The sequence below is a fragment of the Schistocerca nitens genome, chromosome 9, assembly GCF_023898315.1.
Source record: "Schistocerca nitens isolate TAMUIC-IGC-003100 chromosome 9, iqSchNite1.1, whole genome shotgun sequence".
Classification (NCBI taxonomy): Eukaryota; Metazoa; Arthropoda; class Insecta; order Orthoptera; family Acrididae; genus Schistocerca; species Schistocerca nitens.
The window spans coordinates 308,288,293-308,576,650 of NC_064622.1; the positions used below are offsets into that span (position 1 = coordinate 308,288,293).

The 288,358-nt window shown below is 42.1% G+C and overlaps 1 protein-coding gene across 1 annotated transcript; it reads right to left on the bottom strand.

The window, feature by feature from the left end:
• Window positions 1–246,322: 246,322 nt before the first annotated feature.
• Window positions 246,323–246,871, bottom strand: LOC126204198 (craniofacial development protein 2-like). Its single transcript, XM_049938598.1, has one exon. It carries the CDS (start codon window positions 246,869–246,871, stop codon window positions 246,323–246,325), a length of 549 nt encoding a protein of 182 aa, XP_049794555.1.
• Between the last annotated feature and the right edge of the window lie 41,487 nt (window positions 246,872–288,358).

Here is a 288,358-nt window from a genome sequence, read left to right on the forward strand (position 1 = left end):
TGGTACAAACCATACTTCCCCAGCATTACTTCTCTCCTTTGCGGCACTTGCTTGACCTGCATACTGCAGACGCAGTTAAAATAAAACAGATTCATATGTGTGCACTATACTTACTGTTTGTAAACCACTTGTTTGCTGTACTCCTTACTTCTCAACTGGTAGAAACTGGATGTTAATGCTGTTTATCGTGCTGTCAATTAATTAATTTATCTGCGAAGCGATTTCTGGACTACTGCAGTTACTGTCTACCACTTGGGGATGACATTTTATTGAGATATTTAACATTTATCGCGTCCATGTTTCATTTTTATCATCAGCGATGTACGGGACAGAGCACAAAATGTGTGTAGTAGGTGGACTACACACGAAACCTGTAACCTCCACCGCATTAATGCTACAAATTGTGCAAAAGTAATTTTTGGTAACTTATATAAACAATATTACTCTTAGAAAATTGTGAAAATAGTAACGACCTTTTGAATGTAATTTAGTTTCGTGACTGAAAGAGTATCGAATCGTTTAGTTTTTACCCCTCAGAAAATTCCATTTTACACCTTAGGGGGTAATTACCACCGGGTTGGGAACCACTGGTATAGACCATCCTTTTGCCTCCACACAGCCACACTTCTATACCTGACTTGCTGCCAAAGGAAAATTAACTTTAATGGCGTGCTTGTGCTATGTACACAAACATAGAAACATACTGTTCGTATCAGCTATAATTATTAGTCTGCAAATGGAGTAAATACTCATGTATTTTTTTCCAATACACTGCCCTCATTCATCACTAGAAATATATGCACTTATACCCCTAACATCCTCTATAATAGTAACATCCGTGATTGATGATAAAGTGCCGAGTTACATGACACAGAATTCGGCGTTCTAACAGTATTATTACAAGGGAACCTCCCAATCGCACCCCCCTCAGATTTAAATCTAAGTTGGCACCGTGGATAGACCTTGAAAAACTGAACACAGATCAATCGAGAAAACAGGAAGAAGTTGTGTGTAACTATAAAAAAATAAGCAAACTATACAAACTGAGTAGTCCATGTGGAACATAAGCAACATCAAAGACAATGCGAGCTTAGGAGTGTCGTGGTCCTGCGGTTAGCGTGAGCAACTACTGAACGATAGGTCCTTGGTTCAACTCTTCCCTCGGGTGGAAATTCTAATTTTTTGTTTTCAGTTTATGTCACAAACACTTATGTTTTCATCACTTTTTTGGGAGTGATTATCACATCCACAAGAAAACCTAAATCGGGAAAGGTAGAAGAATCTTTTTACCCATTCGCCAAGTGTACAAGTTATGTGGGTCGACAACATATTCCTGTCATGTGACGCACATGCCGTCACCAGTTCCGTATAGAATATATCAGACGTGTTTTCCTGTGGAGGAATCGGTTGACCTATGACTTTGCGATCAGATGTTTTCGGTTCCCATTGAAGAGGCACGTCCTTTCGTCGACTAATCGCACCGTTTGGCGGTGCGGTCGCAAAACACAGACACTAAACTTATTACAGTGAACAGAGACGTCAATGAACGAACGGACAGATCATAACTTTACGAAAATAAAGAAAATAAAATTATCACTCGAGGGAAGACTTGAACCAAGGATCTTTCGTTCCGCAGCTGCTCACGCTAACCACGAGACCACGACGCACCTGAGCTTACATCATCCTTGATGTTGCGTATCTTGCGCATGGACTACTCAGTTTGTATATTTTGCTTATTTTTTCATAGTTCTAAACTTCTTCCTGTTTTCTCGATTGATCTGTGTTCAGTTTTTCAAGGCCTATCCACTGTGCCAACTTATAACTAAATCTGAGGGGGGTGCGTTGGGAGGTTCCCTTGTTAGAATATTTTTCATTAAAAATTATGCGATCAGGGTTGCGCTGACCACTGCAGACAACGAAATTAGGTAGGAACTAATTTCATATATTTCCTGACAACAAAGAGACGAGACAAAAGTGGATAAATATATGTGAACCTGCCCATTCGTTTTCAGTTGTTAACGTTTGTGTGTGCTCAGTACATTTTGCTGATTCGGATTATGAAAAGGACTTGAAATGTGAATTGTTGAATTTTCTTCTGGAACGCAAGTTGAAGCTTGATGCTGTTCCAAATCTCTATCTTCCTGAGCTGATTTCAGGATTACTAATGAGACTAATAATGAGAGAAAAATTCCAGCACAAAAATGAAATTAATGTTAACAAGTAAAAGAGATTTTATAGGTAAAGTTGTATCCAGCTAACGGAAGAGCTACGATTAAGAAAACATTAACTAAGAAAACAAACAATGCTGCAAACACGACCATGTGCGTTCGTGCCAACGATCACAATTTATGGAGAAAGAAAGTAAATATCTTAGGCAAAAGAATGAAAAAATAAAGACTGCCAATCTTGCTTCTGAGATGAAGGCGGAGTCACATCCGTAGCAACACTGATAGAACCGTCTGTGGTCCTTTGATACAGAGCCGAGTGGAGGGTCAGAAACACACGATCAGACGGTTTTGCAAACTTGTAGGCTGCAGAAACCTCTATTTGCGCCAGGGGGTGGTGGGATTCCGGGTTCCACTTAATAGGTCAGTGGTCCACTAAATGCAGGAAGCGGCTATACGCGTAGTGGGGGCTGTTTGGCAGGGACTGAAGGATTTTTAGGTTAGAAAGTCTCAGTAAACTACAGAAAGGACACTAGTCTAAAAGAGTACAGGACAAACACAGGAAAGTAGACCTAGAAACACTCGGTATTATAGTTGTAAATTGTTGTAGCTGTTATGGAAAAGAATCACAACTCCAAGCACTAATAAAAACACTGAAGCTAAAGTCATTATAGGTAAGGAAAGCTGGCTAAAGTCGGAAATAAGTCCATCCGAAAGTTTTACAAAGGACCTAAAGGTGTTCAGAAAGGATAGATTAAATACAGTTGGTAGTGCAGTGTTTATTGCTGTCAGAAGTAGTTTACTTTGTAGTGAAACAGAGTTAGTATGGGTATAAGTTATACTTCAAAACCGGAATAAGTTAATAATTGGTTCCTTTTACCAATTCCCCGACTCAGATGATACAGTTGATCAACAGTTCAAAGAAAGCTTAAATCTGATTCCAAACAGGTACCCCACTAATACAATTATACCTGTCGGTGACTTCAACCTACCCTCGATATGATGGCGAAAAACATTTGTTATTCGACTGTAGGCATAAAACATCGGCCGCAATTTTTCTGAATGCCTTCTTAGAAAATTAGTTTCAACAGTTAGTTCAGGAGCCCACTCTAAATCTAAATGGTCGCGAAGAAAATACTTGTCCTCTTAACAACACATAATCATGAGCAAATAAGGAGCATCATGTCGGATACAGGGATTAGTGACCAAAAGGTTGTTGAGCGCGACGGAATAACGTAACATCCAAGCCCACCAAAAATAAACGCAAAATACACTCCTGGAAATGGAAAAAAGAACACATTGACACCGGTGTGTCAGACCCACCATACTTGCTCCGGACACTGCGAGAGGGCTGTACAAGCAATGATCACACGCACGGCACAGCGGACACACCAGGAACCGCGGTGTTGGCCGTCGAATGGCGCTAGCTGCGCAGCATTTGTGCACCGCCGCCGTCAGTGTCAGCCAGTTTGCCGTGGCATACGGAGCTCCATCGCAGTCTTTAACACTGGTAGCATGCCGCGACAGCGTGGACGTGAACCGTATGTGCAGTTGACGGACTTTGAGCGAGGGCGTATAGTGGGCATGCGGGAGGCCGGGTGGACGTACCGCCGAATTGCTCAACACGTGGGGCGTGAGGTCTCCACAGTACATCGATGTTGTCGCCAGTGGTCGGCGGAAGGTGCACGTGCCCGTCGACCTGGGACCGGACCGCAGCGACGCACGGATGCACGCCAAGACCGTAGGATCCTACGCAGTGCCGTAGGGGACCGCACCGCCACTTCCCAGCAAATTAGGGACACTGTTGCTCCTGGGGTATCGGCGAGGACCATTCGCAACCGTCTCCATGAAGCTGGGCTACGGTCTCGCACACCGTTAGGCCGTCTTCCGCTCACGCCCCAACATCGTGCAGCCCGCCTCCAGTGGTGTCGCGACAGGCGTGAATGGAGGGACGAATGGAGACGTGTCGTCTTCAGCGATGAGAGTCGCTTCTGCCTTGGTGCCAATGATGGTCGTATGCGTGTTTGGCGCCGTGCAGGTGAGCGCCACAATCAGGACTGCATACGACCGAGGCACACAGGGCCAACACCCGGCATCATGGTGTGGGGAGCGATCTCCTACACTGGCCGTACACCACTGGTGATCGTCGAGGGGACACTGAATAGTGCACGGTACATCCAAACCGTCATCGAACCCATCGTTCTACCATTCCTAGACCGGCAAGGGAACTTGCTGTTCCAACAGGACAAAGCACGTCCGCATGTATCCCGTGCCACCCAACGTGCTCTAGAAGGTGTAAGTCAACTACCCTGGCCAGCAAGATCTCCGGATCTGTCCCCCATTGAGCATGTTTGGGACTGGATGAAGCGTCGTCTCACGCGGTCTGCACGTCCAGCACGAACGCTGGTCCAACTGAGGCGCCAGGTGGAAATGGCATGGCAAGCCGTTCCACAGGACTACATCCAGCATCTCTACGATCGTCTCCATGGGAGAATAGCAGCCTGCATTGCTGCGAAAGGTGGATATACACTGTACTAGTGCCGACATTGTGCATGCTCTGTTGCCTGTGTCTATGGGCCTGTGGTTCTGTCAGTGTGATCATGTGATGTATCTGACCCCAGGAATGTGTCAATAAAGTTTCCCCTTCCTGGGACAATGAATTCACGGTGTTCTTATTTCAATTTCCAGGAGTGTACATCTATTTCAAAAAAATAAAAATTCGCTTGACGCCTTCCTAAGCGGCAGTCTCCACGTCTACTGATCTGACTATGTAATAATAGACCAGATGTGGTTTAAATTCAAAGAAATTCACACAAATTCAGAAAAAAAAACAGAACAACTTGAACGACTACAAACAGGACACTCATATTCACAGGACATGTACATTAGTGCGCCGCATGGTACACCCCAGGTGTTACATGCTTCGCCCACGGTCCCTGCTCTCGAGACATCTTCGAGGGTACCGGGCGCGGTTGGGCCACCCTCTCCCCAAGGGTAGTGGCGGGTTCAGCGGCGTTCGCGGCGCACGAGGCGGAGGGTCAATGTTGAGGCTGGCCGTGTGGCGTCGCCCGCTCTGCCTGTGAGTGGACATGTGGCCGCTCCTTCAGCAAGGTCAGAGCAGACACACGGTGATTGGGAGCTCCAACGTTAGGCGGGTGATGGAGCCCCTTAGGGAAATAGCGGAAAGGTCGGGGAAGAAGGCCAGTGTTCACTCTGTCTGCTTACCGGTGGATCTCATCCGAGATGTGGAGGAGGCCCTGCCGGTAGCGATAGAGAGCACTGGGTGCACCCGACTGCAAATTGTTGCTCATGTCGGCACCAATGACTCCTGCCGTCTGGGTTCAGAGGTCATCCTCAGTTCATACAGGCGGTTGGCGGAATTGGTGAAGGCGGAAAGCTTCGCTCGCGGGGTGGAATCTGAGCTAACTGTTTGTAGTATCGTTCCCAGAACCGATCGCGGTCCTCTGGTTTGGAGCCGAGTGGAAGGCTTAAACCAGAGGCTCGGACGATTCTGCGGAGATCTGGGGAGCAAATTTATCGACCTCCGCTATCGGGTGGAGAAACGTAGGGTCCCCCTGAATAGGTTAGACGTGCACTACACGCAGGAAGCGGCTACAAGGGTAGCGGAGTACGTGTGGAGTGCACATGTGGGTTTTTTAGGTTAGAGAATTCCGTCCCTAGGCCCGACAAGACCCCTCCTGAGACGCGACAAGGTAGTAGTAGACAAAACGCAACAGGGAATAACAATATTGATGTGGTAATAGTAAACTGCAGGAGCGTCTATAGAAAGATCCCAGAACTGCTCTCATTAATAAATGCTCACAACGCTCACATAGTACTAGGGACGGAAAGTTGGCTGAAACCAGATGTAAACAGTAATGAAATTCTAAACTCAGATTGGAATTTATACCGCAGAGACAGGCTGGACAGTGAAGGGGGAGGCGTGTTTATAGCGATAAAAAGTACAATAGTATCGAAGGAAATTGGCGGAGAACCGAAATGTGAAATAATTTGGGTGGAGGTCACGTTTAAAGCAGGCTCAAACATGGTAATTGGATGTCTCTATAGGCCCCCTGGCTCAGCAGCTGTTGTGGCTGAGCACCTGAAGGAAAATTTGGAAAATATTTCGAGTAGATTTCCCGACCATGTTATAGTTCTTGGTGGAGATTTTAATTTGCCGGATATAGACTGGGAGACTCGAACGTTTATAACGGGTGGCAGGGACAAAGAATCCAGTTAAATTTTTTTAAGTGCATTATCTGAAAACTACCTTGAGCGGTTAAACAGAGAACCGACTCATGGCGATAACATATTAGACCTTCTGGTGACAAATAGACCCGAACTATTTGAAACAATTAAACGCAGAACAGGGAATTAGCGATCATAAAGCGGTTACTGCATCGATGATTTCAGCCGTAAATAGAAATATTAAAAAAGCTACGAAGATTTTTCTGTTTAGCAAAAGTGACAAAAACCAGATTTCATAGTACTTGACGGCTCAACACAAAAGTTTCGTCTCAAGTACAGATAGTGTTGAGGATCAGTGGACAAAGTTCAAAGCCATCGCAAATATGCATTAAATGAGTATGTGCCAAGCAAGATCGTAAGAGATGGAAAAGAGCCATCGTGGTACAACAACAGAGTTAGAAAACCGCTACGGAAGCAAGGGGAACTTCAGAGCAAACATAAATATAGCCACAGCCTTGCAGACAAACAAAAATTACGCGAAGCGAAATGTAGTGTGAGGAGGGCTATGCTAGAGGCGTTCAATGAATTCGAAAGTAAAGTTCTATGTACTGACTTGGCAGAAAGTCCTAAGAAATTTTGGTCTTATGTCAAAGCGGTAGGTGGATCAAAACAAAATGTCCAGACACTCTGTGACCAAAATGGTACTGCAACAGGGGATGACAGACTAAAGACCGAAATACTAAATGTCTTTTTCCAAAGCTGTTTCACAGAGGAAGACTGCACTGTAGTTCCCTCTCTAGACTGTCGCACAGATGAAGTGGTAGATATAGAATAGACGACAGAGGGATAGAGAAACAATTAAAATCGCTCAAAAGAGGAAAGGCCGCTGGACCTGGTGGGATACCAGTTCGATTTTACACAGAGTACGGGAAGGAACTTGCCCCCCTTCTTGCAGCGATGTACCGTAGGTCTCTAGAAGAGCGTAGTGTTCCAAAGGATGGGAAAAGGGCACAGGTCATCCCCATTTTCAACAAGGGACGTCGAACAGAAGTGCAGAAGTATAGACCTATATCTCTAACGTCGATTAGTTGTAGAATTTTGGAACACTTATTATGTTCGAGTATAATGAATTTTCTGGAGACTAGAAATTTACTCTGTAGGAATCAGCATGGGTTTCGAAAAAGACGATCGTGTGAAACGCAGCTCACGCTATTCGTCCACGAGACTCAGAGGGCCATAGACACGGGTTCCCAGGTAGATGCCGTGTTTGTTGACTTCCGCAAGGCGTTCTATACAGTTCCCCACAGTCGTTTAATAAATAAAGTAAGAGCATATGGACTATCAGACCAATTGTGTGATTGGATTGAAGAGTTCCTACATAGCAGAACGCAGCATGTCATTCTCAATGGAGAGAAGTCTTCCGAAGTAAGAGCGATTTCAGTTGTGCCGCAGGGGAGTGTCGTAGGACCGTTGCTATTCACAATATACATAAATGACCTTGTGGATAACATCGGAAGTTCATTGAGGCTTTTTGTGGATGATACTGTAGTATATCGAGAGGTTTTGACAATGGAAAATTGTACCGAAATGCAGGAGGATCTGCAACGAATTGACGCATGGTGCAGGGAATGGCAATTGAATCTCAAAGTAGATAAGTGTACTGTGCTGCGAATACATAGAAGGAAAGATCCTTTATCATTTAGCTACAATATAGCAGGTCAGCAACTGGAAGCAGTTAATTCCAGAAATTACCTTGGAGTGGGCATAAGGAGTGATTTAAAATGGAATGATCATATAAAGTTGGTCGTCGGTAAAGCAGATGCCAGACTGAGATTCATTGGAAGAATCCTAAGGAAATGCAATCCGAAAACAAAGGAAGTAGGTTACAGTGCGCTTGTTCGCCCACTGCTTGAATATTGCTCAACAGTGTGGGATCCGTACCAGATAGGGTTGACAGGAGAGAGAGAGAAAATCCAACGGCGAACAACGCGCTTCGTTACAGGATCATTTAGTAATCGCGAAAGCGTTACGGATATGACAGATAAACTCCAGCGGAAGACTTTGCAGGAGAGACGCTCAGTAGCTCGGTACGGGCTTTTGTTGAAGTTTCGAGAACATACCTTCACCGAGGAGTCAAGCAGTATATTGCTCCCTCCTACGATTATTCGCGAAGAGACCATCAGGATAAATTCTGAGAGATTAGAGCCCACACAGAGGCATACCGACAATCCTTCTTTCCACAAACAATACGAGACTGGAATAGAAGGGAAAACCGATAGAGGTACTCAAAGTATCCTCCGCCACACACCGTGGGTGGCTTGCGGAGTGTGGATGTAGATGTAGATTAGTACGTTCTGCAGAAATGATTAACATTTCAGTCACCTTGAGTCACCATGTGTCATGTTGCTCAGTAGACAGAGGGTCCGCCCTGGTCCCTGGTAACTTATTCCATGCGTGATGGCGAATAGCGTCCTGTGATATAGGCATCCATGCTGCATTGACCTGGTTCCAAAGTTCATCTGTGGTAGGCACTGGGTCACAGCGCTGCACCTGTTGTTTCACCGTATTCCACACATTTTCGATTGGCGAAGAGTCTTGTGATCTGGCGGGCCAGGGCAAAAGGCTGACAACCTGTGACACGAAGAAGGTACGTGTTCGTGCAGCAACATGTGGTCGTGCATTATCTTGCTGAAAAATTCCGTCTGGGGTGTTGTGCAGGAAGGATACAGCTACAGGTCGCAGACGTCATTCACGTATGTGACACTAATCACAGTACCCTGTACGTGCACCATCTGCGATTTATGGTTGTACCCAGTAGCACCCCGCACCATACGACCTTCAGATGGCGTTGTACGTCTTGTGCGAATGCAGTCACCGTAATGCCGCGCCTTCTGTCTGCGGCGAACGTAAATGCAGCATAATTTTCAAACAAACAGAATTTGGATTCATTCGAAAACACTGTCCGAGGCCATTCGTGACCCTAGTGACATCGTTCCACACGCCATTGCCGTCTAGCACGTTTCTACACATTCGTCAAAGGTAAGCGCTGTTGTGGACGACGCGCACGTATCCCACGCTCTAATAAATGGCGGTGGACTGTTACCTCTGATAGTGTACGACGTGCTACACTGTTCCACTGTTTCCCAAGAGCCGAGAAGGACGAGGATCTGTCCTGCTATGCCATTCGTATCAGATGTCGATCTTCTCGGGATGTGGTCTGGGTAATGTGACCTGACCCATTTCGTCGTGTTCGTTCCTGAACTATTCTGCACACATCCGTTGCACTGTCGAAACACTTGGTCCTACATAAGCAGCAGTTTCCCGGATGGATGCATCACATTCTCACATGCCAATAATGCGCCCTCTTTCAGACTCATTGATTTGACTGTACGGTTCGCGTATACGTCTGCAAGGCATCCAACACGTCTGCTCACGTCACACTGATCCATTACCTTCGGTTTATAACGACAACGACAGCGGCAGGTACATTTTATCGATGGGTGGTGTTGCGCCACGATATCGATGTTGACCTCGAATCCGCGGGGCGACATGGTTCAAACGCCAATCACTTCTGCAGAATAGACTATTGTACATGTCCTGTGAATATAAACGTCAGGTCTCTAGTCGTTCGAGGTCTGTTTTCTTCTGAACATGAGTGTAGTGTCGACGGCAACTGAGAGACATGTACCAAATAGTACACAAAACAGGACAGAACGCTGTTGCAGAAGCAACGAAAAAGGTATGCCATACTTAAGAAAATGGAAAACTCCCAAGATTGGCGATGTTTTATAGAGCCTTTAAATTTAGCGCGAACTTAAAAGAGAGATACTTTTAATATTTTTCACAACAAAACTATCTCGAAATCTGGCATAAAATCCATAGAGATTCTTGTCGTATGTAATACACATCAGAGGAAAGACACAATCAATATCTTCGCTGCGTGATAACGATGGTGATGTTACTGATGGCAGTGCAACTAAAGCAGAGTTACTAAATACGGATGAAGTAAAAATTCCATAGTTCGAATGAAGAACACGTGCCACCATGTGTAACTTAAAAGTAGATATCCTTGGTACAGCAAAGCAGTTTAAATCGCTTAATAAAGACAAAGTATTCGGTCCAAATTGTATACCACTCAGGTTCGTCTCAGAGTTGTTGTTGTTGTCGTGGTCTTCAGTACAGAGACTGGTTTGACGCACCTCTCCATGCTACTGTATCGTGCGCAAGCTTCTTCATCTCCCAGTACCTACTGCAACCTACATCCTTCTGAATCCGTTTAGTGTATTCATCTCTTGGTCTCCCTCTACGATTTGTACCCTCCACCCTTCCCTCCACTATTAAATTGGTGATCCCTTGATGCCTCAGAATATGCCCTACCAACCGCTCCCTTTTCTAGTAAAGTTGTGCAACAAATTTCTCTTCTCTCCAATTGTATTCAATACCTCCTCTTTAGTTATGTGATCTACCCATCTTCAGCATTCTTCTGTAGCACCACATTTCGAAAGCTTCTATTATCTTCTTGTCCAAACTGTTTATCGTCCAAGTTTCACTTCCATACATGGCTACACTAAATACAAATACTTTCAGAAACGACTTCCTGACACTTAAATCTATACTCGATGTTAACCAATTTCTCTTCTTCAGAAACGCTCTCCTTGCCGTTGCCAGTCTACACTTTATATCCTCTCTATTTCGACCATCATCAGTTATTTTGCTCTCCAAATAGCAAAACTCATTTACTACTTTAAACGTCTCATTTCCTAATCTAATTCCCTCAGCATCACCCGATTTAATTCGACTCCACTCCACTACCCTCGTTTTGTTTTTCTTTATGTTTATCTTATACCTTCCTCTCAAGACACTCTCCATTCCGTTCAGCTGCTCTTCCAGGTCCTTTGCTGTCTCTGACAGAATTACTATGTCACCGGCGAACCTCAAAGTTTATATTTCTTCTCCATGGATTTTAATACCAACTCCGAACTTTTCTTTTGTTTCCATTACCGCTTGCTCAATATACAGATTAAATAGCATCGGGGATAGGCTACAATCCTGTCTCACTCCCTTCCCAACCATTGCTTCCCTTTCATACCCCTCGATTCTTATAACTGCCATCTGGTTTCAGTACAAATTGTAAATAGCCTTTCGCTCCCTGCATTTTACCCCTGCCACCATCAGAATTTAAGCCGGCCGTGGTGGCCGTGCGGTTCTAGGCGCTCCAGTCCGGAACCGCGCTGCTGCTACGGTCGCAGGTTCGAATCCTGTCTCGGGCATGGGTGTGTGTGATGTCCTTAGGCTAGTTAGGTTTAAGTAGTTCTAAGTTCTAGGAGACTAATGACCACAGCAGTTGAGTCCCATAGTGCTCAGAGCCATTTGAACCATTTTTTTCTTCTAAGATAAGTCGTAGGGTCAGTATTGCCTCACGTGTTCCAACATTTCTACGGAATCCAAACTGATCTTCCCCGAGGTCGGCTTCTATCAGTTTTTCCATTCGTCTGTAAAGAATTTGCGTTAGTATTTTGCAGCCATGGCTTATTAAACTGACAGTTCGGTAATTTTCACATCTGTCAACACATGCTATCTTTGGGATTGGAATTATTATATTCATCTTGAAGTCTGAGGGTATTTCGCCTGTCTCATACATCTTGCTCGCCAGATGATAGAGTTTTGTCAGGACTGGCTTTCCCGAGGCCATCAGTAGCTCTAATGGAATGTTGTCTTCTCCCGGTGCCTTGTTTCGACTCAGGTCTTCCAGTGCTCTGTCAAACTCTTCACGCAGTATTGTATCTCCCATTTCGTCTTCATCTACATTCTCTTCCATTTTCAGAATGTCCTCACGTACATCGCCCTTGTATAGATCCTCTATATACTCCTTCCACCTTTCTGCTTTCCCTTCTTTGCTTAGAACTGCGTTTCCATCAAAGCTCTTGCTATTCATGCAAGTGGTTCTCCTTTCTCCAAAGGTCTCTTTAATTTTCCTGTAGGCAGTATCTATCTTACCCCTAGTGAGATAAGCATCTACGTCCTTACATTTGTCCTCTAGCCATCCCTGCTTAGCCAGTTTGACTTCCTGTCGATATTATTTTTGAGACGTTTGTATTCCTTTTTGCCTGCTTCATTTACTGCATTTTTATATTTTCTCCTTTCATCAATTAAATCCAATATTTCTTCTGTTACCCAAGGGTTTCTACTAGCCCTCGTCTTTTTAACTATTTGATCCTCTTCTGCCTTCACTATTTCAGCCCTCAAAGCTACCCATTATTCTTCTGTTGTATTTCTTTCCCCCATTCTTGTCAATTGTTCACTTATGCTCTCCCTGAAACTCTGTACAACCTCTGGTTCTTTCAGTTTATCCAGGTCCCATCTCCTCAAATTACCACCATTTTCCAGTTTCTTCAGTTTTAATCTACAGTTCATAACCAATAGATTGTGGTCAGAGTCCACATCCGCCCCTGGAAATGTCTTGCAATTAAAAACCTGGTTCCTGAATCTCTGTCTTACCATTATATAATCTATCTGATATCTTTTAGTATCTCCAGGGTTCTTCCATGTATACAACCTTCTTTCATGATTCTCAAAGCAAGTGTTAGCTATGATTAAGTTATGCTCTGCGCAAAATTCCACCAGGCGGCTTCCTCTTTCATTTCTTAGCTCCAATCGATATTCACCTACTATGTTGCCTTCTCTCCCTTTTCCTACTAACGAATTCCAGTCACCCATGACTATTAAATTTTCGTCTCCCTTCACTACCTGAATAATTTCTTTTATCTCATCATAAATTTCATCAATCTCTTCGTCATCTGCAGAGCTAGTTGGCATATAAACTTGTACTACTGTAGTAGGCGTGGGCTTCGTGTCTATCTTGGCCACAATAATGCGTTCACTATGCTGTTTTTAGTAGCTTACCCGTACTCCGATTTCTTTATTCATTATTAAACCTACTCCTGCATTACCCCCATTTGAGTTTGTATTTATAACGCTGTATTCACCTGACCAAAAGTCTTGTTCCTCCTGCCACCGAGCTTCACCAATTCCCACTATATCTAACTTTAACCTATCCATTTCCCTTTTTAAATTTTCTAACCTACCTGCCCGATTGAAGGATCTGACTTTCCACACTCCGATCCGTAGAACGCCAGTTTTCTTTCTCCTGATAACAACGTCCTCTTGAGCAGTCCCCGCCCGGAGATCCGAATGGGGGACTATTTTACCTCCGGAATATTTTACCCAAGAGGACGCCATCATCATTTAATCATACAGTAAAGCTGCATGTCCTCGGGATAAATTACGGCTGTAGTTTCCCCTTGCTTTCAGCCGTTCGCAGTACCAGCACAGCAAGGCCGTTTTGGTTAATGTTACAAGGCCAGATCAGTCAATCATCCAGACTGTTGCCCTTGCAACTACTGAAAAGGCTGCTGCCCCTCTTCAGGAACCACACGTTTGTCTGGCCTCTCAACAGATACCCCTCCGTTGTGGTTGCACCTACGGTACGGCTATCTGTATCGTTGAGGCACGCAAGGCTCCCCATCAACGACAAGGTCCATTCCATGGTTCATGGGGGGGGGGGGGGCGTCTCAGAGTACGCTGCTAAAATAGTTCAGTACTTAGCAACCATATACAACCGCTAGCTCGTCGAAAGATCCGTTTCTAAAGGCTGGGAAGTTGTACAAACCACCCAAGCACCCAAGAAAGGAAATAGGAGAAATCCACTGAATTACAGGCTCATATCGCTAACGTCGATTTGAAGTAGAATTTTGGAACATTCACTGTGTTTGTACATCATGAGTTATCTAGAAGAAAACGATTTATCAACACATATTCAGAAAATATCGTTCTTTTGATGTACAATTAGCTCTTTATTCTCATGAAGTATTGAGTGCTATTGACAGGGGATGTAAAACTGACTCCATATTTTTTAGATTTCCGGAAGACTTTTGACACTGTTCCTCACAAGCGACTTCTAGCTCCCTTTTCTAGTAAAGTTGTGCAACAAATTTCTCTTCTCTCCAATTCTATTCAATACCTCCTCATTAGTTATGTGATCTACCCATCTAATCTTCAGCATTCTTCTGTAGCACCACATTTCGAAAGCTTCTATTATCTTCTTGTCCAAACTGTTTATCGTCCATGTTTCACTTCCATACATGGCTACACTAAATACAAATACTTTCAGAAACGACTTCCTGACACTTAAATCTATACTCGATGTTAACCAATTTCTCTTCTTCAGAAACGCTTTCCTTGCCGTTGCCAGTCTACACTTTATATCCTCTCTATTTCGACCATCATCAGTTATTTTGCTCTCCAAATAGCAAAACTCATTTACTACTTTAAACGTCTCATTTCCTAATCTAATCCCCCCAGCATCACCCGATTTAATTCGACTCCACTCCACTACCCTCGTTTTGCTTTTCTTGATGTTTATCTTATACCTTCCTCTCAAGACACTCTCCATTCCGTTCAGCTGCTCTTCCAGGTCCTTTGCTGTCTCTGACAGAATTACTATGTCACCGGCGAACCTCAAAGTTTTTATTTCTTCTCCATGGATTTTAATTCCTACTCCGAATTTTTCTTTTGTTTTCTTTACTGCTTGCTCAATATACAGATTGAGTAACATCGGAGATAGGCTACAACCCTGTCTCACTCCCTTCCCAACCACTGCTTCCCTTTCATGCCCCTCGATTCTTATAACTGCCATCTGGTTTCTGTACAAATTGTAGATAGCCTTTCGCTCTCTGTATTTTACCCCTGCCACCTCCAGAATTTGAAAGAGAGTATTCCAGTCAACATTGTCAAAAGCTTTCTCTAAGTCTACAAATGCTAGAAACGTAGGTTTGCCTTTCCTTAATCTATTTTCTAACGTAAGTCGTAGGTTCAGTATTGCCTCACGTGTTCCAATATTTCTGCGGAATCCAAACTGTTCTTCCCCGAGGTCGGCTTCTACCAATTCTTCCATTCGTCTGTAAAGAATTCGTGTTAGTATTTTGCAGCCATGGCTTATTAAACTGATAGTTCAGTAATTTTCACATCTGTCAACACATGCTTTCTTTGGGATACGCATTATTATATTCTTCTTGAAGTCTGAGGATACTTCGCCCGTCTCATACAACTTACTCACTAGATGGTACAGTTTTGTTAGGCCTGGCTCTCCCAAGGCTGTCAGTAGTTCTAATGGAATGTTGTTTATACCTGGGGCCTTGTTTCGACTCAGGTGTTTCAGTGCTCTGTCAAACTCTTCACGCAGTATCATATCTCCTATTTCAAATTCATCTACATTCTCTTCCATTTCCAGAATATTGTCCTCAAGAACATCGCCCTAGTATAGACCCTCTATACACTCCTTCCACCTATCTGCTTTCCCTTCTTTGCTTAGAACTGCGTTTCAAGCTCTTGATATTCATGCAAGTGGTTCTCTTTTCTCCGAAGGTCTCTTTAATTTTCCTGTAGGCAGTATCTATCTTACCCCTAGTGATATGCGCCTCTACATCCTTACATTTGTCCTCTAGCCATCCCCGCTTAGCCATTTTGCACTTCCTGTCGATCTCATTGTTGAGACGTTTGTATTCCTTTTTATCTGCTTCATTTACTGCATTTTTTTCTCCTTTCATTAATTAAATTCATTATCTCTACTGTTACCCAAGGATTTCTATTACCCTCGTCTTTTTACCTACTTGATCCTCTGCTGCCTTCATTATTTCATCTCTCAAAGTTACCCATTCTTCTTCTACTGTATTTCTTTCCCCCATTCTTGTCAATCGTTCCCTTATGCTATCCCTGAAACTCTCTGCAACCTCTGGTTCTTTCAGTTTATCCAGGTCCCATCTCCTCAAATTCTCACCTTTTTGAAGTTTCTTCAGCTTTAATCTACAGTTCATAACCAATAGATTGTGGTCAGAGTCCACATCCGCCCCTGGAAATGTCTTGCAATTAAAAACCTGGTTCCTGAATCTCTGTCTCACCATTATATAATCTATCTGAGATCTTCCAGTATCTCCAGGCTTCTTCCATGTATACAACCTTCTTTCATGATTCTTGAACCAAGTGTTAGCTATGATTAAGTTTTGCTCTGTGCAAAATTCTACCAGGCGGCTTCCTCTTTCATTTCTTACCCCCAATCCATATTCCCCTACTACGTTTCCTTCTCTCCCTTTTCCTACTATCTAATTCTAGTCCCGCATGACTATTAAATTTTCGTTTCCCTTCACTATCTGAATAATTTCTTTTATCTCAGCATACATTTCATCAATCTCTTCGTCATCTGCGGAGCTAGTTGGCATATAAACTTGTACTACTGTAGTAGGCGCGGGCTTCATCTTGGCCACAATAATGCGTTCACTATGCAGTTTGTAGTAGCTTACCCCATTCCTATTTTCCTATTCATTATTAAACCTACTCCTCCATTACTCCTATTTGATTTTGTATTTATAACCCTGTATTCACCTGACCAGAAGTCTTGTTCCTCCTGCCACCGCACTTCACTAATTCCCACTATATCTAACTTTAATCTATCCATTTCCCTTTTTAAATTTTCTAACCTACCTGCCCGACTGAGGGATCTGATATTCCACACTCCGATCCGTAGAACGCCAGTTTTCTTTCTCCTGACAATAACGTCCTCTTGAGTAGTCCCCGCCCGGAGATCCGAATGGGAGACTATTTTACCTCCGGAATATTTTCCCCGAGAGCACGTCATCATCATTTAACCATACAGTAAAGTTGCATGACCTCGGGAAAAATTACGGCTGTAGTTTCCCCTTGCTTTCAGCCGTTCGCAGTACCAGCACAGCAAGGCCGTTTTGGTTACTGACCAGATCAGTCAATCATCCAGACTGTTGCCCCTGCAACTACTGAAAAGGCTGCTGTCCCTCTTCAGGAACCACACGTTTGTCTGGCCTCTCAAGAGATAACCCTCCGTTGTGATTGCACCTACGGTACGGCTATCTCTATCGCTGAGGCACGCAAGCCTCCCCACCAACGGCAAGGTCCATGGTTCAGGCGGGGGGGTTAATGAACATATGGAAAAGAAAACAGCAAAAGTTAAAAACAATGTCTGCGACAGTAAAAATGCAAACTGTCTATGGACATACACTAGTGAATAAATTAAAAAACTTGCCGATTATCTGGCGTTGTCCAGTTTATTATACAGCATTAACCAATCCTCTATAATACAGGGATAGAGAACAAGTGTGTCTACAGTCTAAAAACAAATTAACATTATTTACTTGTTCACATCTGTACCACTCAAGCATTTTTTTTTTTTTTTCAGGTAGCATGTCATATAGGTACCACGTTTGGCCGAAATTGCGCCAGGCGTTCCGGAGTTATTTATACATGCCACCTCATTCCCAATACTATCCCAAAAAAAAAATGTGTGTGTCTAACTCCCACAGTATTTCAAAGTACCGGGAAAGGTACGTATATGCGTACTAAGACTGGCTGAAATTATCGCACCGGTTCGAGAATTATGCTTGAAATTCATCCCTCTCTCAACCCTCTCGTCCACAAATGTGAGTGCTGTGTGAGTCTTCTCCAGTGAGAATTATTTCCTGGGATTAAATTATTTGTGTACTAAGTTTGGATAACATTGCTCCAGGCATCCTTGATCTATAATAGACCGCATATCATTCGAACTTGTTAGACTTGTAACTTAGTACCACTCAAATTGCTCCCCAAACGTTACTGAAATAGAAGATGCTATTTATGTGCCGTTTCCACAGAAACGAAATGTAACCAAAGGGCCGCAACTGTAGCCCACACGCTGATTTTAATAATCACGATAGTGTGTATTTATCTTATAATGTAAATTTTTAAAACTATACATTGACCATTGACATTAAAAAACTGAACTAGGGTAAATTATTGTTATTGGTGGTTTTTCAGGATTACGGTACAAGTAGAGCACGAGCAATCGCTGTTCTGAAAATTATAAACCTGCATTTTGAGAGGTGCCGGGATGGAGAAGAGTTTGTACCTCTTTAATTCTGACGAACTTTGCATGAGAATGAGACATGCACCTGACCCCCTCCTTACTTACCACCTAATTAATTATGAGCACAACGGTAACGAAGGGAAATGATGGTGGACCCTGCTAGTTCGTAAAATAAGGAGTGCACACTAACAATATTTAATAAAAATCGTAATCCACTCAGAGAAAAAAAAGAGAACTTTATCATAATAAACAACAAGAAATGGGATTCTGGATATAACTACGAAATGATACGCGGCTTAAATATTACAGTGAAATTTGTTATACATCAGAACATAGAAGCACATGATTATCGACACAAACAGCAGGTTAAAGAATAGGGTATTCTGTACTATTAGGCAAATAAGAGTTGGCTCGAGAACAAGGGCTCCTACTCTCTGTGATGCAATAGTTGACGTTAATGACTGGAGGTCCTAATCAATCAAATATTACTCTCTCGACTATATTGCAGTATCACGATTAGTAGTGAGAGCTCACATGAGATCACATGGAAAACAAGCAAGGTGGACTTGTAGCAAAGCGAGCGCGCGTGATGATGAGGAATTCAGTATAAAATTGATAGGTCCTAAAATGCTGGATCCGCAAAATACTTTACCAGTCCTGAAATTTGTAGCAGGTCGTCAGTAGGCAGCTTCCTGATGACTTAGGCGCCGACTTCTGTTGTGCAGCAACTCTGTTTCAACCCCTTGCCTCGAAGGTTGTCCGAGAATTCTAAGTTCTGCCGAAAAACGGTGCGACTAAGTTGCAAGACCGTCCAACTCCAACGAAGATCAAATCCCGAATCCCTTGCGCCGGCGCAATGCAAGAGCGAAGCCAACATTGCTCATCTCCCTACTCTCCTCGAAAAACCGCGAATCAGCATTCAGTGCTGATTGCAAAATTCCCCCACACTGTCTCAGGACATCAATCGCGCCAATAGCGACCGTCCATCTGATTTAGAGCAGGGCTTTATGACGTCAACTAGCCTAAATTTAAGTTGACCTATCACGCCTCTGCTATTTAGCTGAGGACACTGAACTTGCCGTTTGACTGGCTACGAAAACAACATGCCTTGACCACTGACAATCTAGCGCCAGACAGTTGCACCCAGCAGGGCACAATCCACAAGTATTCTCAGAATCAAGAGGACAATGCAGTCAGTCGGTGCCAGGAGTCTTCGTTCCAACCGCACCAGAATAGTAGACACATAAACTGCGGCGACACTCAGACGTCTGTCCGCAGCTCGTGGTCGTGCGGTAGCGTTCTCGCTTCCCACGCCCGGGTTCCCGGGTTCGATTCCCGGCGGGGTCAGGGATTTTCTCTGCCTCGTGATGACTGGGTGTTGTGTGCTGTCTTTAGGTTAGTTAGGTTCAAGTAGTTCTAGGGGACTGATGACCATAGATGTTAAGTCCCATAGTGCTCAGAGCCATTTGAACCATTTGAACCACTCAGACATCTCGCAGGTCGTTTCGCCCTGTATACAGTAGGCGAAACTCGACCAACGTCAGTCGTTCCGCCAGGCGCTTAAACCCATTGAATGAACCCCTCAGAATTCGGGGAAGTGCATCCCCCAACCGCAAATGCAGTGTTTGGCGTCCTCCAATGCTCTCAGGCCACCCAGGGAAGTAACCTAACATGCATAGGAATCAAGTGAAAAGTATTTTGAGCTCTCAGTACAAATACTCTCGTTACAATAACCACCGTGCAATGACACAGAACATTGATAAAATTGATGAAAATGAGACGCAACATGTAAAAGAGGGCATGGAACCTCTCAAGTTGTCTGTTCCAAGCTTTAGCACTAACTTAAGAGGAAAACTACCTTGGATTCTGAAGAAGAAAGAAAATTAGTTTCAAAATTATTGTTCAAAGTGACCTCTATCAGTTTCAACACGATCTTCTGGTCTTCTATGCAAAGACAGGTGCATACTTTCTAGCATCTCATCAAAATTTTCAATGCAGGCAACAGTAATACATCGTTTCATACCGTCTGTTGTAGTCTCTATGTCCTTGTAAACATTGTCTTTTAGCTTTCCCCAGATTAAATTATCTCCACATTTCCACGATTGTTTATGAGATTCCCTGAACGAGATGTTGCAACGCCACCGGATAGGCCGTGCAGCGGCAGCTGACCTGGTGCATCTCTGATGCGTACTACGGTTACCAGACTTCGAAGCCTTGCGAATCAAGGATGTTCCACCTCAATCAGGAAACAACGATGACTTCTTACCGTCACCCCTGATAGTCTGGGTCCGGTAGGGCCAGAATTGGGGTACAGATTACATATACGCCGTGTGACTGTAGGCTGACACAGATAACATTTATAAACTTTATGGAAACCAATACTGATAGTTTGTCTTTGACATACACAGTCCGCCGATAAAGTTCTGAAATTGATTTTATTCCTGGCGTACAAGCGAAGTCAGCGCAGTGACTAGGGTGGCAGCTCGAACTAATAAACGCAAACAGTCGTTCTTTGTTCGACCAGTCAGCTATGAGCAGGCAGTGCTATGTAGTGGACGTGCCACTGTAGCTTGTCAACATTGTTGTGTCGAAATTCGCAACGGGGAAACGTCTCTAAATCAAGTGCTCAAGACATTCTCTAGAGTATTTAGCAGAAAAGTGTGTGCAAAGTTTGTCGCACACACCTTGACTCGTGAACAAATACAACGACGCTTGGATGCCTACGACGTTGATTGAATGGCAACCTGGACAGTTATTTCCTAGAGAAACAGCATCAGAGGTGAAGAGTGAGCATCAGGACGCACGTACAACAAAACGAAGAAGTGCAGAAATTCACATGAGGGTCAACGGCTCTACTAAATAACCGACGTTCAAGCCAATTCGACGTGCGAGTTAAACGACGTCCCATAGAAGAGCATTTCAACAGCTTCACTTGGTTTTATGTACATAGGGTGTATTGTACTCAAGTAAGGGGGAAGAGACTGAAGGGTGAGAGGGAGGGTGAGGAGGGGAGAGAGAGATAGAAATAGGTAGATAGATAGACAGACAGACAGACTATGTAGAGCACCTAAAGCATTAAAACCATCATCTTAAAAGCTTCTCTGTTTCTAGGGCTCTGTACGTTAATCGGTAAAAGTGGAACACTTACAGGTTCACTTTCTTTCTCTTCTGAATGTCTGTCTGTCTGTCTTTCGGTTCGACTCCTCAAAACACCTTTTCTCAGAAACAAGTAGACGTTTCATGTTGAAATTTATTTCACACATTAAGGTATACGGTCCTTTAGCAATCTAAAAAATTGGAGATTGTAAGTCATCGTAAGCAGGAGATACGGCCATTTATTTCTGATATTTTAATACTCGCAAACTCTCTCATGAAAACCTAGTGAGTACTTCCCGCTAGTCTAGACTCCTGGAATTTACGAAGAAGCAAAATTTCACACTACAAAGGAGGAAATATGAAAATTGTTAATTTGTGATTATATCACACGGAAAACTTTTTTTTCTTTCTTTATCATTTGTTATCGGACTGTCTGTCCGTCAGCCTTTTTAAGATCCCTTCTTCTCAGCAACGGGTAGACGTATCAAGGTGAACTTTACGTCATATATAAAGGCCTACAGACTCTTGGCGAAGTATAAAGTAAAGCTCTTAAGTCAATGGCAGCAAAAGATACAGCCATTTATGTCTCATATTTTGATACTCGGAAACTCGTTCATTGAAAAACATGGATGCTTCCCATTGACGCAGAATCATGAAATTTGGCAAGCAGAAAGGTTTGACAGCAGAAGTACAGGAAAAATATCACAAAATTATTAATTTGTAATTATATCACAGGAAAAATATTTTTTTTTGTCATTTCTCATTCGACTTCTAACTTGAAATTTAAACACTGTCGGAAGTCTTGGAATCCCTGAGACTGATATCTTAGCAGCATCAATGCCAGCAAAAGGAGAAAATCATAAAGACTCCAGTTTCGCGGAATGGATGGACTGTCAACGAGGTGCGACAATAAAGTAATGAGACTAAGGTGAAAAACAAACTGTTGCTTACCGTTTTAGTCAAGTTTAGTGTTGTCTCCTTCAAAGTAGTTCCCTTCTGATTGCACGCACTTTTTCCAGCGCTTCTGCCATTGATGGTAACATTTCTGGAACTCATCTTCTGTAATATCCTCCAAGACCATCGTCACAGCTTTTTGGACAGCTTGTGTTATTGGAAAATGGTGTCCCTTGACCGCCGCCCGTTTTGACTCTTGGAAATAGAAAAAAGTCGCACGGACGATATCTGGTTAATAAGGTGGCTGTGGTAGTATTGAAATTTGTTTTGAGTTTCAAAATTGCTGTACTGACAGAGCAGTATGGGATGGCGCATTATAGTGATGCGGAATCCGATTATCAGCAATGTTGGTACTGACACGAAGAACTCTCTTACGAATTCTTCTAAAATTTCTTTGTAGTAATATTGGTTAACTGTTTGTCCAGGAGGCACCCACTCTTTATAAACAATTCTCTTGGAATCAAAGAAGCACCCAAGCATGCATTTCACTTTTGACTTTGACATGCGAGCATTTTTTGGTCTGGGTGATCCCTTTGAGCACCACTGCGAACTTTGGCGTTTTGTCTCTGGATCGTACTGAAAAAACCAACTTTCATCACCAGTGATAACACGGCTCAACAATCCTGGATTGATTTCCGTTTGCTCTAACAGATCGGCTGCCACATTTTTCCGTGTTTGTCGCTGTTGTGGTGTGAGATTTGTGAGGATCAGTTTTGCACAAATCTTTCTCATACCAAGATCTTCAGTTATTGTTAGATGAACCGTTTCTCTATTGATGGTCAGTTCTTCTGCAATCATTATCACAGATAATCTTCGATCAGATCGTATGAGTTCACGCACCCTGGCCAAATTGACATCCGTCCGTGAGGTTGATGGTCATCCACTGCGGTCTTCATCTTCAACATTCGTTCTGCCTTCACTAAACATTTTATGCCAACGAAAAACTTGAGATCTTGACATAACCTCCTCTCCAAAAGCCTTCTGAAGCTCACCGTAAGTTGTCGTCGAGTATTCAAAAAATTTAACGCAAAAATAAATGGCATATCGGTGCGCAATATTATGCGGTTCCATTTCCGTGACGAGAGACACAAACACATGTTAACTTATTGCAGCACAACTGCGTACTGAGCAGTTGCATCGATGTGCCGCTTGGACTAGAAGCAGCTTATAGACCAAGGTCAAAGATATTGTGCCTACACAAGCCTGCAGGGTTGCCACATCTTGCAAAGAAAATCAGCCTCATTACTTTATTGTCGCACCTCGTATATACATATATTTAAGTTTGTAGCAACTGTCAGTGCGCCATCCCTATTCGCACATGGCCAAGTTTTTTATCCACTCTCGAAACTTCTTAGAACGACGGAATACTGTGTTATGTGTTAGATTGTTCCTGGCCATTTATACGTACCGATTTTCTTCAAGTGTTTCATCGGCTTTTTAATTACCCAGTATATTTATCGAATTTTCGCAACAGAAACTTGCCTCGACCATGACTGTGAGGACTTGCCTCTTTGACGGCGCGCCGCTGGATGACCTCGGTGGACCGCAGCTGGACGGCGGTGAAGCGCTTCCACTCGCGGATACGCTCGTCGACGATGGCGGCCGGCGAGGGTCCGGGCCCGTCGACGTCGTAGTCGGCAGGGCCGGGCCCCGGGCGCGGCTGGAACGTCTGCCTCACAGAGGTGCGTCGCGAGAAGAAGCAGCCCTTGTAGCGCAGCGTCGTGAAGCACTCGCCGCGGCCGCCCGCCACGCGGCAGTGGCAGCGGTGGCCGGCCTGTCGACAGCCACAGCACCGGAACCGTCACACTGTGCGCAGCTCGAGGAGTCGAGTGAAGCACAGATACATTACTTCAAAGATTGCTGGCACTGTATGGAGCACTCCTACGGACGCCGCTACGTCAATGGCTCCGCACTGCCCAGTTTTTCGGAGCAAAATTAAACGTAAGCTTTTTCTACATCTACATCTACATCTACATCTACATGACTACTCTGCAATTCACATTTAAGTGCTTGGCAGAAAGTTCGTCGAACCACAATCACACTATCTCTCTACCATTCCACTCCCGAACAGCGCGCGGGAAAAACGAACACCTAAACCTTTCTGTCCGAGCTCTGATTTCTCTTATTTTATTTTGATGATCATTCCTACCTATGTAGGTTGGGCTCAACAAAATATTTTCGCATTCGGAAGAGAAAGTTGGTGACTGAAATTTCGTAAATAGATCTCGCCGCGACAAAAAACGTCTTTGCTGTAATGACTTCCATCCCAATTCGCGTATCATAACTGCCACTCTCTCTCCCCTACTACGTGATAATACAAAACGAGCTGCCCTTTTTTGCACCCTTTCGGTGTCCTCCGTCAATCTCACCTGGTAAGGATCCCACACCGCGCAGCAATATTCTAACAGAGAACGAACGAGTGTAGTGTAAGCTGTCTCTTTAGTGGACTTGTTGCATCTTCTAAGTGTCCTGCCAAAGAAACGCAATCTTTGGCTCGCCTTCCCCACAATACTATCTATGTGGTCTTTCCAACTGAAGTTGTCCGTAATTTTAACACCCAGGTGCTTAGTTGAATTGACAGCCTTGAGAATTGTACTATTTATCGAGTAATCGAATTCCAACGGATTTCTTATGGAACTCATGAGAATCACCTCACACTTCTCGTTATTTAGCGTCAACTGCCACCTGCCACACCATACAGCAATCTTTTCTAAATCGCTTTGCAACTGATTATGGTCTTCGGATGATCTCACTAGACGGTAAATTACAGCATCATCTGCGAACAACCTAAGAGAACTGCTCAGATTGTCACCCAGGTCATTTATATAGATCAGGAACAGCAGAGGTCCCAGGACGCTTCCCTGGGGAACACCTGATATCACTTCAGTTTTACTCGATGATTTGCCGTCTATTACTACGAAATGCGACCTTCCTGACAGGAAATCACGAATCCAGTCGCACAACTGAGACGATACCCCATAGGCCCGCAGCTTGATTAGAAGTCGCTTATGAGGAACGGTGTCAAAAGCTTTCCGGAAATCTAGAAATACGGAATCAACTTGAGATCCCCTGTCGATAGCGGCCATTACTTCGTGCGAATAAAGAGCTAGCTGCGTTGCACAAGAACGATGCTTTCTGAAACCATGCTGATTACGTATCAATAGATCGTTCCCTTCGAGGTGATTCATAATGTTTGAATACAGTATATGCTCCAAAACCCTACTGCAAACCGACGTCAATGATATAGGTCTGTAGTTAGATGGATTACTCCTACTACCCTTCTTAAACACTGGTGCGACCTGCGTAATTTTCCAATCTGTAGGTACAGATCTATCGGTGAGCGAGCGGTTGTATATGAGTGCTAAGTAGGGAGCTATTGTATCAGCGTAATCTGAAACGAACCTAACCGGTATACAATCTGGACCTGAAGACTTGCCCGTATCAAGCGATTTGAGTTGCTTCGCAACCCCTAAGGTACCTACTTCTAAGAAACTCATGCTAGCAGCTGTTCGTGTTTCAAATTCTGGAATATTCCATTCATCTTCCCTGGTGAAGGAATTTCGGAAAACTGCGTTCAGTAACTCCGCTTTAGCGGCACAGTCGTCGGTAACAGTACCATCGGCACTGCACAAGGAAGGTATTGACTGCGTCTTGCCGCTTGTGTACTTTACATACGACCAGAATTTCTTCGGATTTTCTACCAAATTTCGAGACAATGTTTCGTTGTGGAACCTATTAAAGGCATCTCGCATTGAAGTCCGTGCCAAATTTCGCGCGTCTGAAAAATTTTGGCCAATCTTCGGAATTTCGCGTTCTTCTGAATTTCGCATCCTTTTTCCGTTGCCTCTGCAACAGAGTTCGGACCTGTTTTTCAGTTGAAATTAATTGTACTGTGTAGTATTTTTAAAGTACTATAGATATAGCCCATGAGAGAAAAACATTTGTACTGTCTAAAGTTTAAAGACTACACAATCAGATCAAAAATAGTCATACACCTCGATGTAACGCGGAATTCACCACTATATGTTACAAGAGGAGGATCCACGAGTATAAAAGCAGCCAGGAAGTTTTGTGTTTTGTCAGCAGAGAAGCAGTAAAAGTAGAGTAGAGCGGTCAGGACGGCTCAGTGACTTCGAACTTGAACCAGTCATTGGATGTCACCTGAGCGACAAATCCATCACGGACATTTCGAACCTTCTAAAGCTGCCAAAATCGACTGTTGGTAATGTCATTGTGATGTGGAAATGCTAAGTATCAATCACTGTATAATGAAGAACAGTTCAGCCTCGTGTACTGTCGGACAGTGACCGTCGAACATCGTCGAGGGTGACTGTAAAAAAATTAAGTGAAATCAGCAAAAGCTATCATTCGCGAGTTCCAGAGCGCTAGCAGTTGTCTACCTTGTGCAATGGCTGTGCGTAGACAGTTAAAAACAATAAGGTACAACGGTCGAGTAGCTACTCATAACTTACACATTCCTGTAGTCATCGCTAAGCAACGCTTGATGTGGTGTAAAGAGCGACGCTATTGCACAGTGAATGGACAGAAACGATTGACTTAGAGTAATGCATCACGCTATACCTTGTGGCAATCCGATGGAAGAGTACGGATTTGTGAAAGCCTGGAGAACGTTACCATTCATCACTTGTAGTATCAATAGTTAACTACCAAGCAAGTTGTTTAGTTTAGTTATGTCATGTTCCGTAGGTCATTTTCACGATTATTTTATCGCTATGATGTGGAACAAGTCACATTACAAGATATATATACACACATGAATAGTGCTAATATTAATATTACTGTAATTTTTAGTTCTACACATGCAACTACATTTACAGGTACATTTTTTAGCACTTCTGAAACAAACTCATCCATGGAATAGAAGGAGTTGTCCAAAAGAAATCATTTTAAGTTAAATTTAAACTTGATCTGCTACCTCCCAGACACTTTATGTTGTTGGGCAAATGATCAAAGATTTTTGTTGCTGAATAATGTACTCCTTTTTGAGCAACTGACAGTTTCAATAACGGATAGGAAAGGTCATTTTTCCCTCTAGTGTTGTACGTATGAACGTCACTGTTCTTCACGAATTGAGATGGATTATTTATAACGAATTTCATTAGCGAATATATGTACTTTGATGGTGCAGTTAAAATACCTAACTGCTTGAATAGGTGCCTACATGACGTCCTTGGGTGAACACCACTAATTATTCTCACTGCTCTATTTTGCAATCAATACTTTATGTCTAAGCGCTGAGTTACCCTAGAAAACTATTCCATAAGACATTATTCAGCGGAAATATGCACAATACGATGGGAAGCTGATCTGTTTATTACCAAGACTAGCGATTATACGAAGAGCGAAAAAAGCTGAACTTAATTGTTTGAGAAGCTCAGTAACATGCTTCTCCCAGTTCAAGTTATCAAACTGAACACCCAAAAATGTGGAGAAATCTACCCTGTCAATTGAGCCCTGATCATATGCTACATCAATTGTCGGTATGACTATTCGGTGTACAGAACTCCATATAGTGAGTTTTTCAAAATTAAGGGAGAGTCCATTTTCTGAGAACCATTAAATAATTATTTGAAAGACATCCTTAACAATATCTTCAGCTGCTTTTTCTGGAATGGGATTTATTACAACACTCATGTCATCCGCAGAACGTACTAGTTCTGCTTGCTGAACGTTACGTGAAAGGTCATTCTCATGAATAAGGAACAGCAGAGGACCCAAAATTGAACCCTGTGGGACTCCCTTTGTGATAACTCCCCATTCACTAGAATTTACCACCCTCCCAACATTATTTGTGTTATTTAGCACAACTTTTTGCTTGTGTTACAGTATGGCAGTGTTTTCCATGATTATCATATGTTTCTGATATAGAGCGACAGAAATGTTAAATGCGGAAGGAAATGAACACGGTTTACAGCATCGTGTACTGTGTTCAGAAGAGGAACTTCAGAGGCCCATTGACTATATCAACAAGAAAATGCACGCTGCTATAAAGAAGCGGCTGTGAGGCAATGGTTTATTGACAATAACAATCCTGAAACGGACTAGCCTGTCCCGAGTTCCGACCTGAACTCAATGGAACACCTTTGGGATGGGTTAGATCGCCGACTTCGTTCCAGACCCCTGCGTCTGACGACACTAGCTTCTCTAACTTCGGATGTTGTGGGAAAATGGGCTCCCATTCCTTCGCAGACATTCAGACACGTCATTCAAACTCTTCTGAGCTGAGTTCACGTCGTCATAAAGATGAAGCATGAACACACGCCATATTTACTTCAGCTACCAGATGTCCTGATACTTTTGATCAATAGATTATTAAACTGCCTTTGACGAATTACAAATTGTCTCAAGCTTTATTTGCAATATTTGTTATGTTTCACTCTGACCTGTAGACATTATTAGGAACTTGCCTCTCAATAATGTCGACACAGATGTCTTTACATTGCTAACAAACCTTGTCTGATACGTACCAAATGACGTAGATCGCTACATGAAACATTCAATCAGAGCAGTCCCAAATCCGAACAGTTATTCATTTGTATGAAGTTTAGTGATAAATCTAGCTCCCTTACTACTCTTTTTTCAATCCTACTTCACGTTCCTCTCACTAACTTAAAGTTCAGGCACATTGTCCTTTATAGTATATTTGTAAGGGCAGAGATATCGCAACGATGTCTCGAATCTCACCCTTGCTCATCTCTTCTGGACGCAAGATCACCTAGGGAGTTAATGGAGGTTTTAGTGCTTGCAAAACAGGCGAGTAAGCAGTTAGTCTGAGAGATGGGCTCTTGGAGTAATGTACCAGTCGGGGTGCAACCGCATTGGCGCGAAGTGTTTACAGTATTTATTCTATGATCAGTATTGTGCAATATGGAACAATATATTTTTTCTTTACGCCGACCGAATGCAGTATAGGGGCACTGGCTAACTCGAGGAAAAATGAGAGTAGTGCTTATAATAATGCACTATGAATAGACTTTAAATCGACGAAGGGACCTTCTTCAAGAACCTAAGACATAAAAACCCATTGACATACATAACATTTTTAATTTCAAGATCTCTTATCACAATATTTTCATTGAGTCTATTACACTGAAGAATGTAAGCAGTAGATGCAGAGAATAACTGCCGCATAAGCACACGGCTATAACAGTTGTTACGGTGATAAGTGTTCCTACATAATAAGTTGTCGGAAAATGCTCTCTGCAATTACTCCGTTGTCGAAACAGTATGACAGGTAACAACAGTTCAAGCAAATTAACTACCTCGAAAATCATCAAACGACCAAGAAACTTACATGTTTGCCTACTATATTTCAACTCATTTCAGTAAAATGTAGTTCAACGTGCATCTCATTCAGATATGTCAACTGGCAGATTCTGCCTGCCGAACGTCGCAGTATGAAGTTTCCAGTTTCCATCGCTAAGCTCATGGTAGATTGGGTCTTTTCGAAACTGTGTGTCACTGCTTCGCTACATTTTACTGTGTGTTATAATACCTTGTAATGTCATGCAAAATTGTTCTATCTGGATATCTAAACAATATAAATGAGGAGCTAATTCCCAACCAGGGTACTGAGAAAGCTGACATAAACAGCAAAATGCTTATCTGGCACATCAGTGCCTCTATGAGTCCAGACAGCTGTATCGGACCACAGTGAGTCTGACCAGTGGAATCGACTCAGAACGGACTCTGATCGATTTGCTCCCACCATTCGACAGTATTGACACGTTACTGCATAGCCACCTCAGTGGACTAACAACATTCTTCTTGATGGGTGATCACCAGGCGGCATCGTTTTCCTAGGCTTCTTTTACTAACTCTCTTCATTTCAGAGGCTATGAACTTTATATCCAGAGCTAGTTGTGATAACGCCGTTCCTATCAGATTCTCTATGACCATCGACTGTAATTCCTCTACCTACTCCACCACTGACACCTCCGCCGTTGAAGCAGTTGATCACCGAGTGGGTATGGTTCATTGTCGGGGTTTTACCTTTCTTTCGCTAGTTAACTGCCATTCCCTTTCTCCAAATTACTTGACATCTCTGCACTTTCCATATCAGGAGAGTAGTGGTTAAGTGCTCAATAGGGAACTGGAAACCACGCACACGTTATCATTTTTATCTTTATCTCTGACACCAGAGGTTGCATCGTTGAACAGAGCAATGTTTACTCCTGGCTACTTCCAGCATTCTCAGCAGTAAGCCTGGTGAATAAATGATTTTACAACACTTTACAAAACATATGGGCGATTGCGAATAATAGACTATTAGATCTCGTGCTTCACTGTATCAACTACATCCGTGTATTGTAAACAGAGTATTGTTCATTTTATGTGGTACTGATCTCAAGGCACCAATGATGGGATGACATCGGTTTTAACTTTCACCTGAACTCGATGCTCACATCCCTAAATTCCAGTTCCCGCTGAACCTTCGTATCGATATTGTTCCTGTGACATGGGACTGAGGCGTCCGTTAAGACGTAGTCTTATCTGTCTAACTTTCAACAACGTCACGCTTGTCAATTGCAACCGTTCGGTGTGTATGTATCTGTTGGTGGTACAACATAATGCTAGGTCCACCCCTCTTGTGACTGCTTACATATGTGACTGCACCATTCCTTGGATGCGATCTGGTACTCCTATAGCAACGCATGTTTACCAATAACTGTATGACCACACCTTATTGAGGTGCCTGTTATTGTCATAATCATTATTATTATTACTATTATTGCAACTGCAGAGAATCTTTATTAACCTTTCATCATACAGAGTGTTCAGAAACAGACCAAAATACATGTAAGGATGTTGTAGGATAGGCTCTTCTGAGAAATAGTTGTTAAGAAGGAAATTCAATAGAATGCGCCGTTTCCGATGTAATTAACACTGACGTTAGCCAATTCAAGCCCTTGCACGCACTAAAATGCGGTAATGCACAGACATCTGTCCGTCCACGATTTACCGCTTGTTAAAATGCTCACTACCAGGTAAAATGTGTCTCTTTCGGACGTGACAAATTTAAGTTAGATTGGGCTGGGTTGTTTGGGGGAAGAGACCAAACAGCGAGGTTATCGGTCTCATAGGATTAGGGAAGGAAGGGGAAGGAAGTCGGCCGTGTCCTTTCAAAGGAACCATCCCGGCATTTGCCTGGACTGATTTAGGGAAATCACGGAAAACCAAAATCAGGATGGCCAGACACGGAATTGAACCATCGTCCTCCCGAATGCGAGTCCAGTGTGTTAAGTTAGGTGAGCAAAGGTTGTGTTTGTTCCTTTCGACGAAACCAAACGAAGAGCACATTTGGCTACAATGTCTCTGACAGGCCACTAGAATTTGTGCGCACAACAACCTGATTGACTAACTTCAATGCTAATTAAATAGGAAACGGCGCAACGTATCGAATCTATCCTGCAGCACCCTTATAAGCTTTTCAGACTGTTTCTGACAGCCGCGTACTTTCTATGCCGTGTCGAGAGCTTTACATTGATACAAGTACATTTACTCACAAATACGACTTGTGCGAGAAAAATTATGAGACTGACAACACTGCGAGCTACCTGGCAATGCTTTGTTGATCTACCTGTGTAATCTGGTTAGTTCATCCCTCCCAGACGCTCAGTCCCAGTTTCAGCACCGTACAGCCATCACGTGATTTTTGAGAGTGCCATCAGTGAAGTCGTGTCTTTGTTGTGTGTTACGAAAATGGAACAGAGGAATTTAGAGCAACATTGAGCTTCAAATTTTGTGTTAAACTTGGGGAATCCGCGAGTGTGAGCTTTGAAAAGTTGAAACAGACTTATAGGGAACTTTCCTTTTGACAGAAGATTGGCACACGCATAATTTTTATGCTAGAATGGTGCCGAAAAACCTCACAACCGAGAAGAAGGACTGCCGAAGAAATGTGTGCGTTGATCTTCTTGAGGGGGCTGCCAATGACCACGAATGATTCACCTGTATGATCACAGGTTACGAATCCTGGATTTTTTAGTACCATCCTGAGATAAACCAACAAAGTGAGGAGCGGCACACTGAGACATCTCCTACACTGAAAAAAACTGGAATGAGCAAACCAAAGATGAAAACAATGCTTATTTGATTTTTTGACTGTTCAGGAAATGGGTGGAAAGAGAGAGACGAGATATGGCAGACCACTGAATTCTGCATCATGACAACTCCCCATGTCACACAGCCACTTCAATCACGGAATTTATCACCTCAAAAGGCATTACTGTTTTCCCACAGCCCTCCTATTCACCTGATCTGAGGTCTTGTGACTGGTATCTTTTCCCGGAACTGAAAAATGTCTTAAAAGAAAGTCATTTTGGGATTGTGGAGAACACTCAAAGGAATGTGACCGGCATGTTGAAGGCACTACCAGTTAGAGCCCTTCAGCGCCGCTACCAAGACCGGGAACAATGACTTCGCCGGTGTGTAGCTGCCGAAGGAAACTGCTTTGAAGCGAACAAAACTGTTGTTTGGAAAAAATAGAAACTTTGGATAAAAAATTAGTCTCATTACTTTTCTCACACACCTCGTATATGCGTTCAAAAGTGATTCTCATTATATGTCTATCTATATATATGAAGAAGCACACCAGTCTTCTCTCCAGTTTCGGAGTACGTATCTACATATTATCTGAATAATAAAGCTATATAAGTACTTATTATCTGGGTAACTAAGCAGTTAATAGTAGACTTATCTTACTGCACTAGGGATCTTTACTTCCTATTTACGTTATTCAAATTATTTGGATAAAATTATTCAACTGAATAATCTGCTTTTCAATTAGCTCCACGTGCCTAACATCTGCTTGAAGTTATCTAGACGTGAAGTTTTTACTGTTTGTAGCAGTTTATTGTACAGCTTCTAGATATCTGTGGCTCTTTTGCATTATTGACAATTTTGAAAATACAGTGTCTAGCTTAAAGTTACTTTGTAACCGTGCAAACGTACATTTGATCTGAAGTTAGATATCCGTAAGTTATATTAGTCAATTATTTACATACAGGCTAGGAAGTTCCACTACATTGTGTTCTTTGAAACAGTTTTCACAGGATTCTAGAGCACACAATCCCATTATGCATCTGACTGCCTTTTTCTACCATCTGAATATACATTTTAATTCTGGTGAGTTTCTACATAAGAGGGCCCCATACTGCAACTGTGAATGAAAGAAGGCATAGTGTGACAAAAGCAGTAAATATTGACTAAGTGAATTTCTTAGTTCATGTAACAAAACAGTATGTGAATAAGTTAATGACTTACATATCTTGTATATTAATCCTGTTTAATTCTTTTGTCTGTTCTTTGGAGCACTGATACTATTTTTTTGTGCTACTCGATTAAAATACATTTGCTCTGTTTCTGATTCGTTTAAACCTGGCTGCTTAGATCTACACCTTGGCTACTACAACATATTAATTTTTATCAATTGAGAAGCTTTGATGTATCTTGCTCCATTATCATTCGTCTTTTTTCTTGTAAAAACAATGAAACAGAATCGAGTCTTTCACACTCGCCTTTTTCTCTTCTGCTGTCTTGGAAGTAAGAAGTCCTTTTTAACATGCTTAAGTTAATTTGGCAGATTGTGAGTTTACTTTTATTATGCACATTTCTCCTGTATACATGAATACTTGTATGATCGCATTTACTGTTTCAGCTGTTCATTTTCGATGTGAAGCATAAGTTCGGTGATGTGATGACTACGCGCCATCTGCGTACTGTCACATGATTAATTACTTCAGTTATTTCACAGCATGCAGTCTGACTTGCCTGAAATTCGAAGTCAGATTTTACTTACTGAGCTCTGCGATAAACTCATATTTCATCGTAGCGTACTGCCATGTCACACCGTCGCACATCACCCAACTTATTGCTGTCCAACAGCAAATTCTGCGTCCTGAATTCATCTATATACAACGTAAAAAGGTGCGGTAATACGTGCAGAATCAGCTGCAGTGGGAGTTTTAACCAAAATTTCTCATTTTAAAATTATTTAGAGTCTCTTGTAATACACTGACAGAAAAAAATTGCAACACCAAAAAATACCTAATGTAGGATAACGAAATTTTGGGAATAAATTTGTGTAGGTAATATATTTAAGTCATCAACATTGCAAGATCACAGGTAACTGCGCACGTGAAAGGCTGGTACATTAATAACCTGTCTAGCCGCCAGAATGTTGAATGGAAATGTGCATTCATTGTGTTGTAGAGGAGACGGATATCAGTTTGTGGGATGGAACTCCATGCCTGTTGACTTGGTTTGTCAATACAGGGATAGGTACTACAGTTTGTAGATGAAGCTGGAGTTGTCGTCCAATGATGCCCTAAATTGGAGACAGATCTGGCTATGATACAGGCCAAGGCAACATGTCGACACTCTGTAGAGCATGTTGGGTTACAACAGCGGTATGTGTTCGTGCGTTATCCCGTTGGAAAACACTCCCTGGCTTTTTGTTCACGAATGGCAGCACAACAGGCCGAATCACCAGATTGGTGTGCAAATTTGCAGTCAGGGTGCGTGGGATAACCACGAGTGTACTCCTGCTGTCATACGAAATCCCACCCCAGACCATACCTCCAGGTGTAGGTCCTGTGTGTGTAGCACGCTGATAGGTCGGTTGCAGGTCCTCAACTGGCCTCCTTCTAACCAACGTAAAGCCTTCTCTGCTATCGAGGCAGAGCGATCTTTCATGAGAAAACTCAACTGATCTCCATGCTGCCACCCAAAGAGCCTTCGTTTGGCACCACTGAAGTCTCAAAAGGCGTTGGTTTGGGGCAGTGGAATGCACGCTACATGGTTTCTGGCTCGGAGCTGTCCTTGAAATAACCGATTTGTGACAGTTTATTGCGTCACTGTGATGTCAACTGTTGCTCAGATTACAATTACAGACGCAGTACGAGGCGCCAGAGCCATATGCCGAACACGATGGTCTTACCTCTCGGTAGTGCCGCATGGCCGCCCGGAACTCAGTCTTCTTGCAACTGCAGATTCTCGTTACCATCTCTGCCAGAATTCATGTGCAGTGGCTACTTTCCTGCCAAGTCTTCCTGCAATATTGCAGAAGGAATTTCCAGTTTCTCGTAGCCCTATTACACGACCTTATTCAAACTCAGTGAGGTGTTAAAATGGCGTCATTCTTGACTAACATCAACTCATCACGTGCAGTCTCGTGTATTTAAAGCAAACCTGATTTGCATCCTCATGATGGTGCTACTGGTGCCACTCTTACACAACGGGCGCGAAATTTTATTAGACATTAGAAATTATCTTTCAAATGTAGAAACACAGCTACCAACTTTCGTTTATGTCGCACGACTCCTTATCGCTGTTGCCATTTTTTTCCGTCATTGTATATCCAGTCAATGAGAAAATAACAATCTACCTTTACATGTTAATTTATGCAACTTACGGGATATATTACACTACTGTTCTCAAATATTATGGTATGTTGACAATTCTCAGCTATCCTTTTATTTTAATCTAAAATTATTTACAAATTCTCACTGACGAGATCAGTATCGTGTCATCACCCACAGGGGATGTCTTAGCAGGTCATGTAGCTTAAGAAGTCATTAACATACGACAAAGAGGACGAGCCCGAGAACGTAGCTCTGTGGAATTACTTTTCAGGAATTTTGACCTATCCTTATTAACTTACAGCAACTGATGCCTATAATTTAGCTACGATCTACCGGAATGTAATAGCTTACCTACAATACGATAATAATATGCACAGTATCACATTGCGGTATACAACCCATGTTCTGTACACACTGCAGTGTCCACTCTCTAAGGATCTCTGGCTAGACGTAAAGATCATGCCAGGTGAAACAGGTGCGTAAGTAAATAAATAATACACATAGTTCTGAGACCGCGATAGCACTTGTTCGGTATGAGTATGGTACGTACCTTGCGACACTGGGAGCAGCAGTCGCCGCAGATGGTGGGGTCGCCGACCTCTCCCTTGAGCGCGACCACCTGGCCGTAGGCGGTGCACCTGTAGCCGCAGAAGCCGCGCATCGGCGGGATAGAGGGCGGTCGTCCCAGCAGCGTGTACGGCATTCGGCCGCGATGAAGCTGTGACGACACAACACGGGCACAAATTGTTTTGGCACGGGATCTCTACCAAACATGCACTCAAGCGCCAAAGAAACATCGTATATGCATGCGTATTCAAATACAGAGATATGTAAACAGGCAGAGTACGCCGCTGCGGTCGGCAGCGCCTATATAAGACAAAAAGTGTCTGGCACAGAGATCTATTACTGCTGCTACTATGGCAGGTTATCAAGATTTAAATGAGTTTGAACGTCGTGTTACAGTGGGCGCACGAGCGGTGGGACACAGCATCTCCGAGGCGGTGATGAAGTGGGAATTTTCCCGTACGACTATTTCACGAGTGTACTGTGAATAACAGGAATCCGTAAAACATCAAATCTCCGACATCGCTGCGGCCGGTAAAAGATCCTGTAAGAAATGGGCCAGCCACGACTGAAGAGAATCGTTCAGCGTGACAGAACTGCAACCCCTTCACATATTGCTGCAGATTTCAATGCTGGGCCATCAGCATGTCTCAGCGTGCGAACCACTCAATGAAACATCATCGATATCAACTTTCGGGGCCGGATGCCCACTCGTGTACCCCTGATGACTGCACGACACAAGGCCTTACTCCTCGCCTGGGTCCAACACCGACATTGGAAACATGTTGGCTGGCCGGACGAGTCTCGTTTCAAATTGTATCGAGCGGATGGACGCGTAATGGTATCGAGACAACCTCATGAATCCATGGACCCTGCATGTCAGCAGGGAACTGTACAAGCTGACGGAGGCTAAGTAATGATGTGGGACGTAAGCAGTTGGAGTGATATGGGACCCACGATACGTCTAGATACGACCTTGACAGGTGACACGTACGTAAGTTTCCTGTCAGATCACCTACATCTTTTTATGTCCATTGGGCAATTCCAGAAGGACAATGCGACACCCCACACGTCCAGAGTTGCTACAGAGTGGGTCCAGGAACACTCTTCTGAGTTTAAACACCTACACTGGCCACCAAACGCCCCAGAAACGAACATTTTTGAGCATATCTATGATGCCTTGCAACGTGCTGTTCAGAAGAGATCTCCACCCCCTCGTACTCTTAGGGATTTATGGACAGCCCTGCAGGACTTTAGCCGAGTCCATGCCACATCGTGTTGCGGCAGTCCTGCGTGTTCGCGGGGACCGTACACGATATCAGGCAGTAGTACCAGTTTCTTTGGCTCTTCAGTGAAAATTCGAGTACACTGTAGCAGTTCGAGATAAAAGCAGCCATATTCAGATCCTGATGTACGCACTATCTGATCAGACGTATCGAGGCGTCCCCATGTATTGCGCAGTTGACCACTTGAAGTCACAAGAGGCGGATCTGGCAGTATAAAAGAGGGGGGTGGGAGATGATGTGTCACCAGTAGAGAGGCAATAAAAGCGGAATGAGTTGGTCAGGGCAAATCAATAACTTCGCTCATGGAGTAATCATTGCACGTGACTTGAATAACAGGGCTATCAGGGACACTTCAACCTCTGTAAAGCTGCCCTAGTCTGTTGTTGGTGACGTGGTTGTAAAGTGGAAACTGAAAAGAACAACCACAGCTAAACCGAGACCAGGCATACCTCATGTAGAGACTGACAAGACCGTTGAGCATTACGGAGGACAGTTGTAAAAAATGGCGTGATATCGGCTGAAACACTAGCAAGTCCCAAAGTACCACCAGCATCCCAACTAGCACAATGATTGTGCGTAGGGAGATACAATGGTTCAGATGCTCCTCAATAGCCACATATTTATGCAGAAATGCTCGAGGTAGTATAATAATCGACGCCACTGCACAGTGGATCACTGGACACAAGTGATTTAGAATTCTGAACCACGCCATAACCTGTGGAAGTCCTATGGAAGGACATGGGTTGTCGAATGGCTGGAGAACGTTAGTACCATCATGTGCACGGCCAGAAGTCAAGTGCGGAGGAGCTGTTGTTATGGTACGGGAGTGTTTTTTGTGGTTAGGTTGTGCACCCCTTTATTACACTAAATAGTGCTAGGATGTGAACACTTTTATTAGCATTGTGTACTGCGTACAGTAGAGGAACAGTTCGGAGGCGATAAATGTTAGTACTAGCATGATAATGCACCCTGTCGTAAAGCAGCTGTGAGGCAACTGTTTCTCCTCCATAATATTGCTGAAATAGACTAGCCTGCCGACGTCAATCGAACGGAAAAATTTTGGGATGAGTTAGCTCGTCGACTTCGCTCCAGATCTCAGCATCCAACATTACTATCTTTCCTGCTTTCGGCTCTTAAGGAAGAATCGGCTACCATTCTTCCACAGACATTCAGACGTCGCACTGAAAGTGTCGCCAGCAAAGTTCTAGCCGTTATGAAAGCGAAAGGCGGACGGACCCTATGTCGTTGTGCACTAACAGCTGTCCTAATAGTTTCGATCAGCTAGTGTATGGTGAAACCGAATTTAGCCGACTAAATTTTTCGGAGTTTGTTCAGGGGAATTTTTTGACTATTTTGTGTAAGAGTCCCGTGATCACGTTGCTCGTGACAGGCTAAGTACATTTCGTTTGATTTCTTCCACCTGTTTATCATTGTATGTGCATTGCACTGATTTTATCTGCACAAAGGTGCAAGTGTATACGCTGTTTTTCCTGTCTGCAAACCATGTTGTTCCACTCACTCGCGCAGGGCCTACTTGCTGTTGACAACACTAACGCCCGCTTTAATTTTCGTCCTCGAGTTTGCATTTAGCACTGCTCCGTTCTGTCTCTGGTTTGTTTTCTCAGCAGTGATAGTTGTACATTAACAGCGATACGTATCTGTATGGATAGGTTTGCTGTCGAAGAGTTGGCTGGTATGTACATCGTGTATGGATTCACTGAATGAAGCGTATCAGCGGCGCGACGTTGCTATGCTGAGCTCATCCCGCAATGACGGCAGCCACATCATAGTACTTTTGCATCGTCTGAGGGTTGTTACGTTTCTCCGTCTTTGGTACTATACGTTTCTACGATGCACGTTACAGGCCTGTAAAGATGTTGTAAAGATACTTTTGCAAAAACAAAGGTAACTGGGGTAAAAACCGAGTGAATCGTAATTACATTATTATTCGGTACAGAGTCGCCGTAAACCGTAAGTTCTTATACCAAAATACTCAGAAAATATCTCTGAACAACCTTCGAAATTTCGTCGATGAAGCTCGTGTTCATCCTGTACATAAAAGTGGATGTGTGTGTGTGTGCACGCCCACACTCGCGCGTGCGTGTGAGTATTCTGACGTAGCTCTGTATCACTAGTAGTAATTTCATACAAAGTTAAGGCAGATATTAGTAATTACAATTACCACAGGGTTAATACACCAGGCCTAACTCCTCTATTCACGGTGGCCCAGGATAAATTTCCAGTATTCATTGACGTGACAAGAACGATCATCTGAAACAAAAAAGTCTAGTAAACATAGGCTATAAATACATACGTTAAGGGCTGTGAGCACTTCTTCATTCTTCATCTTCGATACTGTGAAACACATCTCTTCTACTGTAAGTTCTTTGCTTCCCATATTTTCAGAGGTGGTACTATGAACGAAAAGAAGAAAAAATGATCAGAAAACATTGGTCGTGTGAAGGAAAGTCTGGCTAAATCTCAACGACGTTTGCCTTTGCGGGTATGAATTAAGACATCGTTGTGTCGAAAGATTATCAGAAAGTACCTGCATCTATATACTCACAGATTTATTGTTCGGCATAAGTTAGAGTGTCCAGGTGAACTTCCGCGTGTTGAGTCCTTCCGTTGGTTTCTGACTGGAATGAGGGCTTTTGGATACTGAGTTTTTTATTTCTTCAGATCAGGCTTGGTTTCCCAAACTGTTAATGCTAATCGATATGTCTAGAAACCACCATGTATGTGGATCAAACTCACAGAAAATTAATGACTTTATGGATATTTTCGACAAGACTTAGCAACAGGAAACACCGCCTTGACAACTTTGTCAGGAGTGTATGAGGTGTTTGGCGAGGAGAGGACAACCCCCAGAGGCGTTGATCTCCCCTCCTGTAATTTTCGCCTGTGGGTAAAATTGAAGGATCAGGTGCACTGAAATAATCCCCAGACACTGGAAGAGCTACAGCAGAACTCTGAAAGGCTACTGTTATCGTCTCTCAGGCAGAACGGCTACTGCTAGCTTACAGTTTGATTAATAAGCATGGTGCAGCATCGATGCCAGCGGTAGCCGTCTTTTGTGATGTTCAGTAACAAGGGTGAGTCCCATGTCACTGTTGTAAATGTTTTCCATTACAGTTTTATTTTGCCCACCTTGTATATATACAGTTGTGTTGTCTTTAGAGAGAATATACGAAAATAACGGCTCCAAAATACTATAAAAACTATACCTTGATGATTTTTTAGAGAAACTTAGGTAGAGACGGCGACGGTGATGGTCACACATTTAGCAAGTTCCGCAAAGTCTGTTCTCGTTAGTTTGTGTGTGGGGTAGGCAGGAAGGAAGGATGGAAAGGCAACACAACAATAAAACTGTGTGGTAGAATACTGTTGAGCTGGTAAGTGGGACGTACAAATGGAGACTGGAGGAGGATGCCCTGAAGGCTCTGAGAGGCATCAGACTTTTGATCTAAGGAGAAAGTACGAAGACTAGGGCTATAGCTGGTAGGATGGGAAGATGTCACTGCCACGGCGAGTGGCGACTCACCAGGCGTCTAAGTTCCGCATTTCCACCATCAATGGCGCTACCTGTTTACAGTCTGATCGGTCTTGCAGACAGAATAGTAATGAGCTTTACAACTCGAGCAGTAGACGTCAGTCTTCGACGTCTCCACTGAATATGTCTGGCAGGCGCCCAGATGACGTGTCGTGCCCAGTCGGAAATGATGACAGGCTGTACTCCCGGAACACCATCGAGTTGTTTAAAGTCATATTATTCACTGTGTGTACTGCGAAGTAAGAGAATTTATTCAAAATCACTAAACAATTTATGAAATTGACGTAGCCCGTAGTACAACCTAATTGCTTATACTTATCACCTTGATGGCGTATCACTGAGAAGAGAGGAGCATCAGCCTTCATTCCAGATGTAGACTTAGTTCCTAAATCAGTTCCTATCGCAGAGACAGACAGAGCTTACCTTTCCGACTGCAGGCGGCTTCTCGGGTATGTACACGGGCACCACTTTTTCAGGCCGTGGGTAGCGAAATCGCGGTGAACGGTACGACACGGACTCTCCACCCTGAAACACACAGTCGAATAACAGTTTCACATCCAGTCTCGTATCATCCTCAGAACAACGAAATATCACTACAAGTATTCCACGAGGATCTATATTGGGTCGGTTGTTCTTGTTATGTATAAAAATTGTTTTCAATTTCTTATAATAAAAATTGAAATAATTCTCTTTCCTCACAAAGTACTATAATTAACAATAATGTAAAAACTTCAACGCCTGAAAATTTACTGGTTCTCTACAAATGGACAGTCAATGAACTTAGTAAAAACGCAAAACATGTAATTCTGTGCTGGACAAGGACCGATCTGCCCATAGAAATAAAGCATGAAAAAAAATCGGTAAACAGAATATTCTATATGATTATATAATATGCTCTATAGGGTGGAAGCAACCCTGTAAAACCAAAAGAGACAGATAATCTGAAATTTAATGTCAAGTAATATGAGATGGGAGAGGAGGTAAACGTTTAAGATTACGTTTGTGCACTTTGATGCATTTGTTGATTGAAATACACTGAGGTGACAGAAGCCATGGGATACCTCCTAATATCACGTCGCACTTCCATTTTCCCGGCTTAGAGCAGCATATCAACGTGGCTTGGGCTTCACAAGTCGTTGGACCCTCTACAGCCGTCCATAATCGTGAGAGTGTTGCCAGTACAGCATTTTGTAAAGGAACGGACCTCTCGCCCAAAGTGGGATGATCTGGATGGCCAAATGATTCTCTCGAACCGTCCAGAATGTTCTTCAAACCAATCGTGAACTATTTTGGGCCTGTGACATGGCACATTGTTCAAATGGTTCAAATGGCTCTGAGCACTATGGCACTTAACATCTATGGTCATCAGTCCCCTAGAACTTAGAACTACTTAAACCTTACTAACCTAAGTACATCACACAACTCCCAGTCCTCACGAGGCAGAGATAATCCCTTACCCCGCCGGGAATCGAACATGGCACATTGTCATCCATAAATAATCCGTCGTTCTTTGGGGAAGTGAAGTCTATGAATGGCTGCAAATGAACTCCAACTAGCCGACGATAACGGCAGGACCCAGTCCATTCCATGTAAAGATTACTCACGGCCACCACCAGCTTTCACATGGCCTTGTTGACAACTTGGGTACATGACTTCGTCTGCGCCACACTTGAACCCTAGAATCAGCACTTACCAACTAAAATCCGGACGCATCTGACGAGGGCATGGTCTTCCAATCGTCTAAGATCCAACCGACGTGTCACGAGTCCAGCAGAGGCGCTGCAGGCGATGTCGCGCTGTTAGCAAAGGCACACGCGTCAGTCTTCTGCTGCCGTAGCCGATTAACGCCAAATTTCGCCACGCTCTGCTAACATGTACGTTCGTCGTACGGCCCACATCGATTTCTGCGGTTGTTTCATGCAGTGCTGCTTGCCTGTCGGCGCTGACAACTCTACACAAAGGCAGCTGCTTCCGGTCGTCGAGTGAACGTCGTTGGCCAATTCGTTGTCCGCTGGGAGAGGTAATGCTTGAAATTTAGTATTCCCGGCATACTCTTGAGACTGTGACTCTCGGAATATTGCATTACCTAACGATATCCGAAACGTAATGTCTCAGCGTCTAGTTCCAACTGTCATTCCGCGTTCAAAGTCTTAATTCCCATCGTGCGGCCATAATCACGTCGAAATCATTTTCACATAAATCACCTGAGTACAACTCACAACTCCTCCAACGCACTGCCCTTCTATACCTTGTGTAAGCCATACTACCGCCGTGTTTGTATGTACATATCGCTATCTCATAACTTTTGGCACCCCAGTGTAGTGCATCACTGTTACACTGGTATTGTTTTATGCTGCTACTGTATGTTAAATATACGTAAATGTAAGTATGTCATGGTTTTTTGGTTTGCAGCTAAACGGTGTTATTTGCTCTCTATCAAAACTCGGCATTATTACTACTGAACTGATAAACTTTCTGCTAACTAAAGATGTATAGGCTTACTGTAACAGTGCGGTTCTAGGCGCTACAGTCTGGAGCCGAGCGACCGCTACGGTCGCAGGTTCGAATCCTGCCTCAGGCATGGGTGGGTGTGGTGTCCTTAGGTTAGTTAGTTTTAATTAGTTCTAAGTTCTAGGCGACTGATGACCTCAGAAGTTAAGTCGCATAGTGCTCAGAGCCAGCTTACTGTAAACAGTATAGGGTATTGTGGGATGACATGGAACTGATTTGAGTTTTCCGTTTAACAATAACGTTACGATTTTCGCAATTGCTCAGATACTACACACATCAAAAAAAGTTCCGGAACCTGTACAGAAAATTGGAAAAGAAATCAACATATACGTGATTTCCGCCCTTTTTATTGCTCATGAAAACCACACATTGCCCGTTGTACCGCCATACAGCGACCTTCAGAGGTGGTGGTCCAGATCGCTGTACACATCGGTACCTCTAATACCCAGTAGCACGTCCTCTTGCATTGATACAAGCCTGTATTCGTCGTGGCACAAGTTCATCAATGAACTGTTGATCCAGATTGTCCTACTCCTCAACGGCGATTCGGGGTAGATCCCTCACAGTGGTTGATGGGTCACGTCGTCCATAAACAGCCCTTTTCAATCTATCCCAGGCATGTTCGATATGGTTCATGTCTGGAGAACATGATGGCCACTCTAGTCGAGCGATGTCGTGGCCGAGAAGTTCTAGGCACTTCAGTCTGGAACCACGCGACCGCTACGGTCGCAGGTTCGAATCCTGCCTCGGGCATGGATGTGTGTGATGTCCTTAGGTTAGGCTTAAGTAGTTCTACGTTCTAGGGGACAGATGACCTCAGATGTTAAGTCCGATAGAGCTCAGAGCCATTTGAACCATTTTTGATGTCGTTATCGTGAAGGAAGTCATTTACAAGATGTGCACGATGGGGCGCGAACTGTCGTCCATGAAGACGAATGCCTCGCCAATATGCTGCCGACATGATTGCACTATCGGTGGTAGGATGGCGTTCACGTATCGTACAGCCGTTACGGCGCCTTCCATGACCACCAAGGGCGTACGTCGGCCCCACATAATGCCACCCCAAAACAGCAGGGAACCTCCACCTTGCTGCACTCGCTGGACAGTGTGTCTAAGGCGCTCGCCCTGACCGGATTGCCTCCAAACATGTCTTCGACGATAGTCTGGCTGAAGGCATATGCGGCACTCATCGGTGATGCCAATCCTGAGCAGTCCATTCGGCCTGTTGTTGGGCCCATCTGTACCACGCTGCATGGTGTCGTGGTGGCAAAGGTGGACGTCGCCATGGACGACGGGAGTGACGTTGCGACCGTGCAGCCTATTGCGCACAGTTTGAGTCGTAACACAACATCCTATGGCTGTACAAAAGGCATTATTCAACATGGTGGCGCTGCTGTCAGGGTTCCTCCGAGCCATAATACGTAGGTAGCTGTCAGCCACTGCAGTAGTAGCCCTTGGGCGGCCTGGGCGAGGCATGTCATCGACGGTTCCTGTCTCTCTGTGTCTCCTCCATGTCCGATCAACGTCGCTTTGGTTCACTCCGAGACGTATGGACACTTTCCTCGTTGAGAGCCCGTCCTGGCACATAGTAACAATGCGGACGCGATCGAACCGCGGTATTGACCGTCTAGGCATGGTTTGAACTACAGACAACATGAGCCGTGTACCTCCTTCCTGGTGGAATGGCTGGTACTGATGGCCTGTCGGACCCCTCCGTCTAATAGGCGCTGCTCAAGCATGGTTGTTTACATCTTTGGGCGGGTTTAGTGACGTCTCTGAACAGACAAAGGGCTGTGTCTGTGATACAATATCCACAGTCAACGTCTACCTTCAGGAGTTCTGGGAACCGGGATGATGCAAAACTTTTTTTTATGTGTGTATTTTGTTCCCTGGCGATTTTGCTAATAAGTCTGTCCTACTGTTTTTTCAACTTAAATACGTTTGTCACAGTTAACTTTATATGATCCTTTGCTTTCAGTAAATCGTAATGATGTTAACCACATATTAGTTACCATCAACATGTGCCCTTATTTTAGGCTGGCGACAGATCATTATACTCGTAAAGTTTAGTAAAACTGCACTCAAAATTTTTTATGTTGCTTAAGTCTGACTACTGTTGTCAATTTTTGTTTAGCTATACAAGTGATTAAGCCTCGTCCTTAGGTAAAAATTTAATTAAATATCAACACGCTCAGGTCATATAAAACAGTTAGGGCTACAAGATCTCCTGAAAAACCGTCATACGAGAGCACATTACATTCTGTAACAAATTATACTTCAATGACACAGAACTACACGCCTGCGTATTGGCTTCACTACCCTTTTTATACGAGGTACGCGATGCTACTGCTAGACCGGTCCACCGGGTGCGGCGTTGCAACAGTGCCTCAGGCTGGAAACAACCAGCGCCACTCACCTTTATGTGGTCCTTGAATTCAATTTCGTAGGCTCCCGGCCCGGGCAGTTTGTCGGCTGCCTTCTTGGGAAACCTCTTCGCCCGACACAGGAAGGGAGCTGCGCCCTCTGCAACACGCACAAACCCACACTCTCCTCTAGAGAACTCTTCAGAAATCAGGTTAAATTCCGAATTTGGCTAATAGTAATGATTTTTTACCAGAAAAATGTCCTCTACAGCAACTTCTTGGTAATGAATGACCTTTAGTCAAAAACAAAAGATGATGGCAGAAAGAAGGCAAGAAGATCATTATACTCAGTTTAGGCCAACAAACCCGTCACAGAGGAATTGAAGCAGTTTAAATAGAAACTGAGGCTCGGTTGTTGCGAACACAGCTCAAAACAAGGCCGGAACAATCGGAACGAGCGACATAAACATGCTTGAACATGAAGACACAAAATAGCTTTTGGGTGAGAGAAAAGAAGCCATGACACCACCGGACCTACATCTTGCTATTGACATCACCATAGGCATCATCGATCTGACTGAAATTGTGGGCAGTGGAAGCCACATTATGGTGATCTCGGAATCACCCATGGCAAGCACCCACCCTGAAGAAAACGGAAATCACTGGCGTACTGAGAGGAAAGCACGTGCAGTTGTGAATATAAACCCGGTTGACTTTCAGCTGCCAAGGGCATACCTTGGCAGCGAACTTTTGTGGTCGTCCCCTCGCGGACAACTGAAGTAATATTCGGCATGGATTTCCTGATCCAACATCTGGGCTTGGGACGAGGAGAGCTAACATTGCAAAAATATGTTGTCATGCAATAAGGGTGCAAATTCCTGCCGAATGCCTCAACCTAAGTTATACCACAAAACAGGAGGAAGATAGTAATCAATTGTAGCGAGATGAGCGTTGCAAGAAGATGAACTAACTTGTAGGGAGGTGGGCAATGCGATTGATAACATGTTAGGAAACCTAGAAAACATTCCAATAAATGACAAGGAAGTCCTGGAAGAAATTTTACTAGAAAACGCGGATGTATTACTGCCGAAAACAGGATCTATCCGTAATATTGAATATGCATTCTGAATGCCTGAGCACACAAAATTCTTCATACGACTTTACCAGATCCCCCTGGCCTACCATCACAAAGTTTTCTTAGAAATCAAGGGGATGCTAGACGACAACATCATCGAACCAGCAAACTCCACATACAACTACCCCCTCACAGTAGTAGAAAAGCCTGATGGCTCAATCCGTTTAGTGCTCGATTCTTGCCAAATTAACACCATCACAGAACCAGAAACAGGTCGTCCCGAGTAGCTGGAGGAACTCCTACAAAACTTTCAAGGTGTAACAGTATTATCGTCCTTCTACTTACGGTCCAGTTTATGGTAAATTACACTCCATTCAGACTGCAGGAAATACACTGCATTCCTCGTCTTTGGTAGATGTTACCAACTCAAACAGTTACCATTCAGGTCAAACATGTCCTCAGCTGCCTCCATTAAGGGACTTGATGATATCTTAAAGTATTCCATGAAATAAAGAATGTCCATTTACATAGAAGATGAAACTTCCTGGCAGATTAAAACTGTGTGCCCGACCGAGACTCGAACTCGCGACCTTTGCCTTTCGCGGGCAAGTGCTCTACCATCTGAGCTACCGAAGCACGACTCACGCCCGGTACTCACAGCTTTACTTCTGCCAGTATCTCGTCTCCTACCTTCCAAACTTTACAGAAGCTCTTCTGCGAACCTGCACTCCTGAAAGAAAGGATATAGCGGAGACATGGCTTAGCCACAGCCTGGGGGATGTTTCCAGAATGAGATTTTCACTCTGCAGCGGAGTGTGCGCTGATATGAAACTTCCTGGCAGATTAAAACTGTGTGCCCGAACCGTCGCAGAAGAGCTTCTGTAAAGTTTGGAGGGTAGGAGACGAGATACTGGCAGAAGTAAAGCTGTGAGTACCGGGCGTGAGTCGTGCTTCGGTAGCTCAGATGGTAGAGCACTTGCCCGCGAAAGGCAAAGGTCCCGAGTTCGAGTCTCGGTCGGGCACACAGTTTTAATCTGCCAGGAAGTTTCATATCAGCGCACACTCCGCTGCAGAGTGAAAATCTCATTCTGGAAACATCCCCCAGGCTGTGGCTAAGCCATGTCTCCGCTATATCCTTTCTTTCAGGAGTGCTAGTTCTGTAAGGTTCGCAGAAGAGCTTCTGTAAAGTTTGGAAGGTAGGAGACGAGATACTGGCAGAAGTAAAGCTGTGAGTACCGGGCGTGAGTCGTGCTTCGGTAGCTCAGATGGTAGAGCACTTGCCCGCGAAAGGCAAAGGTCCCGAGTTCGAGTCTCGGTAGGGCACACAGTTTTAATCTGCCAGGAAGTTTCATATCAGCGCACACTCCGCTGCAGAGTGAAAATCTCATTCTGGAAACATCCCCCAGGCTGTGGCTAAGCCATGTCTCCGCTATATCCTTTCTTTCAGGAGTGCTAGTTCTGTAAGGTTCGCAGAAGAGCTTCTGTAAAGTTTGGAAGGTAGGAGACGAGATACTGGCAGAAGTAAAGCTGTGAGTACCGGGCGTGAGTCGTGCTTCGGTAGCTCAGATAGTAGAGCACTTGCCCGCGAAAGGCAAAGGTCCCGAGTTCGAGTCTCGGTCGGGCACACAGTTTTAATCTGCCAGGAAGTTTCATATCAGCGCACACTCCGCTGCAGAGTGAAAATCTCATTCTGGAAACATCCCCCAGGCTGTGGCTAAGCCATGTCTCCGCTATATCCTTTCTTTCAGGAGTGCTAGTTCTGTAAGGTTCGCAGAAGAGCTTCTGTAAAGTTTGGAAGGTAGGAGACGAGATACTGGCAGAAGTAAAGCTGTGAGTACCAGGCGTGAGTCGTGCTTCGGTAGCTCAGATGGTAGAGCACTTGCCCGCGAAAGGCAAAGGTCCCGAGTTCGAGTCTCGGTCGGGCACACCTCTGCATCCCATAATTCCAACTAAAAAAAAAAAACATCTCGCTGCAACCGATTTAATAGGCGCTCTTTTGCGAATAGGTAGTGGGTATAGTTACATCCTGGTAGTAATGGAGCTGACATCCAAGTATATAAACTTAACCACCCTGAAAAAGACAACATCACAGACAGCGTGCAGAGTCTTTTGCAAAGATTACCTCACTCAGGTAGACCGTCTAGAGAGGATTATCTCCGACAGTGGGCACCAGTTCTGGTCAGAGAAATGGAAAGCTATTTTAAGGAAACGCAGGATTCAGTATGGAACCGCGCGAGCGCTACGATCGCAGGTTCGAATCCTGCCTCGGGCATCGATGTGTGTGATGTCCTTAGGTTAGTTAGATTTAAGTAGTTCTAAGTTCTAGGGGACTGATGACCTCAGATGTTAAGTCCCATAGTGCTCAGAGCCATTTGAACCATTTGATTAAACCGATGTACACATCCATATGGCATCCCCAGTCATCCGCGGCAGGAAGGATAAGGATAATGAAAAGCCTGGGAACCGTTTGTCGCATATACTGTGCGAAACTACACGCCACCTGGGGTGTTTTCCTACGTGACTTCCAGGACGAGATGAACGAGTTGCCACATGGAGTCAATAAGATAGAGCAGTGACTGTTCTCAAGAACAGACAACCCAGAGATCTAGTCCGTAAAGCCGTAGACTTCACCCTGAGAACCCAAGAGCAATACAAGCAATTTGTTGATCTACCACGCAGGAGGCAGTGTGAGGTAGGAGTGAAGAAGAAAGAGATCTCGGGTAGAAAGGCACGCGTAAGAGAATTCCGCATTGGCCAAAAGGTGTTGGTTAAAGGATTCTGTTTGTCTAACAAGCAGACACAGTGCTGCCACAAATTCTACCCAAACTATAGTGTACCTGTCAGAATCGGCAGGATTGCTCACATGAACACACTGGAACTCTAAACCTCGAAATCAAGAAAATCTCTGGGTATTCACCGTATCTGTCATGTGAAACCATTTATAGAATAGGCGTTTATAGGAGTTAAGTTAGGTTAGGATCAGTTTGTACGTAGACCTTCAGGGGAATAACAAATTGTACGTGTTATTGTAGAGCGTGGCCTGCAATATTCGTTCACAGAATCTCTGAAATTTATGTATTTAGAATAGTAATTTATTAGGTTATGGTACGACTCCTTGAGGAACGTGGTCAAATGAGTAGCTTAGCTATTACATCAACATATCAATGTGTTGACTGCCTGTTTGAAAGTCAAGGTCAGTACTGCAGAGAAATTCGTCGCAAGCGGCAGTTTTTCGTATTAACTGACACCTCTCTATGCCATGATAACTTCTGCACGTCGACTGAACTGAGCCCAGGGCCCAACCTGCAATTAACTTTGTGACAAGTGGTCATTATGTCTTTGGATCGCACTGTTGTTGTCCATTATCATGCTCCAAGGAGTATAGGTATGTTAGTCAATAAACTACGGCATTATGAATATCAAATTCAATTGTACAGTTATCGTAGTACTGCCTTCCATAAGATCACTATGGCCTGTGAGAGTATTTCTGTCCCTTTTCCGCAGTATCTTACGCACTGCCCAAGAGGCGGGTGTACGCTGCTTTCCGCTGTTTAGCGATGACGAGATTACAGCCATGTCACTGCGCATGTTTGTCTCGATTTTCGGGTTTGTTATGAATGGTATTAGTTGACCACACATTAGATGCAACGGAGACGCTAAGTTCGCTGGGATTCTGGGCCATCGCCAGTTAAGCGATGAATCCCTTCTCGAGGTCTTTGTGCTTTGCTGGCGCCTAGAGAGCGCCGTAGACAAAGCACACAATGAGGAAGAAGCACATACAGTGCGAATCACGGTGGTGTGGCGTACCTCAGGTTCAGGAAAAGGAAAGCATCTGCAGTTAGAGAACAATTGGTGAGGATAAGGACCGACCTACATCAGAGAATTAAAATTACATTTTTGTATTTTATTGCAGCGGCTGTTCAACAAGAGAAAGTTTGAGGCGTTCTTGTACATGTGGAGCAACAAGTAAGCGGGATCCAATGATATTTGTAAGTCTCAGATGTGCGAAGGTCGAGAGACAGAGCATATTAGCAGACGAATGGGAGCATAGTTTTAGACCACTTCAGCATTGGGTAACAATGCTGCTGGAAGAACCAAAAACGGGAGTAGTATGTGTACTGTAGTCATAATCTACGAGAAGAAAGGGCTTAGAGGTAAAGTTGACAGGCGTTGGGTAAAGGAGATAAGTTAATACTAAGTGTGTGTGGAAACAGCTGTTCAGTGAAGAGTGGGTTCAGGGTCAGCCTGATATAATGGGAGGGAATCCATGGCCGGAAATGGAACTAACACAACTCCAACACCCATACCAAATACACTTCACACCATATATTTAAGCCAAGTATAAATGTTAAGGATGGCATGTTTAGTCTATCTGATAACACGTACTTACTTCTTTCTGTTTTCTGTTCAGGTCACACAAGTAATTATACACTGTATGATCAAAAGTATCCGGACACCCCCCGACAACATACGTTTTTCACAGTAGGTGCATTGTGCTGCCACCTACTGCCAGATACTCCATATCAGAGACCTTAGTAGTTATTAAACATTGTGAGAGAGCAGAATAGGGCGCTCTGCGAAACTCACGGACTTCTAACGTGGTCAGGTGATCGGGTGTCCCTTGGGTCATACGTCTGTACGCGAGATTTCCACACTCCTAACATGCCTAGGTCCCCTGTTTTCGATGTGGGAACGTGAAGGGACAGGTACAGCACAAAAGCATACAGGCCGACCTCGTCTGTTGACTGACAGAGACCGCCGACATTTGAAGAGTGTCGTAATGTGTAATAGGCAGACATCTATCCAGACCATCACACAGGAATTCCACCAAGTGCATCAGGAAGTTGGGAATTTGTGGTAAGGTCTTATGGGGCCAAACAGCTGAGGTCATCGGTCCCTAAGCTTACGCACTACTGAATCTAACTTTAGCTTACGCTAAGGACAACACACACCCATGCCCGGGGGAGGATTTGAACCTCCGACGGAGGGAGCCGCGCGGACCGTGACAAGACGCCCTAGACCGCGCGGCTACCCCGCTGGCTCTGCATCACGATCCACTGCAAGTACTATGACAGTTAGACTTAGCTCTCATGGTCGAGCGGCTGCTCATAAGCCATACATCACGCCGGTAAATAGCAAACGACGCCTCGCTTGGTGTAAAGAGCGTAAACATTGGACGACTGAACAGTGGAAAAACGTTGTGTGGAGTGACGAATCACGGTACACAATGTGGTGATCCGATGGCAGGGTGTGGGCAAGGCGAATGCCCGGTGAACGTCATCTGCCAGCGTGTGTAGTGCCAACAGTAAAATTCGGAGGCGGTGGTGTTATGGTGTGGTCGTGTTTGGAGGGGGCTTGCACCCCTTGTTGTTTTGTGCGGCACTATCACAGCACAGGCCCACATTGATGTTTTAAGCACCTACTTGCTTCCCACTGTTGAAGAGCAATTCGAGGATGGCGACTGCATCTTTCAAGACGATCGAGCACCTACTCATAACGCACGGCCTGTGGCGGAGTGGTTACATGACAATAACATCCCTGTAATGGACTGGCCTGCGCAGAATCCTGACCTGAATCATATAGAACACGTTTGGGACGTTTTGGAACGCCGATTTTGTGCCAGGCCTCACCGACCGACATGGATACCTCTCCTCAGTGCAGCACTCAGTGAAGAATGGGCTGCGATTCCCTAAGAAACCTTCCAGCAACTGATTGAACGTATGCCTGCGAGAGTGGAAGCTGTCATGAAGGCTAAGGGCGGGGCAATTCCAGCATTACGATGGAGGGCGCCACGAACTTGTAAGTAATTTTCAGCCAGGTGTCCGGATACTTTTGATCACATAGTGTATTGGGGCTCTCCATGTATTCATTCATAGAACTTAATTTTGGGTTGTTATCTTAGACCTAAGTAACTATGGGAGCTGTAAAATCCACCATTAAGGCAACACCCTGCGGCCAGTGACAACAACCACATGGCGGCCTGAAAGAGGACACAGGAGGTGGTGCATTAAAGGTATCTGCCGAGTGGAGGGCCAGTTGTCAGTGCTGAATGAATGCTAGGACAGCTGGGGGACTTCTAGCCACCTTAGCAGCCCAGTGCAAGAGAGAGTGGAGGGGGAACTATGCCATGCACCCTGGCTGCTGTCAACCAGCTGGCTCTCTGTGGCCGTGAATGGAGGTGGCCCTCTTGACAAGGGTGACCTACCACTGATGCCACGTTACTTCCTTGACAGCCTGATAGATGGGCGAAGCGCCAAGTAAATGACATCTGACAGCATCCACCTACTGAGCAGCTGTGATGGTGCCACCAGACTGGGGGCTAGTCTCTGATGTCACAACATGTTTTCAAAGGACCTGCCGATGAGCCAGTGCCACAACAAGCCCCAGAGGAATTTCCCAGGTGACACACATATGGTGTGCAGAACCAGGTAGCCACGAATCCAGACGAGTTGTTCCTGCTGCCATTTACCATGATGCAAACGGGCGTAGGCAATGGGGGAGACATCACGAGTTACCCGCTGGCACACTGGGAGAGAGGAATTCCTCACTAGGAGGTGAGTTGCACGCAAAATGCAACGCCATCTCACCACCTTATCCAATGGGATACTGCACTCTTTCAGCCACTGGATCCGGAAATGAGACAGGAGCTGAGACGGCGCTACCTGAGTTGGAGATGATGGATGCTATGGAACCACATTGGTGCCTCATTCCCTCCCACTAGATGTTCTGTCAGTGATGCCCTACACCTTGCTAGACTGCCAATCGCTGCAAGGTCGTGATGATGCCAACAGCCCTGCGACATCACTGGTGCTGCCATAGACCAGGTGGAAACCAGAGCCACCCACTGCTGCTCCTACATCAAGTGCTGAGTGAAGAATGCCCCTCACTCTGGCTCGACCTACTGCACCTCAATGCTTCAGCCAGTCCAGGCAGGTACCATTTGTGTGTGTTTAGTTCCATGTCCTATCCGTGTGTCTTTGTAAATGTGAGTCAGAGGTTGGCCGCTTCTCCAAAATAGAGAAGAACATTGTTAACTTTGATTATGATTGGCCAATGAGTAGAGTTAAAGGAGGAGACATGGAGCTCATGGAGTCTTGTGATTGGCACGAAAAGCGTTGTCGGGGCTGTTGCAGGAGCGCTTTAGCGGAGTTTACCGAGGTTTGATGGAAAGTGAGGAGAGGAAATATTTGGTCTTCAGATTCAGACTCCATCCTGGAGTGGGTCTGGGAAGGATTCTGGCGTTGACTTTTGTTGTAAGTGTGTTGCACTAGGGACACTTGTCCTGAGCGTGACTTCACACTAGCACTTAGCTGTTCCAACAGTTTACACCTCAGTCATCTCGGACAACTCGCTGTGCCGAAGGCAATCTTATTCGCGACAGGTCTGGCACTCTCACGTTTCATCTCTTTGTGCTCAATGCTGTATGAGTCAAATTGGACCATGGTACGACAGGCGAACGGAATGTTACACGATGGAATCTGGCGAGATTTCAGGGCTCCGTTAGAGAGTAATTGCGATACGTTTAGCAGATCACCAGTCGCAACTTCGCATATTTCCTGCTCACGATAGGGAATTACGGGCGTCGCACATCGCTTCTCTGCAGTCGCATAAACTACAACCGTCACCTGAAACAGCGCAGCACATCGAGAAAAGGGGTACTGTATTGCTGCTGCGCCTTGTTGGGGCAAACAAGATCACAATCTCACCACTTGTTCTCAGCTGCAAAAACGTAGTATAACTTCTCTGTAGGATAAATCCATCAAGGTCTATTAAGTGTTAGATAATTTCAGATTGCGTTATCCATATTTTGAGCCAGAGTAAATAGTTCAGTCAGACAAACCTCAGTCTTCGCTAACGAGCCACCAAACAGGGTTGTTAACTGTTTGTTTTATATTTGTGTTGCCATCAGATCTCTTTTTTCATCAAGCTTAACATGTATTTTTGTCCAATTTTTAATCAATAAATTTGTGGCATTACTTTTATAAAATGTCAGTGCCGTGTTGATACATTAACAGCTGAGAAAAATAATGACAGGGCCACCATTTCATTAATATTAGTTCAGCATTGAAGTTCATTTAGATTCGGATAACTGTGATAAACTCTCATGCAACCTATCAACAACAAACACACGTAAAGGGCAAAATCAATTAAGCAGACACGTGTAGCAGGCAGTCAAATGGAAGGCTTACTAGTTAAAGTGATTGCTGTCCGGGCGGTAACTCAGAGATGCCTGTCGCCTTCCAAAACATGCAGCAAGTTCAATGTATTCTTTCATGTTTAACCAATTGAAATGAGAGTAATGGAGAGAGACCAGCGCCTTTCAAGATAGCTTCTCACTGATCGGCACTCGAAATGTTTATCGCTCTATCAGTCAAAATTATGTGATGCCAGATAAGTGCAGACAAATCGAGCCTACTTTGAAAAGACTGTGGAAAGTTACTTGATATACAGACTTCTTCATCAGCAGACTAGACAGACAGGCCTCTTCAGCCAGGTAGAACCTCGGGTGTACGTCTACAGCCAGGTGCTACCCCAGGCAGACTTTACTTTGGACACTTTACACTGGAGAAACACAGTAACATAAGACAACTGAGAAGCTCTGTACGGCGTGAAATGACGTAAATTACATGAAATTCTACCACCTTTAAAATCATTCACGTAAATCGTAACAAATAGAAGTATTTGCACACTGTCCCCGTGTAAACTAAGGCCGTTGTCGCGAAAATACCAGATTCACGAGCCAAGACTAAATGTGCACTAATCAGGGACAGTACATTCGAGCAATAACAGTTATAAGCTTCATGTGTTCAAATGTGTGTGAAATCTTATGGGACTTAACTTCTAAGGTCATCAGTCCCTGAGCTAACACACTACTTAACCAAATCATCCCAAGGACAAACACACACACCCATGCCCGAGGGAGGACTCGAACCTCCGCCGGGATCAGCCGCACAGTCCATGACTGCGTATAAGCTTCATACCATATCATCTTTTTTAAATCAGTTGAGTACATACAGCTTTCTATTCTCCGTTCCCGCGCAACCGCTACGGTCGCAGGTTGGAATCCTGCCTCGGGCTTGGATGTGTGTGATGTCCTTACGTTAGTTAGTTTTAAGTAGTTTTAAGTTTTAGGGGACTGATGACCTCAGCAGTGAAGTCCCATAGTTCTCAGAGCCATTTGAACCATATTCTCGGTTCATCATAAGAATAAACCTGATGTTATCATTTCGCCATGTTTTCTTCCGCGTTTGCTTGAATCTCACTGGATTTCGCTTCACGTGGAGCACAAGCCAAGTTGTGACCAATACAGTTAAGTACGATCATAAGGATACGTTTCATGCTGCGTTACACGCACATAGACTGAGTGATAATGCGGAACAACAGCTTTGCCGGCGCGTTAAACTTGGACAGCACTGGCCAGCCAGCGGTCCAAATAACCGGCAATAATGTGAGCAGTTGCAGTTCAGACGTAAAAAGAGACGAGCACAGAAACAATATAGCTTCGAATGTCACTTAATTTTTAAACAAAATGAAATAATACTCGGAGGAACTTCAGCACTACCGCGCTCTTCTTAGGTGACCAAACGGAAAGCATAAAATGCACTCGTTCTCTCCTGACATAGAATTCAAATTACAAACAAGAGTGATAAAAATTTCTAACTTAAACATAGGGTAATTTTTCTGAGCGAACTGTGTGTAATGCAAAAGCATACTGCAGGTATTTCACTGTACTGTTGAATACTGATGGCATTAATTACAGTCAGTCGCCTGGTAACCTCTTAGCTCCTTACTTATCTGAATCCGAGAAATAAATTTCAGTTCTGGAAGTGTCACCTCCTACTTTGATAACGAGCCTATCAACAACAGAATCGTCAAAGCCAACCACGCGCCGCATTTTCTCTTGTTCTTTCATGACGAACCGTTCTACACTCCTGGAAATTGAAATAAGAACACCGTGAATTCATTGTCCCAGGAAGGGGAAACTTTATTGACACATTCCTGGGGTCAGATACATCACATGATCACACTGACAGAACCACAGGCACATAGACACAGGCAACAGAGCATGCACAATGTCGGCACTAGTACAGTGTATATCCACCTTTCGCAGCAATGCAGGCTGCTATTCTCCCATGGAGACGATCGTAGAGATGCTGGATGTAGTCCTGTGGAACGGCTTGCCATGCCATTTCCACCTGGCGCCTCAGTTGGGCCAGCGTTCGTGCTGGACGTGCAGACCGCGTGAGACGACGCTTCATCCAGTCCCAAACATGCTCAATGGGGGACAGATCCGGAGATCTTGCTGGCCAGGGTAGTTGACTTACACCTTCTAGAGCACGTTGGGTGGCACGGGATACATGCGGACGTGCATTGTCCTGTTGGAACAGCAAGTTCCCTTGCCGGTCTAGGAATGGTAGAACGATGGGTTCGATGACGGTTTGGATGTACCGTACACTATTCAGTGTCCCCTCGACGATCACCAGTGGTGTACGGCCAGTGTAGGAGATCGCTCCCCACACCATGATGCCGGGTGTTGGCCCTGTGTGCCTCGGTCGTATGCAGTCCTGATTGTGGCGCTTACCTGCACGGCGCCAAACACGCATACGACCATCATTGGCACCAAGGCAGAAGCGACTCTCATCGCTGAAGACGACACGTCTCCATTCGTCCCTCCATTCACGCCTGTCGCGACGCCACTGGAGGCGGGCTGCACGATGTTGGGGCGTGAGCGGAAGACGGCCTAACGGTGTGCGGGACCGTAGCCCAGATTCATGGAGACGGTTGCGAATGGTCCTCGCCGATACCCCAGGAGCAACAGTGTCCCTAATTTGCTGGGAAGTGGCGGTGCGGTCCCCTACGGCACTGCGTAGGATCCTACGGTCTTGGCGTGCATCCGTGCGTCGCTGCGGTCCGGTCCCAGGTCGACGGGCACGTGCACCTTCCGCCGACCACTGGCGACAACATCGATGTACTGTGGAGACCTCACGCCCCACGTGTTGAGCAATTCGGCGGTACGTCCACCCGGCCTCCCGCATGCCCACTATACGCCCTCGCTCAAAGTCCGTCAACTGCACATACGGTTCACGTCCACGCTGTCGCGGCATGCTACCAGTGTTAAAGACTGCGATGGAGCTCCGTATGCCACGGCAAATACGGTTCACGTCCACGCTGTCGCGGCATGCTACCAGTGTTAAAGACTGCGATGGAGCTCCGTATGCCACGGCAAACTGGCTGACACTGACGGCGGCGGTGCACAAATGCTGCGCAGCTAGCGCCATTCGACGGCCAACACCGCGGTTCCTGGTGTGTCCGCTGTGCCGTGCGTGTGATCATTGCTTGTACAGCCCTCTCGCAGTGTCCGGAGCAAGTATGGTGGGTCTGACACACCGGTGTCAATGTGTTCTTTTTTCCATTTCCAGGAGTGTATATACCGCCAGCGATCGGCAGTGACATGTGAAAAAGCTGCGTGCGTTAGTTCCAGTATGTCTGACAGCTTAAAAGTCTTGTTACGTCTCGGGCCAAATCAGCAACTTGACTCCAGATCATTTCTGATGGGTTCATGTTGTAATGGCACACTAGCGAATGCAAAAAATGCAGCATTTGTATGATGTGCTCGATGCTGTGAAAATGACTGATTTTCATGTTTCTAAGATACTTATCTACCTCTTTGGTATAAAGAGATGGACATAGTCCTAATAAAGAGGATTTGGTTTCTTATTTTTTGCCTGAAAAATTAAATTATGTTTTCTTAATGTAACCAACTTTTAAGAACAGTTTTTCATAAAACATCGATAATTTAGAATTTGTATTTGAAATGAAAACAGGAATTTCGCGTCCAATATGTAATTAGAAACACGAAGACGTGCGTTATTCATAAAAAATGATGATAGTTTTATAATTACGAGATGTAGGCATTTCAAATTGAACGAGAAAGAAAATGACACTAAGTAGATTTGAATCAACGGACCGTTACCAGTGTTGGGTTACCATTTCATTACACTACCGACTGTGCGACTCGTACGGTGTGCATATTTCACTGTATTACATACAGCGACTGAGAAAGCTTCAAACCGATTATCTCCGTAAATTTATTAAAAACATTACGAACAGCCTATTTTTCTGCAATTTTAACTGTATTCCTCACGCGTATTTCACTATGGAACTAAAAGTAGCCTCAGCCATTTTAATACTGCGCATTAACGGCGCGAAAATCAGAGCACAACGCTACAGAGGCTGTGACTGTACATGATTTTTGAAACAAAAAGTACGTAGCTAAAGCGCGAATAGGGAAAACGTTGGTGGCTGTTAATACACTTGAATATCTTAATGTTTCATTTAGCAACTTAGTAATAAGATATCTAATACATATGTAGGACCTACTTCCAAGAGCGTAACAACACCAGTGTACGTGTGCTACGGCTTCTAACCAATCATCGCGTTTGTGTTTGTTAACATCAGGTTATGATGAACGGATTATAGACGATGATATAGTCGTAAGGCAAAAGGGAACACGATAACATTTATTTATAATTTATTTATAACAGAATAGTGTAAAAATAGATGTGTTATCAGTTGTAAGGGTCTCACACTGGCATGAGTACTCAGACAGAACACGGCAACAGTAATATTACATTTTACTTTGTTTGTGTATACATTGTTACTCAGGAAAAAACACAGATGGCGCTAAATGCGCGCCAATGGTACAGCCAACGTTTTCGGACAATACATCACGAGATACTACGTCGTAAATACCGGATATGTGTTCTTACCAAGCCCTAATATAGGGAAAGTAGGTATGCAAAAACAAGTAATAATAATTTCCAAAGTGCTTAAAATGCTTTCTATAAAAGTGTAAAACAATAATTATGCAATAAAACAATGCAATGCTAAAGTAAATTAAATATCACAAGACATAGTCTCAGGATAAAATGTAATGTAGCCGATAAAATTAACTTACAAAAATTAAATGTTTGGGAGTGGTCTTGATACCCCCTCGTTGTCAGGCATGAAACTTGCAGTACAATAGAAAACATCACTAGGACTAATAAAACTTGTTACATGGCATTTGTGAACAGCTGATAAAATACATCACTTAAGGGATTCTAAAAACAAATAAAATGGAGATGAAAATAGAAATATAAGTGGTAGCAGTGTTTTAAAGTCTGACACTGTACTGAAGCAAAATGAAAGTCGTGTATTCTTTTCGCCATTTTTGGAATGTACAACTGCCTGCACGATACGTCTTTGTAGTCCTGCGTATATCAGTACACTCTGTGCATTTTAGTGTTATTGTAACTCTTTCAGTACCACTTGAAAATGGTCGAAATTGCAATAGTTAAATAAATAATTTCTACAGCCAACGGCGAATATGATGTCCTTTAAAAAATTCTGCACGATTGTGAACCCCGACCATGAGAAGTTTAAAGATGACGCAGCTCTGTAGCAAGTATCGAAGATGACTGTGCGACCACTGTGCTTCCGGCAACGTATATCCTGCGTTGGAAATGTACAGAAAATCGATCACAGTTGTACGAAGTATCCTCTGTCACACTCTGCAGTGCTTTGCGCAGCACGTATCTTGATATTCTTGTAGTAGTAGTAGTAGTAGTAGTAGTAGTAGAAGCCGAAGAAGAATACAATACAAAGCTTTTAGCGAGATAGGGGTTCAGTTTGTTCATTCTGATGGGAACAGAATGGTAACATGAATGTCTCATCAAAATATGGGGCATTGCTTTTAAAAATGCATCTGTCTCTGTCCACCTATATCTTACAAGGGGAGGCCGCCAATTGTGAAATTCAGATTCGATTCATACTGCGCATAATAAAAGCTCATGGCCAGAGGTGTAATGTGGCAAAGCACCAAGATGCACTTCTCAGCCGTTGTCGAGAAAATCCACAGTTAAAAGAAACCGTTGCGGGGAAATACTCTCTACGAGTAACAATTTTCTAGAGCGTCGTGGCGCACCGGTAAGCGCTCGGGTTCGTAATCCGAAAGTCGCCAGATCGAATCTCGCGCCATGCAATTTTTTTATTATTAGTTTTTTGTAATATATATATATATATATATATATATATATATATATATATATATATATATATATATATATTAATGAATTGCTTATGCATCTTGGTGAAGGCGGATCGCTCTCCAATTGTACCGCCCCCATTTTTCCGTTTGTTTAACAGGGTGCACCAAAGCTCTCACGTCCGCACTGATTATATATATATATAATTCCCGGCAATCAGTTGCAACAATTATGCATATAATAAGATGTTGAAAGTCGTTTGTCGTGGAAAAACTGGCGACTTCGAACATCATTATGTTTTCCGCGAACAAAGTTGTATTTCACAAATGTTAATTGTCTTCAAATGGTTCAAATGGCTCTGAGCACTATGGGACTCAACTGCTGAGGTTATTAGTCCCCTAGAACTTAGAACTAGTTAAACCTAAACATCACAAACATCCATGCCCGAGGCAGGATTCGAACCTGCGACCGTAGCGGTCTTGCGGTTCCAGACTGCAGCGCCTTTAACCGCACGGCCACTTCGGCCGGCTATTAATTGTCTTCATAATGTTAACCACGTATAGTTAACGGAAGACGTAGAAACGATATTCCGAAACGAATACGTATAGAGTAAGTCAAACATTCGAATTAGAATAGAGACCCCACGAACACAAATTTGCTGTGGCAGGTATGAAATATAAACTCCGTTACTCGCTCGTTACACTTGAAGGACAGATGTTGAATGGACCGAAGCGAGCCGCCGCATAACAGCGTAGTTGCCTGCTAACTTCGAAAGATGGTAGATGCGGTCCCTAGCGCAACTTATAACATCGTCGAAAATCAGTGCGGACGTGAGAGCTTTGGTACACCCTGTTAAACAAACGGAAAAATGGAGACGGTAAAATTGGAGAGCGATCCGCCTTCACCAACATGCATAAGCAATTCATTAATGTTTGAATTACAAAAAACTAATAATAAAAAAAATTGCATGGCGCGAGATTCGATCCAGCGACCTTCGGATTACGAACCTGAGCGCTTACCGCTGCACCACGACACTGTAGAAAATTATTAATCGTAGAGAGTATTTCACCGAAACGGTTTCTTTTAACTGTCGATTTTCTCGACAACGGCTAAGAAGTGCATCTTGGTGCTTTGCCACATTACACCTCTGGCCATGAGCTTTTATTATGCGCAGTATGAATCTAATCTGAATTTCACAATTGGCGGCCTCCTCTTGTTAATACGGATGAGACATAGGATCACCACCCCATGTTACACAGAAAAAGTATTAGGACAACGTTCGTGCCAATAACGGTGCTTTGGCACTGAGGAAACTAAGGGATTTGAAGTCCAAATTATTGGCACATATTAACCTATTCATCAGATTTTACGAACTCTGACTCGTTTCTCTCCTTCAATCTAAAGAGCCTTCTGGCTGATAAATAACACTCCAAACCGGTAAGTATCCGGTCAAACCGTGTCGACCTAAACGGGGGACTGGCTAAAAAATAACTCATGAGTATGTAGTCTCTCAGTACCAGGCTGACATATTGTGCCTTCCGTCCTTAAGTAGAGTGCTAGTACAAACGCGTTCTATCAAACATTGCAACCGATAATAAGTAAACTAAGAACAGCGCCGCAAGTAGTAAATGACGTCTGCTGCACCGACCAAAGAATAATCCGAAACGGGCACTGACATTATCTCCTACCTCTTGATCGACGAAAATACTGCTCTCTACCACCTTAAACGCTTTTCGTTCCATGTAACATAGAGGTAATTTGTTAAAATAGGAACAAACGTCAGTCATATGACATTCCAATCCATCTGGCACAAAATGTACAAACCAATAAATACCCCGAACCATAAAGTATTTCTTGCAGCACCAGCTGCACCTAAAGTCCGTCAAAAATGAGTTTTTTTGTTGGTGAACTTTTTCTACGTTGACGGATCGATGTGACATTGCTGATAATTAAACTTGACTTTCATTTTGGAGGACTATGGTTCAATTACCCCTCCGGCTACCCAGACATAGGTTTTGCATGGCTTCCGTAACGCTATAGGTAAACTGCAGGACAGTTGTTTTCACAGCCTCAGAGAAAAAACTGTGCTTCATACGTAATGACTTCATCGACGATGGGAGGTTAAGCAGCACGCGTTAGGTTTTCTTGGATCTGTTTAACGTTTTTAATTTTACTTTCACATAAGACGAAGTTTTTGTATAATTTGTTGCTCGTTTGCTTCGTCAGAAGCCATACGCATTTGTAACTCAAGTTCTCACAAACAAATATATGTGGACAGTTAACACGACACTCTGTTCTACCAGGCACGTAATACAATGTAAAGATTCTTCCCCAGATATAGAAGGATGCAAACCATAAACCCGATCGCAGGGCTAACTAACTTGCTCGTGTGACTTGGCACAACCACAGATGTATTCAAAGTCGTATGTAGGATAACTTGGCCAGTGCACAGAAACGCATTCTCGTTCCCAGCCTTTGTGAATCCACCCATCTGTCCGGAAGGGGCAGCAGCTTACTTATCGACTACACAATTGTGAGCTTCGTCTGTTACAACAGAAACATTTTCTGCCCGCCTCGGCTACAGTGTGGCAACACATACCTGTGCACCCCAGTTAAAAAGCAACCTTTCTCAAACGATATTAAGGAAATCCATCATTAAAAGAATGATTCACACATATCTCCTAGGCCCATTCGTCAGCTTCATGATGAACTGCCTATCATTTCGTTAACGGTCACAGTTATTGCGGTTTTTCTATATCTAGTAATGTACTGTGGAAAATTTGAATATTTTGCAGTGAAAAATAGGGGTCACTATGAATTTATGTTTGGTGTATGTTAGTCCACATATTTCTGTGTACAAAATGGAGCTAACATATTAAATGACTTTTTTTAAACTTGAGACGAGATTTATACATGTCGCCCATCTCGAGAAAACGGATTACATGAAGGGCTCTCTCTCATGCAGCTTAAGCGTAGAGCTCTACGCATTGTGTTTTTAATAATAAACAATTGACTTTTCGAATTACTTGTTCAACTGATATGATCGTTTAGAGATTCGCTAGCTGTAGCTTACAAGTTCTACGAGATATGCGTTTACGTGAAGGCTTATCGCTGTGGAACTACACCCTCCTCCCCCTACCACATTGTCACATTAGTAAGGGAACTCCTACCACTACCGTTGCCTCCTACCCCACTGTGCCTTCTGTGCAGCTAAGAAATATTGTACGCTGCCTACCTCGCAGTGGAAGTATGGGAAGTAATCGCGCAAAATTCTTCCGTGGGCTTCCTCAGCGACCTGCTGTTAACGACGTTAAATTTTTGGAAAGTTAAAAAGGAAGAATTTCTTTCTGTGTGTGCAGATCCTGTCTGCACCACAGAATTTTTTGTGAAAACAAAGAGATAGAATCACAACAAGAGTTTTGCACTAATATGCAATTTCATTTTCAATATCTTTAATATAATTGTTACGCAGCGTAGTTTAATGGTTACAGAGTAGCTAAATCATTAGTTTATTGCATGTAGCAAGGGTCTTCACAAGAAGTAAAACAAGCATATCTAGGGCGCAAGCATACTCAGGGGGGCAAGAAGTGACCCTCCCCCCCCCTCCTCACCCTACTTTTAATCTGGAGTAGAATATTAATATGCTGATTGGATAACTGTCAGTTCTCTTGGATATAATGATTTTTAATGTCACCTATGAAGCACAGTTCTTAGACATGACATGTCTCTAAACTGAACAACTTCTCTGTGTCCAAAATGCGCACTCCCCCAGGAAAAATTTCTGCGGAATCCCGTGGTCGAGGGATATTTAACGGTGCACGTAGTATCATCATCGATGAGGTCAGCATGATCAGCAGTGGATTCTTTTATAAAATAGGCAGCTGCCTGAAGCATATCACTGGTGTATATGACATGAGCTTCAGTGGGCTCTATATAATAATGTCAGTGGATATGCTCAATGCGGCAGCTACGCAAGCGTTTTGCTCAGTTTTTGGTTCAAAAAAATGGTTCAAATGGCTCTGAGCACTATGGGACTCAACTGCTGAGGTCATTAGTCCCCTAGAACTTAGAACTAGTTAAACCTAACTAACCTAAGGACATCACACACATCCATGCCCGAGGCAGGATTCGAACCTGCGACCGTAGCGGTCTCGCGGTTCCAGACTGCAGCGCCAGAACCGCGCGGCCACTTCGGCCGGCGCTCAGTTTTTCATTTCCTGTACAACGCTGCTGTAGCTCTCGTATTGGCTTGGCACTGAATAATTTAAGTAATTTAAGCTTCCCGCATTTATTTCGACGTGAGTTTTCCTCTGACTCGCGTTTTTTTTTTTCTTTTTCTTTTTAATATGATTCCGAGCAGCTGTACGACACATATGAGACATGAGACGACATCTTCCGTTATTTTGTAATTTTAATTTAATACCGATTTTAATTTACACTCCGGTGAAAATTTTTGGTAATGCTCCAAAAGCTGTTGACAGTGAGACCCGAATCAACATCCTAACTAAACGCGTTTCCACGCTACACCAATTTACAACTTTTTACGAAGCTAATCCGTGACGGTCACGCGCATGCTCCTACACTGGTACGATGACGTCACAGGAAAAACAAATACTGCGCGACAAATGCTCACAGACGTGATCTATCTGTCGTGGGCTCAGCCACTGTTTACGAATTGTTGGTCCCTTAGTTTTAGCGATTCAAATCTGACGGTATTTTTTCACACAAAAAGTTCGAGCGAATAGACCTACTCACGTTAGAAAGGAGGGTCATTGCTGAAAATGCGAAGAAACGTGCTTCAGTTGATTAAGTTGACGGTGCTCAAATTAAAGAAAGAGTGCACGACGCTGAGCAGTATGTGATTTAAGTACCTAGAAGCAGAGGGCACGCAGTAAATATCCCATTGACGATACGGATAAAAGCGCATTAGGCACAATGCGAAGAAATACTAACTTTGTGAAAACCTCACAGCTTTGTTGAACAAACTTCAAGGCTATCAAGAGAAAGGGAGAAAAATTTCCTGTCTGTGAGATTTGTTTTTAAAAGATACCAGAATAAAGTCCGCAGCTCGTGGTCGTGCGGTAGCGTTCTCGCTTCCCACGCCCGGGTTCCCGGGTTCGATTCCCGGCGGGTCAGGGATTTTCTCTGCCTCGTGATGACTGGGTGTTGTGTGCTGTCCTTAGGTTAGTTAGGTTTAAGTAGTTCTAAGTTCTAGGGGACTGATGACCATAGATGTTAAGTCCCATAGTGCTCAGAGCCATTTGAACCATACCAGAATAAACGAGTCGCCATGCGTGAAAACCAGGCGACATAATTTCAAGACAGGCACACTATATTAAATTTTTATGTAATAAGAAAGCACCCTGTTTAACCCTCCCTGTACCACTGGGGTCAATACAAAGCCATAAGCACACTGGAATTGTATATCTCCATTGTTTTCAGTACTATTATTTTCAACATATATGACTTTCTCCCTCTGAGTCAAGTGCATCCAACGATGTTTTGATCATTTTTGTGTTTACAACACATTAAAATTTATTCGTGGTTTTTACACTGAGTACCACTGGTGGCAATATGACGCAAATTTAAATTATTTGTTTATTTCTAGAATGTAGCGTTTATGGAAATAGAATGATGATTGTTACGTTGAACACCTGTAATGTGCAGGGTGTTCGGAAATTCCCGTAACAAACTTCTAGTACTCGTATAGGGGAGTGAATAGGAAACCATAACCAGAAATGTCATCCAACGACGCGACATAGCGTCCAAGTCATGGGCGGCGGCGCCTGTAAACGTATGTGCGTTCAGTGTGATTCTATGATGATGTTACAAACTTTCTAGGATGATTGAGAAAGATAAATGTATGAGTTGAGGCAGGGATCCCTGTACCGGAAACGAACGAGTCGAAAGCTGTGAGCGAAAACCGTAGTGATACCTCTAATGGTGGAATATGCGTACTGGCACTGTTGTTGGCTTATAGGGTAGACAACTTTCAGAGTATGGACCGAAACAAGAAAAAAGTCTAGTAATCATAGGTTCTAAAATGCAAACCTTAAGAACTGTGAGCACTTATTCAATAGAGGAGATATGTTTCACGGTAGCGGAGATGAACAAGTGCTCATAGCTCCTCCTCATGTATGCATTTTAGAGCACATATTTTCTACACTTTTTTCCTTGTTTGGATCAATACTACCACATCTGAAATTCGCCTACCCTACAATCTTAGCAACTACAGTACCAGTACATGTGTTCCATTGTCAGAGGTATCAGAACGGCTTTCGCTTATAACTTTCGACTCGTTCGTTTCCGTTACAGGTACCCTTACCTAAAACTGATACAGTTATCCTTCTCCATCATCGTAGAAAGTTCGTAAGATCATCATGCAATCACCTTGTATATACATACCTTTACAGGCGCCGGCGCCCATAACTTTGACGTTCTGTAGCGTCGTTGGATGAAGTTTCCGGACACGGAATCCTATTCATAGTATTAAGTACTCACTCCCCTCTAGGAATTTGTAACGCGAGTTTCCAAACACCATATATGTATTTAAGTGAGGTCATTAAAATACTGCCAATATATCCGGTGTTAATTTCTTGGTACTCAGTGAAAAAATTTGTCAAAGGGTGTGAGGCGTATTATCAAACAAAAGTGACAGTCAATGCTTACAAGGGAACCTCCCCATCGCACACCCCTCAGATTTAGTTATAAGTTGGCACAGTGGATAGGCCTCGAAAAACTGAACACAGATCAATCGAGAAAACAGGAAGAAATTGTGTGGAACTATGAAAAAAATAAGCAAAATATACAAACTGAGTAGTCCATGCGCAAGATCAGCAACAACAAGGAAACTGTGAAGTCAGGAGCGCCGTGGTCTCGTGGTTAGCGTGAGCAGCTGTGGAACGTGAGATACATGGTTCAAGTCTTCCCTCCAGTGAAAAGTTTAATATTTTATTTTCAGACAATTATCAAAGTTCAGGCACTCACACATAATCAACTTCGCTCTCCAAAATTCTAGTACATGTTCAGATTTGCTTGGATATATGCAGGATTTGACGGTCTACACACAGAAAAATTTGAAAACGTAAAAAAACGTATGTTTTGACAGAGCACAGGAAAAACTGTGCGACTGTGAAACTGTTGCATTCATTTGTTGCAGTTTATGTGACAAACTCTTATGTTTTCATCACTTTTTTTGGAGTGATTATCACATCCACAAGAATACCTAAATCGGGCTAGGTAGAAGTTGGGTGGGCCGACAACATATTCTTGTCATGTGACGCACATGCCGTCACCAGTGTCGTATAGAATATATCAGACGTGTTTTCCTATGGAGGAATCGGTTGACCTATGACCTTGCTATCAAATGTTTTCGGTTCCCATTGGAGAGATACGTCCTGTCGTCTACTAATCGCATGATTTTGCGGTGCGGTCGCAAAACAGACACTAAACTTATTACAGTAAACAGAGACGTCAATGAACGAACGGACAGATCATAACTTTGCGAAAAGAAAGGAAGTAAACTTTTCACTCGAGTGAAGACTTGAACCAACGCGCCTGCTCACGCTAACCACGGGACCACGCCGCTCCTGAGTTCACAGTCTCCTTGTTGTTGCCAGTCTTGCGCATGGACTACTCAGTTTGTATATTTTGCTTTTTTTTTCATAGTTCCACACAACTTCTTCCTATTTTCTCGATTGATCTGTGTTCAGTTTTTCAAGGCCAACTCATAACTAAACCTGTAGGGGGTGCGATGGGGAGGTTCCCTTGTTAGTAGTTGTGCTACGCAGGGCACTGGCGCATAGACGTGTAGCGTTCTACAGTGCACCACTTGGATGGCTATTGTAGTGTAATTGGAACCTCCCATCCCCGTTTCTTGGGCGTAACAGGACTGTGCTCCTACCCTGGCTAGGCTTTGAGCTAGCATTATCTGATAGTTAGAGTCGAATAGCAGCGAGCAAGTAACAAAACAAATAATATCAATCAAGGAAAATGACTATAAATATTAAGAAAAGAAATAAGCTTCAAGTGACAGAAGGAAATACACATTATCATTAGCGGTACGTTATACATTAGAAATAAAGGTGAGTAAGCGGAAGGTCTTTTTTCCTGATCGAGCCGCTCACCGAAGTGGATCTGGAGCGCATCTGGGAGGAGGTAGGTACTGGGGCCGATGCCCGCCGGCGTCGGCGGCCGCAGCCGACCGAATCTTTCTGCGCGGTCGTACATGGCCGTCACCAGCTGACAGCTGCAGCCAGCGACCACTGACAGCGTCAACTCGCGTAAACAAACGACATATTTTACTCTGTGCAGCACAGAGTTTACACCAAAGACAGCCTGCGCTTCGTACCTTTCAGACTATAACCACAGTCCAAACAAAATAGTCACGACATTCCGTCTCGTTTTTGTCACCGACAGCAGAGCCTCAAACGGCTAGCAAGTGGCACCCCGGAATATAATACCGGAGGAGTGCAAATACTATCGTAAAAGTTCATTTGTAACATGGTTCTTACAGTAGCGAGCGTATATAGTCCCATAAAAATCGACTGTAATGAAAACACGACACTGCTTTTGTCATTCTTTAGTTTTCTAAGGATGCTGGGGTGTAAGAAACGGTACATTACATGACAATTTATTTACGATTCTCTTGTAACGTGTATTTACTGAGCAATGTCACACAAAAAATTGCTAGTAAATGTGAAAAGACCTGACTTTTTTCAAAAATACGTCGTATATCTACCCAACAACATGAAATTTTTTTCGCTACACTTCAAGCCAAATCAGTGAATGTGGGATGTAAGAAACCTATATCGAATGGAATACCTACGTTATTTACTGTGTCAAATAAACTACCACACCAGCAGCTGAAGGTAAATTCGCGTGGACATCATAATAAAACATCAAAACCAATAAAACTGTTTCCCAACAGAGAAGTAACCAATTTCACTATTGTCGCTACATCAGAGCCACAGACGGCAAGAATGTTCAAGACATTCGCTTTTGATTTACAAAAAGATTCGTGTAACAAACAGTTGAGTGAAAAGTAAGAATTGACGAACCATTAGAGCCTATAAAAAATTTTACGTATGAATGAATGTGACTATCATAATAATCACAGACAAAAGCAGAAATATATGCTTTTCATGGATGAAATACACTCCTGGAAATTGAAATAAGAACACCGTGAATTCATTGTCCCAGGAAGGGGAAACTTTATTGACACATTCCTGGGGTCAGATACATCACATGATCACACTGACAGAACCACAGGCACATAGACACAGGCAACAGAGCATGCACAATGTCGGCACTAGTACAGTGTATATCCACCTTTCCCAGCAATGCAGGCTGCTATTCTCCCATGGAGACGATCATAGAGATGCTGGATGTAGTCCTGTGGAACGGCTTGCCATGCCATTTCCACCTGGCGCCTCAGTTGGACCAGCGTTCGTGCTGGACGTGCAGACCGCGTGAGACGACGCTTCATCCAGTCCCAAACATGCTCAATGGGGGACAGATCCGGAGATCTTGCTGGCCAGGGTAGTTGACTTACACCTTCTAGAGCACGTTGGGTGGCACGGGATACATGCGGACGTGCATTGTCCTGTTGGAACAGCAAGTTCCCTTGCCGGTCTAGGAATGGTAGAACGATGGGTTCGATGACGGTTTGGATGTACCGTGCACTATTCAGTGTCCCCTCGACGATCACCAGTGGTGTACGGCCAGTGTAGGAGATCGCTCCCCACACCATGATGCCGGGTGTTGGCCCTGTGTGCCTCGGTCGTATGCAGTCCTGACTGTGGCGCTCACCTGCACGGCGCCAAACACGCATACGACCATCATTGGCACCAAGGCAGAAGCGACTCTCATCGCTGAAGACGACACGTCTCCATTCGTCCCTCCATTCACGCCTGTCGCGACACCACTGGAGGAGGGCTGCACGATGTTGGGGCGTGAGCGGAAGACGGCCTAACGGTGTGCGGGACCGTAGCCCAGCCTCATGGAGACGGTTGCGAATGGTCCTCGCCGATACCCCAGGAGCAACAGTGTCCCTAATTTGCTGGGAAGTGGCGGTGCGGTCCCCTACGGCACTGCGTAGGATCCTACGGTCTTGGCGTGCATCCGTGCGTCGCTGCGGTCCGGTCCCAGGTCGACGGGCACGTGCACCTTCCGCCGACCACTGGCGACAACATCGATGTACTGTGGAGACCTCACGCCCCACGTGTTGAGCAATTCGGCGGTACGTCCACCCGGCCTCCCGCATGCCCACAATATGCCCTCGCTCAAAGTCCGTCAACTGCACATACGGTTCACGTCCACGCTGTCGCGGCATGCTACCAGTGTTAAAGACTGCGATGGAGCTCCGTATGCCACGGCAAACTGGCTGACACTGACGGCGGCGGTGCACAAATGCTGCGCAGCTAGCGCCATTCGACGGCCAACACCGCGGTTCCTGGTGTGTCCGCTGTGCCGTGCGTGTGATCATTGCTTGTACAGCCCTCTCGCAGTGTCCGGAGCAAGTATGGTGGGTCTGACACACCGGTGTCAATGTGTTCTTTTTTCCATTTCCAGGAGTGTATTTATTTATATTCTCTTGCTGTCAGTGGAGTATACTGCAATTATGTACGTATTCGAAAGTATTTCTTCGTGCATAGTTATAGCTTTGGTCAAATTAGAGAAACTGGGCTACTTTTACATTTATTGTACCATAATTCGTGTCCGTTGGTAATTTACTAATGCACGGAACGCAAAAACAACAATTATTTCGTTAATTTAATAGAAAAATAATTAAAGCAATCATAACTCTGATGACACATGTGAGGGCCCGCTTTCTCACCGCTTGAAGTGCTAGTTAACTCCAGCTGTCAAATGGTAACAACTGTATATATTAGACTGTGTTATAACCATGGAGGAAAAAAAAAAGAAGGAAGGTGTTATTACGTCACAAACTAGAAGCCGATGTCTGCTATCTTAACAAGCCCAAACACAGACCGCGCATGTCCCTATCTCTGTCGTGTTAGGGCTTGAAACTAACACCTAACTCAAGTGACTCCGGGCAGAAAGTAGAGTTCCTGTCATCAAAGCACTGGTTTTGACGATTCAACGAACTGTAGTATTACTGTTACAAACGTAGTAGTGCAGTTAACGTAGTTTCTCCGAAATTCCTGATAATACAGCAATGGTTATCGTTTTACGTGTGGTCAAGATGGAAAGTATTGATAGCTCTTTTTAACAAGCGACAGAACAATTGTTGTTTAGTGAATACACTTTTTTAGCACTGTGAATTCTTGTATTTCACCACCTCCACAGGAGTGGAAGACAATATAATAATTTCGCACGCAGAACTAGTTTTCTGACGATTCCACAAGAATGTGTGTGAAATGTTTTATGCTTTTGTAAGAAAGGAAATTCGTTTATGTGCGTAATGCCAGGTATTTACACAAAATAAGCGCATATATTTTTTGACTTTTTCTCAATCCAGTGCAGATATCGAAATAAATCAAGGTAGGAAGCGTAAAATATTACAAAATATTGATTATACTTGTGTAGTAAGCTAGATATTAGCAATATGTCGTCTTACAATCTTAGTCATTCATCAAGTTTTGCATCCAAGTACCAACAGCCATCCTAACTTTCAACTCATGATTTCTCTCTGCAAGTATTTTGAAAGAGTTCCCTTCCACAACTGAGACTTTCATCCGTTTGTGAAGTGTGTAGGGTCAAAACAAGACTTCTCTGGGCATATATTCACTGAAGGACTGTAATTTTGTTGCTTGTAAACAGAACTGTCAGTAGGTTTCACCTGGCCGCACGTAAAAACGGTAATCATCGCATTAATGTTAGGAATTTCGGAGAAATCGTATTAACTGTACTATTACATGTATAATAGCAAAAAGGCAAATTATTTTGTTGTTAAAATCAATGCTTCATTTCAGCTATAAATGAGAAAAACTGTGTCAACTCCACCCCACACAGTATGTAATAACAGAAACGGCGTCCTGCCCCGAGTCGGGTGGCATTCATCTCACGCTACGTGAGGAGAGCCCTACGTCATAATGACGTAACGCTACGTCATCGTATCGTAAATAAACCTAAATCGACTTCATGAGTACGTATATCGATCTTTGCACTTGTACCACAGAGGTTGCACGGTAACGAGAACGCTAAATGTAAATACATGTGTAGAAACGACGTTACAGCAGTTGTTTGGTGTGTTCAGCTCAGTTCAATTAGTTATGAAGCTGTAATCTCAACAATTTTCGATGTTATTGTGTGTTTCTTGATGTAATGAATATCTGAACCAAGGAACCATAAAAAAGAAACGCTTGCAGTAATTTTTTAAATCCGATGAATCGCCCATAAATCATGTGGACAGAACGTGAAATAGGGAGAAATTAAAGTGTTTCGTATTTTTATAAAAGCCAATGGATTGTACAAAAATTTTCTCGGCAGAAACGTTAAACCGGGAAATTAATGGGGTTCGAAAGATAATTCCGAATGGTGCTAGAATTTTAATTTTGTCTTCATGTTGCAGATCAACTCAGAAACTTTTGCTCTTCAGAAATAAATTATTGCTGATGATTGTAATGTATAATGTAACCTGTTTATAACAGATGTCATTCTTTTCTTTATACGTTGTATGCTGTGAAAAAACAATGATTTTCGTCTATAATTGTTACTCATATCTTAATATTTAAGAAGTATCAACTATAAAGTAAGTAAGTTTCCCGGTAGTTGCCAAATGATGTTGAACACTGACCGTCACAATGGGTGAGCTACTTGACAAAATAACCTCAACAGCCCACAGTTTTTAGCAGCACGAAGTGATGTTTCATATGTGATGGTGGAAACTGTGTCTGTTTAATCTCTCAATCGGCATGGTATAAATTTTGGGGATGTTTGGCATGATTACTATAGCTATCTCCATATTGCCTAAGAGTAATACAAAAAGCAGCTGAAAATGGCAACAGCACTCGCTGCTTTCAGTTGCTTAAAATGCTGGTAAATGTGACTTGCATGTCATTGTTTTTTTCACAGTATAGAACGTATGAAGAAAGATAAGGACATGTGTTATAACAGGTCAGTACATTATAATCATCAGCAATAATTTATTTCTGAAGAGCAAATGTTTCTGTGCTGATCTACAGGATGAAGGCAAAATTAAAATTCCAGCAACGTTCGGAATTATCTTACGAACCACATTAATTTCTCGGTTTAACGTTTCTGCCGAGAAAAATTATGTACAACCCACTGGCTTTTATAAAAATACGAAAGACTTTAATTTCTCCCTGTTTCACGTTTCTGTCCACATGATAAGTGCACAATTAATCGTTTTTTTAATGACTACTCGCTTTTTTTACTTTCGTTGTGGTTATGGTTCCTTCGCTCAGCTATTCATTACATCAAGAAACACACCATAACATTCGAAATTGTTGAGATTACAGCTTAATAAGTAATTCAACTGGGATGAGCATACGACACAACTGCTGTAACTTCGTTTCTACACATATATTTACATTCAGCATTCACGTAACCGTGCAACCTCTGTGGTACAACTGCAAAGATCATTATACTTACTCATGAAGTCGATTTCGGTTTATTTACGTCACGATGACGTAGCGTGTCGTCACACGTAGCTCTCCACACGTAGCGTGAGATGAATTCTACCCCCCTCCCGAGTCACGTGACTTAGATGTCGGTTTCAGTGTAATGACGTCACGTGCGGTCTTTTGTTATCTGTGGTCTACGACTGTGTTCATACTTCCCCCTGTGACGTCGCGCTGACGTGCCCACTGACGACTAAGGATACTCTTTAGTTGGCCATAGACGTGCCCGTGGCCAGTTTCTATAGCACTGGGTGCTTTCATTGAATGCATACGTAGTTCTTTCATCAAAAATCCCAGCTTGCGTTGTTTACGGGTGTACTAATCGATCCGATCGTAATCTACAGTTCAAAGAAACCACATTTCATTCGTAAGTTGAGCTATTGAAGCAATATTTTCTGTTGTATGCATGAATTATTGTTGTATTGTTTATTTTTATTGTAATGGATTTATTTCTGTCACTCAACTTCAGATTTGCCTTACTTTCTTAGTGTCCATTCTTTCTCTTCTTTCCTGTGTTTTTCGTTGCCTTCCAAGTCGCAAACGCTTCGATATCCGAGCCACACTGTATCAACGGTCTCGTCCCCACATAACACAGCTACGTAATCGCGCTGATTGTTGGGCTAGCATCTGATGTCCTAAATTACTCTCGCTGATAATTATTATTCATTGTTCACATTTCCTCCCTCTTTAAAAAGTATTCTGGCTAGAATAGCTGGAGGCAGCGGTCATGTGTGCGTGAGTTTGGTGTGTGAGCTTGTATGTAAGTGTATGTGTGCTGTGCTTCCTTTTTGAAGAAGGCTTTGGCTGAACATTTATGAGCACACTCACTGCGTCGTGCCTGCCTTGTGCTTGACATGTAAGTAACAATCTATCCGTTTGCAGTATAGTTATTCCTTGCTGAAGTTTGTTGTAAGTAATCCACTGCACTTCAAGCGCAACAATGATGTGCGTAATTACAACAGCAGAAGTAAAAATTATAATCATTACCCCACATTAAGGTTGCCAGGGGTTCACAATGCTGCAACCAAAAGTTTTGATCACTTACCCATTGACATGAAATGCCTGACACAGCAAAGTAAAATCCGAAACAAACCTGAAAACGATTCTCTTTGAGAACTCCTCCCATTCGGCGGAAGATTGTCTATTACTGTAATGTGTAAATGCTGGTGGGCAGGAATTACTAAAATCTGTCTGTCTTTAATTAAAAAGAGTAAAAACTAATAAATGATCAGCATGGAGGCATATTTACAAAAAAAAATGATGTCTATGTATAATGACTCGTTCCATATCATTGCGATTTATCGTGGGACATGAAACTAGTAACTAACTATTGGTGGATCATAAATCATGGTATAGATGGTATAGACTTATATACTTCGAAAACCTCAAATGAAATACAAAAGTAAAATCAAGCAGACGGTCAAAGTAAACGTACATTCCAATTGTGCTATGTTTGGCTATTCCTGAAAATCTGATAGGGTTACTGGCTAGAAATATTCTGGAAAAAAAAGCAAATAGACTCTTGTTGGAAAGGTAGGCCTACTACACCTTACACTGGGTAGGCCATTATTACTGAAAAGTTGCTCACATACATGTTAAAGCAAAATCTCCATTTTAAGGGGTCTTAAGCTTTTGATACAATTCCCTTAATCACATTAGTAGAATTCCGTAATGCTGGAAGATGTTTAAAAATACTAAATCTGTTTTTTACCCTGTATATTACTCTTACCGGCCACACACTGAATGTCGCATCTTAGGTAAGATTTCAAAGTGAGAAGATGGATAAACAACAGCGAGACTAACGCACTGACAGTATAATAAAACAAGAACTCTATTCTGCATGGAGGTGTACCTCAATGCAATTCTGTTTCTTTGCTATTTCAATAAGCATTCACTCTGTTGACATGGACGAGATACAGTAGAATGCCTTGCTTCTTTCCTCATTATACACTTTTATGATCTAGCAAAGAACACGGAGATAATTTTTTTATTGACGTGAACACTTAAAATGTTGTGCATACGAGTTGAAGGAATTGGTTTCGGAGTTTCAGTTTCATTTGCCATCGATACAAGTACAGTAAAAGTGGATTTTAATAGATTACGAAAGCATTCTCCTCACTTCACTTCGTACTGTTTTTGGTTATCCGAACTATAGCAGCAAAAAACAAGTTACATTAACGAGGCCAAATGTGCCGTATTACTAGGATTACGCATTGAAAAACAGAAAAACGTTAACGAAATTGTCTTCCTGTCACTATGTTATTCACGTAATTTCTATAATTTTTAGTATTTAAAACAGTTGTTGCGCGCACACGACAGAAATAATGAACAAGCAGCAATTTTAAATAGTAGTCTGCTAATGCTTCGGGCTATTTAAAATAGTTGCAGGTCCCGCCCACCCTGGCTTCAAAGCAACGTACGGCTTGTCAGTAGTGCCACCTCCCTTCTTTTTTTACTTCCATGTTTGTAACGGTTATCACGCTATGAGTACAATACGTACAGCTGTGGTACAGATGTTCCACAATAACCTACATCCGTTTCAGACTGTAGGCTACAATCCGCAAATGAACTTCAATAAGGTGTCACATAGTTAAACACTATTTCAGCTCCATGCATGTATGATAGCCCAGTCAAACACATGTAGTCACCTGTCGTGACCCGTTCTCGAGGATTCCTGGGGGTCGGCGATTCGTAGGCTGAGTAGCTTTATTGCTTTGCGTACTTCATCCACTGTTTGATTTGCTGTCATATCTCGTTTCCGCTCTTCTTCCCTCTCTTGGTCGTTTCTTCCGCATCTTGTGCTGCTGGTGTGTGTTGACGCTACTCACGCAGCAGGTCACATACAGTCGCTCGAGTCGCATTCGCGGCACTCGTGCTGATTTTTGTTACACACTGCGATACCAGCGCTCCAAGCGGACAGTAAGCTATACTTCTAAGCACGATATCGAATAAATGTGAATAGCATCGTTCATATTGATTTCTAACAGTTTTTTACAACTGGAAGCGGAAGTAGCTCCTTCAAAATCGGCACTAACTAAACAGTAACATCCCATTTGTCTTTCCTTAGTTCCCTAATGATTACAGAAGTTGTCACACAGTGAACTGCACGACTGTTTATTTATGGTTCTCTTGTAACATACTGATATTGACTGAAGAATGTCGTTTTGTAATAAGAACAAACAAAAAAAGGCTAGTAGACAACAGAGAACCTGACCTATTGCATGAAGACGTCGTCGTATATCTACTCAACAATGTGAGGCTTTCTTCACTACACCTCCACTCAAATCGGTGAGCGTGGAACATAGGAAAGTTGTGTGGAATGCAATACCTAAATTATTTAGCGCACCAAATAAGCCACCACAACAGTAGCAGAAGATGAAACTACACACCTATGATAATAAAACATCAAAAGCAATAAAACTGATTCGCAATACAGAAGAAACCAGTTCCACAAGTGTTGCTGCGAGGTCGCAAGCTCAATCTTTAGTAAGGCTCATTTTAAAGTGTTGTGTTAATAATTATAACGGGATAAATATTAGCTGCTAATGACTCACCATGTGAATTAGGAGGGAGACAGAAAATGAGTTCCTGGTGCAGAGGTGCAGAGCTCAACCCTCTATGTGATGTATGTACTACACTTCACAAAATGGACACCGTCAACGTTCAATAACCGTTCAAAACAATTTATTAACTTGCACCATGAACACCGAATAAAATGTGGCGCGCCAAAGTGATCACAAGGGTTCGAACCATCAAGTCGAAGCCAAACCGCCTGGACGTTCAGCTAGATATCCCACTCTTAAAGAATGTATATATGGAATCATATTACTATGAGGCAATGATGAAAACATGGAATTTGATGGTATGCAACTGAATGCGAAATAATCTGTCGTGGAGCTTATCGTGAAACTGGCCGTCCTTTAAGGCGCAACTGCAGATACTGCGATAATATAGTGCTGAATTCATCCAATAGTTCCAGGTGGTATGAACTGCAATGTCATACATTTTTCAGGAGGAATAGTTTGCTCTAAAGAAGCATGACTTTATATAAAGATTAGGAATCAAGCAAAAGAAAGTTGTTTTGACCAGCTATTGGTCAAAAGCAGTGCTCATACCATAGTTCCAATTACCTTACACCCGTTTTCCCAGTCTTGCTTGCTGTGCCACAAATATTCCCTATTGCCGTTGCCAGATCGCGTACGCGAGGAAGAATCGTAGGGACGATAAATAACTTTCCAACCAATTTACCAAACAGATTAACAGTCGGCATAATTTATACGAATGCGATAAGGCACTGATATTAGCTGATCTTCATACAACTTTTTTTGGTACCTCTAATTTCCAGGATTTCTTTCAATGCATTTCCTCTTCAAATCCCGATGTCTCGGTGTTGAAAACAAATTCCTTACTGCACGACGGAATAAGTTTGTTTATCTCATCCACAAATTTTCGGACTGATTCTGCACTTAGCTGTGGATTGTCAAGTTGATGCTTTTTAAAATTTCGTTATCTAACGTCTTCCAATACTGCAGTACTATTTCAAGTTAAGCAGCTAGCCACTGCTCGACTGGAAATCACTGCAATTTATGTCACGGCCCAGTTTGATGTGTATAATGTAGTAAACACTATTATACACATCATTTAAATTGCACCAAGCATCCTAGAAACGCGCAACACTAGTTTTTGAAAAAAAAATGCGCCTCCTCCACGTTTGAATATCTGTAGTTTTTCTTTTGCATTACACGGTCATATTGATGCGAACTTATTCAAAATCTGTTCATAATTGCTTTTTATTATGATTCGGATGATCTTCCATGTAGGTAACTATGCTTATATCGACTCTTTGGCCGACGATTTTCCTTGACAACATACGACTGAAGATAGGGTTTGTGACTCCCTGTCTGATAAGAATGATGATCTACAAGTCTCGACACCTGTTTTACATCACTTTCACTTGTTAAGTACATATCGTCATCGTGGCACTTTTCACGTACATTGTCCGCACAGTCGAGGGCATGCGGTACCACTCGTTCCACTGACTCATCTTGTAGAAACGCTAACATTTCATCTGCCACGTGTTTCTTCTGTTATTGTAAATATAATGCAACGTTTGCTTTGTGTATCGTTGTCATTTCTCTGCTTTGTATCAGCAGCAATAGTCCTGTCGCAGGTTCGACTCCTGCCTCGGGCATGGATGTGTGTGATGCCCTTAGGTTAGTTAGGTTTAATTAGTTCTAAGTTCTAGGGGACTGATGACCTCAGAAGTTAAGTCCCATAGTGCTCAGAGGCATTTGAACCATTTGAATTAATAGTCGACTAAGCGGTTCAACTATGCTCCGTAGCCTTATGCTGTGCTCACCATTGGACACCCCCAGTCCCGCCCCATGTTACCATTAGCATCCAATATTATGGTTGCATGGCAGATAATATGTGGGCGTCGAATGTTGTAAACTACACTTGCCTCTGGCGACCTCGCACTCAAGGGATTCCTTGTGAGCCACAACCGGCAGAAATCTTCAACACATTCGGTTTTAAAGAAAAAGTACCGTAATTACATTACCAATAACATCCATGTATTAGAAATTCGCCGGCCGGGGTGACCGATCGGTTCTAGGCGCTACAGTCTGGAGCCGCGCGACCGCTACGGTCACAGGTTCAAATCCTGCCTCAGGCATGGATGCGTGTAATGCCCTTAGGTTAGTTAGGTTTAAGTAGTTCTAAGTTCTAGGGGACTGGTGACCTCAGAAGTTAAGTCACGTAGTGCTCAGCGCCATTTGAGCCATTAGAAAGTCGAGTGAAATGTAAGAATATGCGAATCTTTACACTCCATGGAAAGAACATACGTGCTTCTCGTGCATGAAAGGTCCATTTACATTCTCTTGCTCTCAGCAGAGCATGCTGCAGTTACAGACATACTGTATTCGAAAGTATTTCTGCATGTATAATTTGTATCTCATGTCACTACGTGAGTGAGATTTAGCTCTTTTTACTTTTGTTGCAGGATTATTTATGTCTCTTGATAATTTACAAATGCTTGAAAAACAAAAATATTATAACTGCTTCCCCAACTAAGTAGAAAAACAAAGGCGAACATTAGTCTTACGGCTGGTTTAATCACCACTGGGTGATGTTCGTTTTTGGAGCGTCACCTGCAACCAGCTTCGCGAAAGAAGCGGCGACACTTTCTACGCAACCCACCCATCATTTTGCACGACAATGCTAGGGCGCATACAGCGCAAGCTGTGGCTGCTTTGTTCGGTCGATGGGACTGGGAAGTACTGTACCATCCACCATATTCTCTGGACTTAGGTCCTTGTGACTTTGATTTGATTGCGAAGATGAAGGCACCACTTAGCGGCAGTCGCTTCAGAACTGTTCCAGAGATTCCACAAGCAGTAGACCGCTCCATTCGCACCATCAACAGAACAGGCTCTGCTAACGCTATACTACGCCTTCCACATCGCTGGCAACGGGTTCTACACAACGCTGGTGACTACTTTCAGGGACAGTAACAGGTGCAAACATGTAACTCTTTTATATCGGTTGTGAATAAATAGTTGCCATTATTTAAGTTCCAACCCTCGTAATATAACCATCAATTGTCTGTACCAGCGAACTAATAAGAATACGAGGGCAGAAGAACAATTGAATCATGGTATGTTCTTCTACAGCCATTCTGTGAAATTTAGTTACTACATGTTTATTATTTAATCTGTCTGCTCTTTATGTTTGGAACAATTTTTCGAGACATGACAATTGGAATATACAATAACATGCAAAATAACTCACGTTAACAAAGATAATTTAACTAACATTACAAATTTTTATGCTCTTTCACAAATTGCTGATCCCATCTTTCTTTAGACTTAAGGGCTCATGCTCTCTGTCATTCATCCAAGACATAGGTTGACGCAAGAAATATTGTAATATCCTAATCTTTTCAAAGTGGTCATCCAATAAATTACATTTGCTTCATTTAGCAATTAATATTCAAAACAAGCAGTTACATCAATTATTCTAGAGTTTATCTATTGGTCATTATACAATTATATACGAGGGCAGTTCAATAAGTAATGCAACACATTTTTTTTTCTGAAACAGGGGTTGTTTTATTCAGCATTGAAATACACCAGGTTATTCCCCAATCTTTTAGCTACACAACACTATTTTTCAACGTAATCTCCATTCAATGCTACGGCCTTACGCCACCTTGAAATGAGGGCCTGTATGCCTGCACGGTACCATTCCACTGGTCGATGTCGGAGCCAACGTCGTACTGCATCAATAACTTCTTCATCATCCGCGTAGTACCTCCCACGGATTGCGTTCTTCAGTGGGCCAAACATATGGAAATCCGACGGTGCGAGATCGGAGCTCTAGGGTGCATGAGGAGAAACAGTCGACTGAAGTTTTGTGAGCTCCTCTCGGGTGCGAAGACTTGTGTGAGGTCTTGCGTTGTCATGAAGAAGGAGAAGTTCGTTCAGATTTTTGTGCCTACGAACACGCTGAAGTCGTTTCTTCAATTTCTGAAGAGTAGCACAATACACTTCAGAGTTGATCATTTGACCATGGGGAAGGACATCGAACAGAATAACCCCTTCAGCGTCCCAGAAGACTGTAACCATGACTTTACCGGCTGAGGGTATGGCTTTAAACTTTTTCTTGGTAGGGGAGTGGGTGTGGCGCCACTCCATTGATTGCCGTTTTGTTTCAGGTTCGAAGTGATGAACCCATGTTTCATCGCCTGTAACAATCTTTGACAAGAAATTGTCACCCTCAGCCACATGACGAGCAAGCAATTCCGCACAGATGGTTCTCCTTTGCTCTTTATGGTGTTCGGTTAGACAACGAGGGACCCAGCGGGAACAAACCTTTGAATATCCCAACTGGTGAACAATTGTGACAGCACTACCAACAGATATGTCAAGTTGAGCACTGAGTTGTTTGATGGTGATCCGTCGATCATCTCGAACGAGTGTGTTCGCACGCTCCGCCATTGCAGGAGTCACAGCTGTGCACGGCCGGCCCGCACGCGGGAGATCAGACAGTCTTGCTTGACCTTGCGGCGATGATGACACACGCTTTGCCCAACGACTCACCGTGCTTTTGTCCACTGCCAGATCACCGTAGACATTCTGCAAGCGCCTATGAATATCTGAGATGCCCTGGTTTTCCGCCAAAAGAAACTCGATCACTGCCCATTGTTTGCAACGCACATCCGTTACAGACGCCATTTTAACAGCTCCGTACAGCGCTGCCACCTGTCGGAAGTCAATGAAACTATACGAGACGAAGCGGGAATGCTTGAAAATATTCCACAAGAAATTTCCGGTTTTTTCAACCAAAATTGGCCGAGAAAAAAAATGTGTTGCATTACTTATTGAACTGCCCTCGTAAAATTCTGTGAAACATCCTGCGTAGTTTTACTTGGTCATATTTATGCTCTTGGCTTGCATTAAAAAAATAATCTTTTCACAAACTCATTGTCCAAGCCCAGTGTTTCCCTAACGTGTATACTCTTTAAACATTTCAAAAATCTTATGTTCTAAAGCGTTCTTTGACAAATTGCATTTACGTTTACTGTGACAACTAATATTTGTAATAAGAGTTCGGATCCACCACCAATTTTAACTAATGTTCTTGTTCACAGTGTACAAAAATGTAATACATTAAAATGTTAAAACCCATAGCATCATTATAAAAGAAAATGACAAAGAATAATTTCACATAGATAAAAACACATTTAAAAACAGTGAAGCACATAGCACCATTATCAAAGAGAATGACAAACAATAATTTTACATGACTATATATACAAATATTTTTTTAAGATTGCCCTGAAAAATAAGTACAAGATGTTTACTAAAATGATAAATATATCGGAAACAGTAAGTTTGTGGGTGTAACTGTTCAGTATTCATCAAATTATACACCTTTTTTTATCAAGAGTCACACACTGATTTGGATTTCACAACACACTTTCATATTCATTTGTGTACAGGGATGGAAGCTACAGTTTTTTGTGAAGTTTAGGAAGCGAAGACTGGCTCAACAACTTGTTTGAGATCGGTCAAGGTGGCTTTGCAAGTCAGGGTTTACACCCTCAGCCCATTGCTGATCCTGTGAGGTTACAAGTCTCTCACAGAGTTGATGAGGTGGAAGGATCCTCGGAATATACAGCAACATAAGTGGGTGTATGCTTTGAAATAGCCAAGTTTTCGTCGAATTTGCACACAGTATGAGGGAGGTACAGTCAGGAAGGACCTTTCTAGGTCACCTAAAATTCTTCAGCGTCAGCTAAGAGAAGTTAAATGGTATCTAGTCTTCAGTTTTTTTGTGTTTCTTCTTTTTACTATGTTCGTGTTCCTACTCTTCTGTTCTTCATGTCACTTTTTTCTCTTGACATAAATATTGTATTTTGGATAACAATACCGGTAATTGTGGACAGGTAGGTTATCTGTTTGGTGACATTATACATGGAACTTGAGTCGTTGTGTGTGACTCATATTCCTCAGAAGTCAGTATCGGGTGACTGACTGCTACAAATGATGATGTTTATCACTCTGTCTGACAGAGAACAGCAGAATGAAAAGCAAACAGAGTTCATAGTTCCATACAGTTATTAGCAGTTGCGCTGTAGGATTAACTGACTGTTTCATGTGTGCAATTTGTTTATCTCGTGTCCATCGTTTAGTACAACAGTGGAGACAAGTCATTAGTGGCCATTTAAACACGCATCTTGACCCAACCCAGCAGGTCTGTCGCAGATTGCCACACTACCTGCTCAGTCGTCGCCTGCCGCCCGAGGTCTTCAGGCAGCTGCATTTGAATGGGCCTGCTGTTTGCCCATGTCCACGAAATGGCTTTGGCTTACAGACGGCGTCCCTTGCTTCCGCTTTTCTCTGCAGCTGTGCCGTTCGCCTCCCGTTCCATCCGCACATCACATTGTTGCTTCCACTGTGTCTCGCAAAAGTTTCTTTTTGTGACACCTGTATCCACTATCACATACAATTAGTTTCCAACTTACACAAATACTATACAATACATAGCACAAATCATTGACATGTTCCTGTTATGGAATATAACTTTTTTTTTTAGTGAGGACATTTATCATTACATTTTTTGTTGTTCTAGTTATACAATCTGCCAATGTGCCCACTTATTTACTCTTACTATTATGATCAAAATTTCATGTATAAAATTAATGTTGATTATAAACCTATGTAATTTAATTATTAAATATCTGTTGCCACCTGTATACCTATGAAAACATATGCATGACAGTAGAATTATGATCATCAACAGATCCCAATGTTAATAACTGCAAATACTACTTGTTAAACTACTGGCTAATTGGATGTTTATACAACTCTAACAATAACCCCATTCAGAGTACTACACTGTCGTTAGGGTATCACAAGATCGTCCAGTCTCATGGTTCTTACAAGGGAACCTCCCCATCGCACCCCCCGCAGATTTAGTTATAAGTTGGCACAGTGGATAGGCCTTGAAAAACTGGACACAGATCAATCGAGAAAACAGAAAGAAGTTGTGTGGAACTATGAAAAAAAATAAGCAAAATATACAAACTGAGTAGTCCATGTTCAAGATAGGCAACATTAAGGAAAATACTAGGTCAGTAGCGTTGTGGTCCTGTGGTTAGCGTGAGCAACTGTAGTACGGGAGGTGCTTGGTTCAAGTTTTCCCTCGAGTGAAAATTTTAATTTTTTATTTTCAGACAATTATCAAAGTTCAGGCGCACACACACACACACACACACACAATCAACTTCGCTCTCCAAAATTCCAGGACATGTTCAGATTTGCTTGGACATATGCAGGATTTGATGGTCTACACGCGGAAAAATTTGAAAGCGTTAAAAACATATGTTTTGACAGAGCACAGGGAAAACTGTGCGACTGTGAAACTGTTGCATTCTTTTTTTGCAGTTTATGTGACAAACTCTTATGTTTTCATCACTTTTTTGGGAGTGATTATCACATCCAAAAGAAAAGCTAAATTGGGCAAAGTAGAAGAATCTTTTTACCCATTCGCCAAGTGCACAAGTTAGGTGGGTCGACAACATATTCCTGTCATGTGACGCACATGCCGTTACCAGTGTCGTATAGAATACACTCCTGGAAATTGAAATAAGAACACCGTGAATTCATTGTCCCAGGAAGGGGAAACTTTATTGACACATTCCTGGGGTCAGATACATCACATGATCACACTGACAGAACCGCAGGCACATAGACACAGGCAACAGAGCATGCACAATGTCGGCACTAGTACAGTGTATATCCACCTTTCGCAGCAATGCAGGCTGCTATTCTCCCATGGAGACGATCGTAGAGATGCTGGATGTAGTCCTGTGGAACGGCTTGCCATGCCATTTCCACCTGGCGCCTCAGTTGGACCAGCGTTCGTGCTGGACGTGCAGACCGCGTGAGACGACGCTTCATCCAGTCCCAAACATGCTCAATGGGGGACAGATCCGGAGATCTTGCTGGCCAGGGTAGTTGACTTACACCTTCTAGAGCACGTTGGGTGGCACGGGATACATGCGGACGTGCATTGTCCTGTTGGAACAGCAAGTTCCCTTGCCGGTCTAGGAATGGTAGAACGATGGGTTCGATGACGGTTTGGATGTACCGTGCACTATTCAGTGTCCCCTCGACGATCACCAGTGGTGTACGGCCAGTGTAGGAGATCGCTCCCCACACCATGATGCCGGGTGTTGGCCCTGTGTGCCTCGGTCGTATGCAGTCCTGATTGTGGCGCTCACCTGCACGGCGCCAAACTCGCATACGACCATCATTGGCACCAAGGCAGAAGCGACTCTCATCGCTGAAGACGACACGTCTCCATTCGTCCCTCCATTCACGCCTGTCGCGACACCACTGGAGGCGGGCTGCACGATGTTGGGGCGTGAGCGGAAGACGGCCTAACGGTGTGCGGGACCTTAGCCCAGCTTCATGGAGACGGTTGCGAATGGTCCTCGCCGATACCCCAGGAGCAACAGTGTCCCTAATTTCCTGGGAAGTGGCGGTGCGGTCCCCTACGGCACTGCGTAGGATCCTACGGTCTTGGCGTGCATCCGTGCGTCGCTGCGGTCCGGTCCCAGGTCGACGGGCACGTGCACCTTCCGCCGACCACTGGCGACAACATCGATGTACTGTGGAGACCTCACGCCCCACGTGTTGAGCAATTCGGCGGTACGTCCACCCGGCCTCCCGCATGCCCACTATACGCCCTCGCTCAAAGTCCGTCAACTGCACATACGGTTCACGTCCACGCTGTCGCGGCATGCTACCAGTGTTAAAGACTGCGATGGAGCTCCGTATGCCACGGCAAACTGGCTGACACTGACGGCGGCGGTGCACAAATGCTGCGCAGCTAGCGCCATTCGACGGCCAACACCGCGGTTCCTGGTGTGTCCGCTGTGCCGTGCGTGTGATCATTGCTTGTACAGCCCTCTCGCAGTTTCCGGAGCAAGTATGGTGGGTCTGACACACCTGTGTCAATGTGTTCTTTTTTCCATTTCCAGGAGTGTATATCAGACGTGTTTTCCTGTGGAGGAATCGGTTGACCTATGACCTTGCGATCAAATGTTTTCGGTTCCCATTGGAGAGGCACGTCCTTTCGTCTACTAATCGCACGGTTTTGCGGTGCGGTCGCAAAACACAGACACTAAACTTCTTACAGTGAACAGAGACGTCAATGAAAGAACGGACAGATCATAACTTCGAAAATAAAGAAATTAAAATTTTCACTCGAGGGAGGACGTGAACCAATGACCCCTCGCTCCACAGCTGCTCACGCTAACCACGTGACCACGGCGCTCCTGACCTCACGTTCCCCTTGATGTTGCCTATCTTGCACATAGACTACTCAGTTTGTATATTTTGCTTATTTTTTCACAGTTCCACACAACTTCTTCCTGTTTTCTTGATTGATCTGTGTTCAGTTTTTCAAGGCCTATCCACTGTTCCAACTTATAACTAAATCTGAGGGGGGTGAGATGGGGAGGTTCCCTTGTTAGTTTCGTCGTGGATGTCGTCATGAACATTTGTCAACAATAAAGTGCACGTCTGCACAACATACCAGAATGAATGATTAGGCGGGCCTCTTCTTCATTTCATGCTTCGGCATGCTTCCTGTGGACAATCGCCGGCCGGAGTGGCCGTGCGGTTCTAGGCGCTACAGTCTGGAGCCGAGCGACCGCTACGGCCGCAGGTTCGGATCCTGACTCGGGCATGGATATGAGTGATGTCCTTAGGTTAGTTAGGTTTGATTAGTTCTAAGTTCTAGGCGACTGATGACCTCAGAAGTCGCATAGTGCTCAGAGCCATTTGAACCTTTGGACAATCATAAACTACATAGCAAGCTTAGTACAAAATTACTGAAATTTCTTTAGTCAGACTGTCACGTACCTTCTTACCTTTTTACTCAGTAATACCTTCTCTGTCGCTGTCCTTTTTCTGGAGCTACTGCTATTCCCTTTATCTGTCGTTAACTCTTACTTTTTTATTTTACTAGTGGTACCTGCAAATGTAAAGATTTTACACTATAAAATCACTGCTCCCGAGGGGGAACCTGTTCCCCTACCGGGCGCGTCCCCAGGTGGCGGATAGGGGAAAGCTCTACAGATATGTAGGGTAGGTGGGAAATAAAATACCACCCGTGGACCAACACAGGACCAGAAATCCAAAGGCGACTGTCTCACATTGGGCGGTCTTTGGTCAGCGTCTGTTCCCCAGGTCAGGGGCGGCTGGGAAAAACCTCCAGGGCTAACAACCGTGGTTGTAAATTTGTGGCTCGAAGAGTCACCCCTTACATAATACTATCAATCATGGAAGAGTGTAATGTGAAACAAATTACCCCAGGTGGACAATCCACCGCACCAAGGTGCGCAAGCAGACTATCGGATTCTGGGGAGTCTGCAGCATTGCACAGAGATGAATCGGGACATGATAAGACATCAAGCAAATTGAAATGTAAAAAAACAAGTTACATAGCTACTTTCAATGTAAACTCTCTTTTAAAAACAGGAAAATTAAAACATCTTACAGATACCCTCAAACATCATAGAATACTCATAACATCACTACAAGAAACTCGATACATAGATGAAAACAATTTTGATTCCGGAGGTTTCAGAATATACAAAGGAAAGGTAGGCAAAAGAATAATGAAAAACACACCCCACCTCGGAACGGGCTTTATAATAGATAAAAGTATTTTAGACTCCATTATCAGCTTTCAATCACAATCGGAAAGACTCTCCACACTCACTTTTAAATCTGCTTATAGAGTATACACAATTGTGAATGCACATGCCCCCATAAATGAAGACAATAGGAAAAATAAGGAAAAGGTGGAACGTTTTTGGGAACAACTAGATGACGCGGTGCAAAAGATCCCAGACAAACACAACATCATACTTACGGGGGACTTCAATGCTCAAGTAGGAAAAGAGAAGAAATACAAAAATATTGTTGGAAACTACCCAGCGCACAATAGAACTAACCAAAATGGAGTCAGATTAGTAGAACTCTGCCAAGCGCATGGCTTGATCCTGAAATCCACAGCCTTTAAGAGACTACCCAGAAAACAGAAGACATGGACCTCACCAAACCCACACTTGGGTGAATTTCAACTTGATCATGTGGCGATAAAATGGAAACACCATACAGAAATACAAAATGTCAAAGTACTCAGAGGAGCAAACTTGGATTCTGATCACTATCTTTCTAAAATAAAACTCAAAATTATCCCCAAAAGGAAAGATAGAAACAGTAAACCCAAAAGCAGAAGATACGATCCAGAAAAGATAATGAATTCGAAGGAGTTTCCCCTCGCGACTCAAGATATAAGGAACCAAAATTGGGATCAAATGAAGGAAAGCCTACTAACCAAAGCTGAACAAATAGCACCTATAACCAAAATCAAAAAACACGCATGGTGGACAGAGGAATGTGACAAACTTATTGAGCAAAGAAAGAAAGCATGGCAACAGATGCAATCTCAGAAAAATGAATATAATAGGCAAAATTTCCTGAGTGTAAGAAAACTAGTGAGTAAAAACCTCAAAAGAATTAAAAAAGCACAAGAAGATCAACTCCTTTTGCAGATCAACGAAGACTTCAACAAAAACAAGACTAGGAGCTTTTACAGAACTTTTAAACAAAAAATAACCAAGTACAGCCCACCGACACTCCAATTACAAGATAAAAATGGTAATATTGCACACAACAACAGGGATAATTGCAAAATTTTGAGGGAATATTTCAGAAACCTTCTCAACTGTAAAGAACCAATTGAAAAAATGGATTTCAGCAACCCAACTTCAACAAGTCCTAACTCAGAACCACCCACCGTCGAGGAACTACAATCAATCATTTTGAATCTCAAAAACTATAAGGCTTCGGGAGAGCACCAAATTACAGCTGAACTGTGGAAAAATGTCAATAGAAATGCCATAGAATCTCTCCAAAACATATTTGAAGAAATATGGAAAACAGAAAGAATTCCGGATGAATGGAAGATGGCCCTCATTCACCCAATTCATAAGAGGGGATCCAGAACAGACCCCAACAATTACAGAGGGATTTCGCTCCTTGACGTAACATACAAAATACTGTCTAAAGTCCTTTTGAACAGAGCAGAACCCCAGCTAGATTGTCAACTTGGAGAATACCAGGCAGGCTTCAGAAAGGGAAGATCCTGCCCAGAACAAATTCTAAACCTCAAAAATCTTATGGCCTACCAAAAATCGAGAGCAAAAGCGTATGTCATCACATTCATTGACTTTCAAAAGGCGTACGACTCCATAGACAGGGAATCTCTAATCTCCATATTAAAAGAATTGAACCTAGACAATAAAACTACAAACCTAATTAGAGAAACCATCACCAACACATACTCCAAAATTAAATTTATGGGAGAACTCTCAGACCTATTTGAGATAAAAACTGGAGTACGACAAGGTGATGGACTCTCTCCATTGTTATTTAACTGTGCCCTAGAAAAAATAGTAAGAGAATGGAACAAGAAAATCAATAGTGGAATCCGACTAGGAACAAAAAACAAAGGCATCAAGGTTAATTGCCTAGCATTTGCAGATGATATGGCCCTACTAGCTGAAACATGGGAAGAAGCCAAAGAACAGATCCTCGAATTACAGAAACAAGCAGAGAAAATAGGCCTTAAAATTTCTTTTGAAAAAAACAAAATAATCACAAATATAAAAAAGCCAATGAAATATCTTAAAGTAAGAGACCAAAAGATCGAAATTGTTAAAGAATTCAAATATCTTGGTGAATGGATTAGCTGGAACGCCCTGGAGAAAAAAGCAATAGAATTAAGAAGAAACAAAGTTGAACTAGCCTTTCAGCTTACTAAAAATACTTATAATAAAAAGTCCCTCTCATGGAATTCAAAAATAAAACATTACAACACTGTCGTTAAACCAGAAGCACTATATGCAGCTGAGACATTATCTATCACTAACCATGGCCCAATTGAAAGGTTAGAGATCAAAGAAAGAAAAATATTGAGAAAAATTTTAGGCCCCAAATTTCATAACGACAAACTAATTCATACCAAAAATGAAACACTCTACAAAACCACAGAAAAACTTTCGGATACAATGAGGAAAAGAAGAATTGAGTTTTATGGGCACATTCTCAGAATGAACCCAAATAGACTTACAAAAAGAATGTTTGACTACTTCAGGAATAAAAAATCCAAACCAAATTGGTTTATCCAAACAGAGAAAGACTTAAGAGAACTACACATCACAGAAAAAATGCTCACAGACAGGACCGCAAAAATGATAAGCAAAGACAGAAAAGAGGGATTCCAGCTCCAAAATAGGAAGAAAAGAACGATTGTCATCTCTGATGAGGAAAGAAAAGCAAAATCAGAAAGAATGAAGCAGTACTGGGCGAAAAGAAAGGCACAGAACACACAGAAGTGATTGATTCAACGTACCCCAAAGTTGGGTGAAACGAAGAAGAAGAAGAAGAAGAAAATCACTGCTCACCAACACGACTTCCATGCCCTTATGTGTTACCCACGATGTCATGTGCTTTGAACATATAGCATTTCTTTCTTTCCTTTATTAATTATTACATGTCTATATCCCCTATTACACTTCCATTTCATGTCGCTATAACACTGAAACAATATTTCAGTGCGCTCATACGGTATTCCGCAGAACTAGCCACCGTGTACACAATTATTCCGTCTCTCTGAACAGCATAAATAAAACAGTTTCTTATACAAATAACGGTGTGCTCTCGCGTAGCAACGTGGAGCAGGCCACCTAGTGAACTCTCATTTCTCTGAATGGCGGCAAGTCATACTTGGACGACACCACATATCCTAATTTTCTCACTCTCGACATCCTGCCCTTTTATACATGTAATAGCTCTTTTAATATGATAACACAGAAAATATTGATAAATCCACATATCCCTTTAGAGCAATATCTTAATTAATTGATTGTTCCCGATTCCTGTTGTTATTCATTCCATCCCGTCCTTGGTCAGACCGTCGAAGCGTTTCTCTATTGTCACCCCATGATTCGCCATTACTTCGTGGCTCCCATCTGTGTTCATTTTGTTGCCTATATTTTCTGCAGTAGTTCTTCCACTGAGCATTGTTCCCACTACGATATCTATGGTCCATGTTTTGGTGAGGCGGTCGATTTACATTGTCTTGCCAATGATGGCCTTTATTATTCCCTCCGTTATTCTCTCTTCTTTCACTTTGCACGTCTCTCTGCCTACGTTTTCCTCGCACCTGATTCTCGTGGAAAGTGAACTTCAACTCTCTTAGCATACCCTTGAATCCTTTTACACCACTTCCACATCGGCCGACAAGCGTTTGCTGGTGGAAAATTGGCAGCTTCATGTAACACAATCTTATGAGCTCAGCCGGTGTGCGTGGGTCGTCCAAATACTGATTTTACTTGGTCAAGTTTTCGAAATACTTCACCGGACTATGGAAGCCTGAACTCTCCAAGTCTCTGCACATCATTATTTCCTGTTTTATCCCTTTTTCTGTGTCTCCTTGGACCACTATTTGTTTAAAAATGCGTAACGAAACTCTTCGTATGACGTGCACATTTTTGCAAGGACCGCATCCATTCGGCCGATGTGCCCTCGATATGTAAAGATACGAAATCCAGTTTGCTAAGGTCATTGGTCGTAGACTTCCACACTAATCAAACTACCTTAAACTAACGTGTGACAACAACAACACACACACCCACGTTACATGATGCCTCAAACCGCGCGGCCACTCCGCGCGGCTCCACTTTGTACATCAGAGGCCAGTGAGGAGGTAATGATAAATCAAATTGTCCAATAAAAGTTTTTGGGTGTAAAACATTACCCTCATCTTTGTAATGCTGGAATTTTCGTACAGAGATAAAACGCTTAAAATCGAAAATTTCATTAGAATTTCTTCCCGCTCGGCCTACCACATTGTCACTTGGCACTAACGTCTCCTGTCTACCGTTACCTTGGGCATCCTCTTTTCTACTCCCTGTCAAGTTTTCATCACCGGAGAAATGTTCCATGGTGCGCATTATCGGGTAAGAATTGTGTATATGAAATATCTCATTGCTGTTCTCCGCATTCGCAACTTGCGACCCAGTTGTGCCCTGTGTAGACGTGGGGGCCATATCCCTAGCGATATTTCGTTGCTCTGCAGATTCGCTTTCAGTCTGTAGTTGACGAGCAGCTCTTACATTCGAGCAAATTCTAATATCGCCTGGGCTTGGACTTGATCGTGCTCAGTTTGAACTGTCTCTTTCGGTTTCTGTTATTTACAAATCGCCAACTATTTCTCTTCTGAGATGTGATTTTTTACTAGGTTGCGATCTGACTTCCTGAGATTATTGCTTAATTTCCCTTTCTATATTTTGTGTAAATTGGGAGAGCTCGGCGGTCAAGGCCTTATTTGGAGCAATTTCTGTCTTTCATAGCTGCATTATTTCTATTTGTTTCACGCACATCTGCAACTTCGTTAATGCACCTCTACCTATCTTTGTCGTGTTTTCTGTCTTCTCTAATGTTTCAAGAGCAATCTGCTTTGCCCTCCTCGCTAGAAATAGCGCCTAATTCGCGGTTCTTCTGACCTCCGCAATCTCTCGTTCTAGTTTTGTTGGGAGCATCACTACCTCATTTTTTACTTCCCTCGTTTCATGTTTTATCGACTGAAACTCGACACTAAGGTTTTGAATTTTACTTCTCATATCAGCACTAACGTTTTGAATTTTACTTCCCATTTTAGCGCTAACGTTTTGAATTTCTACTTCCCATTTCAGAACGTACTTCATCAGTCCCCTTTTTTATTTGGATTGCCAATTCAGAGCTGACCTTTAGAATTTTATTTCCCATTTCACTTCCCATTGCTTTTAGGTATACAAGGATGTACAACACACCTGTGTTATCAAAATCTTCTCTCCTATTGTGACTTTCTCTTCCTCTTAGGTGATCTTCTGCCCTTTTCCCTTTCCATTTCTTTGTATTCAAAAAAGTCGTAACCACACGCCCCGGATACACTGCCTCGTGACGATGTCACTGACGGCGTTTAGAGGGGAGCGCGCAGTTTATGAAGTAAACCCGCCACGGCCGCATTAACCCTTTCGCTGCCACAGAGACGTGCTCCCTGCATTCCACGCTGTGCGCGATTTTGTCATCACTGCACTGCTCGCCTGTGCAGACACATGGTGTTCCGACTGGTTTGACACACTTATCATTCGATTTAACAAAAACTATTTGGCCCAAAAATTTGATTTTTACACATCTTCTTGACTGATACTTTCCCCTCATAAATGACTTAATTTTGTTTCGATGTTCAACGCAGTTATTATGCAGCGTTAAATGTAGTAAACCATTGCACGAAGTTTTGAAGAGTTTGCGGAGGTAAAAGTCCATAGCGTATACTTTCCGTATGGTCGATTTTAGTTGCCTCTAGAAATTTCAAAAAATTACATTCAAACGGATAAAAATCATGAAGTAAGACACTTCGATATTGATTTTAAATAAGAAAAAAAATAAGCACCGCTCAAGGATTGAACTCATAACCTTCGGCTTAGCAGCCCAACACCTTAACCGTTATTTTTTTTAATTCACCAAAAATAGTAACAAAAATGGCTACAATGAAATGATATAAATAAGGTGACAGATAATTGCAGTCATAAATTACAGCATTCAAAAAATTAGTCTTTAGCAGTAGCACAATTTAGCACCTTCACTGTCACCTTCAACTGGTGGCAGTTCAGCATGTACATTTTCTTCTTCTGCAGCCTGAGGTTCCTCAGACCCAAATTAATCATTCAGTAAATCCTTGATGTGTGTTCCTTCCAGGGTAAATTACATCGACAGAAGAGAAGTCCCGAACAGCGACATCGCAAAATATTTCACTGCCTTGTTATTTTTGTCAGTTCCAGCCTTCTAAACGCATCTATAGGGAGTTCAAGATCTTCCTTTATATCAGACACCAGATGTTTCTCGCCATGTTCTTGTATCTGCTGTACTACTGATTTATTTTTCATGTGTGACTTGCAGGTGAGGTTAGCGTCGGGAACGTGACGCAACCCATTCCCTCTCTACTAGGAATCCAGTTCCTAACCTATACCCATTCGGTTGAAGACAATGCGGAGCATGTTACCATATTTCTTATTATGATTCTGATATTTAGGTATTTTCTCGAATTCATTTTCCATATACATCTTGTATTCAATATGTTCATCGCTCCCAATATTGTTAAAAACGTAACTTGTATATTTGCCCATTAACCAAATCACTGCGTTATTTTTTGCCTGAGGGTAGTAACTTTCCTCTGGTCTGAAGAAAATGTTAGTCGGTACATTGTTTGCTGAAGTTCTTGTTATTTGAGCAATTTTCTCCCTGGTCCACCTCCACAAGTGTAACGATGAGGCACACTATCAACGAGGTTGCATTTGCTGCAGAGGTTAGTGTCACTTAAACCGATGGCAAAGAGACGCTCATTAGTGCTGATGATGTTACTGACTACCTTGTACCACACTGTTCTCACGTCAGACGAAAGAACATCATTACTGATGTTTTTCCAGACCACATTCCATGCTATTCCAGCATATTTGGTTTCTATGTAATTTTTCCTTTCATGTTTCCGTCTTTCAGCTAAACTGAAACGTTTTTGGAGTTTAAAAGCTTTTTGCTGAGATAACTTAGTTCAGGATAATACTCACTGATGTGTTTCAGCTTAAAACTTATTTTTTGTATATTTATCGGCGGCTCTACACTTTCTGGCCTGACAATATCGTATAGTTTTGCTGTAATGCACCCTGGATCATTGCACATTATGCTCCATGTTCGTTTGACATACAATGCCATCGCTTTAGACTTGATGTCGGTTAGACCCATTCCTCCATTGCTTGGATCCAAAACTGCTGTCTTCACCGGCACTCGAAACAATTCCCCTTTCGTCTTCGCCACCATTGATGGAATGGGGAGAACCTGTGCTATGTAGTAGGCCTTGGATAAAATATACGTGTTGATAAACAGTATTCTCTGGAACTGGTCTATGCTACGTTGACAGTTTTCAATCAAAGCTCCCTTGATTTTTCTTGCCACCTCCCGCCAATTTATTGCTATCATTTTTAAAAGGGACGTTGTCAATGCCATTCCAAGAGCTTTGTGTTCATTAACATGGTTCGCCCACTCAATGCGCAAGTTAGCAAGCCGCTTTATATTTAGAAATTTACTTTTATTTACCGTCGCACCTGATGCGGAACAGTATTTTGCAAGTATAATCTCTAGTTGTGTCACATCTGTTTGGTCTCTGATGATTACGCCTACATCGTCCGCATAAGCCCCTACCACGGTCTTTGTTCCTTGAATGGTAATGCCTGTCAGCCTGTGCTGTAGCTGTCTCAAGAAAGGTTCCAGCGATATAACGAACAGGAGCATGGATAAGGGGCTTCCTTGGGTAACAACCCTTTTTATTTCAATTTTTTTTGTTAGTTGACAGTTAACGGAGATTTGTGCAGTAACACCCATTGCCATGTTCTTGATGATGTCGATGGTTTTTGGCAGGAAGTCCATTCGACGCATTATCTCTATCAGGTATTTGTGATTAATTTGATCAAATGCCTTATGGAAGTCTATGGAAAGCAGTCCACATTTTATGTTACTTGCCTGTGCTAGCGCAATGACATCGCGATACAAAGCCGCAGTTTGTAAAATCGTCCTTCTAAAAGCACAAGTCTGCTGTTGGCCTATGATGTCAGCAGTGCATGGTGTAAAGCGCTTGTTAATTACTCGAGCTATAATTTTATAATCTGAATTTAAAAGCGAAATCGGCCGTAGGTTGTTTATTTTTTTGCAGCCTCTGTTCTTCGGAATCAATATTATTTTGCATTGTTTGAACTCTGCAGGCACTGGCTTTCCTTGTAAGACTTCATTGACAATTTCGGTGAACTTTTCTCCTATTAGGGTCCAAAATCGTTTATAGAATTCAAAGGGCAGTCCGTCAGGTCCTGGAGATTTTCAAGCAGGGGAGCTGCACACGATTTCTAATACATCTTCCTTGGTGATGTCCGAAGAAATGTTCTCATCATCATCTCGCGATATTCGTGGAAGATATGTACCAAAGAGCTCATCGTATTCTTCTTCGTTTGTTTCCCCTGACGCATACATACGTTCATAGTACGCTGAGATCTCTGTAATTATTTCCTTCTGGGTGGTGATTATGGTACCATCATCTATTTGAAGTTCATCCATGAAACTTCTTCTTCTATTCTTGGCGTGTCTGACAAGGTGGTACAATGCAGCAGTCTCATCTTCAGTGACTGACTTTGCTTTGGATTTTATTTTAAGTCCCTCCAGTTCCTTACGTTTCAGACTTATTAACTTTGCTTTTATTTTCTTGATGTCTTTTAATCTTGTAGTAACTGCATCTGTCTGATCGTAGAGGTCCCTGAGCACGCTGTAGTAGAATTATACAGTCTGTTTCCTTTCTCTGGCCATATCTATGCTAAAAGATATTAAGACTTTCCTTAGCTTCGGTTTCGCTCGTTGGGTCCACCATTCTATCACTCTTGGAAAGTTGTTCAGTGAACGGAGACACATTTCCCAAGCTCTGGTTAGGGCATCTTCTAAGTCTTCTTCTGATAATAACGATATATTTAGATTCCACTGGCTTCTTACTCTTCGGGTAGGTTGTGGTGTTAAATTTACGCAGGTCAACAACGCACTGTGATCGCAAAAACTAACGGGAACAGTTTCTGTTTTCAGTACTTCATCTGCTAAATTTTCGGATACGTAAATTCTGTCTATTCTACTACAGGAATTCGCAACAATATGAGTGAAGTTCACCATTGTTGGGTATTTTATTTCCCACACATCTTTTAATTTTAAGTCAACAACAAGACGTCTCAAGTCAGTTGAGTAATTGACATTGGGGATTTGATCCTTTCGACTCAATACACAGTTAAAATCGCCCCCTATTATAAGTTGGAGTGGGTTTTTCCTCAGTAAATAAATTACGCAGCTCGGCTGGCATCAAAACTCCTTGAAGACTTTAACATGTGACGCAAAATACTGACAAACACTGTTGGCATGACTATGAATTACTCACGCTTCGTCGAAGTACAATAGGAAATAAACAATTACCGCTGTTCTTTATTGCGAAAAAGCGGTTCGTGAGATTGATACAAACACCTTTCCTTGCTATCGCCTGTATTAGGAGGCTTATTGCTTGTTAGGTTTAATTAATTAATAGAATATGAAGCAATTGGTATAAAGAATGCTTTTTCCAAACTTTCTATGAAAGAAAGTCTGCTATCAAGACATTGCTTTTATTCTGTTACTTTATTTATGACTGAACGTTTCTAAAACCGAAGACACTCGTCCGTGCTCTGCACTGCAGTAGAGATCTGGCAACATCGTTCTCTGTTCATTGGCTGACTGTGTTTTGTGACGTCAGATGCGCAGAACGAACCTAAACTCGGCTGCTGTCATAAATGACGTGCACTATAGTATAGGCAATCATTCAGTATGCCGTTTTGATAATAAGGACACTCCATCACCTTAACAACTATTTACAAGGTGTAAGTGATGATGTTAGTCTTCTTTAAATATTAATACATACGATGTACAACCTATCAAATGATACCTAATTCCGGTTGTAAATCAGGGCAAAGTATGTAGATGAGTGCTTGTAAGGTGCAAAATTATAGCTACCTTACAAGGTTGCCAAAGGCGTTCGCCTCTCAGAACGGGAATGGGGGAGGGGGAGTCATAAGCAAGCGGCTATTCTTTCCTGCTACTAAATCTAATAGCAATGACTTCTTATTGTTACAATGTCAGTGCTATTTTAAATACTATATAGAACATAATATAATATAGATATTTCTCTAAGGCTGCAGAGATTTTAATGCTTTACGACTGTTAAAGAGGTTCTATATAATTTGTTCCTACCCAGTTGAGGAGAATATAGTTTATAATTTATATAATCCAAATATCAAAAATAATTAAATAAACAAATAAAACAAAAAATGTAATACAATAAGTGGATTAAAAATAAGAGGGCAGAGATGTGCTACATCTGGATGTGCAATATAATTTAAGTAGCCTGTTGGCTGACAATAGCCTGTTTCTATCTATTTCAGATGAGAAGGTCTCTGCAGAACCTCAAGCTATTCTCATCTGAATTGGTCTGTGTTTATGTAGGTTTGTTACGTTTGTGTGTATTGATTTATTACTTGGAGTGTTGTATGTCAGGACGCCCATGATACTCAGTAGTTGTTTCTTTGTCTAATTGTTGGTAGTTGTGGTCTTCTCTGTGTGATGCCTTAGATACATACACACCTGATGTTACACAGATTGTATACTGATTGAGCATTTGATACGTAGAATCATGAATTTTAGCTTTAAATGAAGAATAAACTTATGCTTGTAAATTTATTAGTAGAAATAGAATGTAGTTCATTGCCACTTGAGTGTAGTATTCCTTAAATAACTTAATACACTACATTTTTACTTTTATAAATGATTTATACAGAAAATACATTTGATATAGAAAATGCATTGATTGTGCCTTTACATAAAGAAGAGAATATACTTCTGCCTACACGTAATGAGACGAATAATACATTATCGCTTGTGTACAGTGTACTATAAAAACATGCAATGCATGGTTGGGGAGGAGAAGCCTCGGAATAAAAGACCGTTTTGAACACCACAGTGCTGCACTACGCCTGGTCCTGTTCGAAGCGGTATGTCATTGCCGTCGCCCGAACCTTTGCCTGCTTTACCCAGCCAGTTATGGAGGGGACCTACAGCTGAAACTGGACTCTGAACCACAGTGTAACTTGGCATTTATCACATCAACAGACAATGGCAGAGGTGAAAGGACTGATAAGTGACAAGTCCTAGGATCGACCGGTTCGAACCCCAGACCTTTGGATATGTAGTCTGGAACTTTACCACTGAACTGCCAAGTCGTACAAGTGAAAACGTACAAGCATAAAACTTAAATTGTTATCAAAACATCAAACATAGAACAATAAACAGAACACTATTAAACAAGCATTCTCGACGTTGCCTCTCTTCCTCAGTGCGCCAATTTGGCGATCTAGAGCATCCTGCTCTAGGAACTTCCGTGGTCAACAACAAATAACAAACACATATTTTTAAGGATTCTAATCCTTATTCAAAACAATACAAGAAACTAATTAATTTATTATGCTGCGAGTTTCTAACTTCCTCTTCTCTATTTACAGGGACTGGGGACTCTCACTTCCTTAACTTCCATCTGTGTAGAGTAGATGCAAGACAATATGCTTCAGATCGAAAACATAGTCCTTTCTTTATATTCCGTAATTTTCCCGCACTGACCTTTGAATGTCGCTGTTTGAGTTGGAGGGGAAAACCGACACGAATGCTCGGCTGTTCCGTGGCTGTGTTCTGCCTCGCATATCTCTCCGTTTCAGAATATCACTATGCCTCGTGCTCCTTCCTGTTTCTCTTCCTTAAAGCCGTCTCATCAAAACATACAGTTTAACATCCTCGCCTCTGCCTGCCCTTCATTGGTAGCTACCCGTTTCTGTTTTCACTGTGCTGTAAAAGTGCGTCTCCTTTTTCTCAATTGCACATCCACTGTCATGAATTCCCCGTCCCTCGTCAACTCTTTTCATATTCATGTTCCGAGTCTGCTACTGAAATGTTATTTTGCTCCCTAGTGGTCGGCCTTGGTGAGATAAGTACGGTTTTATTAAATGTGTGTTTGTCTTGTGGAGGACAAAGGAACCAATTTGGGAATTGTCTTTCTGGCGCTGTGGGTTTCGGTGGCAAGGCTCGAGCCACAGAAACGAGCAGTCTACCTAAACAGCCGCCTACAGAGTGCTTTCTGCCACAAGAGGGACAGATACATTGCTGTCTCCACTCTTTGTCAGTTCACCTGACCTCGTGGAGTCACTGAAAACTCTTCCTCTTTTTTCAAAAGCTGCGACATGGTCGAAAATAAAACAGTGACCCAAATAAAGAATAAATTTCCTTTACTTTACGTCTATGGTCATAATTTTTTTGTCATCTGACTTCCGGTTTCGGTCTATAATGACCATCTTCAGATCTGTTCTATAAAAACATGTCCTAATGTGCTGCAGCCATAGTGGCATCGTCAAATGTCAAACACAAATTTAGCACCTAGGTTGTGAAATATATGTATAAATAACAGTATATGAAACATCATCTTGACAGTAGTGCTGTTGACAAGATGACTCTTCCATATGCTATTATTTATATACCGATTCGACGATGCTGGTGCAAATTTTGTATTTACCATTTGACGATGCCACTATGGCTGCAGTATATTAGGACATGTTTTTATAGAGCAGATCTGAAATTGGTCATTATAGACTGAAACCGGTAGTCTAATGACAAAAAATTTGACCATAGAAGTAAAGTAAAGGAAACTCTTTATTGTTTGAGCTTTTTAGCACTCTCCCTTTCCTTCGCTTCACAGAGTGGGACGACCAGATTCCGGTTAGTCATCACTTAGCCCTTAATAACAGCAATAATGAAACACAAAAACCTCACTGATTTTATAGTACACAAGAAACCAAATAATTTACCCCTTCTCGATGATAGTCCATGATGGAAGATCATCGAACTCTGTACCATTCAGCGTAACAAATGTTAACAACAACGTAAGGATACGAAAAGTGATGAAATGATTGATATTCACTATATTTTCTGTTCCTTTCTCAGCGTTAGTTTCAGGGCCCACTAATACATACGAATGATCGCCTAGCACCTTTCTCATCATGACGAGGCCATCATACATCAAGTACGAGGGTCGTTCAATAATTAATACAGCATTTCTTTCCGAAAGCAGGTTGGTTTTATCAGGACTCCAATGCACTTTATTATTCCCAACTCTTTTGGCTACAAAACCCTGTTGTTCAACATAATCTCTTTTCAATGCGACGCCCTTATGCCACCTTACTGGAAGAGGACTGTATGCCGGGAAGGTGTCACACTACTAGTCAACGTCGGTGCAAATGCCTTGCTCCGTCAATAACCACCCCATCGTCCGCATACTGCTTCCCGCGAAGTGCATCCTTCATTGGGCCAAATCCATAAAAATCGGAAGGTACGAGATCCGAGCTGTAGGGTGGATGAGGAAGAACAGTCCAATGAAGTTCTTTGAGGTTCTCTAGGATGCCCAGAGTCTTTGAAGCTTTGCGTTGTCATGGTAAAATAGAAGTTCGTTTGCATTTTCGTGGCGACGAACACAGTGAAGTCGTTCCCTCAGTTTCCTGACGATAGCACAGTACACTTCAGAGTTCTTGCACCATGAGGGAGGATATCAAACAGAATAACTCCTTCAGAGACCCAGAAGACTGTCGCCATAACTTTGTCGGTTGAGTGTCTGGCTTTGAACTTTTTCTTGCCGCGTGGGGTAGCCGCGCGGGGTAGCCGCGCCGGGTAGCCGCGCTGGGTAGCCTCGCCGTTTTAGGCGCCTTGTCACGGTTCGTGCGGCTTTCCCTGTCCGACGTTCGAGTCGTCCCTCGTGTATGAGTGTGTGTGTTGTCCCTAGCGTAAGTTAGTTTAAGTTAGATTAAGTAGTGTGTAAGCTTAGGGACCGATGACCTCAGCAGTTTGATTCCATAGCCTCTTACCACAAATAAACTTTTTCTTCGGAGGGAAGGTGGTTTGGCGCCACTCCGTGGATTGGCGTTTTGTTTCCAGTTCTAAGTGGTGATCTCATGTTTTATCACCTGTGACTGTGTTCGACAAAACATTGACACGATTAGCCTCGTAACGCGCAACCAGTTCCTCACAGATGGTCCTTCGTCGTTCTACGTGGTCTTCTGTTAGACACCGAAGAACACAGAGGGCCCACATCTTTGAATATTCCAACTGGTGGAAGAGTGTGTCAGCACTACCAACAGAGACGTCCAGTTGAGCAGCGAGGTGTTTGACTGCGATCTGTCGATCACCTCGAATGAGAGTGTACATTCGTTGCAACATTGCAGAAGTCACAACTATGTGCAGCCCGCCGGCACGCTGGAGATCGAACAGGTTTGCACGACCTTGTTGTGACGATTCACCCAACGACTCACCGTGCTTTTGTTCACTGCCAGGCTTTCGCAGACATTTTGCAAGCGCTTATGAACATCTGCAATGCTCTGGTTTTCCTCCAAAAGAAACTCAATGAGCGCTCTCTGCTTGGAACGCACCTCCGTTACACAAGCAATTTGAAGCCTACGTATAAGTGCCGTCACCTATCAGAATTTCAGGAAACTATAGGGACTGAAGCGGGAATATTCCATGATGTCCCACAAAAAATTTCCCTCGGCCGAGAAAAAACGTGTTGCATTACTTGTTGAAGGTAGCTCGTACGTAAAACTTCGAGATCTTTTTCTCAGTCAAGTCCGATCGCAGAAGTGCGATCCAGCACCACGTCTCCTTCCTCAGTCGTGGATATCTAATTCTTCTCAGAACAGTGGCTAAGTTTTCCTCTAACTCTGTGGCCGGAGGAGAGGGTAGTTTTGCTCCTGTTCAAATCGGCATTATTTCTGGGTCATGTAACATCAATTCACCTGAGGAGTATCCTGTAGCGTTACATACCGTTCTATTCATTATTCTCTCAATTGGGTAAACACTCAACACATCTCGTGCGTTTTTCGAACAGTGCATTCTAGCAAAGTTGTCTAAATCGCGGAAGCATAAAAAAAAAATTGTTCAAATGGCTCTGACAAGGGAACCTCCCCATCGCACCCCCCTCAGATTTAGTTATAAGTTGGCATGGTGGATAGGCCTTGAAAAACGGAACACAGATCAATCGAGAAAACAGGGAGAAGTTTTGTGGAACTATGAAAAAAATAAGCAAAATATACAAACTGAGTAGTCCATGTGCAACATAGGCAACATCAAGGACAGTGTGAACTAAGGTGCGCCGTGGTCCCGTGGTTAGCGTGAGCGGCTGCGGAACGAGAGGTCCTTGGTTCAAGTCTTCCCTCGAGTGAAAAGTTTACTTTTTTTATCTTCGCAAAGTTATGATCTGTCCGTTCGTTCATTGACGTCTCTATTCACTGTAATAAGTTTAGTGTCTGTGTTTTGCGACCGCACCGCAAAACCGTGCGATTAGTAGACGAAAGGACGTGCCTCTCCAATGGGAACTGAAAACATTTGATCGCAAGGTCATAGGTCAACCGATTCCTCCACAGGAAAACACGTCCGATATATTCTATACGACACTGGTGACGGCATGTGCGTCACATGACAGGAATATGTTGTTGACCCACCTAACTTGTACACTTGGCGAATGGGTAAAAAAATTCTTCTACCTTGCCCGATTTAGGTTTTCTTGTGGATGTGATAATCACTCCCAAAAAGTGATGAAAACATAACGGACGGACAGACAATAATTGTCTGAAAATAAAAAATTAAAATTTTCACTCGAGGGAAAACTTGAACTAAGGACCTCTCGTTCCGCAGCCGCTCACGCTAACCACGGTACTACGGCGCTCCTTAACTCACACTCTCCTTGATGTTGCCTATCTTGCGCATGGACTACTCAGTTTGTATGTTCCACACAACTTCTTCCTGTTTTCTCGATTGATCTGTGTTCCGTTTTTCAAGGCCTATCCACTGTGCCAACTTATAACTAAATCTGAGGGGGGTGCGATGGGGAGGTTCCCTTGTGAGCATTATGGGACTTAACTTCTGAGGTCAGATACAGAAAACAGAGCAAGCGCTCTCCGAATGTGGAGGTGACTAGATATGCCATGGTTACAATTAGAGGCAATTTTAGAACACAGAACGATAGCTTATGTCGCGGTCGCATTGATGGATCTGACATAAAATCGAAAGAAATGCGAAAACTGAGCAGCGCATAGATATAAACTAACCTAATATACACCGAAATGCGCTGAAAATGAGAACGTACTTGCTTATCTTCTGGTTCGCAGGGGGGGGGGGGAATTTGTACATGGAGTCAAGTATGCGGCAACAAGAGGAATGCAGGAAAACGATGACATCGAAGCGAGCGGAATAAGGAAGGCAGTCAATTTTTTCTCGTTGAGTTCGTATTATAGTGTATGTCTACTGAGGCAGCAGTGATACACGCGAGTTGAATACTGTATTTGATGCTTTTCAGGAGGACAGAGAATCATTCACGTCTAAACTTACTCACATCTGTGTTAAATGATAACAGAGAGTGTACGGGATGATCGTTTGAGACGGAGCTGCAACTAGGTACGATTCAAACGTTGACTCATTTATTCTAGAAAAGGAAAAGTTGCTGAAGGTCGATTTTTTTTCCCAGTATTCTATTTGGATGCTTTAGTCACGTGAAATAGCCTGCGTTCTAGTCGTATGCGGCTACGTGTTCGGTATGTGGTTTAAAGCACTGTCTACTTGCGATCGTTAACGGTGAACCCGTCGGTCATCAGAGAACTTCCATCTCATGTGTGATGAAAGTTGACACATTGCTCTAAACGTACTTTGATTTACGCAATCCCCACCCTGTCGCATGCTTGGTGTAAAATCGAGACTTCAGCGTCATAACTATGTTAGCTGTGGGTATTTGTGAGGGGCTGTAATCATTGTGTACACACTTACCCGACAGACGGGTGTTTACAGAGTTGGTGATGGGATGACTTGTAATTTTCACATGTTGGACGGTGCTGTTATGCGTATCTGTTTGCTTGTACGATGTACAAGCTAATAACTAAATGGTTCAAATGCCTCTGAGCTCTATGGGACTTAACTTCTAAGGTCATCAGCCCCCTAGAACTTAGAACTACTTGACCCTAACTAACCTAACATCCATGCCCGAGGCAGGATTCGAACCTGCGACCGTAGCGGTCACGCGGTTCCAGACTGTAGCGCCTAGAACCGCACGGCCACCCCGGCCGGCTGCTAATAACTATCATTTTTATATAGACCTCATGAAATAATAGTATTATTTCTGACTCGTGATCTGGCGTGATCATTGGGCACTAGACGTGTCCGCAGGGCTATATTGGGCTCGTATCATAGAAAGGAAAAGTTTTACGATTGGGGTAGAGATAGCTTAGCGTAGGGGGACCGGGGGGGGGGAGAAGGATGTCTGAAAGGACGGAAAAGTAAGCGATCTAAGGTTATCGCCCGTTTTTAAGTGCTGAAAGTTCTAGTCTTAGGAGTGTGTGTGTGTTTATGTTCTCTCTCTCTCTCTCTCTCTCCTACCGGAACCTTGGTGCACCGATCCTGGACTATAGAACAATACTTTACACATGATAGATTGGATGATTTACTTAAAAATGTGTCGAACTACGTTGTGTATAAATATCGCTCCGTTCTTGTTCTTCTTAACTGTATGCTAAGCTCCAAGACTTGGTTACATTTCGAGAAGTGTGGTGCACTTGGAGAGGTTAGGACTAGGAAAGCTCTATTCAGTCAAGAGAGGTGGACTGTATCTGTATTCGTCTGCTCGGTTGAGGAATAATTGGGTAGCGATGTTGCGGGGTAGGTTGGTCAATGCCGAGGTGAGGATTGTCTTTTAACGTAAGAGGACTAGATAGCTCTGTGACCGCCATACGCAGAGAGATTGATCGAGTACTATGCGCGAGGTCTTAGAAATATGTATAGCGTTGTATGGTATAATTTGATCATCTTTATGTGTTCGAGAATTAAGTGTGAATGGACGTGCTGAGCAGTCATCTATGAATGTTCGCAATGATACTTGCAAAGTAGAGGATGTGTGGTTTAGCTATGATACTGAAATTAGGAAAACAAGCTGTCACATGATTGGCCAGTGTTGGACTTACTGTAAAATTTTTCGCGATGTCAGCTGTGATGGATAATATTACAGTAGATCGGTGGTGTCTTATCCATCGCATCTGCGCATTGGGTAGGACATAATGATTGACTGACAATGCTTGTTTGAGCTGGGCGACAAATTTTGGTTGATGGACCGCAACTTCCAGGGTTGCTAGCACCGAAAACGGTGATCCCATACTTGCGTGCAAAAATGACCAATCACTAGAAATGGAACACAGAGTTATAAACTATTCGGTCACTGTGACATATGAGTTTAAATGTAGAGGTGGTCAATCACTTTCGAGGGAAGTCGCTACAACGCCAGCAGGCTCTTCTAGTTTCCTTGTGTTGTGGCTGTCCTTTATTTAAAATCATTCAATGTTATGCTGTCGACTGTAAGAATATGATTTACAAGGTGCAAGGTACAGTTTCCTGTGAGAGACCGTGCATCAGTCCATGTTAATGTCTGATTAGAATCAGACACTGACTTCGAAGTCGCGGCAGAAAGAAGAAACGCTCGGCAGTGTGCAAAAGCGTGATAGAAAACACTGTTTGAACAAGGGCGAGAGGCAGCTTCTCATTCGCTTAGAGTATGGGTGATCAAACTTTAAAGGGGTCTCTGCAGTGTGTGTATATTTAATATGATCTTGTTCACATACGCATCTGTAGTTTGAGGTGTCGGACTTGGCGAGGTGTTAGGAATTCTTGGATGGTCGCACTCTGAGTTATTCGGGGAGAGTATTGTGAATTCCGTTTGTCCGCACTGGAGGTGGATCGCATTGGTGCCTTCGTGACTTTTTCACTGTTTGATGGTAGAGGATAAAGATGATAGGGTGTTGAGGATCTGTTGCACTTGTACCTAGTTTGAGGCGTACAACATTGCGCGCATTTTCGGCGAATGGTCAAAACAAGGTCCTGTTGTAGTAACTGAGATCGTTTGTTTATAGACAGCTTGCAGAAGGTAATAGATATGTCTTTCTCCAACTTAAATTGCAGATATCAGATGGGTGAAGATAAATGCATACTCATCTATGCTTAGAAAGGGAGAATGCTTTTTTTTTATTATTGAGTTTTGGAAGGAGTGAATATGGTTTTATATATGCGAGTGTTTAAGATTTGTGAGTGGAAATTGTCAGCGAAGGGTGAATGATGTCGGGTTCGCTGGCTGGGGGAGACACTGATTAAATGTCCTGTTGGAGATTCAAGGGGGAGATAGAGATCTGCGCTATTCAGGAATCCATTTGTGCACTGTATGTCGTTAGACAATAGCTCGAGAGCAGGTATAGGGAGAGCCCACTTCAGCACGCTGGTCCTGGGGCTGAGTGGACGGCTGTTTAGATGGACAGCTATGTGGCTTTGACATGCCGCCGCCAGTGCTCGGACGCTCGCTTTGTAAGGCGCTATGGGATTAGTACTTGTTTTGGTGGTTATTGGATTATGACTGTAATATTGAAGGTCATGTCTTCAGCGGGACCGCTGTGTAATTGAGTAAGTCTGTTTACGTATTTGAAGATATGTTTCGCGAATGGTGATGTTAAGTTGATGGCACAATTCAGCAACAACTGTAAAAAAATAGCTGTCTGTTGCTGAAAGAAAGAAAGAAAGGGGTGACCTTGCCCACAGACCTGATGGATGAGTTATTAGATAAGAGCAAGTGATAGTTGAATGATGCTATGTGTTCGGATATAGGAGTCTAAACGATGGGGCGAGATTTTTTTTATGTGGAAATTTTTTGCAATCTATAGATAGTGATATTCGACCGCTAGTGACAACAGTTAATAGCAGAAAAATAGGAACAAATCGAGCGCTGGCAGAATGTTGCAGCAATGGTAATAATATTTAATTCAAGGTGGAGGTGGTAAATATGAACCAGGCTTTGAATATTGGTGTGAGTGTCGTATGTGCTTGATGCTCTGTATAAAAGTTTGACTCTTTAATTGCGTTTGGTATTTCTGGGTGTGTGTAAAATTAATTTTAGTGTTGAAAGCGCGAGAAAGATGAGTTTATTGGTGTTTGGATAGAGGCTACGCTGTAATTCGAAAAGAGGGGATGAGAATGGTAAATTGATTGATGGACATGGTTTGTGGGGTGACATATGAGTGTCAAGATAGGGTTGATGACATTTGCGTATGTTGATGGTGGGACTGGTGTGAGCTTAGGTGCGGTGGGAGGTGTAAATTAGATCTTCTTTTTTTTTTTAAGTTGTAAAGTAAGAATAATATTGAGAAGGTTTTAGATGGCTGGTCACGAGATGAGGCGAGAGAAGGGATGTGTAGTTATGTTTAGTTAAAGGGAGGTTGTAATATCGTGTCAGGAGCAATGCGCAGTGTGCTACTGTGTTATACGAGGTAAAGACGTGCTGCTATGATGTGCCTAGCATATGGAGGCTGCGCTTTGGAATTATGCTACGTTCATATAAAGTTGACTTTCACCCGCGCTCGGTGGTCGCGGCTCGGGATTGTGATGGATCGCGGTCCTGAACGGACGTATGTGTGTGCTTTGACTGCTCACGAGCACGTTGACCATACCAACTCACACTTGCGGAAGCCGAGCAGGGGCTATGTGAGGTCTGAAATCAGATGGATGTGTGACTTCACGATCCTGTGGGCAGGGTGTGGAGTAGGGGGTACCTGCACACGTCTGCTGAGTTATTTTGCGAGCGGATCTGCAGGCTCTGCTATGCGTTAATAGGATAGTTTACGAGTTCTGAGCGTATCTACACATCTGTGTGAAGAATTATTTAGTAGCAGTTTGCTGTAGTGTGTACTGAAATTATGATTGAGTGCGTGTCTGTGGGCTGTGCAACATGGTCCAGGACACATCTGGGTGGGTGTTTTGTGATAGCGTGATAGATATACTGTATGGTTAAATAAGTTGTTCGAAAAAATAGAGTGTTCTCAATGATTACACGCGCCTGCAGCGCAGATCAGAGTGATTGGTTTTCCGTCACCATCTCGGTTGCATGCGAGTAGTAAATGTTTTCCTGGCCGCATTAATCATGTGTGTCAACGAGCTATAAGCTATTCTGACAATAGATGTGAAGGCAGGTCCAGACCTGACACGCTGGCGGTATACATGAGAAGAACAATGCAGCTTTCACATGTGTCAGAGGAGAGTGCCCTTTCTGGTCGGCTGTCACTAGCGCTCGGAGGCTGAACTTGGCTGGAGGCTCTGGAACCCCCTTCCCTGACGACCGCACGCGCACGTGGCCTGCCTTGGAGCGTAATGTAAGACACATAGGCGATATCAGTTTCTCCAGTGTTAGGCATGAATGTGACTGTGTTGAGGTCATGTTTGGGGGAGTCCGAGCAGAGACTTTTGGTCGGTTTGGCAGCTGGGGGTGTTTGGGGACGTCTGTTGCACTATTTTGCGAGCATGTCTGTGCACTGTGCTGTACTTTATTTGGAGAGTTTAAGAGCTCGTCTGCTGATATTGTGTACTGCATTATTTAAGAGCTGTTTGCTATTGTGTTGTGAAATTAGGAGTGTTTACGCGTTTGTGGCCTGTGTCAGATGACCACAGTCGGATCAGTGCGGTTGTTTTGTGGCAAATATACTCCACGACTAAATAAAAGGGCTCCAAATAAATAGAGTGCCGTCCTTCCTTACTTTCCCAAGTAGCACAGCGCAGTCTGAGTGGTTTTTGTGCAAAAACTGCAATCTGGTCAGACTGTGAGTGAGTCAACAAATAACTGGACAAATTTATCTGTAGAGGAGTTAAAGGTCTGGATTGGAATGAATATCTTGATGGGTGTGGTTGTGTTGCCACGTGTGGTGCACTACTGGAGCTCAGAAACTGCCTTACGTCAGCCTTACATATCGAAACCTATGAGATGCAAAAGTTTCAAAAGGATATGTCCCAAATAAATAAAGTACACTCTTTCCACCTTCCATCAGCCTATGGACTGAAATTATTTCCGAAAATTAGGAGTTGTTTGGCTATTTGGACGTAATTGTTATGCATTATTTACGAGCGGTTCGCATGTCTGTAGGCTGTGCTATGAGTTATTTTTAACTGTTTACAGTTAGCAAGCATGTGTGTAGAGCATTATAAATGAGTTATGTAGGAGTGTTTTGCAGGTCTGTATGGTGTGGAACATGTCGGTGTGATACATATACTCCATTCCTAAATAAAGTAAATTGGTTCCTCCATCCATGGGCCTAGTGCAGGGTGAGTCCTTTTACCCGAAACGTGTAGGAAGAGGTTGAGTGCTGGTGGCTTAGTTTAGTGGTGATGAGCTTCGTTTGCAACAATTTTCTTAGGTTGGTGGCGGGAGCGCAAGTGAGCTTTGTTTACTGGCAGATTTCAAACGTGGCACTGGTTCCTAGGAGGAAGTGGCGGTCGGGTGGCTGAGGTTAGTACAAGTGCCCTTTCTTTGCAACAATTTTGTCAGGTTGGTAGAGAAAGCGGAAGTGACCTTTTTTTACCGCCAGAATTCAAACTCGGCGCTGATTCCTAGGGAGAGGTGGCTGTCTGGTCCTCGAAAAATGGTCGAAATTAGGTAGTTGACACCTTTGCATACGTATATGAAATTGTAAATTTAATAATTTAATATGATTAAAAACAAAATGGAATTAAGTACTTAGATATTTACAGAAGACTATGTCTGTCGCGTGTATGGAGGGTGTGTGACGTAAGTGGGCCGGCGGCGCAGCAATTGTACAGTTATAGCGCGCGTGCGAGAGAGAGTCAATTAGCGAGCGTTCTAGTGCCGACCAAACGAGCTGTTATACAGTCATGGCGTTTTCCACTGTCGAGCAAACTTTGCCACCAAAAGTGTAGCACTGCGTTCTCACTCGCACAAGGACACATAGTGGACGGTTTGGACGGTGAGCGGTCAGCATCGACAGGTTTGAACATGCCCAGGAAAACAACTTTGGCGCCAGAAGTGTGGCAGGGAACGGCCGACCGTTGTGTGATTCAGCTCCGAGGCAAATAATTTTGGCGGGAAATATGCGGAGGCGACGAATACACGTTGTGAGCAGACAAAGGCCGCTGTGACATCAAACTCGGCAAGTTCCGACGTGTTCAGCGAAAACATGTTTACGACGTGGGAGCGATCGCTGGGCTCGCCCCCAGCATACTGAGAGTCCAGCGCGGGTGGCCACCTCACGTGACAGGTTGGGCGAGGGGGTGGCGAGTATTTGAACTAATTCAGTTTGAGCGCGGACGTCGTGGCGACTGCACTGCGATATCAAAGATGTGTGGTGACTCTGTTGGAGAACAAGTGATGACCGTACTGCTTGAAATAAAGACTTCAGTCCCTCCCCCCCCTGCAAAATCAAAGGACGTGAGTTAGGTTAATATAAGTGTACTTTATTATTTGACGCGATTCTGATAGGTTACCAGTGAAAAAAGATAAGTGACAGTGAAAGTTCGTACGTGTGATCGATTATGGCGTTGGGATAAGAACTTGGGATAGATTTTTGTTATGGATGTAAGGTAAATGGCTTTCTCGCCGAGAAAATCGGACATCTTGAATAAATAATAAATGATAATAATAAATAGAAGTACAGTTTTCGAGACATTATCGTGTTGGAATTTGAATTTGGCGCAATTTTCCAGTGGAGATAGGCCTATAGTAAAAAATAATAATAAGAAGAAGAAGAAGAATAAGAATAAATGATAATAAATGATAATAAATGACAATGAATGACAATGAATGTTAATAAATGACAATGAATAATAATGAATAATAATAAACACAAGTAAAGTTTTGCAGCAATTATCCTGTTGGAATTTGAATTTGGAGATTATTTTTCTGCAGGATTAGGTAAGTGGACGTAGCCCAATTGGTCTGTTTAAATAATAATAAATAATAATGAATGTTAATAAATGATAATCAATAATAATGAATTATAATAAACACAAGTACGGTTCTGCATGCATTATCCTGTTGGAATTCAAACTTCCCGCCATTTTTTCTTCTGGAGGCTTAGGTTAGAGGACTTAGCGCAATTGGTCTATTTTCCCGCCAAAATTCAAACTTCCCGCCATTTTTCCTGGAGGTTAGGTTAGTGGATGTAGCACAATTGGCCTATTTTCCCGCCAAAAGCCGCCATCTTGGATGACGTCATCGCCGCCATCTTGAATAAATTTGGCAACAATGGAGAGTGGGGTGACACGAAGGTTGCCCCACTACTTTCAGCACTGCAGAGTGTCACGCCAGGGGCCCATGTTCGATACCCGGCTGGGTCTAAGATTTTCTCCACTCAGGGACTGGGTGTTGTGTTGTCTTCCTTATCATTTTATCATCATCAGTGGCAGTCAACGGGATACCACCACTGGAATCACTTCCCGAGACGCTCATGCAGTGATGAGGCTTCCCCATGACAACACCTGCCATAAGGCAGAAAACAAAGTTTTATGTAGTTAAAAGAAGCATGGGTGCCTTCCCAGATGCTGCAGTGCTTTAGCAGTATTGTCATAAACAAAGGTGAAATCATACTACATTAGAAAGAGTGTTTAGCAAGTGTTGAATCACAATTTGTTTCTACCATTGTTGCCGTAATCTGTGTCTACTGTGGAGACAGATGGAGAAAAACAAACACTCGTCGTGACGGATGATGCCTGTTAGAAAATCGTTCCCTGTACAGCATTTCAGCAGCGAGAGCACTGCAACGTACCTCGCCTTACATAAGGTGGGTGTCAGTGAGTTCTGCGAAACTGTACCCATACTAGAGGTTAAAAATACCGCTTCAGTTGTAAATTTCTCTTATTATCACGACGGGTTTCGGGCTCTCTAAGCCCATCCTCAGGTGTCGAAACTGTGCTGTAGCCCCCCGAGCGCCACTGTGAACGTGTATTAGGCGCGGTGTGCTACCTATTTGTAGGTGATAATAAAAGAAATTTATAACTGAAGCAGTTATTTCAATCTATGGTATAATTCTCAGCTGCGGATGTTCTTCCAACAGGATTGTTTGTGTACCCGTACTGCTCCATCGTATTCTACTGTACGTCTCCGAATAGCACTGAGTAATGAATGGGTCTATCGTTGATTCATAGCACGTTCTGTCATGTGACAATGTAAATTGCCACCATATGGACAAGAAAAGAAAATAAAACCTATATCATGACTTTCTGGTACTCAAGCTAGTCCCCCTTGTTTCCTTGCAGTAAATAAAGAATATACACGTAAATAAACAGCACAATACGTCGAAACTTGTACGCATGTTATTTTTAAATAAGCTGGAAAACAGTAATGCTAGACAAAGTGGAAGACAAGTTTACTTCCACATCTCCTTAAACTGGCTTCTTCGACCCCGGGTTCCCTACCTCAAATTGTTCAGTGGAGCGCTGTTACATTTTTGCACGCTCTTAGGGATACACTCTGTAGACGTAGACGTAGATGAATAGTTCAGTCGTAAGAGCACTGAACACCAAAGGGAAGGTTTCGTGCTGGGCTCACTATCCGGCACACAGTTTCTACATCTACATATATACTCCGCTAGCCACCAATCGGTGTGTGGCGGAGGGCACAATTCGCGCACAAAGTCATATCCTCCCCCTCCCCCTCTGTTCCACTCGTGGATCACGCGAGGGAAAAATGACTGTCTGAACGCCTCAGTACGAGCTCTAATTTCCCTTATCTTTGAATGGTGATCATTGCGCGATTTGAAAGTTGGCGATAATAATATATGCTCTACATCCTCGGCGAAGATCGGATTTCGGAATTTAGTGAGCAGCCCTTTCCGTTTAGTGCGCCGTCTATCTGCAAGTGTGTCCCACTTCAAACTTTTCATGAGATTTGTAAAGCTCTCGCGATGGCTAAATGTACCAGTCACGAATCTTGCCGCTCGTCTTTGGACCTTCTCAATCTCTTGAATCAGACCCAACTGGTAAGGGTCCCATACATACGAACAATACTTTTAAGACTGGACGAAGCAACGTATTGTAAGCAATTTCCTTTGTTGAAGGACTGCATCGCTTCAGGACCCTACCAAGAAACCGCAATCTAGAGTTCATCTTGCCCGTTACTTGTGTAATTTGATCATTCCATTTAAGATCATTTCGAATAGTCACACCCAGATACTTGACGGATGTTACCGCTTCCAAAGACTGGGGATTTATTTTGTACTCGCACATTAATGGGGATTTTCGCCTTGTTATACGCAGTAGGTTACACTTACTAATATTGAGAGATAACTGCCAATCATTACACCATGCACTTATTTATTTGTTCGCAACTTTCGTGTGATACTACTTTCCTGTAGAATACAGCATAATCGGCAAATAGTCTAATGCCGCTGTCAATACCATCAGATCGTTTATGTAAATCGTAAAAAGCAGAGGACCCAATCAGGACGACATAGTGCTCTCTGTTAGAAAACTTTCTATCCTGCCGCATATGTCATCGGATAGAACGTAAGCGCGACGTTAACTGTTATCTGTTGCTGAGTAGTCGCTGTCCAAGCAGCATCCCGTACCAGCAAACCAGTTGCGAGTTTACCAGATGTTGATCGTACCTTAGGTAACTGAGGTATTTACAGCTCTGTTTAAAAAGAATAGCTCGATAATGTAGAAGTGTGGAGCCGCAGATGTATACTTCCATGCCCAGCAGCTAACTCGCCACAGATAATACCCTGAAGCTATGATCCTACTGTGGTGTCACCGCCAGACACCACACTTGCTAGGTGGTAGCTTTAAATCGGCCGCGGTCCATTAGTACATGTCGGACCCGCGTGTCGCCACTGACAGTGATCGCAGACCGAGCGCCACCACACGGCAGGTCTCGAGAGACTTACTAGCACTCGCCCCAGTTGTACGGACGACTTAGCTAGCGATGCACACTGACGAAGCCTCGCTCATTTGCAGAGCCGATAGTTAGAATAGCCTTCAGCTAAGTCAATGGCTACGACCTAGCAAGGCGCCATTAGCATTACATAGCTTGTATCTAAAGAGTCTCACTTGTATCGTCAAGAGCGATGTACCACAAGTATGGATTAAAGTTAAGTATTCCAGGAGCTACGTACTTTTCTTTATAGCATTCATTACGTATCCTGTTTCAGACCCATCTACTAGCCTGCGTGAGTTAACGCGTGCCTTTCGGCTACTTCCGAGTGGCGTGGCTGTCTTGTTACGCCACAACACCTACTGTCAAATTATCTACGCATTGAGTAGATTAATTGCAAATTACTAAATAAAGATAAATGAATAATTTATAAAAGCTTTTCTACTCTAACACCTGTAACTGATGTAGACTAGGGAGTATTATGTTGCATAATGTCTAATCAATAAAACTCAGATAAATGGGAAGTAGTCCTACAGTAACTAAGTATAATACAGACAGAAATAATCTTATTAAATGCAGGTAAGTTGCGCTAAGAGCATTACCCGGATGGTAGCAGAATCCCGAAGGTAAATAGTCACCCAAGGCTTGTGAAAACTAAGTTCATTTCATGATCACAACATACAAGAGGTTCGCAAACTCAAAATACTTTAGAGTTCACTATGACATTTTACAAAATAACATACGAGAGACAACAAGTAGAAACTCATACTCTGTCTGTTTTCAATTCTGTAACGCAATCGGAAAAAGCAGCGGCCGGTCACTGCCCAGGATCAGTCATCTTGCATGTTACCACAGGCACGTCTGTCTTCTTTCCGAACGAACATAAAAGTGTCCAGAATCGTATACGTGAGCGCACGACCCGAAAAAAGCGTCTCTCCACTCCAATGGTACTCCACCACTGTTTGCTTCTCCATCGGCTGAAGGCCAGCCCCACCAAAAATCCGTCGTTGTTGAGCTTACAGACACAATTTAAACCAACTTGACCACTTGCCACACTAAACTCAAATATTACAACAATATTTAAAAAAGAATCGTTATAAGCATTCGGTCACTCTCACACCATTCACAATAATTACAAATAAAGGTTTGTTCATAAATAAGTAAGCTAGTACCGTTGCACAAGTGCACTCACGTTAAATGACAACAAATTATCGTTAAATATTGTTTAAACATTACTTACGTCTGGATGACAGAAGCGGCCTTTTGTTCTGTTTTCAATAGTGATGTCAGCTAACACATGATGTGATTGACTACTTCTTAAGGTACCATGTTTTTGTCCTAGCAATTGTAATCAATTGTCAAATAAATATCTAGAAAAATAGTAACATATTTCTAAATAACTGCACAATTATAGCAAGATGTGAAGCGTTCATGCTGGATTCGTTTGCTCTGGAGAATACGGCGTTTTAACAGACATTTACATAGTGAAGAAGATATAAAAGACGTCGTAAATCAATAAATAGAAATGTAAAGATTCGTAGCTTCCAGGTATGATAGCTATAGTGCACTGCTATCAACTGAGATATCGTTTGGTGAAATCACATGAAACGTTTAAAACTAGTTAATGCAAAAGTTCATTGTGAAAATATTTAGTCACTATAAAACATTAACTTACGTAGTTTTAAACATACTGAAAATATTTTTATTCTACTGTGACTTATTGTCGAATTTCTAAGCGCTGTGAGAATCCAACTTTCGGCTTTTCTGTCATTCTGCCATTTCTACTGCATTGTCTCTTGATGCTTTCACTGAGCCAGCCACCCCGCGCACTGAGCCCTGGACCCACTATTGTTTAGCCGTACAAACAAATCAACCTTACAAGTTTTAATCTCAGTGCTATCATGTAAGTTTCAAAAGTAATCTCTATCAGTCATTTCGGTCATGTTTGATGTCAAATATAGCGGCCACATCTTCTTTGTGATGCAATCCCAGGCGAGTTTTCAGCTTTGTTTCCTCACGTGGACTGCCCTTGACCCTTACATGCCACTGATCACAAATTTAAGATTTATCTGGTTGGGAATGATGAAAAGAATTTGGGCCCTCCTGACACGTAGCGCCAAATTATTACCATGCATCTTTAGACGTAACAGATTAAGTGACTGCAGATACCACACACTTTCATATGGAAAATAACGTCATTTGTTTCTGTTCATTCGCGCTATTTGACCATTGATAAAGCTCTATCTTCAATGTAGTGCCACTTATAACCTTTTTTATGTCAATTATTTCAAAATTCCGACGAAACATACTTTGCAGACATTTAAACGATCGCCGGTCGAAGGATGCAAGATGCAGCCAGCTGCAAAATCGAGTGCAAAATACTTACTTTTTCGGAGGCTTTAGCTCAGGGAGAAGTCTCTGTCATGTTTTTGACGTATGTTTTTCAGCTTAATGTATCATGTAGTTGGCGTATTTCATTTCTCATGTGACGAAAATCTAAAGGCTAACGTGTGGATTAAGTCGTTTATTCAGATTTTTCGTCAATACGAGGATAACAAGATTACAACTTTAAACTGTTGGCCCTTAAAACTGCAGCTTCATGATGCAGCCATGCAACAAACGTCAAACTGCCATGCTTAGATATGCAAATGATGGAATTTAAGCAGTACAACATAAAGTAGGTAAGAGTAACGCCATATACACACGTCAAAAAAAGTTTTGCATCACATCGGTTCCGAGAGTTCGGGAACCTGTACAGAAAACTTGAATAGAGATCAACATAAACATCATTTTCGCCCTTTTTATTGCTCATGAAAGCCACACATTGCATGTTGCACTACCATACAGCGAGACCTTCAAAGGTGGTGGTCCAGATTTCTGTACACACCGGTAACTCTAATACCTAGTAGCACGTCCTCTTGCATTGACGCATGCCTATATTCGTTTTGGCATACTATCCGTAAGTTCATCAAGGCACTGTTGGTCCAGATTGCCCCACTCCTCAACAGCCATTCGACGTAGATCACTCAGAATGGTTGGTGGGTCACGTCGTCCATTGACAGCCCTTTTCAATCTATTTCAGGCACGTTCGATAGGGATCATGTTTGAAGAACATGCTGGCCACTCTAGCCGACCGATGGCGTTATCCTGCAGGAATTCATTCACAATATGTGCACGATGGGGGCGCGAATTGTCCTCCATGAAGACGAATACCTCGTCAGTGTGCTGCCGATATGGTTTCACTATCGGTCGGAGGATGGCATTCACGTATCGTACAAGCGCCTTCCATGACCACCAGCTGTGTACGTCGGCCCCACATGCCACCCTAAAACGGTAGGGAACCTCCACCTTGCTGCATTCGCTGGACAGTGTGTCTAAGGCGTTCAGCCTGGCCGGGTTGCCTCCAAACAGGTCTCCGACGATTGTTTGGTTGAAGGCATATGCGACACTCATTGGTGAAGAGAACGTGATGCCAATCCTCAGCAGTCCATTCGGCATGTTGTTGGGCCCATCTGCACCGCGCTGCATGGTGTTGTGGTTGCAAAGATGGACGTTGGGAGTGAATTTCCGCATCATGCAGCCTACTGCGCACAGATTGAGTCGCAAAACGACATCCTGTGGCTGCACGAAAAGCATTATTCAACATGTTGGCGTTGCTGTCAGGGTTACTCCAGCCATAATTCGTAGGTAGCGGTCATCCACTGCAGTAGTAGCCCTTGGGCGGCCTGATAGACGCATGTCATCAACAGTTCCTGGCTCTCTGTGTCTCCTCCATGTCCGAACAACATCGCTTTGGTTCACTCCGAGACGCCTGGACACTTCCCTTGCTGAGAGCCCTTCCTGGCACAAAGTAACAATGCGGACGCGATCAAACCGCGGTATTGACCGTCTAGGCATGGTTGAACTACAGACAACACGACCCGTGTACCTCGTTCCTTGTGGAATGAATGGAACTGATCGCCTGTCGGATCCCCTCCGTCTAATAGGCGCTGCTCATGCATGGTTGTTTACATCTTTGGGTGGGTTTAGTGACATCTCTGAACAGTCAAAGGGACTGTGTCTGTGATACAGTATCCACAGTGAAAGTGTATCTTCAGGAGTTCTGGGAACTGGGGCGATGGAAAACTTTTCTTGATGTGGGTACATCCAGAATGTAAGCAGTGATTATGTAGCTGTTTCTCATTCAGAAATCACATTTGCATGATAGTTGTTTGTGACAAGTTAATGTTATATCTGATGTGAAAAGGAGAAACATCTACCAACAGGCGTTGAAACTCGAGAACAAGCAGGATCGTGGCATCTTGACTACGCGGTTTGTCATTCAGCAATGTTGGTGGTCGTGTTAAACACGACCGCACGGCTTTAATGCAGATATGGAACTGATAGGTTCAGGTGAGCCATATTCGACGCAAAGCAGGATATAAGCGGTCCTATGAGACTAGCGCCCGAGAGGACAGACATATTATTCGACTTGTCATACCGTAACATGCAGCCACGTCACATACCTTGTCAGGAAATGGGTAGCTTACACTGAGACAAGAATCCACGAGGACAGTTCGATGATGCCTGGAGCACCACTGATTGGCAGTACGGCGACTGTTGTTTGACTTCTTTGGACACGACAGCAGAGAGAGGCACATCGACAGTGGTGTGCCTTATGGAAACACTAAACGTAAGACTGATACCATGTCGTCTTCTCAGATGAGTACCGCTTCTGTGAACAGCATCATGATGTATGTCTCCTTGGCTCTGAGCACTATGGGACTTAACTGCTATGGTCATCAGTCGTATGTATCCTTGTGTGAGACTCCTAGTAGAACAGACATTGCCAGACTGCATTCGTCATCCTCTTAACGGGCCAGCGTCAGACGTGATAGTGTGTTGTGCAATTTGGTACATCATACAATCAATACAACAATCTCTGGTTCCATCAGATGAATCTGGATTGCACACATTACATTTATGACGTGTTGAGAGTGGTGTAGATCCTCTATCTTCGAGGTTCCCACAACATTACCTTCCAATAAGATAATACAAACACCGCACGTTACCCATGATATTCTCACCTACCTCGATACTCGAGGCATTCTACTGTTGCCCTAACCAGCACGTTCTCCAGATCTCTCACCCACTGATAACATACAGTCATGGGGTATGGAGAGACTGACACGTCACCATTCATCAACCACTGTGATTGCTGAACTACTGCATAGAGTTTAAGCAGCATGGAATGAGGCACCTATACCTGTCATGTAAATTCAGTTCGATTCTACGCCCAGTAGAGGCACTACTATTGTCAGAGCTGGTACACTAAATTTCACACCCTTCATACCCTCAAAACACCTATAAATTTAATTATGTCTTCTTCTTACGAGGGCCGTTCAATAACTAATGCAACGCATTTTTTTCTGAAAGCAGGCTGTTTTTGCTCAGGATACCAGCACACGATATCATTGGCTACAAAACCCTACTTTTCAACATAATCTCCCTTCACTGCGAAGGCCTTACGCCACCTTATGGGCAGTCCTGTCTGCCCTCATGGTACCACTCTACTGGTCGACGCCAGAGCCAACGTCTTGCAGCAACAATAACCTTCCCATCTTCCTCGTAATGCTTCTCAAGAAGTGCATCCTTCATTGGGTCAGGCAGATGGAAATCAGAAGGCGCGAGATCCGGGCTGCAGGTTAGATGAGGAATAACAGTCCAATGAAGTTTTGTGAACTCCTCTAGGATGCGCAGACTTGAGTGAGGCGTTGCGTTTTCATGGAAAAGTAGAAGTTCGTTTGCATTTTTGGGGCGACGAACAAGATGAAGTTGTTTCTTCAATGTCTTAGGGGTAGCACAATATACTTCAAAGTTGATCGTTGCAACATGAGTGGGGACATCAAACAGAATATGAATATGGTATCTTACGGTGACAATGCAGCTCACTTAGAATAAAATGATAATCAAGACCGTAAGCTGTCGACAGGCGTTAATATAGATCAACGGGGACAGTTGAAAATGTGTGCCCCGACCAGAGCTCGAACCCGGCATCTCCTACTTACATGGCAGACGCTCTATTCATCCGAGCCACCAATGGCACAGACGATTGTGCGACTGCAGGGATTTATCCCTTCCACGCTCCCCGTGAGACCCACATTCCCAACTGAATATCTACACACTACATTCGTAGTGCCCCTGCCCATTACACTCATTACTCGCGGCAGACAATCTTACCGAGTCCCGTAAGAGTTCGGGCAATGCATGTGCATCCAGCACAGAAGAAGAAGGTAAGTGTCCGGTTAGCCTTAACTATATATGAAGATGGTATCTGTTCTTTCGGACATGAACTCTAAAAAGTTGCTGCGACGTGCCCGATTCTAGTACAGCAATAAAGTTAGTCGCGTGTCAATATAAGCAACTTTTATTTATTTAATCGTATGTTGATTTTATACAATATACAGTACAAGTGATTTTATACAATATACCTATAAGACTAGATTAAACCTTACAGTCCGTGTTTTTCAGCCAATTAATTAAGCTGGGTGTGAGAGTGAACAAGTCGTCGGGTATTCCATGGTATGAATGAAGTGGACAATGTTGGACTAGATGTTCAGTTGTCTGCTTTTCTTAATTACATTCACACATTGGTGAACTGATCCAGCCCCATTTGTACCTGAAGTAGATACAACAACCATGTCCAGTCCTTAACCTGTTGAGATGGCACAAGAGGTTCCTGGATAGGTCAAAACCTTTTGGCTTCTTTGTGGGATCAAGGTGATGGGCTCTTGTTCCCAATGTTTTTGTTGACCATTCATGCTTCCAGCTTTCATTTAGATCAAAACCATCCGCGCCGAGTTGTCCTACAGTAACACCTGCTGGTCTTCTTGATCGGAATCGTTACTGTAGCGGATGACAGAATTCCTGGTGCAGTGGTGGAGAGGGTGATGTAGAGATTTTCTTGGGCTCCCTCAGTTTCCGCCTTAAGTGAGTTGGAGGGATGTGACTCAATACAGGTAACCAGCGGCATGGTGTTGATTTCGTGGAACCAGTAATGCAGCGCATTGTGTCGTTCAGTTTTGTGTCTGCCTTCTTCACATGTACACTTTTCAACCAGACAGGTGCACAGTACTCGGTAGCAGACTACACAAGACTGATGCCAGTTAAATGCAGACAGTCAGCAGAGGTTCCCAAGGTGATACCACTCAGCTTATGTAGTATGTTGTTCCTTGCAGCAACTTTATGAGAAACCTTGGTGATGTGATTTTTGTTGCTCAGGATTCTATCTAGAGTGATTCCGAGGTATCTTGGGTAAGGATTGTACCTCAACGTTTGTACATTGAGCAGAACTATTGGTTTGTAGTTCGCAGCACGATTCGCTACATGGAAACAAGAGACTTCAGTTTTTGATGTGCTTGGAATTATCTCCAGGTCTTAAAGAAAGTTGACATCTTCTCCAAATCCTCCGTAAGAATTCATTAACCATCTTCGATATTCTACTGCTCTGCGCTACCAGTGCGATGTCATCAGCATTGATGAATTTAGTTGATGTTGTGGTTGGTAAATCATTAATGTATAAACTGAAAGAGCTAAACAGATCGCTGTGGTATTCCATTATTTAGTTTCCGTTTATGGCTCTTAGAGCTGCCTAGAAACACTTCAAATTGCCTTTCACTAAGCATGCTGGATATTAGATCCTCAATTTCTCGACTTGGTACAACTTGCAGTAGCTTTTAGATCAGTCCCTCTCGCCAGACAGTGTCATACGCAGCTGTCAGGTCGATCAAGACAGCAGTCGATTTCAGATGACCTTGAAAACCTGCTTCAATATGGGTAGTTAAGGCAAGAACTTGATCGGTGCAGCTGCGTCCTTGTCTGAAGCCAGCTTGTTCATGAGGAGTAACAGCCTCGACGAACTGTGCTATTCTGGTTAGGAGGACTCGTTCCAAAAGTTTGAATGTACAACTGAGCAGTGCCATAGGGCGGTAGCTTTCAGGGCTGTCTTCAGGCTTGCCAGGTTTGAGGGTGGCTATAACTTTCGACAGTTTGAATTGTCTGGGAAGTTTGTTCTCTTTGAATATGTAAATGAAGACCGAAGTGAGCCAACGTATGCAGGATGGGCCCATGTTCTTAATAAATTCATAAGCAATATAATGTGTTACATGTCAACACTACTTTTGTACAACTGGAAAAATAAACACGGGCGGTGAACCTGAGAATTACATGTTACCGTAGATTCTAACTGAATGTACCAAAGAGGGCATTTGAATCATTTCACGTAAGAAAACGTTTCGTGTAATGCAGGTACGTTCTCTTTCTGTGTGTTCTCCATGATTAATGTGATTATGAAGAGAAGTAGAAAATGACCTCGAAGTAGAAAATGAGTTCAAGGATGGAAATAAAGCGTTTCCACACACACATTCATGTAACACATTTTCTTCCTCTGCGTGTGAGGAACGTTTCCTGAAAGTTTGGCCATACTTTCTTGTTACACTCTGTATAGTGCACCCAAGTGACATTGCCCCGTTCGCGACTGGTATCACAGTGTGCTCTATTTAACTGCACTCAGACTGCCTGCATTACTGAGGTAATTACGTAGCGATTTCCTATGGTCAAGACTTCTTAGAAAGACGATTTCAGTTTAAAAAAAACTGCGAACTATGCAATTCACGGAGACGATGCAAAAAAAATTTTAGAGCTGTTTATGTTGGGAAATTACCCATATTAACAATATATCCCCCAGAAGACGCAATACGACGTCGACGAAATTCATTTGATTGTTCGAATTGTGATTGTCGACGTTGACCTCGCTTGTCCACAGTGTTTAGTAACGCAATGAAAAACTCTTTCAGCTTGTATACTGGTATGGACTCATGGTCATTGCGTGATTCCTACTTCAGTAACAGCACGACGCTTGGAATTATTGCCCTCATATGTAACCGCCGTGCGGTTAAAGGCGCTGCAGTCTGGAACCGCAAGACCGCGACGGTCGCAGGTTCGAATCCTGCCTCGGGCATGGATGTTTGTGATGTCCTTAGGTTAGTTAGGTTTAACTAGTTCTAAGTTCTAGGGGACTAATGACCTCAGCAGTTGAGTCCCATAGTGCTCAGAGCCATTTGAGCCATTTTGTAACTATAATATTCCTATATCGCATCTTTATAGTTGTCAATTCTTTTTTAAGCCTCTAGTGACGATGGGGAAAAAATTAAATACATTTTTAGATGTATACTAGCTGTTACCCGCCGCTGTGCGTGCATATTTGCACTTTTACTATGATGAGTGATGGTGAGTAAGTAAGCTACTGTACGTGCAATAACATCAACTGCCCTCAGGTGTATGCCTGTTCCAGTAAACATAGCTCGTGATGTGCACCTCGCTCTCCCGGAGGGTGCATAGTCCAGCAGCCTCATTCTTCCTCTTCCTACTCTACTCGCAGATGTTATTATCAATGGCTCTGAGCACTATGGGACTCAACTGCTGTGGTCAGAAGTCCCCTAGAACTTAGAACTACTTAAACCTAACTAACCTAAGGACATCACACACATCCATGCCCGAGGCAGGATTCGAACCTGCGACCGTAGCAGTCGCACGGTTCCGGACTGCGCGCCTAGAACCGCGAGACCACCGCGGCCGGCATGTTATTATCAGTACCCGTCTATATGAGACTGAATTTCTTCGATTTTAGCTTTTCTGTTCCTCCTCCAGTTTTCAAACAGTGGGCCGTCAGTTTCAACTTACAAACATTGTGCGTGTTCATTTAATCGTTCTCGTCGTATTTTTAATTTAGCTGACTTCAGTATGAGAGATACCATCCTACATTTTACAGACTCTGTGAGGTTTCTGGGTCTTATTTTTGACTCCAAATTGTCCTGGTTGCCGCACCTTACAGATCTGAAAGCCAGAACTCTCAAGGCACTGAACATTATAAAGTGCGTTAGCCACAGGCCTCGGGGTGCAGACAGTGGGAGTCTGCTCCAGTTTTATAGGGGTTTCGGCGTTCGCGGTTGGACTATGGCAGAACGGTGTATGTCTCGGCGAAGCCTTCTTAAATGAACATCATTAAGGCTGCCCACCATGAGGAGATTTGGCTGGCCACGAGTGCTACCCACACTCATTCTCTATTCTGAGGCAGAGGAAATACCACTCACCACTCTCTAGAAGATCGTAGCGTTCCAAAGGATTCGAAAAGGGCACAGGTCATCCCCGTTTTCAAGAAGGGACGTCGAACAGATGTGCAGAACTGTAGACCTGTATCTCTGACGTCGATCAGTTGTAGAATTTTGGAACACGTATTATGTTCGAGTATAATGACTTTTCTGGAGACTAGAAATCTACTCTGTAGGAATCAGCATGGGTTTCGAAAAAGACGGTCGTGTGAAACCCAGCTCGCGCTATTCGTCCACGAGACTCAGAGAGCCATAGACACGGGTTCACAGGTAGATGCCGTGTTTCTTGACTTCCGCAAGGCGTTCGATACAGTTCCCCACAATCGTTTAATGAACAAAGTAAGAGCATATGGACTATCAGACCAATTGTGTGATTGGATTGAAGAGTTCCTAGATAACAGAACGCAGCATGTCATTCTCAATGGAGAGAAGTCTTCCGAAGTAAGAGTGATTTCAGGTGTGCCGCAGGGGAGTGTCATAGGACCGTTGCTATTCACAATATACATAAATGACCTTGTGGATGACATCGGAAGTTCACTGAGGCTTTTTGCAGATGATGCTATGGTATATCGAGAGGTTGTAACAATGGAAAATTGTACTGAAATGCAGGAGGATCTGCAGCGAATAGACGCATGGTGCAGGGAGTGGCAATTGAGTCACAATGTAGACAAGTGTAATGTGCTGCGAATACATAGAAAGATAGTCCCTTATCATTTAACTACAAAATAGCAGGTCAGCAACTGGAAGCAGTTAATTCCATAAATTATCTGGGAGTACGCATTATGAGTGATTTAAAATGGAATGATCATATAAATTTGATCGTCGGTAAAGCAGATGCCAGACTGAGATTCATTGGAAGAATCCTAAGGAAATGCAATCCGAAAAGAAAGGAAGTAGGTTACAGTACACTTGTTCGCCCACTGCTTGTATACTGCTCACCGGTGTGGGATCCGTAGTAGATAGGGTTGATAGAAGAGATAGAGAAGATCCAACGGAGAGCAGCGCGCTTCGTTACAGGATCATTTAATAATCGCGAAAGCCCTACGGGGATGACAGATAAACTCCAGTGGAAGACTCTGCGGGAGAGACGCTCAGTAGCTCGGTACGGGCTTTTGTTAAAGTTTCGAGAACATACCTTCACCGAAGAGTCAAGCAGTATATTGCTCCCTCCTACGTATATCTCGCGAAGAGACCATGAGGATAAAATCAGAGAGATTAGAGCCCACACAGAAGCATACCGACAATCCTTCTTTCCACGAACAATACGAGACTGGAATACAAGGGAGAACAGATAGAGGTACTCAGGGTACCCTCCGCCACACACCGTCAGGTGGCTTGCGGAGTATGGATGTAGATGTAGATGTAGATCTGGCGGCAGCTCCTCGTAGTGAGTCAGGCATGTAAGTTCCTCGTTCCGACTCCATCCGCATACCATACTGTTGCTGGTCCGCTCCTGGAACGCCTTTTCTCCAACCATCCACGAGCCATAATGCTGTTTGCCGTTTAGGATCCGCGTTAGTTTGTGCTGGATCCACTCGGTGTGGAGCAAACACATCAGATCCAGGGCTTTAATCGTCTACCATCCTGGTCACTGCAGAGGCCGAGAGTAATTTTAGATTTGGTGCAGTACAGCAGAAATTACACTTTCTGCCTCTGTTTTTCAAGCACTATTTTCTAACATTTTATACGAGCTCCATAACTCTTAGGCCGCGTCTTCAAGGTTCGACTACTTCAAGATTTTACTGTCTTCGATGCGGAATTATATGCGAGCTTCCGGGCTCTGTAACAGATGAGACTTTCTTCCAGTGCTAAATTTCTTGTCTCTTCGGATTCTCTGAGAGCCCTTCACTCTCTGAAATGTTTGTACCTAGCATATAAAGTATTCCAGGATATCCAGGCTGCCCTCCTTCAGCTACAGCGGCTGGGGAAATAGATGTCTTCCCGCTGGGTACCAGGGCACACGAGTACTGCGCGGAACGAAAGGGCGGATCTAGCAGCCAAGGAGGCGTGTCGTGATCCTCGGGAATTTCACTGTGACATCCCCTGCATGCTATAGTCTCGCTGTTGAGTTCCAGAGTCTTGCGTCGGTGGGAGGATAAGTTCAAAAATGTTCAAAGTGTGAAATCTTAGGAGACTTAACTGCTAAGATCATCAGTCCCTAAGCTTACAGACTACTTAACCTAAATTGTCCTAAGGACAAACACACACACCCATTCCCGAGGGAGGGCTCGAACCTCCTCCGGGACCAGGAGCATAAGTGGCTGGAGGTGACAGACAATAAGCGCCGTTCAGTAACTCCCACAAAGCGGCCGTGGCTTACCTCTTTCCAGCCACGTCGACAGGACAAGATCCTCCTTACTCGTCTTCACATAGGCCCCATCCCCATGACGCATGGCTTCTTGCTCCGGCGAGACGATCTTCCAATGTGTGGTGCTTGTAGCACACAGATCACCGTGCGCCACATTTTATTGGACTGTGTTTTATTATCCGACCAGCGCACCTGCCCTCTATTTTAAGTAACGTTCAAACAAAAGTGGTTTGAGTTTTAAAATTTTGCGAATTTTCCGAAATTTTTCCCAAGATTTTAGGGAGATGGTTTTAATGTTTTAACAGTGTGACTGGCTCACCAATATTTTTTGTAAGTAGTCATCCAGTGCCTTTCTTTTACCTCCCTTGTCGTTTTTATCTTATGTGTAGTTACTTTTACTCTTTCTTCTTGTTTTACAGCATGTAAGATAGGGTGATTGCGTGGTCGATTCGAGTGCATGAGTGTGGAACAATTTTCGAGATTTTAGTCACATTCGTTTATTTTAATGAGTGTAAGGTCGCTGATAACCTCACCGTTGAGCGCCCATAAGTTCCAAACGCACACGCACACACACAAAAACACACACACACACACATTAATTTTAGCGTTCTGGTCATTAAATAACGCAATATGCATGGTGAAACAGGTCAAATGTTTGTGGTCTCGTTTGCAACGTGGACTCTTGGAATTTTACGAATAGAGGCAAAGGTGGGAAAATGGGCCCTGCTGGTATTATGGGCCCCCAACATATTTGGAAGTACAGGCCACGAATTCTAGCGGAGAGCACATGAACTACTTGAACAAGTTGCCAAACTTCACTGTACAGTGCGCAGACGTAGTAGCTGTCATGGTTTGTGAGTAGTTGTGCTGTGAATTTTTTCGCTGTCATCAAAAATTTGAAAGGTTAGTGTTTACTTGAATAAAACTCAAATTTCTAACATGTTATTAGTAAAACTAAGGTAAGGTACGTATTTGGCTTGCTGTTGGGATACCGTTTTACGTTAATTAACGTCGGTTGCGAACCAAACTAACCGTAGGCAAAATCGTTTTTCCCAAGATGGCGAGGGTGGATATATGGGCCCCTTTTGCTGCTGGTATTATGGGCCCCGTAAAATCAATTAGATTTTATGGGACCATTTACAAATATTGCTACTCTTTATGTTTCAGATGCCTCGAACACATCTTGTATCCCCAAAAATATCGAAACGGCAATCGTGGGGCAAAGCAAATATGGCAAATGCTATTGTAGCTATTAAAGAGAAAAAAAATGGGGTTGAAAAAAGCGGTTAAAGTGTACTCTGTCCCTCGTTCTACACTCCAAAGGCTTTCCACCAGTTTTACCACAGGGAATTGAGGATGAACTGGTTAAATATCGTCTCATTATGGAATCCAAATTCTACGGCCTTACCAGAAATGACGTCAGGTGCATGGCCTACCAGCTTTGCACAAGAAATAAAAAGTTGGTGTTTCTGTCCCTGATGTTGACGACGCTGTATGTCTATTTTGCCAAGGGATTTTTTCAAAGGACACAAAAGGTGAACTTTGGGTCCAGTGTATAGCCTGTGAGATGTGGGCTCACAACGAATGCGCTGGATGTGAAAAAGATGCTTATGTGTGTGACTACTGTAAATAGACTAGGCGTAGGCTGTGAAAATCATCCCACCAGTAGACTAATTAACAATGTTCAGAGTGAATCTTTCTGTCATTATACAGAAAAATTTAATAAAATTATTTTTTTCAAATTTTTGTTTCTTTTTGTTTCAAACTACTTTGGGGCCCATATTACCAGCACAAATTCTTGATGCAACAAAATGCAGAGTATCAGGAAAAAAATAAAATTTTGTTTTAAATATTAAAAAGTTGGACCAAAACATGTCGTAACTATTGCAGGACATACTAGAGAAACGTTTTATGTTAATTTCAGTTGATTACACTAAAAATAAAAGGTGTTACATAAAGAAACACAGTGGGGGCCCATTTATCCACCTTTACCTCTAAGTATTGAAAGGTGGCTACACTGAGTCACAGCGCCAGAGATTGCGCCCAAGATCATTATTCCGCCGCCTCCACTGGGCGCAGTAGTAGTTCAGAGGATGTCGAGGGCAGTCATTGTTCTGTTGGGCGAGACAGTAGACGACCTGTTCGGTTGGTGTAATGTATAGATGGAAGAAGATGCAATTGTCAGAATATATTTGAGAAAGGAGATGGGCTTCTGATTTATGATGCTGGTGTAATCGAAAATTTTCGTCAATATATAATGAGGTAAAAAGGTATTACAGTTTTCTTTAATAACAATCCCTCTTGCTCACAGGTACAGTCAACAAAGCATCTGGCTCGTGTTCATTTATTAGACTTGTAATTCTGATTTCTAAGTGCAATGAACCATGGACCATGGACCTTGCCGGTGGTGGGGAGGCTTGCGTGCCTCAGCGATACAGATGGCCGTACCGTAGGTGCAACCACAACGGAGGGGTATCTGTTGAGAGGCCAGACAAACATGTGGTTCCTGAAGAGGGGCAGCAGCCTTTTCAGTAGTTGCAGGGGCAACAGTCTGGATGATTGACTGATCTGGCCTTGTAACATTAACCAAAACGGCCTTGCTGTGCTGGTACTGCGAACGGCTGAAAGCAAGGGGAAACTACAGCCGTAATTTTTCCCGAGGACATGCAGCTTTACTGTATGATTAAATGATGATGGCGTCCTCTTGGGTAAAATATTCCGGAGGTAAAATAGTCCCCCATTCGGATCTCCGGGCGGGGACTACTCAAGAGGACGTCGTTATCGGGAGAAAGAAAACTGGCATTCTACGGATCGGAGCGTGGAATGTCAGATCCCTTAATCGGGCAGGTAGGTTAGAAAATTTAAAAAGGGAAATGGATAGGTTAAAGTTAGATATAGTGGGAATTAGTGAAGTTCGGTGGCAGGAGGAACAAGACTTTTGGTCAGGTGATTACAGGGTTATAAATACAAAATCAAATAGGGGTAATGCAGGAGTAGGTTTAATAATGAATAAAAAAATAGGAGTGCGGGTTAGCTACTACAACCAGCATAGTGAACGCATTATTGTGGCCAAGATAGACACAAAGCCTATGCCTACTACAGTAGTACAAGTTTATATGCCAACTAGCTCTGCAGATGATGAAGAAATTGATGAATTGTATGACGAGATAAAAGAAATTATTCAGGTAGTGAAGGGAGACGAAAATTTAATAGTCATGGGTGACTGGAATTCGTCAGTAGGAAAAGGGAGAGAAGGAAACATAGTAGGTGAATATGGATTGGGGGGAAGAAATGAAAGAGGAAGCCGCCTTGTAGAATTTTGCACAGGGCATAACTTAATTATAGCTAACACTTGGTTCAAGAATCATAAAAGAAGGTTGTATACCTGGAAGAATCCTGGAGATACTAAAAGGTATCAGATAGATTATATAATGGTAAGACAGAGATTTAGGAACCAGGTTTTAAATTGTAAGACATTTCCAGGGGCAGATGTGGATTCTGACCACAATCTATTGGTTATGAACTGCAGATTGATACTGAAGAAACTGCAAAAAGGTGGGAATTTAAGGAGATGGGACCTGGATAAACTGAAAGAACCAGAGGTTGTACAGAGTTTCAGGGAGAGCATAAGGGAACAATTGACAGGAATGGGGGAAAGAAATACAGTAGAAGAAGAATGGGTAGCTCTGAGGGATGAAGTAGTGAAGGCAGCAGAGGATCAAGTAGGTAAAAAGACGAGGGCTAATAGAAATCCTTGGGTAACAGAAGAAATATTGAATTTAATTGATGAAAGGAGAAAGTATAAAAATGCAGTAAATGAAGCAGGCAAAAAGGAATACAAACGTCTCAAAAATGAGATTGACAGGAAGTGCAAAATGGCTAAGCAGGGATGGCTAGAGGACAAATGTAAGGATGTAGAGGCTTATCTCACTAGGGGTAAGATAGATACTGCCTACAGGAAAATTAAAGAGACCTTTGGAGAGAAGAGAACCACTTGTATGAATATCAAGAGCTCAGATGGCAACCAAGTTCTAAGCAAAGAAGGGAAGGCAGAAAGGTGGAAGGATTATATAGAGGGTTTATACAAGGGCGATTTACTTGAGGACAATATTATGGAAATGGAAGAGGATGTAGATGAAGATGAAATGGGAGATAAGATACTGCGTGAAGAGTTTGACAGAGCACTGAAGGACCTGAGTCGTAACAAGGCCCCGGGAGTAGACAACATTCCATTAGAACTACTGGCCTTGGGAGAGCCAGTCATGACAAAACTCTACTGAGCAAGATGTATGAGACAGGCGAAATACCCACAGACTTCAAGAAGAATGTAATAATTCCAATCCCAAAGAAAGCAGGTGTTGACAGATGTGAAAATTACCGAACTATCAGTTTAATAAGTCACAGCTGCAAAATACTAACGCGAATTCTTTACAGACGAACGGAAAAACTGGTAGAAGCGGACCTCGGGGAAGATCAGTTTGGATTCCGTAGAAATGTTGGAACACGTGAGGCAATACTAACCTTACGAGTTATCTTAGAAGAAAGATTAAGAATAGGCAAACCTACGTTTCTAGCATTTGTAGACTTAGAGAAAGCTTTTGACAATGTTAACTGGAATACTCTCTTTCAAATTCTAAAGGTGGCAGGCGTAAAATACAGGGAGCGAAAGGCTATTTACAATTTGTACAGAAACCAGATGGCAGTTATAAGAGTCGAGGGGCATGAAAGGGAAGCAGTGGTTGGGAAAGGAGTGAGACAGGGTTGTAGCCTCTCCCCGATGTTATTCAATCTGTATATTGAGCAAGCAGTAAAGGAAACAAAAGAAAAATTCGGAGTAGGTATTAAAATTCATGGAGAAGAACTAAAAACTTTGAGGTTCGCCGATGACATTGTAATTCTGTCAGAGACAGCAAAGAACTTGGAAGAGCAGTTGAACGGAATGGACAGTGACTTGAAAGGAGGATATAAGATGAACATCAACAAAAGCAAAACGAGGATAATGGAATGTAGTCAAATTAAATCGGGTGATGCTGAGGGGATTAGATTAGGAAATGAGACACTTAAAGTAGTAAAGGAGTTTTTCTATTTAGGGAGCAAAATAACTGATGATGGTCGAAGTAGAGAGGATATAAAATGTAAACTGGCAATGGCAAGGAAATCGTTTCTGAAGAAGAGAAATTTGTTAACATCGAGTATAGATTTAAGTGTCAGGAAGTCGTTTCTGAAAGTATTTGTATGGAGTGTAGCCATGTATGGAAGTGAAACATGGACGATAACCAGTTTGGACAAGAAGAGAATAGAAACTTTCGAAATGTGGCGCTACAGAAGAATGCTGAAGATAAGGTGGGTAGATCACGTAACTAATGAGGAGGTATTGAATAGGATTGTGGAGAAGAGAAGTTTGTGGCACAACTTGACTAGAAGAAGGGATCGGTTGGTAGGACATGTTTTGAGGCATCAAGGGATCACAAATTTAGCACTGGAGGGCAGCGTGGAGGGTAAAAATCGTAGAGGGAGACCAAGAGATGAATACACTAAGCAGATTCAGAAGGATGTAGGTTGCAGTAGGTACTGGGAGATGAAGAAGCTTGCACAGGATAGAGTAGCATGGAGAGCTGCATCAAACCAGTCTCAGGACTGAAGACCACAACAACAACAACAAGTGCAATTACAGTATTTCTGGTTTTTCAAGTAGTTCATTGTAAATGGTGTTTAGAATATTTTGTCGTATTGAGAAAGATATTGAGCCAGATACATGTACGTTGAGTCACACTACCACCCACAGAACAGTTACACTTGTGCTTTGTTGTTTCGTAGCTTTTATAGTTGCAGGGGACTTAATTAATTTATTGTGTCAATGGAAATTCTTTGTCATTCTTTATTTTTCTTTTATGCAGTCAGATTGCGTGCTAATTACAGTCAGGGCCAACCGGTTACGAGACTTCGTAACCGGTCACACAGCTAGTAAAATTATTGCATTTATTCATGAATATTAGTCTTTCCTTTTTAATGAAGCCCCATGCACGTTTTTTTTTCTTTTCTCAAATATATTCAGACAATTGCATCTTCTTCCATCTATACATTACACCAACCAAACAGTAAACAGTACAACATTTCAGTCAACACTCAGATCGTCTACTCTCTCGGCCAAGAGAACAACGACTGCTCTCGACATCCTCTGAACTACTACTGCGTCCAGTTGAGGCTGCGGAATAATAATCTTTGGCGCAATCTCTGGCGCTGTGACTCAGTGTAACGACCTTTCAGTATCTCTGCAATGCACGACGTCTTTTTTGTAGTGTCTTCCATCGCCGTATTTTGACTGTCGCTGAGACACTCTCACGCTAACAAATCAAACGCTTGGTAGATCGTGAACTCGTATCTGTGGATTTTCTATCTCTTCTGTTAATCTAATTTGGTAAGGGCCGCATAATAAAGATCAATACTCAAGAACTGGTCAACAAGAGTTTTCTAAGCGATCTATGTCAAATTACACTTTTTTTTTTTGCATTCTACTGCATAAGTTTGAGTCTACCATCAGCTTCACCAAAACTAAGAATTCTGACTGATTCATTTGACTGATCGCCGACCACGAAATCGAACTACATCAGATCTTTTAGCCTACTGACATGCACTAAATTACATTTATTGATACAGTCAACAGATAATCCTTGCATCTAATGATGATCAGCATGTGCATACGGTGCGAAGAGTCTAAACAGATATAAACGTAACTAAACTCCACAAGACAAAAACAACTCATGTTTTTGCATGGGCTAAATGTGTTACATCAGCACCTACTCGAAACAACAGTGCACCTCAGGTAATAGCAAATTAATTTCTAATCAAAATGTTTTAAAAAACGGAAAAGCACTTTTATAACTGGTAAATCAAACGTCATGTATTTAGTGTACTGCTGTTGGCAAATTACACAAGATTTTCCTTTATGATTACATTCACTTTATTTTCCGCTCTTTATACGAGATGGGATCTCAACAAGGACGACCTCAGGCTTTGAGATGATACGAACCTTCCGTTTAGAACTCTGTCTTCTTTTATTATGAATCGTCGAATGCCTTTTCTGTTCACTACGTTCAGGAACCACCGCATCTGGCATTGGCACTGTTTTACCATACCTACCAATTGTTTCAAGTTTAACTGCCTGCTCTACCAGCATCTGTAACAAAAAGTTTTATTGAACACAGAGACACAAAGATTATTTCCAATTTACAGCTACAGAGAGTGAGAACTGTTATCTTATATCTTAGCCATCAACGAACGAAGATGCGTCGATGACACAGACAGTGGAATTCGTAGGTTCAGCGGTTCCGCTGCAAGTGGAGGTATCAAAAATGGTTCAAATGGCTCTGAGCACTATGGGACTTAACATCTATGGTCATCAGTCCCATAGAACTTAGAACTACTTAAACCTAACTAACCTAAGGACATCACACAGCACCCAGTCATCACGAGGCAGAGAAAATCCCTGACCCCGCCGGGAATCGAAACCGGGAACCCGGGCGTGGGAAGCGAGAACGCTACCGCACGACCACGAGCTTCGTACAGTGGAGGTATCAGCACTACGTGACCGCTGGCTACGGTAGTAGGCCGCCTGGGGAACTACGAAGACGGTAAACAAGGTTATTCATAAGCACCTCCAGGGTTTCAGAAGACGACTGCTGACCGGGAAAAAACTGCCTTCATAACTCCCGGTGGCCTCTATGACTGTAAGGATATGTCATTTGGACTCTGTAACGCTCCAGACACCTTCACGAGTATGCTGGATAATCTGCTTCGATACCTTAAATGGACAACGCCAATGAGACTGTGCTTATGCTTCCAGAGTACTCTCCAATACCGGGATAAACTGCTCTAGGACCGTGAAAGGGTACCTTACGATTCTTTGGTGCAGAACAAGTTCCGGCCGCTTTTGTTTGGTAAACCACTCAAAAATGTGACAGACCACCATTCTCTGAAGGACTTGCAAGATGTGAACTACGGGCTTCAGGAGTATGATGTCACAATGGTATTCAAAAGCGGATACAAACACAAGAATGCAGATTGCCTTTTGAGAAATCCTTTGCCTTAACACAGCAATGTGGATGAAATCTGTCATCTCTACATTAAATGGCATTACTGCTGAAGAGAGATAAGATACAGCACTGCTGATGGCCACATAAGTCTTGAAGAAGGAAGTACAGACTAAAGGAGAATTCCAGTTAATAAATGGAACGTTATATAAGAGGACCTATGATCCAATGGAGCGGAAATCGTTGCTCACCATCCCAGGTTTTCTCTAACCAGCTATCCTGAAGTAATTCCACGACGCTCCAACATCGGGTCATCTGGGATTCATGAAGACTCTAGGATAGGGATCGGGAAGTCATTTTAGATGGGTCCGGTTACTTTTGAAAATTTTTATCGAGGTCACACTGATATATTTGTACTGTAAAATCCAGAAAAAAGCTCATAATCCTCACTAACTTTTTATTTCAATATTCACTCTCAAACTAATATGAAATGCAATAGACAGGCATATTTTCATTTAAAAATTTAAAAAAAAACATATTCTTCACTATTTTTTTATTTTTATTTTCACTCACAAAAAACATGAAATACAATAGATAGGCACATTTGTATTAAAAATCAGTGGGAGAAATTACATTTGCAGTCTTGAGCCAGTATCTTGAAGTTAGGTGCACATAGAGCAGCTTATGAGAATAGTGTCTTCAAGGTGGGTGGCTGTTAATATTGAGCGATAATTATTCTTCAAGAAATTCAATTTTGGAAATTAAATTTCACAAATATGTGTAGAGCCAAATATAGAAACCAGGTACATGACAAATTTTTTGCAATTTCCATATTTTTCTGGAACATGTTTACTGCAAAATTCTTCAGCGGATGCATTTTATACGTTGCAAGGAAATGTCTTCCTACAGTTATGTTCCCTCCATTTGGAGTACAGGCTTTAAAAGACAAAACAACTTCGGCACCACATCCGTCCATTCTGCACCTGGAAAAACTCTCAAAAGGCGGTTTTGAGAATCGCGAGAACTTCTCCGTCTCGGAAAAGTCTAGGAGTCTTGCTGAAAATTCCTTCTCAGGATCTGACACGAATGAAATGTCTAGTTCAGAATTATTTTTATATTCAAAAATTGTTGGAAAGTGACATAATTTTCGAGTTGTATGTCTTTTTCAAACATATCCACGTTACGACGGAAAAAGAGATACTTTGTATCAGACCACGTATTAACTTCCCATTTCCTTCTAGCTCGGTATTGAGCGTATTTAAATGTTTCAGAATGTCTTTCAAGGAGGCCACAACTAGTGTACTGCGTTCTTTTGCCAGGAACTCCAAATGGTTTATTGCTTCTTGCGAATCCAAGTTTTTTGTACTGCAGTAAGTCAGAATGCGCCAAATGACACTCAGAAACAAACTCTTTGAACTGTCTGTGCTGAAGTTCAAAACGAGACCTCATAAAATTAATCAACTTTATCAACCCATCCATTATTTCTTTCAGAGTGACACCAGGTTTACCACAAAGGGCTGCCTGGTGAATCATGCACTGATAAGACATTAGCCCAGTGTTCTTATCTTTGATTCTCTTTACTAGTCTTTTTTCTTCGCCGATAATCCCTGGGGCCCCCTCAGTTGAAAAAGACACCATTTTATCATAACTAACGTTTGATTTTTCATGAAGTCATAAAAAGTCTCGAATAAATCTTCTCAGCGAGTCTTGCATTGCAAAGCCAATATTGTTAGAATACTTCATAAAGTTCTTTACTTTCAGTATCCAAAAATCGCACGAAAATGGACATTTGTCCTTCATCAACAACGTCGCATGATTCACCTAGTCCTATAGCGTAGCAAGGCGCCTTCTGTAAAAGTTCGAGCAAATTGCGGTCAGCAGTCAAAATTTCGGTTCTTCTTGTATTACTTTTTGCCGACAATGGAATACTTTGAACTGCGGCAACAACACCCTTTTTCTCTTCATACTATCTCAGAGGCTAAAAATGGCTTCTGGTGTTTATTAGACGTCCAGAACATACGCATCGCTGCTTCTGGAGATTTTTCTTGCTTGCCCATAAAGCGAAGTGGGAAATCCGTAAGAAGCTAGATACGCCTGGAGTTTTTCTCGACGAGCTTCACTGCCCACAGGTAAATTTTTGCGGAACTGCTGATGAGCTGTTTCGTAGCGTCACTTTTAACGAGAGCAACAGTTCTGTTGCATACGAGATAAACTGGAACAGCTCCAGGCCTACGAGGCAGCGTAAAACAATATTGTTCAGTCCACTCAATCAAAAACTTCTCATTTTCACTATCAACTTTACCCTTTTTAGGATCCACGTCAATGCAAAAGGAAGGTTGTAATCCTTGATAATAACTATACACTCCGCACGGGATCGCAACAACTACTGACGATGTGGCGATAAGATTTGTGTATCTCTTATTTAGATTGGTTCGTTATAAAAATACCAGTGCCCGCACATAGCACGTGCCGACGCACGCAAAGGAGCTACTTCCGAGTCAAAGTGCGTGTGCTGCCGCACACGAAAGGAGCCCCACCGCATAGGAGCCCCACTGCAAAGGATGCGCTTCGTTGTCAAAGGTCACCGCCACGGAGTGATCTCGCTCGAAGTTTCATAAAGCAGCTTTAAGCTATCGTTCGAGTTACAAACACAAAAAATGGTGTTTAAATGAACATGCCTTCTACGATTTAATAGGGGTGCCAGAGGTTGACAGAGTCTGAAATCGATTGATAAAATTTCCTCGTTCATTAAATAAAATTCATGTGTTGCACTCGTGTGTACAGAGATCGACATAACATGCTGCTCCAGCCGGCCAGTTTGCCCCCGCCCTTTAGCGCACTCTCCTCTGCTGCACAGCACACCAACTATGTCTTTAATCTACCTGTAACTAATTGTTAACAATTCTAAGTATTCGGCCGTCAATCTTACACTGCTAGAAAAAATTAGAACGATGGCGCTCAAATGATTTGTTATCTGCAGAGTTATATTTTTTAAATATTTTGAGTATGTGATTTATACATTCAAAATATTTTTGGAGGGCCGGTTTTTGACTTCCGCGGTCCGCACCTGGACCGCGGTCTGCCAGTTGCCCACCGCTGTTCTATACAATATCGGACGTAGATATCACTGACCAGATCTCTACCGATTCGTTAAGATTCTAAGGAATGTCAACGATGGAAGTTTGTGCCTGTAGTGACGCCATTCCACCGGATTGTCATCATGTTCTTGGGGAGGTTGCCGAAGTCGACAAACAGAAATCGATGGATAATAGCCTGCAGTGACGGTCTCATCCAGTACGCTGTCACCAAAGCTCTGCTGAGTGCCGGAGCTCCGGAAACTGCAAGATTCCTTGTATAAGACTTCATTCTGAAGCACTGGAAGCCCGTGTGATAATCTGTGGCTGTGGAAACGTTATTCAGTCGAGACTAGCATCAGGTAATTTCATGTTGCAACATTATCCAGCAGCTCCCTACCACCCATAGACGAATGGCGCCACAGAACGTTTTACTAAGATATGCTCTGTATGTAAGTTGATGTCGAACAGAGAGATTGGGAAGCAATATTGCCTATCGTGACATCCGTACGTAATACAGTGAAGCAAAACACTACAGGTTTCACACAGTTCCTTCTGCTCCATAGTCGCGAGGCATAGTAGCACACAGAGGGCCGGTGCTACGACCTGCTGTGTTTGACCAGCCTCCAGTCGTCCTAGTATTCTACCCCTCACAACGTCATCAATATGTGTTCTTTGAGCCATTTTCAACAGACAGTCACCATTAGCACGTCTGAAAACGTCTGCACACTTACTCGCTACACCGCACTCTGACATGCACCAACACACCTCTGCGTATGTGGTCTGATGCCAGCGCCATCGTGCGACGACCGCAGGTCAAATGCACCGCATGGTCATACCCCGAGGTCATTTAAACCCGCAAACCGCCCACCAGAGCGTTGTTTCACCATGTATCAGCATTATCCTTAATTTATGAGCATGAGTATACCCATTTATCTTGACCACCCTAAATAACTGTTTGTCCAGATGCAAATTACAAAAGGTTTCAAGCAAATGTTCTTTAGCCGTCAGGGGGACATCAATCAGCATGATTTCCTTCGTTGTAGCTTTGTTTTTTACAAAGATATGAACAACGGTATGGCCTTTTTAAATGGCACCCAGTATTTTTTATACGTAATTCACTTCCTCTCCTAAAGACCTATTCAAAAATGTATTCATTGAACACTGACTTTGAGCCCGGGATCACAAACTCGTCCGCTTGCTGGAGTTGTCAGAAAACAAATGAAAACTAAGTAAAAACATAACACAAAATTGACTTTGACTCTCCTGTACCACTGCCCAGGAGTAGAACATTCAAAGGTGCTCATTGTGGTGACCCTGGACACCGATACACTGGTGCACTCGTTAAGTGAAAGAATTATTTACTGCTTCCAGTGTTGCCTACTGAAGAGAATTACAAGCAAGCATGATAAGTTCCTGCATGTCCTCTGGAGTTGTTGGAATATCACGAAAGACAACATCTTTAATGCATCGACAAAGGAAAAAAGTCCAGAGGATTTAAATCAGGAGACCTAGCAGGCCAAGTAACTGTTCCTCCTCGACCAAACCATCTGGCAGGATACCTTCGGTTCAGAACACGACGTGCACGCAAGGCATTATGTGCTGGACATCCATCGTGTTGATACCACATAAGCATTCTGGTTCTTAGCAGCACTTCATTCAGAAGAGGAGGAAGAATTCGTCTGAGGAAGTTTTCATACGCTGTGCTGTTTAGACTACCATTGATGAAATAAGGGCCAATAATTGTAGTACCAAGCATCCCATACCAGACGTTAACTCTCAATTGACGCTGATGTTCCACCTATCTAAGCCATCGTGGGTTGTCGCTGGACCGATAGTGCATGTTCCTTGTATTTACCTGTCCTTTGTTTGAGAAGGTACATTCACCGGTAAATAGAACATTGGAGAAGATGTCCGCGGTGGCGAGGATTTGCTGCTGTGCCCACTGACAGAACTGTACACGATTCTAGAAATCATTCCCATGCAATTCTTGATGTAGGTGTACATAGTAAGGATGGAACCGGCGACGTGTAAGAATACGATGTACACTGGTTTTAAGAATGCCAATCTCGTGTTCAAACCGTCGTGTGCTCACATGTGGATTCATATCAACGGGAGCGAGAAAAGTAACTTCGGCAGCTTCGTCTGTGCGAGCGCTACGAAGATTGATGTCCCCCTGACGGCTAAAGAACATTTTCTTGAAACATTTTGTAATTTGCCTGTGCACAAGCAGGTATTTAGGGTGGTCAAGATGAATGGGATACCCTGTATATATACGAGGGTTAGAACTTAAATAGTGGCACTTATTTATTCACAAGCTATACAAAAGAGCTCCATGTTTGTACCTGTTACTGTTCTTCAAAGTAGTCACCAGCGCTGTGTAGAACCCGTTGGCAGCGATGTTCAAATGGTTCAAATGGCTCTGAGCACTATGGGACTTAACTTCTGAGGTCATCAGTCCCCTAGAACTTAGAACTACTTAAACCTAATTAACCTAAGGACGGCGCACACATCCATGCCCGAGGCAGGATTCGAACCTGCGACCGTAGCGGTCGCGCGGTTCCAGACTGAAGCGCCTACAACCACTCGGCCACACCGGCCGGCCGTCAGCGATGTGGAAGGCGTAGTGTATCGTTAGTAGAGCCTGTTCGGTTGGTGGTGTGAATGAAGCGGTCTACTGCCTGTCGAATCTCTGGAACAGTTCCGAAGCGAATGCCACCAAGTCACAAAGACTTAGGTCCGGTGAGTATGGTGGATGGTACAGTACTTCCCAGTCGCATCGACCGAACAGAGCAGCCACAGCTTGCGCTGTATGCGCCCGCGCATTGTCGTGCAAAATGATGGGTGGGTTGCGCAGAAAGTGTCGCCGCTTCTTTCGCAAAGCTGGTCTCAGGTGATGCTCCAAAAACGAACAGTAATACTGTGCACTGACGGTCTGCCGTGGAGGAACGTAATGTGTTAGGATAACACCATCACAGCCGAACACGAGAATCACCATAACTTTCACCTTACTGGGGCTCTGACGCTCTTTCGGCTTTCGCAGGGACCCATAATGACGCCATTCGTTGGATTGGCGTTTCAGGTTTGGCTTCGTGGCATTCGCTTCAGAACTGTTCCAGAGATTCGACAGGCAGTAGACAGCTCCATTCGCACCATCAACATAACAGGCTCTGCTAACGGTATATTACGCCTTCCATATCGCTGGCAATGGGTTCTACACAACGCTGGTGACTATTTTGAACGTAACTCTTTTGTGTCGGTTGTGAATAAATAGTTGCCATTATTTAAGTGCCAAACCTCATATATATGAAAATGTGAATTAATAAACGGAAATGAAGTACCATGTTTCTTTACAGAGCGTAGGGGAACGATGCGGAGACCCGCACCGCCTTACTAGGCAAGGTCGTAATGGAGGTGGTTTGCCGTTGCCTTCCTCCGACCGTAATGGGGATGAATGATGATGATGAAGACAACACAACAACACCCAGTCATCTCGAGGCAAGTGAAAATCCCAGACCCCGCCGGGAATCGAACCCGGGACCCCGTGCTCAGGAAGCGAGAACGCTACCGCGAGACCACGAGTGGCGGACGAATTAATAAGTACTGAATTACAATTTTTAATAAACAAATAACGTATTTTTATTTTTAGTTACTGGTTGTATGAAAAGAAAATTTGATACATGATGTGTTGGCAGAAGAGCCAACACCGTGTTGCTAGAGGAGGCCGAAATGCACGCGTTTAAGCTCGCGCAGACTGGCGTGAGGTCTGGACCAGTTAAAGGAGTTATACTATGAAGAAAAGAACGGAGTTGCTGGAATACTTAACTTTAATCCATAATTGGAGAACATCGCTCTTGATGATACATAATTAAAATCTCAATATAAACTGGTAATGGCGCCTTGCTAGGTCGTAGCAAATGACGTAGCTGAAGGCTATGCTAACTATCGTCTCGGCAAATGAGAGCGTATTTGTCATTGATCCATCTCTGGCAAAGTCTGCTGTACAACTGGGGAGAGTGCTAGGAAGTCTCTCTAGACCTGCCGTTTGGCGGCGCTCGGTCTGCAATCACTGACAGTGGCGACACGCGGGTCCGACGTATACTACCGGACCGCGGCCGATTTAAAGGCTACCACCTAGCAAGTGTGGTGTCTGGCGGTGACACCACAATACACACATACACTATCACATAATAATATAAAAAAAAGAGTTGGTGAACGAGTAAAAATGAACAGGTCCCTAAACGAACCGCTCACCAGTGAATTAGTCCCCAAAGATGAAGGAGTTTGTTCATCTCTAGAGCACATGACCTGGCTTTCATTTTACATTGCAACAACTAGCAAGACTGGTAGAGTCTTACATAAATATGGAATCAGGACTGTGTTCCACCAAGCAAGAAAATTAAAAAATGTTGCTATTTCAATCTCAGCCTTAGAATCCTAATGATTTATAACATTCCATGCCAGAGAATATTGGTGATCCCTGTGCTGAACACACATCACGCATAGAAATTCTGAAAAATCAGCGATGACCAAGAAAAATCTAATAAATAAAAAAAGACTTCTGCCTTCGAACAGCGGGGATTCCTTGATCAGGGAAACAGTGTTTTAAAACTGCGTGATAATAAGTTCAAAGGAGACACTGACTGTGTACTTAGCAATGCATGGTAGCGCTTTACAAAAACAGGTCATAGAAGAAGAAGACTTGATATGAGCGTTGACGCCACAAGCAACGCTGGACATCGAGCTTAAACGTTCCTCACCGAGCTTAAATGTTAGTTACTTGGCACAATGAGCAGAACCTTATCATCCGCCATCTCCGTGCAGTCATAATGAAATACTCCGGCTAACCTGATACCGTCCTCTGGACATAAAAGTGGGAGCATCGCCAGCTTCACAAGAATCAGACCTAGCCCCTGATGATGACCGAAGTTATCATCGAAAACTTGAGATTTTGTTCGAGTTTCTTGCATCAGGTTAGCCGAGAACTTTTTATCCAAGGACTACGTCGCATAAGACTTCGTAGCTTGTTATAGAACATGTTAGTTAATGGCGCAACTCAGCGAGAAGGTAAGTGAACATGGTCTCATTTTCCAGTGAGATATGATCCTACTACTTTGGCATAGTAATTTCTGAAAGTCAACACATGCCAGGTTGAGGGATTGGTAGTTCACCAGCAGTTAACACTGCCTTCTGCAGATGGATAGCAGGATCCCTCACATATCTCCATGTGTGATTTTCTTCACCAATAACAAAGATAACGTACCAGCGTTTGCTACTGTTTTGCCAGATTTGAAGAGAGATTTTACCATAGCCATCGAGAACTTTACCCCAGATCTGTTTGAGTAGAGCCCGACGTAAATGAGACAGTCTCAGTTGCTGCACGTGGGGCTTATACCGTTCTGCTTCATTTCCAGTTGCGAGTTGTGTGGACTTCATTAAGCGATATGAGGATGTATGAAAGGAAGATTAGATAGTAATGTCCCGTCGATAGCGAGATCAAGAGAGACCAAGTTCAAGCTTTGATTGGGGAAGGCTGAGGAAGGAAATCAGTCGTGTTCTTTCCAAAGGAGCCTTCCTGACGTATTGCTTTAGTGATTTTGAAAGCGCACGAAGAACTTGAACCTCAATGAGCTGACGAAAAAATGGACCCCTACCGTCAGGAATGCGAATCTGTTTGTAGACAGTGCCAGTTCTATAAAGTTAACTCTGAGAGTGAGTAATGGTGTGCTGTTGAGCAGGACAGAGAACTAATTTCTGATCATGGAATCCTACACAGTTCATTTCTTGCTAGTTGGTATGGGTATTCTACGGACATACAGGCGGTGGACAAAAATATGGGAGCATCGAAAAAACAATAACTTACCATAACTTATAAGCTACAGGAAAACCTTTGGCATTCAAAACAGCTTCCATTCGTCTCGGAATGAATAAATACAGGTACTGGATGGTTTTCAAGGGAATCTTATACCAATCTTCCTGAAAAAAAATTATGAAGGTACCTTTTGATGTGAGTTGGTTTATGGTAGACCTTCCACTGTGAAGTTCCATCGAATTTCGAAGTATTTGTACATCCAGTTCTGAAATCAGATCTTCTTTCCCTTTTCCGATTGTGAACTCTATATTAGAATTAAATCCATACAGAAAAATTAGAAATGCAGAAAGAGCCCATGCAACGAAAATATCATCAACGTGTGCACACCAACAACTGGTTTCTTTTTGGTTATCCAAAGGCTACTACTTAGAATTTTCCTATGTATAACTTCGCTACAGTTACACAGACTGGATTCCCTACAGCTAGACCATCAATTTGCGCATAAAGAAATCCACCAGATTCTTTTCGAAAATACTTTTCAACTGTGACGTTATTTCTTTCAATCTAGCCATAATAAATAATGATACGACATCAAAGTTGGCCATAATTAATCTCTCGCTACCTGAAGGATTTTAATTTTTCAACAAAGTGAGCAATATGTTTAATATAAGTGTCATATTTCCCTACAAATGGCTGTAGAAGGGTGGCCAAGAGTGGTAGTCAAGAGTTTAGCAAATCTATAGGTTAGGCAATAAACAGGTCTCAATTGAATGCCTGGTTTGTGATGTTTTGATAAACCACACAGTCTTGGAGGCTTCTGAGATGATGAGACACTTCTTGTCAATCGAGGAGGCAAAATATATTGGTCCTTTCTTGATCCCTCTGTATTTTCCTGGTACTAGCACGTTCCATACTTTCCTACAGTAGTTTATTTCCCCACAACCACTGCAGTGTTGCCCTCATGTGGTGGAAGAATATGGACGTCTTTATCAGATTTTAAATCTCGGAGAGCCTTCTTCTCACCCACATTTATGTTACTGCTAGTTGGCTCACTTTTAAGTAATATCCTGGTTGTTCCATAAAACTTCGGCCGAACTGCCGCATGTCTGCAACTTGGTGCCACGATACTTAGACGCAGAGTCTTCTGGCCATCTTCAGGTGAATATTGATAATGCATTGAGTTCCCACATTTGAGACCCCTGCTGGCACGTGCATGGTGTATCCAGTTGGCGTTGCACATGCGCTACACCATTCAGTGTTTCGAAAGTTCACAGACCTGTAGTTACAGGCTTCTAGTTGTCACCATCTGGCACAAACAACGTGTGTTCTAAAAATCCTAATTCGTATACCGATAATCTCCAGACGGAGCTCGATCACCAGCAGAATCTGTTCCAGAACAATGAATATTTGTCTGAGCACGCGCGTAGAGCGCTACAGACGTACAGACAACAGAACAAGGAAGAGGATGAAGTCTTCAGACTATATACACTGATTAGCCAGAACATTTATGACTATCGACCTACTATCGGATAGCAGCTTCACCTGGCGAGGAATGACTGCTAGTCAGGCACACGCACCGTGCATCTTGCAGCCGTTAACATGCTGTCTGTGTGTAGAATGGGGAAGGAGCGCGATCTATCTGACAAGGGAAGGCCACAGCGTTGGGATCACGGATTTACTTCAAACTTCGTACACATTTAGTAGGCCATTAAATTAACATAGTGTGCAAGTAGTAAGGTGAGCAATTGCGAGAAAAGAGAAGTTTTATGAGTGTATTATGTTACTTATGTATTCGTGCGAAGGTATCGGCCGTAAGAAGTCGTTATGGTCAAGAGGTTGCTGCACGGTAGCACAGCCTGTTCGGATAGAGGGTTATCTGCCGTCTGTACTAGAAAAAAAAAAAAAAAAAAAAAAAAAACGAGGCGACTGTTCGAGTCCCGCTAACACTTATTTATTAATCTATATTTTTTCATGACTGGTCACGTATTCAATTTTTGAGAGGTAATATAGTGAAAAGAAACAAGTATACTTTCATGAAGTTGCAGTGAATTTTATATGTCATTTGACTATTTGTATTGTATAGTATGGAACTGGGGACCTAGAAACGATGGAGAGGCTTCGTCCCCGCCGTAGCCCTCAGTGGTTCACAACCCCACAACAGGCTATAGCAGTCCACTCACCCCACCGCCGCCCCACACCGAACCCAGGGTGATTGTGCGGTTCGGCCCCAGTGGATCCCCCCCCCCCTCCCCTCCCGGGAACGTCTCACAACACCAGACGAGTGTAATCCCAGTGTTTGCGTGGTAGAGTAATTATGGTGTACGCGTATGTGGAGAAAGTCATTTGACTATTTACAATTTGTAATTAAATTTTCAAGGACGAGGGACAGGTTTGGTAAGACCAAGTCAGACTTCGATAAATAATAATGCGAATGAAGTTATTCATAATCGATGATATACGAAGTCACAATGTGCCAGGCCGCAAGAGTAATGCTCTTTTACTGGACGGATGTGCTCTCGACGTCACACGTTACTGGTTGATATCTGTCATGCAGATACTGGAAACGTAAACTGAAACTTCTTTCAAATACTACATGCAGCTACACATCGTTTTTTTCATTACATTAACTCCCGAATAAATTAAATAACATAACCAGTGACGAAAAAAATAGATTAATAATTAAGTGCAAGCGGGAGTCGAACCGCCGCCTCATACAAGTTCGTATTAGAAAACGCGAACGCTAATCACTTTTTTTCCCTGGGTAATATAACAAGGATTCAAAAATAAGGAAGGAAAATTGCAATCGTCACTTTTGCCCCACATAAAAAAATAAACAAATCACCACTTCAGGCATTGGTCCTTATATAATCCTACTCCCATTATGGTTAACCTAGAGCTATAAAGGGGCGAGAAAGGATAAAAGAAAAGAAGCCACATGAGGGCCATGAAAATTTAACATAATTATTTTTTGTATAATTTATTTTTTATTTTTTGTTTATTTAATTCTTGTTTTTTGGTTTTCTTTTATTATGCATATGAGTGCCTTGAATAGCGAGTCCTGCGTCGGCCAGCATGTCCTGACCTTATTTCTCGTTGAGTGGGAATGATGATGTTCGGTTTGCGGGGCGCTCAACTGCGTGGTCATAAGCGCCCATATAAAATTCCAATTTTTACACAGTCCAATTTTTTCACAATCCAATCTAGCCACTGTCACAAATGATGATGATGATCACATGATGAGGACAACGCAAACACCCAGTCCCCAGGCAGAGAAAATCCCCAACCAGACCGGGAATCCAACCCGGTTTGAGTGGGAGTAGATTCCGTTATCGGTTCTGTTCGGTTCGGGTAGATTAAGGTCAGTTCAGATCAGTTTTCTGCTTCTCATGGCTTGGACGTTCCAACTGCGAGGCTGATCATTAAAGGTGCTCCCTAAGAAATTAGAGAAGTATTCCTGATAGTGTGAGTTGCATTTTAGGACCAGTGTCGTTCGTTGAGATAATTCCAATATCCTAGCACTGATTTATGGCCAGAATTAAAAAGATAACCGATCATGTGGCCCCAGATCCAATTCACAGAGTGAGTTTTGGTGGTGGGGTAAAAGGTCTACTCCGGGAATAAAAGTGTGTGGATGTCGATTTGAGCGGGTGTTTGGCGTGTAAGAAATGCCAAAATATGCCGCGCAAGTGACCAGACATCGGACGCTGGACCACAGTGGAACCTGTGGTCGTCTGTGTCGTTCACTCCACAGCGGGTGCAGAGGGCCAAGTCGTCTAGACGGATGCGATGCAGTCGATGTCGGTTAACTTGTTTGACATTCACTGCGATATACCACGCTGATAGGACGTCGGAGGCGATAAAATGGGCGTGGACTGCTTTCCATATGTGCCGCCACACATACTGGGCATACTTAATTTCGATAGGATTGGGCGGACAGCACTGTTGTAACACTTGGTAAACTGTTTTCGCCTGAAACAACGGTGTAAGTGGTAAAGACCGGCAGACATAACTGAAGTCCAGAAAAAATCGCCGGATATGATGAAAAGGGGAATGGGATGATCAAGACCAAAACTGGGGCGGATAAAGAGACTGGCACAAAGTCTTGGAATAGGAGTCCATTGAGGCTCTGTAGGCGACGATGCCGGAGTTTGAATTGGAAGCTGACGTACAGTACCATGACTCTGGTCGGCATATGTATTAGTCCCACCCCACCACGGTCCCATGGGACTGCAAGGGACTCATACTGCACTTTGAATAACATTCCTGAGTTTATGAAGAAGCCCAATTCCAACAGACGTCGGACCAGGAGAGTTGGGACCGGCAGGAATTGAGCCACATGTGGAATACGGGAGACATGATAGATGTTCACATATTGGGTGCATTGTATAATGTCAAGAACTCACAGCTGGTGATCTGCAAGGCTAGTTCTGATGGTCTGTAGCAAACGCCTACCGTTAATAGCCGCTGAACGACGGAGATTGGCTGTGAATTCAATTCCAAGGTATCGAACTATGCTAAGGGGGGCGACGCTTCTCTCCGGTAGGCCCTCACCAACGAGCAAAACCTTGGATTTGGACATATTGAGGGAGCTGCCCTATACTTCACTGTAAGTCACCACCCTTGTCAGGGCTGCTCGAATTTCATCCTCACTGCGCAGATAAAGAAAGAGGTCGTCTGCACAGGCCATGCAACAGAAACGGTGCCCATTCAGTGTCATACCTTCTAAACGTTGGCGCAGTCCCTGGAACAGGGTTCCAATGCGAAAGCATATAAAATCGTGTGGCCCACACATCGCCAATCATCAGGTATGATGGAACCTGTTTCGTCAGTTCAGTTTTGATCTGCCGGACGCAATTTAACACTGGATAGGCCGTAAATGTTTGCCAGTTCTCCGCGAGGTGACCCAAGACGTTTCCTTATGTCTGGAAAGCAGCAGTGACCACTCTGAGGCACCTCGTACAGCAGCTCAAACAGACGCAAAGTTTGGAAGTTTAGAGACTGAATCTCGTATGGGCCACTGTCATTGCACCTATATGTCCATCACGTTTCAATTTTAGTCCGGCGGTTTGGTGTTGAAAAACTTCGACGCACAGCGCCTCCGTCGACATCCTGATGTATACAACAATTCCTGTGATGGAAAATGTATTCCGGTAACGTCCAGAGGGGTTCACACGCAGATCCTCTCGTATGAATTGTTCAACTTCAATAGCTCTTGGTCGTAGATGTTCGACCTGAAACGTTACTCTGATCGTCGCACGGCGGTAAGAGTGCGCCATGAGGTACGGTAGTAGTGGACTATATAATCACGAGTACCGCCGAGAGCGGAAGGGTTCCCAGCGCGCGGGGCAGTTCCGCACGCTACCACGGCTGAGAGCCGACTGTCACTTGCCCACCATGAACCTACGCACAGACACATAAGCCACGTAATTGACGCGTAAAACTTCTCTTGCGATTTTCTCGGAATTGTAATGTGGTATATCTTGCTACATGACCATCATAGCCGGCCGGAGTAGCCGAGCGGTTCTAGGCACTACAGTCTGGAACCGCGCGACCGCTGCGGTCGCAGGTTCGAATCCTGGCTCGGGCATGAATGTGTGTGATGTCCTTAGGTTGGTTAGGTTTAAGTAGTTCTAAGTTCTAGGAGACTGATGACCTCAGAAGTTAAGTCCCATAGTGCTCAGAGCCATTTGAACCATTTGTCCATCATATTGTTTTAATGGCCTGCTAAAGATGTACAATGTTTGATGTAAATTTGTGATCCCTACGTCGTGGCCTCCCCTTTTGAGTTTGATCGAGGGCACTATGTGACGGTCTGGAGGCTCAGAACGAGCATTTTGGAAACCGCACGTCTTGTTGGGCACTCGACCAGCGCTGTGTTGAGTGTCTTCAACAAGTGGCGAGACCAATGTGAAACCATGTATAGACGTCGTGGTGTTGGGCGGCTAACCCCTCATTACAGATGTTGGACATCGTAGGCTGGGACGACTGGTAAAACAGGACAGGTGGCGAACTGTGGCGAAACTAACATCAGACTTTAATGCTGGGCAGAGTGCAAGTGTGTTCGAACACACAGTCCATCGAGCTCTCCTAACGATGGGCCTCCGCAGCTGACAATCGATGCATGTGCCAATGTTAACATCACGACATCGGCACTACCATTGAAATGGGCAGGTGACCAGCGGCACTGGACGTTGGTGCAGTGACAGAGAGATGCATCGGCTCGTGAATCCCGATACTTTCTTCATCACGCCGATGGGATGGCCCGAATCCGTCGTCTTCCAGGGGAACAGCTCCTTGACACCTGTACTGTGGGTCAGAGACATGCCGGTGGCGGCTCTGTATGCTCTGAGGAACGTTCACGTGGGCATCCATGGGTCCTGTGGAGCTCGTGGAAGGCACCACGGTGCCCAATCTTACACTGGCTGCAGACCGCGTATACCCCTTCATGATGATCATGGTTCCCAACGGCAGTGGCATTTTTCAACAAGATAATGTGCCATGTCACAAGGCCAAAAGTCTGATGGAATAGTTCGAGAAACACAGTGGCGAGTTCCAGTTGTTGTGGTGTCTCCCCCCCACCCTCCCCCCAACTACCCAGATCTGAACCTGATCGAATACATCTTGGATGCGATTGTACGTGGCGTCAGAGTTCGTCGCCCCCCTCCCCGGAATTTACGGGAATTGGGTGACTTGTGTGTGCAGATGCGGTGACATCTTCCTCCAGTGACCTATCATTGCCTCATTGCTTCCATGCCACGATGCGTTGCCGCTCTTATGACGTGTCGCCACTCTTGTCCATGGCGAAGGTGGGCATACCAGCTATTAGGTAGGTGGTCATAATGCTTTGGCTGATCAGTGTATTGGAAATATTTTCAGCGAAAATAGGGAGAATATTAAGAAGTTAAAGTAATCTTTCGTCCTCCTTGCAACATCTCGGCGCTTTTGAGATCTGTTAGAGTTGACTTAAGAGTTACGCAAGACAGGTATTTGCTAGATGCCAAGCGAATACGGCAAATCTCATATAGTGCGAACGACGCACACTGTGCAGAATCGCGCGGTAGAACATAAGCGGCGTATTAGCTTACTCCAAGTCCATAAGACCGCTATAGCTGAATACTGTATTTCCACTGGTCATTTGATGAAATACAATGAAACAAGAATTCTGTTCCATATGTCAAACTGCCCGAAATTTTATAGAACAATTTGTACACCGTGAAAGTTTTTAAATTTCAGAATATATTGGCTGATTCCACCCGTATTTCATCTGTACCTGGTTTAGATAAAAGATGGGTTCCAGTTGCAATATTAGCAACAATATCTTCCGTTAGTATTCCAGATGGTGCAATCGCCTACTTTCCTTGTTTGGCAAGGAAGACTATTTCACTGATGACACAATTCTATCAAACCTAATAATAAAAATGTGACCCATATCTGCAGTTAGGAAAGTCACTTTCTTCTTATCAAACTATCAAATTTTATCATTCTGTCCTTTAGCTGTTAAATTTACTTCCATTGTTCGGCACGTTAAACAATCGATCTTGTCCCAAACACGATACAACTTATTACTAATGAAGACCTCGATCTTTTTAAGAATTTGTATCAGAACAAATGGCTCCTCTGGCGAAGAGAGAAATAGGAGATTACACCCTAAAAGATCTCGAGCTTCGAACGAAAAAGAACCAACTAAACGGAAAGTTTCCCTCACATTCGTAAAAAGAGTCACAGAATGCATCAGCAGAATGCCAAGAAGTCACGGTATCGACACCGTGTCTAAACCGAAAAGAGAAAAGTATGAGTACTGTAACACTGCAAAGTTGTACACCCGCCACAAGCTGCAACGTGCGTATATCCCTAGTACATTCGGTCACATGTACATAAGATCTGTCAAAAGAAGCATGAATATCCGACTTACAGAACAAGAAAACGTTAGTTTAGACAGATAAATCGGCAGGAGAGAATCATACACTGAGACAACTTAATATTTGGCCTGACTCGTCACATGGCATAACGATCAGATTCCTACGTAATTGATTGGTTAAAATTAAAGAGATGAGAAGGCGGCAAGCAGATGTGAGTTCATATACGTCTCGCTAAATCGAAGTAAATTTTAGTGTGCTTGCCAAATGATACAGACGTAACAAATAGCGTGATTACCCTGAGTTATTAATTAAATAATTATTTTGTATTACAGAAGGACAACATTAAGGTGTTAAGGAAAATGGCGCACAGATGAATTTCATTTAGCTGTAATAGTCTATCTAAATGGAAATCATAGGTTAAATGAATGTGCACTCGTCGAAGGATGGGTTAGCCTAGGGAAACGCCTGCCCTGTAGAGATCATTCATTGGGTTTAGGATGGATGTCCTCCGTTGGAACACCAACATGCCAACTTGCCAAAATGATACATCCTTCCAGCTGATGGAGACGAGTCTTGCAAGAACGAAACAACACATAATCCAGCCCACTTGCTCATGAGATCCCTCCTGGAATAACCTCGCACAGCACGGAACTCGATCGAGACAAATAACAAGGTCATCAGAGCTGCTGTTTTCTGGAAATGCTGACCGGACATGGAAATGAATGACTAAGCCTGGTACGCAAAAATACAGAGTGACCCGACATAAAACCGTTACGCCCCACTTACCTGTTAATCATATCTAGTTGAATTGCTTGTGAAGTGTCAACACTGTCTCGAAAGTGGACCACAGCGTTTTATTGGACATTTGAGTGCAGCTGTGTGTTCGTCTGTCAGTTATTATGAGAAGCTCGAAATGTATTTACAAAAATGGGCAGTTTGCGTTAAAACAGCGAACTGATATTGTGGAGTGTTACGTAAAGACAGATTCCATCAAGGAATGTAAACAAATGTTTCAGGAGAAGTATCCTGGTAGGAAACTCCCCACAACCAGCACTATTCATTATCTGTTGAAGAGATGGAAGGCTGTAGGATCCGTTCTGAATGCGCAGAGGAATAGGCAGCCGACAGGGAGGACCCCTGAAACTATAAACATAATCTGCATGGACCTTACAAGAAGTCCCCGCAAGGAAAGGAGATTATCACAGCAGGCTGGTGTATCTCGTACATCGTGTCATCGTGTTCTGAAAGATGTGAAATTAGAAGCCTATCGTGCGATTATGGTGCAAGAGTCGAAATTTAGGGATCAGTAAAAAAGAGTTCATTACTGTAACTGACTGTTAACATCAATCGCTAACAGTTACTTGGATACTTTTCTTTAGTTCATGTCAGATCAGGATGAAGCGTGGTTTCATTCGTCAGATACCAGTATGTAAACTCCCAGAAGTGCTGGTACTGGCTGCAGGACGACTCGCATATTCTGTACGAAAAACCGCTACACTCAGAAAATATAGGTGTTTGGTGTGGGTTGTACGGCGTGTGCAGTATTGGCCCCATATTTTTCAATAACAGTGCCAGATATCTAGAGATCTTTGACTCTTCTTTGCATAAATATCAGATGCAGAGAAGCTGTATGCAGTATTCCAATAAGATTGAGCAACCGCTCACGCATCCAACCAAAGTTTGGTCCACATCACCAACGTGTTCTCTGAAGACAGACTTACAGTAGAGGACTCTGGCCTACAATGTCTACAGACTTAATATCGTGTAATTTTTGTTTTATGGGGCGCACTAAAAAGCAATATACTGACAATCCTCGCGCAATACGTGATCTTAAATGGAACATTACTAGAGAAATTAACTACACCACGTCTGGAGAACTACAGCGTGTTGCTGGTAATATCGCAGGAAGTCAGCGATGCCTGGAATCCCATGGCCACAGCTTCCAGCATCTCTTATAAACACGTAACTACATGTTTCTCAAGGTTACTATTTCCTGTATTTTTTTGTTAGTTCATTGTTACTTGAATCGCAGGCGTGAGGCGTACAAGTTTTATTTGGGACACCCTACATACAAGAGGGTTGAAACTTAAATAGTGGCAACTATTTATTGACAACCGATACAAAAGAGTTGCATGTTTCCACCTGTTACTGTCCTTCAGTAGTCACCAGCGTTGTGTAGAACCCGTTGTCAACAATGTGGAAGGTGTAGTATACCGTTAGCAGAGACCGTTCTGTTGATGGTGCGAATGGAGCGGTCTACAGTTATGGTGATTCTCGTGTGAGACTGTGATGATGTTATCGTAACGCAGACCGTCAGTGCACAGTATTACTGTTCGTTTTTGGAGCATCACCTGCGACCAGCTTTGCAAAAGAAGCGGTGACACTTTCTGCGCAACCCACCCATCATTTTGCACGACAATGCGCGGGCGCATACAGTGCAAGCTGCGGCTGCTCTGTTCGGTCGTTGGGACTGGGAAATACTGTACCATCCACCATACTCCCCGGACTTAAGTCCTTGTGACTTTGATTTGATTCCGAAGATGAAGGAACCACTTCGTGGCATTCGCTTCAGAACTGTTCCAGAGATTCGACAGGCAGTAGACCTCTCTATTCACACCACCAACAGAACAGGCTCTGCTAACTGTATACTACGCCTTAGACATCGCTGGCAACGGGTTTTACACAACGCTGGCGACTACTTCGAAGGACAGTAACAGGTGCAATCAAATGGCTCTGATCTTGGACTTAACATCTGAGGTCATCAGTCCCCTAGAACTTAGAACTACGTAAACCTAACTAACCTAAGGACATCACACACATCCATGCCCGAGGCAGGATTCGAACCTGTGACCGGAGCGGTCGCGCGGTTCCAGACTGAAGCGCCTAGATCCGCTCGGCGACACCGCCCGGTAGGTGCTATCATGTAACTCTTTTGTAACGGTTGTGAATAAATAGTTGCCACTATTTAAGTTCCAATCCTCATAATAATTATTCCGCAAATTAAGGAGAAAAAGAATTGAAAAAAAAACGACATTTTCTGAGGAGTAAAAAACTAAACGATTCGACTCTGTTTCAGTGAGGAAACTAAATTATTTTCAACTGATCGTTACCATTATCACAATTTTGTAAGACTAATAATTGTTATACAAGTTATAAATAATTCCTTTTTCTCCCTGTTCTGCGCTCATACGTAGCAAACCGCGTCTAGTACACGTCCATCACGGCGCTCGGGGGCCACAGCACAGTTGCAACACCTGAGGATAGGCCTATGAGAGCTCGAAACTGGTCGTGACAATAAAAGAAATTTACAATTGAAGCGGTATTTTCAACCTCCAGTCAATTAGTAGCATTACTGTGATGAATGTCACAGGTTCCTCGCATAATCCACCCACTACATACATATGTTATGCTTTATGCCGTACATCGCTGATGATAAAAGTGAGATACATGCGTAACAAATGCTAAATACCTCAAGAAACTATCTTCTCCAAATTGTAGATAGAACCTGCATTAGCCCAGAAGTTCCTTCATTACTCTCTCCGAAACAGATAAATGAATCAGTTGACAGCACGATACAGCAGTAATTACATAAGGGCTACTACAGTGCTGTAGAAAGTATTATTATTACTATCCAGAATGAGATTTTCACTTTGCAGCGGAGTGTGCGCTGATATGAAACTTCCTGGCAGATTAAAACTGTGTGCCGGGCCAAGACTCGAACTCGGGACCTTTGCCTTTCGCGGGCAAGTGCTCTACCATCTGAGCTTCCCAAGCACGACTCACGCCCCGTCCTCACAGTTTTACTTCTGCCAGTATCTCGTCTCCTACCTTCCAAACTTTACAGAAGCTCTCCTGCGAACCTGCAGAACTAGCTCTCCTAAAAGAAAGGATATTGCGGAGACATGGCTAAGACACAGCCTAGGGGATGTTTCCAGAATGAGATTTTCACTCTGCAGTGGAGTGTGCGCTGATATGAAACTTCCTGGCAGATTAAAACTGTGTGCCGGACCGAGACTCGAACTCGGGACCTTTGCCTTTATTATTATTATCACTATTACTATTACTATCAGTGGCAGTAGTCAGACAGAAAGAATTAGCGACCAGAAGTCTTCGAATTTCTTCCAATTCAGAAATAACGAGTACAACAATCAATATATTTACGAGCAGTAAGTATAGAGCACACATTTTACTTGGTTGATTTTAAATGAGGTTGCAGGGTGCAGGTCAAACAAGTGCCGCAATGGAGAGGAGTAATGCAGAGCAAGTATGTTTTGTAACAAATGTCTTGTGGTGTCACCGCCAGACACCACACTTGCTAGGTGGTAGCCTTTAAATCGGCCGCGGTCCGTTAGTATACTTCGGACCCGCGTGTCGCCACTATCAGTGATTGCAGACCGAGCGCCGCCACACAGCAGGTCTAGTCTAGAGAGACTCCCTAGCACTCGCCGCAGTTGTACAGCCGACTTTGCTAGCGATGGTTCACTGTCTACATACGCTCTCATTTGCAGAGACGACAGTTTAGCCTAGCCTTCAGCTACGTCATGTGCTACGACCTAACAAGGCGCCATATTCAGTTACTATAATTACTATCTTCAAGAATGTATTCTGAACAGATAATATTGTGAATCATGTACCGTCAAGAGCGACGTTCATCATTAATGGATTAAAGTAAAGTATCAAACTAATTACGTCCGCTTTCTGAATTCTCATTCCTTGTCATGTTCCAGACCTCACGTCAATATAGTTCTTCCCTCCTCACGCCAGCCTCCGTGAGCTAAAACGCGTGCATTTCGGCCTCCACTCGTAACACGGTGTTGGCTGTTCTGCTAACACAAAATGTCTAACCTCACCACGGATAGTTAGCTTTCGTACCTGAGGAGAAGTTGTGAGAAGCACATGCGATACATCACGAATTCCTTCGTTCAAAAAATGGTTCAAATGGCTCTGAGCACTATGCGACTTAACATCTGAGGTCATCAGTCGCCTAGAACTTAGAACTAATTAAACCTAACTAACCTAAGGACATCACACACATCCATGCCCGAGGCAGGATTCGAACCTGTGACCGTAGCGGTCGCCCGGTTCCAGACTGTAGCGCCTAGAACCGCACGGCCACTCCGGCCGGCTAATTCCTTCGTCATTCATTCTAACACACACACACACACACACACACACACACACACAAACTAAATATCATTCACCTTTCGCCATTCTAAAAATAAAAATGTTCCAATAAAAGTCTCTCATTCTACAGTTTAGTTAATTGCTAAAGTTAGTGATAATGTGGGAAAGGGTGTCGGGCAACAGAGGGTGGGTGTGTGTGGGGGGGGGGCGGGGCGGGGGGAGATGGCAGGGTACTAGCTAATGCCTGCTTGCACTCAGGGGTAATGGTCTAAGAAGGGTTGAGAACCACTGCGCTAGTGTGTGCTCAATTGTCAGACGGTAAAAATTTGTACAGAATGGAGTGTCGCAATGTGTACGTTAGACAGCGCTGTTAGCGTCTCCCAGCGTGCTTACTTCGGTGACTGTTGAGGAACTCACCGGTTGGCTGTCGTCGGCGAAGTAGGTGCGGTGCAGCCAGCCGGGGCGCTCTGCCGCCGAGCAGCGCGCCAGCTCGCGCGCCACGCTAGCCAGCTCGTTGCGCTTGAGCGCGCGCCGGAACAGGCGGTCGCTGTCCCTCACCAGCTGCTGCAGCCGCCGCAGCGCCTGCGCCTCCACCGCCGCCTCGCACTCGTCGTGCAGCGCCGCGAGCTCCGCCTTCCGGGCCGCCTTCTGCGGAAGAGCGTCACCGTGTCCATACCTTCCTTACGACAGGACATAGTCATTTTCTTTGCACATGCCAGAACACAAACATACATTATAAGCCTGTTGCTCAAGGCGAAACTATCACGCATCGCCTACTACTACTAAGTATAATAATTCACCAATAACTGAATGCTAGCGAAACGAAACAGTACTGAGTGAAAATCAGCGATGGGTGGACATATCTCGTAAGTTTTTCTTGCGAGTGGCACCATTGTGTCTTAGAAAGATAAACGCAATCGTTTTACATGCCGCCAGATGTTAAAAACACGATCGCAACGAGCATGTTATTATCACAAGTGGTCTTGGTTCTATAGGTGCTCACAAGCATCGCTAACGATATCCATGTTAAAAACTATACAAGCCGTATAAATCGAAGTATGCCTTTACCTACGAATGAAGTGGTTTTTCCAGGATAAAACCACGTGAAAATGAATATAGATGGTGATCGCTGGACAGTATATTAACAGATCAACAGCGCGGTTACACATCGCCGATGGTGTAAGCTCGTAATAAAATCACCGAATTTAGAAAGTGATTTGGGTAAGGAACATAGTATGAAGCCGGCATTTTCAACTCCCTCACGCCCCCACTAAATATTTCTCCAGTATTTGCAACAGATTCTGTCTCGACGCCACTTCAGAGGTCCTGAGATATATCCACTGGGTTACAGGTGATGGTTAATTGAGAATGATCACATATTGTAGATGATGTGCTAATTGAGGTCTTAGGAAATGTACACTAGCTTTTCAGAGCTATACTGTTACGATTTTTTGGTAGAAATGCTGTCTGCGATTTGGAATCAAGTTTTTCCATTCAACGACGTACCTGCATTCGATCCTATGGAGAAGTCCTTTAATGATTACAGCCACTCATAAATCATATTCGTGGTACTCAGCCACTCATGAATCATATTCGTGGTACTCTCATATCTCGAAACGAGTCACCTGTTTCGAACTTGTCTGTTAAAATTCCAACGTGCTTTTAGACAGTCTCTATGTATCTTGTAACTGCACCTCGGTCTCTGCCCTGCCATCTCTGCAGCTTTGTGCACGTGATCATTCCAATTTAAGTCGGAACTGAGCAGAATGCAGAGAGAGTTATATCTATCACATTCTGCAACCTGGGTAGAAACAGAGTGACCTGAGTTAATGCGACAGGACCGCATTTGGACCATTCGGTGGAAATGGGGACATGGTGTCATAGCTCCGCCAACCCTGTACGATGTGTAAGGTCAACACCAAACGAAGCCTGCTCCTGCAACATAAGGTAGGATAAAAGACAGTATGAACAGTTACGGTTGTGTTTCTTATCAGGAAAATTAAGGAGACTCAACACCATACAGGTACTACAATCTGAAGCAGATCTGCGTCCCCCAGGACCCATTCACGTCTATCACCCCAACATTCCAACATTCTATCATCGTTATTCTGTACCATCCACTAGCCATCCCCAGATGGTGTTGACCCTCCACCAACACTCTTTCTCCTTCTCAAACAAGCAATGTCAGTCAGTCATTATGTGGTAATCAGAGCATACAAGTGGACAGTTTGAATGGAAAACACACTGTTGATGGACTGTAATGATAAGCATCACAGTTGATGGTGCGAACAATTTTGGCAATTTTACACTAATTTCAACACTGACTATCATGCAACAACATGTCTCCTAGTTTAAGTATAATTGCTAAACTGCCCTTCCTCTAGTTTGTGAGTACCGCTGCGAATGTAGAGCGATGACTGTACAGTATATCCATTCATTGTTAATTCTCGAACATATACATCGTCAAAGTATACCAGACAGTGATCTATGTATTTCTAGCACCTTGAGCATAGTGCGTAATTTACGGTCTTCCTCTATGCGATGCGAGTCACAGTACATTCCCGCATTCTTAGGATAAAGTTAGAAACTGAAAGATCCCCTCGCACTGTCTTCGACCAACCCGCCCTGCAGCACTTTCATCAATTTAATCTGCAACTGAACAGAAGTGAACGGCTACATTCTGCATCTTGTGAATGTATGGAGCGTCCTGAGTCCGTAACTGCCGTTCTGCACCGATCCAAGTGCACAAAATTTCTCCAGATGCTCTCATGCTGAGGAGGTTAGCACCCCTTATCGGAGTATAGTAGTAGATTTGGACTTTGCCATGGCAGTTTTGACAACACGATTTGCGAGCTGTGAACAAATCTCTGACCTGTTTTCACCAGTTTCGACTTTCATAGACATGGAAAATGATGAACTGAAGCTTAAAACCAACGATCTTCCCTCAAAGTGTCCTACAGACTAGCAGTTTCAGACAGATTAGCTGATGAGGGGCATCTATAGCACATACGGTCTTCCAATCAGAAACAGGCCCGATGAAAATTCTCAATTCCATACATGAGATTGTACGATTCCAGTAACACTGTCTCCGGCTGAAAGGTATTTTAGTGAATTGGCGAACTCTTTAAACGATTAACTCACAACAGTGCCATTGCTACTTGTGTCGATACAAAACAGATCAATGGTAACGATAAACAAAGTAAACATTGCGTTATATCTGGAACAATACTTGCCTAAGTTGACTTTTCGTTAGCGAGGAACCCAACGAATTTCGCAGATAAGAAAGCCGTTGGAGATGAAATACAGTCCTGGAAATTGAAATAAGAACACCGTGAATTCATTGTCCCAGGAAGGGGAAACTTTATTGACACATTCCTGGGGTCAGATACATCACATGATCACACTGACAGAACCACAGGCACATAGACACAGGCAACAGAGCATGCACAATGTCGGCACTAGTACAGTGTATATCCACCTTTCGCAGCAATGCAGGCTGCTATTCTCCCATGGAGACGATCGTAGAGATGCTGGATGTAGTCCTGTGGAACGGCTTGCCATGCCATTTCCACCTGGCACCTCAGTTGGACCAGCGTTCGTGCTGGACGTGCAGACCGCGTGAGACGACGTTTATCCAGTCCCAAACATGCTCAATGGGGGACAGATCCGGAGATCTTGCTGGCCAGGGTAGTTGACTTACACCTTCTAGAGCACGTTGGGTGGCACGGGATACATGCGGACGTGCATCGTCCTGTTGGAACAGCAAGTTCCCTTGCCGGTCTAGGAATGGTAGAACGATGGGTTCGATGACGGTTTGGATGTACCGTGCACTATTCAGTGTCCCCTCGACGATCACCAGTGGTGTACGGCCAGTGTAGGAGATCGCTCCCCACACCATGATGCCGGGTGTTGGTCCTGTGTGCCTCAGTCGTATGCAGTCCTGATTGTGGCGCTCACCTGCACGGCGCCAAACACGCATACGACCATCATTGGCACCAAGGCAGAAGCGACTCTCATCGCTGAAGACGACACGTCTCCATTCGTCCCTCCATTCACGCCTGTCGCGACACCACTGGAGGTGGGCTGCACGATGTTGGGGCGTGAGCGGAAGACGGCCTAACGGTGTGCGGGACCGTAGCCCAGCTTCATGGAGACGGTTGCGAATGGTCCTCGCCGATACCCCAGGAGCAACAGTGTCCCTAATTTGCTGGGAAGTGGCGGTGCGGTCCCCTACGGCACTGCGTAGGATCCTACGGTCTTGGCGTGCATCCGTGCGTCGCTGCGGTCCGGTCCCAGGTCGACGGGCACGTGCACCTTCCGCCGACCACTGGCGACAACATCGATGTACTGTGGAGACCTCACGCCCCACGTGTTGAGCAATTCGGCGGTACGTCCACCCGGCCTCCCGCATGCCCACCATACGCCCTCGCTCAAAGTCCGTCAACTGCACATACGGTTCACGTCCACGCTGTCGCGGCATGCTACCAGTGTTAAAGACTGCGATGGAGCTCCGTATGCCACGGCAAACTGGCTGACACTGACGGCGGCGGTGCACAAATGCTGCGCAGCTAGCGCCATTCGACGGCCAACACCGCGGTTCCTGGTGTGTCCGCTGTGCCGCGCGTGTGATCATTGCTTGTACAGCCCTCGCGCAGTGTCCGGAGCAAGTATGGTGGGTCTGACACACCGGTGTCAATGTGTTCTTTTTTCCATTTCCAGGAGTGTATTAACGTTTCTGCAAGACGAGTCAGTGGAATGTGTGGTGCCGTATATGCTCGACTATGCGAACAATGTAAACGAGGAGTACAATGGTGGCGATATGTGTTTAACAAGTGAAAGTGATACTGGAACAGATGTTGAGCCATGTAGTTCATCATCATTGTCGGACAGCGAGCCAGAAATTCCTTCTCCAGTGGAATGTTGTAAAGGACAATCGTCGTCCAAGGAGCGGGTACTAAACATAATTACGTACATGAAAAATCATCTCTTGCATTGTAAACAAACAATTATGAACACATTTCGAAGAAGTTCGCAGCAATATGACCGTGTAGTGCATAAGAAAAATTACGGATATTCAAGAGAGGACTAGGCGCTCTTGTTACACAAACTTGCGTTTTTGCGTTTCACGGATGCTCGATATAATTTACAGGATGTGCGTGACAGTGGCCAACTACGTTATGCACATCAAATTGCGCGCGACATAGATTCCAGTGATTTGCAGGGAAGTAATGAGTGAATGCAAAAATTCAAACAGTACTACAAATTGGAAGACGTAAGATAAGGAAATTTCAAACAAAGCCTGAACTTGACGATGTACAGCAAACTGCGGCATAGGCCCGAAAATTTTTAAATGAGATCAGGAAACTTATCCTATTGTTCAGTAAGGAATTTGTTTTCAACTCCGACCAATCGTGATTTGAAGAGAAAATGCATGTGAAAGAAACCAGGTAAATTAGAGGTTCCAAGAGAGTTATATCAAGACCAACTAGCATCTATGCCTCAACGCATTGGTGTACAATTACGCCGACTGTTAATCTGGATGCTAAATTGGGTGGAAAGGTATTTATTGCGCTAATAAGAGTTGGAGCTGTTCTGCCTTTACGATTCTTTCTTGTATGCGTGATCTCGCAAGTTCAGTAGGGAATATTTGCGTCACAGCAAGCAAGAGTGTGAAAATGAATGTAAGAGAATTACAACTATGGTACGAGCGCTGCTTTGGGCCAATAGCTGGTCAAATTAACTTGCTTTTGCTTGATTCCTGGTCTTCGTTTAAAATCATACTCCTTTGGAGCAAACTATCCCTCAAGAAAAGTGTGTGACATTGCAGTTCATATCACGTTGGAGCCACTGGACAAATTCGGCCTCTGGATGTTTGTTTTTTCAGTGCCTATAAAACATATTATAGCTTTATCTGCAGCTACACCTTCAAGGACACCCAGTTTCCTGATAAGCTCCATGACAGATTGTCTCACATTCGGTTGCATGCCATCACGTTCCATCAGCTCTCATCATCCGTTTAACCAATATAACTCTCTATGCATTCTTTAAGAGTGGGTACCTAGCTGAACGCCCTGCACAGTTTGTAACTCTCGAGTTCGCCTGTGTTGATAGTGCGAACCTTTGTGACCACTGTGGCGCGCTATTTTTCATTCGGTGTTCGACATGCAAGTTACTGATTTCTTTTGAATATTCATTGAACATCACCGATGTCTATTTTGTGAAGTGTAATACATACATCCCATAGAAGGTTGATCTCTGCACCTCCTCGACACTCGTTTTCGGCCGCCCTCCTGATGTACGTGGTTAGTCATTAGCACCTAATATTTTTTCTGCCATAATTGTTAACTTTCAAAAGAGCCTTACTAAAGAATGAATTTGCGACCTCGTGCTCAAGGGGTTCCTTGTTAATGCGTTAATTACATTTTCTGTGGTCATTTTTAAGCAAAATAAATAAATAAAAGAAAGTATTTCGGTCCAGACTGCATACCAATTAGGTTCCTTTCAGAGGATGCTGGTGCATTAGCTCCATATCTAACAATCATATACAACCGTCGCTCGACGAAAGGCGCGTGCCCCAAAGACTGGAAAGGTGCACAGGTCACACCAATATTCAAGAAAGGCAATAGCAATAATCCTCTAAATTCCAGGCCCATATCATTAACGTCGATATGCATCAGGATTCTGGAACATATATTGTGTTCGAACATTATGAATTACCTCGAAGAGAACGGTCTATTGACATACAAGCAACACGGATTTACAAAACATCGTCTTGTGAAACTCAACTAGCTCTTCACTCACTTAAGTGCTGAGTGCAATTGACAAGGGATTTCAAATCGATTCTGCATTTCTAGATTTCCGGAAGACTTTTGACACCGTACCTGACAAGCGGCTTGTAATCAAATTGCATTCTTGTGTAATATCGTCTCAGTTATGCGACTGGTTTCGTAATTTCCTGTCGAAGAGGTCACAGTTCGTAGTAACTGACTCAACGTCATCGGGTAAAACAGAAGTGATTTCTGCATTAACCGATGTAATATTATACGCCCTCTGCCGTTCCTTATGTATATAAACGATTTAGGAGACAATCTGAGCAGCTGTCTTAGGTTGATTGAGATGATGCTGCCATTTATCGTCAAGCAGTCATCACAAGGTCAAAACAAATTGCAAGACGATTTAGAAAAGATATCCATATGGCGCGAAATTTGGCAATAGACCCTAAATAATTGAAACTGTGAGGTCATCCACATGAGTGCTAAAAGGAATTCGTTAAATTTCGGTTACATGATAAATCAACCAAATCTAAATGCCGTAAATTCATCCAAATACCTAAGAATTACAATTACGAACAACTTAAATTGGAAAGAACGCATAAGAAATGTTGTGTGGTAGGCGAACCAAAGACTGCGATTTATTGGCAGAACATTTACAAGATGCAACAGATCTACTAAAGAGACTGCCTACACTACGATTGTCCGTCCTCTTTTGGAGGACTGCTGCGCGGTGTGAAATCCTAACCAGATAGGATTAACGGAGTACATCGAGAAAGGAGTTCGTTCTGTATTATCGAAAAACAGGGAGGGGGGGGGGGGTGTACCAAGGACGGCGGGATCCTTCGCGAAATTTCAATCACCAACTTTTCCTCCGAACGTGAAGATATTTTGTTGACGCCAACCTACATAGACAAAAATGATCATCATAATAAAATAATGGAAATCACAGATCGCACGTAATGATATGGGTGTTCGTTTTTTTCCGCGTGTTTTTCGAACGTGGAATAATAGAGAATATTATTGTGCAGGGTGTTTCTACGAACCCTCTGCCAGGCACTTTAGTTGATTTGCAGAGGATCCATGTAGATGTAGATACAAGTTTAGATGTAGACACAGGTTTAGATGTAGATACAGGTTTAGATGTAGTATGGACTTATAAAATAGTTAGCATAGGAAGTTATAACCTGTTCTTCCAGGTTAAAGTGTGGGTAGTAAATAACCATGCAATTATAATGTAGCAGGCGACTATAAAATGAGGTGGAGGGGGGAGGGACCCGTAATCGAATTGGAAGGGTGGGGGGGGGGGGGGGGGTCATGCTTGAGTCTGGCAGTCCAACAGGGGCAAAATCTATCTAATATAAACTGAAAAGACACTAACGATTGAGCTTTACCTCTGACAACGCATGAACGGACGACTGCTCTTCGGTGAAGAATAGTGGTTCGAAACACAATAACAGGAAATAACTGTGAACAGTTGAGCTATGAGTCTACATGCAAAGAGAGTAATAAGAGTGCGCTGTCTCCAACAGATGAGTTTGTGAAGCAGCAACCAACGGTCACAGTAATAAACGTAAGCAATAATGCCAACTGCGTGTAGTTTAAATTTGCTGGTGTAGGCAAGTCCGTTGGATTATGTGGCGTGCGATGAATTTTGTGTGGAGGAAGTTAGTTGGCTCGCGTTCTGTACTTTTGACTTCCAGGTATAAAAATGACGTCAGAAGAGGAGCAAATACCAGCCGATAGTGTTGTGGCCAATCAACTCGATAAAGTGGTTGCACCTACAGCTTAGCTATCTGTATCACTGAGGCATGCAAGCCCCACAACTGATGGAATGTCTATGATTCACGGGAGAAATAATGCTTATAGTACCTCAAAAACGAATAGTTTTATATCTGTCACTTACTGTCAGCGTAACTGGCTCCAGATTTTTTGATAAAAGAAACCATGATTTAATTAATCTACTAAGAAGTATGAAATTAATAACTAAATGAGAAAACCTGATTTTATCAAAGACAATACTGACATAAATAACATGTAGTGCATAACACAGTCAGCTGCTAGCCTCCATTCGTGATGCATCAGGAGTGTAGTAAGTCACATATTTAGCTTTTTCTGTTTGTTTCGACAATTTAATTCTTAAGCTTCTTGAGTGTTTTTGTTGCCTGTATAGTTTAACTCTTAAACTTGTGTGTTTTTGTATTTTAGAGTGTACTCTCATATTTTAGTATCTATATAGTGTATATTTGTGCATTCTTTAGCACAGTTTGTCATTTGTTTTGAAAAGCAAGTGACTGTTGATCACAGCAGTCAGCCACAAACCTCCATTGGTGAATAACATGATGAGTAGCAAGAGAAATACACCGCCAGAAAAGAAAGGAAAAAAATTAGGGCATCTGGAAAGAAGACGTTGATTTTGATCCGATGATGGAATATGCAACCTGGGGGATACTAGATGTATTGATAATGGTTTCAACATCATCCACCAACAGATAGCATACTGGGTAGTGGCATAGCTAGAGTGTCATCTATGTCTGCCCTTTAATAGGGAATGCCCATAGTCAGAAACCTCAGCATGGTGCAAAAAAAGTGAATTAAGCAGGCAACCATGCCACAGAGATGCACTCATGGTTCCTGCAGCCAGCTGAGCGAATTTTGAAGAGGTCAGATTATGGCCTTTCAAGTGGAGAGAAGGTCCTTTTGGAGAATTGCCACACAAGTTGGACATGCTGAGTCAGTTGTGTAATGATCCAAGTATCAGTAGTCATGTGAACAGTCTCTCACACATAAACGAAGTCCTGGACGTCCACACAGTACAGACACCTGGCAGGATCATAGTATTGTTAAGGCAGCAATGGCAGATCATACAGTTACCATAGCACAGACAAGGCTTGTGAGGCAACACTAACTGTTGTGAACCAGTTATTAGGGAAATACGGAAGCGTCCGATCCCGCCCGTCTGCTTTGACCCATGACGTCACAAATATGGCGGAAACAAAAACAAACACACACACTTCCCACAAGAAGCCTAATGACACTAACGGGACAAGCGCGGGAAATGGGGTGTTTTGGGTGGGGGCAAACTAAATATAAACAAATTTAGACGCCTTGCGTAGCTACAACGTGTAAGTGAAGACAGCCATGCATGAATACCCACCCACCTCCCCAGGGGTCGTAACCCCTGCAACTCATAGAATATAAAGATGCTTCAGTAGCTGATTAGTGTTTTTTGTCTTTTTTTTAAAAAAAATCTCACGGGATAGAACGAACAGATCAGAAAGATAAATATAATAAACTAAAACAGAAATTGGAGGAAACAGATAATTAAAATAAGTAATTAGTGTTTTTAAATTTAAAAAAAAAAAACTCACGAGATAGAACGAACAGATCAGAAAAGTAAATAAAATAAGATAAAACAGAACTGGAGACAGCCACACTCAAACCAAACTCCGCGCCGTCATGACGTCACACACAACAACACCCTTACGTCACGGGTCAAAGCTGACGCGTGGGATCGGACGCTTCTGTCGACCCAAAAAAAAAAAAAAAAATCTCACGGGATAGAACGAACAGATCAGAAAGATAAATATAATAAACTAAAACAGAAATTGGAGGAAACAGATAATTAAAATAAGTAATAAGTGTTTTTAAATTTAAAAAAAATCTCACGAGATAGAATGAACAGATCAGAAAAGTAAATAAAATAAGATAAAACAGAACTGGAGACAGCCACACTCAAACCAAACTCCGCACCGTCATGACGTCACACACGACAACACCCTTACGTCGCTGGTCAAAGCCGACGCGTGGGATCGGACCCTTCTGTCGACCCGTTATTAGCAGTGGGACTAGGGGCACACACACCTCTAGCCGGTCTTACTCTCGTATCACAGCTTTGATGTGCACAGCTTGACTAATACCATCAGAGGACCACTTGAAAGATGGAATGGTGTTCCATGGTCTTCAGTGTTGCAAGCAGATTCTGCCTACATACAAGTGATGGTCATTTGCTCATATGACGTAGACACGGTGAGCACTGTCTCATAGAGTACATTTGTCTAAGGCCTTATGGTGAGAGGTGTGATAAGGTACAGCTTTCATTTACCTTTGATGTTTCAGGAGAGGTGCTAACCAGTGCTCGGCATATGCAGGATGCTGTTAGGTGCATTCTTTTGCCATTCATGCAATATGTTGTTCCAACAGGATAATGTTCACCCACATACTGCCCATGAAACTCAACATGCTCTGCAAGATGTGCAGGAACTTCCCTGCAAAATCTCTGGACTTGTCTCCAATTGAGCCCGTATGGCATATGATAGGATGAGGTGTGACTCATGCAAGTCATCAGCCAACAACTCTCACAGAACTGCATGAACAAGTCGAGCAGGCAAGGCATAATGTATCCCAGGACAGTATATGCCAGCTGTATGATCAGCTGAATGCCAGAGTGAGCACTTGCATTGCCACCTGTGGAGAGTGCACCACATACTGATATGGGTGTTTCAGCATGGATCAATACTTGTACCTCAGAATTGCTTGTGCTATTGGCCTATGAATGTAATCATTTCATGTGCTCCACATGCACTGTTGCAACAATAAATCTTGAGTGAATTGGAAACCTGTAAAAAGATGTACTAATATTTTTTCCTGCAGTGTATTTAAACTGTTCTGTCTGTTTTCATAATTTAATTCCTAAATTTCTTAAGTGTTTATATGTGTTTGCATAGTTTAATTCTTAAATTTTTGTGTATTTTTGTATTTGAGATGGTATTCTCACATTTTAGTATCTTTGTACTGTACATTTGTGCACTCTGTAGCACAGTTGTCATTTGAGTTGAAAGGCAGGTGATTGCTGATCACAGTAGTCAGCCATTAGCCTCCATTGGTGATGCACGTGGAGAGTAGTATGTCATATAGTTAGCTTTTTCTGTTTATTTTCATAGTTTAACACTTAAGGTGGTAGTAGTAGTAGGACAGATAGTGTGTGTGTGTGTGTTAGAGCTGTGTGCAGAAGCAGGAGGAGCTGGCTGCAGTTTACAAGCAGCTGAAGACGCTTATGGCCACAGTCAGCCGTCTGCAGAATGCTGCCTCAGGGTGTAGCTGTAGTGGGGCAGCATTCACTGCGTGACACATCTGAGATGATGTTTGTTGTACCCGTGGGATCTGCTGCAGAGGCACCTTAAAGCATACACACCGCAGGGGATCCCTGCTCACCGCAGGGTGAATGGCAGGTTGCAATGCATTCACATAGGTTCAAAGTGGAGAGTTAATGTGGAGGCTGGCCTTCTGGCATTGCCCATTCCCACCCTGTGAGTGGACAGGTGGCTGCTCATTCATCAGGGTCAGAGCAGGCACACAGGGAGAGCGGTTTACTAGTTATCAGAACCTTCAATGTTTAGTGCATTGTGGAGCCCGTTAGGGAAATAGCATCCAGGGCTGGAGAGAGATACAGTGTGCTCTCAATATGACTCTGGAGGAGGGGGTGGGCTGATTTGAGGTATGGAAGAGGCACTGTCTATGACTACCAAGAGTGCAGCATGCAGTTGTGGCTCGCCTCGGCACCAATGACATTTGTCGCTTGGGTTCTGAGGCTATCCTCTGTTCATATGGGTGGCTCGTGGAAGTGATGAAGACTGCTCGACTCTCACTCAAGATGCAAGCAGAGCTCACAATTCACAGCATCATTCCTATAATTGATCAGAAACCTTTGGTTAGAAGCTGAGTAAAGAGTTTTAGTCAGAGGCTTCATCAATTCAGTGACAGTCTTGGCTACAGACACGTAAATCATGTAGACCTGCATTGTGGTGTAGAGAATTGTAGGACTCCCCTTGATATATTTGGGGTACACAACTTGGGTATTAGAGTGCTTGTGGACTGGGGAGTGCACTTTAGTCTACTGAGTCTACTGATTATAGACTGAGATGTCTGTGCATTCATTGCAGGTGGTATGAGCAGACAGTTTTGTGAAGTACTCTTGCACACATTTTCAGAATTATTTTTGGAATGGCATTAAGCAGCCTATACGCAATTGAAATATTTTGTAACTACAAACATGCCTCACCTAATTGGCAGTGTGAGAATAGGGATGGGGATTAGTGATCATGATGTCCTTTACATGTACATCTACATCTGTACTCTGCAAACCAGTGAGGTGCACTGCAGAGGATATATCCCATTGTGCCAGCTATTAGGGTTTCCTCTTATTCTGTTCACATGGGGAGCAAGGGAAGAATAATCATTTGAATGCCTCTGTGTGTGCAGTAACCACTTGAATATTATCCTCACAATCCCTATGTAAGCGATACATAGGGGTTGTAGTATATTCCTAGAGCCATCATAATACTTTCTCAGGATAGTTTATATCTGTCTTCAAGGGTCTTCCAGTTCAATTCCTTCAGTATTTCTGTGGCACCTACCTATGGATTAAACAAACCTATGACAATTAATGCTACCCTTCTCTGTATATGTTCAGTATACCCTGTTAGCCCTGTTTGGTACAGGTGCCACACAGTTGAGCAATATTCTAGGATGGGTTGCACAAGTGATTTGTAAGCAATCCCCTTTGTAGACTGATTGCACTTCTCCTGTATTCTACCAATAAACTGAAGTCTACCACATGTTTTACCCACGGCTGAGCCTATGTAATCATTTCATTTCATATCCCTATAAAGTGTTACACCCAGGTGTTTGTATGAGTTGGCTGATTCCAACAGTGACTCACTGATATTACAGTATTAGGATACTATGTCTTTTCGTTTTGAGAAGTGCACAATTTTACGTTTCTGAACATTTAAAGCAAGTTTCCCAGTCTTTGCACCACTTTGAAATATTATGAAGATCTGACTGAGTATTTATGTGGCTTCTTACAGATAGTAGTTCATTATAGATAACTCCATCATCTTCAAAATGCCTGATGTTACTATTAATCAAACAATGGAAAATCCAGGATGGAATGTAACAATACAAGAGAAGGAAAGTTGCTACTCACCATATAGCGGAGATGCTGAGTCGCAATAGACACAATAAAAATATTCACACAATCATAGCTTTTGGCCATTACGGCCTTTGTCAGCAGTAGACACACACACACACACACACACACACACACACACACACACACACACACACACACACACACAAGTGCAACTTGCACTCACATCTGCAGTCTTAGAGAGCTGAAACTACACTGCGAGCAGCAGCACCAGTGCATGATGGGAGTGGCGATTGGGTGGGGGTAAGGAGGAAGCTGGGACAGGGCAGAGTGGCAGACAGTGAAGTGTTGCAGTTTAGACGGAGGGCAGGAGAGAAGGTGCGGAGGGAGGAGGGGGTACGTAGCAGAAAGGAGAGAAGTTAAAATAAAAATAAATTAAAAGACTAGGTGTGGCATTGAAATGACAGCTGTGTAGTAGAGTCCTGCATGACCGAGTAAGCGAGCGGAAAATACGAGATGGGGCGAGCACACCCTATCTCGATAGGCTGCCCGCACTAGTTGTAGTGACCGAGCATAGAAGCCGTGACCGAATACTAGCACGTAACTTCAAGCACATTACACGTGTCATTATCCGTGTGAGACTGCAGCCAGTACGAGCTTCTCATTTGTAGTGTGTCTCTCTCTGTAACCATGCAGCACGAGGAACCTAGTGCAGTAAGACTTAAGATTGAAACCAATGTTTACACATTGAAGGAACGGGAAGGTCTAAAAGGCACGGTATGGAGTACATTTCTGTTGCGTCTACTGATTGTCTTCCAGATGACAGGGACAGCACTTATTTAATGTTTCCTACTAGTAAAAGGAAAAATATATCTTCTGTTTGGAGATTAGACTCATCTTCCATCCGCGATTGTGTTGAAATAACATTTTACTTTCCAAGTGCTGTATCAAGTTAGCTGTGTCGCGTACCCGTTCTTGGAAACGTTACTTCTGTGTTAAAAGAGAGAGAGAGAGAGAGAGACAGAGGCAGAGAAGTGTTGGATTTGCACAGTAGAGTGCAGCGAGCCGGGGCAAGGCGAGGTGAGGTGAGACGTCAGTGGTGACCGGTCATGCTCGGTTATCCGCTTGTCCGTAATCCGGACAACAGACATGGGGCGAGTACGTGACCAAGCTGAGTCGTGTGAGCTGGACACAAGCGGCTCGGTCCCCTCGTCAACAGGCGAGCCGTGACCGGTCAAACATTGAGCGGTGCAGCACTCTACTGTGTAGTGCTGGAATGGGAACAGGGAGGGGGCTGGATGGGTGAGGACAGTGACTAACGAAGGTTGAGGCCAGGAGGGTTAAGGGAACGTAGGATGTATTGCAGGGAAAGTTCCCACCTACACAATCTAGAAAAGCTGGTGTTGGTGGGAAGGATCCATATGGCACAGGCTGTGAAGCAGTCATTGAGATGAGGGGTATCAAGTTTAGCAGCATGTTCAGCTACAGGGTGGTCCACTTGTTTCTTGGCCACAGTTTGTTGGTGGCTGTTCATGCGGACAGACTGCTTATTGGTTGTCATGCCTACATAGAATGCAGCACAGTGGTTGCAGCTTAGCTTGTAAATCACATGACTGGTTTCACAGGTAGCCCTGCCTTTGATGGGATAACTGTGAAACCAAACTGGGCCAAAAAACAAGTGGACCACCCTGTAGCTGACCATGCTGCCAAACATGATACCCCTCATCTCAAAGACTGCTTCACAGCCTGTGTCATATGGATCCTTCCCACCAACACCAGCTTTCCTGAATTGCGCATGTGGGAACTTTCCCTGCAATACATCCTACGTTCCCGTAACCCTTCTGGCCTCACCCTTCATTAACCTCACCCATCCAGCCCTCTCCCTGTTCCCATTACAGCATTACACAGCCGTCATTTTACCGCCACACCCAGTCTTTTAATTTATTTTTATTTTTATTTCTCCTCTTTCCGCTACTTACCCCCTCCCCTCTTTGCACCTTCTCTCCTGCCCTCTGTCTAAACTGCAACACTTCACTGCCTGCCAGTCCTACCATACTATTCCTCTCCTCCCCGTCCCAGCCTCTGCCTTAGCCCCACCCTGTCACAACTCCCATCATGCACTGGTGCTGCTGCTCGCAGTGTAGTTTCAGCTCTCTGAGATGGCAGACGTGTGTGTGTGTGTGTGTGTGTGTGTGTGTGTGTGTGTGTGTGTGTGTGTGTTCAAGATGAAGAGCAACAGCAAGGGTCCCAACACACTTCTCTTGGCTTCACCAGAAGTTACTTTTACATCTGACAATGACTTGCATCCAAGATATCATGCTGCAGCCTCTACAGTCCTTAATCCAATCACATATTTCACTTGATACCCCGTATTATCATACTTTTGATAATAAGCGTGAATGTGGTACTGAGTCAAATGCTTTACAGGAATCAAGAAATACAGCATCTATCTGATTGACTTCATCGAAAGCTTTCAGTATGTCACATGAGAAAAGTGAGTTGGGTTTCAGATGATCATTGTTTCCAGAACCCAATCTGGCTGGCATGGATGAGCTCATTCTGTTCAAGGTACCTCATTATGTTTACACTGACAATACGTTCTAAGATTCTACATCAAAATTCTGTCAAGGATACTGGACAGTAGTTCTATGGATCCCTTCTACTATCCTTCTTTTTAATGGGTGTGACTTTTTTTTCCAAGAACTGGGCATCATTTTCTATTTGAGGGATCTATGATAGACTATAGTTAGAAGAGGGGCTAGCTCAGCTGCAAATTCAGTCTAGAATCTGACAGGAATTCCATAGGGCCCCGGGGCTTCGTTCAATTTTAACAATTTCAGCTGTTCCTCAAAACCACTGAAATTAATGCTTATTTCATTCATTTTTTCAGTAGTATGAGAATTAAAATGGAGCATTTTTTCTGGGTTTTCCTTCGTAAAGGAACATTTGAAAATGGGGTTAAGCATTTCAACTTTTGCTTTGTTACCCCCAATTTCAGTTCCTGTCTCATATGCTAGGGACTGGACACTAACTTTGGTGCCACTGACAGCCTTTGCATATGACCAGAATTTATTTTGGTTTGATGGAAGATCATTTGACAGTATCCTGCTGTGGTTGTCATTGAAGGCATCACACATTGTTCTCTTGACAGATAAATTTGTTTCATTGAATGTCTCTCTATCGGTAGCCCTACGCTTTGTTTTACACCTATTATGCAGTAACCTCTGTTTCTTTAGAAGTTTCTTTACAGTGACTGCATACCCTGGAGGTTACCTTCCATTATGGGCTGTTCTGCTGGGCACATATCTATACAGTGTGTGATCAACTATTCTCTTAAATTTGAGCCATGGTTCCTCAACATGCTCCTGCCCTGTGCTCAAAATTTCAAGTTCCTCGTTGAGATGTGATGCTATTAATTTTTTACCCGGTTTACATAACATATATATCTTTCTGCTTGTTTTAATTGTTCTTTGTACTTTGATAATCATTGTTGCCAAAACCACATCATAGTCACTGATGCCAGATTCAATATGGATAATGTGGTTTTCAGAGAAGGCATTTAGTAATGTTTCACAGGATATCTTATTATGCCCACCACTAACAAAAGAGTAATTTTCCAAATTGGTTGTTGTATGATTAAAGTATTTACCAATGATTACAGTATGACTGGGGAACTTACATAAAGTGAGCTGAGGTTTCTCTTAAGTTTTAGGGTAATCAGGAGATGAGGCTAGTGGGTGACAGAAGCATCCAGCTATCATTTTATGCCCACCCCTGATACTGAGTCTTGTCCAAACAATGTCACACACAGCTTCAATTTCTATCTCAGTGGACTTGAGTTTCTTGTCTACTGTGACAAACACATTGCTTCCTATTACCATTTGCCTATCCTTTCGATATACACTTAAACTTTCCACAAAAGTATCACTGCTATCAGTTTCATGTTTCAACCTGCTTTCTGTACTCAGTATTATGTGATCTTCAGTGCTTTTTATGAGCACTTTGAACTCTGGGCCTTTGTTGAATGGTTTGTCAATTTACTATTAGGATTTTAATACTCTCACCTGTGGGAGGCATTTCTTTTAGTCTTGCACTGAGAATTCTGAGTCTCCTGCAGCTGTTATTATCTGGATTGGATGGAGAGTCATCTAATCTAAAAAAAAACCTTGTGTGCACCCCACACACAGTCAGCTTCCTGAGTAGCAGCCTCTAATGTGTAGTGTACACTTGACCCATTTAGGGGGCTCCTACAGTTCTCAACCCTATTGTTACTAAGATATTGATAAGGTTAGTTAACTGTACTGAATTTTTGCCTTCCAGTATAGTTTTTGCAAAGGGCACTTCTTCACTACAAGAATGGAACCATCCGTTTACAAGATCAGGGAAGACGCAAAATAGTGCTCAACATTTTTGTATTATTTGAGCCTACTAAGAGTTGGGGAACAGGAGGGGCATGGTGCATGAATGAACTTTATTGAGTTTCAAGAGTATTTAGTAGAAAAATATTTATTCATAGCTGCGGCTATAATAGCATTGCACATGTTGTTTTGAGAAAAAGGCATAGTGATGAAGCATTCAAGAGGAGTCTCTGGGTTGCAGTACTTTGCAAGAAAATAATGGGGCTGATAGTCAGTCACATCCTGAATGTTATGCTAACAAGCAATCCAGAGAAGCTGCACTATAACCATGTTCTGTGTTTGATTTAGTGCCATCTATTATTGTTGAAGATGGGTGCACAATAAAGCAAATTGCCATTCTTCTTATATAAGTTTCCAATACACTGGCACTTTGTGTCTGTGTTATCTTGACAGTAGCATAAAAATCACTGATGGCAACATGTCCATGATTACTATATTGTTTCCAGGTAAGTGCTCAGATTTTCAGTGAAATTTTGTGAATTGTGAAGTTTAGTGTACTATAGCCAAGAATGACTGTTTTTGGTGTGACGTAATGTGTGAGACCCCTGCAACAGGATACAGGTTAATGTGAGCAGGGCATATGTTTAAGAGTTGTTACCAAACGGTGCAGACTCTTATACCACTGTAATAGGGTTAATAGAAGTATAGGAGTGTAGCCATGTATGGAAGTGAAACGTGGACCATACACAGTTTAAACAGCTTTTGAAATTTGGTACTACTGAAGAATGCTGAGGATTAATTGGGTAGATAATATAATTGTTGGTGAGGTACTGAATAGAACTGGGGACACAAGAAATTTATGGCACAACCAGATTGAAGGTTTGGATCGATTGATAGGACACATTCTCCGACATCAGTTGATCACCAGTTTAGTATTGGAGGGAAGTGGGGGTAAAAACTGCAGAGGGACACCAAGAGATGAATACATAAGCAGATTCAGAAGGATGTAGGCTGCAGTGGTTATTCGAAGATGAGGAAGCCTATACAGGATAGACTAGCATGGAGAGCTGCATCAAACCAGCTATTGGACTGAAGACCACAACAACAACAACAACAGGAGTGTATCTTGGAAGGTACATGTTCATCAATATTTAGATCAGTTTCGCTCTTCCTTCTTTGGTTTCAAGCACAATTGTATTCAGGGGAGTGCTTTTTATTTATGTATACTTTTATGAAGCCAATGCACTTCCAAGTAAATTTAGTTTCTTTCTAATTGGCAGTTCTGTTTTATTGTGCTACCACAATAAATTCTATGCAGTGACCCATAAGCAAGTTAAGTTTTCTGAGCATCAGCAAGATAAAACACAGTAGTAAGGTAAGCACATTTAGGAGAAGCTTTCAATTACGCACTATCTGAGAAGAAGCAAGAAATTTGGGGGTAGTGCCCAACTCACTTAGCTCAAAGTAAACAGCCCCCCCCCCCCTTCCACAAAACAACTGCATGCCCCAGTTCAGCAAGTATGGAGGGAAATGTAGAATTACTAAATCCTCTCATTGTACACATTTATGAAATTGTAACATTTTTACACGACTGAATGGAAGTACTTAAAAAGTATCTGATCATTCATGCATGTAATTTTATGCTTCCTACTCTCCAGCTGAATTTTTATGCTTAGAACCCCCAATATATGGTGACACTTTAAAACAAACGAAAGGCAAAAACATGCTGAAAAGGTTACATGATATTTTGCTTTGTGGGTTTTATTATTTTGCGAAGGGTTTCATGACAAATCAATTGATAATTCACTCAGACTTTAGCTTATCATAAATATTACGGAATAAAGATAGCTTCCTCACAATAGGAAGGCACATTAACACTAAAATACTGCTATCATTTATTATAATATAATTGGATGGATAAAAAAGTCTATTCACCAATGAAGGCAGAAGGAAGCACATATGTAGGTTAAAGGAATGTACAAGCTTTTGGAGCCAGTGGCATCTTCTTCTGACAGAAAGACTGAAGGGGCAGGAAGAGAGATGAAGGAAAAGGACTGGCAAGGTTTAGGAAATCGGGAGAATTACGGTCTTGTTTTGCCATTTGCCTCTTTACAATTCATTTTGTTCTTAACTAATTACCACTAACATATGTGAGTGTAATCTGCATTTTCATAAAAGAAAAAGGCTGGCCCTCAGTTTGAAAGAATATACCACCAGATCTAATTTTGTGGTTTGTTTTATGTATGTAATTGATTTTCTAATTTATTTGAACTATTCCTAGTTAGTATCTTTCATTATAGAGCGAAATCAGTAATTGTTTCGCAACTTAAATTCTACTGTTGATTTATAATCAAATATGAATTCTATAATGATTATAAAAATTTGTAAGATGAAACACCAGCATTCTTTAAGTATTTATTTGGCTCTATTCGAAAACATGTTAGTGAAGCCAGCCCTTAATTAGTTCCCAAGTAATCTTTAATTTTGTCAGAAGTATTGTTTGCATAACTATATGCGTTAATTTCATGATTTAAACGAATAATTCAGCTTAACCTTTGTAGCAGAAGAAACTGTTAAAAAGAACCAGTTTTTCAATGTATTCAGTTAATTTAATGAGTTAAGTTTTAATTGTAATTTCTGTAAATTTAACTTCAAACAATGTCTAGTTTCAGTACCTATTATTGTGAGGATATATAAGGGCCCCATTTTTGGTCCTGAGACATTCAGTCCACAGCTGATTTTCAGACAAGGAACCTGTTTTGGTTAGAATGACAACAATGCAGACTTAACTGTGAAATAAGTGTTACACAATTAGCCGTGTGTTAAAACAATGACAGTGCCTGCTCCATACATACCTTTCTATTCTTCAAGCACTGTGAATTTTGTGGTTAGGTTTTTATTGCTCATAGATTTTCAACAGGAAACTACTGTAGTGGTATGTGGATGTTCGTCTGAAACCTATTAATGAGGCTTATTGAAGGTTAAAAAATAGTGCACTGGCTATATAACTGTGTATTATTGGGAAGTTGTGAACAGTGAAAGTAAAGTACTGTGAAACGCAAATGTGCACCTGTTGGCTACATCATTTAAAGTATTCAGTGTTGTACTTCCACACCCCATTTTTCAGCCAGTGTAGCAACACAGTAAGTCAACACCGAGGATGGTCAGTGTTGAAATAAAGCAGGGAATGTCATCACACCAGGTCAGGAGGGACTTACCAGATGGATGAGAGGGAAAGGCTCTTTCTTTATTAATTTATTAGATATAATTAAATAGTGTGGAAGTTTCATCATAACTATCTGATATGTGTCACAACCTTAATTAAATGATTGTTAGGTAACTCACAATTCATAACATTACATTAATGAACAAGGCCACACTTTTAACTAACCTTCCTGTCATTCTGCTTCAGTATTCTAATTTGCCTGTCGAGAAGAGCACAACTCCATGATCTGTGTTCACTCCTCATGGCTACTATCATAGCTCCATCTGTGGCTACTGGCCGGAGGCCCATTTGTGTAATATCATACATCACTTCAGACCACACCTCAGCCATTTTTAAAGGCAAATATACCCGTGCAACTTCCAGTGTCACCTAAAACAGTTTGTTAATAAATGTAAGAAATAAATACAATCTTATACATGCTGGAAAATTTTTCATTCTACTCAACATTCATCATAGGTAACACCCACCTATATTGTTCACAAGATACTGAACTACACATAGCAAAGGATACTTTACATCAATATTAGAGACTATCTTTCCCATTCCATATGGGCATATAGTAAGGCACACACAACTTCCTGTATGTCTCTGTACACACTTCAATCCATCTTTATTACAGTGAGCTTTAACAAAGACATAATGGAAAATAGAAAAAATTTACATTGCATGAATCAATTGTCTAAAAGCATTACACTTTACTGTATAAATGAAAAACATGCCAGATTAGATGTATGTCTTGATTAATTAATAATGTAAAAAGTGGTGTATTAAGATATGATATCATCAAGCTGAGGTTATCTGATCATGATGGAGTAGTGGTCACAATAGGTAGCATGAACCCTGAAACTAGTAAACTGTCAGTCACACTTAGAATACTAAACAAGACCAATGCTAAGCAATTAAAACATGAATAGAAGGTCATAGATCAGTTGAAAATACTGCATAATATAAATATCTTGAGTGTTTCTTTATGCTTTATCTAACATTAAACATGCAATAGATAGGCACTGCTCATTATCACAAAAAGTGCACCCCTAACACTAAACAAAACCCCAGCACCCTCACAAGTGGTACATTCCACAGCTCAAATAAATGAGGATACTGTGACATAAGTACAAAGGTAAGAGTGGTAAAAGTCAGGAAACACTATATGACCCTCCAGAAGTTGTACAAATGTGAAATAAAATCTGCTAAATGTAAAGCAAAAAACGAATTTGTCAGAGGCTCAAAAACAGTTTTCAAACAGTTTGGAACATGATAAAAAGTGCGATCAACATGGGCAAAGGGCAAACCGCATCTTCAATAGATTGCATTACTCATGATGAATACATTGTAAACTATGCTAGCATCTATGCTTCATTCTATAACAATAATTTTAACAACTGTTCCACTGTTGTATCTCTTCTTAAGCTGCAAGAATCAGCAAACAAAATATATCTTACTCAAAAATCATGTCAGATAACATTACCAAATATACAAATAAACTTAGTAACAGTATTATTAAATAGTCATAATGTCACAAACATATCTGGCATCCTTAAATGCCTGAAAAAGACTGTTACACTCCCTTTAGTAAAGATGACAGAAAAATGTCATACAATTAGAAAGCCATATCAGTAGTTCCCAACATATCAAAAGCCATAGAAAAAATATACATGTGTGAATTTACAGTCATTTCATAAGTAATAAATTATTGAGTGATAGCCAGTTAATTTTTGAACCCAGCTCTCAGCAATAAAAGCAGTTGAATGTCTCCTCAGTAACACATATAGAGGATATGAAAAGAAACTCACATTTGCAACACTTTCAGATCTAAGCAAAGCTTTTGACTCTTTCACATTATGCAATGAAAAAATATTAGAACATTGTGGCATTGTAGATAATCTGTTACAATTGTTTCAGTCACTCTTAAGCAACAGAGTATAATTAGTACAGACAAGCAATCAAAAGACAACACCCATGAAAATAAAGAGGAATCTCACAAGGCTCAGTGCTTGGGCCTTCTCTGTTCCTTGCATCTATCAATGACTTACAAAATTACATGCCATGTGACAATGTACAGTTCGCTGACAACAGGACACTAATTACAGTTGGAGAAAATGTACAAGATGTCTTAGAATACAACAATGTAGTAAGCCAATGAGCTGCAACTGGTGCATATCTATGAATAAAATAAAACAGAAGCAAGGTACTTTGCCCCGAAAGCATTTAAATAAGATACAAAAAGTGTCAAATTACTGGGACTGCATGTAAATCAAAAATCTAATTGGCATAGACATACAAACTACCTGTGTGGCAAACTTGCTCATATTCTCTTCCTACTAAACAAGTCAGGCATGTTATTGGTAAAAACTTGTTAATTGCTGCATATTTTGCTTTATTTCATCCATGACTACAATATGAACTACTCCTTTAAGGCAACTCAGTGGGTTGATATCTCATCTTCAAGTGGGAGAAGGAACAGTTGTATGTATCTTAAGTCTAGCAGCAAGACAAAGCTGCAAATTCATGTTAAAGATGGAAGACAATGACGCTATGTTGTATGTTTATCTACAATTGTTTAATATATTACATAGCAAATGTAAAGAACATTAACTTAAGATCCAATGTGCAGGTCCATAACCCTAGAAATAATAGTAAACTTTTCTTTCATATTCAGCAATAAGAGCTAAAAGTACCAAAGTTTGAAATTTTATATCAAACTTCTAAAGACAATAATCGATCCACTCATGGATAACTTTAAGTATGTCATAGAAGTGTAGTCCAAATGTACACCATACTATTCAATTGATGAGTTTCTTAACAGTCACACACCACCCAGACATGACATAAGTAGGCATAACTACATTATGTACTAGAACATATACTAAGTGTAAATGTGTGTGACAGTATTATATCAGTATAGTTATTTACATTATTTTGTACATGCACACTTAGGTTAAAACATAATTATGTATGTTACTACTGTACTGTATCATTATTATTATTATTATTATATTAACACTATACAGTACCATTGCGTGTATGATTATGGCATTATTATTATTGTTATTATTAATTAACAAATGCAGTGGCCTGGCCATGTGGCCCGGATGGAGGATCACAGATGGCATCGGAAGCTCCTGTATTTCACACCTACAGGAAAGAGACCGCCAGGGAGACCCAAGAAGCGTTGGAGGGATGGACTCCATGAAGATTTAAAACAAATGTCAATAGATGTGGACGAATGGCGGATAGCAGCAATGGACAGAATACAGTGGAGGAGGAAACTTGTAGATGCGTGCGGTCCACTGGGCCTGATCACGTAGTAGTAGTAGCAGTAGTAGTAGTTATTATTATTATGGCATATATATCTACATGTTTTATGCATGAATATTTGTAAAGTAATTATTATTGTATTGAACACACTGACAAAACCAGTTGTATGGAAAACACACTGAAAGGTAAATAAAGCCCCTATTCTATTGTTGTTATCATTACAGTTCCAGTAAATATATGATGAAAACAGCCCAAGTGCCACATGGTCTTCTTTGAATACCTGTCCGTTTAACTTTGCCCAACAGAGTTTTTCAAAAACAATATCTCCTTTCTTGCAAAGGTTTCCATGCAAGTTCCGTGAACAGTCTACACTTTTCAAGTTAGCTGTAACAACATGTTATAATTTCAATGATTCCCAGTTAAGAACAGTCAGATTATGTACAAGATTTAAAGTTAAACTTCCACTATTTACAGACTTAAGACTTACATCTGCTTTCCATACATCCATTATTCACACAGTAGGTAGTTACTTGGCTGTTGCAACCAAGTATTGTCAAAAATTAATGTATAATAAATTTTCTCAACAAGTACAGTAGACCATTTTAATGAAAATTTATTATACTTTAATTTTTGACAATACTTGGTTGTAACAGCCAAGTAACTACCTACCGTGTTTACTGCTTTTCTAAATAAGAGTTACCAGTGCTCTTTTCCAGTCATGTGTAACAGTTCACTGCAGGAGGGATTTTTGCTGTGTATGACCTAAGAAAGGGTCATTAGAGACAGAGCACAAGTTTGGATTAAGGAAGGATAGGGAAGGAAATCAGCCATGCCCTTTGAAAGGCACCACCCCGGCATTTGCCTGAAGCAATTTAGGGCAATCACAGAAAACCTAATCTGGATATCCGGACGCAGGTTTGCACCATCGTCCTCCCAAATGCTAGTCCACTGTACTAACAACTAGGTCACCACATTGGGTAAAGAGTTCAGGAAAACTAGGGCTGACTGAAAGGATCCGTAGGGACCATATGATACAGTGGTCACTCAGGCATTATTAGTGAAGCTGTAGATCAAATCAGAGAACTGATACTGGAAATTTCAAAGGAAGATGGTTCTTTTCTATCCTCCATGCATTTTGCTATAGATCTACATCTATACTCTGGAAACTGCTCTGAAAGGCGTAGCAGAGGGTATGTCCCATTGTACCAGTTTTTTCCCATTCCAGCAATATATGAAATGTGGAAAGAATGATTATTTAAATACGTCCATGGATCCTGCAATTATACCTATCTTGTCCTCACAATCCCTATGGTGCAATACCAGAGAAGGAAAGTTGCTTCTCACCATATAGCGGAGATGCTGAGTCGTGATAGGCACAAAGAAAGATTCACAAAATTGTAGCTTTCGGCCATAAAGGCCTTTGTCAGCAGTAGACACACACAAGCATACACACACACAAATGCAACTTGCTTACATGTCTGCAGTCTCAGAGAACTGAAACCACACTGTGAGCAGCAGCACCAGTGCATGATGGGAGTGGCGACTGGGTGGGGGTAAGGAGGAAGCTGGGGCGGGGAGGGGGATTAATAGTATGGTGGGAGTGGCGGACAGTGCAGTGTTGCAGTTTAGATGGAGGGCAGGAGAGAAGGTGTGGAGGGGGAGGGGGTAAATAGCGGAAAAGAGAGAAATAAAAAGAAATTAAAAGACCGGGTGTGGCGGTGAAATGACCGCTGTGTGGTACTAGAATGGGAACAGGGAGGGGACTGGATGGGTGAGGACAGTGACTAACAAAGGTTGAGGCCAGGAGGGTTACGGGAACAAAGGATGTATTGCAGGGAAAGTTCCCACCTGTGCAGTTCAGAAAAGCTGGTGTTGGTGAGAAGGATCCATATGGCACAGGCTGTGAAGCAATCATTGAGATGAGGGATATCATGTTTTGCAGCATGTTCAGCAACAGGGTGGTCCACTTGTTTTCTGGTCACATTTTGTTGGTGGCCATTCGTATGGACAGACAGCTTGTTGGTTGTCATGCCTACATAGAATGCAGCACAGTGGTTGCAGCTTAGCTTGTAAATCACATGACTGGTTTCACAGGTAGCTGAGCCTTTGATGGGATAGGTGATGTTAGTGACCGGACTGGAGTAGGTGGTGGCAGGAGGATGTATGGGATTGGTCTTGCATCTAGGTCTATTACAGGGGTATGAGCCATGAGGTAAGGGACTGGGAGCAGGGGTTGTGTAAGGATGGATGAGTATATTGTGTAGGTTCGGTGGACAACAGAATATCATGGTAGGAGGGGTGGGAAGGACAGTGGGCAGAACATTTCTCATTTCAGGGCACGATGAGAGGTAATCGAAACCCTGGAGGAGAATGTAATTCAATTGCTCCAGTCCCAGATGGTACTGAGTTATGAGGGGAATGCTTCTCTGTAGCCAGACTGTGGGACTTTGGGAGATGGTGGAAGGCTGGAAAGATAAGGCACAGGAGATTTGTTTTTGTACAAGGATGGGAGGATAATTACAGTCAGTGAAGGCTTCAGTGAGACCCTTGGTATATTTTGAGAGGGACTGCTCGTCACTGCAGATGTGATGACCATGGGTGGCTAGGCTGTACGGAAGGGTCTTCTTGATATGGAGTGGGTGGCAGCTGTTGAAGTGGAGGTATTGCTGGTGGTTAATAGGTTTCATATGGATGGAGGTACTGATGTAGCAGGCACCTCTGAGGTGGAAGTCAACATCTAGGAAGGTGGCTTGTTGGGCTGAGTAGGACCAGGTGAAGCAAATGGGGGAGAAGTTGTTGAGGTTCTGGAGGAATGTGAATAAGGTGCCCTCACCTTCAATCCAGATAGCAAAGATGCCATCAGTGAATCTTAACCAGGTGAGTGGTTTAGGATTCTGGGTTTTTAGGAAGGATTCCTCTAGATGGCCTACGAATAGATTAGCATAGGATGGTACCATGTGGGTGCCCATAGCCATACCGTGGATTTTATTGTAGGTAATGCCTTCAAAGGAGAATTAATTGTGGGAGAGGATATAGTTGGTCATGGAGACTAGGAAGGAAGTTGTTGGTTTGGGAAGGCAGTGCTCGATAGCAGTAAGGCCATGGGCATTGGGAATGTTAGTGGACAGGGAGGTGGCATCAGTGGTGATGAGTAGGGCACCGTGTGGTAAAGGGACAGGAACTGTAGAGAGTCGGTTGAGGAAATGGTTGGTATCTTTTATATAGGAGGATAGGTTCTGGGTAATAGGTTGAAGGTGTTGGTCTATGACAGGAGAGATTCTCTCAGTGGGGGCACAGTAACTGGCCACAATTGGGCATCCTGGGTGGCTGGGTTTATGGACTTTAGGAAGCATGTAGAAGGTGGGAGTGCGTTGAGTGTTAGGGATAAGTAGAGAGATGGACTCTGGAAGAAGTTCTGGGATGGGCCTAAGGATTTGAGTAGTGACTAGAGATCCTGCTGGATTATTGGAATGGGATCACTTTGGCATGGTTTGTAGGTGGAAGTATCTAACAGCTGATGGAGTCCTTCTGCCACATAATCCTTGCAGTTCTAAACAACGGTGGTGGAGCCTTTGCCTGCAGGTAGGATTATAAGGTCAGGATCAGTTTTTAGATGGTGGACTGCAGTTCTTTCTGTGGATGTAAGGCATGTTTGCATGTTGATCAATTTACAAGCTAAGCTGCAACCACTGTGCTGCATTCTATGTAGGCATGACAAACAACAAGCTGTCTGTCCATACGAATGGCCACCAACAAAATGTGACCAGAAAACAAGTGGACCACCCTGTTGCTGAACACACTGCGAAACATGATATCCCTCATCTCAATGACTGCTTCACAGCCTGTGCCATATGGATCCTTCTCACCAACACCAGCTTTTCTGAACTGCACAGGTGGGAACTTTCTCTGAAATACATCCTATGTTCCCGTGACCCTCCTGGCCTCAACCTTTGTTAGTCACTGTCTTCACCCATCCAGCCCCCTCCCTGTTCCCATTCTAGCACCACACAGCCGTCATTTCACCGCCACACCCAGTCTTTTAATTTCTTTTTATTTCTCTCCTTTCTGCTATTTGCCCCCTCCCCCTCCACACCTTCTCTCCTGCCCTCCATCTAAACTGCAACACTGCACTTTCCACCACTCCCACCATGCTATCAATCCCCCTCCCTGCCCCAGCCTCCTCCTTACCCCCACCTAGTCGCCACTCCCATCATGCACTGGTGCTGCTGCTCACAGTGTGGTTTCAGTTCTCTGAGACTGCAGACATGTAAGCAAGTTGCATTTGTGTGTGTGTATGCTTGTGTGTGTCTACTGCTGACAAAGGCCTTTATGGCCAAATGCTACAATTGTGTAATCTTTTTGTTGTGCCTATCACAGCTCAGCATCTCCTCTATATGGTGAGTAGCAACTTTCCTTCTCTGGTATTGTTACAATGCATCCTGGATTTTCCATCGTTTGATCAGTCCCTAGGCTAGTGTTAGAGCGAAAGGAAGGCAGAGCTCACCATCTGCAGCATCACCGACAGGACCGATTGTGGACCTTTGGTACAGAGCTGAGTGGAGGGTCTGAATCAGAAGCTCAGACGGTTCTGCGACCTTGTAGGCTGCAGATTCCTCGACTTGCAACATAGGGTGGTAGGGTTTCAGGTTCTGCTAAATAGGTCAGGTGTTCACTACCCACAGGAGGCAGCTACAAGGGTAGCAGGAGCTGTGTGGGGTGGACTGAGCGTTTTTTGTAGGTTATACAGTCTCAGTAAAGATCTAAAAGGGCTCCAGTCTCAAAAAATACAGGACAAAGAAACGATGAGAATCAACCAAGCAACAGTCGGTATTGTAGTTGTAACTGTCATAGCTGTGTTGGAAAAGTACCAGAGCTTCAAGCACTGATAGAAAGCAATGAAGCTGAAATCGTTATACGTACAGAGATCTGGCTAAAGCTGGAGATAAATTCTGCTGAATTTTTTACTGAGGTGCAAACCGTATTCAGAAAGGATAGATAAAATAAAGTAGGTGGTGATGTGTCTGTGTCTGTTGGTAGCAGTTTATCTTGTAGTGAAGTTGAAATGGATAGTTCCTATGAATTACTATGGGTAGAGGTTATACTCGACAGCCGTACCAAAATAATAATTGGCTCCTTCTACCGACCCCCCAGACTCAGATGATATAATAGCTGAATGGTTCAAAGAAAACTTGAATATCATTACAAATAAGTACCCTACTCATACAGTTATAATTGGTGGAGACTTCAATCTACCCTCAATTTGTTGGCGAAAATACATATTCAAAGCTGGTGGAAGACAGAAAATATCTTCCAAGATTGTACTAAATTCTTTCTCTGAGAATTACTTTGAACAATTAGTTCATGAGCCCATACAAATTATAAATGGTTGCAAAAACACCCTTGACCTCTTATCCACAAATAATCCTGATCTAATAGTGTGTGTCATGATGGATATAGGTATCAGTGAACACAAGGTCATTGTAGCGAGGCTCAAAACAAAAACCCACTAAAAATAAATGCAAAATATATCTATTTAAAACAGCAGATAAAAATTCACTTTATGCCTTCCTAAGAGAGAGTCTCCATTCCTTCCAAGCTAATTATCTAAGTGTAGACCAGATAAGCCTCAAATTCAGAGGTACAGTATCAACAGCAAGAGATAGATTCATACCGCATAAGTTAATACGAGACAGGACTGATCCACTATGGTACACAAAACACGTCAGAACACTGTTGCAGAAGCAATGAAAAAAGTATGTGAAATTCAGAAGAACGCAAAATCCCCAAGGCTGGCTAAGTTTCACGGAAGCTCTAAATTTAGTGTGGACGTCAATGCGAGATGCTTTTAATAGTTTCCACAGTGAAACAGTGTCTGAAAATATGGTAGAAAACCCAAAGAGATTCTGGTCATATGTAAAGTTCACCAGTGGCAAAAAACAGTCAATACCATCACTGTGCAACAGCGATGGAAATGTTACCAATGATGGTGCCACTAAAGCGGAGTTACTAAATACAGTTTTTCATAATTCCTTCACAAAAGAAGATGAAGTAAATATTCCAGAATCCGAAACCAGAACAGCTGCTAGCATGAGTGACATAAAAGTATATATCTTAGGTGTTGCGAAACAACTCAAATCACTTAAGAAAGGCAAATCTTCCGGTCCAGATGGCATACCAATCAGGTTCCTTTCAGAGTATGCAGACACAATAGCGCCTTTCTTAGCAATCATATACAACTGCTCACTTGACGAAAGGTCTGTTCCTAAAGACCAGGTCACACCAATATTCAAGAAAGGAAATAGGAGTAACCCATTGAATTACAGACCCATATCACTGACCTCAGTTTGCAGTAGAATTTTGAGGCATACACTGTACTCAAACATTACGAATCACCTTGTAGAAAATGACTTATTGATACATAACCAACAAGGATTCAGAAAATATCGTTCTTGTACAACACAGCTAGCTCTTTATTTCCATGAATTAATGAGTGCTGTCGACAAGGGATCTCAGATCGATTCCATATTCCTAGATTTCCAGAAGGCTTTTGATACCATTCCTCACAAGCGACTATTAATCAAATTGCGTGCATATGGAGTATCGTCTCGGTTGTGTGACTGTATTCATGATTTCCTCTCAGAGAGGTCACAGTTCGTAGTGGTAGATGGTAAATCATTGAATAGAACAGAAGTGGTATCTGGCATTCCACAAGGTAGTGTCATAGTCCCTCTGCTGTTCCTGATTTACACATAAATGATCTGCATGATAATATGAGCAGCCCCCTTAGATTGTTTGCAGATAACGCTGTAATTTACCATATACAGGGTGTATACGACCCGGGACAACCAGGCGATCCGGGAAAAACCCGGGATTTTTTCATCCGGGAGAAAACCGGGAAAAACCCGGGAATTGTTTAGAATTCCAAGAAGTTTTCATTGTTTTAGTTTTCAGTTAAATTTTTGTGATTTTGTCTGGTACGAATCAATACTCTAAAAACGGATATTACTGTATCCAGCTACTGCAGAATGATACTGCAGCAACAAAACATGGACGAAAACAAAACTTATGTTTCAAAGGAAATGCGCCGTATACAACAACAAAACAGTGCTCATACAAGCGTCTGCCAATGGCAAAGTGTGTCAAGGGCTTTAGGAAGACTATGCAATGCTTTGTAACAACAAATTACCTCCGATGAGCGTGGCATGACAACTGTTTAAATTAGATTCGTTTGAGCAGTTGCAGGCGGGCTCTTGCACATATGCAGTTGAGTCACGTATGAGTAGTACCTTCTCCCACTTCTGGTTACAGAAGCGTGGCTGGGCGCCACTACTTAATATTGCCCCGGTTCAGAAATTAGTAAATCTGGACTGATGCACAGAGCAGTCTGACTTGTGGTGGGGAGGTGGGTCGTCTCCACGTGACCCGTGTTTACGTTTAGTGATTTTGTTGTTTTCTCTTCGTTTATTGCTCTCACGTTAAATGATAACAAAACGGATTTTTGTGGCCAGGAGCTATCAAATGAATTAAAATACGTTCGCGTTATTACAGAAGGCTAAAATATATTATTAGTTTTAGATTTTATTTCCACCTTTCTGACAGTCAAACATTAATTGCCTTACAGAACAATGAAGCTATTTTTGCTGGCTTGCTAAAGAGATTTGGGTTTTATTAATCTTTTCTGTTGAGGCACTCAATTTATTTGAAACTAAGTGTTTAATGTCACACTATTGGCTAGTTTCAACTATTCACTGCATTTCAAGTGCATGTATGGCATTATGCCATAATAAAGAACCAAATACAGTACTGGTACTCCAAGAAAATATACATACGAATGTGCATTTTAAGCCTAATTATGCATTTTAGTGTGGTTCACGAAATGTTGATGCTCTTGAAGTATCCTCTAGGGTCTTGTTTCTTTTATGACATAATGTAAAATCTTTTAATGTTTTACACGTACGAACAAATGGGCTTCCTGTGTCATCGCAGCGCAAGCATGGTGACGCTTGTTATCTGGTGCTCTCTTGCAACTGCAGAAACAAACCTAAAATATTACGAATGGTGGTTTGAAAAGCGTTACATTCAAAGCAGATTTCCTTTTACTTAAGATGAGCTATGTGCGAGAATGTACGATGAATTTCTTAAATCACAAAGCGTTTTGAGTCTCATTTAAAAATCAGCTCTTTGAGGACGACCATTTAGAAGAATTTTGAGCCCAGAAGATCAGACATTTATGTCGCTATTAAAAATGTTACTGGCATATTTGTGTGATGTATCTTAAAGTGTAACAAGCGCAAAAAAGATCAACATTATATGTAGAAGCTTAGCTTCTATTCCAGCTTATTAATCTTCAAGACCAATATTATATGTGAATGCTATGTATATTAATTTTAACCATTAACTTTTCTTATTTGTGTGTTTGTGTTACTAAAGAGTGATCTTGCTATTTGCTGACTAGATCACGTGTCCTATGCTGTCATCAGCTGGCGAGATCACGTGACATTAGCTATGACGGTCTTACAAAAGTGCACCGCAATCTCGATTTCAATGCTTCAGAAAGTGACATGCATTGTTTGATGAATTTGAATTTATACCTTTGTAATACAAAAATATGCAGCGTACATGTTGCTGCACATCAAAGGTCTTTCAAAATGTGTTTTCCCCCGTGAGTTTCGTTTTCTAAAGTGTCGAGAAATTCTACTTCGGTATATAAAACCATAAACATTCAAAGGATTGATGAGTTTTACAGTGCTGAAGAAGAGTATACTGTCACTTAACACGGAAAAGGTGTATCTTCACCCACGAGGAAGTGTATTTTTAACTGGGAAATCCGGGAAAAACCAGGATTATTTTTTCCTTGTCCACGTATACACCCTGATATAGTAAAATCATCAGACAATCCATTCCAATTACAAAATGATGTAGAGAGAATTTCTGTATGGTGCGAAAGGTGGCAATTGTCACTAAACAAAGAAAAGTGCGAGGTCATCCACATGGGTACTAAAAGAAATCTGATAAATTTTGGGTATATGATAAATCGCAAGAATCTAAGGGCTGTCAATTCAACTAAATACCCAGGAATTACAATTACAAGCAACTTAAATTGGACAGACCACATAGATAATATTGTGGGGAAGGTGAAACGAAGACTGTGCTTTGTTGGCAGAACACTTAAAAGATGCAACAAACCCACCAAAGAGACCGCCTACATTACACTTGTCCATCCTCTGCTGGAATATTACTGCGCAGTATGGGATCCTTACCAGGCAGGTTTGATGGAAGACATTGAAAAAGTGCAAAGAAGGGCAGCTCGTTTTGTGTTATCGTGTAATAGGGGTGAGAGTGTGACTGATATGATACTTGAGTTCGGGTGGCAATCACTGAAACAAAGACGGTTTTCTTTGTGGCGAGATCTATTTACGAAATTTCAATCACCAATGATCATCATAATAAAATAAGAGAAATCAGAGCTTAAATGGAAAGATTTAGGTGTTCCTTTTTCCCACATGGCATTCGAGAATGGAATGGTAGAGAAGTAGTATGAAAATGGTTAGATGAACCCCACTGCCAGGCACTTAAGTGTGAATTGCAGAGTAACCATATAGATGTAGATATGTAGGGACCTATAGTATATGCCTAGATTCATTATTTAAAGTTACTTTTTGAAACTTTGTAAGCAGGCTTTCTCAGGATAGTTTTTGTCACCCTTCAAGAGTCTTCTAGTTTAGTTTCTAAAGCATCCCTGTGACGCTCTCCCATAGATCAAGCAGTTCTGTGACCATTATGCTACCATTTGTTGTATGTGTCTAATATCCTCTGTTATCCCAGTCTGATAAGGATCATTCTTGAGCACCACCTGATTTATCTGTGACCAAACTGATGTGATCATTTTGGTTCATATCCCTATGAAGTGTCACTCCCTAATATTTTTATGTGTTTACAGATGCCAACTTTGAGTCACTGGCATAATAGCCCTAGTACTATATTTTATATTTTTTCATTTTGTGAGTGCACAGTATTATACTAAGGTGAGTCAAATGAAAACCTTAAATATTTTTTTAAAATATTATTTATTGTGCAGAAGTAGTACAAAGCTGTATCACTTTTCAACATAATCTCCCCCACACCCAATGCAAGTCCTCCGGTACTTACAAAGTGCATAAATTCCTTTAGAAAAAAATTCTTTTGGTAGCCATGCAACCACTTATGCAGCGTGTGACGGACCTCTTCTTCTTTCCTCCCATAGCGTCTTTGAGTGGTCCAAACATATGGAAATCACTTGGGGCAAGGTCTGGTGAGTATGGTGGATGAGGAAGAGACTCAAAATGCAGGTCTGTGATTGTTGCAAATGTTGTACAGGTAATGTGGGGCCTTGCATTGTCATGCTGCAAAAGGACACCTGCTGACAGTAATCCACATCACTTTGATTTGATTGAGGGCTGCAGATGATTTTTTAGGAGATCTTTGTATGATGAACTGGTGACAGTGGTCCCTCTAGGCATGTAATGCTCCAAAATGACACCTTTTTCATCCCAAAAGAGAGTCAGCATAACCTTTCCTGCTGATGGTTCTGTTCGAAACTTCTTTGATTTTGGGATGAGGAATGGTGCCATTCCTTGCTTGCTCTCTTCATTTCTGGTTGGTGGAAGTGAAACCTTGTTTCGTCCCCAGTAACGATTCTTGTAAGGAAGCCATCACCTTCTCATTCAAAGCGCCGAAGAAGTTCTTCACAAGCATCAACACATCATTCTCTCATTTCAGGAGTCAGCTGCCGTGGCACCCATCTAGCAGACACGTTGTGAAACTGGAGCACATCATGCACAATGTGGTGTGCTGACCCATGACTAATCTGTAAACATGCTCTAATGTCATTCAGTGTCACTCGGCAGTTTTCCGTCACTATGGCTTCAACTGCTGCAATGTTCTGTGGAGTCACGACTCGTTGTGCCTGACCTGGACGAGGAGCATCTTCCACTAAAGTCACACCATTTGCGAACTTCCTACTCCATTCGTAGACTTGCTGCTGTGACAAACATGCATCACCGTACTGAACCTTCATTTGTTGTTGAATTTCAATAGGTTTCACACCTTCACTACGCAAAAACCTAATAACAGAACACTGTTCTTCCCTGGTGCAAGTCGGAAGTGGGGCAGCCATCTTTATGCTGATATTGTGATGGTACGTGTGCATCTGCACTACGCTACCACCTACAGGCCATTCTGCATGCTGTTTGTAGCACGCTTACCAACTTATAGGAAAACGGCATAAAATTTCAATTTGTTATTAAAAATTTCATTTGACTCACCCTCATATTTCTGAACATTTAAAGTAAGCTTTCAGTCTTTGCACCATTTTGAAATCTTGTTAAGATTTGACTGAATATTTATGCAACTTCTTTCAGACAGACCTTCATTACAAATAATTGCATCATCTGCAAAAAGTCTGAGGTTACTGTTAATATAATCCGCCAGATCATTAATACACAATATGAACAGCATGGGTCCATGGGCACAATCAAAGTTACTTCTAACATCTGGTGACGACTCTCCATCCAATATAACCTACTGTGTCCTCACTACCTTTAAGTCCTGAATCCAGTTACAAATTTCCTTGATACCCCTTATGACCAGACTTCTGATTATGTGTGAAGATGTGGTATTAGGCCAAATTCTTTTTGGAAATTAAAAAATACTGCTTCTACCTAACTACTGCCTTTATCCAAAGCTTTCAATATTTCATGTAAAAAAAGAGCTAATTGAGTTTCACACAATTGATATTTTCAGAATCCATTCTGTTTGAGTTACCTCATTATAGTTGAGCTCAGGATATGTTCTATGATTTTATAACATATCAGTGTCAAGAATACTGACTGGCAGTTTTGTGAATCACATCTACTACTGATCTTGTTAATGCATGTAACCTGTTCTTTCTTCCAACTGCTAGGCATGGTTGGTTTTTGTTCAAGGGGTCTACACTAGATTGTAGTTAAAACTGGAACTAACTCAACAGATTCAGTATAGAATCTGACAGGGATTCTGCCAGGCACTGTAGATTTTTTCAGTTTTTAATGATTTCAGCCGTGTCTCAATAACATTGACACTAATACTTTTTTCACTCAGCTTTTCAGTGGTATGTTGTTTAAATTGGGACAATCCTCAAACTTCTTCCTTTGTAAAGGAACATTGTTAAGAATTTCTGCTTTTGCTCTGCTAGCTTCAGTTTCAGTTCCTGTCTCATCTGCAAGTAACTGGACACGATCTTTGGTATCACTAACTGTCTTTATATACGACCAAAATTTCTTTTGGTTTTGTGAAAGATCATTCAATAATATTCTGCTACAGTAGCCAATGAAAGGTTTGAAGCATTGTTCTCTTGGCAGCCAAATGGGTTTCATTCAGCATCTCTCTAGTGATATCTCAACACTTTGTTTTATATCTATTATGCAGTAGTCTCTTTTTCTTTAGAAGTTACTTAACTGTAATTATACACCCTGATGGATACCTTCCATCATGAACTGCTCTGTTGAATACACATCTGTCTAGTGTATTGTCAATTAGTCTTTTAAACTTGAGTCACAGTGCTCTAAATGCTTCTGTCCTGTTTCCAGTTCCTCATTAAGAAATGACACTAATGAGTTTTTATCTAGTTTACTGAACATGTATATCTTTCTCATTGTTTTAGTTGTCTTTGCCCTGTGGTAATCACTGTTGACACACCTGCTGAGTGGATATTGACACTAGTTTCAGTGTGGATACGCTCAAAGAGGTCAGGTGTATTTGTTGCCTTTAGATATAATGTATTTCCATTATGTGTGGGGTTCCAAATTAGAAGGAGGCAATAAGGAAAAGAGGAAAGATTAGAAATTATGTTAGAGTGGAAATAAAGAAGCAAGACAAAAAGGAGTGGGAGTTGTTGTAAGGGATGGTCTAAAAGAAGAGGTACAGAGGATAAGGGACAGGATAATGAAGATCAGAATAGTAAGAAAGAAGTGTTGAGGTGGCTCAGATGTATGCCCCTCAGGTGAACTGTTCATCTCAAGAGAAAGAAGACTTTGACAAAGAAACTAGAAAATCCATTGAAAAAAGGATAACAGTCATGAGATACTTGAATGCACATGTAGAGAGTGAAAGACAAGGGCAATGAAAATGTACTAGGAGCAGAAGGATGGGAAGCAGAAATAAAGAAGTAAAGAAATTCTGCAGGAGAAATGGTTTAATTGTAGGTACTGGTAACTCATAGTTTCACAAGAAAGAGAACCAGAAAGTAACATGGTACAGCAGGGATGTAGTGCAGAAATGTTTAGTGAATTACATGTTCTATGACTGGGAAATGAAGAGGACTGTAACAAAAATAAAGGCGCTACCATCTGAGGCATAGGATAATTACCACTGGCTGCTGGTGATGAGCATGAGAATCATGAAGGAATTGAAGCAGACAGAGAACCAGAAAAGGAGAATTAGAGTATGGAAACTGAGGGAAAAGGAGTTCAAGGAGGAATATCTGGAGATCGTAAAGGAAAGGTTACCAAAGTATGAACCAAAAACTGGAGAAGAGGAATGGGGATAATTTAAAGTGCTATGGTAGAAACTGCAGTAGCTGTATATGGAAAGACAAGTGGCAGAATATGGTGGAAGGAGTGGCATGAAAGATTCACCGAGGTAGCGGGAAGGAAGAAAAAGGGCTTCAGACTGTTGTTCCAAGAAATGACTGAATTAGCAATAGAGGAGTATAAGAAAAAGAAGAAAGAGTCAAATAAGTCAGCAGCTGAAGAGAGAAGAAAGTGGATGGAACAATGGTCAAAGATGATGTTATAAAATAGGAAAATAGCAGAGGCAGCAATTAAGTGCTACCTGTGATGGTCAAAAGTAATAGGGGAGGTTTGAGAGAGGAAGCAACAATGACAGATAGAAATGGGAATGAGGTTAATAAGAAAGAGACACTGAAGATAGTGTGGAAGGCGTACTTTGAGCATTCGCTAAATCCGAATGAACTTGAAGATGAGGATAATAGACTAAAGGAGGTAGAAGTAAATTCTGGGTGGGTGGGGGGGACTGGCACTGGACAAAATGAAAGGTGGAAAGGCATCAGGTATGGATGAAGTAAGTACCATAATGGTGATGGCAGCAGGAGACATTGGGAAGCAGTGGCGTATCGCATGATGAGGGTGGCTGGAATGAGAAGAAGATTCCAGGTGATTGGAAGGGAGCACTAGTTGTCCCTATATTCAAGAATGGCAGCAGGAAGGATTTTAGAAACTAAAAGGGTGCTAAGGTGTATGAAAAGATCCTGGAGAGTAGAATCTGAACAAGGATCAAGAACAAATTCAGAGAGGAACAGCATGGCTTCAGACCTGCAAAGTCAGATATTGACCTCATTTTGCTGTGAGGCAGCTCCAGGAGCAGCACTATGAATTAGGGAAAGAAGAAAGGACTGGGAAGCACTAGAAAAGAAAGGAGTGGAAAAAGAGAACAAGCAGAGTAGAAGAGAGCTACTGTGGAAGTTTGAGTTGTGTGGCAGTGGGAAGTGAAAGGATGGATTGGTTCCAGCAAACAAATGATGTGAAACAGGGCAGTGCATTGTCAGTTCTCCTCTTCATTGTGGCTTTTGATGAGACAATGACTAAGGTGGCAGAAAAAACTGGAGAAGACAACATGAAAACAATGGTGTTCATGGAAACAGGGAGGAGGAGATTCAGGAACAGCTGGATGCTTGGGGAGAAACTGTGAGACAGTATGGGATGACATTTAACGTAAACAAATGTGAGATCCTAATTACAACTAGAAAGAAAGATAGACCAGCTAGTGAAATAAGGATGCAGGTGAACAATCGAAGGAAGTGGAAAGTGTCCAGTATTCAGGAAGTATGCCAGAGGAAAATGGAAGAAATGAGAAAGAGGTCAGAAAATGTGACAGAGAGGCAGAAGCACTCCTGTGAAGTGTTAGGAGCCTAGTTTGGAACAAAGATGTCCCACAAACAGCAAAGAATTGATATGTAGAAGTTACTACATCCCAATATTGGCCAATGCATCTGAAACATGGGTAATGAAGAAAAGATAGGTAAGCAGATTACAGGCATGTGAAATGAAGTTCCTAAGAATGATGATGGGATTAACAATGAGAGATAGGATGAGGAATGAAAGTGTAAAGGAAATACTGAAAGAGGTACCTTTGTAGAGCAGGATAGAAATACACTACTGGCCACTAAAACTGCTACACCATGAAGATGATGTGCTACAGACGTGAAATTTAACCGACAGGAAGAAGATGCTGTGATATGCAAATGATTAGCTTTTCGGAGCATTCACACCGGTGACACCTACAATGTGCTAACATGTGGGAAGTTTCCAACCGATTTCTCATACACAAACAGCAGTTGACGGGCGTTGCCGGGTGGAACGTTTTTGTGATGCCTCGTGTAAGGAGGAGAAATGTGTACCATCACGATTCTGACTTTGATAAAGGTCAGATTGTACCCTATAGTGATTGTGGTTAATCGTATCATGACATTGCTGCTCGCGTTGGTCGAGATCCAATGACTGCTAGCAGAATATGGAATCGGTGGGTTTAGGAGGGTAATACGGAATGCTGTGCTGGATCCTAGTGACATCGTGTCATGAGCAGTCGAGATGACAGCCATCTTATCTGCATGGCTGTAACGGATTGTGGCCTGAGTCAACAGATGGGGACATTTGTAAGACAACAACCATCTGCACGAACAGTTTGACAACGTTTGCAGCAGCATGGACTATCAGCTCGGAGACCATGGCTGTGGTTACCCTTGATGCTGCATCACAGACAGGAGCGCCTGCGATGGTGTACTCAATGATGAACCTGGATCCATGAATGGCAAAACTTTGTTTTTCAGATGAATCTAGGTTCTGTTTACAGCATCATCATGGTCGCATCCGTGTTTGGCAACATCACAGTGAACGCACATTGGAAGTGTGTATTCGTCATCGCCATACTGGCGTATCACCCGCGTGATGATATAGGGTGCCATTGGTTACACATCTCGGTCACCTCTTGTTTGCATTGACGGCACTTTGAACAGTGGACATTACATTTCAGATGTGTTACGACCCATGGCTCTACCCTTCATTCGATCCCTCCGAAGACCTACATTTCAGCAGGATGATGCATGACCGCATGCTGCAGGTCCTGTACGTGTCTTTCTGGATACAGAAAATGTTCGACTGCTGTCCTGGCCAGCACATTCTCCAGATCTCTCACCAATTGGAAATGTCTGGTCAATGGTGGCCGAGCAACTGGCTTGTCACAATACGTCAGTCACTACTCTTGGTGAACTGTGGTATTGTGTTGAAGCTCCATGGGCAGATGTAGCTGTACATGGCATCCAACTCTGTTTGACTCAATGCCTAGGCATATCAAGGCCATTATTACGCCCAGAGGTGGTTGTTCTCGGTACTGATTTCTCAGGATCTATGCACCCAAATTGCATGAAAATGTAATCACATGTCAGTTCTTGTATAATATATTTGTCCAATGAATACCCGTTTATCATCTGCATTTCTTCTTGGTGTGGCAATTTTAATGGCCAGTAGTGTGTAAAGGCTAAGAAGGTATCAGCACTTAAAAAGAATGGAAAAGAAGAGGATTCTCAAGAACTTACACAAAATGGAGATGCAAAGGAAATGACCAAGAGGAAGAACCAAGGATAGATAGGTGTGGAGGAGTGTGTTGATAAAAGAGGTGAGGACTAGGTCAGAGTGAACACAGAAAGGTGATGAGAGAAAAGGACTAAATGTCGAGGCTTGTGTTGCAAACAGACCCAGCCTGGTGCTGAAAACTGTTCAAGATGGTGATAATGATGATGATGACTGTGAAAATGGATCTATCAGTCTTCCCCTCCAGAATTCTCATACAGAATACATAGCAGTAGAACAAATATTACAGTAGTAACATCTGGAGTATCTTCTGCCTTGCAAAGTGATGAGGGAATAACTTCATGAGATACAACCTACAGAAAGTGTGTAAATTCTTTTGTACTGATAAGATTCAGAATAGCATGTACAGAGAATAAATAAATTGCTTCTTCATCTGAACTCATCACATTCTGATGGAGTGGTTATGACATCTCTACAGGATGCTGCAACAACAAAGTTTACCTTTCAAGAATGAAATCATGTAATAAGTATCATTTTTATTTTTGTGACAGTTCTCATAAGGACACTTTACATTGTTTCATAACAGGAAATAGAAGCAAGGAGAAATAACAGATAGCATCACGGATTAAAAAAAAGCTTTGTTCAAGAGAGTATTTAATACAGATGACTAGCCACTCCCACTGGAGTTATAAAATCCTACAGTCTCTTATTTAAAAAAATGCTAAACACATGCACCATGTACAAAAATTAAAAGCCTCCACACATTAAGCAAATATTATGTGACAGTATAATGAATGAGATTGAGTTTTAGATGATAGCTGTAACTGATGTTAGAGTAAATGCCTATTGGAATCCCTATTCATAAAACTCAAAGATCATTTCCTAACATTGGTAAAAAACATGAGATATAATGAAAAAATCAAATCTACATGGATTAGGTTTACATCTGCAGATTATTTCACGTTAATATTCATATTTATTTATGAATTATTGATCATGTACATGACATGAGTTTCATCATGTGTGAGTACACACTTTACAAGCAAATACATTTAGATACATATATTTGTGACACTTATACATAACACAATAAACACTATTAATAACTGAATAGAGAAAGAGAAAACAAGGGAATAAAGATGTATAACACAATACATTTATCAAAAAATCCATTAACAGTTCTTTTGAAGTTATACATTTCAGACTTTTCTTTAAATCTTGAGGTAATTTATTATATAGTTTTAATCACTGTTATTTGATTCTGTTTCGAGTTCTCACTTTGTGTTTTCTTTCTAGGTGCAGGCATTTTCTGGTTCTTGTGTTATGATCATGCATAGAGCTGTCTGTGGCATAATGATGTGTATGGAATTTTTCTTATATACACTAATGTATGGACAGTGTATTCACAGTGGGTACTCAAGACCCCTACCTTTGTTAACAATTCCAGGAAATGAGCCTCATTATTCTTTTTCATTATTATGCTAAGAGCACTCTTTTATGTCACTGTGGGGATGCAGAAACATTAGCTCTACCCCCCCAATAATATCACTGCCATACTACAGCAAGAACAACTTTGTCTTTGCCAGATCAGTTCTCTGTAGTATGTGCTCTATGTAAACACATTGTGTATATGCTGCGAGCATAAAAGTATTCATAGTAAGTGACAGGAGTGCAAGTAATTATTTATTATCATAATTACCATGCCCACTCCCCACCACCTACAGTGGTGACCCTGTTATTTTCTTTTCAACCGCACCGTGAAATACTGAGTTATATTCACACTGGCACACCGCCAATCACTGTGGGAAACAAACTTGACACTGCAAAGAATATGCCCCTACCTGTTCTTCATTGCCTGGCATCACTACAGATGATTTATTTATGCATCTTTTTTGTGTTCTCACCAATTCCCAGATTATGTAACCAGTGCAACTGTTGTTCCCTAACAGTTGACAATTTTCCCATTGTTTCAAGAACCACCGAACTAGTCCACTGTTACCTCTCACCAAATGGACGAACACACTAAACTGCAAATCAAGTACAATGTTATCAGTGATGGTCATGATACAAAGCCCACCTCCCACCTAACCAGTGCATCTAATATACCAATCAGTGACAGTGTTAATGAACTACACCACACTCATTTTCATTCTAATGACTCAGCATGTATCAACATTCTGTGTGCAATGTACCACATTACAGACACCCTCCAGAGCACCACAATTAACAAACAATTGCTGCCACATATGACCGCCTACCATTGCAGGGAACCAATATTTACAGGTTAGTGCAGTCAAATGTGTCCCACAGGTGACCTTCTCATGCCAGATCATGTTCACGTTTTTCCATGGCCTACACCTGAACTTTACATTCCACATGACATTGTACATCTCCCAGGTGATGTCACATTAATGAATGATGTGTGCCGGCCAAAACCTGAAGTAAAGAAACTAAAAAATGCCTTCTCAGTAGAAAAAACCAAGTTGGTGAACATAAAAGCAGCGGACACTCACTTTGGCCTACTTTGTAACATGCCCTACGCAACTAAAAAGGCTCATCAGGCGAAAGTTTCTACAGATAATTTTCATATCAAATTAAGTAATAGATATCAGGTATTATCAGACAGTACTGTAGTGCAAAAAGAGAAAGTCATTGCGAATTCTCGCGAATACCTTACGGCAAAAGGTCTCAATGAGAAACAGTTAACTCGTTCTGGCAGCAAAAAAAGTACTACTAGATTATATATTAGAAACAAATGTGATGATAAGGTGAACACTTCATTGCTGGGGAAAAATGACAGGGCAGAAAATCGGAAAATAAATCAAGCAAATATTTAATTATTCTCAGACAGTCATGGAAGAGGGCTAGCTGAAACACTGAAATAAAAAATGGAAAAGGTATATGTTATGGGTCTAGTGAAACCAGGTGTGCCTCTGCATGTTGTTACGAAAGATATCCACAAATACAAAAACTTAGGTTCAAATAACTCATTTATAATAATAGCTGGAGCAAATGATGTTTACAAAAACGAAGCGAAACATGCAATAAGAGATCTGAAGAAAATGCTAGAGTGTGTGCCAGCACTCAAAATAACTATTGTTAGTATTGGTTCAAATGGCTCTGAGCACTATGGGACTCAACTGCTGTGGTCATCAGTCCCCTAGAACTTAGAACTACTTAAACCTAACTAACCTAAGGACATCACACACATCCATGCCCGAGGCAGGATTCGAACCTGCGACCGTAGCAGTCGCACAGTTCCGGACTGCGCGCCTAGAACCGCGAGACCACCGCGGCCGGCTATTGTTAGTATTCCTGACCTAACAAAAACATCTTGTGTAAATAAAGAAATAGAAATTACAAATTGTAAAATTGAGAAAATGTTCAAACTGTTCTGCAACATGAGCTTTCTTAAAGCTGACAGTCTAAGAGAAGACTTCACAACGCATGGTATGCACAGGAACAGCAGTGGCAAATCTAGATTGTGTGACTTAATACTGGAAAACCTAAATCAATTCAATGAATCACAGTATCCACCAATAGCAGTAAGTATGGTGGAGCCTAATCTAGGATCACAGAGTGGTACAACTGCAGTGACTTTAGATAAATTGAGAAACAATTCAAGTAAAGAAATCGACATAGATATTTGTCAAGCTCAGTTTCTACTGCATCAACTGTCCCGTCAACTGTGGAAGTGTCATTAACTCCAGCTACAGCAACTACAAAACTGGAAATATTAACATTAACTGCAACAGGATCAACAACTAGATCACAGTGCTCCATCACAGCTACTGTAATGACACCAAGGCCTACAGCAGTCTACAATCAAAAGAGCGGAAGTGTCAACAACTCAGTGGAAGTGTCATCAATCAAAAGAGTGGAAGTGTCATCAACTTCAGATACATCAACTACAGCACCTGAAACATTAACTGCAGCAGGATCAACAATTAGATCACAGTGTTCCATCAAAACTACTGTAGTGTCACCAAGGCCTGCAGCAGTCTACAATCAAAAGAGGAGCTTGAGGCCTAGAAAACCTGCTCTACTAAATCAACATTTTGTATGGTTTCGCAACAAAAAGGGGAAAACCATTACTTAGGTAAGTCAGTCAGAAATGACACTCAGCAAAAGATCAATTATCTAACGAGTGTGTGCAAACACTCACCCATCTTGAAACCTAGCAAATCACTTCCTCAGAAAGTCAATACTAAATGTGACAGACTGTGTATTTTCCATAAAAATATAAGGGGGCTGAGAAGTAAACTAGAACTGTTGACAATGAATATTAGTGACAGTAATACTATTGATAATGCTGATATCCTTTGTTTTACTGAACACCATGTAAAGGAGGGTATCAATTTGCTGAATATAGATGGCTATCATATGGCCTCTCACTTTTGTAGAAACAGTGTGCAGAAGGGTGGTGTAATAATATATATGAAAAAGAATATAATGTATAGATCTCTAGAGCTCACAAAATACTGTTTTGATCAGCATTTTGAAGCTTGTGGTATAGAAATTAGCACCAAGACCCTGTCACTCATTGTAGTAACAGTGTATAGGGCCCCATCAGGGAAGCAACTCGCTCTTGCGTCGCGGTGCAATCGCTGCAAAGTACACAAGCGCACTTCAGCCCCCCTCGGTCCCTTTCTAATCCCTTCTGGGCGTTTTCAGCATATTCATATTGACATTGTCGGCCCTCTCCCCCCCTCTAATGGCTTTCGTTACGGTCTCTCGTCTATCGACCAAACAACTCACTGGGTCGAGGCTGTCCCCCTCCCCAATATCACGCCGGAAACTGTTGCTCGAGCTTTTGTCGGCTCATGGGTATCATGTTTCGGATGTCCAGCTATCATCACGACTGACCAGGGCAGACAATTTGAGTCGGCCCTGTTCAATGAGATTTGTAACATTTGCGGCATCCGGCGCATCCATACCACAGCATATCACCCGCAAAGTAACGGGCTAGTTGAGCGCTGGCACCACACTTTCAGGGTGGCTCTTCGATGCCATGACTGACTCCCTCTGGACAGAGGCCCTTCCCCTTGTGCTACTCGGCATTCGTGCGATCTATAAGGAAGACCTCAAAGGCACAATAACCAAGTTCGTACATGGCCAGAACATTGTTCTCCCTGGCGAACTTGTGAGCCCTTGCACTTCTCTCCCTCAGTCTGACTTACTTACTTTCCTTTGTGGACCGAGTCAGACGCCACTTCATCAACCTCCGCATCCCTCTGCCCGCCAGCTATTCCCACCCTAAGGTTCACGTCCCAAAATCTCTGGACCATTGTGAGTACATCATGCCCCGAATGACACTGTCCGTGCTCCCCTCCAACCTCCAAATACCAGCCCGTACTGAGTTCTCCAGCGCTCAGTCAACACCTACGACATCCAGATAAAAGATTCAGCTGTTACAGTCTCTCTCAACAGATTTAAGCCTGCTCATATCGAGCCTGCTTCTACCCCCTTTAGGCCATGACCACACCACTCACTATCATGGCTCATGACGCTCTGACCACTCCCTACAGGTCAGACTTCCACACTCAATTGAGTGACCTCCAGCTCCATTTGTCGAGCTCTCCTCCGACCTCACTCCCTACTTCGGTCTTATGCATTCCATCGAGTGATCCCATGCTCCCCACTTCGGGCCCTTCGCCGGTTCCTTCGACCTCCCCCTTTGCCTGCCTCGCACTGTCGAGGTTTCTCGCGCCCCCCCATCTTGAACATGCCCTCGCTCGAGGTGTTTGTGCCTGTTCCCCCATACATAATCCACAACATCTCTATAATATTACTAAATGACACACTGTTCATTGTGTGTTTCCCTTCATCCGATGCTCATGACACAACCTCCGCCATTCCCTGCCACCTGGTGAAATGTGTTCCCATCTCGCCCAACATCGACCTGGACATGCTTTGTGTGTTTCCCACACCCACTGGAGACATCATCATTGTAACTCCCTTCCACCCGCAAACCGCCGGCCTCTCTGTCGCCGCACGACCAGCATGCCCAGTACGATGCACGGCGCGCTTCAACGACTTCCAGGTTCGGTGGCCGAACCTTCCTTCACAACCACTACCGACACGGCTCCCCGACAACACTGTCGAGCTGACCGTGGTCCGGCTCCTGCGGACCACCACTGCCAATGCCATAGTCCCCCCCCCCCCCTCCCCCGGCCTCTCAAGAGTACTCCGTACTGCAGGGGGAGGGGGCTATGTGGCACTGATGAGATCGACACCAGTATCGATCTGAGTATCGTCTTTGAACTTAGCTACACATTATCTTTGTGCAGTTCTGCCATCCAGTTCTTTGTAAGCCTTACTTGTGTAAAGAGGTGAATAAATGAACTCCTGATTATAAGGTGTTGTTTAGTGTAACTGACCCGAGCATCCACCTTAAATTTATGTGCCACTTTGAAACTGTCTTCCCTCTAAGAACTGTAAAGAACAAGTACCAGAGCCATACCAGCAAACAGTGGCTCTCAAAAGTAATAAGAACGTCATGTAGGACTAAAAGACTGCTTTATGTTTCTCTCAAAAATACAAATGAGATCCTGAAATAAGAGCTCATTATAAAAGGTATTGCAAGATCTTGAATGAAGTTCTGATAAAGGCAAAAAGTATGTTCATCAAATCAGAAATAGATAATTCTGGCAACAAAATTAAAACTATCTGGGGCATTATTAAAAGAGAAACTGGTAGTTACTCAAATGATACAGAAAATATTGAAGTTAGACATAATGGGAATATCACTGATAAACAATGCAGAAAATATTGAAGTTAGACATAAAGGGAATATCATTGATAAAGGTGAAAATGTTGCAAAAATTTTCAACAAGCATTTTTTGACTGCAGTGGATAAAATAGGGTGTAATGTTTCTATAAATGAGGCTCTGAATCTTTTACAAAGAAGTAGACTTAGTGCTACACTCCAGATTAGCATGCCTCCTGTCACTGTTGAAGAAATTAAGAGGATAATAAGGACCATGAAAAAACAAAACCTCAACTGTTATTGATGGTATTTCCATCAAAGTGCTGAAACACACACACATTTTCATTTGTGAAGTCCTGTGCCACATCTTTAATGAATCACTGAGACTAGGAATTGTCCCTCATAGACTTAAATATGCAGTTGTGAAACCATTGTACAAGAAGGGTGACAGAAACGAAGTAACCAATTATCATTCTATTTCACTCTTAACTTGTTTCTCCAAAATTCTTGAGAAACTTGTACACAGAAGGATTCTTGAAAATCTTAGTAAATACAATATTCTCAATAAACGTCAGTTCAGTTTCCAGAAAAATATCTCAATAGAAAATGCAATATATTCTTTCACCAATGCAATTCTTGAATCAATCAATAATAAAATGTCTCCAACTGGAATTTTTTGTGACTTTTCTAAGGTGTTCGATTGCATAAACCATGAGATTTTTCTGATAAAGGCAGAATTTTATGGGTTAACTGGGGAAGCAGGGATGTGGCTTGCCTTCTATTTAAAGGACCGGAAACAGAAAGTCATGGTAAACGACACTAATGGGGAACCAGTGTCCTCTTCTTGGGGCACAATACACTGTGGAGTCCCAAAGGGCTCTATTTTGGGTCCTCTACTTTTCTTTATTTTCATAAATGAGCTTCCAATGTGTACAAGGGCTAAGGTAAAATTTACTTTGTTTGCCAATGACAATGCAATTCTGGTAGACAATTCAACAAATATTAATCTTGAGATCACTGTAAATGCAATTTTTCAGGAGACATTTAACTGGTTTACCTCTAATGGACTATCACTAAATTTTGAAAGAACTCAGTTGATTCCATTCCATACAAGCCAAAATATCGAAGATGAGATTAATCTTAAATACAATGATGGGAATTTAGCAAGAGTGGAGTCAACAAAGTTCCTGGGTCTACTTGTTAATAGCAATGTAAACTGGTCCTTACACATTCCTTACCTATATAAAAAACTAAGCTCAGCAATTTACGCTATTCGTGCAATTGCTTCCTTCAGTGACTTAAATACTTTGAAAGCTGCCTATTTTGATTATTTTCATGCCCTGATGGCCTATGGAATTATATTCTGGGGAAACCAGCCAAAGGCAAACAAAATCCTCATAGCCCAGAAAAGAGTCATTAGGATTCTGTGTGGTGTCAATTACAGACATTCCTGCAGGAAAGTCTTCCAACCGTGCAGGGTTTGCACACCTTGCGACCACATTATATCAATATGGTGAGCCTGACTGCAACTACACCCATGCACCATGAGAACACAAGAAGTACCTACAACAGCTGCCATATTGGTTGACTTACACCAATGTGCCATCCGCCATTGTTGCCACCAACCAGCACCTGTCCACCATGCCGCATTCCTTGGTACCCCATTACGATGCCATCCTCCATGACACCTGCACCACAACATCAGTTGCCACCCTATCAGCACCACCAGACAGTGTTCACAAACCTACACTATGTACTTCACTATTACAACCACCTCATACTGGTCCTGGCCTCTTGCCAACAGGCACATTACTACTGGCCACATATCAAGTTACATGTACCACTTCTACAAGTTGATTCTCCACAAGTATGGTTCACACACTGCAAGTGCATGATGCAGTCAGTTGGGATCACAGAAAACCAAAACCAGTTTTTGGTGCTTTTGAAACACCTCCACACCAACACTGATGTTGTCAGCGACCTCCTATTGCATGCACCACAAACTGACAGATACGAGACAGTGAAGATGCTCTTACTACAGGACCTGTTGTATTCAACTGAACAACAACTCCACCTAGCCACTGCTGAGATGTCACTGGGTCACGATACCCCATCAGTGCTCTGGAACAGGTTACGCCACCAAATCGACACAAATCTTTTACGAGTTCATGCTCTCTTATCACTGTGACTTCTCAAGCTGCCTGAAAACACACAAACGGCCATGCTTATGCATGAGGACAAAGTCCTGGAAACCCAGTTACACCTTGCTGGCTGTATGCTTGTCCTCATGCAACATCGTGCCTTGATAAACACTCACATCAGCTCTGGCACCAACATCAACACTAGTTGCATCTACAGTCAGACCTGGTCAGCTTGCACACCGGCCACACCCACAGAGACCACTGCACAGCACTCACTGTGCAAGACCCAGCCAACCAACAGTTGCTGAGCTGCTCCAACCTCAGCCAAGCCCTCCCAAGCTGTGCCTGCAGCTGGCTCACAAGACGCTGCTGCAGTGAAGCACCAACAATCAGATAATATGATGAACACAGGTGCTGCATTTGTAGTAGAATGTAAACAACCACCTTCCCCATCCATGTCCGGCTCTCAACCCATGCATAACTGTCATAATAACTCACCTGGCCAAGACACTGTGCCTTTCTGTGCTGATACACACCACTGTCATCCACCCTGTAACTATCAAAACTAGTACAGCAGCCTGACACAGGCACAACAGGTTGCCCGCTGCTTCAACCTGCCTCGCAATGAAACATGATAATACTCATCATGTCCCGCATCTACATTCTAATGGCACTTGGCTCTTCATCTATGACAACCATGTTGGAGCGTACTTCCCAGTTTACATGAGCACCAATGTTAGCATGCTGCCACCTCAGCTAGAACCTGGAAAACGTACATTATCTGTTATACACCTAATACAATTCAGTGGTTTCTGTGATAGGCACGGCCTCTATTACAATTCAACTGGACCACCACACCCTTTGCCCATGGATGATATTTTGTCCAGCATCATAGAGCCAGTGTTGGGTGCAGACACAACCAAACTAGTTTGGTATGACATATCCTAGGCAATGACCAGTCATTTCACAGAACTTCAGGAAGACAGTTTTTGACCTTCTCCACAACTTCTCTCACTCCATAGTACGCCTGACTCTGAAACTCATAACGGAACATTTTGTTTGGACTAACATTAAATGCCCCTCCATGAACCATGGACCTTGCCGTTGGTGGGGAGGCTTGCGTGCCTCAGCGATACAGATGGCCGTACCGTAGGTGCAACCACAACGGAGGGGTATCTGTTGAGAGGCCAGACAAACATGTGGTTCCTGAAGAGGAGCAGCAGCCTTTTCAGTAGTTGCTGGGGCAACAGACTGGATGATTGACTGATCTGGCCTTGTAACATTAACCAAAACGGCCTTGCTGTGCTGGTACTGCGAACGGCTGAAAGCAAGGGGAAACTACAGCCGTAATTTTTCCCGAGGACATGCAGCTTTACTGTATGATTAAATGATGATGGCGTCCTCTTGGGTAAAATATTCCGGAGGTAAAATAGTCCCCCATTCAGATCTCTGGGTGGGGCTACTCAAGAGGACGTCGTTATCAGGAGAAAGGAAACTGGCATTCTACGGATCGGAGGGTGGAATGTCAGATCCCTTAATCGGGCAGGTAGGTTAGAAAATTTAAAAAGCGAAATTGATAGGTTAAAGTTAGATATAGTGGGAATTAGTGAAGTTCGGTGGCAGGAGGAACAAGACTTTTGGTCAGGTGATTACAGGGTTATAAATACAAAATCAAATAGGGGTAATGCAGGAGTAGGTTTAATAATGAATAAAAAAATAGGAGTGCGGGTTAGCTACTACAAACAGCATAGTGAACGCATTATTGTGGCCAAGACAGGCACAAAGCCCATGCCTACTACAGTAGTACAAGTTTATATGTCAACTAGCTCTGCAGATGATGAAGAAATTGATGAAATGTATGACGAGATAAAGGAAATTATTCAGGTAGTGAAGGGAGACGAAAATTTAATAGTCATGGGTGACTGGAATTCGTCAGTAGGAAAAGGGAGAGAAGGAAACATAGTAGGTGAATATGGATTGGGGGGAAGAAATGAAAGAGGAAGCCGTCTTGTAGAATTTTGCACAGAGCATAACTTAATCATAGCTAACACTTGGTTCAAGAATCATAAAAGAAGGTTGTATACCTGGAAGAATCCTGGAGATACTACAAGGTAACAGATAGATTATCTAGTGGTAAGACAGAGATTTAGGAACCAAGTTTTAAATTGTAAGACATTTCCAGGGGCAGATGTGGATTCTGACCACAATCTATTGGTTATGAACTGCAGATTGAAACTGAAGAAACTCAAAAAAGGTGGGAATTTAAGGAGATGGGACCTGGATAAACTGAAAGAACGAGAGGTTGTAGAGAGTTTCAGGGAGAGCATAAGGGAACAATTGATAGGAATGGGGGAAAGAAATACAGTAGAAGAAGAATGGGTAGCTCTGAGGGATGAAGTAGTGAAGGCAGCAGAGGATCAAGTAGGTAAAAAGACGAGGGCTAATAGAAATCCTTGGGTAACAGAAGAAATATTGAATTTAATTGATGAAAGGAGAAAATATAAAAATGCAGTAAATGAAGCAGGCAAAAAGGAATACAAACGTCTCAAAAATAAGATCGACAGGAAGTGCAAAATGGCTAAGCAGGGATGGCTAGAGGAAAAATGTAAGGATGTAGAGGCTTGTCTCACTAGGGGTAAGATAGATACTGCCTACAGGAAAATTAAAGAGACCTTTGGAGAGAAGAGAACCACTTGTATGAATATCAAGAACTCAGATGGCAACCCAGTTCTAAGCAAAGAAGGGAAGGCAGAAAGGTGGACGGAGTATGTAGAGGGTTTATACAAGGGTGATGTACTTGAGGACAATATTATGGAAATGGAAGAGGATGTAGATGAAGATGAAATGGGAGATACAATACTGCGTGAAGAGTTTGACAGAGCACTGAAAGACCTGAGTCGAAACAAGGCCCCGGGAGTAGACAACATTCCATTAGAACTACTGATGGCCTTGGGAGAGCCAGTCATGACAAAACTCTACCATCTGGTGAGCAAGATGTATGAGACAGGCGAAATACCCACAGACTTCAAGAAGAATATAATAATTCCAATCCTAAAGAAAGCAGGTGTTGACAGATGTGAAAATTACCGAACTATCAGTTTAATAAGTCACAGCTGCAAAATACTAACACGAATTCTTTACAGACGAATGGAAAAACTAGTAGAAGCCGACCTCGGGGAAGATCAGTTTGGATTCCGTAGAAATACTGGAACACATGAGGCAATACTGACCTTACGACTTATATTAGAAGAAAGATTAAGAAAAGGCAAACCTATGTTTCTAGCATTTGTAGACTTAGAGAAAGATTTTGACAACGTTAACTGGAATACTCTCTTTCAAATTCTGAAGGTGGCAGGGGTAAAATACAGGGAGCGAAAGGCTATTTACAATTTGTACAGAAACCAGATGGCAGTTATAAGAGTCGAGGGGCATGAAAGGGAAGCAGTGGTTGGGAAAGGAGTGAGACAGGGTTGTAGCCTCTCCCCGATGTTATTCAATCTGTATATTGAGCAAGCAGTAAAGGAAACAAAAGAAAAATTCGGAGTAGGTATTAAAATTCATGGAGAAGAAGTAAAAACTTTGAGGTTCGCTGATGACATTGTAATTCTGTCAGAGACAGCAAAGGACTTGGAAGAGCAGTTGAACGGAATGGACAGCGTCTTGAAAGGAGGATATAAGATGAACATTAACAAAAGCAAAATGAGGATAATGGAATGTAGTTGAATTAAGTCGGGTGATGCTGAGGGAATTAGATTAGGAAATGAGACACTTAAAGTAGTAAAGGAGTTTTGCTATTTGGGGAGCAAAATAACTGATGATGGTCGAAGTAGAGAGGATATAAAATGTAGACTGGCAATGGCAAGGAAAGCATTTGTGAAGAAGAGAAATTTGTTAACATCAAGTATGGATTTAAATGTCAGGAAGTCGTTTCTGAAAGTATTTGTATGGAGTGTAGGCATGTATGGAAGTGAAACATGGACGATAAATAGTTTGGACAAGAAGAGAATAGAAGCTTTCGAAATGTGGTGCTACAGAAGAATGCTGAAGATTAGATGGGTAGATCACGTAACTAATGAGGAGGTATTGAATAGAATAGGAGAGAAGAGGAGTTTGTGGCACAACTTGACAAGAAGAAGGGACCGGTTGGTAGGGCATGTTCTGAGGCACCAAGGGATCACAAATTTAGCATTGGAGGGCAGCGTAGAGGGTAAAAATCGTAGAGGGAGACCAAGAGATGAATACACTAAGCAGATTCAGAAGTATGTAGGTTGCAGTAAGTACTGGGAGATGAAGAAGCTTGCACAGGATAGAGTAGCATGGAGAGCTGCATAAAACCAGCCTTCAGACTGAAGACCACAACAACAACATCAACAACCTACATTTGTGAAACTTCCTGGCAGATTAAAACTGTGTGCCAGACCGAGACTCAAACTCGGGTCCTTTGCCTTTCGTGGGCAAGTGCTCTACCGACTGAGCTACCCAAGCACGACTCACGCCCCGTCCTCACAACTTTAATTTTGCCAGTACCTCGTCTCCTAAATTTCATTCTAGGAACCTACATTTGTGTTTGGGGCCAGCAGCAACATTTTTGTGCACACACTGTTGGTCTTCCACAGCATATAAAAGACCTGCCATTCATAGTATGAATCAATTTCAGTAAGATTAACAAACAATGTTTTCACCTGATGATGGTGGCCATATGAACATGGAAATGTTGTGTATAGATGAAGGCATGATCCAGCTGCAGAACTGAAAAGAATATCAGCCCTCTGAAATTTTTTTGATGTTCTATCTGTTTGATCCCCAGTAAATTATACCACATCTAGTGACTGAAAGAACATACGCATAATAGGTTACTTTGAGACAATTACTATGTATGCACTTATGCTACTTCCCTTAGAGCATAGCACACAGATGAAATTATTTTTGCTATTCTTGTTGTATGTTCTCTCCACTTCAGTTGGTTACACATGCCCATTTCTAAAAATTTTGTGGAAGTTGCACAGCTTACTGACGCATCATATAAATTTAGTTTAATATTGTTATTACTTTTGTTTCTATAAAAATACATACTGTTACTTTATTCACCTCTGACCATATGCTTACAACTTTTAGCATATCATGAGCTTTGCACAGTAGTGGCTCTGATACCTTATCTATGATTATTATACTGCTGTCATCAGCAAACAGAATTTTGTATCCTTACGGGACACTGGGAAGGCATTAATATAGACCAAAAATAGAACTGGGCACAACATACTCCCCTGTGGGACTTCTACATTGATATGTCTACCATCTGAAGAAATGCAATCTCTAAGGAGTTCACAAAAATCGTTGGGTACTAAAATGCAATACTTCCTCTAGCAGTAATTGATTTTATTGGATTTTGCATTTATAGCAATGACATCTTGAAAAAATTTGTTTGGGGTATGATTGAGCTAAATCAATGACTTGAGTAAACTAATCCATGACTTGAGACATCCTGATTGATTTAAACAGGAAGAAACAATAATCTAACTAACTAACATAAATGTGAAGACAAACAAAATATATGTGATTACAACCCCATAACTCTTTTTCATTCTTTTATAAAGTTCATGGAAATGTAGTCTACAATTGCACACTTGCTCATTTTTCAGAGCAGAACTGGTTAAGTATCTTTTTCTTTGTCTTCTACAATATTTTTATTTCAGAAGAATCCATATGTGTCTTCTCACAAATGAAGTCTGATGAAACTAAGCGTTTCAGATGACCTTGCCCATCCCTTGATGCGATGGTTAGTTTCTTTTAGGTGGGCACAGAGTCTCAGTAAATCCAAAGACAGACAATATCATTACTACCAGGCTGTTTTGTTAAAATAAGTAATTTACGAGGGTAATCCCAAAAGTAAGGTCTCCTATTTCTTATAAGTACAGAACTCTGTGTGGCAGTTGGTCACACTGTTATAAAGAGTGCTTCATGCACTGGATGTAAACATACACATGCCATGTTGAGGCACTCAATCTTGGCTTGGCAGCCATTGAGAATGGAGCTCCCGTTGGATGTTACCGCCAAGTGCAAATTGCATGCAGTTAATCAGTTTTTGAATGCAAAGGGCACTGTGCCGATTGAAATCCATCGCCAATTGATGGAAGTGTATGGTGAGTTGTGCATGGATGTCAAAAATGTTCATAAGTGGCGTAGGGAGTTTGAAGCTGGTCGGACCGAAATTTACAACGAACAAAGGAGCAGGAGACAATCAGTTTCTGAGGAGACAGTGTTGAAGGTTGAGCAAAGCATGTGTGAAGATCGGCAGATCACCCTTGATGATCTCTGCACATTTGTTCCAGAAGTTTCCCTAAGCACCGCTCACAGAATTTTAATGGAAACATTGAACTACCAGAAGGTGTGCACAAGATGGGTGCCACACATGCTGACTCAGGACCACGTGTGGCAATGAGTTGATGCTTCCTGCGCCTTTCTTCACCGCCTTGCAGCCAAACAGGACAGCTTTCTTGACTCAATTGTCACGGATGACAAAACCTGGGCATAAGACTTTACACCTGAGACCAAGTAACCATCACACCAGTGGCGGCATCCTTCTTTGCCAAAGCTGCAGAAATTCAAACAAACACAGTCTGCCGGTAAAGTCATGACAACCTTTTTTGGGATCGGAAAGGGGTATCGTTGGTCGGCTTTATGCCCATTGGGACCACAATTAATGCTGACAGGTACTGTGAGACTCTGAAAAAACTCAAACGGGCAATTCAGAACTGGAGAAGAGAAATGTTGAGCAAGGGCATATACATTCTCAATGACAAAGTTCGCCCACACATCGCTCGGCAAACTGCTGCTCTCCTGCAACAGTTTCAGTGGAACAGAATCACCCACCCACCCTATTGTGCTGACTTGGCGCCTAGTGACTATCACCTGTTCCCTAGGTTAAAAGAACATTTGGCCAGAAAGCAATTCAGCTCCGACAGTGAGGTGAAAGAAGAGGTTCATAACTTTCTGACAGCATGGCGGAGAGCTGGTATGACATGGGCATACAAAAACTGCCACAGCATCTACAAAAATGCATCGACAGAAATGGTGATTATGTCAAAAAAGAGCTAAATGTCCAAGCTGTAAACTGGTGTAAACCATTGTGGAAATAAACAGGCCTATGTAGTTATAAAAAATAGGAGACCTTACTTTTGGGATTACCCTCATATTTAAAGCTGGTGACCAGTTTCGAATGCGCAAATGGATGTTGACACATCCTACTAGTAACTATATTTCAAATTTCACATGCCATGCACATACACAAATAGACATAGTATGATATTATTTTCTATTACATGCGTCTATGCACCAAACATGGTGAGTGGTTGTCTTTCTTGTGTTTTATGTTCATTTGTACTTGGCATGGTCACCAATGGACACAATCTGATTATGAAAAAGCAGGAGTCTTTCACAAACACTTGCCCCAAACATCACATAGCTATACAGAGTCAGAATTAGAATTTTTACTGTCCTGTAGCATACAGAGTTAAATCACAAGAGTCAATGTACAGGAGACTCATCAATACTGTAATTACAATTTATGTGTATTACAGAAACAATAATTATTAATTTATAATTTACAGAGACTGTGTGTAGCCTAGCAGCAGTATTACTGTAAAGAGTGAGAATAATTATTACAGTCATTTATTAGACATAAAACTTCTAAGCTTAATTAACAAAACATTTCAGCCACTTGCTTTCTTGCTCGGATTGTCATATTATCATTAATAAATTCTTCTAAGGAATAATCTGTACTAATAATTGTCATAGGTCTTGCTTTAGTTGCCCCATCTCCATGCTGAGGATTTGTTTCTTTTTTAGAATGTAAATTTTCATACCCATGTATTCTGGAGTTTGTGCAAACAGCTTTACTCTATGAATGGGAAGCATGAAATTCTCCTTGTTCCTAGTACCATATTTATGTTTAAAGTTATTGTCCATGAATAATCATTTCATAAATGTACAAACATGGAGCACTTAATATTATTAAATTTCTTAACAGTGGGCAACAGGATACTTTCAGTTTTGCATTAGACATATTTCTAACAACTGTTTTTTGTAATTTTAAAATTCTAGTCATTTTTCTTGTGCCTCTGCAAAAAATAGTGCCATGCCTTATAACTGATTCAAAGTAGTTGTGGTAAATTATTTTTATTGTCTCCATGCTAGTTGAATATGACAGAATCTTCATTGCAAATGTCAGTGTGTTTAATTTACTTGCTAAATACTTTATGTGTGAAGACCACTTGTATAGTAAAAGCAGTAAAGCTAAATATAGAATGTGACAACTAACATGGAGTTCTGATAGGTGTGCTACTGTTTTTACATCTGTACTGAATAACCTTCAACAGAGCACAAACCATTTTTCAAGATTTATAATGTATGTCAATGACACATGCATATTAAGTAAGAACACAGACCTAAACACAGAAGACACCATCTAGATCATAGTTGAACTGACTCATAATTGGTACATCAACAAATTACATCTTAATCCCATATACTGATACTGTGAAGTGAAAACTGAATATGGATACAATGCAGGTACCAGAAATTAACTTTAATGGCCATACACAAAATGAAATATTTTATGAAATTGATTGTCTAGCTAGAGAACAATTAATCATTTTAATAATCATCATCATTTTGACCTCGTCCATGGTCCTACCCATAGCTAGGCACAAGACCATTAATCATTAATAAACCAAGTTAACTTTTTGAGTAACAGATTGACTTAAAAAGTGTTAATGGACTCTTTACGATCCATTAACTTTCTTTGAGTCTATTAATCATTAATTAAATACCTACTACTCAAGACAAAGATGAACTCGAGCTGCCCGCAGAAATTATGTTCTGACAAGTTTGGGTCCTGTAGGTGTGTGACTACATTGGAGTGAGAATATTTGATGTAAGCACTCAACTGCATGCAAAAATAACTGTGGGTGTTGGCTGTTTATTGTTGTTTGTTTATTGAGTTCATATTAATTACTGGTACTACTTTCTATGAGTGGATTGACTGAGTAAACTAAATCATGGAATAAAATTCTAGCTCTACAACTGTTGACAATCCATGACTGCATTTAAATGATTGCACTAATTTTGTATCCAGATCAGCAGAATTAATACTTTTTGACTGTAAACTGTGCTTGCATAAAAAAATCAATAATTGCGGATCACATTTCAAGCCTCAACAATTTGAAACAATGCATAGGGAGAGCACAAGAAGTGCAGTATGTACAGTGTGAAGAAACAGTGAAGGCAGAGTCTGGCCCAGAAAGCCAAAAATAAAAATCAACCTTGGGCATTCATATATCAACAATTGTACCAGTAGCAGTAATCCAGTTAAAAGAATATGACAGAGGAGCATTAGAGAGCCTTAGGCACTGCAGCAATTGGCAGTGGTGGTCTCAAGTTAGTATAGACCAAAGCATAGTAAATATTTTTTTATTTATCTTTGACAACCTACCTAAACTTCCTAAACCAAAACATTTTTATTTAAGCATTGGTAGTAAGTTTGATTCACTTGCTCATTTCACTACATCATTAACATGAAGTTTACTATTAAAAATCAATAATTAGCAATTAATTTTAACTTTCAATGAACTTCCTGTAAAATAATGCTTTAATGTTTAATAAAGTTAACTTTTTCAGTGACAGATTAATGATTAGCTAAGTTAACTTTTCAGTTAACGTTGCCCAGTTATGGTCCTGCTATATCCTTATTTATTATTTATCTAAAAAATGCGGTTTCTTATTTTCTTTTTAAGATGATACAATATTTACAGAAATCATTTAATAATGTCTGAATAAGTAAATGAATATTTCCAATAGTTGACACTGTCCTAGTACATACTTGATCTATAACAGGTAGTGGCTCAGTGTCCATTTTATACTGATCACGGACAGCAGCAACACACTCCTTGTGCCTGCACTCTAGAAGTGTGAGAATTGCATATATTTTTGGTCGTACACTTCCAGCCAAATCTCCAATTGCAGGACTGCATGTAGTTTTGCCACATTCACGATTATGCCTCATGTTTTGACTCCTCTGCAATCTTCCCATCAGTGGACACTCCGGGTCTGTTTAAAAGTTAGAAATACAATATCTTCTATCACAGAGCTAATTTTATTAGATAATTGTGTCAGTGTAGTGAACAGAGTAGATAATATTAACAGATACTCTTAAGTACAGATAGTTATTACATGAAAGTCAGTACCTTAAAATAATCACTATTCAATTTAATGGAAACACTGTATATATGACTTAAAAGAACATTAATTAATCATCTATACCTACATGTGTTTAATGGCAGTTGCTGAATGCAGTCTATGTATTTACTGTACTTGGTGACCTAAACACTACTGTCAAAACTGATCACGTCAGCTGTTACAACTTCCTGTTGGCCCTTCAGCTGAAAACTTTAGCTGAAAACTTCTCAATGCAGTTGCTCTGAAATTGTCACTACCGCTGAAGAAATAAAGTCAAAAGCCAGATAAATTACTCTGTATCCCAATCAATAACACATAAAATTGAAAAGTAAGCCTTTTGAAACTAGTTCGTAATTAAGTTAATCATGACAAACACAAGCCACAACCAATATGTTTTATTTCTACCAGTTTTGCTGTATAATTTTACAAGAACATCATCAGAAACTATGGAATTAAACACAACAGAGTGTGACAATATGGAAACTTACATTGGTATTAGAGAACATATTTCATTTACAATATGGGTAACTTACATTTAAAATACAGTAGTTGGCCGATTACATTGCTAGCGCCATAGATTAAGTTGGCTGCACAACAGTGATCACAATGTACTGTAAATGAAATATGTTGTTTAATGTCAATGTAAGATTCCATATTGTCACATTTTGTTGTATTAAATTCCAGAGTTTCTGATGGTACTCTAATTATATAGTGAAATCAGTGAAAATAAAACATACTGATTACAACATGTGGCTGTCCTGATAAACTAATTTCTACAGTCATTGTTTCCCCTGCAGTCAGTGCCTGCTCTTGAGAGTTCATACTAATTTGAAATTTACCTAACTATTCATTAATACAGGTCTTCTTAGAGCTAACTCATTATAAGTGCAAATGGTAAAAATTTGTCTTCAGGCCTGAGTTTTCATTGTAAAGTTTTACACTTGTATCTATTAAATTGAGCATCTCTCAAAAAAACATAAAATTCGCAATTCTGGCCACATTTCTGTATCATTCATTTCATCTAAGGTGACTGTCATCAGGAGTATAGATTAATACAGTGTAAGGAACTCCCTATGCAGAGTTCAGGAAAATCAAAAGTGTCATGCTTCACGTGTATATTCAGCAAGTCAGTGTATTACGTAAGGAAGATGGTACTTTTCACTGTACAATAATTCTTTCTCATATATTCAGTGTGTGGAAGAAATATTGTTTATAATCCACTGTCACTGTTGTCAGACTACATTCATGTTTGTGGCTTCTATATGAGTGCTATGTAGTCATTTTTGGTGTCCATACTGATTCTATATGACCATTTCACTCTGTCTTTCATATATTGTTACTCTCATGTAATTATGTGACATCTGATTCATTCAATCATTAATCATATTTTATTATAAAGGTGAACTGTCAGGCATGTGAAACAAGTCAAACTATTCATTAACAAAGTGAAGTAGAATCGAAATTAATCAGGTATTATTAATTTGCTAAAACCTATTTACACTTGCTCAAGCTTAGTTTGTCATAGTAAAATTAATATGGAAGTTGCTGCTGTATATTTTTATCTTAATATCTAAAGGTCTACAATGATATTTACCAAAAAACAATAGTTATCTGTACTCACATCAGGACAATCCTGATTACAGTAATCATTATTATTTGACATGTGGTTAATAGGAGTCTTCATATGATACTGGGAAGGCCTAGATATAATCCAAGTAATGAAAGATATAACAGCAGAAAAAGTTTGATGATTTTTTTGTGTGAGGAACATCTAATTATTGAATTTCTACTCAGATTACCTAAATTAGGTAAGTTTTAGTATTTAGTTTTATTAAAAATATCTGTTTGTGTAATTACTAGTTTTGAGTAGCTTCAACATTTACAAAACCAGTAGCTCAGTAAAATTTACAGGTAATTTTCAAGGTAACACACTTTATATCACCTGAATAGTGACTGTGAACTAAGTAAGTTAAGACGTGTTGCTGTGCCAGTAAATGTTTGCATACTGCATTTCAGTCACGCCCTCCAAATCTGTGAAAAGATACAGAAACATTGCAAGGTTGATAGCTCCAATCTAGCTTCACTGCTTTGGAGACTGAGGATGAAAGCATTCAAAAAAATCAAGAATCTAAAGAGTGCCTGGGGTGTAGGACCATTTTTTATGCAGGACTGTATCACAGTGAGGGGCTAAGATGAGGGAGCACGCTGTTTGCAGCCTAGATGAAGAGCATCAAAAGTCAACACATTTTATTAACACTCAAGCAACTACACTCATACTGTCTCAGTGGAGGCAGTAGCTATACCCCCTCACAGCACACAGCAACGACGGAGCACCACTGGGACCAATTGATAGCCACAAAAATGTGATGCTGGCTCCGTAAACTTACACAGTGGCATGCACGGCAGTTTAGTGTGACATGGCTGCTCACAGACAGAGTTAGTGGCACTGAAAACAACCAGGTTGCTTGCAGGGGATGCTAGCCTTCAGTGGTGTATCTTGCACCTGTGAGTGATGGCGCATAGCTCCTAGGGACCTGCATCAGCATGAAAGGCTGTCTTACCATGGTCTCATTCTGCTGTCCTCTAGGGCAGGAGTGCTGGCTGCTGTCAGAGTGGCTCAGGAGGCAGCCTGCCAGTGGAGAAGTACCAAACCATGAAGGAGAACTTGGAAATAGCAGATGGTGCACTAGTGGAGGCTAGGTCTTGTTCCTTCTGTGCATTGTCCCATTTTTCTCAGTCACCTGGCTTGGCCCTCTCCTCCTCATTGCTGCTGCCAGGTTGCTGATTCCCCTGCTAAAATTAATTCTTATTTATATTAGCCTGTGGCCACCTTGTAACAATGTGCTGTTTCCAATCACATTAAGCACAAAAAATACATAGCTTCGTGGTGCGGAAATTGCTTGTCTCATCCTGCAAGAATTCCATCTTACTGCTGTGTTAGTGTTGTAGCACTTGGCTTAGTCCAGCAAATGATATACTAACAAGTGTTAGTTTCTGCAGTGTCTCCAAAAAATAGTGGAGGTGCTACACTGTCTCCCTCCTATGGAAGACCGGGCCTCCCATGTGTCTACCATAGCTTGGTCTGCAATAGAACCCAGCATACATGGACAACAGCATGCAATATTTACAATGTTTTCTCCTTAAGTACTAGGCAGCTTAAATGACAAGGTTCAGAGGCTGTGAATGTACTCTACAGGTTTAGCCCTTTGGCTCCACATTTAAACATGCTCCATCATTGGTCTAAGCCTTATTTTACAACTACTAGACTACATTTTCTGCTCTCACTTCATAGACATGCTGTTCCTCATGAAATTTTTACAACACATTTCACTGTAGCTGTCATCCCTTTATGCTAGACATTAATCTCTCCGTGTGTCCCTCAATCTCAATCTGGGGCCCATACCAAGTGTAATAGTTTTATAATATCTTAAACATTAGGCAACATATTTATCTCTTTTGTCTATAAGTTTTCTCAGAAAGCATAGGCAGAACTGTTGTCACAGGAATGAAGTTCTGAGTGACATTCCAACAAATGTGCACAGAAATGTGTTTTAGTGGTTCAGTGATACAACCTGCTTGGGTTTCAGCAAAGAGGACTACATTCGCTCAAACTATCTGCAGCAACGGGTTGCCAGCTCCAGCCAATGGACCCTGGTGCCTTCCACCATCCTGACATCTTTACCTCTCACACATGTAGTGACGCTCTGGATGGATCACAGTCAGGTGCATTGCTCTGATGATTTACAGGATCTTCTGAAACCAGTGATGTCAAGATATATAATGCAGGGCAGCCAACATCTAATGCAGTCTGCAGTCTCTCCTCCTCCTCCCCCCCCCCCCCCACCCTTTCAAGTCCTTCTGGATCTAAAAAGTGAAGAGAAGCGCCAAGGTGCCTCAGATGTTGATGAAATGGTTGTGCCCAAGACTGCCTTTGTGCCTGAACATCCAGAATCACTCCCATTGTCTGACACAGAGATGCACTCTCGGAGACAGCAGATCCCAAAAAGGCATAAGAAGCAAAAGGTGATCTCAACCAGTGTTCCCACTACACAGTCATGAAATGATGTGATCTCTTACCACCATGATGAACTTCTGATTGACACCTTCACACCAAATTCTGACATGTGTGCTTCCACCGGGCTGACTAGCAATTTCCTCTTGTCAAAGGTGCAACAACTGATTGCCGACCAACATGCCCTGTGTCATATGCAACATCCTGGCAGCCACCACATCCCACTGGGGTTGCCTCTGAAGAACCTACCACTAACCCCATAGCATGGGTGAATGATACTGTCCCTGAATCTTCAGCCGAGGATGCAGAGGTGACTATTGCCTCAGCAGCGCAGGAATGACAGAATGTGCTGTGCAGTGAAAGGGTGGGTCAGTGGTTGATCTACTGCTGTACCTATATCTCCTCCCCCTGTTGTTAAGGACATCCCAGTGCCAGAAGACCAGCTACAAACTTACAAGATTGCCTCCATCAAGCTCACCATGATCGGCACATGTATCAAACTGAACTGCGGCGTGACATGTTCAGGGTGGCAAACGGGGATGTTGCTCTATTGCAGGAAGTTCAACTGGGGACCTTCCCAGACTTCTAGAGGTTTACTACTTACATCACTTGCTGATACAGAAGGCTATGGAAAGGCTGTCCTTGTACAAGATGGAACAGAGGTAACCAATGTGGTATCTTTGCCATTAGCACAGGGACTGATGTCAATATGCAGGTGACTTGAGTTGTCCACACCCCTTCTGGGACAGATAAATGGCAAGACTGGTCATGATTTTATGCAGAAGAACTTGTGTGTCTCTTGTTGTGTTGATATACCCACTCATTATTCAAAGACACTTCGGTAGTGTGTTGTCTCAGAAAGACCCTGAACTGCATCTCTTGTTGCAATACCTACATCTTACTGATACTTGGAAAGTATTACATGGTGATCATCCTCACTTAACTTATGGGAGTAGTCACTCCACTAGCAGACTCAATTGCATTTACGTATCCTCTGACCTTCTGACAGTGATTCTAGTAGCAGAGCGCTTGCCCACAACTTTCTCAGACCATAGCGCATACATCTGCATGGTCAACATCTAGTGGCAGATGATGTCGAGAAGTCAGGGATAATGGAAACTGAATGTGGCACTCTTACAGGATCAGGAATGCAGCAAACTTACGGTGAGTGGATGGGATTCATGTGAACATTGACTGCTGTAGTACATGGCTTGGCTCCAATTGTGACTTCAATGTGTCAAACCAGCTTTACAACATGTGCAGGTTGGTTACAGTAGAGAAAGATCACTCTGGTGTCAACAAAGAATGGCTTCTCTTATACACTTCTCCAAGAACTTAGGGTGCTCCCACCACCCCTGATCACCAAAACAAAGATTCTCACCTTTACCTGCCATAAACTTGAAGGTGTTGTGGTACGAATGAGATGCCAAGACAGGATCGGTGAAGAATCTCCATCCATGCACAATATTATCTCTGAATGACAACAAAGATGGCAAAAACTGGTAGACACTCTGATTTCCTGGAAAATATCATGGCCTTCACCCATGAGTTCATCAGCCACAATCACCAACTATATCAGAAGGTGCACCACAGCGATGCAGCTAGCTTTGTCAGCAGTCCCCCAGACCCTTATAGGCACACTTGATGATATAGTGGTGGCATCCCTTTTGGAGTAGGTCACAAGTGATGATGCTGTGGATGTCCTTGCCAAAGGGGCAGTTGATGAATTACCAGGATCAGATTGTTTTCCATTGGAATTCTACCAGATCTTTAAGTATCTGATGACCCCACAGTTGAATGAGATGTACCAAGAAATGCTATCATTAGCGGTCCCCATTCCATCTGCTTTCATGGAAGGTCTCATTATTCTGGTGCCCTAACCAGCTGGAGGCACCCAGATTGAACTTTACTGCCAGATCACCTGCTGGAACTGCAATTTCAAGATCTTCACCAGAATTTTGGTGATGTCTCTTAAGTGAGTATTGCATCAAGTTATTTCATATGAACTAACATCTTTGGGAGGTGGGTGGAGGGGGGGAGAGGGGGAGGGTACAGCAATGTCCAGACAGTCCTTAGGAACTATCGTGTCAATCTGTAGGTTGCAAGGCGCCCTGGTCTCCGTGGACTACATTCACTTGTTTGATAAAGTGAGCCATTTTTCCTGGCCGCTGTAATTGATCAGATGGCTTTCCCAGCTGCCTTTACCCGTGTGATCATGTACATTCTTGATGATGCCTTGTTAAGGGTGATGATTAATCGTAGGGTGGAAGGAGACATCACCATCTTATGTTCAGTCCAGCAGGGCTGTTCTCTCTCAAAGATCCTCTATGCAGCAGAGTCACTTCTATACAGGCTGAAACAACATCTTCTAGGAATCCTGCTGAGAGAACACACATTCCAGTGCCACACATATGTGGATGGTCTAGTCTTTTTTGCCCATTCTAAGGAGGAGCAATATGGGAGTGTGGCAGGCTGCAACATGAACATGGTCAAGTCTTGTGGAAACTAGTGGAAGCCTCAGGGAGGAGAGTGTGGCACCACTGTGGATGATGGACACACATCAATGTTTGGGAATCATATTCATGATAAATGACTGCCATACAGTAGCACTGAATTATAAATGCCTTTTACAAACTCTCCACACATGCATCTGAGTCCACCTCCTCAGAGCTTTAGATATTGTCCAAAGGGTCACTTTCATTAACACCCACACAGCATCCTGGATACCTCACTTGGTGCAGATTCTGCTGATGACTCCAGTAATGGCACAGCAGATCCAAGCAATCTTTGGCTTCCTCATTATTAACGGACTTCTCTTCAAGATATGATACAATGCCCTCATCCTCCCCTTTCACAGTGAAGGATTGGGACTTCTCAGCATTTGAACAAGTGCAACAGCCCTTTACATCAAAACTATGGTCAGGATGTGGACCCATCATTGACACAGTTTCACTGGTCTCCTCACTGATGAACTGGCATCTCTGTCCTGCCTGCCTACTATTGTGGGCACCTCACATCAAAACATTCTTCCTTGATTATAGCTACATGCATGCAAATCTCCCATGTATCAGGGCTCCTATGGCATGTGTTGTGTCCAGCCAGATGATGACAAATCATTCTCAGAATGTGCTTGAAAGATGCCTCCCAGGAAGGCCATATCTTGTGGTGTGGCGAGCAATCCGCCAAAGATATTTCACAAAGGAAATCGGCACCACCTGATACCTCATCGTCAATGAAAAGTTTCCCACAAGACAAAGACTGCACAATATTACTCTACTTGACTCCCAATTGGACATGCAGTGCCTTGCAATAGACATGGACAAACATCACCTGGAATGTGGACCTCCAACAGTTGTGTGGCTTCTAATTCAGAAGATGCTTGCCTTCTATCTCCGAGTGCTACCCCAAACAATCAAGACTGGAATGTCCAGTTAAGACCTACTTATCCCAGTCAAAGACACATGTGATTAATTGGATCAAAGGACTTTCTGTGTGCTACCTTCTTTAGAATGGTCTCAAAGATGTTCTTGATTTTTCGACGTTCTTACAGGAATGACATGTTCAGTTGCAATACATTTCCAAATATTGTCAGACCTTTGCTTATCACTTGAACAGTTAACAGTGCATTTGAGGATCCTCCATGCAGATGAGTAATGCTGACTAAGAGAATTGATTCTGGTGGACACTGATTTGAATCTTGAAATGGACAATTGAACAAAACTGTATTCCCAGAAGACATATCAGAATATTCACTGTGAATAGTTGGAACCAGACAGAATATATTTTCTGACATTTGCAAGTGGTTGTCATTCCTATATTGTACTATTCTGTTTTATACTGTTTACTGATAAAATACAGTGCTGCCACAAAAAAATGCTTAACACTGTAGTATGTTACTGACTGCTTCTTTCACCTCTTTCACCTATAACAATGACAAAAATGCCAAGCAAGGTGCACCATGTTTCAGAGTATATCTGGAAATGTAGGTCCCCCTCTAACTGCCTGTATTAGTTGGTTCATAGGTGGGAGAACGTCAAGGGGACACCACCATGCCTAATATCTGCAATGTCCAAACCAACCTTCAGATTGAGCACACTTTGCTTGATTTAGATCATAACAAATAAAACACAGAAATTCTTACAGGCAAACAGTCTTAGCAGTTATGCTACTGATGCAGTCCCATTCAACTGTCACTGCACCTCCCACTGCTAACAGGCTATGTAACAAGCTAACAATGAGAGTGCAGCCAATAAAAACTCTTAATCTTCAGCACCTTCCTTAGACTACAAACACTACCAGACATGGTTGTCTCCTTGATATAATTACACAACTCACTCGTGTTTGTAATGGTACAAAATGGGTGAACTAAGCAAGAACTCAGTGGTTACTAACGACTAACATCACCAGACTTTTATACTAAAGTCCCCTAAAATATTCATGGAATGCTGCTGAATGTTTAAATTCATTTGAAAATGTTTTAGGATTAACTCTGAATAAGCTTTCCATTAGAAGATGGAATAGTTTTTTGATGTGATGTGTGTATGCTATGAAACAGAGCCTGAGACTGAAGAACTCCAGAAGAAAGACTAGATTTGGGTACACAAAATGGTTCATAATATTGCAGCACAATATATTAATCATAAAGTATCAAGAGATGGTTGGAAGACTTTTTCCACCTTTCTACATCAACTGCAATTATTGCAGCACAGTCTTACCCACAATTTAAAACCACATTGCTGCCAATTACCAAGAGGGGATTACAACAAACTACAGACATATAATAGTCACATAAATGTTGAAGAAATTGCGTCAAGAGTTTGAAATCGTGTTATGTCATAAAAAGAAAATTTATTTGGAACATTATTTGGGAGATGAAGGTAACAAAGAATCACAACAAATTATTTGCAAAAAATTACAGTGGAATGGATGATTCCAAATTTTTGCCAAAGGCAATTGTATTTTAAGTCTTGTATCATTATCTTGTGATAAAGATGGTTTCAGATGCTCTCTATATATGTAGAATGTATTTTCTTTAATGTATCACAATGACAAAACTTCATAATCAAATAAATTTTCTGGAGGGATGTCTGAAAAAAGATTTGTTTTGAAAATTAACTTAAAAGTAACAAAAAGTACATTTGTTTAACAAATGACAAAGAACTGAACAATAAATTTCTTTGGATTTCATAATTATCTATTATTCATGACATTTTTATTCACAGATTTCAAATAAATGTTTTTATTCAGTAAATGAATAATATTTAGAGTAAATATTTTTATTTGTTATTTGCAAATAATGAATGATAATTTGTTATCCATATTTGACATTTGAATAAATGTCGCTCAACTCAGGTGGTAAGTGAAGCACATTGTGCATGCACACACTACACATTCGTAGCCACGGAGTGCGACTGCATGATATCCACATGGCTGTGGACAAGCACATTATATCTCTGTGGCCACAGTTGAGTGCTCACTTGCTTGGGTTCCTAGGCAAGAAAGCAACGATCGTAATTGTTAGCTTCCACCAATGTTTGTGAACTGTATTCATGTTCTCTGTGATGCACTGCAGGCTCCTGCAGACTATGTGGACAGGCTACACACTTGCAGGACTCTAGTTTCCACACCATTAGGTCATGAAGGTGTTAATCTATTTGTGCCTGGAACCAATGTACCAGCACAACAAAAATGCCATTAACCATTTTGATTCTAGCCCTCTGACTCTAGCACAGTTATGTGCAGTCTAGTGGTGCAATGGATCAATAGAATCGATGAGCCCCTTGAGGCTCTACTGCAGCTTCTCTTCCAATAGCAGTGGACCTCTATGGTATCCGGACAGATATTTATCTCTGGCACTTCTCCCTCATGGCCAAAGAGCATTAACTGGGGCATGGCTATTGAGTGAAGCAAACAGTCCCATTGAAACAGAACATAGACGTTACACATCCAGCATGCCCTCACGGCCTTGTGCAGCTGACTGAACAGCCAGCAAACTATGCACCTGCAGGGGGCATCTCCATGGCATTGCAGCAGTTCGATCATTGTAGCCAAGATGGTGTACAGACATTTAATCTTTCAGAAAGTTTTCCTAACTACCACTGGCCTGCACCATCCTCAACACCCTGCATGTCCACTACCTCTACACAATTACAGCTGCACTCACCACTGGTCACTAAAGATTGGTGTCAGAAGGATTCTGGATGGTTATGCTTAAACAGCTGCTGGAACTGGTAGATCTTCCACAGTTCTGCAGTAGTTGCACCATGTGCTAAATCAGTACTGGAGATTTGTGTTAACTGTCCTATGTATAGGCACATGCCTAGTCAGTATACATCCAGATGGCTGATGATAAGATATACAATGTAAAACTTGTATTGTAGTATATGACCCATTGTAAGTGTGTTCTTTGTTACTTAGCATGTATTGAGGATTAAAGTTTCACAATGACAGAGTCTCAGATGTAGGGTGTCACTGGTCTGGAGACAGTTCAAGTGTTGATTAATGAAGTATCACAGCTGCAAGCAGATAACATGGACATGTGTAAGACGCTGGCAGGTAAGGATGAAAAATTAGAATTAGCCAATCAACCTAGTTCTTTACTAGATCCAGCTACCACAAGTTATCATGTCTTTCTCTTGAAAGTTCAATGTTAATGTAGCGTATTTTTTGGATGACCTGCAATTAACAGCCAGAATTGCAAAATGGTCACAGGATCAGTAACTGCAAGTTGTAATCTACCTCCCCCACCCTTCTTTGTTGTTGTTACTGTTGTTGTTGTCTTTTCAGAAGATTCAAGAGGAGTAAGATTTACAAAAAAATGTTTTCTTATCTTTTCTCACACAGTTGGCGCCAGTTCTTCATGTCTATGGGTGTGATTCTTGAAGTGAAATTCTCACATTTTGGATTCTCGTGCTTCAATTGATCTACATAATATTGAAGAACGTTGTTGCAGAATTTTTGTGTATATGATAATTTATTGTCTTACTTTTTACTATATCACACTGCCTTTTGAATTTTCATATTAACAAAGCAGAAATTACATTGTTCATCCAAAATACAAAAATATGTCCTATCACATCAGAGGCATGTTTACTACTACTTCACTCTGCAGTAATCACAATATTCCAAAGGTTTACAATTTTTCTTGACAAATGAATTTATATTACTTTAGATTATAAATTTATAAATGAATCCAGAAATAAACATAATAAACAGTACCAGAATGTGTAATTAATAACAGAAATTTTAAGTGTGCCAAATATTTCATAATTTCAAATGTCTATAAAAAAAATTAACTGTACATTCAGAGCTAGTACATATCTATTGCTAGTACATATCTATTGTAACAATGAAAATAAAGTAATTTCTTTTCATAAATTTTAGCTTATAATGTAACATATTGCATATAAAATTATATGAAATGTTTCAGAAAAACAGCTGCAATAACATTGACCTGTCTAAAATTCAAAAACTATTTTTGGTATCGACTACTACTGTTGAGGAAAAGTAATACTAGAGGAAGATGTCCCTTTACAAAGTGATGAAGTTGCAGTTGGTAGGGGAAGTCAAGACATGTGTCAGATGTACAGAAAGACTAAGATGCATACAAATATTTGATGAACTAAAACAAGGCCTGCTACAAAGATGCAAGAAGCAAAACTGTGTGAGGTTAAGGGAACAACTGAGTAGTCTGGGGAAAAAAAATTATGAGTCAATAAATTTTGCAGTTAGGGTACATAAGATGAATGTACTGACATATGAATTAGAGGAGAGTGATGAGGCAAATAAGTTCATATACCAGAAAGCGGAAGTCAAGACTCACCAGCTGAAGGAACACTTTAGAAACATATATAGCTTGCAGGATGGTTCAGCAGAGGCATCTTGGAAGAATTTCAAAGTAGTCTTCATCCACATAGTTAAAAATTCTCTTAGAAGCCGCACTGAAGAGGAAATTGTAAGTGAAACAAGAAATTTAATGTGATCTGACAGCGACCTCTACAAAATGTCTAGAATCATGGTGAGTGGTATTATCGACAGAAGATCGGTCAGTGATTGATATATTGAGAGAATACACCATGACTAAATGAAAACTGTAATGATGTAGGAGCAGTGATCATAAATCTGAATAAATTCTTAAGCAATAAATGTTTCGGTAAAGACAGTCTGCATTTAAATAGGTTAGGACCCAAAAATTTTAGTAAAAGGTTCGCTGATATGTAAAATTCTGCAAAACAGGGGAAACTTATAAGAAATTATGGGGATGAGAAACAGTGTTTGGTAACAGAAACTGCAAGGCCAAAATGGTACACAAGAAAGACTATGCTTGAGACCATAAATAGAAAAGAATGTCCCTACATAACGCACTTAAATATAAATGGTCTAAGTGCTGAATTTTCAAACCAAAGTCATAAAGTGGATGAATTACAAATTATTCTACCTAAATGAAGAAATATCAAAGTTATTTGCCTCAATGAACATTGGCTTACATCTGACAATATTAAAATTCTTAATAAAATTGAAAATTTTGAATTAGCCACCAGCTTTTGTAGATGAGAGAAATCACATGGAGGCTCTTACATACTTACTCATTCTGATATAAAATATGATATAAGAAATGCTTTAATCATCTGCATGAAGAGTGTTTATTTGAAAGCTGCTTTTTGAGTTGAGAGACCTAAATGTCATAGTAGTTTCTATTTATAGAGTACCAGAGAAAGCTACAATTGAAACTCTTCTGGCAAAATTTCATTTCATGCTTGAAAAAAATCAGTAAAAAATAAAGGAAAACTATAGTAATAGCTGTTGACTTTAACATTAATATTGTAGTTGAAAGCAGTGATGTGTCCAGATTCACTGACATAATAAAAAACTTTGGAATTAAAATAAACTTCACGCAACCCACTAGAGTAAATGTACAGTCAGCTACCTGTATTCATATTCTACAATATTATGTATTTGAAAACGTTTATAAATATTGCATGGATTTAGGAATCTCTGACCACTCTGCATTACTCATTGAATTACCAAAAATTAAGAAACAGATTTCATGTAACAAAAGCCATATGAAAAGGAATTTCAATGAAAAAATTCAGTTACAGTTAGAAATACGTCAAGAGAGGCTGAATGGCCTTACAACATCTGTATTTTGATTAATAGTAACTTTAACAACTTTTTCAGTAGCTTTCTTCAAATATTTAATGAAACTTTTCCACTTAGAATCACATGCAACAAAATGACTAATAAACATAAATGGATAACCCAGAGTATAAAAATTTCTATGGCCAGGAAGAGGAAGCTCCACAACTGAAATATAATAAAAACAGTCATTTTACTGAGTATGTTTATCATTATAAAGCTGTATTTAAAAAAGTTGTGAAGGCAGCCAAACAAATGGCAAACGAGAAGTTCATTATACAATATAAAAGTAAAAAACAGCACTGTGGTCTGTTGTCAGATCAGAGTTAGGTGTTACGAGTTAGTAGTAATGAAATATCTAGGATTAAAGTAGATGATAGCTTTATTGTGAACCTGCCTCAAATATCAGAATGTTTAAGTGAATTCTGCATAAATGTGGCAAAGTCAGATGTTGATATAGCAGAATGTCAGAGTAAAGTAAATCCCCTTGGACTCCAGCAAGAAGCTGAGCATCTTATGGATTTTAAAGAAGCCACAATAAAGGGTGTGAAAAATGTTATATTATGATTAAAAATGATGAGATACCCACTAAAGTGATTAAAACCGTGTTTGGCATAATAGCAGCACCCCTAATTAATGTATTCAACCTATCTTTTGAACAGGGATGCTTTCCTGATATTTTGAAGTATGCCAAAGTCAGACCTCTGTTAAAGAAAGGGTCAAGGGAAGACATGAGAACCTATTGGCATATTTCTTTTCTTCCAGTCCTGTCAAAAGTGTCAGAGAAAGTATCTGCAAACCAGTTCAAAAGCTTTATTGTAAAAATGATATTGTTATAAGTAACCAGTTTGGATATCAACCAGGAAAAAGCTCTCTGGATGCAGTGAATAATTTTACTGAAAACATAGGCAAATCGTTGGATCAGAGGAGTAGAGTTGAAGTTATCTTCTGTGGTCTCACAAAAGCATTTGACTCAGTGAACCATGACTTGCTTACCTACAAATTAGACAAATACTAGATTAAGGACAATGGTCTAAATTGACTAATATCATACTTACACACTGGAAAACAGAGGATAACTATCAACTCAGATGAAGTGAATTATCATTCTAAATGGAGTACGGTATAGCAAGGTGAGCCTCAAGGCTCCATTTTGGGGCCAATCCTGTTCTTATTCTAAGTAAATGGCTTACCCATAAATATAGATTCCGCATCAATTCTGTTTTCAGTTGATACTTCTGTTTTAATCGACAGTGATAATGCAGTAAAAATTCCAACTTCCATTTGAAGCACACTGTTTACTACAGAAAATTGGTTTCAGTTAAATGGGTTGAAACTCAACATTGCAAAAGCCCATATGGTATCTTTTAAAACCAAACATTCAAAATGTGTGGAACTTAAAGTATAACATAACAATCAACCTTTGAAACAAGATGACATGGCCAAATTCCTGGAACTAAATGTGGACAAGAACTTAAGATGGAATACAGATATTGACTTCCTATCAAATAAACTAAGGAGTTTAGCATTTTCAATGCAAATTCCACTAACTTAAGTACATCAAAACTGCTTATCATAGTTATTTTGTTGTTATGTATGGGATAATTTTCTGGGGAAGTTCATGCGTGTATCTTGAATACTGAAACTGCAAAAGAAAATTATCTGATACATTTATACTGCACAGCAAACAGTCTTGTTGCCCATTATATCAGAAACTTCAAATCCTAAATGCTGCCTCCACACATATTTATGAAATTATAATCTCCCCACACAGAAGACAAAAATTATTTAAGCAGAATCATTTTAACAATACATATAACACAAGAAATAATTTTATGCTACTCACACACAAGTTGAAATTACATGCACTGACTCCACAGTATAGGAGATGACAATCAAGTTAATTGGCAAAAACATATTTAACAAGAAGCCAGAAATTTTAAAAACAAGGCTACAGCAGATTCTGTGGGAGAAATGCTACTGTTCAAAAGAAGAATTCATAGAGGATGAAATGATAATTTGAGCAAGTGGTAATGAAGTGTTGGATTTTATTGTGCGTATATATAGCAAAATTGTATTATGATTATGATGCTGTTTGTTAACATCAACTGTTCTTAGTTTATAGTGAAATTTTACCGCAATTTGATGAGTCTCCTTTAACCTGAATCAAATGATTTATATTATGTACATTATGAGACAAATAAATCACAATTCACAGGGCATGTATGCATTTTTAAGGGCCTTGATATGTCAAAAAGAGGGAGAACAGGTACCCCAAGGAATGTGTACTCTGTGGTCAGATTGGTCACAGAGTTTGAAGAAACTGATGTAACAACACTAATGTGGAATAAGAGGGGAGTACTTTCTACTAATGCAGGGTGCTACAGATGTGGGAGGGATGGGATATGTACAGAGGCAATATCGCCAACCTCAGTAGGTGGGTGTGGTTGGACATGACCGACATAATTGTGAGAATGGTAAGCGGAAGCAAGGGATGAATAAGCAAGTATTAAACACAAGAGGGAACCCCAGATTCACTGTGCAGAGTTCCCAGTAAATTCTGATGCAGTATGGTGGGAGGAGTGAAGGAGAGAAAGCACAGGGTTTTATGGGACACATGTGTTGATAACAAGTATGGACCTTATGGGTCAGATGATGAATGCCCATGCTACAATTTATGTGGAGTTGGAGATAGTGATTTGGAGTCTCTGGATTCAGCAATAGCAGATTTTCAGGTTGGGGTGCAGCATTTTAAGCAACACCCAGAATTACCACAGATAAGTGAAGGTGACTGCATAATACGTGTTTACACTTTCTGATAATGCAGCATACCAAAATTGACCTTAGGTGATGTGTAGATGAAATTAGAGGGACAATGTTTCAGCTAGGGGAGGCTGTTGTCAGTCAAGTACTGTTGCAAGGTGCATCAATCTTAAGGTGTGGACCACATGAACTACAGTCAACAACACTAAGGTTTAATTTACATGATATTGTGCCACAAGGTGCCAGAAAATTGGTCTGGGTAAATGTAGAAGTGTCATGGCCTGCTAATGCATTGTGTTTGGCAGAGAACCACTTGCAGACAATGATGTATTAGTTATTTACAAAACAAAATCATATTGCTTTGTAAGAAGCAATATCATATGTATGGTGGATGGGATAGTATTTCCCCCATGAATCTGAGTAATTTTGGCACCAATGGAGTAGAGCTGACCAAAGGAATTTTGGTAGCTAATTTGCAAGTCCTGTATGATGTGGATAGGGACAAGTCAATGTTCCACACAGTAATAAGCAAACTGCTAATAAACCACATTATGTAAGAAAGTAGAGCATTTTAAGGGCACAGACAGAATAGAACCAGAGAAATTATTGTTTGAAACTGAGTTTTTTTTTTTTTTTTTGCCCCCCCCCCCCCCCCCCCCTGTGAGGCCTTCACCATCAACACCCATAACACAACATTATGTCCCTATAGGATCTTGCCACTTACCACAATGTTTGCAACCAGTACTGGAAGAATTCATTGATGAACAACTGGCAGATGGACTGATAGAGGAGAGCAGCAGTCCACAGGTGGCAGCCATGGTTGTAGCTGGAGCAAATTACTTAGTTCTGTTACATACTAGGGTGGTTTGAAAAGTTCTCAGAACAGAATAGAAAAAAAGTACTTGCACTACTGAAACTTTTTTTATTTTTCAAGGTAGTCTCCTTGAAGATTAATGTACTTGGTCCAACAATGTTCCAGTGCCTTGATCCCAACTCGAAAATGAGTTTCCTCCAGGCATGCAAAATAGTTATCAATGCAACATATCAATTCTTCGTTTGAAGTGAATCTTCATCCACAAAAAAAATTTTCAGTTTTGGGAAGAGATGGAAGTCTGATGGGCCATATCAGGTGCATGAGGCAGATATGGCAACAATTCATACTTTTGTTCGTGTAATTTTGCCACAGCACATGTGCAGGTGTGCATTGTCTTGATGGAAGATGACTTTCTTCCTTGCTAAACCTGACCTTTTTTCGTGTATCTTTTGTTGCAATTTGTCCAGGAGGTTAGCATAGTATTCTCCAGTAATTGTTTGCCCAGTGTGGAGATAATCTACAAACAGAATCCCCTTTGCATCCCAGAACACTGATGCCATGATCTTTCTCACCGAAGGAATTCTCTTTGCTTTCTTTGGTGGCAGAGAATCAGCATGTTTCCACTGGGTTGACAGTTGTTTTGTCTCTAGGGTATAGTAGTGCTCCCAAGTTTCATCTGTGGTCACAAACCAGTGCAAAAAATCTCGTTTGTTTCTCTTAAAATGGGCCAAACATAGTTCCAATATGTCCATTCTCTTTTGATCCAGCGTCAAGAGTCGTGGCACTTGTCTTGCAGTTACTTTTTTCATTTCTAATTCTTCAGTTAAAATGTGATATGACCTTTCAGATGACATCTGGCAAGCGTGAACAATTTCATGCACTTTCAATAGATGATCCTCCATGAGCATTTTGTGCACTTTTGCAATGATTTCTAGAGTAGTGACACATCTCAGCCAACCACTACATGGATCATCATCTAAGCTCTCCAACCAAATTTAAATTCATTTGTCCACTTGGCAACAATTGAATATGAAGGAGCAGAGTCCCCCAGTGTATTCTGGAAATCGGCATGAATGTCCTTTGCTTCCATGCCAATCTTCACAAAGTACTTAATTGCTGCTTGAATCTTGATTTTTTCCATATTCGCAAATCACTATGTAGGAACAACAGAGCTACATTACTGCCACATCTCTGTTCCAAGAGCACTGATGTGGCATGTGCTTACAGGTAACAGTCCAATGAATATCATGAGAACAACTCGCTCTAGTGACGACCTCTTGTGGTGATTCCAAGAACTTTTCAAACTGCCCTCATAGTATTTGGTCTACAGATCTGTGCTATAGGTTAGGCTCCACAATTTGCAGTTATGAATGTGTATACAAATATGAAAAATAAGAAAAACAGATGTGCAGGGAAAGGGATGATAATTTAAGTGATGCTGCAAAAGTGAGTGGTGTGCAACCCAGCACTCATGCAGGAATCTGTTTAGGAAACTACAGGGATTCACAATGATATCTCAGCACATATACTCCCTTGTATTTTTCATTAATAAAAGTCACTCTCTCTTCAAAACCAGTAGTCAATGTCATGGTCACAACATAAGGTCAAAAGAGGACTTTCATGGTAACCAGTCAAAGTATACCCTTGTACAGAAAGGAGTAAATTATACAGGCATCAAAATTTACAATGCTCTACCCAGTATCATCAAAACTATTGCTCCTGAAACACCAAAGTTCAAGAGGAAACTGAAGGAATACCTAATACAAAAGTCATTCTATTCAATTAGTGAATTTTTTAGTGCAGAGGAGCAAGTGTTTATTACACAACTGAGTTATCCACGTAATGTAAGCATAAATGTAAACTATTTGTTGCTGTAATGTTATATTGTTGCTCAAATACTTTGATATTGTTAATCTGAATGTATACACATAAGTGCTGATTCTGATGTGTGTAATATGTGTTTATTTCTCCTAATGTCTCATGTTGTTACTATGAGTCTTGTCATGAATTAACCATATTGCGTGCTGCTGTATCATTAACACTGTAAAAATACTGACTCATTTCACATCCTTGCAACTCCATTGCTATCAGGATCAATGGAACCCACAATAAAATAAAATAAATTTATCATGTTCCGAAACCCCATAATGATTATACATGGCAATCCTGATTCATTGAAAAGAATCATCATTCTCTCCTCAGTTTTCTTTGTAAAAATGACATCTATCCACCTACAGCAAAGTCATTCAAATGATTGGAACTGTTCTTACTGTAGTCCACACATGGCATTAGGGCTGTGAAACTGTTCTTGTCACCAGGCATAACTAGTGTTTTCTTGTTCTCCCCCACTTTTCAGTGTTAATCATTCTTCCTTGAAGATGTTTGATCATAGCACTGACACCTCTACAGGTTTCATGGCAAACCTCATCTGCTACTTCCAGTGGGAGAGGAGCTGCAACATACTTCATGAAATTGATGTAATCTGTCATTGGTGCCATTTTTGGAGTGGGTATAAAATTTGTACCTTTAGCAAAGCAGATGTATACCAGTGAAATTAATTACAGCAAGGTTTCTTACATCTTGGTGATTGAACTTTGCTTTCTTGTGTGCATTCGTTCTGCTTGTGACCACATTGTTTTGACAACCTACTCCCAAGAATCTGCAGAGAGTGTAGCCAAAATGTGAAGATGGAGATGAAAGAGCTCTCTTAAGTAATGTCTAGTTTTTGCAGGATCTCATGAATTCTCTCTCATACTAGTGCCCCTGGTATCTGTAAGTAATCGTACTCTCTTAATTACAGCAATATATAGGGCAACCTCAGGCAATCTTGACCTCTTTTTGAAGCAGCTTGACTCACTCTTACTTCATCTACTTAATTCTAAAAGACATGCCATAGTACTTCAAGACATGTCATTGTTCTTCAATATCAGCTTCCTAACACACATTAGTGGGAAGTCAGATCTGGAAAATTTGATGTACACCTACAACCTTGTCCCAGTGGTTGATTTTCCCACCAGAGAAAATTCTATCTTAAGTATCCTGATTGACAACATATTTGTAGACCAAGGGAATCTGGGTAGTGTCACCATTAGCAAAATATGAATGGCCTCTCTGATCATGATGGTCAGAGACTTACCATTCATACCATGATTACTTGCCAGAGTAAAACTGAGCCCCAGTGGAAGGTATTCAGGTCCATCAATAATGAAACAATTAAGGCCTTTAAGTCATGCCTCCAAAATGTAAATTGGGATCACATATTCTATGAAACACATGTCAGTTCCAAATATAATTTGTTTTGCAATGAAACTACATTATTTTTTTTAATTTCCTTTCCAAAAAAGATGTACAAGAACTGACAAGAAAATCATGGATCACCAAAGGAAAAGGATATCCTGCAAACAAAAACGTGAATTGTACATCACACCAAAACATTCAGGAAATGCTGCCCAAATAAATTATTATAAAAAGTACTGCAAAATATCACGCAAAGTAATTAAACATTAAAAAAGTTAACATCAAAATCAACCAACCATGTAATAAAATCAAAACAATTTGGGACATAATCAGTAGTAAGACAGGTGCCAACAGTGGCATCAAACATGTAGAATGTATTTAAACACTGATAATAAACATATAAGCAATCAAGAGGTTGTTGCCAAAAGCCTTAAATGACTACTTCATAAGTGCTGCTGCACAAATGGGCCACAATGGCTCTTTAAGAAGTGCCATGGACATGCTGAAACATCAGTTTCCTAATCCAGTAAGTGAAATAAGTGTAGCCCCCATAACCAGAAATGAGGTAAAGAAAACCACTGCAACATTAAAAACCAAAGAACCATCAGGCATGAACAATATCTGCAGCAAATTACTAAAATTCTGCTCTGATAAACTACCCATAGATTTAGCCCACATATTTACGCCTCTATGTGTCAGGGTGTCTTCCCAGATGGAATGAAGCTTGCTATAGTGAAGCCGTTCCACAAAAAGAGAGACACAACACACATCACTAACTATTGTAGTATCTCACTTTTGATCACTTTTGCAAAAGTCATTGAAAAATTACTGCATTTCAGAATTGGAAGGCACCTCAAAAATTTTAACATGTCAGTGACAGACAGTTTGGTTCCCAAAAAGTTATTTCCATTACTGCAGCAATATTTTCATTCACAAACAACATACTGGAATCCCTTAATTAAAAAAATTAAGCCAGCCAGGATGTTTTGTGATCTCTCTAAGGCTTTTGACTGTGAGGATCACAAAATATTTGTCAACAAAGCAAGCCAGTATGGCATCAGAGGGCTGTGAGAAACTGGCTACAATCTTACCTAAATGATAGGAAGCAGAAAGTAGGTTTTGATGAGAGCAGGGGAGCAGGTGGAGTCTGACTGGGACACTGCACTCCATAGAGTGATCCTCAGTCCACTTCTGTTTCTGATTTACATAAATGACCTACCTTTTTCATACAAAACATGCAAGTTTACTATGTTTGCTGGAGATACTAGCATTGTGATAAACAACAAACAGTCCACTGACATGAAAGCTGAAGCCAATAAATTACTTTCAGAACTCTCAACATGATTGAGAGTAAACTCACTAACAGTAAACCTTACCAAAACCAATTACATCCATGTCAGCGTTGATCGCAAAGTCCCACAAGAGATTCTTATTTTACTTGACCGTCAGCAAATACAAACAGTACATTACATCAAATTCTTAGGTCTCCTCATAGACAGTAGGATCACCAGGGACTATCATATCCTCCAAATCATAAAACATTTATCCTCCACTACTTTTAGCATTAGGACAACCTCACAAACTGGACATCAGTGTCACAAAATCTTCTTATTTTGGATACTTCCACTCCATCATGTGCTATGGAGTTATCTTCTGGGTCAATTCACCTTCATCAAAGAAAATCTTCTTGTAACAAAAGAAGGTAGTCTGAATAATGTGCAGAGTATACCCAAAAACCTCCTGCCATAATCTGTTCAAGAAGCTCGGGATACTTACTATGACATCCCAATATATTTATTCAATTATAAGTTTCATGGCTGACAATTCTGCCCACTATTCAACCAATTAAATGTTCCATGATCACAACACAAAAAGGAAAGCTGACCTCCACTGTGAACTAAATAATCTAGCTCAGGTGCAGAAACGTGTACAGTACTCCTGTTTAAAATTTTTAATTCACTCCCCAACTCCATCAAACACTTATGAAGTAACAAAGTATTATTTAAAAATAAATTAAAGATACATTTATTTGAAATCAATTTTTTGAAAGAGAACCACAAATTTTGGATATATATATTCACTGCATGTTCATTGTGTTTTAAACATGTGTTAATCCTTGTCTTTATCACTCTGCTAATTTTTTCTGTTGTAGTTTTATCTTATGTTCTTTTGTTTTTGTAAAATTAACTAATTTTTTCTGTTGTAGTTTTATATTATGTACTTTCCCTGCAACTGTTTTTGTAAAATAACTATTATGTCCTATGTCTGTTTTTGTGAAGTTACTATTATGTTCTATGAAAATACATTTGTATATTCTTTAAGTTGTTTCACACCCTAGCATGCATCCACAGCTCGTGTTCTAGTGCCTAGCATTGCTATCTCTGGACCACGGTGCCCCAAGTTCTATTCCTGGCCAAATTGGGGATTTTCTCTGCCTGGGGCTGGGAGTTTGTGTTGTCCTCATCATTTCATCATCATAATTTGTGACAGTGGCTAGATTGGATTGTGTAAAAATTGGACTGTGTAAAAATTTGGAATCCATACGGGCACTGATGACCGCACAGTTAAGCATCCCACAAACCAAACATCATCATCCTAACATGCATTAAAGGATCTAAGAAATATGTACATAAATAAATAAATACATACATAAATGTGAAATTTGATTTTGCAGAGTTAAGTATAATGTGTTCATTTCAACACCTAAGGTCAGTACAGTGGGAAGTCAATCTTCCTTCAGGTGGCCGTTATCCAACTTGTGGATATTTTGGAGCACCTTCCCCCTCTGGAGTGAAATGATGTGATCTCTCAGGTTTTCTCAGCAAGTTGTTTCCAATTGATGTTCAATATTTTAACAATCTGACCCAGCAGTCTTATTCAGGTGCTGTGAGTTTTGCTGTTATGAGCACTTGCCAACTGGGCTCAAACCAAACTGTTAATTGCTGTTTGGTCTCATGCCTCTACTTATAACTGAGTTTGATTCCCAGTACCCACTATGCCTCTTGATACTCTTTTGTTTTTCAGAGCCTGCACTGATATTCTGTGAAATAAAGTTTCTCCAGGAATTTTTGAGCTCTAGTGGATCTAATGGCTGGTGAGATCTTAGTAAATTGAGTGCCAGACCTGTTTATTAGATTTTCTGGCATCTATATTTAGATTGGAATAGGATCGCTATTCCCAGTAAGGTGGTGTAAAAGTGCTGCATTTAATGGAGATTTTTCTGTTACCAGAAGAGTGGAGAGTAACAAGCTGCACTGTAATCCTAAATAAACCCAACCTGCTTTCATAAAAAAAGTGTCTCACATTGTTTATTGAATGCCACTCGTACATGAAAGTAGAATCATCCCTGAATGTTAAGCATTAGCTTGTAATGGGAAACTCTGTAACTATATAATGTTCCAATGCAAGAAGTATGTAAGGCAAAAGATCAAAGAATAAATTGTTACTGCTGCTGCTGCATCATTGGTTGGTGTGTAATTAAACCTGACAGGCGTGGCAGCAATATGCAACACACACAGCAGATGACAACAGTCTGATGCTCCATCAGCCCTCTTAGTGGAAGCAGAGTGTCAGAGAGAAAACATGCAAGAAAATGCAAACAAGGCCCAAATAGAGTCATATGCAATGATTGCAGTTCTGTGTCTTATTGCACCTTCAGGTGTGGTTGTGGTTGTGGTGCTGGTACTTAGAGATGATGTTGTCTTCATGGTGCTTCAGCTGGTAGGAAGACACATGTGAGCTTGAAGTATTTGAGAGAAACTGTTGTGGTCCTGTCATTCACTACAATGTCCAGTATCTGTACACCTCTTCTTAAAAAATGGCGTGGACCAGTATAAGGAGGTTGTAGTGAAGGTTTCAAACTGTCCATTTGCAGCATTATGAGAGAGTGGCTGTCCAAATCATGAAGCTTGTAAATGAGTGGTACGCCATGTCTGGAAGCTTTGTGAGGATGAATGTGAGCAATGGAGTCCCTTAGATGATATATGGAGTCTGGTTGGTCTTGAATGGATGATTGCAGACAATTGGCATCAATAAATTCTCCCAAGAGATGTAATTTTTCACTACAAAAAAGTTCCGCTGATGAGGAGTCTATGTGTGGCTTGTGCATGTTCTACACATCAAGGAGAACTATTGGGAGAGTGGTTTCCAGTTAGTATCAAGACACATGAGTGCTGCTTTAAAGGAATGGTGCTTACCTCTATCATGCCATTACTCACTGGATGATAACTGGTGGTCTTATGGTACACATATCTGCAGAACTTTGTGAGCTTGCAAATAAGTCAGACTCAAATTGTTGGCTATAGTCAATAGTAATGTGCATTGGGCAACCAAATCTAGATGACCACAGCAACACAAAAGTGGAGGCTAATGTTTCTGCAAAAATACTGTCTACCAGCGTTACTTCTCACCAGTATGTAGAACAGTTAATCATAGCAAAGAAGTACCACTAGCTGTTTGATCAAGGTCCTACAACACAGATATGCACATGCACAAAATGTAAGGCTGTATTGGCTAAAACACTGACTGGTGTGTGAGTGTGGTGAGACAGTTTCTATGTTGACACTGTAAACAAGTATGTGTCCACTCACGGTGGTATTTTTCCATCCCAGGCCAGACAATAAAATTTGATACCAGGCAAAATGTTGGTCACATCCAGTGTGACACCAGTTATGAAGCCTGTCGAAGGCTTGTCTAAGAAACATGGCTGGAAAGGATGAGATCTTTCCTAAGTGACATCTCAACATACCTTTACATCTTCACCTGGAACACTGATGAGCTGTGACTGTAACACAGATGTAGAATTGTTCAGGAAACTATGGAGCTCCTGGTCACCTTGTTGTTTCTGGGTGTGTTCTGTGAGATCAACAGTACTTGACACATTATTGATGCATGAGAGACAATTGGCAGCTACAGTGTGAATTGTGAAAATGTATTTGACAACAATGCTAAATTGAGTTATAAATTCTAGGAGGTCATACTGATGAGGTGGGCAGTTGTTGCTGTTCCAGTTGAAGGTGTAAGTCAGTGGCTTATGATATGTGTAGATGGTATATTCCCTTGCTTCTCTCTGTGGCTGAAAGTACCTGACTGCTCCACACACAGGAAGAAGTTCCTGGTCATAGGCACTCCATTTCTGCTGTGATGGTGACAGTCTGTGAAACAGAAAGTCACCACTATTAATGCTAAGGATGCATCAAGTTCAGATTGAGCAAGAAGTGCAGCATTTGCCACACTCTGTTCTTGCGGCATCAAAAGCAAACCACACTGCATGCATCTACTGAACTGAAGTATTCCCTCCAACCTTCAAGCCAGCAAGTGCTGCAGTTAAAGGTTCCAGTAATTCTGTTGAATATGGTAGATGATGGCAATGGAAATTCAACACTCCAAAGAAGTGACATAATTCTTTAATGAAGTTTGGCTTCAGTACCTACAGGATGGCTTCAAACTTTTCTGACAATGGTAGGGAACCTGCAAAAGATACCTGATGGCCAATGACAGTAAACTCAGATATCCCGAATACATATTTAGCAAAGTTCAAGACCACACCTTACTGCTCTAAGCACTTGAACACTTCAATAAGATGTTGGTGTTGCTCCTTGGTGGCCAAAGAATAAGAATACCATATTCTTCTTTTTCTTCTGGTTCCTATCCATTCCGGATGTTGGCAACCATCTTGGCAGTGCTTTTCCTGTCACTTGATCTCTAAATAGCTCTATAGATGTTTTAGAGGTTCATGTTCTGATGTTCTTAAGTCAGGATATTCTTCTCCAGCCAATGCTTCTCTTCCCTGGTGTTTTTCCTTGCAGGATGGTCTGGAGTAGATGGTATATGTTGTTCTGCATGATGTGTCCCAGGTACTGGATCATTCTTGCTTTCGTGGTGGCCAGTACTTCTTCTCTTTCTTCATTCTTCATAGAACTTCAACATTTGTGACATGTGCTGTCCACAGTATTCTTAACATTCTCCTGTACAGCCACATCTCAAAAGCCTCCATCTACTTACCCAATGACTCTGTCAGAGTCCATGGTTCAACACCATAAAAGAGAAGGAAAATACATATCAGTGTAGAAGTCTGATCTTCATCGTCATTGCTAAGTCATGATTCTTGAAAAGGTTACTCATATTACTGAAAACAGCCCTGGCTTTTCCAATTTGAGTTCTCATATCATCAGGAAGATCCCACTGGTAATTTATTGTAGTGCCAAGGTACATGTATTTATGTGCTAGCTCTATGTGATTTTGACCTATCTTAATGTGACTTGCAGGGACTCTGTTTTTACTGATTACCATTGTTTTCATTTTTTGAGGGTTGACATGTAGACCATATTCAGAGCTTTTTTGTGCAAGTTTATTGACAAGGTACTGCAAACTATCCACACTATCAGAAAATATTACTGTGTCATCAGCATATCAGATGTTGTTGATATATTTTCCACTTAAGAGCACTCCCATCTCTACTTCATCAAGAGCTTCCTTAAAGATGTATTCTGAATAGATGTTGAAAATCAGTGGGAGTAATATACAACCCTTCCTTACACCATGTAGAATGTCTATGTCTTCTGTATTTTCTCTGTCCACACTCACAGGAGCCAACTGGTTCGAATATAGGTTCACAATTATACATAGGTCTTTATCATTCAAATCAGTGCTACTTAAAATGTCAAAAATCTTCTGGTGTTTTACTCTGTTGAAAGCCTTCTGATAATCAATAAAGCAGGCATAAATGTCGATGTTCATGTCTCTGCACCTTTGAAAAAGTACCTGGATACTAAATAATGCTTTGCACATGCCAAATGCATTTCTGAAACTAAACTGGGTAGAAGAAATATGTTCTTCACAGATCTTGTAAATTCTTTGGTTAATGACCCTCAGAAAGATCTTTAGCAGGTGACTAATGAAACTGATGGTCTTGTATTCACCACAAGTCTTAGCTCCGGGCTTTTTGAGCAATGTAATAAATTCAGACTTAAGCCATTCCCGTGGAATGTTACCCGAGTCGTAGATGTCGTTGAATATTGCAGTCAATCATTTTAAATTATTTTCACAGAGAACTTCAGCATTCGCATTGTTGGGACCAGGTGATTTACCATCTTTCATTCCATTTATCACAGCTTGACTTCTACCAGCAGAATTCTAGGTCCTGTTTCACAATATATTTGAGGAAGTTCTGGCTGGTTGTTATAAAAGAGTTGTTCTGTGTATGTTTTCCATGTTTCTTTAAGCACATCTTGTCCAACTATTATTTTTCCTTTATTATTTACCAGCCTATTTTCTGTCCTTTTTCTGAAATTTTCTGACATTTTTTTTTTTGAATATTGAAACTATCATGCTTCAATTGTAATTTCTCTATTTCATTGCACTATTCCTGTATTTCTCTTTCCTTAGCTTCTTGTATCTGTGTCCTGATCTATTTGTTGATTTTTTTTTTTGTATTCATCAGGATTACTTTTCACCTTCCTCCTTCTGCCCATCACTTTAAGTATCTCTTCAGTCATCCATGACTTCTTTTTGGTGACATTGGATTTCAGATGTTCTTCTTTGACTGATTCCATTATAGAATTTATCTTTTTTTTCTCTTCAGTGCGCAAGTTACCTGACAGAGACTTTACTTCATTATTAAGATGGACTCCTGAATTTTCTCTTATGTAAAATCCTTTCAGTTTGATACATTTTGACTTTTTTCTTTTGAACTCTGTTCATTCTGATTTTAAAGACACCAACTAGGGGAATATGGTCTGAGTTAATGTCGGCACCTGGATAGGTTTTCATTGAGAGAGAGAGCTGTTTCTATGTCTTTGATTTATCAAGACATAATCAATTCTGGGTAATATTTTCATCTGAATGTCTTGGGAAGTTCCACGTATAGAGATGTCTGGGTGGTAGTGTGAAGAATGTGTTAGTTATTATGAATCTCCACTCTCTTGAAAATGCACTGAGTAGTTCGCCTCTCTCATTCCTTTCACCAAGCCCACAGTGACCCTGACCTATAACGTCACCTTTGGATCCCCTTCCTATTTTGGCATTAAAATCTCTATAATTATTGTAAGATCTTTCTTTGGTAGATGTTGCAAAACACCTGAGATTTGGGAATAACATTCTGCAACTTCTTCATCACTATGGTCTGTTGTTGGAGCATAGACCTCAATAATGTTCAGTTGTGCAGGTAGAGTACTTATCTGGAGTAATATCACTCTCTCTAAAACAGGTACACAATTATTGACACATTCTGCAATTGCTTTCAATACTATAAATCCTACTCCAGACTTATACTGTCCATTACAAGTTCCTGAGTAGTAAATTCTGTGTTCTTTGATGTTACAAGAACCTGAACCTGGCCATCGCATTTCACTAATGCCCATGATCTTAATGCTCATACTTTCCATTTCTTGGATTGCATTGCTGATTTTTCCAGCCTGAGCCATCATCTTCACATTACATGCATTTATACTATCTTTCAATGATAATCTCTTCTTTGTGACAGCGTTGCTCAAAACTGTCCCCCCTGGAGATCTGACTGGGGGACTTGAAACTCCAGAAAATTTTGTATTGAACACAGCCATAATTTGCAGCTAGAAAATCCATAGGATCTTTAATGTTGTGGTTTCTCGTTGCCTCCGACATTCTAATGCCATTGACCAATCTGGTTCTTCTGCCTTCAGGGATGATTTCTTATCCCAAGGGCAACAGAGTGCCCTGTCCTTCACCCACTCATCCACCCTCCAAGGAGACCATTGGCACTTGGTAGAAGGGGATCACTTATACCAGTTATCACTCAGTTTTGGATGCAGTTTAACGTCATGCCCCGGACAAAGAATACCATCAAGGTATCCAAAAAGAATGGCATATCTTGCAAAACTAAATCAATAAATCATTGTCATATCAGAGCAGCATTCCAGAAGCTAAAGGTCACATAAATTCTTTGATATAACCCAAACAGAGTGGTAATTGCTTTTTTTGGTATGTCTTCCTCTGCTACCAGGATCTGGGTTTAAGTTCTGGCACAACTGAGAACACTAAATATGCTTGCACCGAGCAAGGCAACAATACTACCAGATAGTGATCTGGCACAGTTCTGGTTTTAAGAGCATGATTTCTTCTCACAGATACCAAGATCAACACTTCTTTGGCACTAGATGTAGAGGGGGTGCATGGGCCATTTGACAGTCGGATAATGTCTTCTTTCAACATGGTCTCAAACTCGGCTTTAGAAACAGCCAGGCAATCGAGTGCCAGACACCTAGGTCTGTGGACCAGTGGTCCATCAGCAGTTTAATATGGTGCAACATATTATGTAACGCTTATTTAGGAGTTCCTGGAGGTTTAGTCAAAGTTCAAAATGTTCAAATGTGTGTGAATTCCTAATGGACCAACCTCTCCAGCGGACACCACCTTGAAGTAGCACTGTCTGTGCAAGTGGAGAGGCTTGTGTGTTCATGTGAAGCAGAGGGCTATGCCAGCTGTGGGAACCTATTGTCAATAAGGTCTTGGCCGATGGACCAGACTAAATTTGCCTCACAATGACCTGTCACTCCACATCCATTCCTTACCCTTTTCCAACTCCTCAATACTCAACCCAAGGTCCGATGGGATCCACCAGGGCATGCAAGGCACATGGGAAGATGTGGCATGAATGGAACCTTAGGGATACCAGGCAACCTCCCTGAGTAATTAGCCTTGCACCACACGGGGTTTCCGTGGTGTGGACCGATTAGATCCCCAACTCTCATGGGATCAAATTGGACATGAAAGAAAATAGCAATACTGAGGGTCAAGTTGAGACCTGAGACACCCAAACATCGGGGCTGGAACCGATCGAAAACATCCCCTCAGCTGAACAGGGGGACAGACCTGTTCAAGAAGTGGGAATGGTTACCAAGAAGTTGGACCATATTAAGATCAAAGACTTGTCTGGAGCTCAGAGAAGGAAACTTCTTAGAGAACGAAAACTAAAGTAAGGAAAAGACTGGCTTCCTAAACAAAAGTGGAGGGGACTAAAAGGGCTTGAGCCCAAGACCTTCAAGAAAAGACTGTCTCAGTGTGAAGGGGGTGTAAAAGCCACTTCTACATTGAGGGCAGGCAGTAAGAGAACAAGGGAAGAATCTAAGACTCGCACTTCTCAGGATAAGCATATCCAGAAAAAGCCGAGGCAAGAAATAGGGAAACACACCTATAGTACTGCAGTCTTGGTTTTTAGGATGGCAGTTATCCAGAAAGGCTATCCACTGGTCAAGATCACCTCACAGCAGGAGGAGCTCATGCAAATGGCTCTCTTTTTATCTTTGTCTGTGAGGGTGCGGGTACAGTGGACTGGCTTACGAAAAAGGTATCCCTAATATCACCATGGGAGGATGGGAAGCTGCTGCTAAAGAAAGTGGCAGAGCTTTTCACAACTACATCTGGGTGCCAAAACTCCTTAGGAATACCTCTCCAAAGACTCTGATTGAGAAAATAGGGTCTCAAAATCCGAAAGTCTCAACAGAGGATTGGAAGGTAATCAACTGGAAGGTCACACCAAACGGCCAAACCCTTGTGGTGGAAGTCGGAGAGAAGACTCTGAAGGGAATGCAGGAACAGGACCTGAGACTATTCTTCAGGTTCTCACAGGTTGATGTCAGGGTAATCAAAGACATCAGGAGTGAAAATGGCGGCAAGATGGAGACTGAACAAGCTTCAGACAAATCTGCAATGCAGTATGGGGGCCACTGCTGCCCTGAGTCATCTTCTGGGAAGACAAGAAGCGGATGTGGCCCTGATTCAGGAACCCTATTTATATAAAGGTGGTGTATCAGGTCTCGGCAGCACTGAAGGTAAGATGGTTTGTGCTATAAACATAAGAAACTGCAGAATGTGCATTTATGTAAAAAATGGAATCCCCTTAATGCCAATGGTGGACTTAGTGACTTAGTGACCATCAGGATGCGGCAGCATGAGGAAGGTATCACGAGGGAGTTTGTAAAGGCCTCGGCATACCTTTCTTATGAGGACAGTGCTCCTCCTTCTCAGGAGGCAAGCAGACTGATGGAAGCCTGTGCACAACAGGGTGACTAACTATTGGTTGGAAGCTAATGGCCACAAGTTAGTGTTGGGCAGCATTGACACCAACAGTCGAGGTGAGTACCTTCTAGAATTTCTTCTAGTTAGTAACTTAGAGATCCTCAATAGGGGCAAGCAACCTACATTCAGGAATATAAGAAGGGAAGAGGTAAGTGACATAACCTTCGGTTCCATTTTGAAGGGTAGTTATATCAAACAATGGCAAATGGCTTTAGTGCCATCCTCATCAGACCACAGGTACATTAAGTTCGAGGTTTAAATTGGCATTAGACAGACCATGTCCTATAGGAATCCCAGGAAAACAAACCAGGAGGTGTATAGAATGGACCTTGACTCAAGCCTATCAGAAGTCAGTACTTCGATAAGGAATCCAGTAGAGTTTGAGGAGGTACCAGAGGCAGTGACCTCTACCATCATGACCTCATACAATGACAACTGCTCAATTATCAAGAAGTGCATGAATAGGAATGTATCTTGGTGGAACAACAACCTGGAATCACAAAGGAAACAGATATGAAGACTGTTTAACCTTGTGAGAAGGAAAGGACAATGGGCAGAATATCGGGAAACCCTTGTAAATACAGTCTTGCAATTAAGCAAGCAAAGCAGGCATCCTTGAGGGTACTCTGTGAGGAGGTAGAGGGTGTGGCTGTTCATGCCAGACTTGAGCTAATCTCACTAGGATACCAACTAATCCAGGAGAAACTTTAAGGAAAGTGGTTGGGGTGTATACAAGGACAGCACATGAAACACTGGAACTAGTTCTCAAGACTAATTTACCTCAAATTACACTGACAAACAACATAGACCAGGATGAGATCCCTGTGAGATATTGGTTTTCATATATTCAAAGGGAGAAATGGGAACCTGCCAGAGAATGTGCTGACCACAGTAAAATCCAGTGGGCAGTGGGAACATTGCAACTATTCAAGCCACCCGGCCCAGATGGAATTTTTCCAGTGCTCCTGCAACAAGCAGGAGTGAACTTAATAAGATTCATACGTTAGTTATTTAGTGATAGCCTAGCAGCAGGAATCATTCCTAACATCTGATCATATCAAGGCCAATGATAAGAGACCAATCAGTCTGTCCTCCTTTCTTCTTAAATCATTAGAAAAACTGGTCAACATGTATTTTAGGGACAGGAGGTTAACTAGGGTCCCCCTGCATGTAAACCAACATGTACACCAACCAGGAAAATTATGCAAAACTGCAGTCCATCAACTTGTTGGGATGGTGGAGAAAGCACTGCACTTTCAGAAAATAGCCCTCTGCATATTCTTGGACATCAAAGGGGCTTTTAGCAACATGACCTTTGAATCCATGGTTAAGGCAGCAGAGGTACATGGCTTGGAGACCACCATTTGCAGGTGGATTATAGCCATGTTTAGTGGTAGACAGGTGGAAGCCACCATGATGCAAAAAAATGGTAATCAACACCAACAGAGGCTGTCCACTAGGAGGGGTCCTGTCCCCTCTACTGTGGAACCTCGTAGTGAATGAACTCATTCTAGAATTAAACTCTAGACAGTACTTTTGCCAGGGATATGCAGACAATCTTGTCATAGTAATACTTGACAAATTTTCAAGTACAGTCAGAGCTATGGCACAAGGAGCATTGAAGATTGTGCAAAATTGGTGCAGGAAATGGGAACTGAGGGTCAGTCCTAAGAAGACTATTGTAGTACCATTTACGAGGAAGCAGATCCAACACACATATTGGAATTTCAAGCTTCTCTATGAAACTCTTCCAGTGAAGGGGATGTTGAAATATCCAGGGGCAACCCTGAATGAGAAACTATCGTGGACCCCTCATGTAAGGAGCACATGTTCTAAGGCGAAACGTACTCTAATGAGTCGCAGGAGAGCTTGTAGTAAAAACTGCTGGGGCTTAAGCCCCAAGAGTATGTACTGGATATACACCACAGTAGTAAGGCCTATGATCACTTATGCGGCTACAGTGTGCTGGAAAAAGGCAGAACAGCAGGTAGCTGCTAAGGAGCTTGCTAAGGTGCAGAGATTGCCTGCTTAGCCATTACAGGTAGAATTAGCAACACACCCACTGCTGAGATAGCTGTGCGTAAAGATGGAGGCAGCAGCTGGAGCACACAGTTTAAGGACTGGCAAAAACTGGAACTCAATGGGTATCCAGGATCTCACACTAAAATACTGAGTGACGTAGACATAGGTATGGTTTGGGAAATGCCAGCTGACTATATAACAACTCCCAGCTGCATCAACAAGTCTTTCATTGTAGTAATTGGAAGTAGAAAGCTCTGGGAGAACAAATTTCGATACCATTCTGGTTCACTGACGGTTCGAAAACAGACCAAGGTGTTGAATCTGGGGTACACGGGGTGCAGCCAAGGCTGGCACGTGCAATCTCTCTCGGGAAGATGGCCACTGTGTTCCAAGCAATAATATCTGCTATCAGTGTGTGCGTGGAGGAGAATCTGCGGAGATGCTACAGAGATCACAGCATTTTCATTTATTCAAACAGCCAAGCAGCCCTGAAAGCACTGGCAGCCTCTACAACAAGATCAATTGTGGCAGACTGCCACAAAGTCCTTGTGGAGCTAGGGGAAAGCAACAGAGTAAACCTATTGATGGTCCCTGGTCAGTCAGGGATTATTGGTAATGAGCGTGCTGATAGGCTGGCCAGGATAGGGGCGATGACACCATTTGTTGGACCAGAACCTGCCCTGACAACCACCATGGCGATGATCAAAATAAAACTATGAGACTGTACAAGGAGACAGCATGTAGGATATTGGGCTAAGGTCCAAAAGCAAAAACATGGCAAGGTATTGATGCCGAAGTCATGTTCTAAGAGAAGTCTTTCAATCCTGGCCTTGAATGGAGAGAAATGAAACTCATAGTTGGACTATTGACAGGCCATGGGAATTTCAGAAAACACCTACATACAATGGGGATAATAGAAGAAGACCCCAAATGTAGGACATCTGGTGTGGGTGAGGAAACCTCATCACATTTCATCTACAAATGTGAGGCACTGGAGATTAAAAGATACAGAATATTCGGATCAACCAGACCTGAAGAAAGCACTGGTAAAGGATCTCCTTGCACTGCTCAAGGGCATTGGTTGGCTTTACTGGAGACACAGGGATCTACACTGCACAATAAACACTGTATCGGTGCGGGCAGCAGTGGGCTTGACCAATGTTGTTTTTACTTCCCTGATAAAATCACCTTGTGGGCAGCAGCGGGCTTGACCAATGTTGTTTTTGCTTCCCTGATAAGATCAGTCAGTCAATCATGGGACTAAACTGCTGAGGTCATCGGTCCCTAGACTTACACACTACTTAAACTAACTTATGCTAAGAACAACATACACACCCATGCCCGAGGGAGGACTCAAACCTCTGGCGGGAGGTCTAGTCAGTGCTGGGAATTGCTGTAACAGTGAGGTGTACTTAAAATCACTCACTCGTGGTAGCTTGGTGCTATGCACTAGTCTGCTGCAGTTTAATTCTGTAGTAGTCACACCAGTAATGCTGTCAACAAGCTGACAATTGATGGTTCACCCTGCTTAGCAGTACATGGTAATAAGCCAGAAGTTCAGCACCTATTATTGCTTCCAAGACATAGGCAACAGTGAAGTCCCAGACAAAAGGGTGACACTATCCTAAATCCTACTTCTGTTCGCTGGGTTTCAAATGTCGATATGGCAGAGTTGTTCACTGCTGACCAACATAATGCTGTCACTGGTCTGCAGTGATGCACTGAAGTTTGTGGCAATATACTTAAACCAGAACCAGTGTCATCCAATGTTTTTAGCCTGATTTACTGGCACTGATAATCGGGCATTGTAATGTTATATCTACAACCAACTGCTACTGGCATTTGGGAAGGAACATGGAACAGTACACTCACCTGCATAGTACCAGATTATGGAATGCTCTGCATTAGTTAATGAAGGGCTCGTTGATCTTCTACAGTGTTGTCCTCTATTGTCACCAGTGCTTTTTTGAGACAACAGCTTGCGGATTTGTGTACACAATAAATCAACCTTCGCTGCTAGAATGTTGTAATCAGCTTGCAAAACTACTTCTTGTTTTGGGAAAAATGCCATTGTGACTTCACAAAAGTTTTCCTCATTGGTTGAGAGGTGTTCAAGCACATGGACTTTTGCTTGTGTGTTAGTTTATTTTGGTGGGCATTGTATTCTTGCTTTTGGTGTTGTTAAAGTCTGTATTCAGTGGCATTAGTCACATTCTGTGGATCTCCCAACAGTATCCGTGTATCACACTGGTTACCTTGCATTCATGTGTTGCTGCCAAAGGAATGTCTGGATTGATGCTGTTGGTCTGCATTGTTTTCACTAGTTAGTGGCTTTTTCATATTTCTGTGACATTGAAGTTCCAAGACTGGCAGTATATTTTTGCCTATGGTTTGAGTGTCCTTCTCCATTATCTGTCCCATTGACAGAGCTGCCTTTGTCCATATCATTCAGTTACATGAGAAGCAAATTCAGAAGTTGTCACAGGGTATAACACAGTTCAGTCTAGTTTCGGCTACTACAGCAACGTCTCAAGACATTTCTCCCACATCTGCACCACTTTTTTTGTGTGTTCAACATTCGGAAAGAGGACTGAGACCTGTAACGTTAACAACTGGAGTTGCACTTGAAGGCCAACAGCATAAAAGGTATGCAACACAGTGCCAATTTTCTTGCCAGTACGGGAGCAGAAATTTTTAGTCTGCGTTGTCAGTTTTTCCAAGCTCCCATCTGGAGGATATAGACTGTGAATTGATAGTGGAACAATTAAATATGCATTTTAATTGTGTATTTTTGACAGTATTTCAGTGAGCCTGTTAATGAACAGTGTCCATGATAGGGCATTCAAGTGCTATGTGTGTGGCGAGCTGGGTCCCCCTTAGGTAGATTGTTTACAGTCTTGTTGTTGTGCCATGTGGCACTCTGTGTCTTGTCCTCACAGTTCTATGACTGCAGCACTGCCACTCTCAGCCCAGCCCAGGCAAAGACTCTTTCATTTTTAGTATTAGTCCTGTCAGCACTATCACTGTCTTAGCCAACCCTAGTGTCATCGCCAAGCCTGTCTGTGAAGATGTCAGCCCTGTTGTCAGTTTATCTGTCAATAACCTTCATTCTTCATTCTGTCAGCTGTCCTGTTGGCATTGCTGCTAACCTTCTTGTCCATTCTGCCATCACCAGCACAATCTTAGCTAGCCCTGTGATCATTAGAATGTCTGTCTGCAGTGATATCAGTCCTGTTGTTCGTAAATCCGTCACCAGCCCTGTCCTGACCAACTCTCATTCCATTGCCTATCCCATCCCAGAGAGTCTTCCTGTTGTCACTATGTCTGGCTGCAATGACTTTGGTCCTGTCGTTCATCTGTCCATTGCCAGCCCTGACTGGGCTGACTCTCATGTCGTCTCCAGCGCTGTTCTGTCTGGCCCTCAAGTTTTCACCTGGTCTGTCTGGAACATTATCCATCTATTCCTCAGTCTTCTCACCACCTTCCCTCTTCCCACAGACCCTCCTGACATCACCAGTCCTGTCAATGCTGACACCTGCCTGCTGTCTTGTGAGTATGTTGTGCCGTCGCTGGTCCTCTGGACACCGCTGCTGCATTCCTTTCGGCCGGCCCAGTTGTTCCCACTATTGTCATCATGGCTACCCACACAGCCACTCCTGTTGTCATCATTGTTGTTGTTGCTGGCCCAGACACCTGTTTCACCATTCATGTTGGCACCACTGATCCCATTGTGTTTTCTTCCGGTCCATGAGTTGCACCTTCTTGAAAGCTTAGCTGCAACTTACACTGATGTCTTGCTCTTCCCTGTCATTGCCTGTCATGGCAGTCAGTCACCATTCCCCTACAAAGACAAGGCATGCTTGTATTGTTGGGATCATTCTTCTTATGCTTACTGGTAGCTGAGTTCTCTATTTCCATGCAAATGGCACTGAGCTTTTGGAAGTTATTATGCAGTTTTTATGTACTTTTTCTACTCTTGTGTCATGGATCCTGCACCCCATACTCAACAGTCTTGTTCATTGTGTGTTCATTGTATCTTGTACTCAGATGTTTACATCAAGTCAATGATTCTGGTTATGTATCTTGTATTTGGTTCTGTTCAATGCTAGTTGTTTGTTTGTTGTTCTGTAGTGTTTTTGGAGGTCACGGCTGGCGGCAAAACAATGTTAAGGGAGACAATTTATGACTGGTGTCCAAGAACATGGTAGAACAAGGTCGTGGAAGGTGGTGCCAACCCAACACTTCTATTGTGCGGCGTTGCCTACTCGTCACTCCCAAGTCTCTCTCCTCTGATGGGCATCACATGTCACAACACTGGGTTGAATACAAACAGTATGTTTATATGCCATTTGTTGCAGGCTCCAGCAGGTACCACCAGCTATGCTTCTGAGTAGTATGCACACCACAAAACTGGCAGTGCTGAACAAACGCAGCCTGCACATCATGTGAGTTGAAACATGCTTCCACCTACTGTGTGCACAAGGCCAGACACAGCCTCCAGCAGGCCAGTTCAGGTCCCAGTTCGAGTCACTGTTTGAGTTGCAGTTCATTTCCCATAAAGTGCAGTGCAATCACTGAGACAAGCCAGGATGCTCCGCTTTGCTTTGAACCATTGTTGTGCTATTTCATGCTGTGGCGTCCATCATCAGAACCCACCCTAGAGCCATATGGGATGACGTTCCCCTACCAATCGGTTACCATGAGAGTAAATGTTGTGTTTGTTCATTTAGTGATCATGAACAATTTTTCAGTTGTTGTTTTGGGACAAATATCATTGCGACTTTGTGCAGTTAATAAAGCATTCTGTATAGCAACTTGAGAAACAAATTTTAAAACAACAAGAAACTAGATATAAAGTGTAAGAGACTAAACATTCAGTCCTGACTTCATTTTTATGGATAACAATGAGTGACCACATCAAGCAACACAGATGGAGGAGCTCTTGGTATGAGAAGATATTTGGCAAATGGACTGGTCTGCCTGTTCCATGAACTTAAGTCACATAGAGCACATGAGGGAAGCATTGAACAGACATAATGCTGCATGTCTTTATGCACTAATGACCATCTGGCAGATATCAACCAAGCTAGTTGAGGAACTGAATGCCATATCACAAGAAATCCTTAGAAACCTTGTGTTCAGCATGGTAGCACACTGTAGAGCATGCTTTGCTGTCCCTGTTGATTACACAGCCCACTAAGGACCACGTCCAACTTTTTATAATGTCCGGGAGACCACCATAACTCATGACATCTACAGTGTAATTATCGTCTTTGAATAAAAGTAGCATTCCTTTTTGTCCACTGTGTATTTCTTTCAGTTACTTTCTGTACTTTACTGTACTGTAGTAGTTCTTTCTGTGTATGGTCCAAGTTTCATCAAGAAATGTACTTGGCAGTGACACATCTTGTGAAAGTTACTTTCTTTCTTAAGTTTTGCACACCCGTGTACTCACCCTTTGAAACATGGTAGCTGGTGAATCCAGATTCACAACAATAAAAGTACTGTCCAGGCTTTCATGGCCAGTATTTGCATCCTTGGTGATCTACCTTATATGATCTTCAAGTTGGGGGATCTTAAGCAGTGATATGATGTCACAAACTAGCCATTACATGAATACGTAGAAGCAATTCAACTTGCTGAGATCATGTAAGTTGATACTGCTTCCTGTGTCTTTATAGCCTCTGATTATGTCCTAGCACTAAGACACAAACCATTAGGTGGAAAAATATGGCTTGGAACATGGGTTAAAGCCCCTTAAAAACTTACTAAGAAAATAAATATATTCCCAATTCTGCAGTTTTAAATAATTGGGTACGTGGCTTACTTGCCTTTACTAATGGATTAATTACAAAATTTGCATTTCAAATGAACTGAGGTAGGTTTTTTCTGAAGTGTGTGCAGTAGTGAGTTGCAGGAGGTGGTGCATTGGGCTTCAGACTTCAGATACTGAGTTAGACTGACAGTGCCCAATCATGGAATAACAAGTATAGTCAGGGCTTTACCCACATCCAGTGATACTTGGTTGTGCTTCAAAATATATGATTCCGTTAGAATAAATTGTTTGGTAACATCTAAATCTGTTGGTCTACACTGCAATTAAAGTCAATATTTTTGGGAGGCATTTTAAGAACAATATTATTTTACATAGTGATAAGAGGGTGCTTGAGGAGAAAGAAAACTGGCGTTCTACGGATCGGAACGTGGAATGTCAGATCCCTTAATCGGGCAGGTAGGTTAGAAAATTTAAAAAGGGAAATGGATAGGTTAAAGTTAGATATAGTGGGAATTAGTGAAGTTTGGTGGCAGGAGGAACAAGACTTTTGGTCAGGTGATTACAGAGTTATAAATACAAAATCAAATAGAGGTAATGCAGGAGTAGGTTTAATAATGAATAAAAAAATAGGAGTGCAGGTTAGCTACTACAAGCAGCATAGTGAACGCATTATTGTGGCCAAGATAGACACAAAGCCCATGCCTACTACAGTAGTACAAGTTTATATGCCAACTAGCTCTGCAGATGATGAAGAAATTGATGAAATGTATGACGAGATAAAAGAAATTTTTCAGGTAGTGAAGGGAGACGAAAATTTAATAGTCATGGGTGACTGGAATTCGTCAGTAGGAAAAGGGAGAGAAGGAAACATAGTAGGTGAATATGGATTGGGGGGAAAAAATGAAAGAGGAAGCCGCCTTGTAGAATTTTGCACAGAGCATAACTTAATCATAGCTAACACTTGGTTCAAGAATCATAAAAGAAGGTTGTATACCTGGAAGAATCCTGGAGATACTAATAGGTATCAAATAGATTATATAATGGTAAGACAGAGATTTAGGAACCAGGTTTTAAATTGTAAGACATTTCCAGGGGCAGATATGGATTCTGACCACAATCTCTTGGTTATGAACTGCAGATTGAAACTGAAGAAACTGCAAAAAGGTGGGAATTTAAGGAGATTGGACCTGGATAAACTGAAAGAACGAGAGGTTGTAGAGAGTTTCAGGGAGAGCATAAGGGAACAATTGACAGGAATGGGGGAAAGAAATACAGTAGAAGAAGAATGGGTAGCTCTGAGGGATGAAGTAGTGAAAGCAGCAGAGGATCAAGTAGGTAAAAAGACGGCTAATAGAAATCCTTGGGTAACAGAAGAAATATTGAATTTAATTGATGAAAGGAGAAAATATAAAAATGCAGTAAATGAAGCAGGCAAAAAGGAATACAAACGTCTCAAAAATGAGATTGACAGGAAGTGCAAAATGGCTAAGCAGGGATGGCTAGAGGACAAATGTAAGGATGTAGAGGCTTGTCTCACTAGGGGTAAGATAGATACTGCCTACAGGAAAATTAAAGAGACCTTTGGAGAGAAGAGAACCACTTGTATGAATATAGATGGCAACCCAGGTCTAAGCAAAGAAGGGAAGGCAGAAAGGTGGAAGGAGTATATAGAGGGTTTATACAATGGCGATGTACTTGAGGACAATATTATGGAAATGGAAGAGCATGTAGATGAAGATGAAATGGGAGATACGATACTGCGTGAAGAGTTTGACAGAGCACTGAAAGACCTGAGTCGAAACAAGGCCGTGGGAGTAGACAACATTCCATTAGAACTACTGACGGCCTTGGGAGAGCCAGTCCTGACAAAACTCTACCATCTGATGAGCAAGATGTATGAGACAGGTGAAATACCCTCAGACTTCAAGAAGAATATAATAATTCCAATCCCAAAGAAAGCAGGTGTTGACAGATGTGAAAATTACCAAACTATCAGTTTAATAAGTCACAGCTGCAAAATACTGACGCGAATTCTTTACAGACGAATGGAAAAACTGGTAGAAACGGACCTCGGGGAAGATCAGTTTGGATTCCGTAGAAATGTTGGAACACGTGAGGCAATAATAACCTTACGACTTATCTTAGAAGAAAGATTAAGAAAAGGCAAACCTACGTTTCTAGCATTTGTAGACTTAGGGAAAGCTTTTGACAATGTTGACTGGAATACTCTCTTTCACATTCTAAAGGTGGCAGGGGTAAAATACAGGGAGCGAAAGGCTATTTACAATTTGTACAGAAACCAGATGGCAGTTATAAGAGTCGAGGGGCATGAAAGGGAAGCAGTGGTTGGGAAGGGAGTGAGACGGGGTTGTAGCCTCTCCCCGATGTTATTCAATCTGTATATTGAGCAAGCAGTAAAGGAAACAAAAGAAAAATTTGGAGTAGGTATTAAAATTCATGGAGAAGAAGTAAAAACTTTGAGGTTCGCCGATGACATTGTAAGAGACAGCAAAGGACTTGGAAGAGCAGTTGAACGGAATGGACAGTGTCTTGAAAGGAGGATATAAGATGAACATCAACAAAAGCAAAACGAGGATAATGGAATGTAGTCAAATTAAATCGGGTGATGCTGAGGGAATTAGATTAGGAAATGAGACACTTAAAGTAGTAAAGGAGTTTTGCTATTTAGGGAGTAAAATAACTGATGATGGTCGAAGTAGAGAGGATATAAAATGTAGACTGGCAATGGCAAGGAAATCGTTTCTGAAGAAGAGAAATTTGTTAACATCGAATATAGATTTAAGTGTCAGGAAGTCGTTTCTGAAAGTATTTGTATGGAGTGTAGCCATGTATGGAAGTGAAACATGGACGATAAATAGTTTAGACAAGAAGAGAATAGAAGCTTTTGAAATGTGGTGCTACAGAAGAATGCTGAAGATTAGATGGGTAGATCACATAACTAATGAGGAGGTATTGAATAGGATTGGGGAGAATAGAAGTTTGTGGCACAACTTGACTAGAAGAAGGGTTTGGTTGGTAGGACATGTTTTGAGGCATCAAGGGATCACAAATTTAGCATTGGAGGGCAGCGTGGAGGGTAAAAATCGTAGAGGTAGACCAAGAGATGAATACACTAAGCAGATTCAGAAGTATGTAGGTTGCAGTAGGTACTGGGAGATGAAGAAGCTTGCACAGGATAGAGTAGCATGGAGAGCTGCATCAAACCAGTCTCAGGACTGAAGACCACAACAACAAGAGGGGAGGGGGAGCACAAGAGAGAGAGAGAGAGAGAGATAGAGAGAGAGAGACCCTTTTTTACTGATTTGTCATTAAATATCTTTTGATGTGATAGGCATTATTTAAGCACAAAAGAAATTTAAAAATTTTATCCTGCAAATTGTCCCTTGATTGTATAACAGATCATACAAGTTCTTATCAAGAAAGTGCATCTTACAGCCAAATAAATAGGAATACACACAGGGAGTACACCGCCATCATTAAATTTTACAAACACACTTAAAAAAGTTATATAAGTAACATTTTTACATATTCAGCTCATTCATCATTTTCTTACAGGACAATGGAATGGCACACATATCTAAATATGACTTCGTAGCAAGATGGTCATTTGGAAAATAAAGAATGTTTTTTTTTTTTCCTACAGAAAATTGTACGTGATATAATTAAACAAAACTGTGTTTTACGCACAATTTGATATTCAAGTATTTCTCTACATAGTCAGCATTAAAATTTCAGCACTTGCCATACCATTTACCAACTTTTCTATGACTTATGCACACTCAGTTGCCACTGAGCTATTGAACCACTTATTAACAGATTCTTTAAGTTCACCAGTGCTGTCCACTCAAAAAATCTTTTGATTTGGGAAGTAAGTAATAATCACTTGGTGTAAGTCTAGACTATATGGCAGATGTTGAAACATTTCCCACTGAAACCATAGAAGCAAATCGTGTGTCACTCTATCTGCATGCAGAAATGCATTATCATGAAGGAGGATGACTCCACTGCTTAGCATTATGTGCTGCTGGTTTTTAATGGTGTGCTGAAGTTACTGAAGCATCTGACAGTAGGCCACTGCAGGCTCTAGACATGTAGTCAATAAGCAGGCCACCTTATGACCTCTAAACATCACAGCCATTATCTTTCTGGTCTTCAAAACTTGTTTTCCTTTTTTTGGCTCTGTTGAGGACTGTGAATCATACCATTCCACTGGTTGGTGCTTTGTCTCTGGTGTTAAAAGTAATATCCAAGTCTCATCACTAGTGACAATGTCATTTAAAAATTCATCAACATCCTTTTCACAGTGACTCAGAAACATCAATGCAGCTGCCATTCACTTGGTTTTGTGTCCATCTGACAAAATTTGAGGAACCCAACTGTCACACATGTTTATAGCCCAGATTTGCTTTAACAATCTCATACAAGACTGTTCTTGAAATGTCTGGAAAGAATAAGTACAGTCCAATTGTTGTGAAATGCCTATGTTCTTGGATTTTTGTTTCAATCCTCACTTTGAATCCATCAGTCACCATTGACAGCTGGCTTAAGTCATCTTCATCATGAAAATTCTTCTTCCCATCATAACACATGATACACCACTTCTGAACTGAGGCTTCGTGCATCACATTAGTCCATAAATTCCAATAGGACAAACTTTTTTCATGTTTAAAAAGCAGATAACACTGGTACCTCACATTTGGTGGGATCATCAATATTATCTGACATTTTAAAGTCACACAACTAAACAGTATGCAATCATATTGGATTGTAGTTGCCACCAAACTGAAGCAGATGAATACCATGGTCAGTGGTTGGTGGGCATTGATGGTGGGATGATGCAGTCACATGTCAAAACAAAATGTTCCTTACTTTCTGAATGACCCTCATATATTGTCATTTGTCATCAATAAGCATTGTGGTCTTGTGTAACAGGAAAAAACTGTGTGCTAATATTTTGCACAGGGTATCTTTTAGTTCTCCTATGTTAATTGCTTATCAACATTAATGCCTGAAGCAGTGTTCTTTTTACTTATTTAGTACAGTCATTATTTTTAACATGTATATTGGACAGTTCATAACATCAGATTAGGATCATCACATATAATGTTTCACACACACATAAAGTATACTACACATTCAAGATTTCTTCATTTGAAAATTCATTTTCCTCTATGAAGGAAGTTCTCAAATGTTGGTTAGTAGAGCTCATAACATGTTCAATGAAGCTGTTGCTGCCATTTTGGTTTATATTCTTTTCATAATATCATGTTGGGATGGATATAGTACCTTAAACCTCTATAAAACTTTCCTCAATGATTACTTTTATTTTACTGAATTCAGAATGATACAAGAATCCCTTGAAAAATGATGCCTCCAAATCTATATTTGAGCACTCTTAAAGCGTTTTAAATAAAACAAATATTATTAACATACTACATCTTCATTCTTCATGTCTACACATTTATTTCTTGTGTGTGTGTGCGAGTGTATACCTGTCCTTTTTTCCCCCTAAGGTAAGTCTTTCCGCTCCCGGGATTGGAATGACTCCTTACCCTCTCCCTTAAAACCCACATCCTTTCGTCTTTCCCTCTCCTTCCCTCTTTCCTGATGAGGCAACAGTTTGTTGCGAAAGCTTGAATTTTGTGTGTATATTTGTGTTTGTTTGTGTGTCTATCGACCTGCCAGCGCTTTTGTTTGGTAAGTCTCATCATCTTTCTTTTTAGATATATTTTTTCCACGTGGAATGTTTCCCTCTGTTATATTCATTTATTTCTTAAATTATACAACCTGGAAATGAACACATTCCTCCCAAAGAGAGACAAATTTGTTGATACTGCCACTAGAATGCTTGATTTTATTGACACAGCCACAACCTCACCTTTGCTTGCACCACTTCATCACTATCAAAGTGGAGTCTTCAAAATTATTCTTTAAGTTCTGAAAACAGATGAAACCTTGATGTGGCCAAGTCGGGATGTATGGAGCATGATAGATGTCCATGAACCCAAAGTGTCAGACAGCTACAGATGTCACAGCACTCAGGTATGATCTGACACTGCATTCTGAAGAAGAGGGTGCTACACATGCACAAACTCTTTGAATTTGAAACATGATTACAGCACACTGTTTCTCATTCACCTATACAGATGTATTGCACACAGCCATGTTACATGCTACAATTTGGAGCCCTTTAGTGGTAAAGGGCTGCAAATGTGTAGACATGAAGAATAAAAATGTAGAATCTTAATAACATTTGTTTCATTTAAAAAGCTTTACGAGTTTTCACACAAAAAATTTGAAGGCATTACCTTTCAGCTTCCCCTTGTATTTCCTCTATTTCAGCATTCTTTGTAAACAAAATCATTATCATATGAAGATCAAATTATTACATAATTACTACAAAGAACATAAATTAAACTATGAATGAAACAAAGCATATGTACCGGTTATACATCGTTGACCATCAAGCTCAACACCAAGCCAGTCTTCCTCTGTTCTCCATATAGCAGCCAGAAGCTGTTGGAAAACCATTTTCTTTCCTTTTCCACCCCTCCATGTTAAGAGATGTGGTATACATGTGCCTTCTTCACATAAATCTGTTAAAGCTCCAAGTATAATCACTTGTATTGGGAAGATGCTGTTCTGAAATGTCAGGGGGATAGTCTTGTTTAATGTTAATATTATTATTTAAAGTGTGTAAAATATTACAAGATTCACTAAATTCTAATTTCATTATCTCAAATTGAAAACCATCACTCAAATTGATATATCACTTGATAAATATTCTTTACATGTTCATTCATTCATTAACACACTGTGTTTAATAAATTCTATCAGAAAGGAGACTTTTCAAGGATATGAAATGAGTTACGTTATATATTACAAAGCAGGTGCAGCCAAAGCTGATCATTTTTGAACATTTATGACTAGTGCTAATGTAGTCACATTGATAATTATGAGGATGCCTTACAGGTTAATAATTAGACAAAATGCGGCCACTGTTTTTTCTGTCACACAACTCAGATGCTTCTTTTATCTTCAACTTCCTACACATTGGGATGATGGGATGAGAAGTTCCGCCTTATGCAAGACACTTTTTTTTTTTTTTTTTTTTTTTTTTTTTTTTTTTTTTTTTTTTTTTTTTCCTTTTGTTTCACCCATACATGTTTCAGCACTTTTGTGCTATCATCAGTGGGTTTTATTTTTATTTTTAACTTACATTATATTATTGTCCTCTTGTTTTGGTAGCTGTTATGCTATACAATATACGGCATTTCATAGTTTTAAAGTTGTGGTACGTTTTCCTGTTTTGTTGGAGAAGTAAATGGGCTTACTTCTTTGCCTGTGTTCGTGTGGTAATGCAGTTTTTCATTTTGAGTAATCGAAAAACTGCATTACCACACGAACACAGGCAAAGAAGTAAGCCCATTTACTTCTCCAACAAAACAGGAAAACGTACCACAACTTTAAAACTATGACATGTCGTATATTGTGTAGCATAACAGCTACCAAAACAAGAGGACAATAATATAATGTAAGTTAAAAATAAAAATAAAACCCACTGATGATAGCACAAAAGTGCTGAAACGTGTATGGGTGAAACAAAAGGAAAAAAAAAAGGTGTCTTGCATAAGGCGGAACTTCTCATCCCATTTTCTTAGCAAGCATGGAGACAACAAGAAGAACTGCACCAGAAGATGATTATTCCTACACATTTTATAGCTTTACTAACTTCAGACAACAATATCAGTCATCAATAAAATTTTCTCAGTTTTTCAGCTGCATCAGTTCGAATAAAATCCTCGAGCTTTCGATGGCCATATCCGCCATCGTCGTCAGGAGTTCACTGACTACCGGGGCTACTGTGGTTTCTCACTTACATAGGCATGATGACATCATCAACAGCCAATCAGATCGATTCAATGTGGTGTGCGCGCATAAGTCAACCCAGGCAGCTAGCGGAGCTATTGCCCGTGGCAGCAACAGTGACGTCAGGTGGCACCAGGGGACGCGCCACGTTTGAAACTGCCACTCCCGCATTGCACATCTGTCTCTGCTTTCTTTCGATGTCCAACGCCCGTTCCTACGCCCTGCTGAGTGTGTATCCCTGGTCTCTGTTGAAATTGTTGTTGTTTAAACAAATCTCTGTATTTCTGCCGTACTGTGGAGCAACTAGCAGTAATTTAGGATGTCTGCTGCACAAACATGGGCTAAGACCAGTGTTCCGGCCCACTACCAAGATACAAGATATGTTGCGCCCTGTTAAAGATGACATTGCTCTTCGAGTGTCCAGTGTGTATAGTGTACCTTGTGAATGTGGGGTCTTGCATGTTGGACAAACAATTCACATGGTTGTGGAGCGTTGTACTGAGCACAAGTGCCATATAAAACAAAGGGAGCTTGACAAGTCAGCCATAGTGGAGCATTACCTAGAAAAAGGACATAAAATACAGTTCGAAAATACAAAAGTGTAGGCTCATGTGTCTACATATTGAAACTCAGTTATAAAGGAAGTGGCCGAGATTCATTTAAGCAACAATTTCAACAGAGACTGGGGATACACACTCAGCAGGGCATGGGAATGGGTGTTGGACATTGAAAGAAAGCAGAGGCAGATGTGCGACATGGGAGTGGCAGTTTCAAACATGCCACATGCCCCTGGCGCCACCTGACATCACCGGTGCTGCCACGGGCAATAGCTCCACTAGCTGCCTGGGTCGACTTACGCGTGCGCACCACATTGGATCGATCTGATTGGCTACTGATGATGTCATCATGCCTATATAAGCAAGAAACCGTAGTAGCCCTGGCAGTCAGTGAACTCCTGACGACGATGGCAGAGATGGCCATCGAAAGCTCGAGGATTTTATTCGAATTGACGTGGCTGGAAAACGAGAACGTTTTATTCATGTATGCCATCACAAAAGACTCCGAGGACAAATATCAGTCATCCATACAGTAGAAAAGTTAAAACATATTTGTTATGAATATTAATACAATCTTGAATTTACACCCACAAATCCAAATATTCCAATAAATTACAGGAATGATTATTAAGGTACTTTTTGCTTTGTTTCTGACTAGGTATCGTTTCCTGCCTGATGTCAGACTTCTTACAGACTTCTGACTACGTATCATTTCCTGCCTGATGTCAGACCTCTTACAGACTTCTGAATAACAATATAAAGCTCCCTTGTTAAGAACACTAACTTTTCAGCAGAAGAATCATATGAAACCTGAAAACAGATTCTTATTTAATCATCCTCCCTGCAGACAAAGGCTCCACCACTGCCATGATGAGTTGCAGTGACAACCTGATGGAAAGCCTCTGCCAACTGTCTGACTCCTGCACCAACAGAGTGATCCTAACCCAAAAGCCCAAAACAACCTCCAATCACTACTGAAGTCAATTGAAGTTACTGTTGATGCCAGCTCCCTACACACCAACATCCCTCATCCCTGTGGCTCTGCTGCTATGGAACCCTACCTCTCCCAACTCCCTCAGAGTCCAGACCTACATCCTCATTCCTTATACTCTTTACCAACTACATCCTGACCCACAACTACCTACCAATCTACAAACAAATCCATGGCAGAGACCTGTGGCAGACTAAGGTGGAAGACCTGCCCAATCCCCACACTCAACACCTCTTACTCCAATCCTGTCACAGGTTATCCTACCCCATCAGTGGCTGGGCCCTGCATGAGAACAGCCATATCATATACCATCTCTCCTGCAAGCACTGCATGGCTTTTTAAGTTGGTATGACTACCAACCAGCTGTTCAAACTATTGCCACGAACAAAGTTGACTACCCAGTGGTACAACATGCAGCCAAGAATAACATGTTCAACAGCAACGACTGATTCATAAACCAGGCCATCTGTATCCTTCCCTCAACCACTAGCTTCTGTGGACTATGGAGAGGAGAGTTATCCTTACAACACATCCTCCACTCCTTTACTCATCTTGCCATCAACCTCAGGTAACCCATTATGCCCGCACCCTTCACCCAAGAGTTTTTTTTTTTTTTTCTCCATCCTGTCACTCCCTCCCAACTCATGTCCCCATGACGCCTTCAGCCTGTGTAGCTCCCCACTGTTCCCTTCAGCCATGCCTTAAATGCCTAACTCATTTATCTGCCACCCTTCCCTCTTGCATTCCTAGCCAACAAACCAACTGCCAATCTCTGATCTGCCTCGTGTCCCCTGCCTGCCTCCCCCTCTACCCACCCCACTAGACACTACTCCCACCACAACCAGTCCACCTGCCAAAACACAGAACTGGTACCAGACAGGGGCATAGGTGTGTGTATTTTACTCTAACTCATCAAAGGATAACTCCAAAATCTAGCTAGTTTTCTTTGTTTTGTGTTTGCATATCAACAACTCAACATTTCTGCTTTTTGGTGAGTGGTCTCCTTTAATCCAAAAGTATTTCCATTCTGAACGCTAGACATGGAGACATAGTCTGTTTGAAAATACATGTTACTTATACGACTGTGGTTGTGAATTTCACAGTTCTTTTTAAATTCACTTTTTTTTTGTGACTGATTTGATGCAGCCTGCCACTTTTATTATTAGGCACAAAAGCTACCAGGGAGTAAATACAAGGGCTGCTCAAAAAGTATCTGACTTTTATTTATAAAATGAATCTTTATTCAGATACAACCATTTGATGCTAGTTACCATCAAAGTAGTCCCCTTCAGCTTCTACATGTCTCTCCCAGCACGGCTGCCACTGCTGGAAGCATTGGTGGAAAGCTTCTTCTGGTATGGAGCAGAGCTGCTCCATCAAATTCTGCGTAATGTCTTCCCTGTTCGGAAATCTGCTCCCTTTCAGTCTTTTTCATTGGGGAAAAGCCAGAAGTCACTCGGTGCTAGGCCAGGGCAATAGGGAGGCTGCCAAACTACAGCTGTGTTGTGTCCGGTCGAATAACTCTGAATTAATTGAGAACAATGAGTGGGTGCATTATTGCGGTAAAGGTCTCAACTGACTGCAGCCCACAGCTGTTTGCATCTCACTGCTTCACTGCTTATTAACATAAGTACCTTTTGGGATGTACTCATGATGGACAATGCCACTGGGGTCAAAAAATATACTTAGTGTGATTTTCACATTACCGTTGACATCCCTCACTTTTTACGGGTCTCAGGGATGATGGATGCTTCAATTGCAATGACCATAAATTTGTTTCTGGGTCATACCTATAAACCCAGGACTCATCATCAGTGATCATCATGTTAAGAAAGATAGGATTATTATCCACTATATCTATCATGTGCTGTACAATCTCCAAATGAAGTTGCTTCTGCCCATTTGTTAGCAACTTTGGCACTAATTTCTCTGAGAACCTCCTGAGGTCCTAATGTTCCATTAAAATGGACTGAATGGATCCAGTTTTAACCTCATCTGCAAGTTCTGTAGTCATGATTTGTCTATCCTGCATCACCAGGGTCCTTACATGATCAGTAACAACCTCATTTTCCTTTGCTGAGGGCCTAACTGAACCAGCTTCACTGTTCACTGATGAGCAGCCATCTTCAAAGTGCTCGTGTCTCTCTTTTATCTGTGTGGTACCCATTTCCTCATTCCCAATTACCTGTTGCATCTTGCAAACTGTTTCAATTTGAAAATCGCCAAGCTTAAAACAACATTTGATGCAATAAAGTTGTTCCACTTCTCTGTCAGTTTGCCCACAGTACAAAATTTGATGACTATGACTTAAATGCATTTGCTTGCCAATGGCTAGGTAGTGACTCATTGTTTCTGCAGTCAGGGAAAAAATCAAGCATGTGCACTATGTATACCTATAGAAATAGAGTGTATGCATGCCCCATTACCATCACTGGTTTCAACAATAAAAAATAAGGTTGGTTACTTTTGGAACAATCCTCCAACATTGGTGCCTGTATTAAGAATCTTACGCTCCTTATAAAAGTTTCTGCAGTATGTCTGGTAACTGCATTTATACAATAACCTTATTTCATATTTTTATAGATTACAAACATTTTTACCTTAGCTTTTGTCCTAATAAATTGTGCTGCAGGACAGAATTCAGTGAATCAATGCAAAAGTGTACCAGCTATCCCATTTGCATGTTATCAGAATGAGAAAGGTTTCCAAGTGCCAACAAGGTAGAACTTAGCAGTTTAGTTAACTTGTCCACAATCTTATATTGTGTACTGGAATAACTTCCCAGGTATGCAGTCAATATATGTGCTATCATCTCACAGCCAAGGTCATCAATGCACAACAAATTCATGGTAATTGATTTAGAGCTAGCCATTTCCAGTCCTAGTGTTGGAAGAAACTTTCATTAAGGGGAGGAGAAATGGTGGCATTGAGTTCCCAACCATCAGACTTTGCACCAACGTACTACACCACTGGCCATTAAAATTGCTACACCAAGAAGAAATGCAGCTGATAAACGGGTATTCATTGGACAAATATATTATACTAGAACTGACATGTGATTACATTTTCACATAATTTGGGTGCATAGATCCTGAGAAATCAGTACCCAGAACAACCACCTCTGGCCGTAATAACGGCCTTGATATGCCTGGGCATTGAGTCAAACAGAGCTTGGATGGTGTGTACAGGTACAGCTGCCCATGCAGCTTCAACACAATACCACAGTTAATCAAGAGTAGTGACTGGCATATTGTGACGAGCCAGTAGCTCAGCCACCATTTACCAGACATTTTCGATTGGTGAGAGATCTGGAGAATGTGCTGGCCAGGGCAGCAGTTGAACACTTTCTTTATCCAGAAAGGCCCATACAGGACCTGCAATGTGCGGTCGTGCATTGTCCTGCTGAAATGTAGGGTTTCACAGGGATCGGATGAAGGATAGAGCCACGGGTTGTAACACATCTGAAATGTAACATCCACTGTTCAAAGTGCCATCAGTGCGAACAAGAGGTGACTGAGACGTGTAACCAATGGCACCCCATACCATCATGCCGGGTGATACGCCAGTATGGCGATGATGAATACATGCTTCCAATGTGCGTTCACCGTGATGTTGCCAAACATGGATGCGACCATCATGATGCTGTAAACAGAACCTGTATTCTTCCGAAAAAATGATGTTTTGCCATTTGTGCACCCAGGTTCGTCATTGAGTACACCATTGCAGGTGCTCCTGTCTGTGATGCAGCATCAAGGGTAATCGCAGCCACGGTCTCCGAGCTGATAGTCCATGCTGCTGCAAACGTCGTCGAACTGTTCGTGCAGATGGTTGTTGCCTTGCAAACGTCCCCATCTGTTGACTCAGGGATCGAGACGTGGCTGCACGATACGTTACAGCCATGCGGATAAGGTGCCAGTCATCTCGACTGCTAGTGATACGAGGCCATTGGTATCCAGCAGGGCGTTCAGTATTACCCTCCTGAACCCACCAATTCCATATTCTGCTAACGGTCATTGGATCTCAACTAACATGAGCAGCAATGTTGCGATATGATAAACTGCAATTGCAATAGGCTACAATCTGACCTTTATCAAAGTGATGATACGCATTTCTCCTCCTTACATGAGGCATCACAACAATGTTTTGCCAGGCAACACCGGTCAACTGCTGTTTGTGTATGAGAAATCGTTTGGAAACTTTCCTCATGTCAGCACGTTGTAGCTGTCGCCACTGGCGCCAACCTTGTGTGAATGATCTGAAAAGCTAATCATTTGCATATAACAGCATCTTCTTCCTGTCAGTTAAATTTTGCATCTGTACCACGTAATCTTCGTGGTGTAGCAATTTTAATGGCCAGTAGTGTATATTAAATTTTACACCTCTCCACAGTGTCCCACAAAATGAGGCCATGTGACACTGTTGCTGGCGATCTGTCTGCTGGATAGCTCAGCTGCAGCTTTGGTGCTGTTCAAGAGGAGTAGGTTATGTGCTGGCACCAGTTTTCATGCTGGTACCACTTTTCACCCTTTTCCTTCTATCATCATCACACAGGACAAAAGTGACAGCACACACCAATTTCAGTCACCTACATTCAACAGATACACTGAAGACACAGCTAACAAACTCAAAGAAAAAGGCCACTTTCCATAGAGGGAGAAACTATTACTGATTAGTGCCACACCTATCTTTTGGTGCCTACCAACTAATAATGACACAAGCCTCTTCCTTTTTATATGTGCTTTTGTCATCGTTCCCAAGTTGGCACCATGCAGTAAGGGCTCTCAACAAGGGAGGTGTCCAAGCATCTTGGAGCGAACCAAAGCAATGTTGTTCAGACATGGAGGAATACAGAGAGACAACTCAGGCTGCCCAAGGGCTACTACTGCATTAGATGACTGCTACCTATGGATTATGGCTCAGAGGACCCCTGACAGCAATGCCACCATGTTGAATAATGCTTTTCGTGCAGCCACAGGACGTCATTTTACGACTCAAACTGTGCACAATAGGCTGCATGATGCACAACTTCATGCCCGACATCCATGGAAAGGTCCATCTTTGCAAACACGATACCATGCAGCATAGTACAGATGGGCCCAACAACATGCCAAATGGACCGCTCAGGATTGGCATCACATTCTCTTCACCGATGAGTGTTGCATATGCCCTCAACCAGACAATTGTCGGAGACATGTTTGGAGGCAACCCGGTCATGCTGAATGCCTCAGACACACTGTCGAGTGAGTACAACAAGGTGGAGGTTCCCTGCTGTTTTGGGGTGGCATTATGTGGGGCCAACGTCAACTGCTGGTGGTCATGGAAGGTGCCATAACAGCTGTACAATACGTGAATGCCATCCTCCAACTGATACTGCAGCTATATTGGCAGGATGTTGGCAAGACATTTTTCTTCATGGATGACAATTCGTGTCCCCATGGTGCACATCTGGTGAATGACTTCCTTCAGAATAATGACATCGCTCAACTAGAGTGGCCATCATGTTCTGTAGACATGAACCCTATCGAACATGCCTCGGATAGATTAAAAAGCACTGTCTATGGAGGACGTGATCCACCAACCACTTTGAGGATCTATACCAAATTCCCATTGAGGAGTGGAACAATCTGGACCAACAGTGCCTTAATGAACTTGTGGATAGTATGCCATGACAAATACAGGCATGCGTCAATGCAAGAGGACGTTCTACTGGGTATTAGAGATACCGGTGTTTACAGCAATCTGGACCACCACCTCTGAAAGTCTCACTGTATAGTGGTACAACATGCAATGTGTGGTTTTCATGAGCAATAACAAGAGCAAAAATTATGTTTATGTTGATCTCTATTCCTACTTTCTGTACAGGTTCCAGAACTCTCGGAACCAAGGTGATGCAAAACTTTTTTTGATGTGTGTATTTTTCCTCTTTCTATTACATGTGTGAAAACTTTGCAATGTCTAAAGCAACTGGAAAGGCTTTCAAAAGATCATTCTCTGTGCAAAATGTTTGGTTCATCAGAAACTGAATTACATTACTGTAAGACAATGCTGCCCGTAACAACAATTCAGTTCACTGCACAGAAGCTCTGTTTTTTTCAAGCTTGTCTCTTGCCATTTCTGACTGTAAATTGTTCAGTGCATTCTATATATTGCCTTCCACAACTTGCAGCTTCCTCTGCAATCAGGGGTAGCTGTTAAGCTGCCATCAACTACTTGTAGAGACAATTCTCTACCCTCTCCCATACTTCTAACCCTGCCTTCTCAGATGGGACAGTGAGTCTTTAGGCGATTTCAGGAAGCTTCTTTGGGACTGCATCTGTTGTTGAGTAGAGATATGATCATACAGCAAGTGTGCACTGTCCGTTATTGGTTCAGGCTCTCAATACTATGAGTCATTATGTGAAGTCATTGGAAGCAAGAATGACAGCCATCACCAACTAAGAACAGTTTATCTTAAAAATAAATCTTAGAATAACTACAAATGTTAAAATGGAAGCAGGAAAAATTGCATTCTTTGTCTCTCTGTCAAACACACTCACACAATATTGTAAAATAATTTAAAATAAATACAATAATTGGACTTTCAGGTACCTCAAGAACATCCAAAAGCTGGTATGGACCACCTCTATTCACAAATGACTGGCTGTTTGCTGGATTCCAAACAACTGATTCCCATAGGAAATCAATCACACATATCACCAACCTGAAAAGATATCTAAGTTAATAACAGTTAATCAGTCTGTGGTTATCACATTAGGTTGGTCAGTAATAACACATACCAAGTATTGAATATGCATTTATTAATCACTGAGACATAATGAACAAACCCGCTGAGAGTGAGCTAGAACAGAGCAGTCCAAAGAAATAGGAGTCAAAGATAGGGCACTTTGCTCCAGATATGCCACAGAGGTGCCCACCCCCCCCCCCCCTCCTTGTAGGTGGCAGCCAGCACGAGAAGTAGGTGCGTCAGAATCTGCAGGGTAAGGTTCCATGGTTCCAATGGCTGCACAAGCAGAGAGACATCGGCCGAAGGCAGGTCGGCAGCAGCAGGAGGCAGATTGCTGAGTGACCATGCCAGTTCCAGTTGATTAACACACACAGTCTGTGGTTGTTCATGTAGGTGGACGTCAAACATGTTCGTACCATGATGTAGCATGTGGTGAAGGCCCAAATAAGGTGGCTGCAAGGCTGCTCACACAGTGTCATCCCGCAGCATCACTAAGTCGCATGAAGCAAGGTCCTTGTAGATGAACAAAGGCAGGCTGGAGTAAGGGTGTGGGAGGGGGGTGTGGAGGTGTGCAATGTGCGTATGATCCGATTCAACCAGAGAGGGTAAATCCACAGTAGCAGCTGACAGTGAATCCTCAACAAAATCAGTGGGTAGGAGGAGGGGTTTGCTGTATAGAATCTCAGCAAGTGAGGCGTTCAAGTCTTCTTTATGGGCTGAACAAATAGGGCCTTGGACCATAGGCAGCTGAGGCACATAAGTGCGGCCTTGAGTGTCTGGTGCCACCGTTCGACCAGGCCGTTCGCCTGCAGGTGGTAAGCCGTGGCGTGAAATTTGGCTACATTGCAGAGTTCACAGAGTTGTGCAAAGAGGATGAACTCAAACTGGCATCCTTGGTCGGTTGTGAGAGACAGGGGACAGCTGAAATGAACAACCCACACTGAGATGAAAGAACGTGCATTGGTCTCAGCCATGATGTCAATAAGAGGGTCCGCCTCAACCCAGTGGGTCACACGGTCGATGATTGATGAGGTGTATCTGCAACCCTCAAAAGGGGGCAGGGGACCAACGATGTCAATATGGATGTGCTGAAGACGCCCCTTTGGAATGTCGAACTTGCCCAATGGAGGTTGAGCATGCCTGCCAACCTTGCTGCGCAGGCACGGGACGCACGCACAGGTCCAAATGCAGCAATCGCGCTTCATGCCAGGCCAGACAAAGCAGTCCATAACCAGCTGCACCATGGCTTGCGTTCCAGGGTGGGCCAAGCCATGCAAGACAGTAAAGACCCCATGACAAAGGGCAGTGGGGACCAGGGAGTGGGGTGTGCCCGTAGAAATATCACAAAGGACAGGGATCGTTGACCTGTGTAGTATATAGGGCATGACACAGAGCGATGACTCGTGTCTGATGTTATTCACTGTATATCATTGTCTTCGGTCTATAGTCGGGTGAGCTCCTGCAGATTCAGCAGTGCGGTTAGCATGCAGATGTGGGAAAGGTAGTCTGCCACAACATTCTCCATGCAGCGGATATAGCACGTGTTGGAAGAGTGTTGACAGACGTAGTCCATATGGCAGAAACACATCAATGGAATGTCCTTAGCAGGATTAAGAATAACATCCATTAGTGGCTTGTGATCTGTATAGATCATGAATGGTTGCCCCTCAAGGTCACTATGGAAATGTTTAATCACCTTGTACACTGTGAGGGGCTCTCGGTCGAAAGCCAACCATTTACACTGACTCTTAGTCAGTTTCTTGGAAAAGAAGCGGAGGGGTTGGGTGGAGTTGGCAGTGTGCTGTTGTAAAACAGTGCCCACAGCTGAGTCACTGGCATCAGTAATGATCGAGACATGGGCCTCAGGATCAGGGTGGTGAGTGTGACAGCCTTGGCAAGGGCAATTTCAAGGTTACCAAAAGTGTTGAGCATGGGTTTGGTCCACTCCAACTTCTGTTTCTCAGTAGTGTTTTTTCCGGAGAGGGCATCGGTGAGGGCCATTTGGATGTAGGCAGCCTGAGGAATATGGCAGTAATAAAAGTTAGCCATACCCAGAAAACAACAGAGCTGAACATAATACTCAGGGACAGGGAGATCAAGTGTGATTGCGACACGAGAACTCGTCGGCCGGAGGCCGCCGTTGGACACGGTATGGCCTAGGAAGGTCACTGACGGGGAACACAGTTGAGATTTATCATGGTTCATCACCGCACCGTTGGCAGCAAGGGCTGAATGAACTGCATCAAGATGAACTTGATGCTCCTCAGCGAAGGAGGAAAAGATCAGTATATCATCTAAGTAAGTGTAAGCAAATGGCAGAGGAAGCAAAATGGAATCAATGAACTGCTGCCATGTCTGCACAGCACTTTTCAATCCATAAAGTATGTAACAGTATTCAAATAGGCCAAAGGGTGTGATGATGGCTGTTTAGGAATATCCAATGGATGCATAGGGATCTGATGGTATGCCTTGAAAAAAAATCTAAAATGGAGAAAAATTAGAACCATGTAGTAATTGCGTGAAATCCTGTATGTGAGCAATGGGGTAGTTATCAATAATGGTATGAGCCTTAAGAGGCCTGTAGTCCCTGCACATGTGTAGGGTGCTGTCCTTTTGGGGAACCAGGTGAATAGGTGTTGGTTCACTGACCTTTGTGAACCGGGGCAGCATAGACAGTGTGTCAGCGAAGGAAGGGATGATGTAGTAGCGAAACATGCAGATGCGTCTTGTAGATTTATCCATGGTGGTGAGAAAACAACAGCAGGCAGTGGAATGCTCAACACAGGAGCAGACTGGTGAGAAGACACTGTAGGTGTGTGTGGTGGACCTCACTGTGAAGCTGCAGATAAGCGATGTATGGTACACTGTGCATGTGACAATTCAGTGGAGGCAGAGGCGATGTGGGTGCATAAGGCATCATTCTGGGTGTGGAGTTCATCGATTTGTGAGTGCACATGGGAGAGATCAGAGAGCTGTGTAGTAATGCACTTGACCAAGGATGCACATGTGGAAAGTGTAGCCAAGGAGGTGGAGAGCGAAGCCATGCTGAACTCCATGTGAGCACGGAACAGTAGAGGCAGACACATGGCAGAGCACAGCGGCCTGCAGGTCTGGTGAAAGTTTGTAATGGTGTAGAAAATCCAACCCGATCACAGGTTCATCCATGTTTGCAACATGGAAGGTCCAATGGTGATAGGCGAAGCAACATCTTGATGGACGCATGAACTACAATAGGAGAATGGTGGCAATCAAGGAGAGGGTAGAAGGTGACAGCGTATTGACGGCATGCTTGGCCAGGATTACAATAACCTCGGCACCAGTGTCAATGAGAAAGCGGATGCCCATTGACATGTCTGTAGGACAGAGGCATTGCATGACTGAAGTGAGTGGTGCAGCGTCGGACGATAGGTGCCGTGAAGGAACGTGGAGGGACATGGCGCTTAAATGTGCCCACTTGTCTTGGTTGGGGAAGGTGTAAGGCGCGTGGCAGTTGTGGGCAGCATCTCCATAAGTAGCATGGAACCAGCACAGCAGGTAGGCTGATTGGCAGGGCTATGGGTGTGGGAGAGGGCCACAGCTGACTGTATCGGGGCCAGTATCAGATTCGGTTGTTCGGTTGCTGCTCAGGCAGGGTCGGAGGCTGTCGGGAGCCCGTTGGCAGTACCTCCTGAAGGCCGCTAGGTGGGAGCTCCTGGCTGGCAGTTGAGACATTGAGGCGACTGCACTGGCCTCTACTGGCTGGGTATGAAACAGGAGGTGAAGGCATGCCAGTTGAGGGAGATGGAGATGTCATTCATGATAGGCAGTGTGGGTGACAAATGATAGCATAAGCCTGATCTGCCATGTGTAAATGAACCTCTAGTGGGTCATCGACGTGAGACAGTAGATGAAGTTGTAGATACTTCCACAACGTCCTAAAGGTGGCGTCAGGTAATGCTTGATCATCAATTAAAGCATGTAGGCACTGCCAAAGTTTGAAAGGGGTGCGGTCATCAAGATGCTCCTTATGAATAATTTGTTGGAAATCCTCTGGCATAGAATGGGAAAGGTGCTTCATAAGCAATGATTTGACCTTCAAATATTTGTGTGAGATGGGTGGTGAGAAGAGCAAGTCACTGGTGAGGTCCTTATATGCATGGAGGCGGCTCATCAGGCAGACAAAACAAACGCCATCATCAGAAATGCTGTGGATGTCTAGGAGGTGGTCTGCTAAGATGACCCCAGGTTTTGGATTGTCTTTTTGCTAAGCAGGTAGCTTAGGGAACCTGCCAAGTAACACATGTTGAGGCAGCACTGGCAGACAGACATCAGTGCGAGCAGAGCAGCATGCCTCAGACAGCAGAAGTGCGGTAGTGGTGAATGGTGAGTCGCCTGAGGTCTGAGTGGGTCAGTGCCACATGCAGAACATGGGGCAGTGGGAGCCAGTGTATAAGTTGGCACGGTGTGTTGAATCTGCAAGCCAGATGAAAAACATGGCGTGGGTGTAACGGCCGGTGCCATTCTGACCCAGCAACCAGTGTGGGTGGAATGGCTGGTGCCATTGCAACATCAGGCATGAAGCAGACGCAGTGAAGCCACAGGGAGCTGACCTGGTAACTGGAGTGGGTGGAACGGCCGGCGTTATTACGAAAGTTGGTGGAGGCAATCATGGTGCAACCACGGTGCGACGGTTGTGGAAACCAGCGAGATGGAGGCAGTGGGGGGGAGAGGGGGGTTTGTTACCCCATGCATAGACATGTTCAATCTGCAGTTCTGGAACTGTCCTGCAGGTAACAGCATAGATGAAGGATAAACCAGAATGTCTTTAATAGGAAGATCGTCCACATTGTTGTTAGGTGGCTTTCAATGTCCATGTTGTGGCTGTTGTGCTGCCACGCTGGGTGGTGGCCATGTTGTGCGTGGCCTGGTGTAAATAATTGCTTACTTTTAACCAAATTCGAAGTAGGTACACTTGTCCATTCGTGGTCAAAAGACACTGGTAGATCCATTGTGGTGGCAAACAGGGGGCTGGCACATGAAGTTCATAACTTACAAAAACAAGCACAAAAAAACCCACAATGAGACAATGATGATTCCGGGGTCACCACTATGGCTGTCACATAAGGATGTTTGGTAATAACACACACTAAGTATCGAATATGCATTTATTAATCACTGAGACATAATGAACAAACATAGCAGGAGAACAAGTTACGCACCTAGTGTGAGCTACAACAAAGCAGTCCAAAGAAATCAGAGTCAAAGATAGAGTACTTTGCGCCAGGGGACACCACAAGTCTATGTAGTTAGAATTTTGAAAATAGAACTACAGAAATAACAACATGTGTTATATCTGCAGTAATAAGCATTTCAGATCATGAGTTTGTCTTTTTATTCTTTCTTTCTTTTAAGGAAAATTACACGTGTGGTTTTCAGTTCTGAAGTTATATGGGTTGCAGTCTTGGAGATATTATCAAAATAATCACAAGAAAACATGATTATCCACAGAGGATAGCAATGTCGCTGGTACGTCAGTGCAGTGCAGCATCAGTCTCAGTAGAAAAGCAATTTTATAATACTTCATTGTGTAAAAAATGTGAAAGACGTGTGATGGAGGGCATCCTGTGGGTGATGTGCAACTTCTGGTTACATTAGAGGTGTGTGAACATAAACCTGAAGTTCGAAAACAATGATATTTGTTGGGCCTGTGGCGATTGTGTGCATGACAAACATAAAGATCTTCTCAACGTGGTACACACAACAAACGAAATTATCAAGTTATTAAATAGTGATATTGAAACCATCAAGAAACAAATAGCATTCCTGAAACTAGAAAACAAAGAACTCTTAAGTGAATAAAGTTTGTGGTCTAGTGAAAACAGTGAAACAGCGACTGAAAATAGCCACAAAAACAGTCATATTGATATCATTAAACGTGATTTGCAAACCTAAAAAAGGGTCAATTATGACAAAACAAACATAGTATCAAACTCAGAATATGTCAAAATTACAATTAAATTTACGTGGACTACAGTAAAGTCCAAAAACAGAACATGAAACCGTCAAGAAAGTGAAAAACAAAAACAAATCACTATAAATGGTGCACCAGTTACGTCGAATAAGTTTTCTTCACTAGACTCAGCCAGCAAAACAGTGAATAGTGTAAGCAAAATTAAATATAGTGAATCCTCCGATAAAGGCAGAAACAAAAAAATCTAAGACCTGGAAGCACAAAAAAGTTATTACTGTATGCAGACAGCCACGGTAAAAGCCTTTCGGCTCCCCTTCATGAAGCTTTACACAATGAATATTCTGTATTCGCAAAAGTTAAACCTGGAGCTACATTAAGAGCTGCAGTTGAGAATTTATAAGAAACAACCAATCTGAAAAAAGTTGATCATGTCGTAATCACTGGCAGCACCAACAATGTTTACAAAAATGAGAGCAGTTCAGCACTCGCAATTTACAGGAAGTTATTGCCAAAACTATACAACACAAATGTTACCCTAATAAACCTACCACCGTGACATGATCTCCTGCAGTGGTCATATGTTAATACAGAAATTGAGCGCTATAATTTAGAACTGTCGAAACTATGTAAGAAAGTAAATCATGCCCACTTGCTAGACATAAGCAAACTGAAACATGAAGAACATACAAGGCACGGACTTCACTTAAACAGAAATGGAAAGCTCGAGTTAGTGAACCAGATAATGGAACTTTGTAAGGAGCTGCATAAAACCACAGAACCAATCATCTTAGATTATAATCAACAAATTTTGTTAGGATCAATTTCAAGTAATACAATTTTACTGAACTAAACCCCTTGGATTGTAAAGAACCCTGTTCACATGCTGAAGAAACTGACTTGGAAGTGAGTAAATTGTCATTACAGTGCAGTGTGGAAGACTTGTGTAATAATTTGATTGATTCAGAATACCATGTCTCAAAGTGTTGTAAAATATCAGTGCCCTTTAGGATAATGCATCTAAATGTGCAGTATCATAGGAATAAACTAAATTTGTTGCAAGTATTTGTGGATGAGAATTTACCACACCTGTTAGTAATTAGAGAACATGGGCTGAAAGACAATGAAAATGAGTATCACAAATTAAGTTGTTTATGTGTTAGCAGATAGTTACTGCAGGCAACAACACAAAGGGGGTGGAGTGGCATTATTTGTAAATGAACATCTTCCATTTAAGAAAATCTAATTTGTTGAACAATACTGCAAAGAAGGAACAATTGAAATGGCTGGTGTTGTTGTCCTCATAAACACTCATTCAAGCAGGTTAGCTAAACATAAAGTTATTGGTATGTACTGCCCATCAAATACAGATGTGTTGTGCTATCTTGATAGACTTAACAGGGCAATTAGTCAAACAGGCCCCACTTACCTTCACATAGTTGGAGACTTAAATATTGATGCAAACTCCTGTAGTATAACCTATTTGAAAATAACAGATATATTAAACTCATATATTCTCACAAGTATAGTGAACTCTGACACTAGTGTTTACCACAGTCAAGCTCCAGTAAGAGAGATTATGTAATAGTCAACAAAAATGTAAAAGACAGTGTTAACTTTCAAAGTTTTGATTTTCATTACTCAGATCACTATTGTCAGGTGTGAGAATATTTAAGGTTTGGTGTACCAACAGCAGCTAAAATAATTGGGAAGAAGCGGATCCTGTGTAGCACCAATATCAGCACCTTCAAAACTAAGTTAGCACAGGAGAAATGGGACACTATTTACAAACTAAAGGGTCAGAAAACAAATGGTAAAAATGTTATAGGACAGTGCTGAAGCATTTTGACTGTTGCTGCCCTCTCAAAGAAATAACCAGGGTATGAACCAACTCTCGTCTTGAAATTAATACTAGGCTGCTGCCATCTCAAAGAAATAACCAGGGTATGAACCAACTCTTGTCTTGAAAGTACTAGGCTGAAACTTACACCTAGGCTGATTAAGTTAAGGCAGAATATGTATGCTCTTGACTGTTTATACAAGGAAACAAAGCTACATTTATTTAAGGAAAAGTTCAATCAAGCCAAAAAAGCTTTTAAGTCAGATCTTTTACATTTGAGGAAACAGATAAACAATGATGCAATAGAGCATTCAGCCAACATAGGTAAGGCATCCTGGAGACTAATCAGTAAACATTGTAAAGCCATCAGCGAGGGACAGAGGGCCATCTAGTGAAAGATCCAAATGAAGTATATAATTTATTTAATAAGCATTTTATCTCTCCTTGTGACCAACCATCCCCTGTTATTGATCTACAGGCTGGTGCACCAAATGGTGTCATGGATGGTATAGAGCTGGAACTTATGGAGGTAAATCAACAGGAAATATTTAACACAGTGCAAAAACTAAAGAACAAGCATTCATCTGGATGGGATGGTATCTCAAGTGTGGTGTTACAGAAATGTGCCAATGACATAACTAAACCCTTTCCTATATTATCAACTGTAGTATTAATGAAAATGTATACCCAAATGCCTCAAAAATAAATGTAATTCAGTCAATCCATAAGAAGGGAAGTAAAGAAGTAGTTTCAAATTATAGACCGACATCACTAATCCCTACCTTCAGTAAAATATTTGAAACAGTTATCCTATCACAACTAACAACATTTTTCTCAACACAAAATGCTTACCAAATCGCAACATCGATTTAGGAAAGACCTAAGGATGACCACGCCTGCTACCAGTTTCTTCCATGAAGTATATAACAATTTAGAATGGGGTATGTACACAGTTGGAATATTCCTTAACCTGAGCAAAGCTTTTGTCTCAGTAAAACATGAGCTTCTCTTAAAAACTGCAGGCGTGCAACATCAGTGATGCATCAATGAAACTTCTATCCACCTATTTTGTGCATCAGAAACAGTGTACCAAACTTACACATCAGATTCACAATAAGATCTTAACCTTTAAATCCACAAGTAAAAACAGTGACACAGGCAGTCCCTCAAGGCTCAATTCTTGGACCTTTCCTCTTTTTAGCATATACAGGGTGTACATTAATTCTGGGAACACTTTCAATTATTTACTGCATAAGAACCAAACATTGTACAGATATCATATATGTCATTTTGAAGAGAAACCCTGAAAGTTCTTTTCATGTATACCGCCACAGCGTAGTTTGGTAATTTGCCGATAGTCAGCGCTAGTTGCAAACATGACGAGTTCAGGTGTGGAGCAAGCTGTTTCCTGAAATGGCCTCCTCCATCACCAGATCTCACTCTGTGTGAGTTTTTTCCATGGGAACACATCAAAGATCTGGTGTATGTACTGCCTCTACCACGTGATGTAGCAGAGATCTGGAGGAGAATACAGAAGTGACCGCCACAGTTGATGATGTCATGCTGGGATGGGTATGACAAGAATTCTATTACCGTATTGACATCTGCTGGGTCACTCATGGTTGGTATATCGAATGTTTGTAAAAAAAACTTTCAGAGTTTCTTTTCAAAATGCAATAAATAATTGTAAGTCTTCTCAGACTTTATTTATACCCCATAAACTCCCACATTGTAAATTATGCTGATGACCTCTCAGTTTTATTTCACAGTAAAGATTGTAAGGAACTTAATTTCTCAGCAAGTAATGAGATACTAGAATTAAGTTTATATTTTCATGCACAAGAATTAAAGGTCAATGTAAATGAATCCAAGATGCTAATATTTACAACTGGCAGTTCACTCCACTCATGCATAAATGAGGTATGCGGCATAGTGGCAGAGGAAACAAACAAGAGTAAATTTCTAGGGATCCATCTGGACTCAAACCTCTGGTGGATTAGTCACATTAATGCTGTTTGTAAAAAAGTCAGCAATGGGCTGTATCTTGTTAGCCAACTGCCCAAAATGGTGCCCACCCACATGCTTAAAACTGTGTATTATGGGAAAATCTATCCCCAACTTAGCTACTGTATAGAAATATGGGTTTGTGCTGCAGACATTCACCTAAACAGAATACTATTGCTACAAAAAAGATGGTTAAGGAGTATACATCGACTAGGCTATAAAGACACTTTCCGTGATGTTTTCAGGCAGCTCAAGTACTTCACTGTATACTCTTTGTATCTTTATAAATTAATTACTTTTTTTGTCTCACAGAAAACTGAAGTAACTAAATGTAGCGATATACATGACCACAGCTCCAGGTCCAAAGAGAATTATTACTGACAAAGAACAAGATTAAAAATGACGGACCAGAGCCCATATACTAATGGACTGATAAGGCAAAATAAACTGCCACAGCCCATGAAAAAAAAGTAATAAAAAGCAATTCAAATCAAAACTACAAGAATTCTTAACAGAAATGTGTCTCTATTCACTCAATGAATTTTATATGGTTAAGTTTAAGAGCTGTAAAATAATGTATAAAAAAATAATTGGCTGTATTAATATGTGTACGATGTAATATATTTTGATAAGTAACAATTTACTGTTTAGTTATTACCTGTAAGGGTAAGATCTAAATGTATTTTTGTTTGTAACTCCACGCGAAAAAATCTAAATAAATAAATTAAATAAAAGTAACAGTGTTGCATAATGCTTGGAGTTGGGTGTCTACAAGTAGAATCAAAAAATAAAATACATATATCACTATTTCAAGCATGAAATTTGAAAAAAAAAACAAGGCATGATAACTCATCATTAGTTATGAGTGTGGTAGTAAGGTGTGTCATGCACCATACACAATGAGCTGGAATCAAAATATAGAGAATAAGTTGGGGTAAAACCTCCATTTAGTGAAATGTGAAGATAAGAATAGAATGATTAATGCATTGGAAAACAGTTCTGTAAAAATGGTTGTAACACTGTTTCATTCCCTACATCAAAAGGGTACAATGAGCCATTGTAACATCATTCTCCCTTCAGATACATCTCAGCAATAACTTATTTAATAAACGCAGTCATGATCGCATTTAAGTTATCAGTTTTTATTTTTAGACGACCAGTTTTGATCTTCTAAGATATCTTCATCAGATTTACATTTCTTGATGACAGTGTCCTCCATGCCTGCACAGGCAGACCTGCTCCATGTCAGCAAATCCTACTGTCATTGAGGAATGTAGATCTGATGATAATCTCTTAGAAGATCAAAACCGGTCATCTAAAAATAAAAAGTGACATCTTAAATGTGATCATGACTGTGTTTGTTAAATAAGTTATATTATTAGTAGCTCACTGTTTTTCCTGGAGCAGTATTCCAAAAAATTTTTTCATCTCAGCATACTGAAATTCGAATAAGTCAATTTCCAACTGCAGACAACATGAACTGTGGGCTACTAAGAAAGTGGAGTGTTCTTCTTAAGAATATTATGAATAACTGGAAGGCAATTTTTGTGGAATCTTCGACATCAATATTCACTCTTATAGTATTGATGAAGAACACCTCGAGCTGATATTAAACTTCTTTAACTTATCTTCCAGAGCAAAAACATCTTTAACATTACAAAGCAGACTTTTTATATTTGTTGATGTGAGAAAAATAACCTGGATTCCATGTTTCTTGAGAGTCTATCAATCTTCCCAAAGATTGGGTCTGCAAAAGGCAGATAATCGATTCTTGGCTTGTTTCTTTCATTGTCAGCCTTAACCCCTAACTCGGGCATTGTTGATTTTGACTGGAATGCCTGCTTCATTTATCAATATGAGTAATCATTCCTTTCCAACACTATTCATACGCATTACAATTTTTCAGGGAGGCTCTGCCTTTCTGAGAATATTCAAGCTCTATAGACCAGAGTATTTTGCACAGAATTTCTCTGCGCTGGATGGTGATGGTTCCAGGCATGGAGAGAGATGTTCATGTGCTCCAGGGTGCCATCCATTCTTAACTAACATGCTGGAGGAAGACAGCTGGCCCTCTTCTCAAGTTTATACATGAATTTTATAATGGGAGGGACTGAAAGGCTATTTACAATTTGTATAGAAACCAAAAGGCAGTTATAAGAGTTGAGGGGCATGAAAGGGAAGCAGTGGTTGGGAAGGGAGTGATACAGGGTTGTAGCCTCTCCCCAATGTTATTCAATCTGTATATTGAGCAAGCAGTGAAGGAAAAAAAAGAAAAATTTGGAGTAGGTATTAAAATCCATGGAGAAGAACTAAAAACTTCAAGGTTCGCCGATGACATTGTAAGAGACAGCAAAGGACTTGGAAGAGCAGTTGAACAGAAAGGATAGTGTCTTGAAAGGAGGATATAAGATGAACATCAACAAAAGCAAAACGAGGATAATGGAATGTAGTCGAATTAAGTCTGGTGATGTTGAGGGTATTAGATTAGGAAATGAGACACTTAAAGTAGTAAAGGAGTTTTGCTATTTGGGGAGCAAAATAACTGATGATGGTCGAAGTAGAGAGGATATAAAATGTAGATTGGAAATGGCAAGGAAAACATTTATGAAGAAGAGAAATTTGTTAACATCGAGTATAGATTTAAGTGTCAGGAAGTCGTTTCTGAAAGTATTTGTATGGAGTGTAGCCATCTATGGAAATGAAACATGGATGATAAATAGTTTGGACAAGAAGAGAATAGAAGCTTTCAAAATGTGGTGCTACAGAAGAATGCTGAAGATTAGATGGGTAGACCACATAAATAATGAGGAGGTGTTGAATAGGATTGGGGAGAAGAGAAGTTTGTGGCACAACTTGACTAGAAGAAGGGCTTGGTTGGTAGGACATGTTTTGAGGCATCAAGGGATCACAAATTTAGCATTGGAGGGTAGCGTGGAGGGTAAAAATCGTAGAGGGAGACCAAGAGATGAATACACTAAGCAGATTCAGAAGGATGAAGGTTGCAGTAGGTACTGGGAGATGAAGAAGCTTGCACAGGATAGAGTAGCATGGAGAGCTGCATCAAACCAGTCTCAGGACTGAAGACCACAACAACAACAACAACATAATGGGATGTTCCAGGAACCCTTCAAGATTTTTTGTTTCATGTGGACATGTCATCTATCGACAAGAACTCATTGGTGAGTACCTGTCACTTCTTCAGAGTTTCATTTACAGATTGGTAACAACAGGCAATAGCAGACTACTCATTGTAACTCCACTGGTTTGTTCATAATGTTTTCTATCAAACAGCAAATAAGTTGATGTGATAATGTGCCTAAAGAGCTCAGTGAAACCACTGTTAAACTTTTCTGTGATTAGAAAAAGTCATTGGCAGTTTTGGAGAGGGCAAAACCATGTCAAAACTGACCATACTATACATCTCGTGGAGCTGCAATTGACTGAGTGGCATACAAAGTAAGCGGTGCTGCAAATGTGGTGTTTGCACTTCCGCACATATTCAGTGAGAATGTGTTTCAGGTATTTTGCCAGCTGGTATTATGTCTACCATTATTACTAACTACAGGTCTTTGAGGAATAGTTATGTCAGTTTCAATGTGGTCTCCATTTGAAAAATTGAGCAGATGTTACAGTCAAAATTAGCAATGCCCGAGGAACAGGTTGAGACAGAAGCAAAATAGCAAGCAAAGAATCTCTTATCTGACTAATGCTGGCGCAATCTCAGGGAAGATTGGTAGACTCCTACGGATACATAGCATCTAGTGTATCTCAGTGTATTAACCCCCATCAAAAAAGATAAAAGTTGCCTTTGTAATGTTATAGATGATCTAGAGCTCCAAAAGGCAGATATATAGTGCATTTCATTTAAATGAACATTCAAGGAGAGGCAGAACAAGTATCGGCAACGTATCAGACTAAAACAACCCAGCAAATCAGCTGTTGCAGAACATTGACTTAATTGTATGCATGAAATGAAATACTGTCATCCCAGTATTGTGCTGCAAATGCTAAGTTTCTGGGGCCACATAATTAAGAAGTCTACTGAAATAAAGGTGTGAGAAAACCTTATAAAGTGGTGAAGGCTTAATTTAAACACTGCTTGTGGTCTGGTACTCAATTTTTTTAAGATCTTGCTGGTCATCTCATCCATCAGAGCTTAAAAACGCTGAGAGAATGTTCATTTCATGGAATAACAGTGCAGGGTCTGAAGACCAAATGAGCACCAAAAAGCACAGCAGGCACTAGAGCATCAAACTCTGCTATAAACCAACAGCAAGTGTGAAGTACAACACAGCTTGCAGCAGCTGAAGAAGACAAGAGAGTCAGTCACTGAAATATTTTACATAAAAATGAGTTCAACAACTCATCTGAACACCTGAAACAACACAATTTAATACAGCAGAACAGTGTAGCAGCTTTTTCTGTTACAATCTCACTACCCAGCAGAGCTGTTGTCCTGAGATGATGTAGTCATCAAAAACAATGTAGCATGAAAGTGTGTGTGTGTGTGTGTGTGTGTGTGTGTGTACATTGTGTTTTGTATTAATTAGTGTGGAAGAAGAACACTGTTCAAAATCACAGCAACATTTTCACTCTTGCTTATGTGCCTGTTGACCGCTGAGTGTCGCTTTTACACATGGAGTATCTACACTGAAGTGCAAAACTTGAGTATGAAAGTAACTTATGCATGGTGTGTCAATGCCAAGTAATACAGATTGATGAAACTCGGACTGTAAATAGAGAGAACTGCTACAGAATATTACAGTACATTAATTAACTGAAGTCTCCATGATTCATGATGGTTTCCTGTATGTTACAGAAGATGGGGTGTGGTTCTTAGTGGAATGTGGAATGTCCACGGATGGCAATGTATGCTCTGCAACATGCTCACATACTGGCCACAAGGTTGGTAAGGAGTTTTTGTGATAGTCTTTCCATCCCTCAACCAGATGGTTGTTGGTGCATGTGCACATGCTGCAATATGTTTCCCCAATGTAACCCTCATGTGTTGGATGGGATTTAAGTTAGGGGAATGAGCAGGTCAGTCCATTCACCAAATATCCTCTCATTCCAAGAACTCCTCCACCGACATTGCTCAATGTGGATATATGTTGTCATCCATAAAAATTAAATTAGGGCCGAATGCACCCATGAAAAGATGCACTTCAGGGAAGAGTAGAGTGTCACAGTTCATTTGACTGTTAACTTTACCGAAAACCATGGACCACTAAAACAATTGTGT

Coding starts and splice junctions, on each gene's coding strand:
- LOC126204198 (XM_049938598.1), bottom strand. CDS start 246,871: ATGGCTGTGTTCAATACAAAATTTTCTGGAGTTTCAAGTCCCCCAGTC.